Genomic DNA, 272,373 nt, shown 5'->3' on the forward strand with positions numbered 1-272,373 from the left:
AGATGATAAAGATGCGGGGGAGTTGGCCGGTTTTTAGACTGGATCACAAGTTTATCGATCATGCCATCATCCTTAAAGACGATGGATGGCCTAAGTTTATCAACTGCAGTATTGAGACTAATGAGCTCTATCTTGATTGATTAATGACGGTGTAGTGGTTTTGGGCTGTTTACGGAGTGAAAGACGAGCTCTTAGACCGCAGTCCACGTCTCGGTCATCTTAAGACGTTTTCATCAATTTGCCTAATTGTTGTCTGCCTCAAACAGGATGAAAGGGAAAGGTGCGTTTATGCTCGTTTTGGCCGGATGGGGTTTGATAGGTCTGATGATTTTGACGACAGCAGTCGAGGGGGCACCACATCCGGCTGACTATAGCAGCGTCAACAACCAGCGTGACTTTAGAAGTCGACGTGGATTCAAAACGGTCGGCCTGGCGACAGCAAGAGGATTCGGCAAACGTGCACCGGCTCTATCCTCTTTTACTTCCTTCCAAGACGTATCCGAACAGATGATGCAGCAAGATGAAAATCCAAACAGCGATCCTGACGTGTAAGAAATAGAATCCTTTTCTCTGTTTATTACCCGCTTCCTTTGTGTTGCTTTTGTTCTCCTTCTTAGATTACCTGTGTGATTTATTCACTCGTCTTGGCAAATAAGCTCCCGACAGGCAAAACTCTTGTAAACTTTCCGGCATATTAGGCGTATAGTTTGGTTTATTCAAATAGTTCTTCTATAACCTTTCTGTATAGTCACTAACCGAAGATGTCTTGAAAAAGATCATCTTCAAACAGAGGAAGCCTGTATGCTCTTAAATACGAAAACTTTGTGCACGTTGATCCGGCTTTAGTCAACATTCGATGCGACTTTCCGCATCGAGAGGTATAGCTACTGCATAAAATGTAACGAGCGTACCATTTTTTAAAATTTATACTGTCGTAAACTTTATGAGTACGCTCAGACTCTATTCCAATTTCTTTGCGTCTTTCAAGTGTGTCTTTTCTGTCCGGTCCATTTCTTGGTTTCGTAACCGAAACATTTATCAAATTAAATGCAGTTTCCCTGTGGACTGGTTGGTCAACTACCTGCAGAATAAGCCGGAGGTGATCCGTTACATGGTGGACCACTTGCTCGATCACAACGGCGATGGTCAAGTGACGTCCCAGGAACTAATAACATCGCTACAGCAGAGAGAAGATTAAATTTGTTTTGAGTTGATGACGACGATGGCTGCAGCTTCTCCGATTCTCTCACGTTCCACCGCAAGGCTGTAATATACAATAATTGAAATGACTGTCTTCGGAATATAACAAAAAGTAAAAAAAAAAAAATACAAAAACAAAAAAAAAAAATGAATTAAAAAAAAAAGTGGCGTACCGAAAGAGGAGGAGGAAAAAAAATTGAAAGCAAAATTCTTTGTAACTTTTCATCTATAAATCTTGGCTTTATTGGTTTATCTTTCTTCTGTCGTCTTGACGACAACCTTTATAGGTATATGTTTGCCACTTGTCAACAACTTCTATATCCTTCAGTTGGAATAATAAATACTCGTATTTCGCTCCTGTGGCATGTTTGTCTCAACGCCATATTTCCGTCTCATCGTATATATATCCAACAAAGTACCTCTATAGACGAAATTGGGTAGAATGGTATCATTTTATGTTAACAGTTCACCAATACACTTTTACGAGGCTTCTCATGCTGCCGCTATCGATTTTTCCATTGTTGTCTCATTCTCTTCTCTACACCTTTCACTTTTCACATCAAGCACTGGCCATGAGGTTGAACGTATAAAATAGTCTAACATTTCAAATCAATGGCTGACTTGTTTGCAATTCATTACCTCACCAGAAATAACTTGCTTTATTATGTGCTGCACAATTTGAACTATTCAAACTAGCTATACCGAGAAGTACAACGCTTTTCCTCATCATCTGTTGTGATTTTGTTTGTATAGCCACGTGTGTATCCAGTTTCCAATGCATTAACTATATACCTTATTACGTTGCATGCCTACGCAAACTCGATTAGAAACTTCTTCAATATATCCCTTGCTACGTCGTGAATAAGTTGCATTGCGTCCGCACAAAGAAAACAAAAGAAAAACGAACTTCCCAGTACACCTTTTCAGCCCTTGTCTTGATGGTTTCAAAGTGTATATGGACAGTTTCAATTCCGTAAAGTGTAACACTATTTCGACGCTGTTATGGAGATGTCCAAAGTGTGATGTGACTGGCCTAGAACCGGACCAATGCAACCCACGCAGTGTATATTGTTTTGGTCGTTCTTTAGAAGCCCGGATGTGTTGCAAACACATAGACCTTGATCTAGAACTAAGACCGTTGACATCTTCCTTACCCCGGTGACGTAGATTGTGCAACTATCCATCCACGTAAGGCTTTTACAACGTGTATTCCTCGTTTCATAAAGTCTCGTTTTTGCAGGATGGCTACGATCGATCAGTTTGCAAAAGGTACGACAGATGAGTTTGCTGCGACAGTGGGGCCTGTTCAAATATTCATTGACTATAGACCCAGCGGGCGGAAGACGGAGGAAGCAAAGAACGACAGCAGCGAGAAGGACGCTGGAGGATAGAATTGACGAGAAGGTTACATTCATGACTATATAATCAAGAGCTTCTTCGTGTGACAGTTGAGAAAACTGACAGGCTATTCGCTATGCAGCAACTACGGAACGTGTTAAAGACATCAACTTTGGATTTACTTCTGGTCGTCTCTATTTTTTCCTCCAAGATTCTCCTTCAATTTATCACCTCTTGAACAAATGAGTTCTTCGAAAGGCTGGCTATTCGCTGAAATATGGAGTAATTTTTATTTTATCTCATAACGTAGCGTTGGTAATTACAGCGATCGAAGAAGGGAACGATGGAGAACGAGAGCAGGAAAAAAATGTCGAAAATGGAAACAAAATGTACAGGACACAACGCATCACGTTGACCAACAATTGGGATATTTTTTAATTAATTATTATTTAGATAACGGATTAGAAAGACGTGTACGATTTGTGTGTCTTGTGTAAAGTTTTGGGAATGCTGGGAAGTTATTGGGCGTAGTTTGGTACCCCATCATGGGCGTCGATCTGTACGTGTCGCCGAAGGTGGGAAAGAAGGTCGTAATTCTGGTCGTTAATGCTGTGACACCACTTTACACAATGATGAATCGACGTTATGTGGGAGGGGAACATGTCTCTCACTACAATGGAAATAAAAGATTGAATGAAGAAAGCAAACACTGTGACATGAATTATAAGGAAAAAAAAGTCTTTCTTGTCTTTGTGCAGTCAACAAAACCCGAAAGTTAATTAAGAGTTTCTTTTTTCACGGGGAATGATGTTACGCTGGTATGCATCCATCACGGCAATTTGTCGATGGGAAAACCCGGAATGTTACTGACGATTTTTCACCGTGTTCAAGACACTTGGATAATGTATTATTAGTTTTCTTCTTGGATATATTCGGTTTTATTCTTGTGGTTGGCGGGAGACACATTGTGGTATGAACGCGTGAAGAGTGATGTGTGTGTGAATGAATCGCGAGGAAGGAATGATGAAGAATATTTAAGTAACAAGAGGAACACAGAACGAGAGTGTGAAAACACAGAGAGGAAAACGCAGGTAATGTACACTGACCACTGATGAACGAGCGAATGATGAAATGGAACGAAAAGGGGGGCACACAGTCACGCTGATATGGATGAAAGAGATATATACGGAATCACCACGTCGGTAGCTGTAGATTCTTAGATAAAAAGGGAAAAGTAGATGAAAAAGGAGGGGGAAAAAAAAGAAGCTTTTGGTACACGACAAGGAATTGATTTACACAGGCCAAGATCCAAGTATTGGAAATAGGGCGTTGTTACAATTGACGTCCACTTGTCCAGAATTGCAGCACAAAGGCACCCATTCACACGCGAAAAAGAAAAACATTCAAATGACGTGAAAATTCATCTGGTGACATGTCTAGAGGAAAAAGAAATAAAACAAACAAATGGACGAACGACATTGATTGATGAAATTGTACAATACTGCACTCCTTCGCTTTTGCCTTTCCTCTCAGACAGTTTTCACGATACACATGTTTTGCCATTTGCTTACACGGCTTTTTCGCTTTCATTTTTTGGTCCCATCATCTATACTGAGCGGTTCACCCTTATTCGATTGAAAAAGAAGGTTTGCCGTCCAATGCGTCTTTTAACTATTAATTTCCTTATTACTCATCCGTCAGTTACAAAGAAACCGCGAACCGTGGAGCTTTCTCGTCTTTTCCACTCAAACAACGTGGCTCCAACTGGAAGACGTAAGGTACAAACATGGAGTAAAACTAGAGAACTAAACCGTGACGATCCAGTGGCAAACAAAAACAAAACAAAAACATCTGTTGTTATTCTTAAAATGTCACATTTTACGACTGTTGAACGGCAGATTCTTCTGGCCGCACGTCTGATTTCATCTTGACAAACTCGCGAGCAACTTCGTCGTTAGTGCGTTGTGACAAGATCCGTAGGATCGTCCAGCCAGTCTCGTCCATGTGGCAACGTTTGCCCAATGCCAGCCAACACGCGCAAGAACCCTGTAATTGAAGACGCATGCATAGAGTAATATCTAATTTAATGAAAAGAGCAACAAAACAAACTGACCTGTTCAACGATGTCTTTCAGCTGCATAACGGCCACACCCACTAGGCTGTCATCTCGTGCGAAGCAATAGTCCTTGACGCATATGTGAAGTTCAAAAGATTCCAGACTCTCTTCGTTGCCGATGACACTGTCCGTCCAAATTAAAGTCCAATTTAGAATTAATCTCGTTAAATCAGAAATGCAATCAACTTACAAGTGGAATGTCTCATTGTATTTTGGTGACCACGTATTTGATTTAGACTTTGTGGCAAATTTGCGCTTCTTATCAGCCAGGTGTGGACCGACCAAATTGGTTTCAACGAACGGCCGGAACATTCCAGGTTGAACTGGCCATTTCAAATCGTTGGCCGCTACAACTGTTGATGACAAATACACACGGAATCAAATTCATTCATTTAAAAAAAATGTGTGGTGTTGAGAGATTACCTTTGACGGTGACTTTGTGCTCGCCAGAACCGGGATGAGTGAACAAGTCAACTTGGACGCTCACCTCACCGACACTACCTTCTTCGACGCTTGGCAAATCTAAGAAAACGCAAATGAATTAGAATTTCCCAATTCACACGGTTTGGCCATTATCCAAAAAAACTGGATGCGATCTCTACGCTGATGGCTAATACATCGACTATGTAGCGACTAATCGAAGAAAAAATAAATACATAACTAAAACTAATAAAAAGAACTAGAATAAATACAGTAGATCGGGCCGAAGCTATTTGATTTGCTTCGTCTCGTTATCATTCATTTCATTCTTTTTCTGCCTTTGCTCATTGTCGGCGATGTCATATAATAGAAGACGTCTGTTTTTAAAAAGAAAAGGAATAAAAAAAAGGGAGGACAAAAGCGGCTACCACAAACGGCTAAGAAAAAATGTCCGTCTAGCGGAGTACTATTATTTCAGACTCTGCTTCAGCCACAAATACCACTGGGAGGAAGGATTCGCATTCGAATACCTGTCCCCGACTGCTTTGATTGGTTCTGAATGCTCTTTTTTTGGGACGGAGTTTGCTGACGCTTCTCGTTGGTCTGTTCAAACGAATCGCCGAGCATTTCGTCATCCTCCTCTTGACCTTTTCCTTCTTCCGAGCCGTCCTTGTCTTCGGATTGCTGCCTCTCCGTTTCTACGGAAATGTCGGGTTTCCTCCTCCATTCGGCTTTGGCGTTAGTAGCGGGAACTTTGGGGTTTTTTGTTTGTTAGTTTTTGGTTTGTTCACGTTTGCGTTTCATGTTATATGTCATAATGATGTTTTCGTGGAGGGAGCAAAAAATGATACCGACAACCATTTGTAATTATCTACAAGTGATACGCTAACACGAGACATGATTAAATACTACACATGTTTCGTTGGTGCCTTTTAGGAAAAGCTTGTAGCAACCACGTTTACCCAACACATAATTAACTCCAGTGTCAGGAACCTGCGGACGGGATTCATTCCCATTCCATTTACCATGGACGTCTACGTGCCACAACTTCAGACCGTTGACAATCAAAGGATGATGGGGTTACCGTTACTCGACAACCAAAATGTTAAGAAAATAAAATAAAACTTGAACCGAAATTCGATTTTTGGCTCGACGGGCCACTGAAGATTGTGCTGATTGGACTCTGCTATTGTGGATTGTATCAACGAGGAAAGTCGTAGAAAGAGAAAGCGCGTTACCTTGATTCGTTTGAGAGGTGACGAAGGTTTTGATGAGCGTATCGGTGGTCTGAGTATACAGAGACAGCGCGTAGCGAAGCGATTGGAGCTCGAGTGATTTTTCCAAGAAGGTCTTCTTAAGGCCGCTGCCACCGGCGTGGAAATATTGTTTGATGGTGTCGAGAGCCACATCGAGGACGGCGCACTGCTTCGGCGTCAAGTTCTTCTCAAACTCTTTGGATATTTCCTGTTCAACAAGAAATAACAATGTCAATTTAGCAGCGCAAATAAGATCTGACACGAGTTAAAATAGATAGCTAAGAATTCGCGACAATCTGACCATAACTCCACTGAGCGCGCTCTTGACATCCTGCTTGCCAGCCACGCTGTTCTTAAAGAGCCGCGACATGTCCTCGATTTTCGCATTGGCCGCTAAATTCTTGGCATTGTCCGTCAAATTCTTCAAGATCATCTATGAAGTAGGAAAAAGGGAACAAACGATTCAGATGTAATCGTTTTACAAAATTAGACTATTAGCCTACGCTCTTGTCGGTCATCGGCGGTAATACGATGGTCTTCTCCATGGTGTGCATGACAATCTTCCACAATTCTTTGAGCAGTCGTTTGAGCACTGCCTTTTCGCACGACTCGGCGTAAAGCGACAGCGAACCTGAAAGTCGGCAAATTGCCATCAATGTACAAATTGTACAGTCAGAAAACAATCAATCATCGTTTTTCTTTCCCCGTCACGTACCATCGAGCAAATCCATGAGAGGTTTGAGCGAATCGTCGGCTTCCGTCGTGACTGCGTTTCGCTGCGACGGCTGAGTCAGCGAGACCTGGCCGCCTCCTTTGATGTGAGACAGCAAATCGCCTACTTCTTTCACGCTGACTGTAATTTTCGGTTCGAGACTAGAGACCCGGAAATGAAAGCACGTAATCGAATTAGACACACTCATCGCTACAGGGAGAGCAAGTAGTTCAAGTGTTAACGTATCGCACCTTTTTGCAAACATGGTAGCCAATTCGTCAAGGACGTTATTGAGCGATTGCTGAAGCTCCTTCAAAATGTTGGCAGCGTCTTCTTCGAGCTTCGAACCTCCCATTTGCTCGAATAATTTCTCCAATTGCACTCGAAGCTGTTGGATGTTGTTCATCAACGTGCAGGCCTGATAGTAAACACACGAGCTAATCAGTTATGCTGATGTGATTCATAATCCAAGTTGACTTACAATACGTTCATCTTTGGTCAACTGAGGAAACTCCTTTTTGGCTGTATCGGCATAGGCCAGCAATACTTTGACTATGGTTTTGGCGAATCGTTTCATGTATCGTTTCCAGATTTCGGGATCGGGACATTCGAGTTTGGAAACCACATCAAAGCACTGGGCCAATTGCGTGAAAATGTCCACCACTGAAGTCGAGAAGAGAGTATGTTCGCTGCTTCGCTGGAACTGTTTGTTTTGAAAGCAAAACATGCGGAATGGTAATCGAGATTCAATGATAAAAGAATAGACTCGTTCAGTTACCCCATCTTGTTTGTCACGCTTGAAGGCACCGTGAAGGTACTCGAGGGAAACGTCGTCGTTCTCGTTCAGCCATTGCATGACGAACGGCTCAAACCATCTGCGTCACAGCAAAACAGTTTTAGAGTTAACAATCGGAATAATAAAAAGGAATTGTGTTCTATTTTGACATCGACAGTTGCTGTACGCTAAGTATTGACTTACGCAGGGTATTCGGGGACGGCTCCTTTGTACTGCGGCAAGTCTTTCACGTAGTGATTGTAGAGCCACTTGACTTTGAAATGGAGGTTCATATAAGCGGAAGACTTGCAGAGTCGTTGCTGTTCGTGCTCTTCTAGAGCATACTTCATGTCGACGGCGAATTGAGTCCACATGATGTACGCCGAAAGCTATTAGTCGAAAACACAAAATCAAATCAAAAGGTCATTTGCCCAGTTTTTCTAGAACATCTTCAGTCATACTTGGCCGATGTTGAGCTCCTGTGGAAACTGATTCAAAACTGGGGCGTAGCTGTTCTTGTCTTCTTCAATCACCGAGACTATAAGGGCAATTAATTTGTGCCAAAAATCCACACTGTCCAATCTGGGACCGTGATCTTCAGGATCTCTCTTTGCCTCTCCCGGCTCCGCCTAAAAAAAAAAACAAGAATTTTATGATTAGTGTTAGGGGAAAAGTTTACTTTATCCTCCGAACGAGTCAAATCCCAAGTTTTCCACGAATCGGTTGGTTTATTTGCATATTGCCAAACATTCAATTCTTAAAAAGCGTTCGAGTTCCTCTGACCTGGTATTCTCGAGCGTAGAGTTCATAGCAATTCTCGAACAAAAACTGATAGGTAGACTTCAGGCAGGCTGTGGCACAATCTTTGACGACCGTGCTGGCTCTAGGTGGCGAGCTGAGCTCTTGCACCTAAAACGGGGGACGAAGCAGCCCAGATGACATCCCGCATAAGAGACGGAAACAAAACAGCGTACATACAAGTTAGTCAAATTGAACGCCTCAGAAGTTTCACAAAATATTCATAAGACCAGACGATTGAATCCGGACGATTGAATAATGTATGAGCAAACGTAGGGTCCAAGTTAAGGCGGGGGGATGGGAATAGTGATCACAAGACTCTTTTTGTCGAGAATCACGCCAGCGACTAGCAAAAGGAAAGGCTATCGATCGGACAGTAGTGACTTTCTTTTTTATGATTAAAAGAAAAACGAAAAAGACGCGCAATACAATCACAAATAAACTACAGCCAAAGAAATTGAACCAGCTCTCGCTTGATTTCAACTGGATTGCAACCCCGATTTCATCAAGTCGAGTTACATTTTATGTTGAGGTACACAAACCAACAAAGTAAAAAGAGGAGCGAACGTGCTCCTTTCCATGTACCTTCATTCGGAAGAACGTGATTGAAGTAAGCAAATCGACGGTAGACTTGAGATCCATCAGCTTCTCCTGGGATGAAGCTGGAAAATTGTTCCGATACATGGACAGATCGATCCGCAGCGAATTGTGCAATTGGTCCAACAGCTTCACAAACTTCTCCTTCTACAAAAGTTCAAACGCGACGGTTAATCACAAGTTTACTACACCCTGAGTATATATTCTGCAAATAAAATGTCAGCCATTACTGGCGTTGACATGTAAAAGCAGCCAAATTGGATCAATACCAAACGCCACCACCCACTCGTCTACATCAGATTCCCTGTACGTCGGTTTATCGACTATCCCAATCACGCCGTAACAGTTTGTTTATTATTTAAGTCAAAGTCAATGCCTCCAAGCCTAACGTCTGCTATCAATAGCTGCTGCCATCGTCGTAGTTCTACACCATTACCCCCGAGATCCTCGACGGAACATTTGCTATGGAAACGACAAAATAAACAGTCAACATCTATGATGTAGAATATCTGCTATCAGGCGTTTGGATTGAATGGAAAACATCGACGTGAATCGCTTCATAATTAAAGACAGCTCGACGGGCTTCACTCGGAAGCGATTCAGAGTTTCAAAACCCTCCAACAAACGGTAAGTAGCTACGATAGACACACATCCTGTTTGCACAGCTTCACCCGTATAGGCTAGGTTGGAGAAATGATATGGAACATACTCCAAAGTTTGAAGCAGCGAATCGATCGGAAGCCGAGACGGCCGTCGAGGCAGTCGTGTGAGCGTAAAACGCGTTGATGTTGGCCAACAGGGTGCTCATGACGGCCGGAACACCCGGACAGAGGTACTTGGTAGACAGGCAGTGGAAATTCGTCATGGCCTGGTAAATTGGCTCGATACCGTAACGCATTGCGAACTCTTCGACTAGTTCCTGCGACGGTTCGTCAAAGTAAATCTTCCAGCTGTCGTCGCCTTTAGCAGCCGGAAGTTTGACTCCGCCATTGTGCACCTGTTCCGACAGGTAGTGGAAAAGGTTCTCGTGCAGGCAAGTATATTGGACATGGTAGGGAGCCACCTGGAACAATTAAAATAGTAACCGATTCAATGTGAACATAGATCATTCTATATACCTTTTCTTCTCCCTTGATTTCGACGCTGATGTGAAGTCGGATAGCACCTGATACGGCTGACTTGTCCGTCCGCTTTTCCAAGTTATACCAGACGTCCATCTCGCCGGAAAGTGTTCGTACCTAACACATTCGGTACGGGGGTAAAACAGTTGAAACACTTCTTCCGTCTTAGCAAAACGTATAGACCTACCTCGATGATGGTCTGCCCAAGGAAATCATCCGACTCACGAGTGAATTTCTGGCGCATTTTAGACTTGAAATCGTTGTCCTCGTCCCAGACTCGAACTTTGATTCGATCGGACGAATTGTGACATTCACTACATCAACCGATAGTTACGTTAATTGAAACTTTCAGGGAAAACGAAGGTAATCAATTTAAATTTACAAATAGAATCGCTCGTTCCAGATGGGATTTAGCTCTTGGGGCATTGTGCGCGTCCTCTTCTTGACTTTGCCTACCTGGACGGTGACGTATGGATCAGACGTGCCACTCTTGTCTTTGGCGATCAAACCCTGGGCGCAAATCACTAAATTCCCAGTCGGACGTGGGAGAGAATGCAAGAGAGTTAACATCAAATAGAAATCTCTTCCGTCTTTTGCCGTATGGGATTGTACGATTGTGAAGGCATTGTGCATGAAAAATATACGACTATTTGGTATGTAACAAATAAGGAAACTAATAAGCCATTTCCGTGCAGCCAAAAAATGCCAAGCACGAAGAGGAGTGAAGCATGATAAGCTGGAACAAAAAGGAACAACATCAATTCATGCTGGATAGAAACAACAAGCCCAAGAATAGAGAAAACGGACGAAAAAGAAGAAGAATGGTGAAACCAACATGAAACAAATAAACTAACCAACAATAAAAACAAAACTGACATGGAAAAGACATACAAGCTTTTCTGTTCAGCGAACGTCGTTGCCAAATGACTCTTTCATGTTGCATTTTTTTTTTTTTTAGACAAACCCCGATTATCAGTATTCAATGCATCCTATTTGCACCAAAGCTATCCTGTTATCGGGCTAGACTTCAGCAGAGAATATAAATTGCGGAAAAGAGATTGGCAAAACAGAGGACATGGTCTCTTGTTTATTCGGGTCGGTATCATCAGCCCACAAATCCCCAGATCTGAGCCTGTTAGCTGTCTTCTTTTATGGGTAGAAAAAAAAATCTAAAAAAAAATACTTTGACTCTAATCCTAGTTTATTATTATTATTGCTATCATCATCTAAGTCTAATGCAGGTAATAGAGACGACAAGTGCGGGCGAAACGATGAAAGTCACGCTGACATTCACAGGAGATTTTAGGGGCGGTAATAGCAGGGGTCGCCCAGCCATGCTCAAGTTTATGCTGCCTTACGAAAATGGGTCAAAAGTTGAGAATATCAAGACGTCGAGAAAAGGAAGCTAGTAAAAAGGAGAGAGAAAAGAGAGAAACAGAAAGGACAAAGAAAAAGCTATACAGAGAGAGGCGGTCTTTGACTAGAGCTCGCAATGCTCGCACGATATCGATCCGGGAAGCAACCCCGGGAATTGTGAAATAAAATGGAATAAAAGCAGCAGAGGGAAAAGAAAAAAAATGGAAAAAGAGAGACTGTATGGCTACAGGTCACGATCGTCAACTTTGATGCAAAACAATGTCATTGGTAAGTTTACGCGATGGCAGGGGAATAAGAGAGGCAGTGTTGAAGCTTTCAGCCAGCAAACTGAAGCCATGAAAAATACACCACAGCCGCGCCGCTATTGTGTGTGGCATTATCAAATCGAGTAGAGAGAGAGAGAGCTGGGACACAATTGGGCGCCCCGTTTCGCATGTCAACGAAGCCATTTTTCATCGTTCCATTTCTATTGGGAAACAGGTGATGAGCGTAGCATAGATTTTCGTGATTTTTCATTACTTATTGCACGAGCGGGCGTACAGCTTTTCAGCCCCACAACTTTCCAAAGTTTCAAACAAACAATGACTTTGTTGCCCACGTCTCCCCGCGTCATCATCAAAAAGTCTCTTTTTTGTCGGCAAACGGCGGTTGTTAAGAAAAGAAGAAGAAAAATGTGTGTGTAAACAATACGCTACCACCCCACAAAACCCTCAACTAGAATAAAGTTTTAGTACGGTACGGTTCTAGATAATTTCATGCACGATCTTTCAAAGAACAACTGTTCCAAATGGCAATTAAGCTACTTTAGATGCTAAAATACTATAGAATCGGGTACGGGAAAAAGAAAAAGTTCCGTTTCCTCGTTTCCTACCAAAGGAAACGCGATCATTAAATTTCGGTGCTAGATTGCTGAATATTCTACATAAAAAATAATAAATAAAAGTATATCGTAATAAAATTCAATCAAGCATCCTGAGTCGCATAACATCAAAATAATACTCTTTAATTCAAATCTATCAAACAACGAAATTGGAGGCTGCAGAGCGGGAAATGTAATTTTTTTAAAATGGCGTAGCAGATCAAAGGGGGAGAATTTAGGGAAATAAAAATAGGTTTTCAAAAAAAAAAAAAGGAAACCAGCGCGCAGGATTGTTGAACGCCACTTAAAATAGTTTTACATGACAAGTAAAGAAAGGGTTTTTTTATTGTTTTCGTTTTTTAACGGATGTGGAATACTTGATTAGTTTTATTGGAATTGAATGCTTATTTTGGAGTTGGTTCATGTACCTGTGACGGCAATTTTGGCAGACCAGTTGGCCGTGCCTTCCAGCACGGCCGATTCCGCCTGTTCTATGGAGTCTATGTGAGTGTCGGGATCCACATTAAATATCACGCTGTTGATAATATGGCATTCAGAATAAAACGGGAGTTTGCCCGAACGTTGAAGAAGCGCGGGACGTTGCGATGAAAAGAGAACAAAAGACACAGACAGAGAAATAAAGATAGAAAGATGAAGAATTAAATGGTAGAATTCAATTTTCCTGGCCCCCCGCCTTTTTCGTTTCACGTAACAAACTGCACTGCAGAGTGTGCATTCAAGATCTACAATCATAGGCGAATTCAATAGCGTGTGCTCTTCGTCGCATCGGAAGGAACTCCCATCTGCAATGGACCTTCCTGCCTACCGCCCATAACTTACAATTCGATCGTTAAACTTTCGAAGCTATCTCAACGCGCACGCAAATTCTGCCGGAATACAGCGCATTCGAACCGTCGAAATAAAACATACCCGACACCTTCCCTTCACCATAATTTAAAAACGAAACGCAGAAGAAAAAGTAAGAAAAAGAAAGTCATAAAAGACAATCAAGAGTGACACCGAGAACAGCACATGATATCAAGACACCACCAATCCGTAGAACAGATAAGAGATGTGACATGGAAGATATATATAACAAAATAAAAGACGCTGGTATGGAAACATACGTGTAGCCGAAAAGAAAAAAAAAAAAGACCATGAAACACAAAAAGAATAGAAACACGTCGGGTGCCTGAGTGACACCAAGATTCTTCATTCCGGATGAGAGGAAGACAAAGGAAAAAGCTGCACATAATAATATCTCTTTGCAACCCACCAAAAGCCAATATGCCCATCAGGTAATATGAACATCTGGTGCAGATGAACGCGCATCCTCACGAAACACGACTTGGGTTTTTACGTATTAGACGTAGAGAGTGTTTATTTCTCGCACGTCCTTCGCACGGCGACGTTGTCGGAGACTATAACGGAACCACTGTTTGTCGACGCATTAAAAGAATTCATCACTGTCCTCCAAAATAAAATCACAAGGAATACAATAAAAAAACTTTTTTTTCTTTTTCTTTCTTAATGTTTCTGGCAGAAGCGTCTGACAACTTCTGATTGGCTTTTTCTTGGTTTGTTAGAGTGGAAAGTTTGAATGGTAACAATCCCGAGATGGGATACATAAACTACTTGCGAGTTTCATAGCGCTTTACAAGTTTCGAATGGGCGTGCGCGTCTGCCGTACGCAAACACGCACGTCCAACGAGCTCCCTCGTATTCAAAAACAGAGTTAATGAGAAAAATAAAGAAATAAGATTAAATGGTTCCGCTATATACCTCGTTTCGTCGCCGAATGCTGGAAATGTTTCGATCACCAACGACAGAGAGCGAAAATAAAAAACAAAAAAAAGGCTGGTCGATTCAGTTCATTTGTTTGTTCTTTTACTTTTATTTTAGAAGAATGGTCAACTACTGTTCTGCGGAAGTGTGCCAAACATTTGCCGGAATCTAGTTAGGCACAACGGGCATAACAAAACTTTGTACGGGCGTTTCTTGGAACGTTTCCAGCACTCTTTTTTTTACGTGATCCCTTTATGTCGTGTCAGTGTGGTTTGCGTTTTCGCCTTTCTTTCTTAACGACGGGAATGTCTTAAGATTGTTTCTCTTTTACTGATTTTGAGATGGAAATAAAGGTGATACAGTTGCGATTCAAATTAAAAGCGAAAAAAAGATAAACTTTTTTTCTTTTTTGAACGTACGACGAACAGCTGTTGAAATGAGAGAGACGGACCTGTTATAGCTATTTTAGCCGACCATTTGCTCGTCCCGTCCAGAACGGATTGCTTGACGGCTTTCATGTGACCGTTATGACTGCGTTCCTCAACTCCAAAGACGGCCCTACATGCGTTCGTCGAGGTTTGAAATTAAAAATCACGTTTTACACACTTCATCCATCTGCCCCCGGGGGTTGTTCACGCGTGACACGAGTTGCAGCCCGTGCGTTTGCACGCTGTTGTTACACGTATTCGTCTCACCCTTTTTGTTACGTGATTACGTGATACCAACTTGAAAATTGCATCCAGCAAAAATGTTAATTTCAAAGTCGATGCAATTGTTAAAGTCGAGATGTGACCAAATTGACTAGATACCACGTGGAAAATGATGAGAGGATATTGGTTTACCGTATGAGTTCGAAGATTTCGGGTTTGTTACGTTCGCGCTGCTTCATTCGTTCCTTCATTGCCGTGATGATAATCTGCGTTTTGTCCTCGGCGCCGTGCTTGGAGCTTTTCTCAGCAGCCCCTTTGCGAAAAATACAAAAAAATTTCAATGCAAGTTTCTTAAAGAATAGAAAATCAATACGCAGAAGAATTCATGTCATCTGCTCTACGCCGAATATGCGATGACTGGCGCCGAGCCCAATAAGATTGAAGAGAATAGAACAAATAAAGAGGCGTAAAAATAGATTAAAAAAAAAAGAAAAGAAATAAAAGGAATTGGAAGAAGAAAAGGATCTTCAAACTAGCGGAAACGATCGTTTAATCTAAATGGGTATTCAAATGAACGTTTCAACCTAAATGACATATGGTCCATAAAGCATCCATCTAAAAGACAGCGCATTAAAAGCATCGAAGAGTTTAAGCCTACGTGTTGTTTTAGGCAAATGCGTCTATAATGGTTCCCTATTTTAAAGAAAATCTAGCGCCAGAGAAAATGGCGCCCTCTAACCTATGTTCATGAAATTTTCCAATAAGGAAGCTTCGCCATCAGGATAAACCATTCCTAAGAGTCAATGGCGAATGTGTATGACATTATTGTTGTGACTCGACACGTCTAAAATTCTCTTTTATCGATTACACAACCGGCCACACTCTGCTCACATTTTACTGCTCGAGTTACTCACTTTGTAGGCAGTCGGCGTTGAGCAAATCCTTGCACTTCTCGTGACATTTGACGCCGCATTCAGTACACCGGACACCCTGACGGGCAATGCCCCATAGAAGACCCTCGCATTCATAACAATAGGTCGGGGAGGATGCCGTCCACGGTTGGAAATTGTGCGGAGTGGTGCTCGAAATAGGATAAATCAAACCCTGCAATGTTTTCTTGTACACGTGCATTTTCTACAGACAAGAAAAGCAAAAAAAATAAAAAATTTAGTCGATAGTTATTGACGTCTGTCAGCCAAAGGTTTTTTTTAATGCATTTCTTTACCAGTTCTTCATCGTTGAGTGTGGCTCGTGGCAGAACTGACGTCAGGCCGGCATTGCGTTTCGTCGCCGCCATCGTCTGCAATTGAGGAAACCATCATGATCATTAGTGCGTGTTCTGGAGAGGTTCGTGTTTCGTTGCCTCCAATTGAGGTAATGTCGTGCACTTTCGTTTAGGATCAATTGATATTGATTAAGTGGGTGGCATATATACTGTACCTTGAGAACCTGGATGAGCCCAGTGGGGAACGCGTGAATCAAACAACAATACATAGGTTAATAATCAAGAAATATCGACTTAAACGTAAAGGCCATCGAACAAATGCCAAAACATGTTGAAGGCCTTTTTTTTAATCAAATCCAACTATGAAAATATTGCAAGTTGTCTCGACATCCCACATTCATGTTGATTATATTTAGCACTTCAAAATAGTCAGCTTACCGTTAAATAAATTTTTAAAAAGGCGCAAAGGTTTTAACGAGACGAACACAGCCATTTTGATATTGAAACCTTTTGTTACGGCAGCATCACTTGCGGAAGTTTGCCTAATGGAAAACATGAAACAAGGCAGCCCACACTGTTTCGGCGCTTCTTGTTTACTTTCAAATCCCAAAACAATTTCGCTTTGCTTGACGGGTTTCTCATTTCTTTGACGCGCTTTTGTGGCCGAATTGAAAATTTATGCATGTTGTAAGCCTACAATTGTTTTCCTTATTCCTGTGGCTTGTCTGGGCGTACCTTACATTTTATACCCCGCAAAACTACGTCTAAGTGCTCGCCCTTGTCTTCTGTCGCCATTTAAGTGCCTTTTGGGGCGCCATATAGCTGCCATTGTGAAATGCCCCATGAAAAACAAAAAAGGATCTGCGAAAGGTTACGGAAGAAGAGGAGCTAGGTGTCGTTGAAGGCACCAATCAAGTGTGAAAAGAGTCTATTCAGCAAGTGAGCTACTTTTCGATGACGTTTTCCCTTCATCCCACTGCCAACTATAACGACTGACTATATAGCAAAAACAAATAAAATCCCAAACATGTGGAAGAACATTGTCGTCATGGATACCATCACAATATTTCCCGTGTAAAAGCCAAACAAAACAACGCTATCGATTGCCTTTACGAATTAGATCAAAAAGATTTCAGACGTACCAGCTCAGAGACGAGAGGGATCGATTTCCTCCTGGGTCGTATGTCTGGCATACTGTCGATGTTGCTGTAGAACGGATTATCACCTGGCAGCCTGTTTGTTGAGGTTTATTTTCAAAAATAAACCAAGAGACAATAACAAATGATTAGAGAAATTGTCCACAATCTTTCAAGAATAGAATATATTTACCCATTGGTGCGACTGCCACGTCCTCCAGCTCCACCGGATCCATTCTGCATCAAGAAAATAATAAGACAATTAATAACATCTCTTAATTAATTCACCATGGAAACGGTAAAAATTAATTCTTTTCCAACATACGCAGTGCTCTCGACTTGATCACTAGCGCGAATGTATGCAAATGTAAACTTAGACACAATTTGTCATCAGGTATCCTGGGGACTGAACGACGAAAGCGGACAGACCGCTGGATAGAATAACTGTCATCCGACACACAACGTCGCATGTGGGTGGTATGCAGTTGTGCGTACACGCTGACGACTACTAATGAGATGACGAAAGACGGAAAGAGCTACAGGGTAAGTGTTAAGAGCTGGGCAGCACGGGAAAAGCGGCTGCAAGGATACAACATTTTTTTTATTATGTCGCATCCTGGAAATACAGATCTCGTCGCTTTTGATATTTCTCCCGCGTGAGGAGATAAATCTGAGAATAGTTTGAATCAGCAGATATAAAGCAGCACAATCCTCTTGTGTTGGTAAAATGCCCCGGAATGCTTTACAATTCACAAAACTCAGTTGATCAGCTGAGTAGCTACGAAATGCCCGTCCTTTTGTGTTACATCCCAGATTATAACCGCGTACGTTTAACGACGAGCCCCCTCCCTATTGTCAACACCCGACAAACATCACGGTATTAGCAGAGTCGGGCGGTTTGCACAACTATGCATCAGTCTCCACAGCTCGGTAAAATCAGAGAAAACAAAGCAAACATGCATAATCAGCTCTGTCAGCATTTCCAACACTAAAACAACTTTTTTTTTATTTTTATGCCAGACGATAAAATGGCTATTGTCAGCGCCTATATTTTAAAGACTGCAATGCACTGAATTGTCAGCGCCTATATTTTTTTTTGCATAAAAATAAACAAAAGAAATGTTACTGTCTTCTCGTAAATAGGCCTCAAAATGTAGTCTACGCTAAAGGCCAAACAACAATAAATCGAAATCGATCGTTGCCGGAATTGTTTATCGATGTTTCCATAGGGGAAACGCAGATTCACGTCCCTATGCGCAATAAACTTCAGTTTTCCGGCGTGCACGTCATTGCAGACGTTACGTCAATACTTTCTATTTCTGTTGCATCCCCGCCCCACGCTCCTATTTTAAACATGTCAACCATCACAATCAGGATGTCTAATTCGAAATTCTTAATGAGAATAGCAGAGCAGCAGTCATTCCTGAACGTAACCCTACTTGACTTTTTGCTCACCCTTGAGATCTCTTATGCTTAACCCGCTTCAGTATTAACGCCGAACCGTGCTTGCCCTCCCCAGTTGCATCCCCGTGTACGAGGAACTCGTTTACACAGACAAAAAGGGTAGCACAAAGGTATCCTAGGAAATTAGCCATAGGTCTGAGATGTAGGGGTAGTCTAATGATAACAAAAGTTGATTAAGTTGCCGGGACCTGCTGCCATTGTTGAACGAAACAATAACTGCTACGATTAGTGAACTATCGTACAAATGTAATGCTAATTGCTACTTGAACGATCTACTCTTTGATTCGTGCTAATAGCGTGACTCTTCTCGTGCGCGAAACAGCCGAAATTCGCATCAAAATTATTAAGTACAGGGTTGGGTTTAAACTTAATGTCATGAATATTCAAAGTCATTGCTATCACCGGGGCACGGGGATTATCATACGCTGTGAAGCTTGAAATTCGGGAGCTGCCCCGAAACTTCCTTAAACTTGTTAAGTACTTTTAGCTACGAAAGTTAAAACAGTTTCAAGTCAAAGTGATATTACTAAAAGGTTATTTCACTTTGCCGCCAATCTACAGCGATACTTTGCAGAAAGAGAATGAAGATAGATGGGAAAGGAAACACCCTGCGGTTCGGCGGTCAAATATTGAAACACAGGCAGCGTCTCGGTCAACCGAAATGGGGGGGAAAAAAGTACTAAGAGGGATATTGGATCCTCATCACACAAAAATGAGGGGAAAAAAATGAAAACAAGAAGATGACGTCAAAATGCTGATATCACCTGGGCGTGCGCGACACACACATATATATATATATGTATAGATCTTTCCTTAAGACTCTTATCGATCGTGGCAATGCAAGTTTGAGGCTGCTGGGCAGCAGGCAATGCGACGAGGACAATCTAAAAGTTCACCATCGCTAAATATTTTTTGATTGAAAAGTTTCAAGAGTGCACATAATAAAACGATATGACGGGGACCTATTCAAAGATGTCGGATTCTCGTTTACTTGAACGACGATCTCGTTGGCTGACAGCCGGATCGCTCACAAAACGCTTTTTCCCTCTAAATATAAAAAAAAACGCTTGTGTCAAAAGTGGTTTAAGCATAACGTGTCTCAACAACCGATGTAGCTGTTTTCTACATGTTTACAAGAAGAAGAAAAAAAGAAAATGACAAGAAAAAGGTTTTTCGAGTTTGCCAATGATCCATCAAGGACAGTTGGAGTCTTTCCCATGCTTCATCCTGACGGCTCGTGCACGCTTGGCCTTTATTTTTAAATCTTCATTTCTCCAGGGTAGACGTCGATGGGAGAAGGCAATTACCCGACTTCCAATTGCGTGCTATGTTTGTACATTATAGTATTTTTTTGTTTTACGACGTCGTCATTCGAACGTGTCTGCCCTTTCTTTTTCCCAACGCCCGAGCATCTAACATCACTCATTTTCCTCTCGTCTCCCCTTTTCTTTTTCCCGTAGCTCATCAGACATGATTCTCTACTTCTATTTACTGGTTTTCGCCTGTCTTGCCAAAGAGACGAGTCGAAACGAGGATAAAATGAGTGCGCCATTCCCACGATGAGAGAAAGGCCACCAATCTCGTTAACCCGTGTGGTAACAAGAGTTTCAGTCAACGTTCTTATTTAATCAGAATGTGGATTCTTTTCAATTTCGGACGCAATTTCTCTCACTTTCACGCTACACTGCATGTTTTACTAAATATATATATATATACCTCATCTTCTCGGGACCCACAATGTGTCAGCAAAATGCTCAACCTATTCTGTAGATGGGAAGGCTGTCATCTTTTGTTGTGGCTCCGTGTCTGCGTAAGATAGTGTTTTGTTTCCTATTTCTGTTATTCCTTTTTTCCTCCCTTCTTTTACTTATCTAGCGTGACAAAAAAAGCCACGCACGATGTCAGTTCAGCCTTCTTTTTCAGTGCGTTCTATAAAGATCTTTCTACTATTGGTCCATCCTTATACATTCATCCGTTGCGCCGTCCGCACAGCCAGTTCGTATTGATCCTTCGATGTCTGACACAGGCGCGCTATCTCGGCGACACCTTGCGAGCATCGGATTTTTCCCTCTCCTCTTGATCGCTCTATAAAAAAAAAAAAACTAAAAAAACCTGGAGAGATCGAAACAACAAAATTTGTACGCGCTCGCCATATCGGTGGCGAGAAGGATAAACTGTGTTCGTTTGTCTAGTCGTCGTAAACTCTTACAGTCCAATAGTAGTAACTGGCATGCCATTACTACTCGCAGCGTGCGAAATAAACACGTAACATGAGAGGGGGGCAGAAAAAGACTTAAGTGTGATTACTTTCGACGAACTCTCTTTTGCCTCGCTCTTTTTCCATGTACGTGGTTTGCCTCCTGGATTATCCTCGGGGGGTGTGAGAGGTTGTTACTTCCGAGTTGGGAAAGAAAAAAAGACACAACTGCTACCATATCGGAAGGATATGTGCTAGAAGGGGAAAACCCTCAAAAAGCTATTATTATTCTGTGCCAGACGAGAAAGGATACGGACAACTAGGTTCTCTATTTAAAAAAAAGACGAATCGATACTTTGAGTCGATTATTTTTTTAGGTAACTCCCAAGTAAAGAAGGCAAACCAATTGGTTCGACTGTGATAGTAAGATAACGTCAGCTACGATTATCAAACACAACAAATTGAAAATTTGATTACATGCGAAGAACCTCATCAGATTCTAGCGCACATGTAACCGTACAAAAGGTTAAGGCTCCTCCACAAATAATCAGTCAAGAGCAGACAATTTTTCTTTCGCAACGGGTGGTTCTTTTAACTGATGCGCTACCTCTAAAAACTTGGCCTCGGCCGCCATCTTGGCATCGAACGGATGGAGATAAAAAAAAAACAAAAAAACCTCCTTCAGTAACAGATGCGTGCATCTTGTCGTAAAATTAAGGTCTCGGCCAAGCTAAGGGGACATAGCCAAAGGCCTCGACTGACGTAAAATATGCAAAGACAATCATCAATTATTCAACGTTTGACATGACCGTGGCCTCGCGTTCCAGTCGGTTTGGGATGGCACAACGTTCGGACGATGAAAAAGTTCTCTTACCGCCTCGATATTCGTCGGACTCGGGGCTGTCGTTGGTGATGGACGTGCACCAACGCTAGCCGTTTCAGCTTTCTTATCTCGCAGTGTCTTGACTAATTTCCAACGGGCCGCGCTGCCCTTGGTAGTCGATTTGAGTATCTTTTGTTGTTCAACATCCATCGGATCCATATTATCTTCGCCATCTTGAATGTAGCTCAGGTTGACCTCTACGGTAAGACTGGGCGATTCTACGGTCGTTCTTGTTGTCATCACCGGCGACGTTCCAGCCGCAGCGATGTTGTTGGCGCTGGCGTAGTAGACATCCGTTCCGTAAGGTTGCTGCGGTTCAGATGCTTCTTCGTTTCCGTCTTTCAGCGCCGTAGTTGAGGTGAAAAACGAAAAGACGGACGAGGCGATGTTGCTGGCCGTACTTCCGGCGGCTGACAGGATGTTACCACTGCTCGGGAATATGTCCGAACCTCTCGAGCCGGATATGGAATGCCGGTTGTTCGGATACGATCCAGCCACCGCAGACGTCGTCGGTTCTATTGCAGCGTCACCCGTGTGCCTAGTTGCTTCGCAGTATTCCGGTTCTTTGTTATCGTCTTCGTAGTGATAAAAAAGCTCGTTTCCGCCTTCGTTATCATCATCAAAACTCTGATCACGCGGAGTATCAGGCCCACTAGTTTCGCCGGAAGAATAATCGTCGTCTTCGTCGTCCTCTTCGTGCGCTTTGACGCTAACTTGTTTCGACTCGACGGCGGATTCTTGAACAGCAATTCCGGCTCTGTTTGGCGAACTCGTATACGATGCCCAATCGTCATTCTCTTCTTCCACCATGCACGGCGGCTCGGCCGTCATGGCCGTCTCGTAAACAACTGGAGTCGCATAGTCCCAAGTGGCTTCAGCCGGAGGCAAATAGTTGGCGTCTTCACCAGACGACCGGATGCCGTTAACAATGGAATCGCCTTCAAGCGCCGGATAAACCGGAACCCGCGATTGAAGTTCACTTAAAACTGCCTGCATTTGATTGTCGTATGTCGTCTGTTGATTATATTGCCGTGCAGCTTCAGCCAACAGGTCAGTTCCACCGGATTCCGCCCTGCGTTCCATCTCTTCCAGCTGCAGCATTCCATAGCGATACCATTCATCATCGACGTCGATGCTGTCTTCCGTGCTCTGCCATCGTGGGGCCGTCCGGTTAACGTTGGCCAACGGCCTTGGGGAAGAGGGGACACTCTCAATGTTACCCGTTGGCCGGAATTGGTCCGGTTCGAGATAATCCATGGATTGCGGGCATGGTTGTACCTCCACTGCATGTTTCGGGGAATCGTCTGCTGCAGCGCATTCTTCGCTTCTCTTTGGGCTGCCTTTGATGGCTACTTTAGGAAAAAAGATTTCCTCATTGTCACAATCTTTTTGTTCCTTTATTTCCGGCTGCTCTTCTCTCGAGGGACGACACAAATCCAAATTCAAACTGAGGCTAACACTGGCGTCATCATCCGAAATGGACGGCGGACGTTCTCTACGGCGACTCTCCGACTGCATGCCGCTGGATGAGACGATCGCCACGTCGGGCAATGCCATTGGAGCCGGAGATGGAACCGTAGTGGCGGCTGCTTCAGCGGCTGCCAATCTTCGGTAACGGCCCAATGCTCTAGAGGCCGCAAATTCTCCATAAGACGGACCACTTGGTCGTCTCGCCAAATGTGACGGTTCCGTCCCAGGAATGGAGGCAGTATGGGAATTGTCCCACGCTCTACTAGCGCCACTTCCAGTCGCCACTTGTCCCGTCGCATCATCGTCCCAATCATTGCCGGAATCAAATCCTTCGTTACAGTACGAGACAAAAGCTCGGCTGCTATGGTCGCCCGAATGATTACCAACGACGTCTAGTGCCCGTAGTGGCCGACGCGGAGTCATCAGCCAATCGTCGTTCTGTTGAGGCAAACAGTGCAGACTTTCGGGCCTCTTTCCGTCCGTACTTCCTCTCCGTCCGCCAATCATGTTCGTCAATTGCTTCATCATTTTCTTGCCTTTTTTCAAGCCCGGTAACGAAGACGTCCGGCTGAAAGAAAAACGTTTGCCATTGCCTTCATCTGATTTGCTAAAATGGCCGGTGCTTCCGCTGGCGCTGTGAGACAAATGCTGCCCATCCATTTCTTGCATAGCGTCCACACCGGGCAACGAGATGGAACGATTCTTCAGCTTCGGTCGGTTGAAGTAAGGTACGAGCTGATTAACGGCTGTGCGAATCTTCTTGCGCGGACTACTCCGCGGCTGTTTGCCCGGAGATAGCGCACGGGGCGGGGCGCTGGAAGCGGCGATGGAAATGTATCCGCACTGAGACACAATCACCTGACCCGAAGTCGTATAAGCGGGTAACGGAGATGACGAAAGGCCGCGAGAAGTCAACTCTCCATCTTGTCCGATTCGACGGCTGCTATCATAGGATGATTGTTCTTCGTAATTAGGAAGCGGATTCCGGAACAAATAAACACCCTCCTGGCAATCATAAGAATTATGATTCTGTTCTTGTTGGGAAGGCTGCTGCTGCTGCTGGGCAAGTGACGACGGCGTTTGATAATAGAGTTCGTAATAATCGATCGATGACGAGGACGACAGTTGTTCAGCTTGTGTTGAAGTTTGAACCAACCGACCCGGCGAAGAGAGTTGATGTTCCAGACGTTGATTTGGCTGTTGCTGTAGTTGATCTACTAAATCCTGTTGCTGATATCGCTGACTGGCCAATGAAGACGTGGGCGAGGGAATGAAGTCTACGACGTTGCCTCGGCGAGCAACCAGCTGATTTCGGTTGCTGGATAAAGTTGGAGGGTTCGAAATTGCGATCGATTTCTTCCCTACACGGTTCGAACGTCACCGTAGGATACAAAAACTGCTGCTGCTGCTGTTGTTGCTGATTAGCCACATTGGCTGGTTCTGGAACGAAATGTCCCTCCGGTAAAGAACCGGGAGCGGGACTTGGTGTGTTTGATCTATACTGATGCTGCGGTGCGTTCTGAGGATGGACAACACCCCGCGGACTGTACCAATCATCGTCCAATGTCGTCGGCAAAAATGGGTTGTCAATTTCCGTTTCCATCCATGTGGAATCATTGCGAGATAAAGTGCGTGGCGTCGAAGGATTGCGTCGTACGCGATTGCCACCGAGTGCTTCGTACGAATGATGAATTGTATCAGGATAAGGTTCCACCCGCGATGCGGCTGAATACGCCTCTGTTGCTACAGAACAAATGGAGCCCTGAACATTCCACGTTTCCGTAGTTAAATGCGGCTGGATTTGACTCGGTTGAGGCCTGGAACGCGTGGAAGGAGAAACGGCCGGTTGTTCGTACATCATTCGGCTGCTCGGTCGAATAATTTGGTCGTCGGCGGGGGCCGGCGGAGGTGGCGCCGAATCGACTTGCTGCTGCGTCGACGAATGATGGACGGCCAGGGCTAGTAATTGACTGGGACTAACGGGTGATCTTTCCGGGTCCATTGATGACCAATTTCCACTAAGTGACGAAACACCCGAATCGGATCGCATCGAACTGATTCGATTAACTTTCGTTGGCGAAAGACCTTGTTGTGATCGACGGCCGCGAGAAGCAGTGGACACCTTATTAGGCGATCTCGTGCTGGCCGTCGTCAGGAAGTTAGCCGAACAGTTGGCAGTGATTTCTTCCGACGCGCTTCTCGTTTTTATTGTGGGCGTTTTATTCTGCAGCGTTGGCGATTTCTGAGCCGATTTCGAGCGCTGGCCAAGGGGCGATGTCGGATTAGATGTCCGGGTGTCATCGTGACCAGCTTGCTTTTCGATCGGCGTTCGCAGGTAGGAAGAAAAACTGGGTGAAACATTGTCGGAGCTGTTGCTCCGCCCTAGATGTAGCGGATCGATATGGACAGGAGCCGCCGCTGCCGTCGAGGAGCCGCAATAGATCGATGGCTGTTGACTGCTGGAAGGGTAGCTCAATGAGTTGGCTTTAGGTTGTTGAAGTTGTCGGCGCTGTTCGAGTCGGACCGACTTTTGGCGAGCTGATTCCAGAAACGCAAGTCTAAGTTGTTCGTGAAGATCGCTACCGGACTCGGCCGAGTCACGCTGAGTTACACGGTGCGGAACACTGGACGACTGGACGAGCCGCTCGCGAAGTTCTTGCAGCCTTTGCGAATCTCTTTTTAACTTGCGACTAACACGTTCTATTTCACGAATCTGACTGGCGCAATCCGACGAACTGCCGGCGGCCATGTTGACGTTCGTCCTCCACGACCATTCATCGTCTTCCGTCTGCGTGTCTTCTTCCGGCTCGTCGGGCGGCTTGGCTTTTTTGCTTTGATGCCAAGCATTTTGGCTGCTCGTATTACCTTGCCGATAATGGCAGTAATCTTGGGCGCTGAAAACGTGACCCACTGGTTCCTCAGACGGACGGACTGAATCTCGGCGAAATTGCTGGGCCGCAGAACTCGATTCCCAAATCATCCGCAGCTCGTTGTCCGACTCGGACATTACCGACGGACTGTCGCGATGAGCCGAATTGAGGCTACGATAAAACGCTTCGTCAGCTGACAATCTACTGGTCTGACGAGACCTATCAACCGGTGTAATCGAGTAAGGATGCTGTTCGGACGACTCGAGAGAACGCAGTTGGGCCTCCACTTTGGCCGCGAACTTGTCATCGTCGTCATCATCGTCTTCTTCCTCTTTGACGTGAGACAGATTGGGTCCATTATGGAGATGGCTAATAGCAGATTTGGCTTCGCTAACAGTCGACATGTCAGCAGATTGTTTCTCGTCGGCCACCTTGTCGCCATACGTACCAACAAGCCGGGCAATAGTGGCTTGTTGTTGATAGAGCAGCAGCTCGACTGTTTCCAATCTTTCCCACATGGCGAGATATTCGGTGGACAGGAATTCAAGAATCTGCCAGGCACCGAGAAATTCCGCCTCCAACACGTCGATCTTGCGTTGCAAAGTGTCGACGTCGACAGCTTCCGAGTCTTGCTGTTGACAAGAGGTAGCCGTACTGATGGGCAGTACGGAGTCGATGGCGCAGCCGATGACAGAGGCGTCGGCGTCGACTCCGTCCTTACTCAATTCCATTATTCGTCATGACGGTGATGATGGGTGGGTGTTGAGGATGACCTGATTGGATTTTCGCTTTGAACTTCAATCAAATGGGAAAGTACAACGATGGCCGACCGCGTCTGTTGCATCATGATGCGGCAACCGCATTACGCCCAAGTGAAACGAAATAAATTCGGCTGCACAAAGAACACACACAAACACACGAGAAGTCGGCTATTTTCTAGTTCACAGTATTGTTGACATTTGAAGGAGATGAAGACGACAGCCGAGGATAATATTAACCGGATTTGGTTGTCGGAAAAGATGACATGGTGCAACTTTTGTTCAAAAGGAAAACGAGCATAGATGAAATGCAAAGACAAAAAAAAAAAAAATAAATAAATACAAATTCACAAGATAGGAAACCAAATCATGAACGTCATTTGGGTTGGGCTTCTTTCCGGTTCACGGAGATCCTACACGCTTCGATTCATAATTGACTTTTGAAGAGGAACTTTACTGTCGATCGAGGAGGTGATCAAATAAAAATGTTTCCGTCCCCTTTTTCGCTAAAAGTGTCACTTGAAATATTAAAAAAAAACTGATGTAATTTTTGAATGGTCACTTCCATAAACCATTCAAGCGGACAGGGACATTGTGGAGGACGAACTGTTAAGCAATTGTTTTGGCGTAAGACTAGCGTCCCGACAATCCGGATTTAAAATGAACAACAAAAAACGCTGAGCTGGTGAAAGATCGTATTTTCGGCGAGTAGAATAAACAAACCAGACAAAACAACAGCGTCCTACTTACCCTCACAAAAGAATAAACATAATCAAAACGCTTTCCAATGGTAATTGACTTTCATTTTTCGAGGCACGAACGAGCATGCAGTGACGGCTTTTCATGAATTATGATTCCCTAACTGAGCGTGGCGCGTTGTGCGCAGCACGCGTTACCATAAAATATTGTACGAAACCGGCCTCAAAATGGCGCAAAAAGAAAAGAGACTGATTGATAAATCTATATGAACCACGAAACGGACCGTGAACAGATAAAGGCCATCAAATCGGCCGCGCCGACAAGACACGAAATTTACAAATCAGCCGACGGCCTTTCGTTTTCATAAAAGTTTTCCGCTCAAAGTTGTAGAGTACACATGTTATTCGACTTTTGCCTAATGTCGGCAAAACATGTCAAGCTCGCCTGCCTTTGATGTTTCAATTCAAAACGTGTACTACTATGTCGACTGAGAATGACTGGACTGGCTGGTACAATCGACCGAGTTCAACGAGAGATTACGAAAGCCAAACACACTTTTAGCAAGAAAGGATAGCGCTAACGGGGCACGTCCCCGCAATATCAACAATGGCCCGACGACTAACATGACAAGATGGAAAGTTGAAAGCACTGGGCTGTCAGACTTGTGGACGCGCAAATTTGGATTTGTGTTTGCACTTTGTCTCGTCCTTTCAGACATTCAAGAAATTGCTCAAGTATCGAAATGGAACGAAACCAACTAGCGAAAAAAAAAGGGGCCGGAATCATTGATCCATTCCGTGACGGGAAAGAAGCTTTATACCCCGCATATAATCGTAAGCAATAAGAAACAAAAATGTTTCTCGAAAGCGATACGACATCTCGAGAATAGAAAAGTAATAGCAATACATTGCGCTCTGTCGACCCGCGAAACGTCTAAAAATATTATCCAGCGGGGTAAACACAATTGCGGAGGAGAATTTCTTCGCAAAGACAAACACAGGCGTTGGTCTTCCACAAGCACAAAACCCTATAATGAACAGGGGCGGTCGTTGTCGTTATCTGACCAACGTACCACAACCGACTGCCTCGCAGTCGCGAAGGCTTCGCTGGCAATTCCTTAAAGGGAAAGTGGGAGGAGTTTCTGGTGTAGTTGCGTCGAGACTACCAAAGCGGCTAGCTGGCGCAACCCTGGCCTTTATTTCCCTGCTTTTCTCCAATCCGCCTAGACACACACACACACACATAACATGGGTAAGAATACAGTACACAGCAGTACATTGTATTCCAGGTCGATAACCGTCATGCCTGCAAAGACACCCACCCTTTTCTCTCTTTGCCTCCCCCGGTGAGGATCCACCTCCTAAAAAAAATGGATAGGATCATCAGCGTTAAAGTTTTGTAAGCAAGAGGATGGACAACCTCCTTTTTAGAGCTGTCAGACGCCGCAGCGCATGTAAATTGTTGGGACTCTTATTCTCGTATTCTTTCACCTCATGTTTATCAGCTCCGAAATTTAAAAGTTTCAAAATAGATACCACATTTTTTTTTCCTTAACAGTTGAAAGTCTTCGTTTGGCAATCACGAAAAAAGGCACGTTTAAGGTTTCATTCTCCATTGATATTCGGCCCTGCCAGTTGGAGCCGGAAGAGACCTCTGTTATCAGGTATATATAGGCCAGCAAGCAAAGGCAACAATAGCGGTGTAACAACGGTTGCTAGGGGTGCACCCAACAGATTCAGTTGCCTTTATCAATAAAACAAGAAGTCCATCGGAGGCACGCTCGTGCGTGATGGGCTAGAGAACCTCGTGTCCAAAAATACGCGATATAATGAATTTTCACAATTTTTTTTTTTGTGACGAATCTCTGCTATTATACTTCCCTGTAATGGGTCTGCTGCGACTGCCATATCGAAAGGGTAAGAGCGATCCATCTAGATATTAGTTTTCGTAGCCAGACTACATGTCCACGTTGCAACGGAACACACACACAAAAAAACGTCACGGAAAAAAGAAATAAAATTCGTGCTATACTTTCCTTTCTGCTAATAGCACGCATTTTTAGCAAGGTATTGATTCAATCTACTGCTCTGAATCATTTAACAAAGACGAGGTCTACAATGCAGTGTTCAGGTCCGAAACACTTCATCAACGTCAAAATGGCTAAGGTATTCAGAATCGACAACAATGAAACGTAGCGTTCAGAAACTACGAATAAACACGGAGATTCAATTCTATCGAACCTTTCTGATTTCGCAGTCAAGCGTCATTACACTGCGCGTTATTAAATAATAAATACGAAAATTTGTCTAGTTCTCTACAAATCAGAAATTCTGGGCATCATTAACTTTACCATTAAATCACCTCAATATTTACTGGAACGAACGACAATGACGTCCATTTTGTTTTCAGTTCAATTGCCTATACGCAATCGACGCAAAATTGAAGCTCAAGACCATAAAGGTAAACACACAAAAAAACTTCTTGCTGTTAGAAGGAAAATAACTTTTCAGAAATATGTTGCATTTGTTTTGCCGCTAGACCTCTATTTAGAGTGCTTCAAGTATTTAAGACAAACAAAGACTTCAAAAATGGCAAGAGGCATACAACTGGCCGTTCCGAATCCAAAGTGGTCGGTTTGGACGATCGATACGATTCCCGACATTCCCCCCTTTTCTTTCAGGATGTTACACTGAAGCTTCAGCGGGCGATAGAGGGTAGAAAGGATCAATCGAATTAGTCTCCCATTATAACCAGACACACATTAAAGATAAAAAAAAGAAAATTAAATCTATTGATTGTAGGGGAAAGCGAACGAAACGACGGGCAAAGTTAAGTCAACTACGTCCGGGGCCGTCTATCTACATTTCTATTCCTTTCTGCGCTGTTCCGTGTTTCCCGAGGCCATAAGACGGATTTCTGACCGTGTACACCGCAACGTTATAATGAACACACACATAGACACGAAGGACGAGCTCGTGATCCTGAAATCGATAAGTTTATCCTCATCACTAATTCAAAGCAGCAAAGAGTTTCCCTCTATCGGGCTTGCTGGCCTTCTTTCTAGATAGCTTGATTCGCAATTTCCCTGGACATTTGGCCAATGAGGCACACGGTATCGCCATTCCCACTCACACTGTACGCATGCATATCACAGAAGTCTGGTGCCCATTCAATTTAACGTGGATCATGTCTCCAATCGCTGGCCGTGCGAACCATCAGAAGCTGAATGTCACGCGTGGATTAGTTCGCTTTCTATTGGCCAGCAGTGAAAGGTCACGACACATTATCGAGCCATCTATATACAGCCTTGTACGAAAAGGACGTTGGATCACGTTCTATTTTCAAAAGAGAGCAAGGAGAAAAGCAACATGACGGACAGTCTTCAGGTGAAGCAGTGAAACAAGCGCGATTCGGCGCAAATAAATCCCGTTTATCGTTCGGTCTCCGCCAGGACGCCGTCAGTTTTAACAAATTGAAATCGATTATTCACGCCACTAGACCTTGTAAACAGCATACAAGAAAAGGAAACAGCACCCACGACTTGAAGAGCTTCTTCTCGTCGGGCATGTTCCTTTCTTTTTATTTAGTCGCAACGCCTGTCACATTTGAAGCAGAAAATGTCATTCACAAGGTTTTCCTTTCTTGTTAGAATCAAGTTCTTTAAACGATGATGAACGTTTTTGGAACCCATGTTTTGATCCTCGCCATAACGGCAAAAATAAAGAAATACTGCGTAGATATATATTTTGTTTTCCTGCCGACATTTTCTATTTCATATGTGTTGTCCTGAAAGCATCTAGACATTTATTCGGTCATCGTTTCTCTTTCGTTGGGTGGGATGAACCCTCCCCGGCCTACGGTTATGGAGCCATTCATTTTACTCCCGTCTAGTAGTAGATTCTTCTGCATCGCTGCAATCTACGGAGTTCCTTACAGACTATACAGTCTAGCATAAAACTAGGGAATTCATAATGGACTTTCAAAAGCGGCACGCGTAGCAACAGATATCTTTTTTTTTTTCTTCCCCCGCCCCAAGCTGTGCCACTTCCGCTTCTGGTCGCTGCAAATGATGAATGGATTTCCGACTTTGATTTATTATTTCTTGAACCGAGTGCCGCACTTTTAAAACGCAACTCGAAACACCACTGCAAAAAAATAAGGCCTTTGATTTCCGAACATATAATACGATCAAATAAAATAAAAGATTAAAGGAAACGCACAGCCCTGAACGATATTCCCCTTACATGGTAAACACCAAGGCCCCCCGCAAACTCTGTAAACATATTTTTAAAAAAAGCACACAAATGATGTCTACTAAGTAAATTGGATTGCCCACCCCTAAGTGAAGAGTTCTACGACGAGGAACGCCAAACCATAGCTGCCGTGATTGAAGCACGAGCAAGAACTCACGGGTTGCACAATAATAATATCACCAAGCGGCCAATAGGAAAAACAAAAGAATATGCTCCGCATGTCCTTAACATAGATAGGCCTACAATATTATATAGCTGGAACAATAACGCAACATGACTGCATCAAAACCATATTTTACTGCTCTACATGTTAGCGACGCGTGTCGTGAAGACGCAAGTAGATTGGGGTCGGCAATAATAATGCGAATAGGAAACCCTTTAAAAATATTGGTCTTAACCCGAGCAGAGAATTTGGGGCACGAAAAAAAAAATTGCATGTAGGCATGAAATGGGTAAAGAAAAAACTTGTAAAGTTACACAGAGAGTAGATCAATACGGAAACAAGTGAGAGGGCACTGCAGTCACCTTTTCAAGTCGTGAAAAAGGGATGCCAGCCTAAATCAAACATTATCTTCTTTTACTCGTGCATTTTCATTTATACTGTCGAAACATTGTCTGTCAAATATGCCGAGGGGTTTTCAAAGCGCCTGCTTTATGCAAAAGAACGACAGATCGATCTGGTAGTCAAATAGATTGCAGCGTTTTATTCCAGGTATTCATATTTGCATCGCACGCGTGCCCTTCTACCTTCCTTTTATATTTCTCGCACGCTACTTTATTTAAAAGATGCTATATATTCTTGGAGACTAAAGGAATGGACGACTGCCTCTTGCCATGCAACGATGTCATCGATTTTCTTTTGCCGATCGTTCATGGTAGCCACTTTGCATAAATCAGAAGGAACGAGTTGTCGCTGCCCATTTTCCCAAATAGCCTTTGTATGGGAACTAGCAACATTCTTCGTTAGCCATCAACAGTCTTTACCCTCGTTTGCAACATTTCGAAAGAAAGTCGGTAATTCGGATGGAAGAAATAAAAAAAAAAAACTATTCAACTTCTTAAGTCGACTTGCACCGTAACCAGCGATTACGATAAACCGTAAAAAGTATATTCAACCTTGTTTGTAGTGGCGTCCACGTGTGGAGAAAAGAACCCCCCCACAAAACAGGAGAAAACAAACAGAACATGGTGGCAATCGAGTTAAGTCTTCCACAACTCCTTACTATCTTCAATCCGTTTACAACCACGGTTATAACAAATTGACTTATTATGTAAATTTCATGTAGGATGGTTTGAGGTCGACCATTGCTGACGGTGCCATCGTCGTTCAACTTAGATTGGCACTTGACTTTCATTGGCGTCTTGTGGTCTTCAAAGATTCTCAAATCCTCCCCGTAACCACCTCATATTCCCCTTATGAATGACCTATACACTGTTTACACGCAAACACTCAGCTTTTATAGGATCGCCCTTTTAACCCGTCGATGTTGTCTAACTCTTGCAGTTCCCTCCCATTCGCAATTCCAGGACGAGATTGATCCCATCATCGATCGAGATGATGCGTCCTAGGCAATTTGAATTGCTTTTCTTCGTTGGTTTATACGAAGGACGACGACGTCAGAGAAAAAGGAACAAAAGAAATGTTTCTAAAAACAACTGATCCCGTCAAAACTCGGCCGTTGATCTCTCACAACTTTTGACGAAAAACAAGAGAGAAAAAAAAAAATGAAACATAAAACGGAAGGCATCGGGGTATGCGTTTCTAGCGTTCGTATTGTTGCTCAACTCCGCCGCATACATAATAGGATGCGTATACATAGGGGAAATCAATATTGGGATGATGTTCGTTCTTTTCTGTGTGCTACGTGTCTTGTTTTCTCTTGGGGAACTCAGTTTGTTTTGTCTTTAATTTAGTTGTTGGCCTACGACACGACATCCACCGCCATTTTGATCGTTTTTTTTTTTCCTCTCCTTTTTAAAATTCAAACCTTTGATTTTCTACACGAATACAGGGAGGGACTCCTACGTCAGCATTCTCAAGGATGCAATTCACGGACCGTGCTTTTATTGATTGATAAGAAGACGAGAAAGGGGAAGTCTGAAAAGGGACCAAAGTTCAAGTACTGGACTGATGATTACTGTGACGCTCATCACGACAGACACATCTATTAGGTGGCTTAATGTCGAGGGGGTCCCACCCTTTAGACACGTCCTCAACCCTTCACGTTTGTGAATCGCACACAACATGAACATTTTTCTGAATGACAGACTAAATCAAGTTTCAAAGGAAAACATTTGATTACTGGAATTGTTTTTCGTACATCCTCATTAAAAAACCGCCCTATACTTTTAAATCTTCAAATGGCAAGCGAAAAAAGTACTGAAGGTTTTTTAATGCAACCATCGATCCCATACTACCTTATTAAATTAGATGAGGGCCAGTTCCCTACGGCGGATAGCTGGAAATCAATTATAGTACATCCCCCCCCCTCCTTTTTTCCCATTGTTTTCTCTCCTGTTTACGACCCATCTACTTTGTTTACGTACCCATCATTCTTTGTTACCACCATGATAAATGAAAACAAATAAACTCGTTACATTTCCTGGCAATCAAACGGAAAAACCAGTCCACTTTGCTTCAAGTGTGACACAATAACGTGCACAGGAAATTCATACGCTTAAAACAAAACAAAAATCATCTCGGATAGCGATCAAAAAGACACGAAGATCAATTAGCGGATTTTTTTTTAAACTCTCAATAGACATTTTCTCTTTTGTTCGTTTCTTACCACTACGGGCTTGACTTCGATTTCTTGGTCTTTGAAAAAGTTTATACGTACGCCTCATCGATCATGATAATGGGAACATTACGCAAATACAAAACAACGAATGACGTATAGGTCTCCGTGGGAGCATGATTGATTTATTACGAATGAAAAGTTTTTACGTTTACTCTCCACCATCTCCCCACGCTACGATAGATTTTTCTTCTAGAAAAGCCGAGAGAACAAAAGAACGTATGCTGTAATACCACCAGTTTTCTACGGAAAACACACACACACAAAAAAGACTTTTTCGGGACCTACGCGAAGATTCTCGGCGATACGCACGACCCTCTTCATCCCCTCATGTCAAGATTTTTAAGAGAAGAGTTTTCTTTCTTTGAATTAAGTAGAGAACAAACACGATGGTCTTCAAAGTCTTCATTTGTGAAGAGAGAACGTAGAGAGCGAGAAGCCCAGAGGAACGTCAACAATCGAGTCAAAAGTTACGTAAGCAAAGAGAGCCATTCTTCACAAGTCTACGAGGGGTTGGCAAGTGACGGCAACGGTGAGATAGAAAACTTTGTCGTTAACGCTGTTGTGTGCGTGTGCGCTGACTGTTGCGAAAGTTCAAAACCTTGTCGCAAGAACCAGCCACCGCCTGGCAGCAAAGTCTTCTAAATGATACGAAGAAAACCGCAAAAGCAGACGACTTGCTCCAACTTTTTCCAACAATCGCATAAAAAAGAACAGGAAGAGAAAGAGTGATCGCAAATTCCATTAGATGAGCAGCAGCAACAACACGTATAAAAATACGCCACCCAACTTTCTAGAGAAGTCGAGCAGTTCATCAAAAAATAGACCGTTCTTTATTCCCTCAAATAATTACGTGCAGTTGCTCCTGGTAACAGATTATCGTAGATGCAGAAATGTTTCAACAGGAAACTTAATCCGTAATGGGAGGACACTGCCGTAGTTTTCAAAATAGGCAGCATTCGAAACGAAAGAAACCCCGAATGGCACGACGAGCAACCCAATGGGTAGCAGATGGTGGATGATGGAGAAACCTGTGGGGAGCCATCGATCTGAAATTATTTCTTAGCCCTTTTGGCCTCAACTTAATCTTGGGGAACTGGGCATGTCACCCACGCACTCTCTATATGCATCCTTGACTGACCCTCTAGAGACACATCTCAAACGATCCTTTCATAAAGACGCATCACATATTCACAGGGCGTCTTCAGAAAGGCATTTGCTTCTTGATGCTCGTCTTGGCGACCCAACTTTTCAAGATAGAGACCGTAAAAAAAAATGAACAGAAAGAAATCCCAAGGAGAGCCATCTAGCGGATGGAACTTTCAACAAATCGACGCGTGAAAAAGAATTGATTTTAAAAATACTAATTCTTGGTCCGGAAATAGAGTAAACAGCATAAAAATAAGAAAAGAGTTTTTCGCTAATTTCTTTACCGCGAGATTCTCGAGGTGACGTCGACATCGGCACTGACGTTTGCGGATGAGAATAGACAATCTCTCGGTGCGTTCGGTGATGGACGGCGACCGCGTCTGTTTCGGGTAGCCTTTGCTGCGCAATTCGCACAAATCATCCCTTAATTCGTCCCGTTCATCTTCTTCTTCGATAACGTCATCCACGCAACTGACACCAAAAGGATCCTCCTCACAGTCGCCATTGCTCAAATGACCGCCCATCGTGTCTTGTTGGCTCACAGGGATCGCATCCTCCTGAGCGGAAGAGGCTAGACGCTGCTGACGGAAGACGTCGTCGCTGTTGGAGGAAGATACGACGGACGGCGTCGCCTTTTTACGCAAAATCGTTTCCAAGGGCACTGCCTCAGCGATACTACTCGTTCCGCTCATCAGACTTCGGTTACTGCCGTACAACTTCAAATTGATCATGTCGCCAATACTTCCACCTCTCGTCCAAGGATCTAAAGGTTGTTGCCCGTCCAGCAAAAGCGACCAAACTCTTCCTTGTCTCTCCCCACGCCTACCGTACGCTGCTCCATACTCGCCGATAGTCAATAAATCCGACGTACGGATGATGCGATCTTTTTTCAACAAACCGTCCAAATCGGAGAGACTCGAACGTCGTCTCAACTGATGGCTCGGCTTACAATGGATCGGGCTGTCAGCGTCTTCAATCATGGCCTTGTAATCTACGGGCAGTGGGGCCAGAGCATCTGACGCTTCTATTTCGTCAGTACCCGGAGACTGCGGAGAACTTGGATGATCGACCGGAATTGCGCTAGTGGATTTAGTTGGGAAAAGCGAAGCTTTCAGCGATGGAAATAACCAATCCATCTTCTTTCATCAAATTCTTGTTCTGCGCAAAACAATGTCAAACTTATTCAGAAAACTTGTTCGACCATCACTTCGACGAAAGGAAATGGCGCAGAAAACTTGCGCGCTTGAATCACTTAGTCCTGATTCGCTCAACTGTGCATGTAATGCTTAAACAAGATGCCTGAAAAGGTTTAATGAATGTGTCGACATTCAGCGAGGATGTTGTCGACGAACTGAGACGGAGCGGAAGCAGATCGTCTGGTTTTTAAAGAGAGAAACCTCAGTGCCGCTTAGTTAGTATACGAATAGGGAGAGTTGGGAGGAGGAAAAAAAAGGGGGTGTTGACTACATAGAGAAGCAGAAAAAAAAAGTGTAGCTCGACTTGATTACGGAAAACCGCACAACCCGCACGCATGTACACACAACTTCTCCCTGGAGCGCGCGGGTCCCGCAACAGGCGGTCGCATAGCGTCCGCATAAATAGAACACGCCACCGCCGCCAGCATCACACCACAACCAATTCCCTCCGCCTCTTTTGTTTTCGTTTATTTTCATTTGGCGGATATTGCCCTCGTATTTTTATAACAATGACTTTTGTTAAAAGCACTTTGGTGTAATTTCACGCCGCTCAGGTCCCCTTATCTGACTTCACATTCTACGTAAAATGCCGTTTGCCTTTTTTTTTTCGTCCCTTTGCCGTCGACCTTGATTAACACATTTGGGAAACATGGATACGGATAAATGGAATGGTCGACAATGTAGACCGAGAACATTTATCATCAAGTTGATATACTTTTGCGGCTCCCCCCCCCATGTGGGATTGAGTAACGATATCAGCGTATCGCCAACTCCCGCTGATGTAGACCGCACGTGGACTCTGCATAGCACAGCGGGTTAGCTCCGGCCGGAACACTTAAACCCAACGGAATTCCTTTCCCCACTGTCTGATGACTTCTCTTTTCCACTTCCATTTCTAATCAGTAATATTAGTTCTGATTACGCATCGAACTGTCAAGCAGATGTAATACGGAATTAGTGTCATTTTCAAAAGATATTGTTTCCCCCGATTCAATCAAAGTCACTGTGGTTCTTGATTGACAGACGGTCTCCGCTTGGGGAATTACGGGAGTGTTTAGAATCAAGCAAGTTCATTGACATTTCGAACATATGTCAAAGGAAAAGCACAAAAAAACTGTCAAAAAAATAAGTTTCAACAAGACAAATATTCAAATCAATCGAGTTTCCCTACAAAAGAGTCCAAAACGATTCGTTAAAAAAAATTGTGCTAGAGCTCGTCTCGGCGTTGTACCCGAGCAAAAACAAGCAGGTTTGATTTTGCACACAAAACAGAAGGAAAAATAGATCAGAAAAACCGTATCCCGTGCGAGGTCAACAAAGATCCAAACGAACTCGATATTTCAATTATTTACTCGAATATTGACGCCATCTGTTGGACGCGTCCATCAGCTATGGAGAGCGGAACAACGCATGACGGAACAACCGGATGCGTTATTGACTTACAAAGAGACTAAGCCATCTAGTGTTCCGGATGTGGAACGGAAAAGATGCTCGACAAGAGGCGAATCAAAAAGGCATTGACAGCCCGACTTCCCAAACGAAGTGGAGGGCCATCATTTATAGTCGCTGAAACGCTGCAAGCAATACGCACTGCCTTTGTTATCTACACTTTGTAGATCAAGACAGACAACCGTCTAATGACCCAACTATTCCGGTGTTTTCAAAGAGACATCATTATGCATAAGCTGACATCAAATCATATCGCATTATGCAACTGGCATTCCGCCACGGATTAGAATGCGAGAAGTGCAGCTAAAATGATCAACTCGAACGCAGTTCCGCGGAGAAATCAGAATCAAATATGCGAAATAGGGGACTTACCATGAGTTGGGCGCAGATCTTGTTGAACGCCCACAGCCATTTTTGACGTGGTGTCAAATTTTGGCAGGCGCGGGCGGCAGTGACGGGTGGCGCCGAGATGACCGAGTCTTGCGGTGGAGTCGTCGGTGGCGGCAATTGATCCATTTGGTCGGTCGATTGCATCCCAGGATCGCCTCGTTCGTTCAGGTACATGTCGTCTTCGTCAAACGAAACGCCCTTGTATTGTTGCTGAGGCGGAAATGGAACTTGCGTCGCAATCGGCGTCATGTCGTTCATGTCCAGGCTTAGATTGATTTCATTCACGGGCGTTCGTTCGTCATCGTACGAATTGTACGGACTGGCATGTTCATGTTCATGTTCATGTTCACGATCACGATCACGATCACGATCGCTGCAGATACTGGAAGAACGACGTCGTCGGAAGTGTTCGGCTCTTTCCCGCCTCGACTGTTGAGACATTTGGGACAAACGAGACTGGATGGAGCCTCGTCTGTGATCGGGCGGTTCAATAGATGGTCCACTACCAGCTCGATAATCACTGATCACCATCTGATCCTCCTGTCCTCTCGAACTCAACATATCCGTTTGCAGTCGATCCAATTCACCCATCATCAGAGGCGATTGGCTAGTTCTTCCGCCAAAATTTGTCGTCAATTCAGGGCCGGTTGGTGTCGTCACACTGGCGATACTTTCTCGTCTCCTAGTCATTGGTTGTTCACTTTCGACGCTTCCACCACTACTGCTCAGATCCCCGTGATGCATCATCGTACTTCTTTTGGAGAAGATATCCCCCAGCATTTGTAAAGGTTTGAGTGGGACGGCATCTTCGAGGATGGTCTTCATAATAGCAGCCGCCGGTGCTGTGATTGACGATTTTTGCGGCTGAGGCTTTGGTTGACTCTTTGTAGGTAACTCTGGAACGTAGTCCGTTTTCACGGGGGCTGTATAGTCATTGGAATGATCGTAATGTTCTTGTTGGCCATCGTAATTTTGCTGAGACCAATTAGACGTGGCATCTTCCGTTGAATAGTTTGCATCGTAATTGGCGTCGTAGTTGCCATCGTAAGCGTACCACTGGCCGTCGTAGTAATATCCCGTTTCGTCATAATAACCATAACCGTGACTCTCCTTGCCGTCATCGATGACAGCAGCCACGCTCTCGTTATATTGCTGGCCTTCGCTGTAGCCATAATTGTAATCGTAATTGTAGTCGTATTCTGAAGTGCCACCGCCGTCGTATTGCTGATAAGTTGAAGAGTCATCGTAACCGGCAGCTGTTGAGTAGTTGTACTGCTCTTGTGACTGATGGTTATTGCCAATTGGATAGGGCTGGCGTTGTTGCTGAGGAGGCTGCTGGTAATTCGCATAGTCTTCGGAGTACGTAGCTTCGGATGAATGATTAGTCTCGTGTTCATCATACAAAGTCGACTGTCTTGCAAGGCTCGGTTTTGGACCTGAAATGTTGGATAAAAGAGAAATGATTTCATCATATCACCATCGTACCAGAAACTTACTAGTTGTGGTTGGCTGTATACAACCTTTGGCAAAATTGGTTCGAATTTCACTGGCTGTTGTAGAGCGTCTATCTGGGCTATATTTCAACATTACAAAAGACGAATTGGTTAAAAGTGTTTAGCTTAAATGCAACAAATCAAATACCTGTCGTAACAGTTGGAAGAATTCTTGTACTGCCTGCAAAAAACAAAAAAACAAAAACAAAAACAAAGAAAGAAAGAAATTATAATTTTAAAGTGTATGCAGCTGATATTTGGTGCGTCGCGAAATGAATGCAATACCCGTCGTAGAAGCAGGAAGATGGGTTAAAGTTTTAAATAAATTTAAATATCTAATTAGAGGCATTGAAAACTAAATTTTTATTCAGTGAACATTAATAGCGTACATATTGCTCGTATGATATTGCTATTTTTGTCACTTTCTTTAAAAATGTATACAACAATTGTCTATGTTAAGTCTTCTGACTTATACAACGTGGCTTGGACGGAGCAAATGCTTATAATTCATGTTTCTTTAGACCCCATGAAGGTTTTGTGAAGTTGGTTGAATATTGCTGGTAGTTGCTTGCATCAAGAACCCTTGCAAATGCAACACACATGCAGCACCAATTTCCTAGCATAGCTTGAGTGTAGCTAGAATATAAACTACTTCAGTTAGCTGAATTGAATGGCATCTTGGATAGACTTAAAACTAGTAGGAGAAATCAGTAACAAATCATATGAAATGAACAAACAGCAGTGAAATCGACGCGTTGGAAAGAGCTTAATGTTGTTCTGTTTTAGAAATTGCTCATATTTGTTAAACAACAGATATTATACGGCTAAATTAAATTAGGGGCGTACAATTTTATTTACGGTCTGAAAAAACATGGCTAACAGTCCGCCATCTATCGTAACTTACTTAACTGTCAGTTGGAAACTTGACATAATGTCGCACGACTTGACAAAACTTACGCAACAACTTTTCAGCTACAAGGGACCAGAACTTAATGCTGAAGATATAGAATATCAAAACCCTTTTCGATTAGAAATTTTAGCTAGTTGAATTACCATAAGAAAAAAAAAACAAGTAAAAAAAAAAAAAGAGTATTCGTTTTTGGAATGAGATACATTATTTTTAGACACTTACCCGGTGGATTTGGATTCTTTATTAGGACGACTGTTGTAATACAACGGCTCTTCTGTAGGTCGTGGCCATTGGTCCGACTGAACATACATTTCCTCGGACTGGTCGTAATTATAATCATAACCATCCTCCTACAAAATAAATCGATACACCACCATTAAAAAGACAAACTTGAATTCTTTAACAATCTTTTCTTCTTCATCACCAAACTTACTTGCGTAGCTGGATAACCGCCGCCGTAATCATATGCCCAATGCCGCTGATCCGTGCTCGTATCGTTCGTTTCGTACGAATTTTCTCGACTGATTTCCGACGACCTCTGCGGCGATGGGTATTGATGGGCAACGCTCAGGTACTGCGAGGCCGACCCGTTGGCCTCGTGATGCTGGACCAGCGGATAGTTGACTTCGCTTGTATAATCGCTGTCCTCTGAGAGTCCAGCTTTAAGGAAGAAGAATCAAACAAAAGAGAGAGGTTAATGAGACACTAAAGGGCCAACCCTTGCCACCTCTTACGTCATTCAATCATGCACTCAATCACAGAAAAAGGTTAGAAAATTAACTACTGCTATTAAATATTGTACAGTCAACTGCACAGGACTAACTAAGGGGAATGGCATGACAATAGCAATAGAACAAAACTGGCAGTAATGAAGAGCAATTAGTTAGGGTGCTATAGAGATCATCAACGATAACGTGATCATAACGCATTAATAGACAAAACGAGATGCTGGATATTTTTATCCGCACCGGATTATGATCTCTTGCATGTCACTATTGATTGCTCAACTGCACGATCGGACAAACCCACACTGTTTATAGTCATATCTGCAGCGATCGATGGTCTACGTATGCCTTTCGGCCATTCCCCAATAATTCTCATCGCAAAAACCAAAAAAAGACAACCAGAACTACAAAACGAGGAAATCTACTTGGCTTTATAAACCTCGACAGAACGAAGAAAATCTAATGCGGCAGCACTATATCTAAAAAAGTATGGACTGGCACTGTGCAGAGGCGTGTACATAGCAAATCTACAGGGAAACGAGTCTCTATAAGACTATACTTTTTCACATATAAATTCTTCAAAAGGGAAGGGGAAAAAAAAGTGGTTTGACGCTATAGGAAAAATCTCATATCAATCGATAAGTACAGCTCGAAGTTGATATGTTGAGCGGATTATTTTCTTTTGATTAAAAGAACAGCAAAATGGCATTTTTTTTTTCTCTTTTTGGCAGAGGATAACAAAAGCCTTGACGACATGGCTTGCCTAAGACTAGCTGCATAAGTATCGTTTTTGATTGAAACACGGACTTTTGATGAGATTGTTCCTTTCCGAGAAATCCTTCTACGTTTTCAAGTTTTTGACCTTCTAACAGTCAATTAGTAGTTTAAAATGTGAACAGACGCGAAAGACAAGTGAATTTCTCCTAAAGGTCAGAAAACTTACTGCCTTTGCCAGTTCAATTTGTTACAATGCCAACAAACGGCCGACACTCATTTATAATTATTTCCTCGGAAAAACATGCAGTCACCCGTCATCTATAACCTTTTGCGAGTCGTCCCCCAAATGGATTTTAATACGTACAGTGAATAAGGAATTGCTGTTGGCGCCGCTTCCCACCGTCTCGCATCGAGGACATTTCTTGGTCCAGCACGTGGTTGTATGCCTCCAATTTACGCTGCATCCCGCCGAGGTCCACATCTTCCGAGTCTATTATTTTTCATTGTTACTTTTGTGGACATTTTTGGCTTTTCGAAATCATTTAAAAATAGATTACACAGATTCTTGGCTGCTCAAGAATCAATAGGATATCTGAAGAAACAATCGTTTTTTTCATCAATGTCTCAATCAAAATTGGATGAATATTCCAAATTTACGAAAGACACTGGAAATGCCTCGAGTATTAACGACACGTTGTTTACTACTACCGTATTCGGGATTGGTGATTACTATGTGTACAGGAGCTATATAGTAAAAAAAGAAAGGACAACTTGCGGGAAATCAAGTTTTACCAACCAACAATGTCCCACAAATGGCTTTTGCATAGCTTTCTTTTGCTAACGTACGTGTTATGTGCGACATGGCCAACAAAGCTGGGGAGATACAGAAAACAGCAAACAAAAGCTTTACCGTAAGGCAATTCGAAGCGGCAGTCAATGAGGAGGTAATCGCCTGTGGGATTTCGGGTACCGACCACCACTCCGTTTTCCATGATCTGCTCTGCATCCAACGACATCCACTGACCGATTCCTTCCTGCTTGTAGACAAGGGGAAGACACACAATAATTTAGCTCCGAAATTTTTGCTTGCTCATTTTATCACGACATCGATCCATCAGTCAACACCGACACGATGAAATTGGTTATCAGCACACGATGAAGAACGGATTGTTTTCTACCATCGATCGCTGAGGCCAACTGAAAGTAGTTTGGACACGGGGAACAAATGAACATTCGGCCAAAGTTTAGCAGGATTAAATTATAAATAACGACCTAGCTTGTTGACCCAGCAGTACACAACTGGCTCTTCAAACTGTCACGTATGACGATGAAGCGGTAAACAGATTGAAAAATAATTGAGAAAACCGTGACGTACGACAAAACACGAAAGAAGGGCAATAGAGGGCGTCTCTATATTGTAACCAGAGGCCAAGAAGCCTCGACTAATAGGATTGGTTATAGATCGAGCTTCAACTGCTAATGCTCTGCTAGTCGCCCCCTGGTCTACAAAAAAAAATAATATTTCTGTACTTTACACCTAAATGTACTTCATTGTAAAACAACGCGTACGTGAAATCATGTTGTCATAGTCGATTTTCCCTCCCGTGAAAACAATCAAACTGAATCACTATTGGAATAATCCAAGTGGCTCACGATATCTGGGAGTTTCTAATGTCTTATGGATTTGTTTTGTCGCTAGTCTCGACGATCACAGCCACTCCCTCTTCCTTGTGCGGGCAGCTAAAGCCGGGAAAGCTCAGTGCGACGTGCGTGAGCGTTTTTCTTTTTTTCTCGATGCTTCGAGTTGATCGACTGCACGGGCAGACATATACGTAACATCTAAAGCTGCAGCCGAGAAGACAGGCCAATATAGAGTTTCTCCCATCATTCAGACGAGATTATTTTGGGCCATGTCCGACTAGACTTTATCGTAGTTGAGGGTAAAAATGACGGAACAGTCTGTCAAGACATTGAGCTGCAAGAAAACGATAAGGTTCAACACGGAAGGATGTCGTGTTTAAAGATAATGACAGTCAGACAGAAAGAGGGGGGAAAAAAAGTGGAACACCTACTTCGTTCGAGTAGGGGACTTGCTGAAGTGGAAGCCAGTAGTGTCCCATTGCTTTGTCCCAAATGAGCCCTTTGTTCCAGACTTCGATGAGTAGACCCGTGTCCAGACAGTTGGTCTCGCTGTTGTGCATAAACAAGAAAAATAAGAGACATCATTATTTTAAGCCTTTGACGAAATTTTTGCTTATAAATCAGATATGTTACCCTTAAATCTTAGACGTAAACCAAGTTTTAAAATATTAGGTTTTAAAATAAAAAATGTCCATCTATTCTTGGTTTTTTGTTTTTGATTTTAAAAAGTTTTGAATGTCTTTATCCATCCGTCATTATGGATAAAGTTGATCTACGTCACCAGAAGTTAAGCTCTTCGTGAATCACTTGGGCAAATCGCCCACGGACGTCCTTGTGGTGAAACTCTGATTAGAGCTGATATAGTTTCCAGTTCATAGAACATCCAAGTTTGCGAGGATATCGCAGTATGCTCTAGAAATGTTTTTTTTTCTATGTATACACACAATGAACGTCCACATCATCAAATAATCAAAACTCAAACTGACGGAACGTGTACAGTAATAAACTGAGTTGAATAGACCAGTCACATTCATAAAACTTTAGTTCGCTTTGCCTTCGAATAAACGCCATATTAAGTCAGGCCTTGTTACAAGTGATTATGTAGCAAAACACAAAAGAAATGAAATAATTGAAAACACCCAGCCGGAGGAGATATATAGAACCAGGACATATCAGCAGTTGCTCGTGAAGACGAAGGGCAACAGGGAAGGAAATGTTAATTTATTATTTACAACCGTTTTGTTGTAGCTCGCTGTGGTGTGTGTCTACTGTTTTTGGACTTGGTAGCGCGATAAGAACACATCCATCACCCACTACGCAAAAACAAAAAGCGACTCTGCGGATAGGGCAAAGAACAAAGCAGACACATCAAGTAGAAAAATCAAATGAAATGCAATTCAAAGGCAATACGATAATGTCAGAGCAATTTCTTCTTTTATTGTTTTAATTAGATTTTGTATGTTTTCATGCTCGTCGTAGTACACTCTCGGCTGGCGGAAAAGCATTTGGAATTTACCGAGTCTACCAACCCCTTTTAAGGCCAGTAATAAACGAGAAATTCGCGATAAAAATGAGTAAATTCTAATTAGCGTTGATCGCAATCGAGCTAGACGTGTACGGGACTCGCACCGCGATAGGTTTTCAGAAGATTTTTTTCAAGAGAATCTTCTGCAATAAAGTTGGTTGCTATTCTCTAATGATGTGTTTACATAGCGTCCCCAAAAACCGATCGTTTTGGCTTACCAACTCCTGTGCTTTTTCCCCGATGATTCTACACTTAAAAGAGAATTATTATCTGGCTTACGATAGCACAATAAACTAGGCATTAACAGTTGCCCGCTATCGTTACTCGTACTGAGAACGTGACGATTGCATGGCTTTAGTAATGAAACCAACCACACGAGTTATACATCCGCGGGGTTCACTCTTACGGATGAGGATTAAGGTATACATACAACGAGTCTGACTACCTACGCGTCAACATGTGTAAGTCTCTGATTGCATATTCATTGGCATATTGAATTTCTTGTTTTCGTCTAATATGCTCTTCCATACACTCGGCTGATCCTAAAAGCTAATAGTTCTGCGGCCTCGAAAGTTTAATCTATTATAAATAAACATGGCTCTTTAGTGGCTTCTATGGGACTTTATTATTTATTTATTTTACATTCAAGAGGGAAAAAGTCTTGGCAGATTTCACCTTGGACTCACTTTTATCGATTTGATCTGAATGTGACGACCGTTGGAAAACTACTACATCCCACACCGCTATTTTATTGGCTTTCTTTTGTCGTTGACATTCGAAAGAAACTTTGTCTTTACGTGCAGAGGGTAAACCGAAGCGACATGAGTACGAACACAAAGTAGAAATGGTCATAGAATGAAACTTTAGGCTGGCGCGTAGAAAATTGCTATAGATATACTTTAGTTGTCGAACGCTGAGCTCTTGGAAATGGCTATCAAGTCTGTCGTGAATAAAGCAAGAATTAAAATGCAAAAAAAAAAAAAAAAAATCTGACTGTACATCCATCGCAGCTGGATGAACCTCAGGCGGATTACTGTGCAAACAGTAGACAGAGCGCGAATAGTACGGGGAAAATCATCAACATTGTGAAGATTGGCAAGTCCAATTGGCTCTAGCTCTTTGAATAATCCTCGCAAGATCCCTCACAAATATATCGAACAGGATCATGCGAATTTGCCTCGAGGTTTAACAGGAACATGTACTATAATACCAGTTGTGTATCTAGCATGTTGTTCGAGTGTTTTGGGGTGTAGACGTGCGTCACTTCCCAGCTCACTCGACCAGCACTCAGCACTTTCCAAATCGATCGTTCCGCTTTTTTTCTTTGATTTCTCTTTCACGTATGTGATGTGTTTGTGATTCTTTGCCAACAGTTCCTGCCCCACTGGTTGTGTTTTGTTTGCTCTTTTGTACTACAAATACCCTTTTTTTTCGACGTCGTGCTATTTTTTTTTCTAACGCGTTCGAGACCTTGCCCCGATCACACGAGCCGATAAGTTGGCGGCCTTTATTACATGTGTAAAAAAGATTCCTCTGATTACAGCATTTCTTTTTTCAGTGACCTACATATATTTCCTAAACCCAAGTCTGCATTTTTTCACCCCCTTCGTCTCGATTTATTTTTCAATCCAACCGTTTGTAGCGATTGCGCAATGCTAAGTCAGAGTTTGATGTTTAAACGCGATTTCGTTGCCCCTATTTCTCTCTACGTACTTTAGCGTGTTGCAGTCTACAACAACACGCTTGACTATCGTTTTCCGAGTTTAAAAAGGCAAATTTACGTGACACGCAATAATAGACGGCACCGGCAGCAATGCATCATGCGCGATGCCCCAGTGTCACTAACATATCACGTTATTGGACAGATGAATGATCACGGCCAATCGCTTCATCACGCAGACGCAAAGCAATTCTATCAAACAGATAACTCTTTAAGTAATCGGAACTACTACGTAAAAATGTGAAATAAAAAAATCGATTTTAACTGGTAATTTAATGGCGCATCAACATAATGACTCAGAAAGCTACGCCAAGAGGAAATCCACGCCGATAAACTAAGCTGAAAAGCCTTTGTCCCGCAATTCAAGCGATAAGTTGTCAACATCGTTGCATGCGCAAAAAATAAAAGTTCCCAATCTATGGCCAAGTGCTGACCTACATTTAAACAAATACGGCTTTCGGGTATAAGCCAATGCGCACACACAGTCCACAACAAAGACCATCAGCCCGTCATGACGTCAGTTGTCACCCCCGCCAATATCGACTAAGTCATTCTCATAATTTTATGGAGCTAGACCAGACGTAAAAAACGATCCGCTTTTGTTTTTCAGGTTGACTGCACTTAAACCGAATCGTTCCCCCTCCAACCCAAGTGTGCATTTTCGTGACACGCGCAAAATGCAGCGTCAATCAATTGAGATGCCAGTTCATTGTGTGTAGTAATGCGGACAGAATTACCGACCTACTTAGGCACACGTGCATCACCTGTATCATGCATTTTCTTATCTATGATAGGATAATAATTTAAAAATGACTTACAATAGAAAATCCTGTTCCCAGGCGGGATTGGCCCCTTTAACGGTGATCGTCGTGGATTTGACATTTTGCAATTGGAGAGTCACGTACGTGTTGAGCTGGTTGGCTGCAAATCAATTGAATAAGAAATAAAATTTTAAAAATAATAAAACTTGGAAACGCAGCAATGATTGAGAAAACAAACAGGCTATCGCTAGCGCCATCATGAGCAGACACAATCAAGAACAGAACAATATACAATGGCTTCTCCCATCTGCGATTCAATTTCCCTCACTTGTTTGCTGCAAAAGGTAATAGGGAAGGTCTGGCCAAGAAGCTGTTCTCGCTGACCTTTCAGTACAGACGTGTTCCCTTTAGAAAGGCACTGCTTTTACCTTGATGAAACGTCCAAACGTCTCTATGTATACAGCCATATTGCTTTGAGCAACCATGCTGAAAGGCTCTTTAATATATATGACAAAAGATCAAACGCCAAATGTTAGCAAAAAAAAAAAAAGCGCAGGGAAATGAAACAAGTCCTCTCTTCTCTGGTAATTGTTTTTGCCAGAGAAGAAAAGTCAGCGACTGCATTTTAAAATAAGAAAAACAAAAAAAAAAAACTATATAGATCCCCCCTCCCCCACAAGTGCTGCTACATTCAAAAGCAGTTCGTAGAGAACGAAAAAAAAAAAGGATACCCCGAAATAAGTCAATTGCAAATCGTCGTTGTGCTGATGCGACTCAAGAATATAAAGAACGCGTCCAACGGAGGAGTGGCATTCGTTGCTGACATTGAAGCAGATCGATAAGCTTGTTGACGCAATGCCGTTTACTGTTTTGCAGCCGTTTTATTTGTACGCACCAAAGCGGAGGAGGGAAATTATACCAAACGCGCGCACAACCAACTCGCTATCAGCGTCAAACAGCTGGCAATAGATGCGGATTAAATAAAGGAGGTGGCATTCGAAACAGACTGATCAACCAAGGCAACGTGCATTTACTTTTATTTTTATTTTTTTTTAAGGACTTATTTCTGACATCAATGGAATTCTTTTTTCTTTTACTGGACACGATGGAGAGCGGAAATTAAACTGAATCAAGCTGTCAAGATGGGCGTGTAGTTTCCTCTGTTGCCACGAATGATGGACCACGCGTAAAAAGAAAAGCCAAAAAACAAGGACACACATCCGAGAGACGACATCGAAAACAGACACACAAAAAAGAGAAACGTGATGATAAGACTTACCACTTGGTCCCGCGAACTTGGCCCGTTTCACTGTAAAGACAGAGAAAAAAAAGAACGTTAAAAATCAGTTACATGTAAGCACAAACACACATCAATATAACAAAGCACATGTGGCTGCATAGTAACAGCCCCCCCCCACCCCCAAAAAAATGGCGGATTGAATGATGCAAGAAAGTTCGAGAAACTTTATTCAATTGCCGAAAGTACTTAAACTACGTAAGCTCCAACGATTCTTTGAATAATAGAAAATAATAAGAGCTCTTGCTAAATAGCTGCAACATGTCTATTAGAAATAATGCTGTAAAAAGGTCAAACGTCTTCGAGATTAGGAAGAGAAACTGAACGAAAGACAAGTCTGTTAACTGCTTTTGACCTTTAACAGCATCCAACCATCTTGTATTGCAGTCCTATGAGACTGCAAGCCTAATTACATTCAGTATTATTTTACAACTGTCTGTAATTAAGCAAAAAAGAAAGTAAAATGGTGAGTGTATATTGTAAAAGATTAAACAATTGCAGTCGTGTGGCCTGTTATGATGCCCAACAGTTGACTAGGAAAAAGATTTCTTTTCTGTGGGAAGCATAAGGAAAATCAAGGACATTTCTCCAACGTAAATGTGAAATCTATGGCGCTTTGAGTAAGAGTCAACAGATGGCAAAATAATAAAATTAAATTACAAGGAGCCCAGTACTACCAACTAATAAATCGAAAAATGTGTCCTAAAAGAATTAAATACGATAAAATCTGACAAAGTAGCAGTGATTCTTTTAACCAAAGTAGTTCGAGTCGATTGAATTAACTACTTGCTTTTACTCGAAGCAAAGGGCTAATGAAAAGGGTACGTCAATTGGCCAAAATGAGATTCACGTAGGAAATTTATCTAATTATTCTCGACTAAAATCGCTTTAAACTTAAACTCATTCACATTTCACAAAAACATTTGTACCCAAGATTTGAATAACACATTAAACAGCATGGCCTGCAAAAAGACTGGGGCCTCAAATCAATTTACTGCAATTCTTTGTGAGGGACACTAATTATGTCAGATTCGTCTTTGGTAACTACGTACAGCATGACATGCTAATACGAATGAGACTTGTACTTGAGCAAAATACAGGGTTCAAAAATTCTTAAACGTACAGACAAAAAATTGCAAATCGGGCCAAGGCGCCATTGACCACGTGTTAATGGCGCTTTGTGTGTTACGGTAACAAAATTTTTGTTGAGGTAGTTTCAAAATCCTCGTACTTTGCATAGCGACCACATCGACCACGAATTCGACAAATTGGATAAGTTGCAAAATAGGAAACAGTTCATTTTACACGAAACACGATGCCATAGATACAATCATATAACAATCATTTCAGTTACCAAGTTTTGTGTCGCCTAGCAGTACAGTAAAATCAAGCCGGCAGGAGATGTGTGATCACAAACTTTACAATCACAATATAGAATACTTTCGACTGGCTGTGGAACGTTTTGTCACTATGTGTCCCTAGCGGAGTCACTAGTTTTGCTACGAAAACTTTAGCTGCCATGTTTGCTTCGTATGCCTAACGTCTACAGTTCAGCACCGTCCAAAGGCTAATGGCTACATCCGGTGATAGGCCTTAGGCGGGAAGAATCGTTTCTTTCTAGTGTGTGCCAAGTTTGATCATTTTTTATTTCATTTTTAATGACATTGTTTAACATTTAAATCACCATCTTTGGTCAAAAAATGTTTTTAGATCATTATAAAATATTTTTTTGTGAAGTTTTAATATTTATTTGAGTGAAAAGTTGGAAATCTGGCATCGATTGAAGTCAGTTGCCGCCTTCGTCACTTGCCACAATTGACGTGACTCATCTTCCTTACGGGCTACATCGTAATGTATTGCTGTAAAAATCGTCAAACTAAAAGTATTTTAAAATTTTCACAATTGCTTGTCAATTTTACGTTTACGATGTCAAACCAGTCCCAACATCTGAATTCCCCGATTCTGAATTATTAAAACCCTCCCAGTTGTTGGTAAAGAATCTCCCTAAAGATTGCGAGCATGTGCTCCCCTTCGTCCTCCACTTTTCCCGTAACACAATTGACTCGCAGTTTCCAAAGAAACGGGTATCACACGTGATAATATGACGATGAAAAATTGTCACGGCACAACACACTGTGGTCTAACGAGAATAATAACGCGATAAAAGGACCAAGGTAACCAACATAAAAGGATAGCCTTTAATCGTCAGCATTATCGATTGCAGTGGGTGGTGTGTGGGACGTCCCACCCACGAGGAAAGCCCACCATTTTGTATGCGGAACATGTTGTCAACAGCCTCTCTGTACATAAAGGACACAAAAGGTTGTTATACGTTTACATTATATATCTAAACGCAGCAGCATAAAGAGCCACTACCAACTGCCCTAACAGGATGTAGTTTATATTTTATACGTTGGCGGATGCTGTGACAAACGGGAAGTACACGCCAACTAATTTGAATTGAATGCTGTCAATAACATGCAGTTCTTCCGAAGGCGAGTTCATCCTTTAAACTCGGTAAGAAATTGATACTCTACGTAGGAAGATAACTTTGTTTGCGTAAACGCTTTTAAAATGCGCGCGAGGTTCAGTTGCGTTGCCAAGGAAGACGCGCTGAACACGGGACCCTGTTGGTTGCCCGCGCAATTTACCACGGAGAAAAACCCTACGGCGCACGTCTGAAATTCTTCTGACGCATTTTATTGACATAGAGATTTCCTCTTTCTTCTAATATCCCTTTCTCTATCCTGTTGGATGTTTAGAGCCCACGTACTCGCGTCACTGATGCGTGCTGAAGATTCTCGTTTTCTTTGATTTCCATATTTATTTTATTCGCAAAATGGCCGCCTTGCGGTTTCCTCCCCCCTTCTCTGTTTGATCCTACGCTCTGCCAGATGCATTTATCCCCCTTTTTTTTACGAATTTAATGCACCAAACACGTTCTTCTTTTGTTCCTTTTTTGCACTTGTTCCCAAAATTTGGATCTCACACTTTGGCAGTTCTGATAAATCCGCATTAGTCCAGCATAAGTCCGTCTGATAGCTGCAGACACAATAGGAAGCTTCTTCAGACTGGAAAGCCATTAGACTGAATTCATCGCACAAATGAGTTCAATTATTTAATTATATTTCTATTACTGCGCCAGAATGACGTAACGGCAGATCGAACGTAACCCAATTTTTCAAGTAGCAAGGACAACTTGTGTGTGCCTATCAAACATTTCCAGTGGCTTCCTGCTGTGTCGTACAAAGTTCCGTTTTGTCAACAAATGTTTCCCATTCCTTTTCCCATCAATAAATTATTTGGGCAACTCGACAGTGTCATCCCGTTAGCTCTGCCGTTGCCCTTGTTTATCTTTTACGTCCGTCTTTCTCACGATCGTCTCTTCCTTTTATATTAGGGGAAAAGACTTTTTCATATCAGTTGTTCGACATTGACAAATCTTGTGTTAACCGCGTGCGGCCTTGTATTTATTTAATATTTATTTACTCTTTTTGTTTTGCCATTTCTTTTTAGGTTTTTCTGCTCTAGACGTTTAGCGTAGCAACCGAATATTCGCAATCGCTCCCTTTTATGTAACCTCGTTTCGAAAAAAATTGCAGCGATGATATCAATCACTGGGATTTGAAATGGAATTTAAACGACTTCGGAGGAACTAATGGGCGACGGGAGAGAAGATCCATCTTCGATAGTAAGTGCTGCCACGATTTTGAGGAAGGAAGTAAGAGAAAGTATTTAGAAATTGGTGGCCGCCAACCTCATCGCCGGTGCTGCGAGTGGGAGGAAAGTGCGCGTGGATGCTACCGCTCTTCCTCCGTGAGCGGAATGAGGAAAGGATGTTCTCCGAATTTTCTATTTTCCCCAACGAACAGAAGACGGATTAATGGAATGTTTAAATCCCTACCGGCACGCCCTTTTTTTTTTTTTTTTTTTCAGGGTGAAATACTTGACGGGCAAACAGAGGCGACCCCCACTTCAAATGACGCAGCAGAATAACAGAACGAGAGAGCAAGATTTTTCGTCGTACTTCGATTGTATCCGGCTGCCGTTTATTCGTGTACCGGATTTCGAATGAAGCGACGTGGCTAATCAGATTGCGTATACGTGTGCAACCTCTGGCAGAACCTTCGTGATTTCAAAGTGAGAATGTGCGGAATGGCAGAAACGGGTGCGGTCCTCTATTCCCGCAAGGGCCGTTTGGTACAACTCCCCAATCACGAAACAAAGCAGGAAAAAACCAAACATGTAGCTTCTCTTGCATTAACTAGAAGGTGATTAAAAGTAACCAGATAATGAAGTTTTCTTTTAAAAAAAAAATATGAAACTTTTCATATTGGGTAAGTAACTTGATATTACGTTTGGAAGGGAAACAACGTTTTTACCAGTGAAATTGCGTTTCTGAATCTTAGGGAAAGGAGCTGGGCTTGCCACACCCTAAACGACAAATCAAAAACCGTAGCCACTTGTTTGTCAAGTTCGAAATTAATACGATGGGCAAACATCACAAGAAATTGATGTCAGCACTTAAAAAATAGTGTTAGATGAGGTAACTGTTATCGATAAGGAAGGTCCTTCGACTGTAGTCCATACAATTTATATGTAAAGATAAACAGGCTTGATCGTGACTGAGCCAATTTCCTTTTCAAAGACGAGCTCTGGATAAACTAAAGATTATTTTTTATTATTTACTAGCGTCCTAATGTTCTCAGTAAATTATCAAGGGTTCCATTAGCCCTAGTAGTGACATGTCCCGACATTCTTGTTTGGCTTTCCGCATGTTGCGCTTTTGCCAATCTTCATCACTCACGCAGCCGCAGGCACAAATTACAATTTGATTTTGAAATCAAGTGATCCGTTCACCAAAATAAACTGTATCTACGGGGAAACTGAAATTAACGGGAGATCAACATCATGCAGAAGAAGAGGGCAAAGTACAAATAGTCGGTTGAACAGTGACTCAAATGGACACGCCTCAAGATCGGAAACGTTACATCTACGAAACTGAATTTACAGTTGGACGAACACTTGTTGCAGCAGCCAAATTTTGACAAATGAACATTATCAGCTATTAATTTCGCCATCCTGTGAATGATTTCAAATTTGATTGCTGTAGTAAACGATTTCTCAGTCCACTGGATATTTTGCTTGATCATGTGCGTATTGTTAGCCAATATTTTCAGTATATCTAAGACTTGATCTTCGTTGATTCGCGGGGATCAATCAAACCTGATAATAATTCAGTCATCGGTTAAGAAAAACCGACCAGCCCAAATAGAAAGAGCGTAGCCAACACTTACAGGCTTGATAATCTTGACACAATAATTATAAAGTACCCGTATATGTTATTCTCCTCTTCCAAGACAAGACTTGTAACATGGACTTATTAACAACACTTGCAATTCCTGTTGTGCAACAACTGTACTGAATGCTGATAAGTATTCAGAGACAAGACATCGTGTACCGTAGTGCTCTGAAGACTTCATGCCGAAGTTCTTTAAATACATTGATTTTTGCACTGAAAAACTAAAAAAACTAGAAATATCTTTATGTGGAACATCATGGAATTCAGTTTGTTGTCCCCGAGCGTTTCGACTAGCCATAGTCTCGCCTGTTCCTATATGACGTACGGAAGCATAGCCAGAGGATTATATAGATGATACTTGGAATGGGACGAATTCAACCTAACACCATAACATAGCGGAATCTAACTGAACGGAAAACCATACGTTCTACATTATGAAGTCGAATTCCGTCGTAGCAGCCAAATTACATTAAATGAACCATATCAGATATTAATTGCGCCTTCTAATAAATGATTCGCAATTCAATTGATGCAGCAATTGCTTTTTCTGTCAAATGGAAAGCTCAGCCGCTCACGTCGATACAGACGACCAACATTTTTATATATGTAGTGTTTGATTTTTGCTCTCTGAAATCCTCGATTATAGTGTGCATGAAGGCTAAACAACAATAAGTCAAGGATGTTTCCCCCTAGCTGGGCTGGGTTTGGAAACGCTGCGCTTATTTCATGCCACACAATCTTATTCAAATAACACGAAAGTATATCCGTATTTGTTGTTTTGTCCTTCCAAGACAAGACTTGTATCATTGACTTATTTACACAATTTATATCTGCTGTAGCGCAACAACTGTACCGAATGCTAAAACGTATGCTGAAACAACACATCGTGGTTCGTAGTGCTCTTAAGATTTTATGTCCAAGTTCTTTAAAAGTATAATGATTTTTAAGAAGCAAGTAGAAGACGGAGGACAAACTCCAAACAGTTGGCTGAACGGGGATCTCAATGGGCACACTCCAAGCGGTACAATCAGCAACGTTACGTCTACGAAGCCGGATTTACAGTTGTACGGACACCTGTTTGTAGGAACCAAATGATAGTAAATGAACATTAACAGCTATTAATTGTGCCATCCTATGAATGGTTTCATATTTAATTGTTACAGCAAAGAATTCTTCAATCGACTAAAAAACGTAGCCTTTCATGTCGGTTACTCTTGTACGAATATTTTCAATATTTGTTGTGATTGATTTTCTGTTGAATTTGAATAAAGGTTATGTGTTAGCCTCATGGGCTGGAAAATGTTAGAGACCATCCAATAATATAGCAGGTAGGACTGCTACATTTGAGAAACATTCTCAGAAAGAACAAACTAACCCTTAACTCTTTAACTTGAACAAATAATAACACGGAAGTACCCGAATTTGTTGTTCTCCTCTTCCAGGACAATACTTGCACCATGGACTTATTAACAACACTTGCAATTGCTGTTGCGCAACAACTGCACTGAATGCTGATAAATATTCAGAGACAACACATCGTGTACTGTAGTGCTCTGAAGACTTTATGCCAAAGTTCTTTCAATACAATCATTCTTGTAATGAAAAACAAACAAAAATGTATCCTTATGATGGAAACTCATCCGTTTGTTATCTTCGGGTGGTGCGACTAGCCAGTCTCGTCTTTCCCTATGACCTCATGAATTATAGCCAGAGGCAACTTGCAATGGGACGAATTCAACCTTACTTCATTACATAACGGAATCAAACTAATATAATTAGGGCTATCAAATTAAAGAACCGCAAATTTCGATTAAGAACATTGTTAACCCCTTCAAATTCCATCGAACGTGACTGTTCGATACCCCTGCCGTGTCACCATTCACAAAGGGCACCACTTAACAAACGATTGATCTTCTTCTTAGTATTCTTGGTTGTCTATATTAATAAACTGGATACCATAATAGAACACACAATAATGGTTAGTGGGCCCACTAATATTTAATGGTCCTCATTCCGTGAGTAGTCATCAAAAATTTAAGTTTCCTCATTATGCAGTTACGTGACCTAAACTGTTACACATAAAAGGTTCACATGTCACAATACCGATTACCACTACTGAAACAAAACCGTCTGATTAGTACCATTCGTTCCCCTCAAATTATTAGATAAGATTCGTTGAAAATTTCAAAATGCTCATCCGAATAATGCCTTATGAATATGCCTTTCAACTCAAACGATTGCAGCGTGGGCAAATCTGTCTCCGTACGGACCCTGATGTTTATGTCTTTCTCTCTTGTTAGCATCGCATCGTTTTATTTAGCCAGTCTAATTGGGTTAAACTGGAAAACAGACCCGCAACACGACCTCATGCAGCGTGTACCATACTACTCGTCGACCCGCAATTAAGTGCGCTACCCTCGTAGTATACCGAAGCTTTCATATTCAAAAAAGAAGAACCTCGTATGATGAACCCAATCCGTTCACATATTATCCAATCCGTGTGCGAAATACTATATGAAATGGAGTCTGCCAGAGATCAGTCGTTCATCCGGAGAAGGATATCTGCGCATCATCAGGAAAAAGGTATGCGCCCACCCCCCCCCCCCCACGCTCTGCATTACAAAAACCATAGGGAAAAAACGAATATCCTCCATCATAAAAAATTCAAGAGAGCAATACATACTACATGGGAAAGTCTTTAAATAATGACATCAATACCGTTTCGTTTTTGGAATAAAATGTCATGTGCATTTTTCTTGAATAGCCAACCCCGCCTTTCATTAAAATTAACAGCACAAGCTTCTCAATGACTATACCTACGAGCCGATAAATAATTTGCTCAGTTTATATTTGACCTCTTTCTAATTTTGGGTCAATGTAAAATACAAAAGACTGACTCGTTGTTGGTAAATAAGGTCTATATTTACCATCATTATTGATACACGGATATTTATAAATAGAGGAACGACGAGCCAAAAACTATCGATCCACATTATATACTCCAGCGCTGCGCAGTGACTGCTATCCATCTAGACATATCGGTGGATATATGTGGGTCAATAATCACGCACATAAACAAGCGGAACTTCCAGTTCGAAAGTATACAAAGAATAAAAAAAATGAAACGTGAAATTAAAATTAAATGAAACAATTTTCATTCTTAGCTCGATATCGTTCGACATATCTGTCTCCATTATGTCAAAAGTTTGTGTTGTTTTTTGTTTTTTTCGTCGTATTGATTTTGGCTAAAGGGAAGGGTGAAAATCCCACACAGTATAATCAAGGAGAGAAAAAGATGATTCATTCAATGGACGTTGGCCAGAGGGGACAACGTCTACATCAACAACAAAAACACAATTCTATATGAAGTAAAGAAAGGCATATGAGACCAATGTCGGGATCGTCAACTGTCCATTGCTTTATGAAAGCTACTGAATATTTAAAGAAAGAGCCAACGGCTATCAAAATATTCATACGCAACAACAACAACAACAAAAAATCCTCTTTTTGTTCCCTTCTGTTTATCGCGTAGGCTACTCGGATTATTTTTACTTCTATGCACATAATAGGATGCAGATATACGAGATGGATGGGCAAACTGGCGGCAGTAAGCAGCTATCAATTCAGAAGCCCCTTTTTTTAAAAAAAAAAATCTTAAGAAAAAAGGGAAAGAATAAAAAATGTTTGGACAGTCAGCTTGCGGAAAGGACTGACCGCGTGAATCCATCATCGGCGGTCGACACCACATACGAGCTGTCTAAGGTCACTATCACCACAAGGCCAATTTTTTTCTTCGTTTTACATATCTAATGTAACGGATTTTTGTGTGTGTGAGTGACAAGAACCCAAAAGTTAGTGCAATGTCACACTTATTCTGTGCGGGATAAACAATCAAGCGAGTTGATGTTGTAGCCTTGCGTAGATCTTGATACAAACGCCCCTTTTCCGTGCGGGAGACGATGGGAAGGCGTGCGTGAAGGAGAAATTGCCTTTGTAATCCGGTTCGTATAGTTCGCAACATATCTATAAATACGATCTATAATGGTCAAAGACGTTCGCTTTTATCTATAATACGCGTACCTAATGCCCCTGCGGTTCAATCGCTGAAATAAGAAGCGCTATTTCGCTGGGATTGTGCAATCCAGGGCGGAATTTAAGACGCAATAAAATATGACGTCATCGCAAGGGCGGAACCAATCAGAAAACAAAAATGCGACTGTCGAGAACAGATGGGTTGAATTTCTTTTCTTTTTTTCTTCTTATTTAAATCAAACATGTATTATCAGGCCCATCATCACATGAGGAATCAAAGGTTAGGACCGGTCATCCGGTCTGCTCTTTGTGTTCCCTCAGTCAACACATATATTTATCTATCGATTTGGCGTCTTAAACTCTCCCTCCCTATACGCTTTTATTTTTCTCGGCTTATTTTCTGATCTCTCGAATTTCCTGTTGCCCAGCTCGAGTTCTATTACGATATTTACTGCACATAGAAATATAGTCGTGTATAATATATAGATCTATAGGGACTATATATCTATATAGAAGTAAATAGAACCACAAGACTGTTCTTGGAAGTCGTTCGTCGTTGGGGACTAGGAAAAGAAAAAAGGAAGAAGATGCAGAGATCCACTTTGACGTTTAGTATGGGGCTGTCCTCTCTTTCTAATATTGGCTTCATTTTTAGTTCACTTCACTAGCCAGCAGTCTATCTTTTATACTCACTCTAAATATTATAAACACAAAAGTTACTGGTATACCTTTTTGCACATATGAGCTTATAGAAATGAGCTTTCTATTTATCAGGAGGCACAACCTTTTTACTGCAAACTATTTTTTTACCGATTCCAGCAACACTCGAACATTCCCCCCCTCTGTTTTTATTCTTCTTTTAAACATCCGTTAAGTGGAAATGCACTTAAACTGTCTGTTAAAACGCACTCTTGGCCCTTTTTTAAAATTCACGTGACATTCATCTTTTCAATCTGTTCTGTCTTTTCTCCTGTTAGCTCAGACTTAATATTTCGTTTTGCGCGCAGCTCCGTTACACAGCGGCTGACTACACGAAAGTAGATCTAATGGTAATACGGCATCTATAAGAAGAAAAAGAAGAACGAAAGGAGATGGCCGGATCGGCAAAAGCGATGGGAGACAAAAGAACGCAAGAGAAAAAAGTCTCTGATTGTTTCTGAGCCCTCGGGACGACAATCGGGGCAACTCGAAACCCCCCCCACAAAAAAAAAAAATTGAAAATAGAAAAAAAAAAAAAAGTGGGTGTGTACACGTATACACACAGCTGGCAGCGGTGGGGAGCCCTTTCTGCACTCAATAGTGTAGTGGTGGCGGCCGCAAAGGCAGCCAACGCCGATTGAACGGTCGATAACGGCGGATGGCGCGCTGCTATAGAGAGAGACTCGAAATAAGATTGTGTCGAGAAGGGGTGGGTATGGGGAGATCATCGATCGCACACCCAGCTGCTTGTTATTCCTCACACTATAGATTTGGGTATAGTCAAGCTTTCCAGCACCCATCGACCTGCCCCTGTATATATTGTCTGTTCATAACGCGGTGGGATATTTATCAGAGAAACAACAAAAAAAACAAAAATGTGACATGTTACACCGAAGATTTCGAAAATGACACGCGCTAACAAAATTTAACAAACAAAAAAATGTGTCGTTCATGCCGGTGAGAAAGGCGGAAGTAGAAATCCAGTGGGTTCAAAATAGGCCACAACGTACACATGTGAGACCGTGAAGAAGACAAAACGTTTCGCAATCTCTGGTGCGATAAATATTATAGATAACAAGATTGGCCGCACGAATTACGTGAATTAAGATAGCGGCTAATGTTTACGGGTGTAGCTATACGTGCCGAATGATTATTACAATGCCGAGTCGTTAACAAAAGAAATTGTAGTCGTCATGGCACGGTCATAGATTGATAGCCACACAACAATCTGTATATATAGTAAACTTGAATAGATTACACACACACTCAGACACACAGGGAAGGCCTAACTTACCCGTAACGCTAAGTAGAGACATAGCTAATGCGACGAGACCGATGGTTCTGACTAGTTCCAGGACGTGGGTTCGCCATGGACACGTCTAATTTCGCTAAAGTTTTTTGTTTTTGTTTCGTTCTTGTGCCCTTGTATTATTAGTTCCGGACAGTATAATACGTTTGTTTGCACTATCCACTCTTCTTGTTGTTTGTCGAACGTTGTTGTCTATTCTTTTTCCATTCTCGTTATGATATAAAGACGTTCGATGTACAACATAAAAAGATACTCCACATCAGCTGTAGACACGGACGATAGCGTGTGTCGTACAAGACCTATACGCACCAGCAACGTTGGAAGATTTCCTATTTTTCTGTCATAGATTTTTTAGATTTCTTTCACAATTTTCGTTGCCAATTGCTATGCAACTTGACGATCACGCAAAAAGGCCCGGGACTATTGCAAACGACGTCCGTCGCCGTCGCATACATAGACTGATTGGTTGGGACAGAAGGGTTCTTTCTATTATGCCACCACCATGGAGCACTGGCCAACCATTTTTGAAAAAAAAAAAGGTGTTTTCCTCTGCGTGTCCCGATGTCACCCTCCTTTTTGAACTATTGGATAGCTCCTGTGGGAACTCGTCGTCATAGGAGGCGAAGTATAATAAGCGAAAGAAAGGAAGAACGAGAATAGACCAGCTGCGAAACGATTCGAGTTTTGACTATTACAAAAAAACGGGGATGACTAACGATCGAACGTCTGTGTTGACACTTTTTCCCATGTGTGGAAACCCTACGTTGAACACAGTTGTGAGCGGATGCGTCTGTTTTGTGACCAATAGGAGCTAGCCACTCGCTCCTTGAACAGACCCGAAATTGTTGGGGGCCAACCTTTCCAGAACAAATGGCGAATGCAGTGGAGAAAAAGGGAATGTTATTGTCCTGTCATCTAGTGTCAAAAGCTTATCTGACCCAGAGATAGTTAACGCAAGTCTAATTTTTTCTTTTTTCTCTCTCTATCTTCTCTTCCACTAACACAGACACACAACACACACACTCTCGCTCTCGCAGACACACTGGCGCACTGTAGCAATCTAACAGCAAGAGTCAGGGTCTGGCTTGACGTAGTGCGCGATCGGTTGCAGCGATGCCGCTTTTCACTTTATATCTCCGGCCGATATGTGTTTTGTTTGTTTTTTTCGGTTCGCACCGTGTGCCGATCATCAATGTTGTGGTTGTATCCAACTCGGCTTTGGATCTTATAAGCGATTTCCCCAAGATCCTTTGCCGTCCGATTGTGATGGTCGGCGCCTGCTTGGCTCCTCCTCCAGATGAAGAACAATCAAACGGCGGACGGCTTTTCTTGGCTGCGTGATGGCAAAACGACAAGAAAGAAAAGCCAGAAATCGTGTGCTGCTACATTTAAAGTAGAACTTGTTCAAGTGAGCAGAACAAGAGCCACTCGTTTGGATTTATTTCTCTGGCTCGACGATTGCTTCAAGGTTGGATCACTTGCATATCCTACTGTGTTCTTCCGCCTCCAATGCTCTTTTGCTTCCTGCTTCAGACCTCCTCTTTATCGACCACTGTGTTGTGTGTCGTCAGAAACTGACAGCTCGTTTCATGGACTAGCATATCGAACCGGTAGTCGACCATCATTCGCGCCGCGCTTCAATCCACTGTGGTCTTCCTGCGCCCTTCTTAATGTGTCCCGCGTGTTGCCCCGCTTCTACTTGGTCCGCGCCATTTTCACATCCAGACCGCCAGCGATCGCCATCTATGGACGGCTACATTCAACCGAAAAGGAAGGGATCACGTACCGAAGAAAATCACACACGAAAGCAGCGATACCGAAAGACTTTCACGTTCACGCTGCTGACGATGGAACTCGATCGGCAACCAATCGTGTTGTGTCGATGAACGTTGCCGATAAATAACTAACGTAAGCAGTAGGCTCATCGGCGTCGAAGATGTGGCACTCTTCAAGTTGGCCACGGGTTAACGTAAAGTGGACGAAGAGCAGCGATGGCTTGCACGGTATAAATCACGAACTGTTTCACGCCATTTCGGATGGGTCTTCCGGAAATTGACTTGCTTTAATTGTAACACGAATAACTTTGGCTAAATAATTTCTTTTGATGCAACGTTCTCCTTCCGGCAGGCGATCATCGATGCTTGGACTGACAACAACGATGATGGCGATGGTAACGTGAACTTCCTATTACAGCTGTGGAAACAGTTTAAGACGCCTTCTGGTGGTCGACGTCGATGAAGCTGTTCAAAAAGGCCAACAAGCGGCGCCGTCGTCGTCGACTGCCACATCCACGACACAACAAAAGGTTCTACCGTAAATCAAATCCTGTTCTACCCCAATTTTTTAACTCGACTCTTCTTCTTAAATAAAGACATACTATGACATCGTTCTAATAAACAGTTTTGATTCCCCCTATTTATTTTTTTTTTAGAAGATAAAACCCCGGATTGTTTGACCTGTCAATTCGTATCATTCAATGAGCGCAATAGAAATGCCATAGGCTACTCTATAAAGTTTCACTCGGGACCCATAGAGTGCCTAGAGATACCCAAAAAGGAAAGTTATATATATAAATGTATGTATACCATTTATTGATTGGCGAATGGGGCGAGTTGGGAGTGAGGAACAGTGAAGAGTTGGGCTTGGAAGGGGGAGGAGACTGGGTGAGCCTATAGCTGACACGCAACGCGCATGGGATATGTGTACGTAAAGCAGCTCACGCAATTGTCGACTATACTCACTGTCTACATATACTCAGCTGATGACGTCAGGAATATTTCCGTCTGAAAGACTATATCCGAATGGCTTTTGTGTCCGGTTCTCTGGCACACAGCTATACGCTCGTTTTCCTTATTGCACAAACCTTTGAACAAAAAAATCGGATAGATTTTCAGTTGTGCCAACGTCGACACTGACACGCGAATCGCCAAACTCACTCGCAATCTTTCAGTGTGTGTGTGTTTTTTTTTAAATATATTTTGGTTTGATTGTTTTTGTTCGTTGGATTAGATTGAGCTTTATTGTCGATATCGGATCGAGGAGTAGTATGCAGTCTGTAACTGGTCATGTTTCTACGCTAAATAATTCAAAAAAAAAAAATCAAATAAACACAACTGACGTTGTCTGCAATCTTTTAAAAAATTCAATTCACAATCTCGACGCAGCATGAATAAACGATACAAAAAAGAATGAGTTTAGTTGTTTGTTTTTTTGCGATTGGCAGAGGAATGAAATGGGAAATGGTAGGAGCTATTATTTCTTTATTAGTAGCCTGTCGAAGTCACGATTTCACGATTCACAAAGTGTTTTGGTTTTCGAGCGTGCGCGAAAACGAATGCGCTCGATTTTCAAGTACTTAGGGCAGCCGCAAGAAGTTTGGGACAGTTGCCGCTTAGAATGTCAGGAGTTTTAGTCAACTGCACTCTGTGATCAAGGAGAACACACAAGAGTTTTTAATCCAAATAAGGGATTTGTTGTCGAGGCTGCGATCCTCTCGACTCCGAAAGGTAATTGGTCTTCGATTTTTTTATGTTATGTCTTAGTTTATTTCCATTTCTATGTCTTTGGAACCTCAACTTCAACACTCTCCCATCACTGTTCTAAGTAATGTTATCTACAAACTGGCTGTGGTCTGTTATTGATAAATCAATACCGGCATTTTAAACTCTACGCCTCAGATGCAACTGCTTTTCCCTAATCTCAGTGAAATTCTTTTTCATCTTAACTCTTGTTTGTGCCCACTGCCGGACTGCTCTCGAGGAACTGGAATAGGGGACTCTACGGTCTATTTGCTAAGAGTGTCATGACTTACATAACCCTTACACGCAGGTACATTAAAGATATTTCAGCACCAAACTCTTGGATGCTAAAATGCCCTAAAAAATTCAGTGACTAGACAAAGATTACTGTAATCCACTCCCAGCACGTTTTGTGTGCCCGAGTCAGACCTGCTGACTTGGGCTCAATTGAGACACACCCCAAGTGACAATGCAGTCTGCTCTCCTTTTTCACGTCCGCAACTCGGTGTAATTGCCAATCTCATTTTAGCCACCAACAAATTGGCGTCAAGGATCAAGATGGGAAATGTCTGTGGGCGATCCCTGTGGATCAAGGCGGGCAGAATAGAGATGGTGTCAGCGAAAACAGACAGGGCCTAAGACATTTGTTGCAGATTAAGATCGCGAGTGATTGGGATTTTGGGCACAGGGCCGACGTCCTAGTGCTTTTAAGACACTCTGGTCACCGAGCTACTCCCTTTTTTGTTTTGTTTTTTCTCTCTTTTTTCGGTTCTTGTTTGGTAAAACTTGCTCCGAGCGAGTGTGTACTTTATAAAGCATTTTGTCGTCCTCTGTCGTCGTGTCGCTTTTCATGTGTGTTTGCTCCAAGGCTTCATCGAATTCCCCCCTCCGGAAGTAGTTATCGATCGGTTTTTCGTGCTCTTGCTAACGAATTTAATCCTGATGCCACCGCCGTTGATATTATCCCAAGTCTCGATACTTTTCTTTATGTTTTGTTCTTGTGGCCATCTGGAGCCTGTAACTTTTTACTTTAAAGCCTCAGCCACCATGGACGGTGGTATAGAACGCTAAAATGGATGGATAAAAAAACAAACACCGTCGTAAACTTTGGCGTCTTGAAATCTGATCCCCCCCTTCTTTTCCCTCTCCTTTTATTATTATTATTATTTAAAAAAACAAAAACAGTCCTAAAGTGGGGGAAATATCGCGTGAATGTTTTGGATTCTAAACTTTTGAGGAGTTTTGATATTCCCCTGTGCAGCTTTGCGTGGTATTCACGTTTCACTTGCGACGTCAAAAGGGTAGGAAGTCTGCGGTTTTAAACATTTTTCCCCAGGTGAAAGAGGTTTTTTAAATTCAGGAATGGCTCGTTCTGAAAAATTTTTTTTTTTCCATACATGTAGAACGTCCGCATTTGCGAAAGGGTGGGGTGATGTAGACCTACCTATCGGCGGGGGCTCCATCTAGATCCATTTTCATAACTTTTAACCATATGGTGAGGTTCTGCTCGTAACTCCACGGGGAGGGGATCACGGGAGTCATGTATCCGGCCACTGATGGAGACAAACTCCATGTGATCTTGTTGTGTTGGCTATATTTATCGTCGTAAGGGTCTTGTCGTAAATTTTCCGTGATGACGCCGGACTTTAGTGGGACAACAACCTCATGAAAAAACAAAAATGTAGAGCAGAAAATGGAAGAGAAATTTGTTTAAAAAAAAGGGGGTGGGGTTTACGGACATATTTTTAGCATCCGTACAGGTGTACAGCTCATTGTTTGGGTAATTGTCAATAGCGGCCCATGATTGATCTCTCCTTTCGATTGGTGTAAAGACCATCCACTAAAGAATAGAAAATTGAATTCAAAGAATGGCGAAACAAAATGCAATTAATGTACGAACAAAAGGCTTCTGTTCGTTGATACACAAAGATTTAGCCAACCGTCATAATAAAAAAAATAATAATATGTTGCTGAACACAACAACTTCGGTCCGTTCCACATTTTTTTTTTATTACGACTGGCGGCCATCTCAGCCAGATTGAATTCCTTTGACATTTTTTAAAGGCTGCCCCTCTATTAAAAACAAAAAGAACTGAAAAAAAATGTGTGTTGCTATTTTTGTTTTTATTGTTCAACGCGTCGTCTTTCGCTTGTTTGTTAGCTGGTTTCATATTAACCAAGGATGACACCATCCGGCCGGAAGGCCAGTTTTTTCTCCCCCCCTCCTTGTCTTTGATGACCACTATCGAAGACATGGACTCTCATCCCCTACCAAGTGCTGGAGATGCGCCGGCCTTACACAGATCGTATAAATATACATTACAGTTTGAAGACCCCTCCTATATATATATATATATTTTTTTAAAGGTTGAAAGCCTGACGAAACGGCCGATCCGCTGGTGTGCGCGATGATGCGAGCATCGAAAATAATAATAATAATGGACCGGGGGAAAGAGAAAAAAAAGAGGGGCGGGTTGGATGTCCGCGCCGGCTGTGGTAGACGTGGAAGAGCGACAAGGAAATGATCGTTGCCATAGAAACTAGCCAAGAAGTCCAATGTGGCCCAAGCAGATGCGATCCGTCATTCGTTTCCGTCTTGTCTTTCCCTCGGCTTGCACTCGTTTTTGTTTTTGATTTAAACCAAATTTTGCTATGGCACCTCGGACGTGTTTGACCATTGCCCGGACACGCCAGCCGTTCGTTCTCTGTGCCGGCCCGTTTCTTATTCTACCCCACTGGTGCACGCGTCTCGGCATGTTCGCCTGCTAATGACCAGATCGGTTCCAATAGCGCACCTCCTACCCCCCACCGAGTCAAAAAGGTATACAGTTCGAAATGGAGAGCAAAGGCGCAGATGATATGGAAAGGTAGAAGGAGAGAGAAAGAGCTGCACACAAAAGATTTGGAACGAGGCCAGCAGACGGCGAAAGGTTTTTAGTGGCGGCCAAGCGAACGGAACGGGGTTGCTGGACCGGTTACTTGAAACTACTGGCGGGGGGATCGTTAGGGAGTGCCGTTAAGGATCGATAGAGGGCAGTCTTTGCTACACAACAAGTATCCCTTTTTTTATTTTTTACATACATATAGTTTTATTCTCCTCTTTTATTTTATTTTTTGTTGGAAATCGATCGGACTTTTGGTGCGGCTTGGCCCGGCTTCTTAAGCGCTTGCGCCAATGTCTCCCCTCACCTCCCCCATTTTCTCTCCCTTCTCTTCACGATCCTTCTTGCTCTCCCCCCGTTGTTCGTTCCCCCTCTTCTTTTTTTTTCCTTTCCCGGCCTTCGCAAGGGAAGACATTTATACGGGGATTGAGTCGAACCGAGACGGCCAAAGTGGTTGCAGCTGTCTGGCATTGACGGTCGTCTTGGTCGTCGATGTTGATAGATGGTTGTTTGCTACAACATTTTGCTCGTTGCGAAGAGACGAGAATCCGATTCTCTTTTTTTACGTGTCACTCTCCTTCTCGTTAAGTGTGCAGGGTTTCTGTTTGTTTTCATTCTCTCCTCGAGGTGAGTGGAAAACGTAATTTTTTGTTTGTTTCAAAACTTGTCTGTTCTCGTTATGCCATTCAAATGTGGATCGCAATTGAGTTTCTTCTAGTGCAAACTCGTGACGCAACAAACCTTGCCCTTTCAAAATCGTTATTGTTATATATTCACTTGTGCCTCTCACATCTGCCCTTTAATTATTCCGACACAGGACTCGCACTGTCGATTCGTTGAAAACTCGAACCCTTTGTTGAGAATAGAATTCCATTCCTTCCGTCAAAACCGGAGCAAAATTGAGATTTTCACATGAGAAATTGCCGCAGTGGCCATGTTGTTTTTTTTCTCCTTTCTTCTTCCTCACTTCCTTCCTGAATAATGAAGAGTTAAATCCAAAATAAAATAAATACTTGACCGCGTAGGAACCGTTGCTAGGTGACCTACTGCACCTTTTTCCCCATTTTTGTTTGTCTCTTTTCTTATTTGCACCAATTCCTCCCGTATTTTGTTGTTGTTGCTTAGTCACGGGTCGCAGTAGCGTGTCGTAGATTTGGCACTTTTGTCGCACAATTGCCAGATGCGGGGGATTCAAAAGGGGCCGGTTCAGCTAAAACACAAAAGGTCTGTAAGGATCGGAGTTTTTTCCTCCAGTTCACTACAGACACGATAGGCATCTGCGTGACAATGGGATCTCGTTAATGAATCCTCGTCTCTCCAACTTTGCTGCGAATTTGATGTTGATATTATTATCTACATCTCATCCTTGCTTGACAAAGACGTCGTCTGCTTTTTAAAGGATGTATTGTTGTGTGTGTGTGTGTGGAGAGATGGTGTCATCCAGCCTTTCCGCGTTTGAACACGTAAGCAGATGCTCCCAGATGTGGAAGCGATTCTGAACGACCCGCCTCTGTCTTTGAAAACTTGGGACTCTCGGCAGTCCCCTACATTATAGAGTAGCCCCTCCCGAAATGTCAAAAGTTATTAACGCCGCATCCTCCGCACAATAAAAAATGTGATCTTTTCATATTGTTCTCGGGAAAGCTTACCTTCTCTTCTCTTTCCATTTTTTTTGATTGCAAATGTGTGAACGTCCAGCCACTCTGGATAACTTGTGATTTGAACTGTTGAGCGCGTCAGTGTGCGATCGTTGTCTCAACTGTGCAACCGACAATTAACCAACAATAAACAAGGAAGCAAAGAGAGCCCAAGAGAGCGGCCGCAAACTGGGCGAATTGGCGTGCCATGTGCCACTTGGATCGACCATGGCCGCCGACCATCACATCCAGCAGCATCAAGCCCATCAGCATCACTCGTCGCAACAGCCAACAACGCCATCGACAACGACAATAACACGCGAAGACAGTTTGGAGCGCCTGTTCCCTCGTTGTCGTCTGCGATCGCCGCCCGTCGACACGGCCGTCCTCATCGATTTGAGCGATGACAACGTGGTCCAAACGAGCGCTGCCCTTCCTTTGCATTCGTTCGGCCGACCGACGCCCATGACTCATGCGGATGGCGGTCAGTCTGACAGCGACGCGTCGCCGATCCGTCGGCCGCCTTCGCTCAAATTGAACATCGCAGCCGGACAGCCACAGCAGCAGCAGCTGTTGCAACAGCGCCGTTATTGCCCGTCGGTCAAGTACAGGACGGAGAGTGCGGAATTGCGGCGATCGAAATTCCTGCGCCGGCCGCGCACCTTGGATCACAACACGTGGAGCCTCTACGGCGACGTCTACGCCGGAGGCTACGAGCCCAGCTCGGACTCGGAGGACAACGACGGCGATCATTTCGGTTTCCCGTCCGGCGGTAAATCTGGCAACGTGGCACCGGCCCCTTCGTCGTCGAGCTCGTCGTCCAGCTTGAGGAAGTCGAATCCGTCGGCGTCTGCGGCTGTGCGGACCAGCGCCTCCGAGTCGCACATCGTCGGCCATTGGAAGAAAGGAGGTCACAATGGCCACCACGCCGAGGCGGCCGGCCATCAGCGGCATCCGCGTCGTCGCGGCGTCAAAGAAATTTACGACTTGACACCTACGCTGTCTGCCGGATCGGCTTCCGGTGGCGGTGGCGGTGCAAGTGGCTCGAGCGTCCAGCTCGACCCCACGCGAATGGAAATCGCCGGCGGCCGAGAGATTGTGTCGCTTTCGAGAAGCCGGACGCGAGGATCGCAGCGGAAACAGCACCGGGTTCAATCGATGGTCGATCCGGCGCCCGTGGATAGCCCTCCTAACAACAACAACAACAGCAACAATAACAACAACAATAGTACGCCGTCGTCGAGCAGCAACCGGAGCATGAACCGCTACAGCGGCGAGGTTTATTACGAGGAGAGCGTGGGCCGTTACGGCTTCCACGTCGGCGGAGGCAACACGCTGTGGGGTAGTCAAGGGCTGGAGCCGAGCTTCAGCATTGCCAGCCATTTGAATGAGAAACAATATCCTTCCTCCGGCAACGCTGCAGCCGCCGGAATGGCTGACGGCACTGCGGCCAAGTCGGAGCAGACGTGCGCCCAGCACCACGGCCTCAAACGGCCGCTCTCTTGGGCCGGAGATGATCCGGTGACGGATCGTCAAATGGCGGAACAGCATCCGCAACGAGAAGCTCGAGAGCTGGCCAGCGCGTCGAGTCCGGATCGCCAAGGGCAGTCGTCTGATGGCGAGGCGAAGCCTTCGGCCACGCTGCCCAACGGCCCGTCGACCGCAATCGAAGATGCGGCCGGTACTCAAATGCAGGCCGTTCACGGCTACTTGACTGATTTCTATCCGGAAGTGGTGGCGGCCGAGCTGAACAGCGCCGATCCATCATCGCCGAGCCCTTTGAATCTTGACAACTACCTGTCGGAACAGTTGAACCAGTTTGCCCAGCAAAAATCCATCAGGCGGGAGGCCAGCGAAGCGGAAGAAGCGTCGCAGCTGCTGCTATCGCAATCGCCACCCGCTCAGCAGCAGCTGACTGTCGCCACTGTCATTGGCGGATTGACTATCGCCCAGTATGAAGGATCACCTCGTCGCTATGGCGTGCGAGCTCATCCGGCGGCGATGCCCGTTGCGCCCGTCAATGCCAACGGACAGGATGAATATTCGGATGAATGCGGCAGAGCCGCAAACGGACCGATCGCGGGCTTGCCTCAGGCGCGACCTTTAGTTCCAGGATTTCCCAGGCGAATCACGAGCAGTCCCAATCCGGCCCATCCGCAGGCGACGTTCAGCCCGTCGGCTACCAGGCAGACGTTGGTGGATTTGGCCGCCGGGCCGGCGGCCACGTCCACGCCCGTCGCTGCTACGCCGGAAGCTTTGTCAGCCAATCATCTGTCGTGGCACCTGGAAGACGTCGACGACAGGAGCATCCGCTCATCCGGCGGGCAGGATCAGCACGCGGACGCCATTTCCCTCAACGCGGAGACGGACCTGGGCGAAACGGAGGTCGGACTGCAGATGGGCAAGAGCCGCAATTTCACGCTGTCCCCCGAAACGACCGATTACGACGATTCCGAGCTGGACATTTACAACGGCGCCGAACTGTCCGTCTGTCCGGACATTCCCGCCCTGAACGGAACCCAAACGTCCGCATCGTGTCACGTGGAATCGTTCGACGGCGTGGCTGTAGGCGCCGAAACGGCGGGCCGTCGGCGGAACAGCAGCAAAAGCCAGAACGGACTGAAAGGCCAGTTCAGTAGCATGCCCATCTTGGAGGACGGCCTGTCGTCGGGCCGCAGCAGCGCCGCCAGCGGCCATGAAGACATCAGCGTCGCTAGTAGCGCCAGCATCACCAGCGCTAGCGACACGGAAGAGGACGCCGTAACGGATCGCATCCCGCTCATGTCGGATCGCCGGATGAAACAGTTGTCTGCCCAGCAGCAACATGCATTGCATCCGGCCAATAATGGATGCCGTAATCTGGCGGGTGCCAGCCCGCTCCAATCATCGATCACGGGCCTTTCTGGTGCTCGTTCCACCAAGAATTCTTGCTCGTCTTCGTCTTCTTCGACCACGGCGGCGGCTGCTGGTCATCAACAACAACAACAACCGCAAGCGATGTGGTCGAAGAAGTTGTCGTCTGCTCTCTCGGATTGCGACCATCACAATCATCAAGAGGCCGGCATAATCCAGGGTTCGTTTCGTAAGTCGTTCTCTTCCACCCAAACGATTGGCCACGTCGATTTCGTTTATTTTATTTTATTTTTGTTTTTTAATTCGTAATTGCGTTCGGCTTTTGTTTTGTTTTCCCTTGTGATTGTTGTCTTCCACCGTGTCCATTTTGTTTTCGATTTTTAGGTGTTTTTTTCTTTTGATTGACTTTGTTTTCTCTCATTTGGTTTGTTGTACTGATTGGAAATGATTCATTTCTCTCTTCTGTTTTAAGTTCCCTTGTTTTGATTTTGTTCGTTTATTTTTGTTGTTGTTGATTCCGCCGCTGGCCGGAATCCCTCGGCGTAGTGGCGCGCTTCATTATCCGCCTGGATAAAAAAAGAAATGCGGATATAATTTCGGTGCCTTTCTGATTTACTAGAGATGCCTTTCTGATTCGATTACGCTTCCTTTTTCTTTCTTTCTTCTCTTCTTCTTCTTCTTATTTTTATGTTGTTGGATTATCGTTGGCCGAACGAGAACGGGGGCCTTGCATCGCCGACCTCAATCTCGTTCCATCCTCTTTAGTTGACTATATTCCGCGCTGCCATCTTTCTCCGCCCTTTCGGCACTCGCCGCGCTTGATATGATTTTCGTCTTTCGTCTCTTGATTTAGCTTTCTCATTACGTTTGATTCGCTTACGATCTCGGTAATCGATACGGACACGTATCTCTCCCGATATCGACCTCTCTATATTGCGGTGATGTCGTTCCACTTCCTTTCGCTATATCGAAAAAGAAACTCAATCTTTAATTATGACACATTCCTTTTTTTTTTCTTTCTTTCGTTTTTATTGGTTGAAAAACAACAAATCAAATGATTTACAGGAGCACGGAATGCCACGCCTCCTCCGCCGGCCCCGATCGCTCATCGGCCGCCGAGTTCGACTACTCAACAACACGCTGTGCAGACGGCCGCCTCTACATCGCCGACGGTGAGCAACGGTGTCAAATCGTTTGCGGCCGCATCGGCGGTTGGCTCCGTTGGAGCGCAACAGAACCGCGCCAACAATCACGCCAGTCCGTTGAGGCTCAGTCCAGGCCCGGATACGCCTTCCATCACGTCCGGTGGCGCTGGCGGAAGCAGTAGTAGCAGCAGTAGCAGTAGTAGCGGTAGCAGTTGTAGTAGTAGCGGTGTCGGTTCGTCTGCCGGCAAAATGCAGAACGTTGGCGGCCAACAACAGCCGAAAGGGTGGGCCCTTCGGGCGATTTGAGTTTGCACGAACTCGGCGACGCGCTCGATCACGGACGCATGAGGAAAGCCAGTTCGGTGCCGCCTCCAGCTGCCGTTGCCGCAATACAGTCACCCCTCTCTCGTTCGCCGCCCGTCTGGGTGCCCAGGTAGTAGGCAAACCTTGGATGTTTTTTTAAAATTAATTTCATTACCTGGGGGTGAATCGGAGTAAATTGAATGAAACATTGTGAACAATTGCAGGCAGAGCAGCGATTATTGGGCCAAGAATTCGCCCACATCGACGTCACCCAGGTCTCGATGCAAAGTGGGCGGATCTGGCATGCATCCGGACGGCAGTAAACTCAATGGTAACATCAAATTGAATCGCTTTTCTCTTTATTATTATTTGATTTTTTTTTACTCGTTCATCTATCGCATTGAATGTATGTATATTTTGTTCCTTTTATGATTTTTACACGAACTATTGAAATTGGCGGCCCCAAGTAGACGACGACGACGAACGGGAAACGGACCAGCTGCTGCGCGATCCCGACGACCAGGGCTTCTTCGACGAGCACGTAAGTTTATTCTCTTCTTTTCTTGCCTATTTCTTAGACATCGTCGACTCTTTTCATCTCCTCCTCCGCCTTCTCCATTCCCCCTTCTCCATGTGACAACAATATTCCATTGTAGTGCGTAGTATGATCCATCCATTTCGGCAGCTCTTTCTCTCGCATTTGTTCTTTTACTCCCCCGTCCGGAAGGCTCGTCAGCAAAGGAGGTACACACACACAGACACACACACACAAAATGAATCGTTCATAAGAAACAGATTTGCTTCTCGGCCGATGATCCATTATGACGTCAATGCGTATATATCGAGCCGGATGTCTTCTGGCTCGATTATTCCTCTGCTTTTTTTTTTATTTTCTTTTAAATATGTACATTTTTTCTTTTTTCACTGTCCACACGAGGCTCCTTTGAAAATGAAGAGAAATGGTTGAGAGAAAAAGAAAAAAAAAAGAAGGCGGTAGCACGTCTTTTCCTTTTGCTTCCTCCTGCTGCACAAAACGATGTGCGTATAATCCCATCCGCCCTTCCTCGCATCCATCGCCTCCCCTTTTTTTTTTCATGGCAGTCGGTTACATTTAGTTTTTTTTTTTGCTGCAAAGAAAAGGGGAGGATTGCGCTGTACGCGAGATCAAATAAGGAATCAACCTGGAGCTAGACGATGTGCTTTTATTTTGATCTGGGTTTTCTTTTAAAAAAAAAAAAAAAGAAACGACGTGTTTCCTTGTTGACGCTACAGCTTGTGTCTATAACATCGGCTCTCTTTTCGTCCCCGACGAACTTTTCCTTTTATTTATCTTCGGAACTGTGTGTGCGTTTCACATCGATTCGGTCAGCGCCTCCCCCTACCAAGGTACGAAATGAGATGCGCAGAAATGGGGGAGAGGTTGTGGTTCTTGAAACTTTAACGGGACGTATCGATGGGAATTATTTTTTTCTTTTTCAATATCTTGTTCAAACTGGGTCCCTTCTCTTTTATTTTTATTTTTTACTCGCTATCTATAAAATCGATGAAATATGGGAGAGGAGCTAGTGGTTAGTTTCATATTGAAATTGCTGTGAGGTTTTTTTCTTTAAATTCATTGTGGCCGACCGGATTTTTTTTTTGAAAAGCGCGCGCTTTCTCTTTTGACGAAGCTAATCGATTTTCGTGTGTTTCTTATTTTCCTCTTTCTTGCATATTTCTCTCTCTTTTTAAAAATTTCTTTTATTGGGATTTCTCGATGGTTTTGCGTTCATCGGTGTGGCCGTGAGAAAGTCACGTTGCTAAAAGTCGGGACAGACTTTGCGGTGGGGGGAGTAACAAAAGAAGAGCATATTCTATTTTTGCATTATTTCCTCGGATGTTTCCCTATCCAACAAATGCGCAACAAAATTTAGGGCTTTGCGTTTGCTCTTGTCTTCACTATCCGCCTCCCCCTTGACGATTTATTGCGGGCCGGATTTAGAGATTGATCCGCCAGGTTCTGGATCATAAAATCCGTGGGGTCTTGGAACACACATATACAACCAAAGTCCCATATTTTCGTTGTTGTTGTTGTTATTTTCTTTCCATTTTTCTTTACGGGAGCTAATCATCGTGACACACAGTGTATTGATTTTCGTTCTTTTCTTTGAAAAATGTCTTCATATCGTTTTTGTTTTGCTCTGTGACGTTAGAAAATGGACGGCGGGCCCGTGTGATGCGAGCGGGTAGAAACAATGAGGAAAAAAACCCAAAAAACAAAAAAATATTCAAATTAAAAGATTCAGAATGAAAAATAGAATCAGGAGAGTAGACGCTGTTGGATGTGGATGAGGCTCTGCCTCCGCAATAGGCACTGCTCGATGGTCAGCGGCACGGACGAATCGAACTCTGTCGTGAAATAGTTGATGGCCATCGGCTCGCCGAGCCGATGGAGTTGGGCGAATTTGCGGGCGCTGAAACGCGCCCGAGATGCCCAGTCGCACGACTCTGCGTGAGGCAAGCGGCTCGTGTTGATGATTGATCCATCGGGCTGCTTGTGTGCCAAGAAGATGAAGCGATGTTGGCCGCCGTTGTGCGACGGCAATGGGCCAAGGTATTCAGCCAGCACGTCGCCTGCGTCACCAATATGTGGGGAAGGGGGTGGGAGAAAGAATAGAAAGTGTTTACGCTTTGTACCGACTACCGCACCATTATCGGGCCAGAAAACAAGAGCGAAGAAGAAACGAGGAGCAAAAAAAGGGTGGGGAGTGTATCGATTTTTTTCCCGTTCTCAGCTGATGACTCACGAAAATAATAAAATTGGGGGAGATTGGAAATCAATGAGAATGAAGGACCTACTACAAGACGTAGCATCTTGTTCTTTTTGCTAGGCGTGTACGAGTAACATAAAAGAAGAAGAACGTTCGAATATGTTTCAACTGGCTGGTTGAATGAAGAGGTTAAAAAAAAAAAAGGGGGGGGGGGAAGAGAAAGTCTTTTATTATTATACGGACCTCGTTCGATATCCTCGTCGGGGATGTTGACCACTAGCCATTGTAGGAACTCTGAGTAGATGCTGTTGTTTCGACTAGGCACGTCCGGATCGATGGCCATCAGCGTGAAGAGTCCTCCGCTTCCATTAGTCGGGAAACTTGTTGTGTTCGTGAAAAATAAAGAGGATAAAGTTTACTTTAAGTGGCACTCACGTAATCTGCCGAACAATTTTTTTCTTTTTCTTTTTGCCGCCTTTTAAACATTTTTAAAAAAATATTTTGTATTTTCTTTCACAAACTAACAGCTTTGAAACTCTTGACATTTTATCGCCTCCCTTTTTTTTCTTTTCTTATTACGTGGACTTCCGGGTGGGATGTGCACACAGATACGAAATCTGTCTGAACATTAAACAAGAAATTCTAGCGTGAAAAGATCAGGAAAAGAATCAAATGTTTTTTCGTTTTCTTTGAACTCTTGAAACGCTCTCGTTTTATGGACGATGTTGTCGACCGTCAAGCAGCCCCTTCGTACATAGTCCCAAATGGATAGGGTCTGAGTGACTCGCTCCCATCTCGAAATTCCATTCATCTTGTTTGATAAGATTCGTGTTTTTTTCTGAATAGGCTCTCGCCATTCCAACTTGTGGCTCTTGCACGCCCTTATTAATCTTCCTCCACCCGCCACCGCACCTCGCCTACACATTTCCCCTGAATTCGAAAGGGGGGGTTGAACGCGTGTCGTGTGCCCAGTAACCATCAAGTGACTCCCACCGAAAACAGTGTAGCTCAAGTGGTAGCCTCTTTGAATTCTCTTGACGTATGACTGTTGCACACGAACGGCCACTACATCACACACGATGAGAGTACAATAACAAACGGTAACTAACGAAGCGCGTACCAGACTGCCGAAAATGGAGGGTGGGGTGGATCGAATTAGATGTTGGGTGTATTGAGAAAAAAAAGAAAAATGAAGATGAGGCTACTCACTTGATTTGATGCGGCTGGAGTTGGGTCTGACGTGGAACGAGTTGATTGCCCATGTGAACGCAGGCGTGTTCGGCGTAATCAACGTTCACTACGTAGGGCGGTACGGTATCGACGATCTGTCCGAGAACGCCGTGACGCCGCAAATCGTCCGTCATCATCTGACGCCACTCTTCGTCCGATATCTCCTCCGCTTGCACCTGTTTTTTGTTTTTTTTTAAATAAGCGATCGCCCAATCAATTAAAAGAAAGAATTCGTTGTTTGGGTGGGGGGGGGGAAAGGTTTCAACCCCGTCATCGAACTCCTCCCTTTGCCTTCTTTTCTCAGCGCACGTCACTTTCACCGGATCTGTGACACACTTAAACTTTCACTGTGACTTGGAGAAAGTGAATGTGCATACCAGACGGGGGACCCTCTCTTTCTTTCTCCCCACCAAATAAGGCAGCCCGAAAGGGTCAACACGGAGATTGTCTTCAACGTTTTCTCCTTTCCTTCTTGCTTTTTTGTTTGTTTTTTTGTTTTGTTTTCGTTCTTTTCTTTGTTTTACCGCAGGTTACGTTAGGTTTACCAGAATTATCGCTTTATTACAGCCCTGGAAAGTTTCGCATGTCTACTACCCGCCGCTATAGATCGAGATGTTACGTACACGCAGACCTTCATTTTTGATTATTATCTTTTTTTTTTCCCCGGGATTTTCGGTAGAACTATACGCAATCAATTGGCTAGGCGATCCTCATTTATCCGCCTTTATTCGAAATTTCTTGTTGCAAGACGAAAGTATAAAAAAACAAAAATTGCGTCGGTCAGAGCCAACGAGGATGAACGACTCTATTGTTTTTAAGTGCACACAATGTCGCACAGGGAGGGGCTTACAGCTCCGCACTTGTCCAACAAAGCCGCTGGATCGCTAACGGACATTGACGAATTTATTCCCATCCGTTCGCCTCTCCAGCGGCAGATGGAAAATAACAAAACACGAACGCATACGTCACTGACAATAGTCTCTTCTTTTTCTAATTATTTCCTTCCCCCCCTCCTCTTTTGGCTTTTAAATAAAAAGGGCAAAGTGAGGATTGGCATATCACTGGGCTTAACGTCAGTCCACTTCACGGCTTTCATTTAAAACAATGTGATCGGCTTGTTTCGAAAGACAAGTAGAAGAAATATGCCATAGGGTTTATGTTGTTTTTTGTTGTTTAAATTTAAATATGCTAAAAAGAACTTTGAAAAAAAAAAATAGAAAGTCAATCGAAAATTTCTAGACATGTCTCGGGAAAATGAAAAAAAAAAAAAAGAGTTGCTTACGCTGAAAGGCAAATTGAATTGCCCGGGTTCCCACGAGGATGTTAGGAGCTGGACTCGGTCAAGCTGGTCGGCCGATAGCGTCGACTCTGCGTTCGTTGAAGACTCGGATGTCGGCAAAGAATGCGGATCCGACTCGGATGAATGAGGCGGCCGATGAGATGAAGTCGTAAGAGCAATGAGCGCCAGCGAACTGTGATTCGATCTCTGCGGCAGCGGCGACGCCCAAGACGAGCCAATCAAATTGAGCGCCACTAAGGCGACAATCACCGGCGTCACGTTGTCCATTTTTCTCTGCACAGACACCATCATCTTAGTTTTAATGTTTTTCCTTTTTCTCTTCGTTTCTTTCGCTCCCCTCCTTCTTTTTTATAAACGACAGCCAACGAAGAGAGTGTCGTCGAAAGAACAAAGCGTCACTTACGTTCACATAAGAGATCACACAGTACACTGATTACATCAAGTCGCAACACACACACACACACATAAAAAAGGTAGGGAATGTCGTGAGACTTGAAGTGTGTTCCAGCCCTTTTTTTCTTTCGTTACGTCGAAGAGCGTCACTTATTTTTTTGTTGTGTGTCGTTTGATGATTTCGTATCCCTGGCGAGTGCGACGGAAAGTGCTGCGAAACAGGGTTGCCGGTTGCTATTTAGGAGAGTTAAAAGTCACGCCCGAACGATTTGCAGACTCTGAATAGCTTTGCTGCAATGAAGCTCGAGAGCGCACGACAGACTGTGGCTGCCACACGAGACTCTACGGCTCGTCGTTAGTTTTTTGTTTTTTTTTTATCCCGTCCCTTTTTTTTTTTTTGGCCCACCGATGCGAGTGAAAGTGGGACCCGTGACGATATTCTCTAGGTCCTCATTTTCTATGTGTGTTTTTTTTTTCTTTTTCGTTTCTTTCTTTTTGTTTTTCTCCCCCCCATTTTTTGGTGGACCTTGCGATCATTTCCGGGTCACCTTTTTGGACTCGAGTATTTTATCTCAGGTAAAGTTGACGTTAGAAGAACGACAGCAGGTGATGCAACAGCTGATTGATTTCAAAGGAAACCGGTCCAGTAGCCCCTTCGTTTGTACCTTTGTTTTCGTTGTATTCTCTTGATGGCAAGCTGGCTTTTTTTCTTTCCCATACAACGCCCCCCGTTGAGAATCAAACAAAAGGCAAGATAGATGTGTATAGCGGTGACGTGTTATCGTCATCATCCACCTTTTCTCTTTTCCTTTTTGTTGTTTTTTCCCCGGCCTTTTCCAGTCTCATTTCGTATGATTTCTACGTGTACAGCAATAGGAAGAGAGAGAGGGAGCTTTCATTCGTTAGCAAAAAAAGTTTTCTCCCATTCCGAGACACACAAAAATAAATAAATAAATAAAAAAAGCTGCTAATGTATTAGCGGTGCTATTGTAGCCCAGCGTGTGGCGGTCTTTTTGAAATTGAAAAATTCCACACGTGACCGCAATTTTTGTTTTAATTTGATTTCTTTGTTCAACGATCACAACAGCGCTTCACAAGTATGCCTCTATTTCATTGCCGCTTGGTTGGCTATCGAGAATAATCAAATTTAAAAAGAAAAAAAAAAACAAAACAAATCGTCCGTGTGCGAAACGCTGCGGCCGATTTTTGTTGTGTTTGTTGTTTTATCCCGTTCGTGTTCCAGGTAGATATAATCGCCCTGAAATTCAGACAATGGGATTTTTTGTTGTTGTTGTGAGTCATTGACGGCAACGTTCGTAGTCCGATTGTTGCGAACGAATGCGCAGTTTGATATTTCTGGAAAGTTACAAACGCGCATCGCAGAGAGCGTGTCCCGATTTTTCGTGAAGAAACAGACTTGATTTTGTGTGTGTGTGTGTTAAGTTTTCTATTGAAGAGCGCGTCATCTCCCTATTCGGGATTTTGTGTCTTCGACTTGATTCCAATACATAATAATGGTGTTGTTTAGCCTTTATTCGGCTGAACGGGCCGTCGTCATGACGACGCTTGTCGACGACGTCATTATACACAAACAAATACCGGCTGCTTTCCAATCTGCTGCAATTCAAGGTTTTTTTTTGGAGGGGTTTTCATGGTTGCGGTTTAGTATTGAAGTCCTTTTTTCTTTCCTACTTGTGGACACGCCCTTTGAAAAAAAAATAAAGCTGCAAATCAAGTGGAACCATCTGGCTGCCACACACCTGCGTCCTATTTTATTTATTTTATTCATTTTTTTTCCCCCGTTCTCCCCTCAACGTCTGCGCATCATCTTTTTTCACGATTATGTTTTCAAGTGCGGGCAGAGTGTGTCGGTGTGTGTGTGTGTGGAATAGGAGAAATGTATCAACCTCGCGCGACACGCACACTTTACTGCTCAATGTAATGCGCTAGTATTGCAAACGGACCGAGTTGTCGGGTCTTGGGCGAGAAACAGCCGACGCTGATGTTGTTCGTTAATATTGCAGATGTTGCTCGAAACGCACGTTATTGCCCGCCAAAGCCTCGATCATGATTCTAACTGTAAGTGTGCGCCCTCTTTTTTTTTTCTTTTCTTTTGGACGGATGCGTTCGCTGTATCCATTTCTCGCAAGACGACCGGTCTATTTCGTTCGTGTTAGTAGGCCTATTTTTTACGGAGATGGGGGGAACAAACAAAACAAAACTCGTTTAGGTATTTCCCGTTACGTTGTCGCCCTCTTTAAAAAAATAATTTAGATCCTCATTTTGGGGTAATTTTTTTTTAAATATTTTTTTCGGCGAATTGATGGCCGACTGTCGACACGGCTTCTTTTAGGACACGACTTTCTCTCTGCCGTGACGATGTCGAGATTGGCGTGCGGATCCTCTTTCTTTCTTTCTTTTATCCTGTTTTTGTGCGACTGTCCCTTACGACAACGCTGTCAGCAGGCTTAACGGACAGGTCCGGGTGATCTAAAAAAAATGATAGCGAAAATGGCAGAGACAAAGGACGAAGCGAATCAACGTCCAAACGAGAATTTTATTTTATTTTTCAAAAGAGAGCTCATTAAAAAAGAATATCTTCCTGCCTTCTTTTTATTTGTTTTGGTTTTATCTCACATCTTTTTTCTAGCGGCAGACTATTTTGCAGTTACTCGTTTCAGCCTGTGCTATTCTACATGACGTGTTAGTTTTCGTGGCAACGAAAAAACAATAGGAGATCAAAGCGGAAATTGTTGTTTCTTCCGTGTTGTGATGGAAACTGATTGTCTTTCTTGGGATATGGCGCACAGTCTCTGTTTAATCTACATATCCATGTTGACATCTTGCGTCTCTTTTTTTCTTCTTCTGTCATCCCGTTTGTTTGGCAACGCGCGAACACGAAATCAAAGGCTCGCCCACCCGTTGCTTCGGATGTCGGTCGAGCCCATCCGGCGACGCGGATGGGGTCGCCGCCCACTCCGTCGTCGCTGCGATCGGCTTCGACGGCGTCGTCGTCGACGCGCTCGTCACCTCAACAACAGCAGCAGGTGCCGCAAAACCATCAGCCGACGATGTCGGTGGCGGCCGCCGCCACGGCAGCGCTGGCCAACGGGACGAGCCCATCGTCTTCCAGCGGAGGAGGCCCACCTCCGCCGTCTCGCCAATCCGAACCTAAGGATCTCAAGTACCGAGAAACGACGCCGTCAGCTAAAAAGAAGGTCAACATTATGCCCGTCCGTCCATGCACGTGCTAACTGTGCGCCCTCATCTCGATCCAGCTGCATCATTTTCCATCTCATTCGTTTGGATTTGATTTTTGATTTGAATGGCAACGTCTGAGACTAGCATGCGGATTAGCCAGCAGTCACTATTGCACGATCGTTATCTTTGAGTTTTTGTGTAGTTCGCCTTGATTCAATCTGACAATCAGATGGCCAAACAGAAAGAAAGAACTCGAGTTGAGGGTTCGCTGGTCGAACGACGCACGTCGTCTCGGCGGAGCATTTCCAGCCGGGCAGAAACGATCAACGTCATCGCGACGGGCGCGTGCCGCTCTGAATCTTCTAGCGAAATGAAAGAAAATGTGTTTTTTTTCTTTGTTAAGATCAATCATTTTTTTCTCTCCCTGGTTTAACAGTGTACCACAATTGCATGCGACGTTGCCTAACGCATGTCCGAATTTCATTTCTGCTTCAAGATTTTTTTTCTTTTTCACATTATTCTTTTCGTTGGGCGGACTTGGAACAACCGCCGCGCATCGCCTCTCTCATTTCATTTTTTTTTTTTCTATTTATGCATGGCGTGCTCCATTTGTTTATATTGTATGCATCGCACTGTTGTGTGTGTATCCAGTAGCCTTTGACGTCGAATGATATTCGTTTTCCAGATTTATACACCTATTTAATTTATAACATATTATTATTTTTGTTGTTGTTGTTGTTCCTTTTCAAATCTCTTGTAATCTGACATAAATTTTTTGGTTTTCATCTTGACAGGATGACAACTCGAGCCAGAGCAAGAAGAAGGGAAGGAGCAAAGAAGGTAACGTAATTCATTTCTCACATGTCAGAACGTAGACGGGTCTCCGAGACTAAGATGCAAATAGAGACATTTACATACATTATAGGAGCAATTACAAGTTGGGTTTATTTTTATTTTTTTACAACCTTTTCGCTTCGTTCGCACCATTTTGCACACTTGGCAAGCGTGCAAAAGAAGAAGAAGAAAACATCTAAAAATCAGACATAATCCAAAAAAAAAAATTAAAGCTAAATTATTTGTATAGATTCATAGGAAGCTCTTTCTTTCTTTTTTCTTCTTTTGGTTCCTTCTTTCTTTCGTATTGGGCATCGTGGTCGATATGATTTCGTTTCGTTTCTCCAGCACCGTCGTCACGTTATTAGTCGGCGGTCTTGCGGTTTTTCGTTCGATTCATCTCCTTCTATTTTGATTAATCCATTTGAATTACGACCAAAAGTTTGAGTTTTTCGCATTGTTGCAACATTCGCATTGCTTGCCCCGCCAATCGAAGGGTATTGCCATTAAGGTAAACTGGTTCGTTTTCTAATTTTGGAAATTAAAAAAAAACGAAAACAAAAACAAACAAACGAGGCCATTGAACCAGTTTTTGCAGTTATTTTTCAATTTCTACTGTGCCCGCTTTCATTCTTAATTCGTCTTCTTCTTTTTCATTGTCTTTCTTGACATTTCTTTTCCTTCTCAAATCGGAACGTTGATTGAATGTTACAGTACCGAGAATCGCAGTGCAGTAGAATTAGGCAAGGCCGTACGCTAGTGAAAGCTATTTTTAACATTTTTTTTTTTATTACCATCGTTATCTACTACACCTATGTTTTTATTTGATTTTTTTACTTTATGACTTGTGTACTATAATTTTTTATTAGAGCGTTAAAGTATGCGAATCTCGTCCCGGATTTTCCCACGTTTCTCTAGTGGATTCTCATTGGCTAGTGCGATCAGAGAACGTGCCTAGTAGTATCGATTCGTTGGGTAATTAGATAAGATCTAAGTTTATACACAGCCCCACCCGAAATAATAAAAAAATCGTAGCAAAAAAGGAAAGAATTGTATTTACTCGCCACAAAGTTCTTGGCTTTTTAATTCCACGCCCGTCCTCTAATGAAGCTGACTTGATTTCCTTTAATTTTTGTTTTTAAAAGAAAAACGAATTCTGCGCACCTTTTTTTTAAAAAATTCGATCGTGTGTTCGCGCACCTCACGTCAGCATTTTCGCTTGTTTTGCGATAGAGATTGCACCACGCAGCAGCAATTGAATCAAAGGGATCGCTGTATACGGCTCGTTAACGACGCTATTTGATTTACGTGTCTGTTGAGATATTTTGATTTCGTATCGTGTTCGATCGTGGGTTAATATTCATTCCCTCCATTTCATTTGTTTTGATTGATTTGATTTATTTATTTTTTATTTGAAAATAAAAATCCAAACAAACCGAACAAAAACAAAACATACATTTCACGCTGACGATGGGGGCACATCCTGTTCTTCTCCTTCTTCCCATGCGTTTGTCGGTGAGCATATACACATCCATCATTCTTTGCCCGTTTTGCCCGTAGATTTTTCTTTTTCTTCAGTCCGTCATCACTTTTAGATCTGCAGTTTCGTTTGTTTTTTTATTACTTACCAATATTAAATAGTGTATTTTTTCTTTTTTAAAAAATGCTACTATTCATGTACTAAATGCGGAAGTTTAAGAAGGAAACCGTCCAGTGCCTGCGTGTCCGTCCATTTAAACGAATCCAATACGAACGCGATCCTTTCTCTTCTTCAGGCATGGTGTATGCTGCTTGAATTTCATGCCCAATATCTCTCTTGTTTGCTGATTGATGATCGTGTCCAGCATGAAATATTGAAACCCCATAAAAATCTCCCATTGTAGCGTGAGAGTTTGATATTTTTTTCTTTTTTAGCGCGTGACTATAACCCGAAATGAGTCATCATTTATTTTTCAAACTAAGCATTTTGAAGCATGGCATTTTCGATTTTTTTTTAAACCTTTGATAGCTTATTATTTATCTTATTATTATTTAAATTATTTTTTATGTTTCTTTGGTTATTTTTTTTCGTTGACGTGATCTTTGTGTTTCGGCTTCAGGATGGCGGATTCGATGGCGAACAAATGCGGACTGTTCCATTAAAGTCTGACTTGAATCATGTCAAACTAATTTTATGTTTTCTTCTTTTCATTTTCTTTATCGGCTGGCTTTTCGTCGCTGTTGTTCCCCCTAATCGGACAGTGATGGTCCACGAACCTGCAGTCCTCATCGAGGGTGTTCTATTCCGCGCCAATTACCTGGGCTCAACGCAGATCGTCTGCGAAGGCCAGCCGACCAAATACACTCGCATGATGCAGGCAGAAGAAGCCGTTTCACGCATCAAGGTAAAAAACAAAATTACATTATCCTCTCTTCTATTGATTCAAAAATAACCGAAATTTTCATAGAATTAGAGTAGATTAACGAACACTTAACGCTCGCATACACACAAACATGAGACACATCATCAGTTAAAGATGCGCAGATAAACACACACACATAAACGCAGGCAGAGATGTTAAATAATTCCACTAATGTTTGTTTTATTTGTTGTTTTTTCTCTCGAAACAACCGCGTTCATTTCCCCCGGACCAATCCCCATTTCTTTTGTGGTAACCTCTCCGCTGGGCATTGGCTATTCAGGTCCTATATACAATTCCCATTATTTTTTTTTAATTAATTCCGTAGGATAGAATAAAAAAAAAAAAATAGAATTAGAATTAACCAACGTTGTCCGTTGTGTTTTGCGTCTGGTGCCTGGAACGTGTTTTCTTTATTATCATCGTAGCGGGTAAAACAAGTTAGATATGGACGGAGCAACACACTCTTTTTTTTGGACAGGCTTTTAATCAAACATGGAGAAAAACATTTTCGGTGGTCTTCCTTTTCTTTGTTCGATTGAAATAAAAAATTAGAATTTTCTCATCAAGACGCGCAAGTGTTGATGGACACGGAAGGATATGCCGTTCGCTAGTCCAGGATGCAATTGTTTTGTCTTAAGTGTTCGATTGGGGCTGGGGGGAGGGCTCATGTTTAACATGATGCAATGTGTCGATCATGCGTCCGACAGGATCAAGATATTGGGCAAGACGATGGCGAAACAGGCAGCCATTCGTCACCGGCGTCCATTTCTTTCGACGAAGAAGACGAAGATCTCGAGACGGACGCTGTCGCTGCTGACGAATCGATGGCGCTCGATTTAGACGATACGCAACCGGAATCGAGTGCCGACTTATCCATCAGCAGCACGAGGATACACGTCAATCCTGGAAGCGAGACGGCCGTTACGTCTCGCTCGTCTTGCGATTTCAACGCCAACGTTTCCTCGTGTTCTGGCCAGAGCCCTCGGCCGGAACATTTGTACGGACAAGATGATGACGACGAGGAGCAGCTCGATGAAGAGGACGATCCACCTTGTGTTTCGTCCAAAGTGATTCACGGCTGTAGTTTCCGTTTAGTCTACCACGGTTCATCCGAAATAGATGAACTGCAACCGGATAGCTCGGCAGCATCCGGCAGCTGGAAGTACCGCACTAAAAAGGGCATGGTTGAAGAGGCCGTGCTGAAACTAAAGGTCGGTCATCGTTCCAACAAATTGCAAAAGAATGGGCGGGGCGGGGGTGAACGATGAAGACAACCAAATTATTCTCTTGATCAAAGTGCAGTAAACTGAAGAGCATTCGGTTAAACGACCTTGTGCAAAAAATGGAAGAGAGGAGACAGTGTTCTTCGTGTAACTAGCACGTTCACGCCATATTTGATGATGTTGCTGTGTCGCTTTTATCCTTTTCTCGCTATTTGCATGGCTCTCACTTGGCCAACGCTTTTTTATATTTTAAAAACCCGATATTGTATCCATGATATTGTATGTTTTGCACTCGGCTAACTCTTCGTGCAACCCCCCCAAAAAAGAAATGTGACTTGCTCATCATTTTCCCTCTTTTTTTTCAGTTTCCTTTTGTTATGTCGATAGTGTTGGGGCGTTGCCCAATTTGAAAGAGAAAAAAACGGGTGCGGTCCGAAATGTGCTGGGTTGCAACTGCCTTTCGGTGACAATAGGAGGCGAGGATGTCGAGTGGGGCGGACGGGCAAAAAATAATCGTCGAGTGTGTCCTCTCTCTCTCTATATATAGGGCGTCAAAGCTCATTACCGCTATGTTTCCGCCCCATTTTTTTTTTCTTTCCCTTCATTTCATTCCGCCTCTTTTACTCGATGCGTTGGCCCAATTCTTTCGCCGTATCTCGTCAGATGAATCCTCGTCAACATCATAAGCATCCCCTATCCTTCTTAAATATATTCTCCTGCCGCCCTCGATGGTAATAGACAAGAAACACGTATACTTGTATATTATGTATGTGACACACACTCTGTGCGGATATTATACTCTGGTTGTATATAATTCATGGAGATCCTTCGTCGCCTTTAGTAAGGGGGGGGGGGGCTTTCCTCCTGGCATCGACAAAAAGGGATCAGGCGGAAAGCAAGTTCTTAAGCCTCTTTTTCGGGATTTAAATTCGTTTTTTTTTTCTAGTCTGAAGAGGGGATTTATAGGAAACGATTTAAGGTGTTTTTTTTTATCATCTCTTGATTCACTTTTTTTTTTTTTTCTATCTCTCTCAACGTTGACACGTCAGAGTGAATTGGAATATTCTTTTTTTGCATTGAGATAAGCCAGTTCCAGTCGGAGAGTTTGTTTACCATGTGTGAGGGGTGGCTTTTCGCTTTTCCTCTTGTCCTGTGTTACTAAACCACTGTACTCTTCTTCTTCTTCTTCTTCCCCCTATTTTGGCTGGGGAAGATCACGCTGAATTGCCTTGTGTTTGCGAATGTCGTTAACAATTGTGTTTTGGTGTGTGTGTGTGCGGGCACCCGCCTTTCCTGTTTGCCTTTCTCTTCACTGTACACTTGAATCGGTTCCGCCTTCCAGCTCATTGCTGCTCTTGCGATAGATTTCCACACACACACGCACACAAATCTCATCTGCAACAGGGTAGAATGATAACACACACACACGTTTGACGGCGACAGAAAAAAAAATTTATTCTTTTATTGATTGATTAAAAAAAGAAAAATTCACATTTGATTTCCAACCACGCCATCAGAAAGCTCTGAGCCACGGAAATAATAACATCACACGCTACACTAAATTCTGGAACGTTTCGAAACTAAGCGAAGGAATGAACGATAATTTTTTTTTTTTTTGCCGATGTCATTTTTTCTCTATCGTTTCTCTATTTATTTTGTTTTTGTTCTTTCTCTCCCTTTCTTGCTTGCCATGTCGTTGCGGTAATGGTCTTGTTTGCTAGGCCCTGGTGAGTCCATTATCTCCTCTCTTTATATCTCTTGATGTCGTTCTTGTTGTTTCGTTCTTGTTCTTATTATCGTCTGTGCTGAAGAAAAACAAAACAAATATGCAAAGGCTAACCCTCGTCTCTATCCACAAATCTACGTCGGCGCCATTTTTTTTCGTCTAAAACAGTTTGAAATGATTGTGCGTGCGTCTCTGCTGACACACACATAGCACTGCTTTGCTCCTCTCCATGGTCTCACTCGACATGTGTGCTCTATTGATTCAGTCGAGACGTGAATGCACATCATTTCTTTTTCCCCTTTTTACTCAAAAGAAAACCTAATTTAGTCTTTTTTTTTTTATTTGGGGAGGGTTGTTCAATGGATCCGGACTCTCTGGTGATAGCGTTGACAAAAGAAACAAGAGGATGGAAAAAGAGTAAAGTAGTTGATGTTCTGAGACGTTGCAGAAGAAAAGAAAAATATCCCTGGCTATGGATGAACGACGTTTGTGGATATAGACGAGGATTTTTTGTGGATTAGTTTATCGACAGCCGATATTAATTTCCGATGCTCGTCGAGAAAGAGAGAGAAAGAGAACCGGAAGAAGAATGTCATCATACCGATATTGAATGGAATCTTTTTCTTTTTTTTTTGATTATTATTTTCATAACTTTCGTTCGGCTGCTGGCAAATGATGGAAAATTAAGGCGCCCGAAGGAGAGACACAACCGACAACCGAAGTGGACCTGTTCATTTCCACGGAGAAAATCATGGTCCTCAACACGGAATTGAAAGTCAGTTTTTTGTTTTTTGTTTTTTTTTTATGATATGAAAAATATTTGGGATGACGATTTTCTCATTGTGCATTCCTTTGACGTTTGCATTTCCAACATCTCCATATTTCTTATCTCGCTACGTGCCTTTGCTAACAAACGGGGGCGTCGATTCGGACATTCTAAATTGATGTCGTATTTCTTTTTGCTTACCGTATCCCCCTGCACCGCGCTATCTTTTGCGCTCTCCCCCACGTTTCCAGGAAATTATGATGGATCACGCCTTGAGAACCATTTCCTACATTGCTGACATTGGAGACCTGGTCGTCTTGATGGCCAGGCGGCGAATGATCACTCAAGATGGCGAGGATTCCAGTAACAAAATCGCAAAGACGCCCAAAATGGTCTGTCACGTCTTCGAGAGTGAAGAGGTAATTCATTTTCATACTTTGGAATCCGTGATTATTTCTCGATAATTCTTTTGTTTTTTTTTCATCAACAGGCCCAGTTTATTGCCCAGTCTATCGGCCAGGCCTTTCAAGTTGCCTACATGGAATTCCTGAAAGCCAACGGCATCGAAGATCAGAGTTTTGTCCGCGAAATGGACTATCAAGAAGTCTTGAATTCTCAAGAGATATTCGGCGACGAGCTACAAATGTTCGCCAAAAAAGAGCTTCAAAAAGAGGTATTTGTATGAAACGAGGCTTCATTTATTCTTTGACGGGATCCAATTGTTTTTTTGTTTTTTTTTAGGTTATCGTGCCGAAAGCCCGCAACGAAATCCTGGGAGTTGTGATCGTCGAATCGGGATGGGGATCGATGCTTCCCACTGTCGTCATAGCCAATTTGGCTCCGGCCGGAGCGGCTGCACGATGCGGTCAGCTCAATATCGGTGATCAGATAATTGCCATTAACGGCATCAGCCTTGTAGGGCTACCGCTATCCACCTGTCAGACTTACATCAAAGTATTGTCTTTTCTATTTTTTTTTTTTATAAACTCAATCATCTGAAATATTTCGTTTTTCTTTGATTTTTGCTGCGCAGAATGCCAAGTCGGCAACGGTGGTCAAACTCACTGTGGTTCCTTGTCCTCCCGTGGTGGAGGTGAAAATCAAACGACCCGACACCAAGTACCAATTAGGTTTCAGCGTCCAGAACGGAGTGGTCAGTTTAAGTGAAGAGCGTGTGGCATTTTCAGAGCTTTAACGACTCATTTTTTTTTTGCAAATTTTATTCACGGCTAGATTTGTAGCCTTCTACGAGGAGGGATCGCTGAACGCGGCGGAGTTCGCGTCGGTCACCGGATTATTGAAATTAACGGTCAAAGCGTCGTTGCCGTACCTCACGAACGCATCGTTGGTCTTTTGGCCACTTCTGTCGGAGAGGTAACAATCGACCCAGTTCAATTGGGAACACGAGGTCAATTTTTTCTTGTTTTTTTTTTTCCTAATGCCAATCTTTCTTGTTGGTTGTTTAGATAAACATGAAGACGATGCCCACCTCCATGTTTCGCCTTTTGATTGGCCAGGAAACTCCTGTCTACATCTGATAGTCACAGAAACTGTTGTTTGTGCTGCTTATGTTTGGTTTTGTTTTGGGTTTTGACTCGCCAGGAGTCACAGTCTCTCGCATCTCCCGAGTCTTCGTCGAAATTTGTTTTTTTTTCTTTTGATACTTTGGCAATCGTGAAACGAAACAGAAAAGAAAAAAAAAATTAATTAAAAAAATCATTTGTGTATCTCGGTACCCGTGTACTGCGGAATGACCGTGGTAACACTTTGTTCAAAAGTATTACGAATTTCCCGTACCCAGAAACAATTTTGTTGACGTTGATCACGTTTGAACGGCCATTGATTTTCAATGCCGGAGCAGAGAAAAAATTTTTTTTTTTATCCACGTCTCTCTTTCTTTACTTTCTTTTTTTTAAATACCCCAACTTAACTTTAGGTTTCGATCTAGTCTCCGTTGGTTTTCAATTGCTGTATGCTCGTATTATTTTTTTGTTTTAATTTCTTTTTCTTATTTGTTATAATAATGTATTTTTTTGTTTTTGTTTTCCTCTCCAAGTCATTTCAAACGGGAAAAAGAGTGAAGAAGCAAAGCTGGTATTCTTTCTTATTTTTCACAAAAACCATATCTCATATCAACCGCGCTTTGCTACTATTGAGATGTCAGCTTTCTGTATTATGCGTGTTTGTTGGCTTCCTACTGTACAGTGTCGCCCACAAATACAAAACGTAATGGCCATTGAACACACGTCGCCATCTTCAATCGTCAACTAAAAGTTTTGCTCTCAGAAAGACCTCAACGTTAGGTAACTAGATGATGGAACTTTGACTTCCGGGGTGCGTCCATGAACCATTCCTTTTCACGGCATATCTTTCACGATAAAGGACGTGCCCATTATTCGGTAATTTATTCATTTGATGTGTCATTCGAGTTTTTCACAATTTTCAGAAACATCAACTTTTTAAGGTTGTTCCCTTTTTATACGACGGAGATTCTTCCACGCGGAACTTCGAGGCTCCACCTCTGCCGACAATCATCTATTCACGATTTCTCCGCCGAAAGTCAGGGCTTTTCTTTTTCGAATGGCAATCAAAATGGGATGCACGTGACAGAGGAAGTCGTCAACTCTTAGCTGACAGCAACTGACTCCACACACACACGCACAAAAGTGCAAGGTGATCAACAGTTTCAAGTCCTAATTTAACGAGCACTCAGCATCTTGAACGCGTTGCGCTTCCTTTGAAGTGAAATTCAGTATAAAGGATGCGATAATAACGTTATGGCTACATCCATTTGCCAATTAGCATACGACGCTCTATCAAGACCGAAGCAGATCAAAGGAAATTTTTATTGGAATTTATTGGCACGAAAATAAAATAGGGGGGGTAACCATTTTGACAGTAGAAATTGTGCAGCCCCGATAATCGGCTTGATTGCTATCATTACAACCGGGTTATTTCATAAGCTAAAGCCTGCAATTTTTTCGACTGAAAGTACTGTAACTGAGTTTGTGGAAAATGTGCATCACGCCGTTAGAAAATGTGGGTCGTTATATTCCGAACCCGCATGTTCACCAAATTATTACATTCGTACTAAGAAAATTGGGTTTTTTTTTTTTTTACGAATCCGTGACGCACGATAAATTTCGTTCGTTGACACACCTGTGCCAAGGAAGATACAGTAAGAATCGATAGCGGTCGGCTGGACGCAACGCGCAAGTCACACGAAACTTGAATGGTGTTTCGATAGCGCACATGCGCACTATTCGTCACGATGAAACCAATCCATTATACCATACAACCAAGTATACCTCCTGATAATTTTACATGCTATCGTGTAACTGTCATCAAGTTCTCCCCTCCTTTTCGTATAAATAACATGTGCAATTTGTAGACGGGGAGGGTTTAGTTGAAGCAAATCATGCAACGTTGACCGGTAAACATGACGGGGAGCAATGCGATGGTTATCTTTTAACATACTCGACATTGCACAGCGGCACATCTAGCATTTCATAAATGTAATTAGCAACAAGATTTTGGCAGTGTGCGTCACGCTGCGTAATTGATAAATGAACAACGAACTCCACCGTGCGCAGTCAGCTGTGGAAATGAAAAAAAATGAAGGATCCGGAGTTATTTGGTTGATGAAAAAAAAACAAAAAAAAAACCCACATCCATGTGGATATTTTTCAGTGATTTTGTTCGGCGCAACTCCATCGGGATACTACGTGCCAGAGGTTAGTTGAAAGCGGCCAATGAGAGGAGGTAGAATGCTCCAGAAAACCTTTCAGCTACAGATGTCGCCCAAGAGTTGGGATTCGTCTGGGTGTTCTTGACACGTTGGCCTTACGGAACCATTGACAGTGAGCTGCCAGAGAGCATGGACGTTGTGTTGCCACAGGGCGTAAGAGTGCGAGTTTGTGCAAGGTGCTCGGGCCTCAACACCTCTTCCTTTGGACGTTGTATCGGTAAGTTGTCCTATTGTGTCCCTGTCGTTGTTTTACTCTTCGCCATCGTTACCGCCCATTTCGAAAGGGCCGTGAATATTCCATCACGGGCCAATTTTTACCACATCAAAGAGGCTCCGTTTAAAGCTCAAAATGAGTCGTCGATTTTCATGCCCTGTCCAAAAAGTATTGATTCGATTCGTCCCGCCCAGCGCTTCATATCTTTGTGTTAGTTAAAGGCTTTTATCGGCCTATTATTATCGTTGTGTAAATGACGATGGTTTTTTAAAAAATAGCCTTACAGATTATTTTATTTGCATCGTAGGTGGAGCGCACTATCACACAGTGTAATCCAGTTCTTCGTGGACGTCCCACATTTCTTCGTGTATCGTCAACAACAACGGACAGTGTTTTGCTCTATCGACGGCAGGGCAATATCAATCCAACAACGCAATGGGCAGTGCTGTGTGGCAACATAGGTAAACAAAATATTTCATTCTTCTCTAAATTTATTATTATGGTGGTTGTTGCGCATGAGTCACATCAAACGATTGTCGGTGTTATCTCCCAGAAGAGCTCTTAGTGCATTCCCCTACATCCTCTTCTAGTGTTTCTTGAATTCATTCATGTTGGATATCGTACGCTTTTAAGCCCATCCCTAAAGGGAACGACCTGTCCGTTTAATGCCGAATTTTTGGCATTCTCAAGCGTTGCCCATTGAAGAGCTTTTCGAATCGATTTCCTACTACTAGTGAGGCGGTTTTAGGATGCAAGTAGCGACATTTTCATAGAAAGAGATGGAGGCAGCGAGCCGTGGAATGCGCTTAAATCGCTCCTTTCAAAAAGAAAAGGAAGGCGAAACATTAAATGATGTGATATTGAAGAAAGAAAAAAGACTCGGAAGAGAGAGAATCAGTCAACTTTTAACTCTGGCATTTCTCTCAACACCCTAGCCTTCTGTTGCCGGAATTTGCATATATGAAAGAAATCGATGGTTTGATATTACCGTCTTATAATCGCTGCAGTCAAGCGCCTCTTGCGAGACTATATTTAAATAAACGTTTCTCCCAAGGAAATGAAAAAGAGATTGTACTGCCAGGGAATCGTTGACGTACACAGTGGGAGATTGTAAGATTGTTATACTATTCGATTTTTCACTCGACAGTTGATCAGATTGCACAAACCCGGGCCTGTTGTAATCGAATTTCAGTCCCAACAACTCGGTTTTCACGAACTTGTAAAGTAGTTATTGCAGTAAATTGCGAGATAATAGGCTTATTATTTCCCCTCTCGTTTCGATGCACTTAAAGCTGTCAACTTTGGCCTTTTTTCTTTCAGTCTTTTAAGTCAAAACGGAACGAAATTATCGCGAATTGTGAGAGTGCGTAGTGCCAGCATTTCATTACACGTACGACGTACACGTCAATCGAAATGTGACCGTCTTCAAATTAAGATGCAGCAACTTGGCTAGCATTTTTAAAAGCCATTTTACGGAGAAAACTTGTTTCTTCCTAGATTGTGTATACCCAAAAGAAAACACTTGATTACTTTGTGTTACGCGTGATTGCAATGGCAGTAGCTCGATAGTATTGATCCGAAATTATTCCGGTAGGCTAGAGCCCCGTGCACAGTAACTAGCCCACCCACAAAAGAAAAGAAAAAATACATAAATCAAAAGAAATAGATTGGTACTAATGATGTGATTATTATTCCATCTGGGTCACACAGGGATCGTCTTCCATCTGTCGCTATTCCCTACGGAGATGCCAGCTTGTGGTCAGTTCTTAAGCAAGTCATCGGCAAAGAACTCTCCAAGATTACGATGCCCATTCAGTTTAATGAGCCTCTTTCATGTAACTATTGCAACGTTACCGGACGAAATGAACGTGACCCAAACATTCATTTTTTTGTTTGTTTTTTTCCCTATAAAAATTCGTAGTTTTACAGCGACTGACGGAATGCATGGAATATTCTTATTTACTGCACAAAGCATCGGAGGCTGTGGATCCTGTTGAACGTATGCAAGTAAGTTTGTCTCTGCTGGAAAAGGGGGGGAAAGAAAACAGACGGCAAGTAATGGACTAGCAAATCGCTTCCCCCCCATCTCATTATGTAGAGAATATCATTTGAATATTTTATCGATTTTTGTTAGTATGTCGCATCGTTTGCTGTTAGTGGTCTTGCATCCAACTGGCTTCGTTTGGGCAAACCTTTCAACCCATTGCTTGGTGAAACGTACCAAGAAGAACAACAAGATTTTAGGTTAGTTTTTGTTTTGCTGCGCATCGTCATTTTGAATTTGCAAATTGTCTAATTCTTTGTCATTTTTTAAATAAAAAAACAAAACAAAACAGAATTATCTGCGAGCAGGTCAGCCATCATCCACCTGTTTCCGCTTTTCATGCCGATTCACCAGATTTTCGTTTTTACGGTGCTATCGATCCAAAAATCAAATTCTGGGGGAAAAGCGTAGAAATTCAACCTAAAGGCGTTTTCACGATCGAGTTACCCAAGTAAGTCACGATCCGAACGAGTTGAAAACTGTCGTACAACTTTCATGCACGGACTGAATTCAATTGCAGATGGAACGAAACGTACACATGGTCAAATGTCAGCTGCTACGTCCACAATATCATCGTTGGAAAACTATGGATGGAACAATACGGGACGATGGAGATTGTCAATCACTCTAACGGTAAACATCTTACCGTATTGAGCTGGTCACCAGTGGGTTTCCACTAATTGTAATGATTGGTTTTCTTCCTTACTTTTAACATTTTTGCATTCGTAGGTTATCGATGCGAATTGAACTTTAAACCGGCAGGCTGGTACTGCAAAGATTTACATCGCGTTGAAGGTTTCGTGCTCGATTCAAGGTAAACTTTGGAGGTTATAACTTCGATGTAGCGATACTAATTATTCTGCATTTTTCAGCAAAGCAAGGAAATCATTCATGTATGGCAAGTGGACAGATAATATGAAAACAACTGACGTCAAATGTAAATTACAATTCATGAAGAGGATTTCACTCTTGAGCAGTAAATATTTGTAACCAATTTTCTTTTGTTGATTTTAGCTTACGACGAGTACAGCACTTCCACATCGAACCGAGCCATCAGGTATGCAGAATGATTAAGTAACATGAATCAGATTTTCAATTCTATTGACGGTCAATAGCAGAAGAGAAAGCGCCAAGGAAAGTGTGACGCATACCCCTCGCAAGATGCTGGCCAAACTGAATAGTTTAACTATCGGTTCATTCAAGCACAGTACAGATGAAGTAAGCTGGGTATTTTTGCACGTTTTACTCCAACATCAGTCTCGTATCGATTCGAAATCAACAGGCAAACGGATCGGATGATGGACATTGTCCACTTGAGCCTCCGGATGGCGAAATTCCGAAATCCAGTTCGACCATTTCGCTAGAAATTCCCAATTCAACCACTTTGTGGGAAGCTGATCCACGACCACCATACTCCCCCGAGGTAAAAAAATCCCCTTCTCCTGAACGTCCTTATTTATTCGCGAATTTTCGATTTCTACCCCGACATGTTGCAGTGCTATCATTTCACGTTGTTCGCGATGGCTTTGAATGAGTTGCCACCGCCCGAAACCGGAATCAAAGTATGTCCAACAGACAGCCGGTTTCGACCGGATATCAGACTGATGGAAGAGGGACAGATTGAACGGGCCGCTCAAGAGAAAACGCGCTTGGAGGAAAAACAACGAGAATCCCGTAAAGCTCGCCGGAGTCGTAAAGAGAAAGAGGAAAAAGCCAGGTAAGAACAAAATAATAATAATAAATCATTTCTTATTTGTAATATCGGAAGAAAACGAATGAAATGAGAGATCTGCATGTCGTAGATGGTTTAAACTCGGCGTTCATCCGCTAACAAAACAAGAAAGTTGGTTCTATTGTGGAGGATTCTGGGAAACGAAAGAATATCAAGCACTCAATATTTTCTAAAAAAATCTAAAAGCAAATCATATATATATATATGCTAGGTGTACACTGTTTATGTTGATGCTGTTTAGAGATGACATCAAAAGTAGATCTGTTTAAGAGGCTGTGGTTGTAGACCCGTGCGCATTATGTATCCGCCCACCCCACCTACCCTCTCCCTTGCTCGTCAAGATCTATTCATAATCTCAGCTTATGGACGACCTAAGTTGGTGATTTGTAATGGAATCAGGGACACGTGCTGTAACCGCTAATGTTTAACCTTTGTATTGTGATCCACAAACCCTAATCAGTAATCGTCGCACACAACTACCTGCCCACAGTCCTATATCCTAGTGCTGTAAAATCACGTCATGAAAAAGAAAAATATACGTTTCGCCAATGGGAGAAGAAAAGCTGCAAGATGACCATACAGGTACTTTTTGAAATGGGCATTACATGTCTTAATGAGCTACTGATTTGTAAAAGTGAAAGAACTTATGACGTTTAATTGGCTTTGAGTTAACAAGGCAGACGAACAGGTAATCGCTTCTAATAATTAGTCGTCTTCATCGTGTTCTTAAGCAATTCTTTTTCTTCTCCCCATCAAGGCCGAATTGGAAGAATGTATTTCATACTCTATGCAAAAAGGACCGATGTCGACGTCAGCTTATCGAGCGGTGTAATTTAGTCAACACGCGCATCATGTTGGTGTAACCTAGTCGACCTATAGCTGTTCTACTAGGCACAGCGCATTAAGGGAACTCGTTTGAGTGGATTCTCCTGTCAGTCGGTGACATCATGTGCTTTTAAACGGACGTATTGACGTTGTTGAGCCATGCCAAGCGGTAAATCAACTTGTTCTGCAATAGTTTCACCTTTCTTTTCTTTGCCCAATGCAAGGGTCGGCTCGAATATTCCCGTTGAGAATCGTAAAGATGCTTGGATTGCAGTTAATGTGACGCCATCAAATCCATTGCTCGATCGTTTTCAGACAACGGTGAATCAGATCCCTTTGCCCCACTGTGGCCCCCGTTCGCTAGAAAAATCGGGTCAAAGAAAAGAGAAACGTTTCTCTTCTTCTTCTCTTTGGAAGAGATTTGCTCGAACGACTACCGGTCATGGCTTTGCTAGGATGGTGGACACCGAGGAACACAAGTACATGAGGATATTCTGGGTGACAGTAATCGCCTTACTCTTGTCTGGCCTGCTGACTTCTATTGTAATCATAAGTTACGAAGAACTCGTAATTCGTGAGATTCGTAGAGAGTTTATCGTTCAGAACAACAAAACCATGTTGCTACCGGACATTCACATTTGTGACACGTCCCTCTTTAACCCAACCAAACTTGAAGGTAACTTTTTTGCGTACGTTTTCCTTTCATTTTGTTAGTGAATAATGAGTGACATTTTTTATTTATTTTAGAGATGGGTTTCAACAACACGATGGCTTCGTATTTAACTCTGGCCCTTTCGCATCTGTTAGCGTCGCGTGCCATTGTGGAGGACATGGTAAAGCGGAAACGTCTCGATATGGAATTCCGCCGCTTGATGAAAGGCAAAACGATTTCGGATGTTTTCGAACGGACCACCTTACGGTAAATACGCTAAGAAAAAGGACATTGTAACTTGTTTTCAACGTTTCTTTTCAACAGATGTGAAAACATCGTACTGGGCTGTACGTACGATCGTGTTCTCTATTCCGGCAACAAATGCTGCTCGAAATTCTTTGGCAATCGTCGCTACGTCACTGACTTGGCTGCCTTGTGCGTCTCGACTCATTTTCAACCGCCTCTCGAAGAAATTTTCGATAGTCAAATCTATGGTTTTACCGCCTATCTGAAGACCAATGTCGTCGATAGATTCGGTATCCAAAAGCTCTTTCTTTAATCACGGCATTATAAATATGTGTCAAGTTTTTTAATGGCACAATTATGCTAATAGATGAATGTGTTATTCCTTCAACAGAATTCGATTCAACCATCATCTCCAGCAATGTGGCATCAAGGCGTGGAATAATGTATGCTGTATCGGACTCTATCACGGCTGTTAATCCCACAATCTCTACAGCTGGTCGCTACCTTAAGGTTAGATAAAAATGTGTGTCGGTGGTTTAATTTAACAAACGGTTAATCGTTCCATCTAGCCTGGGACGTGGACCGCTGTTTCGATATCGTTGACCAGGGTAAGCTGACCACCCGGAATTAAGCATTCAGTTTCGTTTAAATCATTGTCTTCAACGTCTAGACGGATAATACTGAGCTGCAACAAGGAATGTTATCAACCCATTCTTGCGTATCTCCAGAATCCCCTGATCATTTGCATCTCGTACCCAATCATAATGTTTACAGCCAGCGCAACTGTGTTTTCGCCGCCACTCGCTTAGCACTTGAAGCCAAACTCAATTGCTCTCGTTTCCGTTTTCATAGAAAGGGTTAAGTATTAGCTTATTTGTGATGATAGGTAATATTGACTTGACACACAATCATTGTTGGTACAGGTCTCTTGACTACGTGCTACCCGGATATGATGATCGATGTTCATTCACCCGAGCTCGCTCACGAAATCAAGACGAGAATTCAAGGTATAGATTTCAACGATATTATCAGACGTACAATGAACGAGCCTATTCTTTGAACAGATTGCCCAGAGGATTGCATTTTTGATAACTATCACGTCTCCTCTTCGTCAACCCAATTGGATTTAGGCGATCATGACGATATGCATGTGGACGAGAAGCACGATGACAGTGTCCTTCACACAGCTATTCACTTCTATTATTCATCGTTTAGTTTCACTATTATCAAAAACCATCCCGGAAGCCTTGTCAAATGGCTAAGTAAATTATGATATCCTTTTTTTCCGTTTTGATTCGTTAATCTGATAAGTTGATTTAACCGAACAAAGTTAATTTTACTTCTATGCAGGTGATGTTGGAGGAAACATGAGTCTGTTCTTGGGGGCCAGCTTCGTTACGCTTTTGGAGATCGCAGTTCTATTTTTCCGTTGCAGTCAAAGATGTTTGAAACACAAGATATTCAAGACAACCATTTTCCATCCGCCATTTGCATCCGAGCAAAGCTGATGGATGAAACCCAAATCGGAAAAGTTTCAAACATCACGCACAGATGCTTGTACGTAAAAGAGGTGCGAACAAGACTTCATGCTGCAAGTTAAACATGAATGCAAGGATCCATGGTAATATTTGTTCTTATGAAATTATCTCCAAGTATTAATTCTATGTGACTTGATGACGATTATTATCTTTATTCGTATTTAAACGTCAGTGTCCATCAATTCTTATTGCAAGGCCAAAAAAGCTAAAGATTATAAATTGATTGAAAGTACAAGGTTGGAGTGACACACAAAAAAAAACCCATTCGTTATTTATGGCTAACGAGACCAAAAGCTATCCTTCTCAAAAAAACAAAAAAAACAACTACCCGATACACATTAACTTCTAAAATGCAACACTTAAGGGCAAGTGCAGCATTTAGAAAGACCTTTTCAATTCCCTTTTTCGACTTCAGTATCCAAATTGACTTATTTGGCTAAAAGCCACTCGACTTTGGAAGCTCATTGAATGTTTACGTTCGCCCATTCAATCTATGGCTCTTCAACACGAAACAGGACAGTGACATGGCTAATGGTGTCTTTTTCCATTTCGTGCGTAAAAGACTGGCCTAACTCAAGGCTATACAGTCAGCTACGCAAATTTAAGCGGGAAAGAAAACTTTCGTAGGTGATGCAATTCCCTTAATTTTTTGCGCATTATATACTTAGCCCGGAAATATCGAACGTCGTTGCGTAACCCGATGTGTTAGCAACTTGAAAGTTTTCGATTTTCTTTTCTTGGAAATTTCCGGAGGGTTACGGTACGGTAAAAGGTACAAGTTTTAGCTCCCAGCCTTCTCTATCGTGTTTTCTGCTTTTTCCATGTGGACTAGTCGACCCCTTGGCACAACTTTCTCATTTAGTTTCAAAGTGTTCAGTGAATAGTTCAAAAAGGCAAGGACAAGTGAATTGGCCTTACATTTTACGACAAATCAATAACTTTGCATCAGTTTTGTAACATCGTTATGCCGAAAGTAGCAGGTTTATTGATTTGGCCTTAATATGGTGATGTTACGAGCTAATCATCAAATGTTTTTAATGATTGAAACCGTACCGTGACAAATGATACATAGTGAACTCGGGGGAAAATAAAAGGAAGAACGAAAGTGAAGGTTTTTTTCAATGCAAAGCATCCCGATCCGTTACGTGAGAGGAAAATAGACAGAGAAAGAGTCGTTAGTGTGAAAACAAGCATGAAATGGATACCGGATTGGAAAGTCGTCGTTAACAGGCAAAGTATATCGCGAATTCCGTAACACAGCGATTGCTTTCCTCTTGTTTTTGTGGTTTGTAGCCTAGAAATCAACCGATATTGAATTTAAAGTTAAATAATGATGGAACGATTACGGAAAGTTTGTCATTGTCTATGAAAATGTATTGCCGCATAGTAGATGCTGGTAGACAAGAATAAATTAAAATCATTCAGCAACCTCTGACTTGTCCTTAGGCAGGAATGACTTCCTCATCAATTATTATGTGTCCCGATGATAGAGCATTTCGGCACCACAGGATCATTTGTGCGAATGTTATCATCTCGAAGCTCAGCAGTGATTCCTTTATCGATTTGTTTTCGCTACGCTGAATGATGAAAGAAACAACGTGATAGGCTAGCTGGATAGGTTGCGCCGGCGCTGATTCTCACCAGCAGTTGATGGAATGTGGCGTGAAAAATACCAGCCTCCGACGATGCTGTTGTTCCCTCAACGAGAGCAGCCATGTTGAACATCCCATTCTAGTTTGAGCGTTCAAGATGAACTGTCTTGCAAAAACGAAGAGCCAATCAGACACGACAGAGACAACAGGCGGACATCTTGAAAATTCCAAAGACGTCATCATAGCTGTTACGCAACACCATCGAACCCTGAATTCAAATGGAGGCCAGAAGCAAACAAGTACCAGCAGCCGAAAGGAATCTTCCCGCGGGACAAAGACGATCGTGAATTTGGAATCGGAGGAAATGTCTCCGTTGAAAAACTATTTAAACACCTTGTACGGCATTGCTGATTGCGACGCCAGCGCTAAACTTGTGCGCATTATTGAACCTGTAAGTCAAATTTTCGTTGGTACTTGTTCGCTCAATCGTTACGTTTGATTCTATGTTTGTAAATGGAGAACGAAGAAGAATACTTTGACAGTCTGGCGAAGGAAGCCTCGCAGAGTAAGAGCGAAATTGAATGCTGGCATGTTCACCGTCAGTGCTTTGCCTGGTCCTTCGGCATCGGATCGTTGATTGTTTTACTAGGCGTGACATGTCTCGCGTTGGGTTTTCTACTTCCTCGTCATTCAGCGCTTGTTAATCACGTGGAACCCGATTTTAAAAAAGAGACCTTGGCTCACTTTAACAAAGGCGAAGAGAACATCGTCGATCGCAAGGCTGTCGAGCACAACAACGTGCTGGACACGATGAAAGTAAGTGGTGGGATGGCCGTTTGTTTTGGTTCCTTGTTGCTCCTGATGGCTTTCATTTTACCTCCTGGAAACCACCCGTTGAAATGGACCGACGAGGAAGATCATCCAAACATTCACCAGCTCAACGAGGCTCTCAGAAATTGTGGATTCTAATTGTTTTCGTCTAACTCTATACATTTCTATACTGTGTGTGTTTCTAGTCAACATCACCTTAAATTTTGTACTTTTTTATTGTACCTGACGTCGGCCACGTCTCGAGAAAACTCGTAAGCCGCTGAAATGGAGTTTCAAACTTGTTTTTCCTTTGTTCCAAGCTGTCTAGCTTCAGAAGCAGTCTCATTGCATTTCTATTCGTAGGCTTCAACTTTAAAATTATGCTCTACATTACACTTTATTAGACATTTTTCTATTGTCACACTCATCCCGAAACGAATAACAATTGTGTGCCGCATTTATTCTTGCTGTGAAATATAGCCTACACGTTATTACCTGGTTTCAATCCATTGTTTTGTCAAATATTGAAACACCTAAAATTTGTATGGAATCTGTCCGCCGTGATTTTTCGTCCAGTCCAGCATATTAACAACATTTTCACGTGTCACTGCCTCTCATGGGGAAAATATCTCTGTGCAGCGTTATCGTCCAATCTTGTCGAAATGACAGGCAGTTCCGGCGGAAAGAGTGCGTATGACAGAAGTTGGCTGATTGCCATATCCTTGGCGAAGAAGTTTCGAGCGCGCAAAAACATGCAACTTTTTTCCATATCAGTTTGTTCAATGGAAACTTTTTGGAACTGTCGGCTCTAGAACTGAGTAATCCAGCAAACTATCTTGCTACATTTCTGTGTTGGTCCTATCCAATCACATGATGGTGGATAAGACAGGATCTACGGATTGCCATCTAATGTAATGCTTTTTATTTCATCTCTTGCTTCGGCGGGATAAGCGACGATATTATATACGAGAATGGTGAACCCCTCGAGCCAAACGTATGAGAAAACTATTCATAAACCACGCGCCATTTTCATTATATTGCAAGATTTTTTAGTCCAAAATGACGCTGGCCATAATATGCGTATGTCATAATTTGAATATGCTGAAAGCTCAAGTGTCAGAGCGTTTCACTATAGTTCCAAGCAAAGATGGTCCAAATCGAACATTCCGTTACGTTAGTGTGGCTGCAATAAGTTGGGTTGGCAGATCTGGATTCTTTTTTTGTGTAAAGATAACGGAAATCCTTTTGTGCAATCTTAAGTTTGATTTTGCAGTAAAGGAATATGGTTTAATAAAATTTAGGGTGCTGTCCTAAATAATATCAACAAACGTCCTTTTCTGTAACTTTTCTTCCGAGATCGGATAAAATAAATTGCTATACGTTTATGTATCACACACATCACGTACGAATGGCGGAATAGATAACTTAACTATACCCTCCCTGCGTCTTTCAAATTCTAAATGTGGTGGAATAGATTGAAAAAAATGCAAATTACCCAGTTCTTGTCTGAGAAAATGAAACCACGACGCGACAGAAAACTATTCTTTTGCCTCCAGGAGAAAGTGGGGGAATGGCCGTTCATTCCGAATTTTCCGTACCACTACCCTAAACTTCCACGTGCAGATATCATTCAAGGGCAGAGGTAAGTGCGGAGAATGGGTGATCATTTTAGGAAAGGTAGGGCGTAGAAAGCCGCATTCAACAACAGTGAAGCACCGTAAACTATTCAGCTTAAATAAGTTGTCTCATCACTGTGCAACATTACAAGCAAGCATCTTGCCGTGTTCATCGTCTGATATTTTCAGCAGACTTTACGGGTACAGTTTCTAAAATACGTAAGATGTAGACGACAATTCAATCAAATGATTTACATTTCATTTTTCAACTGTCAGTTATATCTGTATTTGTATTGGAACGCAATTTAGTAGGATTGCGTACAGTACGCCATGTATAGTTTCTTATATTTTCATTGTTGGTTGTTTGTAAACAATGTTACCAGCCGTGCTGTATTACAATAATTCCGCGATCGATTAGAGTCGGGGTACGTAACCTCAATAGAAGACTTACGTCAGCAGGAATTAGAAAACAAAGACGGGATCTAGGGTACCGGAATAGGTATCGTAAGTACAAAAAAGTTGGGAGCTTTTAAACTAGCATCTTTCGTATTGCTTGTTCTTTCGATAAAAGCCGACAAAACTAATAAATCATACACTTAGTACGACAGCCGACTGTTCGACGTAACATAAAAACAACACCGTTTTTGTAGTTTATCGCCAACCCAGATGAAAAAGGCTCGTGACAAATCGACATCTAGTAAGTTCCTTTAAAGAAATGAACGCTTCCCCTGTACCCTCTAATAAATTATTCCCGAATTTTCTTGTTTCGCTAAAAGCTTTTTAACTTGTTTGAACGATGGTCCAAGTTTCGCACAGCCGTCAAACACTAACCAGGTTATTGAGGATGGCCTTCCTTTCTGGGACGCTTCCTGTCCGATTCTAGTTCATGGTTTAGTCGTTTCCGAGTTAGCCTTCCATTTGCCTCTCAGCTAACTCGTCTCCGCCAATCCACGAACGAATTTTACATTTGAATCACGAATCGTACAAGTATTTCATGTGTCCCGATTGCTCGGATGAAATAGACTCGATGGGCGTTGGCAAAAATCTTAAAGGTTTCAGCAATCGGTTGGGCACCGGTTGTAAAGCAGAAGAAGCTTCTCTCGGCGATAGCGGTGAGTTGGCGGACCTGGTTAAGTCTACGAACATGCCAAAGCTCGTACTGAATTCTGGCAAGAATTCCAAGAAAGGTTGGTCATGGTATAGAACTCCATCAACGGAAGCAGTTGAAGGCAAAGATCCATCACCGTTTGAAATCTGGAGGAAGTTTGTACGCACAACAACCGGACACGGTTTCGCTCGGATCGTGGATACGAACGAACACTGGCAGCTGAGAGTCTTTTGGGCGATAGTTGTCCTTTTACTAGTCGCTGGATTGTTAATATCCGTTTTCATCATCAGCTACGAATCACTGGTGGTCCGAGGATTGCAAAGAGAGTTCATCGTCCAGTACAACAATACGATGTACTTGCCAGATATCCACATTTGCGACACGTCACTCTTCAGCCGCTCTGCACTCGAATGTATAGTTGAATCATTACACAGAACATTTAATTTATTGCAATTTTTTTTAACGCCCTTTTTTTATGTTTGGCAGCTATGGGATTTAATAAAACCATGGGCAGCTATCTGGCGTTAACACTTTCACCGATGTTGGCTTCACGTTCACTGCGGAAAGACATGAAGAGACGTCAAGAATTAGAAATAATTTACAATGTATTGATGGAGAATAGGACTATCCACGATGTCTACGAAAGAGCAACCCTTAAGTATAATGTTTTCTCTATTTAACTTGTTATTGGCTGTATCGAGATGAAGACAATTATTTGAAATGTTAGATGCGAAAATATCATCCTTGGCTGCACCCACGATGTTACTTCTTACAACAGCTTTCAGTGCTGTCAGAAAATTTTCGGCAATCGGACCTACGTCACTGACTTGGCTACGATGTGCGTTTCCACGGCAAAACAGCAACCTCTTGAAGAGATATTTGCGTCGCAGATTTATGGCCTGACTGTTTACCTCAAAACAAATACTCACGACCGATTCGGTAAAGTTAATCTACCTCTTGAATGCCATAGAAGTGTGCTATAGTGCATCTCAGAAACACAATGTCAAGAAGGGATAACTTTCATGGTAATTCCGATTTCTTTCACGCCCAGAGTTTGATTCGACCATCGTTACGAGCAATGTTGCATCACGACGCGGCTTACTTTATGCCGTGTCCGATCCGATCACGGCCGTCAATCCCATCGTTTCAGCAGCTGGGCATTACATGGCACCAGGTGGGTTCAATACCATGAACGATATTGACGTCTTTGGATTGAAACATTTTCTTTAAATCATTTTGCAGGCAAATGGGCTGGTGTTTCCATCTCTTTCACAAGGGTATGCGTCCCTGTCAGAATTTCAAAGTTTATATTGCGATGTTAAATATTGCGCTTGTGTTGTATTTTGAATTTAGACAGACAATTCGGAATTGCAAACGGGCATCTTATCGCCATACTCTTGCGTGCCATCTGGAACGACTAGTCACTCGCACTTGGTACCCAACTATGACGTTTACAGCGAAAGAAATTGCATCTTCGCCTCGGCTCGAGTTGTCCTCGAAAGGAAATTTAATTGCACCATTTTCCGTTTTCGTAAAACTCACCAACACGGTAACTATGACAGGAAGCAATTACATTTTATTATTGCTACTGACGTGACCTTACCAACTGATTTTTAGTAAACGTTACTCCGTGCTGCGATCCTGATATTATGATAGGCGCCTATTCATTGAACCTTGCACAGAAAATCAAGAGACAGTCTGCCGGTAAGTTTCAGCTTTTTTTACAGAACTTTGTAACAACTTGAAATGTCAGCGATTATTTCTCATGTCCATATGAAATTCAGGTTGTCCAATAGATTGCATTGTCAATGATTACAACTTGTATTCAACTCCGTCGCAACTTTATTTGGGCGATCAGGATGAGTTTTTCGAAGGACATAAAAACGGTGAACATGTTGTGTACAGCGCTATTCACTTCTTCTATCCGTCTTTCAGTTATACGGTGATCAAGAACCATCCACAACGTCTCGTCAAGTGGCTGAGTATGTCTGTCGTATACATAGGTTTTTCTTACACTATTCTTGTTTTCCTCATGTTTGTCTCCTTCTATGTTGAACCAGGTGACGTCGGCAGCAACATGAGCCTCTATCTCGGAGCTAGTTTTGTTACGCTTTTAGAATTCATCGTTCTTGTTTTGCGTTGCGCTCGGTTTGCGTTTCAGAATTAGAAAATATTTTCGTCCTGTATTTGTAGTCGGACATTTTTATAGCCGTCTAACGGTTCACCAAAGCGTAGTACTTTAAGTTAAAGAGGGAAAGTGAATCTCTTTAACTTTTATTAAGCTAGAGTTGCCTATAGTGTCGGAAGATAAGCGCGCGGTAAGATGGAATGTACCCACCTGAGCTTGTTTAGCCTCGTTTGTGCTTACCAATGGATGGCTGTTTGACGTAATTAAATCTTTTAATACTCACTTCACTTTTGCAGGGTTTTATTCGCCAGATATGAGCGACAAGATGTGCTACATCGGGTGTTAAACTCTTTGCTGTATGTTTCAATGTTCAAACCACATCAGCGAATTTATAATTCTCGCAGATTTTCAAGATAACGTGTTGTTGACATTTTTCTATTTCATGTTTTACCATTTAAAGGAAACACTACTACCATTAGCATTATTGTTTTTCTTCAATGTTATTCTTCGATCCGTTCCTAACTTTAACTGGGACAATTGATGTTGTCTCGAGTACGGCCCACTGAAGTCTGTTGATCACAGCACTCCATCTCTTTTAGCATACAGCCCTTTGGACCATTGGAGATTTAAAACCCGGCTGAGCCTTAATAGAAATCTATCCCACACAGTCGTGAAACAATGGAATAGACCTTTTACCAACAATACACATTTGCAGCAATTCACATAGAAGATGGATTGGAGTGCATTTCGATCGATCACCCGCACTTTAATAGCGCTCCAAGTTGCGGAGCTTGAAGGGCCTGCATTTTTTCTTCAAAAAAATAAAAACTTGAGAAAAAGATAAATAGATAACCAAAAAAGTAGGATAAAGAATTATGAAATATCTGGATTCCGTATAGGCTACAGTGGTTTCGGTTTTCAATAAAAACTTCCCTTATGCCTTTATTGATCAAACCAGTTTGCGAAAGCTCTTGACATAAATTACAAATTCATGTGGCAACCAGCTAAGCGTCACAAACATTCTATTTCCTTGCTAAAACATACATGGGCCCGAGTTCAGTGACGCAAATCGCTTTTGCGCATTCTTTTGTTTTTGTCTCTGACATTTTACTTACAATTTACAGAACACCTTTCAACTTGTTGTGTTAATTGAAATGGCTCACAGCTGTGTGTGCAAGACTTCATTTTCCAGTGCAAGTATTCCGAATTTGTGTAGATTATTCTTCATCTGGTTGTGAACGTAAGGCTATAATGCAACAACTCCAAGGTTAATGGACTTATAAAATAGTGAAACCTGTAGTGAAAAGTTATTGCTGTTCAATGACCTCCATTGCAATTCAGATCGATTTTAATTTCACACTTGATAGTGGATGACCTTGGTTTGACTTTGAAGTTGCAAGTTAATCAGTGGGAGGCACATCCGCTCATAAGTTAAAGTACCACAATGCAGAATAAAACAGAATGGAAATTGTCAATAAAAAGTGCATGTTCAGATGGTGAAAAACGAAGATTTCTCAACAGCTTCACCCAAGAAAAACTAAAAAGGTAAGTAGCTCAGTTTTTGATTAGTTTTTCTTTCAAATTTCCATTAGAGTCATGGAAAGGATAGCGTCGTAGTTGCGTTGATTTCTATGTTAAACAGTCCACCACCGAAAAACTTTTCTAATTAACGTTTAGTAATTAACGCCCTGTAAAACTTATTAATTGAATGTCTAACATTATTGGGTGTTTTGAGAATTCATCCAAATTGGAATGGTAAGCATTCGTAAAGAAGAGTCTAAAGGTTATCAGTCATATGCAACGTAAAGAAGTAACATACTACCGACCGACTGCTTGACTCCGATAACACACAATATCGGTAACTTCACAAAACACATGGTGGATTCACAGTATTGTTGACTTTATTAAAGTTTAGTATAGGGCTTGATTGGGTTCATTTGCAGACCCACCTCACGGACGCAGGCTTTTACATGCGCCTATATCGACATTACATATATCAATACGTAAGTCTCGATTCCCGTTTCCTTTATTTTTCATATCAAATGAATAATAATTCTATTACAAAATCAGCATTTTCGTTTGTAATAACCTGCAGTATTAGTCTTTTTTTTTTATCCATTAGGAATGAAGGTCGGTAAAATGTCTAGTACAGCAGAGGCATCCCAATAACCTCGAAAGCCATATACAACGCATTCGTATGATTACTGATAGGAATGTGGCCTTCGTGACGTTCATTGTGGGTTTTAGATCCAATCAGCTAGTTCCCATGCTATTCGCTTAGCCGTTTTTTTATGACGTACAGGTCATAACAAAAAAATTTGGATTGCTTTTATCGAAGACTACGCAGGCGGATTCGTAAAGCAGAGAACAAAAGGGAAAGAATGTGAGCTGGATGCAGTTAAGACCTTCCATGCAGTATATTAACCGTAATCACTTAAAGTTTTCTACCGATTCTATACCTTTATGCCATTCTGCCGTATCATTTGATGTCGGATACATGAAGGCAGTTTAGTAGTTAGGTGGAAATGATTACCAGCTGGAATCAGAGCGAGCGAGAATCAGTACCTCTTAAGTAAAGTTGACTATACGCATTTCTAGCATCCCTCTAATGATAATGTCCGGGTTACAAGACCTTATTTAAAGTTTAGCCGTCTCTTGCATAGAATCTCGTTGGCCGATTCTCATTTATGCTATGCTTTGAACTCAGAACTTCAAACTATTTCGATTCTTTTGTCAGTTGAGAGGACTGAAATTTTATTCTGTTCCTATTCCCATTCTCGAGCTCATTTGATTCTTCTTCTCATAGCTTAGGCCTCTATTGCTTTTTTCCTAATTTCTTCTTTGAGCGCCTGCGTCACTTGATCCAACGCTTTTTTCCCGTTTGATGCGAACACATAAATAGTCCACGGTTCTGCCTCGATTCGCATACTCTTCGTTTCCAAGCGGTTGCCTCCTATAAGCTGTAGATGTTATTTTTTAAACACATAATGCAAGTTTGACGATCCGGAGAACCACCCGCACCGTGTCCCCAGAAACGGCCCTTTATCCTCTCTTGCCAAGGGAACTGAAAACTTTGTCCAACTGCCACAAGATAGTACCCAAACTTGTGTAGGATCTAGTTAAACAGGAGTGCGACGCAGTACAGGTGGAAGAGAGGACAGAAAGGTTCAATCCATACGGGAAAAAAAAAAAAAACCTTTCAGTAAAGGGTGATGTGTGCAACCTACGTGTATTTGCCGGGATAGCTTGCGCCGGCGCCAACCAACAGCGATGACGTCGTCTATCTCTATAAGCGAACATCAGCCTCCGACGGTTTCACTGTTTCTCCAGCAACAGCACAATACTCGACGCCATATTGAACGCCCCATTCGAGTTTGGCCGTTCGCGATGGAGTGTCTTGCAGAAACCGAGGCTGAGACTGATACAGCGGAAACAACGGAAGAGCAGCCCGGAAATTCAGAAAGCTTGACCGCAGCCGCCGCTACGTCTCGGCAACCGGTAGCGAACGTCAAAAAAGACTGTTACATAAAACAAGCGGGTACAAAAAGTGGCCAAAGTACCAAGCAGTCGCTGGACGGAACGAAGAAAATTGTGGAGGCGGAAACCGCGGGATGTGCTCCATTCTTCGGTGTGAAACACTACCTGAACAACTTCTACGGCATCACAGATGGCGATACCGACGCCAAAATTGTTCGCATAATCGAACCGGTAAGGCTGCAATTTGCCTACCATTTATTTCGGATTTATTTCATTAATCTTATTTCTCTGTCTCCTTGAAGGAGGACGAAGATGACTACTTTGCCATCCTGTCTGCCGGAGCTGGGCACAGCAAAAGTGAGGTCGAATGTTGGCACGTTCACCGTCGCTGCTTTGCGTGGTCATTCAGCGTTGGATCGTTGATTGTTCTGCTGGGTGTGACGTGTCTTCTGCTGGGTTTCCTGCTTCCCCGTCACTCAGTCCTCGTTAGTCAAATGGAGGACAATGATGTGAAGATGTGGATGTCAGCCCATTCAAGCAATAGCGAACCGTCTATTTCATCATTTAACATCCTCGACCGTCAGGCTATGGAGCATAACAACGTGCTGGACACGCTAAAAATGGGCGGCGGGATAGCTACGTGCTTCGGCTGCTTTTTGCTCCTCCTGACTCTCATTTTCCCACCCGGCAGCCATCCGTCAAAATGGGCAGAAGAAGGAGAGACGTCACAAATCAGTCAGATCAATCAAGCTCTTAAGAATTGTTTACTTTCAGTTCATTCCAAGAATCATCCGACTTTCTTCTATTCCGGACTGGTCGCCTCGACCACCAATGAAAAAATACCAGTTTTCCAGCAGCTTCAGCCCGTTCAACCCAAGGATTAAGTATGTTACATTATTTTAGAAAAACAAAAAATGCAGTAACGATTAACGTTACGACAAAGCGCACGTAACACTGCACAAGAAAATTTCTCTTTTGATTTTCTTGTTATTGATCAACGTGTTTTCGTCTAGATATCATCGGGTTATGAGAGACCGCATTTGAGTGCGTTTCATTTCCTAAACGGTTGATGTCCTGTGTTTTACACATATACAGTACATAAATATTACTTAAAGAAAAATAGACAGTTATATATACCGTACACGTTTGTGAACATTGACATAAGCATCAAGCATTGTCAGTAGATATAATTTTCAATACATATACATAACTGATGTGAAAGCCCAAGCGAACGGAAGAATCCAAAATGCCCACATTGTGTGCTATCGCTATGATAAGAAGTGATTGATCATACTCAGAAATATATTGGCCATAATTGGGACGTGTGAAGGAAGAATTCGAGTTTATGTTTTTATGCAACGTGATATGTTTTCTAACGCCTAGACATCGCTTCCACGTTATCCTCACCTACTGTTACGTATAGTGAGTAATTATTGAGTGCGAACACTGGCGAACACACCCGTTGTGTTTTCGATTGTCAAAAGGGCTACGGGATCGTGACGCATTTACACAAGAAGAAGCATTGACGTCATCACTGGAAACCGGTCAATAAAGCTTGGCCAATTATAAAACATAGAGCCCGGTGAAAGTACTGCATCAATGTATCGACCATACAGTAAGAAACATGTAGAATGCAAGAATAAAGCTTATGGCAATGACCTGAAACGAAAACGGAAGCTTGGTTGGCTTAACTGAAAGGTATCTAAAGCGAGCGAGAAAATGTGCTTTCGCCGGAGCAGTGCAGTAATAAGATACAAGGAGGAACAAGGACATAATGCATGGGCGTAGCAACAGAGGTAAAGGGGATCGATAGATTCTCGATAGCAAACATCGATTTTCTGTTCCCCTTAACGAGAGCACGACAAGAGCAGCTGTCCAAGACTGAATACATCTACAGAGTGCCTGTTCCTTAGAGATAGTAATTTAGTAAAACTTGAACCTCCGAATTCTCCCGTTCAATATATAGATAGTCTAAACATTCGTAGCTAGGGGTCTACCTGAGTGAAAATATTTGTTTCTCGGTAGCGAGCTTCAGGTTTCAGCATGGCAGATGCAAGTGATCCTTCTTGTGGTTGAATAATACAGATGATGTGGCTATAAAGGAACAACTCAAAGCCACTCGGTAGCAAGATATTCTTTATTCATTCAATGCAGGAGGAAAATAAAAGCCATTGCATTTTTGTTGCAAGATGAGGATTGCACATTTATGTATCGTGACACGAGAGTTTCCACTTGGTTCCGTATCTGTCGAAACGCAATAAATGATCGGTAAGTACGTGCTTTTCAGGCTGTTTGAATTGATTTGCAAGGAGGAAAAAAATTCTTTCTGAAAGTAGTAGTCCGTAACAAGAGCAAAGAGGAACACCAGAGGAATATTATTACTTTTGATTTCATACCCACGCACATAAACAGGATACAGCATAAGCATTATTCGTGTGTAAAAGTAGCAGAATAGGCAAAAAATTTTTATTTCACAAAAGGAATCCGTGAGTCATGATTACGGTTGAGTAGTAGAGGACTAGAAGAGGGCCAAGGATTTGAATTTCGCAATTTAAAACCGCTAACTCCAAGTGGTTCTTGATCTCTTTCTTAACAGATGGCCTCAGCGTTTGTTGTCAAGGTTACATAGTCGTCTGCGGATTGATATATATCGGTAAAACCAAGTAGAGTAGACGGTAGACAAGTTAAAATAATCTGGAATTGACACGCTCATTATTATTAGAGTCAGTAAAGAAGAAGGTGCAACAGAAGCTTCCACGATGTCGGGACATACACTTCCATGTTGTAAAATTGGCCCTTCTATTCTCTGTGCTGATCTGTCCTGCCTAGCCGACGAGTGTCGCAAGATGATACACAGTGGAGCTGATTATCTTCATTTGGACGTCATGGATGGTCATTTTGTTCCAAACCTCACGTTTGGACATCCCGTCGTCAAATGTCTGAGACCAAAAATGCCAGATATTTACTTTGACATGCACATGATGGTGCAAAATCCAGAGAAATGGGTTGAGAGCATGGCTGACGCTGGGGCTAATCAGTACACATTCCACGTTGAAGCCTGTGAAGACATTCCAGCATTATGCCGAAAAATACAAGAATCTGGAATGAGAGTGGGTGTAGGCTTAAAGCCTGGAACACCTGTTGAAACCATTTTACCCTACTCGGATCTTTTTGACGTGGTTTTGATAATGACAGTCGAACCAGGATTTGGAGGTCAATCTTTCATGGAAGACATGATGAGTAAGGTCCAATATCTGAGGACAAATTTTCCATATCTAGACATTGAAGTTGATGGTGGAGTTGGACCCAACAACATTGATGTTGTGGCTGAAGCAGGTGCAAACATGATTGTTTCAGGAACAGCAATCACCGGTGCATCAGACCCATCACAAGTGATTGCTCTACTAAGAAATTCAGTGGAGAATGCAATTCAAAAATCTCAGCTTGAACGCTGAATTTCTATTGATTATGTCAATGTAGGTGAATGGATCTTACAATATTACAACTTCTTTGTCATTTGGCTGTAAGTTATATTTGCACATCAAATACATTGTGTAAAATGTTTTGGGACGCCTTTATTCTAGATTGCCTGTTAAGTGCCATTGTTAAGTATTCCTAGATGTGGCAGAGCAAACATTTGGCTGAATCAGATAGTAGTTAATTCTTTTCCAGTAAGTTATCCTAAAGAAAATCCTTGTCCCTGAGCTATGTTTCCAAATGGCGTGGCAACTGCCAGACCAACTCCCATACCAAAGCCGCCCAGAGGTGCTTGAGCGATGCCGACTCCAGTGGCTTGTCCTCCGCCGTTTCCTGCCGATCCAAAACCAATTGCCGAACCTCCTCCGTTTCCTGTGTTAGCAAATCCGAGAGCCGTCGCTGCACCCCCTCCAATATCTACCCAGGTACGACATGATGCATAGTTATGTTTTTGTAGCAAATAATTTTCTAAAATCTGTTTTACTGACTTGGTCCGAAGAACTGGCCGCTTGGTCCAAAATTTCCGACACCTGGTGAGAACGGGCCACTGTTAGGTAGGCCTCCACCGGAGAAAGAACTGAAAGGGCCTACAAATGGACGATGTCCTGTGAAAGGCCGTCTGTGGTTATAAGGACGACGGTGGAAAAAATGTCTTCCTTCGATTTCGTCATCCTCTGTGCTCTCAACCGATTCCGCCGGAAAGAACTGGGGTCTTGCCGAGACTGTTGCAATGGTAATAACTAAGAGCAAACATACGAACAAGATCTGTAATCAATATAAAAACATTATCTAATTAGTATCCGTTATATTGCCGTAGGTTTTGCAAGTATTCTTCTTCGATAACAATATTATTGACCGAAATGGTATAACCAACTAGTCACGAGAAAAACGAAATTTTCATGGTTTTGAATTCGCACAGTGTACAGTAGACAAGTGCAGACTCTGACCTTTGCATTTGGATGAACGAGTAGAAGCACTTCTTGACCCATGTTGATAGCGTTAGCAACTGAATTCAGAAGACCACTTACCAGTTTTATACGTGCTTGTTCGTTTGCCTTTTCCTCAGAGAAGAGGTGACGTCCAAGGACGTCACCGGTGAAAGTTCATTGTCAAAGAGACCTATACAACCCTGCCTGCACCCTATGCGTTAGTCCTTTGTCAGCTTTAGCTACTTGAGAACTTGTCAGGTACTTTGGAAAAACCCATGATGTCAAGGTGAACTTTTCTCTACATCAACGCTTTTTCAACAACCCATAAAGATGCTCAAGACGACCAAACTTTTCCTCCTGAGACACACCTGGAATGTATGGTCTCAGCCTTTTTTTTTATGATTTGTTTTTCGATTCCTAGTTCTCAGTTTTCCTCCCCAAAAGCAGAGTCATAGAACCTAATTTATATAAGCCAAATTTGAAATTTGGCCAAAAATGAAAAAGTGGGAAAGCCTTCCCACTTTTGTCAAAATGGGCCAAAAACGACATCTCTTGCAATTCTCCCAAAATCAGACGGCATAATGGAAATTGAACGCTGATTTCAATTTAGTCATTGGTTTCTCTTTAGACTAGCCGTTAAAAAAATTAACGAAAACAGTTCTGTTAGCGCACCAACTTCATTTATGGTTTTTAACATGTAAATGAAAAACTATAAGACCAATAAAAAAATAAACGTGATTTCCGGGATTTTAATTCAATTCTGAATCTAAATCATGTATTTTAAGCCAAATTTGAAATTTGGCCAAAAATGAAAAAGTGGGAAGGGTATAGCCTTTCCACTTTTGTCAAAATCGGCCAAAAATGACATCTCTTGAAATTCTCCAAAAATCAGACGGCATAATGGAAATTGAACGCTGATTTCAATTTAGTCATTGGTTTTCTCTTTAGACTAGCCGTTAAAAAAATTAACGAAAACAGTTCTGTTAGCGCACCAACTTCATTTATGGTTTTTAACATGTAAATGAAAAACTATAAACCAATAAAAAAATAAACCTGATTTCCGTGATTTTCATTCAATTCTGAATCTAAATCATGTATTTTTAGCCAAATTTAAAATTTGGCCAAAAATGAAAAAGTGGGAAGGGTATAGCCTTTCCACTTTTGTCAAAATCGGCCAAAAATGACATCTCTTGAAATTCTCCAAAAATCAGACGGCATAATGGAAATTGAACGCTGATTTCAATTTAGTCATTGGTTTTCTCTTTAGACTAGCCGTTAAAAAAATTAACGAAAACAGTTCTGTTAGCGCACCAACTTCATTTATGGTTTTTAACATGTAAATGAAAAACTATAAGACCAATAAAAAAATAAACCTGATTTCCGGGATTTTAATTCAATTCTGAATCTAAATCATGTATTTTAAGCCAAATTTGAAATTTGGCCAAAAATGAAAAAGTGGGAAGGGTATAGCCTTTCCACTTTTGTCAAAATCGGCCAAAAATGACATCTCTTGAAATTCTCCCAAAATCAGACGGCATAATGGAAATTGAACGCTGATTTCAATTTAGTCATTGGTTTTCTCTTTAGACTAGCCGTTAAAAAAATTAACGAAAACAGTTCTGTTAGCGCACCAACTTCATTTATGGTTTTTCACATGTAAATGAAAAACTATAAGACCAATAAAAAAATAAACCTGATTTCCGTGATTTTAATTCAATTCTGAATCTAAATCATGTATTTTAAGCCAAATTTGAAATTTGGCCAAAAATGAAAAAGTGGGAAGGGTATAGCCTTTCCACTTTTGTCAAAATCGGCCAAAAATGACATCTCTTGAAATTCTCCCAAAATCAGAGGGCATAATGGAAATTGAACGCTGATTTCAATTTAGTCATTGGTTTTCTCTTTAGACTAGCCGTTAAAAAAATTAACGAAAACAGTTCTGTTAGCGCACCAACTTCATTTATGGTTTTTAACATGTAAATGAAAAACTATAAGACCAATAAAAAAATAAACGTGATTTCCGGGATTTTAATTCAATTCTGAATCTAAATCATGTATTTTAAGCCAAATTTGAAATTTGGCCAAAAATGAAAAAGTGGGAAGGGTATAGCCTTTCCACTTTTGTCAAAATCGGCCAAAAATGACATCTCTTGAAATTCTCCAAAAATCAGACGGCATAATGGAAATTGAACGCTGATTTCAATTTAGTCATTGGTTTTCTCTTTAGACTAGCCGTTAAAAAAATTAACGAAAACAGTTCTGTTAGCGCACCAACTTCATTTATGGTTTTTAACATGTAAATGAAAAACTATAAGACCAATAAAAAAATAAACCTGATTTCCGTGATTTTCATTCAATTCTGAATCTAAATCATGTATTTTTAGCCAAATTTAAAATTTGGCCAAAAATGAAAAAGTGGGAAGGGTATAGCCTTTCCACTTTTGTCAAAATCGGCCAAAAATGACATCTCTTGAAATTCTCCCAAAATCAGACGGCATAATGGAAATTGAACGCTGATTTCAATTTAGTCATTGGTTTTCTCTTTAGACTAGCCGTTAAAAAAATTAACGAAAACAGTTCTGTTAGCGCACCAACTTCATTTATGGTTTTTACCATGTAAATGAAAAACTATAAGACCAATAAAAAAATAAACCTGATTTCCGTGATTTTCATTCAATTCTGAATCTAAATCATGTATTTTTAGCAAATTTAAAATTTGGCCAAAAATGAAAAAGTGGGAAGGGTATAGCCTTTCCACTTTTGTCAAAATCGGCCAAAAATGACATCTCTTGAAATTCTCCCAAAATCAGACGGCATAATGGAAATTGAACGCTGATTTCAATTTAGTCATTGGTTTTCTCTTTAGACTAGCCGTTAAAAAAATTAACGAAAACAGTTCTGTTAGCGCACGAACTTCATTTATGGTTTTTAACATGTAAATGAAAAACTATAAGACCAATAGAAAAATAAACCTGATTTCCGTGATTTTCATTTGGGGCAGACCCCCCTATATCCCCCCAATGATATTTGATCCCCTATGTACATCTTTGCACAGTTACCTTAATGTGTTGAAGACTTAGATTGCATTATAATATGTCTAATAGCTCAATGGAAGAACACTGGACTGGAATAGGGGAGAACGGGGTCAAACTGGACAAAAAATTTCTTTCCTCTTTGTTTGGATTTCTATGTTCTTTTTCTAATATTTATTTTTAGTTAATGGTGCAGCACCTTCTTGGGTAATTCCAAAATTTTTTTGTAATTTTTAAGTCTTAAAATAAACGAGTTATAAGGATTTTAATGAAGTCGGTTTTTTTTAGTTTTTATTTAAACGGCGGGGCGAAACTGGACAGGGACGGTGTGAGATTGGACACTGCCAGTTTTCCTCATAAGGAGACATAAAATAAATTTAAAAAAATATGGGTAGACTGCTTATTCAATATTTTATTCATTCATATTGAAATATTTGCAATAGAAATGAAAAATAGAGAGTTATGTCATTTTTACGAAATAGGGGGCTGAAATGGACAATTTGTTGGCGGGTAGAATAAAATGGGAGGGCTTAACAGAGTATCGAGTATCGATTTGTAATCGATATCTTATTTTTAGCAGAATGGCTTCTCCACAAGCACCTCCCACTCTAATATCGAAGTTGTCCGATATGACCCCAAAACTGTGTGTCCAAAATGACCCAACCCGGTGCTATTTAGTATTTCGTTAATAACTTAACACTGGAAAGGCATTAAAATTTAAGTTTTTTATCAATCATTAAAGAAATGAATTGGCTATTTCACATATCATTATTTTATTCATTTGTAGTGTTTTTCACTTTAAAAATGCTTACAGTAATAGAGAAGAATATTACATCAAACAGGGCCATTTTTTTTATTCTGCGATAACAAGAACAATAATGATTCGATTTTAATCAATATTTTTTCTAGAACGTTAAACATTGCAGTCTATACAAAAATTAAAAAAAAATTTTTTTTTCCCATAACATGTAGCACTCAGGGTCTTTGTCCAATATGACCCGTGTCCAAGTTGACCCCGTTCTCCCCTACTGTATACCTTCGGTTCGACTCCCGTTCAGGTGTAGTGTAGTTGGACTCCATGAAGAATTACAAGTTGTGGTTATATAATTTCCCAATATGCAGCACATTCTTACTTGTGATGTAAATGGAACAAGAGTTACAATCTGTAATAAGTTTCGACTGGAATAATATGCATAGAATGTAACAACTAAAAATTAAATATTTGTATTGTACAAGTAGTTTAAGGCAGTGTCTCTGCTTGCCATCAACCAAGACAAGCCGAGACACTGCCTCAATTGCATTTGAGTCCCCGGGGAGATTACCCGGGGCGTGGCTAAGAGAAGCCGGAAGAGGATGGAAGGTTTCGGACAAGTTTTTACGTGAGCGATTAACCGTTAATTTGGATTTGTGGGTAGCCTCTTCGCCCTCCAATGATATCATAGAACTTGAGGACCCCCACGTCCTCTTTCCGGACAGCGTACTCACAACCTTTGCTGCTGATCACAGTAGGGGCATGACCCCCTACGGGCTTATCATAAGTCAAGGGGAAACGGGCCCACAGAAAAGAAGGGAGCCCAGATATGCACTTTAATTTGTAAAAATGTTAATATTTTATCTTCGCGGCGAAGCAGCGACCAACGGTGATGTGAAAGTAGCTTTCTTCGAAAATGCAGTATCTCTATCTGCGTAAAATTTTCTGACACGTGAAAATATAGTTACATGACATCTTTCATGGTTGGTTGGCATACGAAATCACGAATGAATAAGAAAACTTAAATCAGGGGGCACTTGAATTTATGCATATAATGGTTAAAAGTACCACAACGTACGAACTCTGGCATTGGATTGGATAGAATTAGAAGCTCTTACTGCGTCAACGTGAACTGGCTTCTTAAGAAAACCCATGGGGAATCACAATTTACACTCCGGAAAAGTCCTAGCTCGGTGCAGCAAAATTCCTTTAAAGAGCACTGCAACAGAATTTATCGATGTTAAACATGGCTTATGGGAATTCTGCGACGAAATGTATTACCTCAGACTTCTTTTTGACCGTATAGACATGACATATCACTAATATCAGGTAGCCATATCTGTTTTAATTGGTTTCGTTTCGGTTTTCGGCCTTAGAAGCAAACATGACTCCCATAACATTTGATGGAATTGATGCTTTTTATCTGAAGCAATAGAAAAATGAAGTATCATCAATATTTAAAAAAAAATTGACTAAGGAGTCCACCGCATAGCACTTTTCCACCTTACGGCATGAATTCTTCACGATATTCTGTTTTACATTTCGTATCAATTACATACAATTCCATGGTTCAATTACATTTCATATTCTTGCAAGCCAAGCAACACCTCCATATTGAAACCAAGATGAGACAAACATTAAAGATTAATCAAACAAATCTTTTCATTTCATATACCTTGATCCAAAGAGGCTGTGGTCAAAACAGGGGAACCTTTTCTTCAATAGAAAATCAAGACTTCAAGAATAACTGTTGGCAACATTTTGACAGGTAGTTATTTTTATTTTATTGGGGAGTGAGTTCAATGTAGTGAGTCTTAACCTTCTGTTGTATCTAAATAAACCAGATTTTAGAAAACCATATCAACAACTTCATGCTACATACCCATCATTTGTCACAATGTCAATTATACACTGATTTGTATTTTGTGAACTTTAGTGCGACAAGGAATTCTTCCAAGGATTAATCCATGCCTTTTGCAGAAGATTAAAAGTTTAATAATAAAAAAAAAACCGAGAAAAGGGACAATAGCAAACAACTCAAAAATCCCAGTTTTCTCTCCACCTTGCTATATCAAAAGTTAGAAGGGCACTTGCACAGAAATGAAAAGTGCCACGATGGACTGGTGAAGAGGTGAGACTGGATTTCTCAGTGAATCTAGAAAATTTACAGCTTTAATAATTATTATAAGATTTTATATTAAATATTCCAACTTACCATTATTCACCAAGTGTATGTAGAACAGCTAGCATTGATTGATTACCTAAACAAAAACACACACACAAATCAGCATCCCGTGAAATTAATAAAAAATACATTACGATACTATTATATTACGATACCATGGTATAATAGTTATTATACCATGACGATACTAACACGCATTTTACTTGTCATTCGTGATCTTTATCAAAATGCACTTCACCGCCATCTAGTTTTTCGTCCTGAAACTCAACGAAAATAGATTTTATTTTTAAATCAGTATAATTCATGCTTTTAAGTACTTGAACTTTACTAACCTCAGACAGTTGATTCCAATTATAAATATTAAAAACCTAGAATATCAACTACTAGTTGCAAGACGAGGCGCTAAAATATTTATAGCTAAAACTGTGGTTGCTCAGACTGTACTGTTGATAGCGAAAAAAAAAACACGGAATAATAGCGCATCACCCTAACGAATTCAAGAAAAATATTTGAAAATGTTAGAACAATACGGCAAATTTTTTAATTTTTTCAAATTGTCGCGAAAATTTTCTGAAAGTAACCGGAAGTAGCCAATACCTCCGGAAATAGTAATCCCATAACGAAACGAGTAGCATTTTCGTGATCCTTATAAAATTTAGGGTTGAAATGGCGTGTTTTTGGCCAAAAGTCGGATTTGATCATTTGATTGATCATCATCGATTTCGGGTATTTTGAGCTGACATATGGAGTCGACCCCAAATTTGACCAGGATCACGAAAATGTCAATCTTTTTCCTGACAGACCAACAAATAAGGAGTTTTTTACATTTTAAACCGGAAGTTGAAATTCCAGAAATATAAAAAATGAGCTTTATTTTCCTTAAAATGGTTAAGAAGATTTTGAAAGTTGTCAAATTAAACTATTTTTAATAAAAGTTATGCAGTTTTTCTAGTTCTAAAAGTAGAATTTCAGTTCTGACAGCTAAATAAACTTGAATCGAAAAATCATACATTTAACACGATTAAACCCGTGACTTACTTGGTATTTAGTGAAAACCTGCAACCGAAATGTGACAGTACTTGTCAAAACAATGTTTCGGGTTCTACTAGTATCTCGCTGGATGCAGCTAAACTGCGCAAGGCTCTTTCAAAATCGATGCCTCGTCTGTCAGCCTCACCAACTGCTGCGCACGCGTGAATGAAAATGCCATGAGGAATTACAGTTTAATACTTTTATAACCTTCCACTTATTCATGTAATGGTATTCTTCATGGTTTAACCAACAAGTATAAGCAATCAATCCCCCTGAAAGTGAAGAACACCTCTGGGTTTTAAAAATAAAGATTGGGTGCCACTGCTAAACGCCACCTGCCAGTTACAAGCACAGATTCATTGGGCAAAGACCTTGAATGCAATGACCTTGACACCCTCTTCAAAATGATTCATAATTTATCTGATGCATCAGTCCGATAGTATTGGGGTGCCACACGTTTTATTTGTTCGTCGGTAAAATAAATACAAACCAGTGAGAGAATGAATGATGAACTGTAATGAGATTTCCATCATACATACAGCAATGGGAAAAGCACATACATCGTTATAAAGACGCACAGTCCAATATGTCAGTGCCAGAAGACGAAAGAAATGGGTTGGTTGTAGGCCATTTAACAAACTTAGAGAACTGACTGCACACATAAATAATTTATTGCTGCTAATAAAACAGGAATATATAGACTGGAAAACAGATATTCTTACTGAACAGCAGGCACTGGACAGTAGAGCTTCGATATTTTCTTCCACTACCAGAAAATCTCCATCACAACAGTGAACATTTAATTTGCAGAAGTATATTTAAAAACGAAGAAGGAAAAAGAGAAAGAAGAGAAAATTTTCCTAAGCGCCCAACTCCAAAAAGTTTTCTACCTCTAATTGCGTCAGGAAATCGAAGACGCGTCGTTGTTCGTCGAAATGCTTAGCCATCTCAATCATTCCGAGCAGTTTTTTTATTCCGATGAAAAGTCTTGAAATGAATGTTGAAATGTTGAAATAGATAAGCAAATCAGAGAATTAATTTTAAAACTACCTTCTGTTCGCGACTTTTCGCGCGATAGCTGTGATTTCGTTTTTGGAAAACACGTCCGTCTCCTCCAGCACTGCAACTAGCTGTTCACAGGTTGATATATTAGGAACACGAAGGACTGCGGTGAAGGTGGAGAGCATTTCCATTTCTTCCAAGACTTGCCTAACAAAGGAAGCAGGATTTGGTAGTGTGCTAATTATTCTTCTTTGAATCTAAACTTGACGACATCTAACCTGCGACTGGTTGTGCAAAAGACAAGCAATTTTCTTCCTTTGGGTGGCTGCTTGGTAAGCAGAACGAGCAGGGCCTGGAGTACAATGTTGGAATAACGGGGGCCGATAGCACCGTAGTCAAGCAGTCGCTCAATATTGTCAACTAAAATGCAGCTTAATTCTGAGCGATAAGCGTCATCAAAAAACTAACGACACGAAGAAAGAATTAAGACGAATGTTGAAAATTGCAAAGCAACGCATTGGATTACTTTTCTGATCTGAAGACACTTAGCTGACTCAGAAAAACCGACCATATCGTCGGGGCTGCAAATTTTGATAAAAGGAAAATCGGAGTTTTTCGCTAACTGGGCAGCGAGAGCTGTTTTGCCTGCATTTGGTGGACCCTCTAGCAGTACGGAAACCAATCCTAATAATTGTCCACAGAATAGTAGATTAGTATCAGGAACAGAAATCATTTACAAGGAACAAAGTATGAAAAAAAAGTATTACCAAAGCCGGTTCGTGCCTGTTGAGTCAGGATAACACCATACTCTAACAGACTCCTAATTGGCTCTCCCCAATTTATTATACCACGAGTGATGTACAATTCCAACGCTTCGGAGCTTGTTCCAAAAGCCTGTGAAAGAAATTAAATCACAGGCCAACTTCACATGAGTCAAAATGCTGAGTGGCTTACCGGTTTTATGTCAGTTTCCAAAGCGTGAAGAAAATCTCCGCGGTCGACCATAAGCTTTTCGCCAGCTTCGGGATCTACCTCCACTTTGTTGGAAGCTTTGATCAATCGATTCAATGCCGTCGATTGAGCCGCACGGACTAAGCCTTCGATTTCAGCCCCACTGAAGTTTTTTGTCAACACAGCTAATTCCTACAAATCAATAAATGAAAAAAACTTGCTCTCATATGAGCTATGTCTATTCAATAATTACCTGCAAGTCAACATCAGGAGCTATCTTTTTGTTATCTCGCATGCGCGCGGTATGGATTTTCAGAATTTGGGCCCTACCCGTTTCACTCGGCAATCCAATTTCCATTTGGACCTGAAAAAAGAAAAACGCGGTATATTAAATGATGATAAAATACGAGTGCTTTGTGACAATTGTGAGCGAGTGAAAAAATTAAGTAGCTCACTTCCATGCGACCGGGCCGTAAAAGGGCTTCATCAATCATATCCCTCCTGTTTGTCATACCGATGACGAGAATGTTATTCAGTTGTTCCACGCCATCGATTTTGGCCAAAAGCTGGTTAACTACAGTGTCATGAACACCCGAAGCACCTGCTACGGAGCCACGTGACTTGCAAATGGCATCAATTTCGTCAAAGATGATGATATGCAAGCCACTGTTGGGACCCAACTGCGTCGGAATAAAACAAAGTTAACTTTACGATGACATTTCCAAAAGCTGAAGTTTTGGTTTAGCTTACTCGTTTTTCCTCCTCTTCAGCGTCGGCAAAGAGGCGTCGAATGTTAGCTTCAGATTCACCAACATACTTATCCAGGATCTGTGGACCGTTGACGATCTTGGGTTCACGGGCATTCAACATTTTTCCGATCTGACGAGCCATTAGAGTTTTTCCCGTTCCAGGTGGACCATAAAGAAGAATACCTTTGACATGTTTGCAACCTAAACAACAGCATCATTATAGATCTGTAATAGAAAAAAACCCACACACATATTTTCATCTTACCTAGCTGTTCCACGATTTCGGGAGGGAAAACACGTGAAGCAAATGCTCGGCGGAAAATGGCGTTAAATTCTGTGTCCAATCCACCAACGCCCATGTTCTGAAAATCCCAGTCTGGATTGATGATTGAATGATGAACTGTTTTTCTAGAGGACACAAATTTTACACAATAGATAAAGAAGAGTATTTCATAAAGCATAGTTTCTTTTATTTACCCTTTAGATTTTCCAACTAAGTTAACTGAGGATCCCTCTGATTTGTCGAAGACAATCATCGTATTGGGGAAGCACTGACCGATACGGACTTTTCGGGATTTAGTTTCTTTGCTGCCGGAACGCATGGCGTTAATGTCGGCTCCTACAAAAAAAAAAATACCAAAATAGAACAAGCAAAATAAGATGATTAGTACTGATCGAATCTCGTTTCTTTCGGACATATTAATTATTTGACACGGATGTAGACACCCTTGCATTAGATCTTACCTTCAAGTTCCTTTACAATCAAAATAAGGAGTTTCTTCTCTTGGAACTGAAAAACTAGTTGCTGTCCAATAGAGAAGCTTTGATGATGAAACTGGGCGAGAAATTCACGGGCCATGGCATCGCTATCGTAGGGCTCCAGCGTTGTGCTGAAAGTAACGACAAAAAGTTGTTTTATTGAGACTATAATACAAGGAGCAAAACAGCAAGGCGCGAATAGAAGAAAACTGCGTGACTCCAAAAGTTGGCGTGATATCACATCTATATCAAAACTACCCCATAGGTAACAGGCCATGGCGTAGCAACACGCTATAAAACTAAAAAAGCCTAGAAATATATTTTGACCAACGGATCAAGAGGTTCCATTTGACCCATTTTATTTACTCGATTCCCTGTCAGCAACTTAAGAAGAAACCGCACAACTTTAGAGAACATGTTCCACATTCAACCTGACAGAACAGAGACACTGACTGTCCCTAGGGCGAAAATGCAACTCACGTGAGAGATGTTGAAGACTAGCACGAACGGGAAACCCCCTTGCATACAAAACAAAGGGTAAACAGTAATGCACTAAGTATGAACAATGATTCCCTGATTCCATTTCTCTCACGATTCAAGACGATGAACTAAAAGCATTCTTCAAAAAATATAGAAAAGTGGCGGACATGGGCTTTTCACGTAGTGCTTCATACGATCAATGAACGATCAATACATACCACAAAAGTGAGAATTGCAACTACATAAGATGAGATAACCACTCAGCCATACTAGTTTACTATCGATCAATAATGTAAGGGGGGGTATACGCACGGCAATGCCTACAACACAGCAGGATTCGCTGTGCGTTTGACCAGTTCCTCACGCGAAGCTCCAAGGACTCACAACAGAGAGATGTATTTCATTCTAATCGACAGGTCTAGGCCTTACCTCTTTTTTTGGAGGAAATCCACCTCAAGGACTATGTTCGCTAGGGTGTGTTGGTTAATATCAAATTGAAATGGGCGAACGTCTATGTCCTGCCCAAGTGAAAGCGTAGCCCATTTGCGCTGAAGCAAGCCAAAACCAATGGTTGACGGTGGAACATCTCGATGACTTTTGATGGTGAAGACGAAGCTCTGGCTTGGTGAAGTATATACCTCGACATGCCTAAAAAAAAAAAAACAATAATTAAATGGCTTATCTTTTTTGTTTACATAATTGTTTCCTGTTCTCCCCCTCAATTTAATTCTTTGCATTCAAAATAAATTCATAAACTTTTGCATGTACCGATATAAAATATCTTATAAGTGTTGTTTGTATTTACTATGAATTTCTGTTAGACTGTTAATCCTTAATCGGCTTTGGATTGAAAGGTTGCAATTAGGGTGCTAAACTATAATTCATTAGATAAGTTCATTAGATAACCAATTGTTCCAAATTAGCGAGCAAGTTTTTATGTGTCAGCATCGCAAAAAAGAAAATTATTTTCCCTTCTCGCGATTAGTCTTAGTCTAAATCTATCACTCTTAATAGTCTAAACGAACCGATATGAAGAAATAAAAATGGAAGAGACTTACTTGACGGAATCGTTGAAGTCTTGAGGATTCACCACAGCGCAATTGGTGAGGGAAAGTTCATCTGTAGGGCATTTCCCCGCTTTCATCCTCTGCAACGAAGAAGAAACACAAAGAATGCAAATATGTAGAATTGAAACATATAACTTTGAAGCATTTGTTCTACTCTGTTCTCTTTTAATACGCAGAAGGGGAACAATCTAATACAACAGAGGCGACCATACAAGCCTTCGGCGATCGATGGATCGATATATTCTCAGTGCGAACTGTAAGAACACGGGCTTCGGTTGCTTTTTAACCGGTTCGTGGGTTCCTATTGCTGCGTTTCTAGTTATCGCAGGGGCGTTTGCATTTGCAATAAAATATAGTGTACCACCTGCTTAGTATTTACGGTCAACCCGTGGTGGGCATGAATAAGACAAATCTGGGCATGTAGTACATGTACTTATTTAATGTGAAGTTAACACGCACAAAACAAAACAACTGCTAATGTTTAGGTTCTTAAATTTGTCTTTAAACTTGGTAAATAGGGAATTCCACTAGCTTAAACAATGGTTTATGAAGTTATGATTAAAATATTTCGCAAAATAAACACCATGAATTTTAATGAAATGATGGCGCAATACACTTAAAATGATTACACACTACTTCTTGCTATTCGGCACATGCCCACGCACAAAGCATGACCTCACGGAAAGTTTTGTGACGCCCATTCTCGTCGTTTTTTGTTGGGTTTTACTGCGATCACCAGAAACTCATCGCAGTGCACGCATGAATTTTATACATTAAGTTAAGTAAAATGCATTACCGATAAACAAAGTATACTCATGAACAAAAACACCTAATTAGAGTGTCTGCTACAAATGATGGTTAATTGTCACACGATACGACGAAAGATAAACGTCATCAAGTACAAATGTTACTACAAAAAAAAATAAATATAAAAATAATCCTTAGTTTCTTAAATTCCAGTAAACCAATCATTGACTTCTAAGGTGTTATCAGTTGATGCTGTACAAAACAATAAATTGCAACATGAAGCCAACATGCAGCTCTAAGAGTGCTTCAGACAATGTAAACAGATAACTTCTTTGTTTACGGTATTTATTCCTTGTCTGTTGCACCGTTTTCTTTTTTTGTTGTCTTTTTTACTGTAATTATGTACTCATATCACTCTAACCACTTAATATCTATTCAGCAATTCTTTGTGAGTTAATGATAAGATTACAAAATACTTGGTATGGGGATTTTTTCTGGGTTTTTAGTCCTACAAACCAGGAGCACTGGAGCAGTTTCTGTGTAGAATATAAATATTTACCATGCTGTTCATCCTTGAGATCCTGTATCGGAGGAATGGCACGAACAAGTCAATCACAATTTTCTGACGAGAAATGCACTTGCACCTGACCGAGAGACAAAACTGCTACTCCCAGAATTTCAGGCAAACCGTCTGAGCTAAAGATTTTGGCTGCGCTGACGTGTTTCAGTGCGCAAAAGCAATATTTCTAGTCTTGTTCTTCACAGGCCTTCCTAAGTCCTAACTGTCATAAAAGAGCGTCTGCTTTTGAGTTACCAATTGCAATATCGATAATAAACCCCATCTAGTGGTGGAAATTTATAAAATTCAATATCAAAATTATTATGTGAGATTTAAAAATCAGTTAGGACAAATATTTTATGAAATAAACAGATACAAAATTTTTTTAAACATTTTGTTCTTTCTAATTACTGATTCAGTAAAAACCGTTGACAATATATTATAGCATCTGGTGAGCATATTGCGCACTTAATCACGTTCTCTGAAGTCCGATTTCAAAAAAGCAGATTTCGTCAAAGTTCATCTTTGTCATCAATCAACTGGTTTCATCGAAGGGTCGAACTTACTGGTTTAGTGATAATTACATGGTTTAAAAAGCTGATAAACAACTATGATGTCAGGTAAGTCAATTAGTTTTGGTTGACTAAACCATAATGACAAGTTGTCTTGAAAGCTAATAGTGCTCATTTAACAGCTTTCTTCAATAGCCTTCATAGTAATGGATTTTTTACTTATTTTTTGTTTGTTTTTCAGGCATTCCTGTTGATACTTTAGTAGATATTGATGGCCCCTACGACCGTTTTTCATCACTACCTTATTTTAGACCTTCAGAATTTACACAACATGATGATGACCCTTTTGAGCTCTATTCCATGCAAGGCAAGAATTCCAAGAAAGATAAGCAAGCCATAGATCTTGGAGTTGAGCTTGGACTTGCTCTAGAAAAATCCATCAAATTACGATCCCTTTCGCAACATCAAGATTCACCCTTGTCAGCAGGTGAACAAAGACACACAAACAGTAATATATATATAGATAAATAAATATTTGTACATATTTGCATTGCTTCTCAGGAACACCAGTCCACACAAATCAAACTGATTTAGGGATTTTAGTAAATCTTGATGATAGCCCAGACAAAAAAACTCTTACTACTGGACAGACTAAAATTGTGTCTGAACATCAAAATGTCAAAGATTCTGTTTTTACCCATACAGCTTCTAATCCATTTGAACTTGCATGGGATGTTATTGAGCAAGAAGCCCTAAATCTGGCAGACCATATCCAACATGACAAAGAAAAAACAATCAGTCCTAGAAAAAGTATACATATAATATTATACACATAATTTTTAAGATGTAGATACTCCATGATAACAACTGTCTCACCTTAGTGGTAGATTTGGCAATGAAGTTATCTCCAGACTCTATGTTACTTTCACCCCGGAATGACACAAGAGAAGAGGAGATTTTGATCCATAGCAGCCCTGAGTTGGAAATGAAGAAAACTCCCAGAGTAATTTAATTGATTATTTTTTATGCCTGTGGTACATAGCTTTTCATCCTAGATAATTTAACTAGTTTACCAAAGCTTCACAATCCAGAGGAAGAATGAGTGTTGGATCCAGTCCTGTAGTGTCCAGATCTTACACTACTCCATTACGAACTCGACCGTCTCTTGCAGTTCATCCTAGTCCATTACGAAAACCTATCAAGGAACCTGCACCTACACCTCCCAAAACCCTGCCACAGAAGGCAACATTCAAGTGATTAAACTTTCCATTATGCTTTTAACACTTTTTCATTGTGGTATGTAACATTGGCTTACAAGGACTCCGCTACTGCGTTCGACGTCCGCTACAGCACCTGCTAACCACGTTGCTCCTCCCAAACCTCCTATTTTAAAACTTGGCGCAATGAAAGCCGTTCATCAGCAACCATGTCCTCCGCCAGCTACTGCCGTAAAAGCGCCGTCTAGGCAGCAAGGGATTGCAGTCCTTCCTACCCGGCGGTATATTATTTATTATTCAAATTATGACCAATAGTTGCTAATGTTGAATGGCATCGATTGTTTAGCTCCGTGACGCCTACAGCACCTACATCTAGTCTTCCATTCCAATCAAAATTACGAGCCCCATTGAGTCGTTCCGAATCAGATGCTCTACACCAAATACCGGCGAATAAATCATCAGATTTTCAACGTCAGGGGTCCATACGCCTTGGATCAAAAAGGGTATCCGTAAGCCTTTCTTCGTCTTCCGTCCCTGGCAGCAGTACTAGCAACACCCATTCAAGTCGTCTTGCTGCTTTAGCTCGACCTCAAGCTAAAGGACGTGAGAATGTTGTTCCGTGAATAATAGACTCGTTAGGATTTTTGTTTGATTTATGCGGGGCTTGGGTAAATTTTTTTAAATTTATGGAATTTTCTATCTATTCTTAAAATAATAAAATACACGGGTTACATTACTCTTGTTTTAACAACATAAGCCGGTTTTCTTCTATTTCTTTGTATGCAATTTGACACTGTTTTATTTTAACGAAGCGTAACCTGTTGTGTCTCTCATACTATATTCATGTCCATGCCCTTTTTCACACGCGAATGTATTTTCGGGCGTTGTTGGTTATTGTCTAAGAAAGAGTATGTCGATTGCCCGCTGTGAACTATGCCACCTGTCAACTTGTAGCAAAAGGACATTCATGTTACTGTGCATTCATCTAACGACTTTACCTTTTAGATACCATCACTTGCCCGACTACAAAGTCATGGGAAACTTGTGCCGCAGACTTGTTGGTGTTTTGGTCCTTCTAACTGTTTTTACTGAAAATGCTATTACGCAACTTTATGGTCAAGGTAAAAAAAAAATGACATACGTTTTTTACCTATTTTTTAACTGCTGTTTATGTTTAGATGCTGTCCATAGCAATCTCCTAAATGGGAAAACACTACGTGTAGCGTCGGTAGAGGTAATATGACTGCAATAGTTTCACTGTAATGATCGCATGGAATAAAGGTAATGATTTGTAATAATAGATTTTGCCGTTCGTCGAATTTCTCCGAAATGAAAACGGAGATATCACTGAGGGAAGGGGATTTTCTTTTGGAAATCCTCAACGCCCTTATGGAAACTTACAATTTTTCGTAAATCCATTTTTTTTCCCTCGAATAAAATAAGTGTTTGGTGATACTTAACAATGCAAATTTTTACAGGATTACAATTAAAATTCCCAACGACGAAGCCTATGGAGCATTATTGCCAAACGGAACGTGGAATGGAATGATTGCGATGATCCTGAATAATGTATCCTAACTTAGTGCAATTTGTCAACCGCACTTAACGCAATTTTTAAAACAGGAATCGGACGTGGGTATCGGCTCGTTCTCCGTGACCCATATGCGTCATCAGTTTGTCGATTTCACTGTCGCTTATTATGAAGAATCTAGTGGAATTATGATTCCTGCGCCAGTTCGCGGAAAACAGCTGTCGACCTTCATCAAGCCTTTTCAATTTCAAGTTTGGATGATACTAATGGGAATCCTTGTAGTTTTACCGTTTGTTATGTGGATGCAATCCAAACTGCTGGCCAAAGCACAACGCACAAATCCCAAGAAGCAGCTGGCGTTTATCTACGGAGTTCTTCTGACGCAATGTAAGTACAGATATGCTGCTGTTGATTATTATTTTCGCCGGAGATTATGCATATTATTAGGCAAGGAATTAGGGAAACATTTCACCATTCATTTTTCATTTTCAGCTGGACAGAAGATTCCTGAAAAGGAGCACTCCTTAACGGTTGCTGGCCATGATTTGGTTTTTGTGCGCTTTGGTGTTTATCCACGCTTATATAGGAACACTTGTATCATTTTTGAACGTCCCGAATCTGAAACCCGTTATACGGTCATTAGATGAGTTGCCCGCTTCAGGACTTGGCTGGATAGTTTGGAGTGGATCAGATTTAGAATCATTGTTTTTGGTAAACTGATAGTTCTAACATCTTACTGTTTAAACGAATTCTTTAACCATTTGAGTCCATAGGAAGCGACAGACGGTATATACCGCATTATTGGTGACCAGTTACGCCAGCACCCCGAAAGATTGGTCGATTTCCTCGTTGAAGGAGAACAAGCCGTTAAAAAAGGAGGTTTTGCCTACATGAATGTAAAGTTTCTCACACTTTGAGGTGTAGTTCACATGTTGGATAAAGTTTCTTTTCTCGTAATTTATTTTAGAATAAAGCAAGGATTAAATATGCCGTTGAAAAGGACTTCATTAGCTCTGGTTTTACCTGCAATTTAGACGTCGCCAAGGAGACATTTTATAAAGTCAATCAAGCATTTGCGCTGCCTAAAGGAAGTCCCATTGGAGCATTTTTTAACAAAAAGTAAGATTCCGTAAACATTTCTATAACGCATTCTTGCTTGTTTTCGGCGCTGACTTAAAATTCTTTCTTTTTTTTTTCAACCAAGGATCCTTTCAATGCTGGAAAGTGGATTAATGGAGCACTGGCGAAAGAAGCATCTGTCTGGGAAAGATCACTGCAGCGCATCACATTCTTACGGAGCACTTCTGCGCAAACTTAACTTTGACGATCTTAAAAGTGCATTCCTCATATGGTTTGTAGGAGTGTGCATTGCATTAATGGTTTTCGTAGTTGAAAACATCGTTTACTTCAGCGGGAAAACAGAGCACCATGGAACTTGGTGAGTCAACTAGAATTAGGATTATTAAAAATGTTTCTCGTTGATTGCTACCTGTAGATTTGGAAAACCCATAAAGTTGTCTGTAGTTAAACAAGACATATGGCCGACGGAATCTTTTTAACCCACATGAAAGTTTATCCACGTTGATGAATATTTTGCGCTGCTTCATGGATATTTTCCATTGGTATGCAAATGGCGGATTGTTTGGTGCTTGGAGCTATAGCTGTACAGACCTGAAGCAGTGGTCGATTTTTTTAATCGATCTGAACCCGATGAATCCAAGCGTAACTTTCCGGAATAATACCTAGCAACCGCCGGAACATGTTAGTCAAACGAATTAACAATACAATCATTTTGCGACAGGTTGTAACATTCAGTCCGTGAACTTCTAGCTGAGCTTCTGAGCTTCATGCATAAACTGGGAAATAAAATTTTTTTAAACATCTGCTGTGGAATATTGGAACAGAATCCTGTACGACTGACGAGTTCCGTTTGTGGCTATGCCACGATGGAATCGTTGTGAAAGTTTTAGACGATGCATATAACAGTTCCTCAAAGTGGACTTCGTTTCTACGAATGTGCACTTTCAATGGAAGAAAACAGCTGGTTAAAGAATATAGCCTACTTATTTTGCTTTGGCCAAATGGTCTATGCCACCTGTTCAACAATTCAGACAGTCTAATGCAGTACACCACAAATGCTGATAACAAAGTGTTAGCAGCTGTCAACAAGATTTTGGCCTCCATTTCCCATAAATTAAAGATTAGGACGCTAACAGACACATTGCACGAAACGATTTCTTTTCGTGTTTCATGTTCTAAATTTTGAATGGAGAAAAATGAAACAATTGTGCTTATACTAAGTTGTATTTAACTTTGGGCGGCTCAACAACACAAAAACTAAAACAAGAAAAGACACAAACGTAAATGTAACAGGCAATCATAACGAAACGTAGAAAAACATAGCGATTAATAAATACATGAAAACACGTCGCAATTCATACTGGTTAACTATTCAAGTTAAAGGTTGTCAAAATTGTAACTGATATGTTTACTTCTTGTTTGCTTCATAAACCTTCATTTACAGCAAATTTTGACTTCTCTTTTAACCTTGTAGGACCTGTTTGAAAAAATTTGGAAAGCCATCACTAGGATTTCTAAAAAATCCTTCACTTGCATCTTTGTTTGACACTGCAGGAACGGACGATGAAGATTGTGATTTAACAACAATGGCGTCATAGTTTTGACTTTTATACTCTTCCTTAGGAGAGTTATATTCAGATTCTGATGGACTATATTCTTCTTTGTGTGGATTGTATTCTTCTTTTGGTGGATTATATTCTTTTTTCGGTGGGCTGTAAGCTGGAGCACTGTAAGCTGGTGAACTATAAGCTGGAGGACTGTAAGATGGCGGACTGTAGGAAGGAGGACTGTAAGACGGAGAATTGTAGGAAGGAGGATTGTAGGACGGAGCCGAGTATTCGGGGGAACCATGAGCCGGAGGATTATAAGCTGGAGGATTGTTAGATGGAGGATTGTAAGAATGAGGGCTGTAAGCTGGAGGGCTGTATGCAGGAGGGCTGTATGCTGGAGGGCTGTATGCTGAAGGTTGGTAGGATGACGGAGTATAGGCTGAAGGAGTGTATGCAGGGGCACTGTAAGTCGGAGTTTCGTAGTCTTTTACAGGTGCAACATACTGAGCCTTAGGTGGACCGTATTTTCCTTTTGGGCGTTTATGAGCCTTATGGGCCTTAGGTGGTCGACGAGATTTTTTGGGTGGCTTGTACTGGGATTTCGGAGCACCATAGCTAGACTTAGTGCGCTTATGTTTACCAAACAATCTTGCCGTTCGCTCTTTAACCTGGTGCTGATGATCGTCGCCTGTGTCAAAATCTTCTTCGACGCCAACTTGTCTGAATGCAACGGCATCGCCATTCACTTCCCTTGAGTTGCTTCCTGCTGATATATCTGAAGTGGATCCAACAACAGCTACGGCCAGTAGTAGCGATAGTAAAACGGGCGCGAGGAACTATGAAATGGTAAAGAGTAAAATTATTAATTTAAAAGGTTTGTTATTGGATCTCAAACGCACCTTTGAAATAGTTAGCATTCTTTCCATGTTGATAAACCGGATTTGTTGTTTTGCTCTCTGTTAAAGAAACTCCGAGGATGCCCAACACAAGTTTCTTACTAATGAAAATATGGCTGTCGCTCAAATTTATATTCAGTTGAGTTGGCTCCGCCTTTTTAAACCAACTGCTTTTGGTAAAATGTATTTCATTCTATTTCCTGCAATTGCTCATGGTTTGTGCTACTAACCTGCTTGGCTTTTCAGTATTTCTCTTCGGCGCCATATACAGTACTGTGGTTTGTTTTCCACCGTAATCGTTCCCGTATGGCTGAAGAATGAAGAACCACATAATTTCAAGTAGGGAAGCGTGATCTTCACTCAACAGCTCATCAAACTCGGGGCACATTAAGGCATGCGGATCAACACAAATTGTTGTTCTCTGTCTTTATCAGACTCAAACCACATGTTCAGGGACCCCGTCATCGTAGCGTTCTCAGAATTCTGAAACTGCCACATTACAATAACCACAAAAGCTCCCTCGTTACTTCAGCAATATCATGAATGGATGAATTGCTTCATTGTTCCTCATCCCGTTTTTATTCTACAAAATTCCTCTAATGCATCTAGGGAATCCTTTATACTTTAATATGCAAATGTTATCATTCGGACCTTAATGACATCAAGCTATTTGGAATACTATCCAAAATAGTGGTTTTTGTCTTAAATAATACCTGCAATAGTAAATTCCAAACTGATCTAATATGCTATTTCAACCAAACTATCAATGGCGATTTGTTACATTTTCTTTATTTTTCTGACTAAATTCTAGATAATCTTTATGTTTTTTTGGTCCTTCATTTCCCATTTGTCTGTTGCAGACAACGAACGACAGTTAGCCATAACAACGTCGTCTGTACTCTGTACCAAAACCACGCTTTTTTCTTTAACCATATTTCGTCGCTCCTTAGTTGATTAATGTAAGCGTTTTTTAAGTTGGCAAAAACTAGAAGGTTTGTGATGCAATTTTAGTATATTACAGTTATAAAAAGGAACTTTTTTGTAGATATATTGTTTGTATAAATCAAGACAAAGTTGCTTTGCCAAAGCTGTACATTCAACTCTCTGTAGTCTTTAAGCAAATCATGCTGCATTTATCAGATTTTAAAAATAAGATATGCCTCAGAATCGGAAATATCTTAATGAATTTTGTTAATTTTATATTTGGAAGTAAAAATGAGCATATACATTAAGCTAAGAATTTACATGACATCAGCTGATAATTATCCTTCCTATTCCGACAGGTTAAGTGGAAGATCGCAGACCACAATTTTATACTTGTAGGGTCTCTTAACATTGACAACAAGAGAATTAATTGAAACATGGATAAATTTTTAATTAAAAAGACCAAGGAACCACCATCATCTGGAATTTCAAGAGGAATGAAACAAGCCAGTCTTCACCAACTTGGTGGAGTTGTGATTTTAGAAGATTTGACGTCAGCCAATCAACAACTCTCAAATCCTGAAATTTCACCTGATCAGAAAATTTATATTCTTAACAAGTTGAAGAACAAGAAACCTGCCAAAGAAATTCTTAAATCTACCGGAATCGGTCGCACAGTTCATCGCCTTTGTCGAGATGAAAACCCTATTGTTTCGTGTGCAGCTAACGAGGTTTATGGTTTCTGGAAGACCCATATACTACACCTTCTCCGGAGGAAGCCAATCGAAGTGGAAAGTGACGCTGAAACCAAGCGTGGTAGAGCCAGTGCCAAAAAGATGATTAACCTTGCATTAAACAACTCTGTGATTGCCGAAGAGATTGAAATTCACGTTTTTAACAAGTGCAAAAAAATTATGAATCATACCTATAATCGTGTCATAAGAAAAATTCACTTTTGCTTCAAAGGTAACGAAGATCAAAAGCGGCGAGTGAATGAAATGAACAGTGATCTAAAAGAGTTTGTGGAAGAAATGTACCGGGATGTGATGAAAGTATATGCGAAACAGTGAAATGTACAAGTAATAATATAAATGCTATAGATTCATTGAATATTGAAACCCTTTGTAGTGTTTCATAGGAACAAGTTTCGTGTAATGTGGACATAACGCTCAGCAATCCGCACGCCTCATGTGACTAGGGTATTCTGCGTTGATGGATGGCAGAGAGGGAGCGGGACAGCATGGAAGAAAGGCGGTAGCTATAGGATAATAGCCCATGTGAGGTATGTCAAAAAGTATTTTTTGGTAGACCTCATATAGTGGCCATTAGCACGCACGTACATAACAGCGTGAGTGTTATATCCTATAGAACGTGTGCGAACGGTGTCCGAACACTAAGGGTATTGTTTGTAGACCGATATCGTAGAAATAGAAGAAATGCTGTTTCCGGGATATTGAGTAAGCGTCATAGGACTATGTTGTCTTAAGAATCGGTGGGCAAGTAGAAAGTCTCTGTTGGCAGAACTGATTTGTCTTCTGTTGACAATGAAAGAATACGTTATTTCAAACAAAGGACGCGTTTTCCTATTTGATTCAAAAGGCAAACGTTTCTTACATTTGCTTTGTGAAATATGGATATAAGCATTTGATATGTAATTTAATTGTATTTCTGAAATGAAAAAAAAAAAGGATAATGGAGAATTAGGGTACAAGAAACATTGAAAGTTCAATACAGTAAATATCGAATTTGGCGTCTATGTTGCCATCCTGGGCATTTAGGGTCGAAATTGCCAAGCTCTTCCGAATAATTTAAACAACTAGAAGTAGCAAACAAAACAATTCAATAATAGAACAAATTTGAAAAGGCACAACGGGAAAGTGTATATAGTCCTGTTTGCTTCACTACTTCTTGACAAGGAATTTAAATTAGTTTGGGGCTTAATAAATTAAGAGGTGAAACTATGGACAACGGAATGTCTATAGTTTCTCAAATGTGTTTGGCGACTTGTTACATTTCCAACTCGTTCTTAACCTTGCAGTAGCTGTTTAAAGAAATTGGGAAAACTGTTCGTAGGTCTGAAAAAAAATCCGGTGTCATCTTTGTTAGACACAGATGCCGACGACAAAGAAGTCGCTTTAGGGATGTCAACTGGCTCGATTGGGATTTCTTGCGTTAACTTGATTGGGCCATTCTCAGGTTTAGATAAACTTGAATCACTTGATTTCTTTTTCGATTGACTCTTCTTGGTTTTGGGAGTACTAGAAGCTGGAGACCTAGATTCTGTTGCAATTGTCGTGGTAGGGATGTAGGTTGGGGCATTGGATTCTGAAGAACTGTAAGTCGGAGTACTGGAATAAGTTGAAGAACTTGTTGTCGTACTGGATGTTGGAGAACTGTAAACCGTGGTACTGGGAGCTAGGGTAGTGGAAGTTGGAGGATATGAAGCTGGGGTCTGTGAAGTTGATGGACGTGAAGTCGAAGAACGTATAGTTGGAGATCGTGAAGTTGATGGACGTGAAGTCGAAGAACGTTTAGTTGGAGATCGTGTAGTTGTGGATTGGGAAGAAGAGGAGCCATAAGTTGGGGATTGTGAAACTTTGGGACGCGAGGTTTGAAGGCGTAAACCTTCAGGACCAAAGAGTACGGGGTGTGAAAGTGGAAGAAGAGATAATTCAAAATTTGAAAATGTTTGACTCGAAGGTGTAGAGCGTGAAGGTTTAGGACTTGAAGTCGCAGGGCGTGAAGGTTTAGGACTTGTAGTCGCAGGGCGTGAAGGTGTAGGCCGTGGGGTCGAAGGACGTGAAGGTGTAGGTCGTGAAAGTGTAGGGCGTGATTGGGTGGGACGTAAAGTAGCGGATTGTGGAGGAGGGTGATGCGAAGCAGGGTGACGTGAAGCATGGGGATGTGAAGCATGGGGATGTGAAGCATGGGGAATTGAAACATGGGGAATTGAAACATGGGGAATTGAAACATGGGGATGTGAAGCTGGTTGGCGATGAACTAGTGGACGTGAAACTGGATGCCTGGAACCTGGGGTGCGTGAAGCTACAGGAATGGCAGCCTGGTGGCGTGTCGGTGGATGATGTGGAGCTCTATACTTTGGTGGCGTTACGATGCTTTGAGTCTTGAGTACACCATATTTACCGTCCAACGGTCTTTTATGGGGCGTAGGAGATTGATAATAATTGGCCGGGTCATATTGTGATGGTGCACCGTAGCTGAACTTTTTCTTCTTATGTTTGTTTCGCAATTTGAAACGACGATGTTTTGAACCGTGTCTGTCAATGTCAGATGCATCTAAACGTTCATCAAAGTAATCCATTTCAGTAAAATCTCCGTCTTCTATTTGAAAGTAGTCGGCGTAGACATCTCTTAGATTGCTTTCTGCCGATACGCTGGTTTTCGGTTCAAATAGCTGCAGCGCCACTAAAATCAGCAAACACGGCGCGAGAAGCTGCGTCGTTTAACAAAATTATTATTACTGTTTTGTTTTGCAATAGTTAATACAACAAATGTACTTCCATTGGAAGCCCATGGCGTATACCTTTGAAATTTCGATCCGTCTTGCCATGAGGATCTTGTGTGTTGTTCTTGAAGAATTCCAGAAGCGTATGAGTAAAAATCCGAACCGTTAGTAACTCGAATGGGTTGCGCACTCATATTTATATCTTGCTAGAGGAGGACCCGCCTTTTGAAGAAACTTTTTATTGGAAAATGCATTATCCTCGAAATTTCCCGGTTATCAATCGCTTACGGTTTGGGCTACTAACCTCTTTTGTCGTTGCTATTTTTTACGTTCGTGTATTATTGATTACGTCCATTTGTCTAATTGTACACATCGCAACGTAGATTGAGACGAACCACAGAATGCATGTGTATGCATGTGTATGCATGTTAAGAACTCATCAGTTCCAACCTACCAACCCAAGAAGATTCACGCAAACCGTGTTCCCCTACACTCCTATAAGGCGTAACCACGTAATTAGAGAGCTTAATGTGACCAAACTTCCTGAAAGCAACTTGTTTTTAATTTTACATAACCGCAAAAGCTTTCATTAAATCTGAAAAATCATGCAATTGAGAAATCATGCACTACTTTTGTATATGTGTTATGGTCGTGAAAAATGTGCCAAATGAGTACGGTCCTAGAGACTCAATTTCCTACCACGTATTTTCTTTTTTTTTATGCTTTTAGCTCTGCAAATTTAGTTATTTATTTATTTGACATTTAGTAAGTTGGGTGAATCATAGAAAGTTAAAAACTCAATTCAGTATTTGATCAACTATACTTATTGTGAGAAAAAAAATTTTCATGGTTTGTTTATAAATTTGTTTTCAGGGCGATCGAAAATTCGTGCTTCCAACTAGGGCGGAAAACACCACCACCAACAAACCTAAATTTAACAAGAATATTTTTGTTTTAACTCCATGATGTTTTAAACAAGAACGATACAGGCAGTTAGCCTTGAAGGGTTTCATAACAGTAAATCAATATTTATTCGTAAATACTCGGTGATTATCCATGAGAATCACAATTTCTTCAATTGAAATCGTAAAGCAACGAAATTTTTAGAAACGGGAGACGACCCGGACAAACCCTGCACGTCACACGGATGGTAAGATTAGATAAATAAATTTAAACAGTGACACCTAATTCTCCTAGGATCTCCGACAGGCGTTCGAGATGACGAGTTATTTCGTTGGAAGCTGTACCGGGGCGACTTCTGTTCAATAGTTGAAGTACTTGAATATACTCCAATTCAGTGTATTGAGATCCGCGCTCCAGAATACCATTTAATATTTCCTGTGGAATTAAGACATAATCAATGCATTTATGCAATTGCAAAACTATCTACGGATTCGCTTAAATGTGCTGCCAAACACAATCATGCTCCAAGCTACATTCATAAAGCCCATCCTTACTTCCATTCCTTGAAGGAACGAGGAATCCTTCATTAATGCAGCATAACGTAAGTAATCATATATTATAAATTTTTGATAAACGTAAATGCAAAAATATTGTTTTATCTACTAGAAACCAATTGCTTCACTCGAAAAAAGCAGAAAGTGTCCTTTACCTCTGGCGTTACGCAAAGCAGCTCAAAATATTGGCGCGCATGGTCCAACGCTGGTTCGCGGGCCAAAGTGATGCTGGTTAACGTTTGCTGCAAGGCGAAAATATTGCGACACATCTTTTTGACGCCATTTTCATTCATCCGCCGGATATGCTGCACCGATGACATTATGATACTGGATACAAGGTGACTAACTCCCTCAAATATGTACTATAATACGAAACAAGCGTAAGCTTTTAGCAAATCGTATTAAAGTTAGACAACCTACTCGATGTTTTCGTGGCTGAATGAAAGCTGATAGGGATTCGTCGATTGCAGTCAAATCGCGACTGAGTCGGCCAATTTCAGGGTCAGGTTCTTGATTGTCGCCATTCAGCCAAAACTGCGATTGTCTTCCAAGTGGCACTAGATGATAAAAGCAATGCACGCGCACTTCCAAATGCAAAACTAATAGACAGGTGTCGGCTAGGTCTTCAAAATCTTTCGCTAGTTCCAGTAAAGTCTGAACGTTCGACTCTGGAAGAGCTAGGACGGATTCAGAAGCGCCAGAGCGAGTTATGCTATTCGCTAATTCCTGTATATGTGCTGCAAACCACTCCTGCAAAATAAATTAGATTTAACGCCGGCCCAGTCGCAAAAATTATAATTACTTTACCAAAGATTCTTGTAGCAATGCCAATATACGCAATTGCGTAGGGTCGGCGAGAATCTCATGGGGTGGAATAATGGCGTCACCAAGATTTCCTGTTAGTATTTCCGTTTCTTTGGCACTTCTTTGCCTGATTTCCTCTGGGCTATCTTCATAAGTTTCACAATCGGTCGTTCCGGAGTTCCGATGTGCTCGTACAGTTTGCAAAGCCGTCCAACTCGGAAGAGACCTGATTTTTTTTTTTTTTTTTTTTTATGGGCATGATCATTCATGACAGAATGTGACAAAAAAAACCTCAGAAATCGATGTATGTCTTCATCTTTCGCCCAAGTAGCACTGATTACTCTTTTGTCTTCCGAGTCCGGTTGAACTAGACCTCGATAAGCCGCTTGACAAGTTTCGCTGTATCGCAGTAGCATATTGCAGGTCATTCCTAGATATCGTATAGAATTCAAGATGAAGTCTGATGAAGGAAATTTTTCTATCATAGTATCCGTACCGAGAAAATGCTGGGCAAATTGGGGAAGCGCTTCCATTAGTTGGCGGATTTCCATCAGACAGCGGTAAACTTGTATGGTGCTCTATGACAGTAAATTGAACAACAGACTTAAAAACGAAACGGGAAAAAAAAAGCTACCTGAAGCAAAGGCCGTGTGGCTTTTGTATTTTGTGTCAACTCAGTGGGATTTACAGACTTCCACATATCCAGTTTTCGCGTGGCTTCATCTAGGGCGGTGCCCATCTCGATGTGAATTTGACTGAGAAAAACGTCGCGTGTAAATACTGTGATAAACACATGAAGCGCGCAATGCGTCCTGTTCAAAGCTTTATCAGTTAAGTAAAAAAGGCTTTCGGAATAGAGATTCAGCATTCATACCCTTGAGAGCTACACCCCAGCGCAGTTTCTATTTCTTGAACAAAGGTCATTAAGGGTTGATAAATTTCAATCACCAAACGCGCGTTAGGTTCGACAATTAAAATCCGATCCTGCGCATCCAGACCATGTTGGTCTTGCTTGGAATAGTCGCTATTAGACTCATTCAAGCTGATTGAATGGAGAGAACCTTCGAAACGGAATAATGTCGTTTTCTGTGGTCTATACCATAGATTGAAAATATGTACATGTATATTAAGTTTGAGCTGTTTGCGCTAGAAAGAAAATTTTTCCTTTACCTGGGCTGTCGTCTCCTGGAAAAGTATGCGTTCAAATCGGCTGCTCCCAATTGAGAATTTGATGAGAAACTACTGCCCGAGTTACCGCTTTTTGAAGCGGTACTACCAATATCCCAATATTGGGACAACAAAACTTGAATCTAAGAAAATGCCAGTAATTTGTTCTAGATTAGACGAAATGGGCCGGTTGTGTAATATTTAAATAATTATGCATACCACAGTTTGTACTTGGGACCATACATCCTCTATGTTGTACATAACAACATCGTTATTGTACTGCTGGTCCTTCAGTAGAGCCTTAACGCTATCGAGAACGGCAATGTGAGCCTTCACGATCCTCCGCATTTGCTCCATTACAGCCTCAAACAGTTCCTTCAAAACATTTTTGCTATTAGGCGGATACATCTCGCTAATTTGTTGAGCGGTTTTTCTCGTAATCAATGTCATTTCCATTCCCATTCCATTTTTTAAACTCTAATTTTAAAAAACGTCAATTAGTTACTTGTAATCACATATTCTTGCAAAATGGAAAATTACTTCTAGTGTTTCAGGTAACTTATTTACTAGCGAGAGACACTGAACTATGTTATATATACACTGGTTACTTTTCTCATCTGGAGCACTATTAAAGGAAAAAATTATTAATTAGCAGGATTTCCTAATGGTCAAAATCTCCAATTCTTTAATAGAGTTACCCTTGACTGCTTCCGACAACTTCTAGCATCAGTGATTTTACTTTTGGTGCGTCGTTTTTCGAAATTAAGTTTCCAGAGGTCCTGCCAGAGGAATTGCGTCCACTTGATGCTCTTTGAAAAGGAGCTTGAGAAGTTGCAGCACGTTTCCACTGCAGTACGTCAATGGACGATTTTACGTAGATATAGTGATTCAAGTCTTCCAGAAGAATTTTGTAAAATCGCTATCAAGTATTAATGAAACAACTTTGGTTAATATATTATTGTTGGTGAATACATGTAATACCTCTTGTTTTGTGGCAAGATCACTCCGAACATCCTTTAAAGCTTCAACATTTTGCAGTGGACCTTGTAGATTTTCTTGGGCTTCAACCACAAGCTCTGCAGCTGCTATATAATTCTTCTTTGCTATATTTTCATTAATTTTGTCAGGAATTTCTTTTAATTTTTCACTGCATTGGTAAAAAAATTAATGTTTTACATATTTAGCTTTGGAATAAAATTATAATTCCTTTTGTTACATTTGATTCAGCATGAGAAGCACCTGCTTATGTTCCACACCCTCAAGCCACAGTTTCTTAAGTTCATCTCTTCTACAATGTAGAAGTCCTCTGCAAGCAGCCAATTGGCCTTTCACCATAGCTATTCGGGTTCGGGCATCATTAATGCTTACTGAAACTTTGCTGTAAATTTGCATTACACTGGCCAAGTCTCTGTGATGTGTGGAGACCAATTTTTCCAATCTCTGATCGCTAAGTTTAAATTCCCGCTCGAGTTTGGCTTTCTCCCTGTCACGTTGTTCATTTGAGGATAGGGATGACAGAGTCCCAATTACATTCATTAAAAGACCAGACTGTAATGGTACAATACACATAATATTCATATTAGGATAACAAAACACAAGCAAACAAATACCGTTTCCTTTGCCATATTTCTATCTTCTTTATAGGTTTGGGTTTCTTTTAAAGCAAAACACAAAACACAAAATGATATTATGGGAACTCTGACAGCACAGGATGACGGAAAAGGCAACAGCTCGAAAAACAAACATGCCTTCTGCACTCATAATACAACACGTTCCTGGTTCGGGTGATAGATGGTGCTCAGTGCTACTAGATTTAGTTTTTTTTGCAACATGTTTTTTTTTTTTTTTTTTTTTTTTTTTTTTATTTTTAAAAATTTTTTTTTTTTTTTTTTTTTTTTTTTTTTTTTTTTTTTTTTTTTTTTTTTTTTTTTTTTTTTTTTTTTCCCGCCCGCCCCCCCCCCCCCCGCGAATTTTTTTTTTTATTTTTTTTTTTTTTTTTTTTTTTGTTGTGGGTGTTTTTTTATTTTAATTTTTTTTTTTTTTTTTTTTTTTTTTTTTTTTTTTTTTTTTTTTTTTTTTTTTTTTTTTTTTCTCCGTGGAAAAGGGAGAAAAGTTATTGGGTGGTTGTTTTTTTTTTTTTTTTACCCCTGGGGGGGGGGGGGGTCCCAAAACCTCCTCTCCCCCGGGCCGGTGTGCCCTGGCTACTGCACCGAGTGCAGCCATCCGAAATCGACAATGGTCTCCACGTACAGTACGTACGGAGAGGTCCGTACCAGAAAAAGGCACCATTTCCAGGGTTTTCATTGGCTCAGTGGGATGGTCACATGACCATTCTTTCAAGCCACGCAGTGGTGGGTAGGCGTAGGCCCCTAGTCCCTACCCCCGAAATCTCAGCAGCCGCCGTCGCATTTGAACCGGCAATTGTTTTTTTTTTTCGTTTGTTGTCATTTTCGTTTTTAATGGCGGCCTGCTGTCATTTAAAATGAATAAATATATTACTTTTAGAAAAGGGCCGACTGCTCGTGAAGAGAACGATGGAATTTATAGATTCGGCTGGAAAACTTGTCGAGAAAGGTATAATTATATTGTTATACCATCATGTTCATCATGATTTCATATTCATATATTATGTTTCCCTCGTACAAAACGTGTTTTAAATACTCTTTTTTACTTTTTCAGCTTTTTTGCTTTTTTAGATAAACTGACACGAGAGTTTGGTACCTTCTCAAACAGGCATGATTTCAATCTAATTAATTGTATCTGAGATTTTTTTACCAGATTTTTTTACTAACAGGGTTTGTACAACTTCAATCTGGATAAAAGTAGATTGAATTCTAATAGATTGAACTCCTTCTATATTTACTGCAGGAGCCCTCACTTTTTGCCGTAGCAAAACTGTTGGCAGCTGGTCTTGTAAATCTGAACAGGGTAGAAGTTCTTTGGCGTCCTGTAACAAATCACCTGCTTGAAGTCATCATCCACCCACTTAACCGCTTGAGAGAATGGGGAATAGATGTCATTACTACGTTAGTTAGATCAGTAATTCAATATGATTATTCTACCCCTTTAAAAGAAAACCAGGTAACTCTCCGAAACAGTTGGGCTATTTGTGTTTAGGCAGTTGAAGAATAGTGAACTCTATCCCTTATTAATTTTACAGAGATTGCAGACGTTGTTAATATCACCATTAAATGAGCTGTCTAGTACCAGTTTTGCAGACGTGCAGCAAAAGCAAGTTGATTGTGTGCTCCATTTGCTGCACAGCTCTGGTGACATAATCTCTTTTGGATGGCCCTTGTTTCTTAATATCATAGGAGCTATCAACAATTCTCAAGGGTAACAATCAAAGTATTTATCATGTTATACCAATTACTTTATCACATTATTTTATTTTATTTAGTAAATTGTCTTTAAAGTAACTGAAACAATTTATATAGTTTAATGTGTGTTGTGGACAATAAACGATGCACTTTCATTTTCATGAATCAATTGTTTTTTACTTTAAATTTACTATTTTTTAATGCATGACAGCGATGGATAAAGTTTTTATGACTCAATTTTTAATTTTTAATTTGAGCCACATTTAAAATACATTGTTTCTGTTTGCCTATCGTGTTTTGTCATGCTTAAGTCTAGAGAGATTGGATATTGGTTACCTGCAGTCCTGCACTGCCATAAAAGATTTCGATTTAGGTTTTAATTGTAGATTGCATTTATATTTGAATTAGGTGCGTAATCAAAATGGCCGCCATAATGGGTGTAAGGAAGGGGTTACTATTATTGTAATTTATAGTACCAAAACTATGGTAATCTAAGTAAATTTTTACATCAAAACATGCTGGAGGTTTTAAGGTATCTTAATTATGTATTACTTTATTGATTTGCCGTATATTAAGACCCAAACGATGCGCCCAAAGTTTGACAGTTTTGGTTATTTTTCCCTCCACCCGCAACAAGTTTTAAATTAAAAATATTAATTACGGCTGAAATATTACATGCATGTAAAAAACACAAACATCAGTCGATAGACCTTGAAAAGAGCTATCTTTTCCATGTATTTTTATTGAAAAATGTTGCAAAGAAAAAAATTGCTTCAACATGAAAATTTTTTTGCGCTTTCTCACTTGGGTCAAGTATTGCGCTGGTTGGAAAAAAAGGAAAAAAACTGTCACTTCGTCACGTCTGACGAAGTGTGAAGTAATCATCCCCGCTTCACCCCGCCTTCCCATTTTTGTCAAAATCGGCTAAAAACAACATCTCTTGAAATTATCCAAAATCACACGGCATAATCGAAATTGAACGCTGATTTCGAATTAGTCATTGGTTTTCTCGTTAAACAAACCGTTTCAAAAATTAACAAAAACAGTGCTGTAAGCGCAACAACTTAATTTAGGGTTTTAAACGTTTAAATAAAAAACTATAAAACCAATAGAAAAATAAACCTGATTTTCGTGATTTTCATTCAATTCTGAATCGAATTCATGTATTTTAAGCAAAATTTGAAATTTGGCCAAAAATGAAAAAGTGGGAAGGGTATTGCCTTCCCACTTTTGTCAAAATCGGCCAAAAACGACATCTCTTGAAATTATCCAAAAATCATACGACATTATCGAAATTAAACGCTGATTTCGATTTAGTGATTGGTTTTCTCATTATACCAGCCGTTTCAAAAATTAACGAAAACAGTGCTGTTAGCGCAACAACTTAATTTAGGCTTTTTAACGTTTAAATAAAAAACTATAAGACCAATAGAAAAATAAACCTTATTTTCGTGATTTTCATTCAATTCTGAATCGAATTCATGTATTTGAAGCAAAATTTGAAATTTGGCCAAAAATGAAAAAGTGGGAAGGATATAGCCTTCCCACTTTTGTCAAAATCGGCCAAAAACGACATCTCTTGAAATTATTCTAAAATCACACGGCATAATCGAAATTAAACGCTGATTTCGAATTAGTGATTGGTTTTCTCATTATACCAGCCGTTTCAAAAATTAACGAAAACAGTGCTGTTAGCGCAACAACTTAATTTAGGCTTTTTAACGTTTAAATATAAAACTATAAGACCAATAGAAAAATAAACCTTATTTTCGTGATTTTCATTCAATTCTAAATCGAATTCATGTATTTGAAGCAAAATTTGAAATTTGGCCAAAAATGAAAAAGTGGGAAGGGTATAGCCTTCCCACTTTTGTCAAAATCGGCCAAAAACGACATCTCTTGAAATTATCCAAAAATCACACGGCATAATCGAAATTAAACGCTGATTTCGATTTAGTGATTGGTTTTCTCATTATACCAGCCGTTTCAAAAATTAACGAAAACAGTGCTGTTAGCGCAACAACTTAATTTAGGCTTTTTAACGTTTAAATAAAAAACTATAAGACCAATAGAAAAATTAACCTTATTTTCGTGATTTTCATTCAATTCTAAATCGAATTCATGTATTTTAAGCAAAATTTGAAATTTGGCCAAAAATGAAAAAGTGGGAAGGGTATAGCCTTCCCACTTTTGTCAAAATCGGCCAAAAACGACATCTCTTGAAATTATCCAAAAATCACACGACATAATCGAAATTAAACGCTGATTTCGATTTAGTGATTGGTTTTCTTATTATACCAGCCGTTTCAAAAATTAACGAAAACAGTGCTGTTAGCGCAACAACTTAATTTAGGCTTTTTAACGTTTAAATCAAAAACTATAAGACCAATAGAAAAATAAACCTTATTTTCGTGATTTTCATTCAATTCTAAATCGAATTCATGTATTTTAAGCAAAATTTGAAATTTGGCCAAAAATGAAAAAGTGGGAAGGGTATAGCCTTCCCACTTTTGTCAAAATCGGCCAAAAACGACATCTCTTGAAATTATCCAAAAATCACACGGCATAATCGAAATTAAACGCTGATTTCGATTTAGTGATTGGTTTTCTCATTATACCAGCCGTTTCAAAAATTAACGAAAACAGTGCTGTTAGCGCAACAACTTAATTTAGGCTTTTTAACGTTTAAATCAAAAACTATAAGACCAATAGAAAAATAAACCTTATTTTCGTGATTTTCATTCAATTCTGAATCGAATTCATGTATTTTAAGCAAAATTTGAAATTTGGCCAAAAATGAAAAAGTGGGAAGGGTATAGCCTTCCCTATTTTGTCAAAATCGGCCAAAAACGACATCTCTTGAAATTATCCAAAAATCACATGGCATAATCGAAATTAAACGCTGATTTCGATTTAGTGATTGGTTTTCTCATTATACCAGCCGTTTCAAAAATTAACGAAAACAGTGCTGTTAGCGCAACAACTTAATTTAGGCTTTTTAACGTTTAAATCAAAAACTATAAGACCAATAGAAAAATAAACCTTATTTTCGTGATTTTCATTCAATTCTAAATCGAATTCATGTATTTTAAGCAAAATTTGAAATTTGGCCAAAAATGAAAAAGTGGGAAGGGTATAGCCTTCCCACTTTTGTCAAAATCGGCCAAAAACGACATCTCTTGAAATTATCCAAAAATCACACGGCATAATCGAAATTAAACGCTGATTTCGATTTAGTGATTGGTTTTCTCATTATACCAGCCGTTTCAAAAATTAACGAAAACAGTGCTGTTAGCGCAACAACTTAATTTAGGCTTTTTAACGTTTAAATCAAAAACTATAAGACCAATAGAAAAATAAACCTTATTTTCGTGATTTTCATTCAATTCTGAATCGAATTCATGTATTTTAAGCAAAATTTGAAATTTGGCCAAAAATGAAAAAGTGGGAAGGGTATTGCCTTCCCTATTTTGTCAAAATCGGCCAAAAACGACATCTCTTGAAATTATCCAAAAATCACACGGCATAATCGAAATTAAACGCTGATTTCGATTTAGTCATTAGTTTTCTCATTATACCAGCCGTTTAAAAAATTAACGAAAACAGTGCTGTTAGCGCAACAACTTAATTTAGGCTTTTTAACGTTTAAATAAAAAACTATAAGACCAATAGAAAAATTAACCTTATTTTCGTGATTTTCATTCAATTCTGAATCGAATTCATGTATTTTAAGCAAAATTTGAAATTTGGCCAAAAATGAAAAAGTGGGAAGGGTATAGCCTTCCCACTTTTGTCAAAATCGGCCAAAAACGACATCTCTTGAAATTATCCAAAAATCACACGGCATAATCGAAATTAAACGTTGATTTCGATTTAGTGATTGGTTTTCTCATTATACCAGCCGTTTCAAAAATTAACGAAAACAGTGCTGTTAGCGCAACAACTTAATTTAGGCTTTTTAACGTTTAAATAAAAAACTATAAGACCAATAGAAAAATAAACCTTATTTTCGTGATTTTCATTCAATTCTAAATCGAATTCATGTATTTTAAGCAAAATTTGAAATTTGGCCAAAAATGAAAAAGTGGGAAGGGTATAGCCTTCCCACTTTTGTCAAAATCGGCCAAAAACGACATCTCTTGAAATTATCCAAAAATCACACGGCATAATCGAAATTAAACGCTGATTTCGATTTAGTGATTGGTTTTCTCATTATACCAGCCGTTTCAAAAATTAACGAAAACAGTGCTGTTAGCGCAACAACTTAATTTAGGCTTTTTAACGTTTAAATCAAAAACTATAAGACCAATAGAAAAATAAACCTTATTTTCGTGATTTTCATTCAATTCTAAATCGAATTCATGTATTTTAAGCAAAATTTGAAATTTGGCCAAAAATGAAAAAGTGGGAAGGGTATAGCCTTCCCACTTTTGTCAAAATCGGCCAAAAACGACATCTCTTGAAATTATCCAAAAATCACACGGCATAATCGAAATTAAACGCTGATTTCGATTTAGTGATTGGTTTTCTCATTATACCAGCCGTTTCAAAAATTAACGAAAACAGTGCTGTTAGCGCAACAACTTAATTTAGGCTTTTTAACGTTTAAATCAAAAAACTATAAGACCAATAGAAAAATAAACCTTATTTTCGTGATTTTCATTCAATCAAATCGAATTTATTTATTTTAAGCAAAGGTATAATTTAAATATAGCCTTCCCACTTTTGTCAAAATCCAAAAACGACACTCTTGAAATTATCCAAAAATCACACGGCATAATCGAAATTAAACGCTGATTTCTTTTTTTTTTATTTTTTTTTTTTTTTTCCCTTTTCAAAATTAACGAAAACAGTGCTGTTAGCGCAACAACTTAATTTAGGCTTTTTAACGTTTAAATAAAAAACTATAAGACCAATAGAAAAATAAACCTTATTTTCGGGAAGGGTATAGCCTTCCCACTTTTGTCAAAATCGGCCAAAAATGACATCTCTTGAAATTATCCAAAAATCACATGGCATAATCGAAATTAAACGCTGATTTCGATTTAGTGATTGGTTTTCTTATTATACCAGCCGTTTCAAAAATTAACGAAAACAGTGCTGTTAGCGCAAAAACTTAATTTAGGCTTTTTAACGTTTAAATCAAAAACTATAAGACCAATAGAAAAATAAACCTTTTTTCGTGATTTTCATTCAATTCTAAATCGAATTCATGTATTTTAAGCAAAATTTGAAATTTGGCCAAAAATGAAAAAGTGGGAAGGGTATAGCCTTCCCACTTTTGTCAAAATCGGCCAAAAACGACATCTCTTGAAATTATCCAAAAATCACACGGCATAATCGAAATTAAACGCTGATTTCGATTTAGTGATTGGTTTTCTCATTATACCAGCCGTTTCAAAAATTAACGAAAACAGTGCTGTTAGCGCAACAACTTAATTTAGGCTTTTTAACGTTTAAATAAAAAACTATAAGACCAATAGAAAAATAAACCTGATTTTCGTGATTTTCATTCAATTCTAAATCGAATTCATGTATTTTAAGCAAAATTTGAAATTTGGCCAAAAATGAAAAAGTGGGAAGGGTATAGCCTTCCCACTTTTGTCAAAATCGGCCAAAAACGACATCTCTTGAAATTATCCAAAAATCACACGGCATAATCGAAATTAAACGCTGATTTCGATTTAGTGATTGGTTTTCTCATTATACCAGCCGTTTCAAAAATTAACGAAAACAGTGCTGTTAGCGCAACAACTTAATTTAGGCTTTTTAACGTTTAAATAAAAAACTATAAGACCAATAGAAAAATAAACCTTATTTTCGTGATTTTCATTCAATTCTAAATCGAATTCATGTATTTTAAGCAAAATTTGAAATTTGGCCAAAAATGAAAAAGTGGGAAGGGTATAGCCTTCCCACTTTTTGTCAAAATCGGCCAAAAACGACATCTCTTGAAATTATCCAAAAATCACACGGCATAATCGAAATTAAACGCTGATTTCGATTTAGTGATTGGTTTTCTCATTATACCAGCCGTTTCAAAAATTAACGAAAACAGTGCTGTTAGCGCAACAACTTAATTTAGGCTTTTTAACGTTTAAATCAAAAACTATAAGACCAATAGAAAAATAAACCTTATTTTCGTGATTTTCATTCAATTCTAAATCGAATTCATGTATTTTAAGCAAAATTTGAAATTTGGCCAAAAATGAAAAAGTGGGAAGGGTATAGCCTTCCCACTTTTGTCAAAATCGGCCAAAAACGACATCTCTTGAAATTATCCAAAAATCACATGGCATAATCGAAATTAAACGCTGATTTCGATTTAGTGATTGGTTTTCTCATTATACCAGCCGTTTCAAAAATTAACGAAAACAGTGCTGTTAGCGCAACAACTTAATTTAGGCTTTTTAACGTTTAAATAAAAAACTATAAGACCAATAGAAAAATAAACCTGATTTTCGTGATTTTCATTCAATTCTGAATCGAATTCATGTATTTTAAGCAAAATTTGAAATTTGGCCAAAAATGAAAAAGTGGGAAGGGTATAGCCTTCCCTATTTTGTCAAAATCGGCCAAAAACGACATCTCTTGAAATTATCCAAAAATCACATGGCATAATCGAAATTAAACGCTGATTTCGATTTAGTGATTGGTTTTCTTATTATACCAGCCGTTTCAAAAATTAACGAAAACAGTGCTGTTAGCGCAACAACTTAATTTAGGCTTTTTAACGTTTAAATAAAAAACTATAAGACCAATAGAAAAATAAACCTGATTTTCGTGATTTTCATTCAATTCTGAATCGAATTCATGTATTTTAAGCAAAAAAATAAATTTTTTAAAAAAAAAAAAAGGGGGAGGGTATAGCCTTCCCACTTTTGTCAAAATCGGCCAAAAACGACATCTCTTGAAATTATCCAAAAATCACACGGCATAATCGAAATTAAACGCTGATTTCGATTTAGTGATTGGTTTTCTCATTATACCAGCCGTTTCAAAAATTAACGAAAACAGTGCTGTTAGCGCAACAACTTAATTTAGGCTTTTTAACGTTTAAATAAAAAACTATAAGACCAATAGAAAAATAAACCTTATTTTCGTGATTTTCATTCAATTCTGAATCGAATTCATGTATTTTAAGCAAAATTTGAAATTTGGCCAAAAATGAAAAAGTGGGAAGGGTATAGCCTTCCCTATTTTGTCAAAATCGGCCAAAAACGACATCTCTTGAAATTATCCAAAAATCACATGGCATAATCGAAATTAAACGCTGATTTCGATTTAGTAATTGGTTTTCTTATTATACCAGCCGTTTCAAAAATTAACGAAAACAGTGCTGTTACGCAACAACTTAATTTAGGCTTTTTAACGTTTAAATAAAAACTATAAGTCCAATAGAAAAATAAACCTTATTTTCGTGATTTTCATTCAATTCTAAATCGAATTCATGTATTTTTAAGCAAAATTTTATTTTTTTAAAAAAAGAAAAAGGGGGAAGGGTATAGCCTTCCCACTTTTGTCAAAATCGGCCAAAAACGACATCTCTTGAAATTATCCAAAACACACGGCATAATCGAAATTAAACGCTGATTTCGATTTAGTGATTGGTTTTCTTATTATACCAGCCGTTTCAAAAATTAACGAAAACAGTGCTGTTAGCGCAACAACTTAATTTTGGCTTTTTAACGTTTAAATCAAAAACTATAAGACCAATAGAAAAATAAACCTTATTTTCGTGATTTTCATTCAATTCTGAATCGAATTCATTTTTTTAAAAAAAGTATTTGAAATTTGGCCAAAAAAAAAGTGAAGGAAGGGTAAACCTTCCCTATTTTGTCAAAATCGGCCAAAAACGACATCTCTTGAAATTATCCAAAACACATGGCATAATCGAAATTAAACGCTGATTTCGATTTAGTGATTGGTTTTCTCATTATACCAGCCGTTTCAAAAATTAACGAAAACAGTGCTGTTAGCGCAACAACTTAATTTAGGCTTTTTAACGTTTAAATAAAAAACTATAAGACCAATAGAAAAATAAACCTGATTTTCGTGATTTTCATTCAATTCTGAATCGAATTCATGTATTTGAAGCAAAATTTGAAATTTGGCCAAAAATGAAAAAGTGGGGAGGGTATATAGCCTTCCCACTTTTTGTCAAAATCGGCCAAAAACGACATCTCTTGAAATTATCCACCAAAATCACACGGCATAATCGAAATTAAACGCTGATTTCGATTTAGTGATTGGTTTTCTCATTATCCCAGCCGTTTCAAAAATTAACGAAAACAGTGCTGTTAGCGCAACAACTTAATTTAGGCTTTTTAACGTTTAAATAAAAAACTATAAGACCAATAGAAAAAATAAACCTTATTTTCGTGATTTTCATTCAATTCTGAATCGAATTCATGTATTTGAAGCAAAATTTGAAATTTGGCCAAAAATGAAAAAGTGGGAAGGGTATAGCCCCTTCCATATTTTTCAAAATCGGCCAAAAACGACATCTCTTGAAATTATCCAAAAATCACATGGCATAATCGAAATTAAACGCTGATTTCGATTTAGTGATTGGTTTTCTCATTATACCAGCCGTTTCAAAAATTAACGAAAACAGTGCTGTTAGCGCAACAACTTAATTTAGGCTTTTTAACGTTTAAATAAAAAACTATAAGACCAATAGAAAAATAAACCTGATTTTCGTGATTTTCATTCAATTCTGAATCGAATTCATGTATTTTAAGCAAAATTTGAAATTTGGCCAAAAATGAAAAAGTGGGAAGGGTATAGCCTTCCCTATTTTGTCAAAATCGGCCAAAAACGACATCTCTTGAAATTATCCAAAAATCACATGGCATAATCGAAATTAAACGCTGATTTCGATTTAGTGATTGGTTTTCTCATTATACCAGCCGTTTCAAAAATTAACGAAAACAGTGCTGTTAGCGCAACAACTTAATTTAGGCTTTTTAACGTTTAAATCAAAAACTATAAGACCAATAGAAAAATAAACCTTATTTTCGTGATTTTCATTCAATTCTGAATCGAATTCATGTATTTGAAGCAAAATTTGAAATTTGGCCAAAAATGAAAAAGGGGAAGGGTATAGCCTTCCCTATTTTGTCAAAATCGGCCAAAAAACGACATCTCTTGAAATTATCCAAAAATCACATGGCATAATCGAAATTAAACGCTGATTTCGAGTTAGTGATTGGTTTTCTCATTATACCAGCCGTTTCAAAAATTAACGAAAACAGTGCTGTTAGCGCAACAACTTAATTTAGGCTTTTTAACGTTTAAATAAAAAACTATAAGACCAATAGAAAAATAAACCTTATTTTCGTGATTTTCATTCAATTCTAAATCGAATTCATGTATTTTAAGCAAAATTTGAAATTTGGCCAAAAATGAAAAAGTGGGAAGGGTATAGCCTTCCCACTTTTGTCAAAATCGGCCAAAAACGACATCTCTTGAAATTATCCAAAAATGACACGGCATAATCGAAATTAAACGCTGATTTCGATTTAGTGATTGGTTTTCTCATTATACCAGCCGTTTCAAAAATTAACGAAAACAGTGCTGTTAGCGCAACAACTTAATTTAGGCTTTTTAACGTTTAAATAAAAAACTATAAGACCAATAGAAAAATAAACCTGATTTTCGTGATTTTCATTCAATTCTGAATCGAATTCATGTATTTTAAGCAAAATTTGAAATTTGGCCAAAAATGAAAAAGTGGGAAGGGTATAGCCTTCCCTATTTTGTCAAAATCGGCCAAAAACGACATCTCTTGAAATTATCCAAAATATCACGGCATAATCGAAATTAAACGCTGATTTCGAGTTAGTGATTGGTTTTCTCATTATACCAGCCGTTTCAAAAATTAACGAAAACAGTGCTGTTAGCGCAACAACTTAATTTAGGCTTTTTAACGTTTAAATAAAAAACTATAAGACCAATAGAAAAATAAACCTTATTTTCGTGATTTTCATTCAATTCTAAATCGAATTCATGTATTTTAAGCAAAATTTGAAATTTGGCCAAAAATGAAAAAGTGGGAAGGGTATAGCCTTCCCACTTTTGTCAAAATCGGCCAAAAACGACATCTCTTGAAATTATCCAAAAATCACACGGCATAATCGAAATTAAACGTTGATTTCGATTTAGTGATTGGTTTTCTTATTATACCAGCCGTTTCAAAAATTAACGAAAACAGTGCTGTTAGCGCAACAACTTAATTTAAACGAATAACGAAAGGAAACGTAATAATAACTGAAATTGCGGCTTGTTTGGCGCATAAATATTCTGGAAATTGATTCGAGAAATGTCATTTACCAAAATACATCCGATTAAAAAAAAAACATGAAAAGGCAAAGTAAACTTTACATATTATAAATGAAGGATATTTTTAGTCACGATAACCGGGCTCGACCGGGATTTGAACCCGGGACCTCTCGCACCCTAAGCGAGAATCATACCCCTAGACCATCGAGCCGGTATAATAATATTTTTTATCGTCTCGCTATGTGGTTTACTACTTCACGGAATTTAAGAAAAATGTTATTAGTCTCAAATAAGATCGGAAAAAAAGATTTTCATTTGTGTCTTGATGTAATTCAAACAACTTGAATAGCATACAAAATACTTAGCTCACCATTTGCATTATTGTAGGAAATTCAGGTTTTACAACTCCCTTTTATACAGTTCAGTGTTTAATTAATTAAATAATTTTCAGATCAGTTATCAAATTCACTTTACAATGAATTAATATTTAGGATAAGCTGTCGTGGTGTATACTGATGCTTTATAGGCCGGGGCAGTGTACGCGGGGGTCTTGTATTGGGGGGCTTTGTAGGCAGGTGCGGAGTACGCTGGTGCTTTGTAGGTGGGTGCAACGTAAGTAGGAGCTTTGTATTCGGGTGCCTTGTAGGCTGGTGCGGATGTTGTGTAAGCGGTAGCTTTGTAGGCTGGTGCGGAGGTTGTGTAAACGGGAGCTTTGTAGGCTGGTGCGGGGGTTGTGTAAACGGGAGCTTTGTAGGCTGGTGCGGGGGTTGTGTAAACGGGAGCTTTGTAGGTTGGTGCGGAGGTTGTGTAAACGGGAGCTTTGTAGGCTGGTGCGGGGGTTGTGTAAATGGGAGCTTTGTAGGAAGGTGTGGAGTATGCATTGGCTTTGTATTCGGACTGCTTGTATTCGGGGTAGTTGGCCTCGCCTTCATACTTGACGTCAGCGGTGTACCCATAGCTGTCAGCCTTGTAGGACACGATCTGGGTGCGGCCGTCGGGAAGTGCAACACGGTAAGACCCGGTGGTTACTTTTCCGTCAGTGTTCTCAGAGTGGATGAAATCATTGTAAGATGTCTCGTCTTTCACGTTATAGGAGAAGCTGTATGGCTGCGCAGGCTAGTCAATTTAAGGTTATATTCGTCAAAATGTCTGTTTTCATGAGCAAAAAGGTAACTTACGTATTCTTCTGGTGCGGAGTAGGCCGGTGCTGAATAGGCTGGCGTAGAGTAAGCCGGGGAGGAGTAGGCCGGTGCCTTGTAAGACGGTGCGGAGTAAGCCGGGGCAGAGTAGGCCGGGGCAGAGTAGGCCGGTGCCTTGTTATAGGCATCCCTGGCAGCGGCAACAGCAAAGACAGCAAAGAGAATGGCGAACTAAAATGTCAAACATTCAGAATGTTAGGTTTAACAGTTTCTTGCCGGAGAGGCATTCAGCTATTGGAAATTATGACAAATTTTACCTTCATGTTGGAAGAGATGTGAGTTTGTCAAGACAGTTGAAGAACTGATACTTTGAAATTGGTCAGTCAGCGCTTTTATATGTTGCCAATTTGATGGTGATAACTGTAGGCGGGGACGTTTTGCATGCTACGATAATTCGATTGCGCGAAAGTGAATGGATAAGAAAGGATCAAATAAATCAGGTGAATGAAAGAGAATGGAATCATAGAAATATGTGTACCAGATTTCTAATCACCTACACACGACAAGGGCTAACGTATAACGTTACGTAGACCAGAAAGCTCTTGTGAAATATCTCGAAGAACTTTTCATGCTACAGCAGGGTCAGCATATTTATAGCATCAAAATGATCGCGAGGCCAATACAATGAGACTTTAGTGCGACTCCTTCCTAGACTTGGCAACCACAGCCATTGTCTCACTTTGTAAATTTGCTTCAGAAAACGGGAAAAAAAACAAGCAAGCAAGGATTACCCGTATACGAATATTTCATTCAGAGTTTTAGCGTATACGAAAGTGTTGTTTAGCTTTGTGAAAACGTAAGGGAAAATTGCTTTGCTCTAATAACCATAGCAACCAATAGCGCAATTAAACACCGACGTCGTTTGCGACATTTGAAATTTTATATTTTTATTTACCTTATTATTTTGGAATTCACATTATTTTCTTCACATGTACGTCCTGCTGCTTTCTTTGCCTCCTAACTACAAGGGTTAAGAAGGTATAACTATAACTTTTCCGTTTTCTCATCAAAACAGAAAAGGAGACGCGCTAAAATTGAATATTCTGCTCCACAACATCAACGATGTGCAAAAGAAAAAGATATAGCATAGCTCCTAAAGAAATCAGGATGAAAACTCAAGCAAAATTAACGAAATGTAGCAGGCTGAATACTTCATTTTGGCTGATCGATTTTGATCATTTCAATAGTCCTTCGGCAATTGTTATGACGCACTATCTGTTTTCGGAAGAGCCATACCTGTCACACAAAGAGAAATACAAAAAATCAAGTTAGAAATGCAGACATGTAAATAAAAGATAATGCATTTTTTCCCCGGGCGTATCACGGCAGCTGGATGAGCCAAATTGAGATTGGTTTTAACAACGCAGTGGTTTGTATAAACACAATTACAATTTGACGACTTTTTTTCTTACATTAATTAACAAGTTCTTTTCCGCTCACAGTTCGTCGATGATATGGCATCAGAGATTTGGGGAGAGGATATCATTGTTTTCCAACGACCATACGGATGAAATGAAGCCTTCATTTTCTTCTTAGGCTCGCTGGGTGATCATTTTAAAGCGTCAAAAAGCGGAAACAGGATTCCAAAGATGTGTAGCCAAGGTTTTTCCATGTAATAAAAAAACAAAACAAAAACACATTTGTTCTACACAAGCCAATAAAAATCGGCAAACCAGACCGTACGAAGGATTAATGCAGTTTTGATTGCTCACTTGGGGGAAACGTTAGGTTTGGAAAGCTTCCTTTTTGTCATAAATGGAAACACGTTGAAAGCAATTACCATGAATAATTATGGATCTAACTCATAACGACACATTTGAATAAAGTTCAAGTAAAACTGGCGAATTATCTGAAAAAAGCCCAGTGTTAAACAACCTGTCAACATGTTTATACTTAATGATGAAATGGACGCATCTTTACAGTGAAACACATGTGCGTTCTTGTGGTAACCCTTTATGGCAAATTCATGGACATAAGTGTATCACAAGTCCTGAAAATGGAAAGTAACATTTATCGAATGAGAATTTTATCCATGGTCTAAATTAATCACCGTTTTCTGACACGCCCCAGAATGCGAAAAGTATCTCATGGCTATTGCTTCCATGACAAGGACTCGGGATATGACGGCCTTCAATCATGCATGCACTCGCCATTAGGGGATGTCGAGTAAACGCAAAAAACAGTTGCCCATTGACGATGAGGTTGATCTCCAACATTATTTCAATCACGGCAGTTATTTCTCCAGCGGAAGATTGAGTGAACAATACTCAGTTGATGCCTTCGGTACATCTTCAACTGACTGGAATCGCTAGAACTCAAGGTGCATGTCTGACGCATGGCTGCTCCATGGAAATTTCATCGTAATTATTTTAAGCCCGAAACTATCAAATTAACTTGCAGCCACCAATTACCTGATATTTATAACAAATGAATTGGCATTTGTATCTGTCGATGAGGAGGTTGGACGATAACAATAGTGTCCATATCAGTAGCCATCCAAGGTTGATCGGCACGTGATAGTCTATTAAGGGAGCGGTAATACTGGTTGCTCGTAACAACAGCAACAGGTTTGTCCAGATCAGTACAATTTAAAAGGTTTGACTGAATAGGTTCACTGTCGTGTTGCACCTGATCTTCCACTTGCTTTTTCTATTTGCATGAATATAGAAATAAATGAATTAATATTAAATGCCACCGACAAGAAAGAAATCCAAATTTTGTTAGCATACAGGATAGGCGGATGGTCCAGATTCACAATGATGCTGTTGCATTAAGTGCTGCTCGTGAGCTGGTGGAACAGTACAATGTTAAATTTTTCTACGTTGAACGTCTTCTTACGTTACCCTTCAGGTCACGCTTACCTGAATTCCTATTGATAATAACATCCGGATCTTCGGTGCTTTGCTGATGTTGATCAACATTGGTAGCCACTGTCGTATCAGCTTTGGTCTCGTGGGTTTTACGGGGTACACGTTCACCCTGAGTAGAACGGGAATTGTTCCGACGGCGGAATCTGGCCACCAATGCGATGATGATGTATGCGATCACGATTGAAACCGGGATCCCACTGGCCATGCCTAGCATTGAAGCCCAACCTTCCGTCTCCATGATCACTAGTACAACAGAAAACAACAATAAAACAATAGTGAACTGTTGATGAGTTATTTTTGCGATAGGACAACACGACGATAGCAAATAAGTACTCGATCGTTGTCTTCTCTAAGTTCTAACCTGTTTGTTTATCAGCGATTTTGATGGTGTAGGCCTCCAGCTGGACAAAGGGGGATCTTCCACGTTGATTATAAGATGAGATTTGGATAAACAATTTCACGCCGGATTCCAAGTTGCCAACGCGCAAGTGTGGGTACCTTCCGGATTTATTGTAAAGCAGTACGGCCGACTGTGTATCAAAAATCTCGAATTGAAACAGTTGTGGATGACCGCCATCAAATCCCGGTCGGCACCACACTTCGACTGCATCGGCCGTTTGATTCAATACCGAGCAATTATTTGGCGGATCCGGACGCACTGTAGTACAAAAAATTTGTTAGCAAACACAACATTTCACGAGAATTAAAGTGAGACCTCCAAGGAAGATGCGGTAGACGCAAGGCTCTCGTTGTTCACCAACTGCGTTACGTCCCCAGCAGAGTAGACTTCCGTAATCGCGATCGGATTGTGGTGAGTAGGAAAGAATGCTGGTTCCATTTGCCTCCACACTGCCCTATTGTCGATGATAAAAGAGATTGGGTAATTCTGCTGAAACAAGGTCTGTGATTTCTAGAACTTGTGTCTTTGTATATAAACCGTTGGTTAAAAAATTCATGCGTTTTCCAACGGGGTTATATTTCTTGTTCACTACCTCAGCAAAGCCGTTGTTTTGCAATATTTGATTTTCCTGTAATTCTGTCACATCTAACATCGACGTGTTGAACGCCCATCGGTGCGAGTGTGCCTGTAATTTGTTCGATCTCTATTTAAGCGAATTATTGTTAAGATAAAAATTTGTGTCGTACCGGTGGAATGGCATCTGTCTGGCACTTCACGGTAACCGCGTCTTGTTTAGCAACTCCGTACAGAATTTTTTGACCTGGACGGCAGACCGGCTGAACTGGACAACCACAAAAAGGATGACAGCCGGGACACGTAAGACAAGTTTATTGTGTTAGGTATTTCAATTTGCTGGTGTTTTAACTTACACATGACACGGAGTTGTACTGCATTGCTGAACCCGCTGCCTTCTGCGTTAACAGCACTGCAAGAATAACGTCCGGAATGGAACCGCGAAACTCGACGAATAACAAGACTTTGTTCTACCATGATGACTCCAGCCGACGCGTTTTCTTTTATGTTGTGCCCCTGATATGAAATTTTATCATCGTTACATTTTGATTAACTAGGAAATCTTAAAAGTTTATATGCATTTCAGTTGCAGCTCTGTTTAATTGGCCATTACCGTCGATGGCTAAGACGAGGGATTCAATTACACAATCATAAGTCTACCTGCTGACAGCGGCATAGCTGCTGATAATTGAGTATAATGTGTATGCATGTTTGCAATAGACTGAACCTATCCAATTAAATTTGATTTGCTTTAGTCGAATCGAGATGACATCATGTAAGGTATCATGTTAGCCATAAGAGGTAAAACAACCGAACAAATGGGAAAAAACTAGTAGTGCTTTTCCTTCATGCAGCCTCCATTTCACGATGTCAGAGAATGCACCATTTGAATATTACAATCCTTTTCCTTCCGCGAAATACACGAAATCTTTTTTGCAAATATCTACGTGTCTGTTGACTTCCGTCAGAATCAATAAAACAACAGAATAAAAAAAAAAAAGAAATGGAATCCCGGAACAGTATAATTAGATCCTATCTCTCTATGATAAGACAACAGTCACCTCGTGAGTCCACGTGAAGCGATGAGGAGGCGGATTAGATCGAACGCGACATTCGAAATAAACGTCATTGCCTTCGGCAATTGAATCCGGATTCAGACTACGGCCCAGTTCTAGTTGCGCCGTCGGTGCAACTGTAATAAAGGCATAGTATTGAATAGAAGGTGCGCTACTATTATGTCATGAATAATTAACACTCTGTAAAAAGCAGTTCATCGACCTCAAGAATTATAAATAAATCGATTTGCCAAACCAAGCATGGTACCTCTAGAAAGAGGTGAAGTGAGAAAAAAAAAATGTCTATAGTCGAAGGGAATTCTCTAATTAAATTGTGTTCTACGTGTGTGAGAGACAACACGGCGGAAAAAGACGGGGGGACGATGGTGCAGGCGACGTGCAGTATTATTATGGGGCTACGCCCAACTGGGGAGGTAATCACACGCGCATTAAACATAGAATGTAGCATCAGCATCAGAGATTGTGCTGGGCTTGCGGCCTTGTCGGTTTTATTGCATCTATCGTTGAAGCGGAAAAAAAAGGGGAGATCGATGGTAAAATAAAATGGGCCTCGTCACATGATTGTTAATAATATTGCTACGACATTTTCGCACTGACGATTCTAATTTATAAAATGAGATTCCCTTTTTGTTATCGAGGTATTTTGCTATGGCAAGCCGCGTCTTTATGAAACAAGGCTTGATGAAAGGTGAGAAACAAAAGAATGGCGTGAATAATGAAAATTTTCGTTGGGATGTACCAGTGTCACATAATTGTAGGTGTAAACGGACGGATCGATCATGCAATTCAGCGACATCTTAATAGACTCCATGAGCACTGCCCGTCAATGCATTCGAATAGGCCACTCTATCGATTTAAAAAAACAACAATTTTCTTTACTGCTGTTTGACGAACAGCTCAAATCTAATATTTTCTTTTTCTCTTGTTTTACAACCAGAAGTCTGTTATTGGCAACAAGGTTAACTGGCCTTGAAGGGGCCTGGCCTGGAATAGGGCAACGTCAAAGTTGACTTTGCTACATCCAACTTTGGGTTAACCACTTGGAAATTGGGCTCGGACATGTTCGACAACGATTCAAGACCAGTTTTAGTGCAGGTCTAAAGCTAAGAAGAAAAAAAAAAAGGGAAGGACTTACAGTGGACGATGAGTTTTCGACGAGTCTGGACGGACGACGTTGACTCGTTAGTGTCGACACTGCCATTGCTGACGTCTAAAAGCGGATTGACGGCTGAACAAATCAATTCGGCGTCGTGATCTTTGGCCGATGGAGTTAGCTTTAAGGTACTCGTTGTGTTGCTTCCGTCGCTCGTCATCTGCATATCGTGCAAATGAAAAGAAAAAGAAAATGAATTTTTATTATTTTATCGTTGACGTCACCCTAGCTGGCTGGCCACTGGAATAACATCATTCAGACATTATGCACCACTGTTGAATGCAAAAGTCAGTTCAAGGAGATTAAGCCCTAGGCGGCACACTCGGATTACATCGTAATCATCTGCGGGGTAGGAACACGACAAATCTTGTCTATTGAAAATGTTAAGAAATTACCCGTTCTTGCGCTGGTTGCAGAACGGAATTAAGGTACCAGCGAAGGTTGACGGAAGGACGAGATCCTCCAGTGACACACTCGAACGTGTATGACTTGCCAGCAGACAGCGGCCTTTCCGCACCGGTGATCACGACCCACAAAGGTCGCACTGAAAAAAATATTCATTATTACTAAGAGAATACAAGCAGTTGAACACCCTACAATCAGTACAAGTCCATCGCCAATATGGCAAACAATCGATCAAATGGAATGAGAAGAATTTGGATGTTGATCAAATCAACAGTCAATTTATCCCACACTCACATCATTAGGTAAAAGGATGCCATTCGGGTCACGTAGCAATGTAATAAACGGACCCCTATACGACTGTTCCTCTGTACCAAGTAACATTCCTGATCTTTAAAGAAGGTATAAATAGAAGGCGGAATGGAAATCGTGGGCCGAGTACCAGGAACAGATGCAATGCCTAGCTACTCGAGACGGATTAAGTCGGAGGAATCCACCAAAAACCTTTATCCATCCACTTTGCTGGATTAGATTTTAGTCTGAAAATGTTCTCTATTTGATTAAAAATTCAATCTTATTTTTGAGCGATACGTCGACTCGTGTTCGGGAGAAGACGCACGATGCATTCCGAGCATTAAATTGTAAGGAAACATAGAATTCGACTGACGTGAAAAAGATGCAGCTTGCCTGTCTCCTAAAAGCCTTTTTTATTGAATTAGGATATCCAAAGTCAACTTCCAACATCAACATCCAACTAAAACATTCCCCGGAGAACAAAAATTTAGTCCCGTGTTTAAGCGATTGCAAATATAAACCCACGCACCCCCAAAAAAAGTCAACATTTTCGGCCTGATACGAAAGGAAGTTCACGTCCCATGTTGCCCCAATACAGGACCATACGTCTAAAGGCTTGGGAAACGTGAAAAGTATATCTGACATCTATTACGTACAAAGCCTCTTAGAAATGGGAAGCACTTGAGCCGACTTTCCTTCTTCTTTCAATATCAGCACCAAACTGGCCATTTTACGCGCTACGATAATCTCGACCCACTGCGATTTGAAGATGGTCCCTCTAACGTTAGTACAATCCAGACTTTTCCTACCGTTACGCAGTCAGCTAGCAGTTACTGACACCAGCTGATCACTAAAGATTGCTAATCAATTTTCCACTTGACGCATGTGGCCCCTGACGCACCGAGCGTAAGCGATTGTTGCACCATTAGAGAACCTCTCGAGTTATGTGCTGGTGGAGGAGATCGACTGATGGGTTTACGAGTGTACTTTGCCTTCTGCAGTAGTTAAGGCTATTTTATTTGACTCTCTTTCTCTCCTTTATGTCTTATCCGGCTCTAGATTGCCCATCTATCCGAGTTTTGGATTGATGATACCCACAGAAAGCCGAATGGGCCCTCCAACATCCAGCTGGTGTCTCCCCTCTTCTGGTTGTAATCTTGAGATGCTAAATAATATAAGTGCAGAGAACAAAGAATAAAAAAAAAAGCCTTCAAACAGATATGAAATCGAGGCCCTATGACTCCATAACATTTATACCTTCTAAAAATGTGATAGACATTTCATTCAGTGAATATCTTTTCAGTAACATGACAGCCTCGGTATTCACTGAATAGATTTTTAGTAGGACGTGTGGGACCAAGTCATTCATGAGTCAACTACGTGGGAGGGAGTTTACTTTCTCAAATCCCGATACTACGATGATACTTACGTACGCGTCAATCAAGCAGAAATTAGGACAACTTACGATTTAGGTCGAGCTGAACGCTGGAAGCGATCGCGTGTTGGTGTTCACGATGATGGAAAGATGAGTGTTGTTTCTGGTACCAATAGGGCTGCACCGGATAGGATGGTGTATCGTTGCGAACACCAAAGTAATTAGACGCTTGACACCGGAGAGTAGCGTGCAAGTGACGTCGTTCTAGTTTCGGAATCACTAGGATATTTTGAACCACAGTTTCTGACGTAGAAATGTAAGTGTAATCCACCAATTTATCGCCCAGCCACCAAGTCACTTCTGGAAGTGGTCGACCTGTTTTACATAGAACGCAATCAATTAGCGAAATCAATTAAGAAACGGAATGAATGAGACCTCCGGTGACGATGCAGTTCAGTGAGAGCTGATCGCCTTCATCGTAAGGGCCTATGACAGACGAGACTTGTCGATTGTCTTCGATGATGCGGATCTTTTGCGGCGGAACTATAATTTTGAACACAAAATAAAAATAAGCATAATTCTTTCACGCAGACAATCAAATCAATAAATAAAAGGATGCGATATTTTACCAACAACGGTGAGCTGGACGAGAACATTGCGCGTTGGTGATCGGCCAAAATCGACTCTGCAACGATAGACGCCCTCATCTGGATCGACCACATTATTCAATAACAAAAGAGCCGGGTGACTATCGAACTGGAACTGAATTCTGCTTTTGGACGGCGGTTGGCCGTATTGCTGTTGCTGCTGCAACAAAAACATTTGACTGTCATGCTGAGTTTGTTGCTGACGATAGTTTTCTCTGGAACGTCGAGCGTCGTACCTACGTGCATACGTAAAATTCATTAGTGACGGACTTCTTGCAATTCACCACTCTCTTTCATGGGGTTTAGAGTATCGATTTTTCGATATTCGATGCTTTTGTTTCAGCCAAACAAATTGGAATCCCGCGTGATTGAAAACGAGGCACGATTTGAATTTGGGATCGTCTTACTGATTCACGTCATTTGTACATTCAAAACGATGATCGTTGTGACCCCAAGCATGGTGCGAGCGCAATGATTTATCAAGATAAGTATTCATGCAAGGTAACCATGACTGCTGTCGTGCCTGCTACTTCCAATAACCTATGCATTACAATGGACTGAAATGCTCTATTCGAAGGGTCAATACGAAAATACGATGTATATGGCAAAGTTTATGGTCGTCATTGATGCACGTTGTACACAACCGTGATCGACAGCAATAAATCTCTCGCTTTGCTCGTTTCAAATGCCAATATCCAATCACACACAAAGAATGCTGCGCGTTTTTATCTTGTTTTGTTTTTTAGCATCAGTTATAAGGAACTGAATTATTAGCGAAGTCGAGTGACTGGCCAACTCAGCGCACACATTTTGATGGTAATAAGTCGACTTACTTGTAAATGGGAAAGTCCGAGTCGTTTTTGTACCAGAGAACGAGATAGAGCGAGTCGAGCGTGGGTGGTGTAATGTCACACGGCAGTACGGCGGTCTTCCCACTTAGGACTGTCACCTTCTCTAGTTGGATTGCTGCATAACAAAAATACGTGGTTAGTAAAACGTTATTTAACATCCGAAAACTGGGAAACAAATGACGATCAAGTAGCATCTATTGCTTTCACATCTACAAAATTGGGATATCGTGATTGATTTCTGTACGAAACAAAAGATAAAAGCAAGGATGATTAAAAGCAATTACGATCGTAATTTGAATCTGGGAGTGAAGTTAAGAACACAAAGAGTCTACTAGTGATTTCATCAAGTAGATTACACTAAATGATAGTAACAAACTGTTCAACGAACTGGACCATTCAGATTTATAAAGGATTGCAGAAGCCATCCTAGATCAAATCTTTATTGTGTTATAACCGTGCAGTTTAAATCCCCATTCCTGTTCAGCATTATCGAACAAATATGCCTTCTTTTTGTTGTTTTTTTGTCTAAAGACAAAATATTTTGACAGTAAAATGCACTCTTCATTGTAACAAAGAACAAACAAGTTGCGCAGGTAAACAGAAACCCTTTTGTGCACAAGAGTTTATCTCTAAAGGCAAAATTTCGAACAGTATGAGCTTTGTAGTATCGCCTGAATTACATTGAGCCTTTGGTATTTGCTGAAGGTTACTGAGTGTCATCCCCAACCCTTCCAATGAAAACATAGCGTACCATTCCAACAAAACAGAATTCCAAATAGAAACCTTATTGTCTAGAAGGGTGAATAGTCGGATATTAGCCTCAAGTTCTAGATCTCCATATTTCTCTCTTTGTTGTGTGTCCATTGTCCGACAAAGGCCTAGGACCATCACCTAGGACACTGTCTCTAGAGACCACGTTATGCAGAGCACACGTGTTTATTCATATTCCACGATGCGGGCTCTGCGCATTTGCTGCATTTCAAATTGGAAAACAGACAACATCAGTCACACAGCTGCCCACTTTCCCAAGCATCCAACCAGGAACGGATATTTCCATCTTCTTCCCCTTTATTCCGCTTTCCCTAGATGACAATAGATGAGCAGCCACACGTGATTCGATTCAATATCGTAAAACAAAAGGACCTAAGAATCACTAAAAAGAAAAGGGATATAACATGTCAACCCGTCTTATTATCGATCATGCCCACTTCATCTCTTGCCATTACTCGGGAATGACGTACCTATGTCCCAATTTAGATCTAAATTACACCGCCAGAGCTGTTCAATAATTGAATGGAGAAAAATTGACGGACGATTGCGGCATCTGGTCAACCAGTCTGCCCAAATTGACGTCTCTCAAGACATTACTGCAGTTCCTCTTTTACTGATTTGTGTTGTTAGAGGTGATGAGTTTTTTTCCGGTGGAGCCTCTTGACCAACACCCCCAAAGAAAAAATACGCGTTAATTAAAAAAAAGGAAAATCGACGCACAAATTCTGCACTCGAAGTGCTTGACTTGACAATGAAACGCGAACAATGACAATCCAACAAAATATGACGAGGAACAAGTTTGGTGCTCTACAGTGTTTAATAACTCACGGTTCGCAGGATTCGAACTACTCGTTAATGAAGTCTTGTTCATCATCGAACGATCTGTCAATGCTGTCCCGTGTACTGTAGGCGTCGCTGACAGTGAAACCGACTGCGATACAGGACACAATACATTTTTTACTTGCGATCGAGTTGCAATACTCAGAAGAAACACTCAATTACATTGTGCAGTCAAGCAGGAACGTGTTCTCACTGCAATGCTTAATTGCTCCTCTGCATTTAGAGTGAAATGTTACGTCTAGTAGGAAATGGTATTCGGTAAAGGTCACTTGTTTGTTATGGATTGTTGTACTGCAACTGGGGATTTTAATTTTAATGTTAAACACACAAACTACATTTAAATGTTTTCCTTTTACGCATGAAATTCATCTTGCGGGATTTTAGCTTAATTATTTCACAAAGATTATTGAAGCAAAATAGGAAAGACGCGCAAGTCCGCCTGCCAGCCGGACATTGATCCATTCGACTTTGTAATTCAAAACTTATTTATAGAATCATGCGAGGAACAATGCATCCGCAAATCCAAACCTGAATTTCACGAACTAGCAAACGCATTGTCTTGCTCGTTCAAGTTTTGGTTCTGGCCGCACAATTAACGCGCTTTTCTATTATACGGTGGGACATGACCTATCTCGTGTAGACAGTCAACCGTCTGTCGACTTGTGGTGAGAATTGGTGTTAATAGCAAGTCAAGTTTCTATACAGCACATTGTAATAAAGGCAATCTAAACGACAGCAATGGCTGTCTATAATAAATTGCGCCGTCACATATAATAATGTGATCGAACTCTGGTATGCCACACACGCACCATTTCAATGGGCAGCAATTATGACGTTGATTGACGACCGCATTTCCCTATTCAATAAGTGATGCTATCCGAAGCATGCCAACATCAGTAAAAAAAAAAAAAAAAGAGGAAATCATCGGCTTCAGGTAAACGAAACTTCAAAAATGAAACGGATATTTGAATAGTGTTGGAGAGTAATGCACCAATGCACGCTAGAAAAATTCAGGTCCAAACCAATGATTTTCTCCATCGATTAGTTCTTGAATTGTTTTCTACGACATCTGCGTAAATTATCTCGGCAAAAAAGACTTGTAAGCAAGAGAATTTAACCATTTCTTAAGTTCTCCTCTAACTTGCTCCCGTTTCAATCAATATGGCCTCGTTGTGTAATTTTTTTCTTTTTCAAATGAAAAACAAAGACGAAAATGCTTATCAACAGCAACATCCAAGGTGTCTCGCTAAAAGTTATCGGGCTACTATTGTGCAGTGTTCACTAAAGTCCATGACAATACAGTTCTACATGTCTAACTTTTCTATATGGCCACCTTAGACTTGGCTATCTACTTGTTTCCGGATCCACCTCTTCTCGACTTGGGTTTTAATAAATCGTTATTTAAAGAAAAAACGAAAAAAAAAGAGAAAAGAATAACAAGGCTGTACGTGTTCTATCGATCGTGACGCTTTTAAAAGCGACCTATTATCATCAGCTCTATGCCGTCATCATTTCCCCCTGAGTTTGCCGGGTTTGACTGTTGAAAAAAATAATAATAATCTGGGACTACTCAATCAATAAATCACATGGATAAAGATGGCGAAAAAAAGTTGGCTGAACATATTCCCACTCTTAACCTTTTACCGTTTCAATTTTTTAACCCCCAATTATCGAAGAGTGAATGGTTAGCACGAGATGGTTATTTAAAAACAAGAATAAAATGACATGAAATTTTTAATGACGATAGCTTGCATGATCTTAAATAAATTCTTCTCTCTATAACATAGAAGCTTCAATTTAGCTGATGACGTCTAATTAAAAATTTAGACAGCTTTTGCTGTCTACTAGGGTATACGGCTGCTTTGTGGCCCTTTATAATGGACTATTTAAACTAATGCAACATGACAACAAAGGATTTTAAGAGCGGCAGCCTGGATTTAGCGGCGTACTGGGCCTATCCAAAGAAATCTATTCCGGCGGATGGAAGAGAAAGATAAGGAAAACAGGGTTAATTCATAGTAATACGAGCTGTTATATACATGCCCGTTCCTGTTTTCTTTTTTCAAATTCACCGAATACTTTTGTACACAACTATATTTTTTTTTAACTCCTAACAACGGCACGGCTCAAACTGAAATACGTTACTTTGTGTGTACGACAAAAAAAAAAGTATTCAAGCCTACAACAACCAATTTGTAAAACGAGTCGCTAATTGTTAATTAAAAAGAGTCATCGCCGGAAGGCACACAGCTCATTGGCTCCATTTTCGCAAGACTTGACGGCTGATAATAGCATATAGCGCAGCTACATGATAGGCAGGCCCTCAGGAGAAAGGAAATAGCAACTGGATCGAAATCCCATCATGGCAAAATCAAGAGTATCATTCAGCTGTGAATAAAAGCTTCCGCATCCGGACAATTTGCTGGAAATGCGCATCGTATCCGAAGAAGAAAAGACAGAAGCGCGTGACATATATAAAAAAAACTTACATTCGTCGTCGGCGATGACATCAGCTAGTTGGAGTAGAACAACATACAGGGCAAAAATCAGCAACGGCCTACGTAGATCCATCGTCATTGATGTCTAAAAATTCAGCAGCCGCAGTCCTTGGAAGTGTTTCCTTAGCTATGACAGTCCTATACGCTGGAACGGTCCAATACACTATTGAACGTAAGAGAAAATTAGCTATTCGAAATAGAAAGACACAAATAGAAAGAATATAAATAGAATCTAACAATCCTATTATTCAAACGATGTATCTTCAATCTGAAATGAATTAAATAGTAGTACTGTTTAACTGTAGAAGTTTGTAATTCGTACTTGATTGTAATCCCTAGTTAAACTAAACGACATAAATCAGTTACGCAAGTACTGTCATAACTCATTCAATTACAATCTGACCTCGATACGTATCCTTCGCCCTTTAAATCCGTATCAGACTTATTTACCATTGAACGTTTAACACAAATCAGCGTAACAAGTGGGAGACGGAGAAAGACACTGTTTTACCTAATCTTCTGAAATGTCGTAACTTCCGTGACGACAATGTTGCCTAGTAAAATTTCAGTGGGAGACAAGTCAACCCACATTTAATCCCCATAAAGGAATTGTAATCCGCCAATCAGTTCCATTTCGGGAAATGTCCGTTGTTCAATGCGCAGCTGATTGGACTGGATGACGGGCGACAAACTCAGTAACTTAAACACGACATCGTTACTTTGTCCGCCATGTCATTGAATTCCCTCCTACCATTTACCTTGTTGTTTGTCGAGTAACCTTTCAGTTGACATCGGTTGTAACGTTCTTATTCTCCGCCCTTGCATCGTTGTAATCAGATATAGGATAAATTCACGCTATCTTCCACTCGCAAACAACGAGGTACAGGACCAAACATTGCCGACAGAGGCCAAAATTGCAGTTTGTTCCATAGCTATTGCCGTATTTACGTATGTTCCATTTGCAGATTAGTATGGGCGAAACCTGACATGGAATATCCTTTTTCTGGCGGAAGAGGCGGAGGGGAATGGGTGAAAAAGTATTTGTTTACATGTCCAGACTAAAAACAAAAAATTGTTTTCCTTTCCTTCTTGCACTATCGCTCGTTTTCTTCCAACTAGAACTAGCTGCACGCACTCATTTAAACGATGCTTTACTAGAGAGCCAACTGACAACACATGTCTTCCCTTTCCTTGCACAAACTCTTCAGTCCATGAAAAGTAACAAAAAATGGCGAGGAATAAAAAGCATACAATACTATTGCATGCGGCCGTGAAGCGGGACAAGCGCTTATGGCGAATGCAAGACTCAACTCCCTGTCGTGTTTTTCATGCCATGCATCTCGCATCATGGAAGATGTTATACACCCACTATTCCTGTACATGCCTGTTGTGTAGAATGAGCTGCTAGATCCAGGAGGACCAGCAGTTTCACTGAAATGCGTTCCTGTCCCAGCCGAAATGAATCAAAGGGGAACGATAGAGAGAGAGAGTGAAAAGCGGCATCTCCGTATACCTTAAACCGTAACGAACAGCTGAATGGATGGCAGGAAAACATAACCTCTGATAATTTAGAGAACCTATTTTTTAAAAAGAGGGTTGTGTTAGCAGATGTCTAGGACGTTCAGTGGGCAGAGCAAACATTATTTATAGGTAGTCTCAATGCTGAAATAAGCTCATCAAGTACAACTCGGTATTTTAAAAGGAAACCAGGGAACGAAATTTCGATAAAACTTAAAGGAGAGATCGTTAAATCGTCTTCTGCAAAAACTGGCCGCAAACGTGGGATAGCGAAACAAGTGATGTTGGACACTATGCTAACTTAAACGAAAAATTCTATTCGACGCAGTGAATCGATCTTTTCAACGATGCAGATAGTTCACAACTCTCTAACTAACACTGCTCAACAATCTCATCGCATTTTGCAGTTCTTTAGCGTTTCAACCTTTAAATATTTGTATTCACAAAGTCGACCAGCAACGACAAGAGGCAAACTCAAAATCAATTTTCGTTGCCGTTTGGCACAAGTGAATACGCTGACGCCTCCGCCAAAGTTAGACAGCAAAAAATAATCGATTTCTATTTTTCATTGAAAGTCGTCTGTCATTCATGCTCTTTCCCGTTATAAGCTTAATCTTTAAAGTCTTCCAAGTTACTTGGAACCTGCTTGACATTGAAACCGGTACAATAAATTCTTGGAAAAATTATGCCCAACTGCAACGGGCAAGAAAACCTTAGATTGCCATATGAACGCAAGCTAAATGGATCAGAAAACGATCGGTGTCAAATAGTTAAAGGAGTGACAATTTGGAGAAAAATATGGATTCACAAAGAACTAGCTTGGTTTCACACCCACCTTCTAAACCCTTTCGCAGCACGAAATGCAGTTAATGGTATTAGATTGAGCCGCTAAGGACCGCGTGTTGTCGATGGTGACAGACTCACTAACGTGGACAAGTTGAGGACAAACGAAAATAAACAGAATAGACAAGTTTGGAACTAAACTTAGCGAGGGTAAGTACCTTGGGAAAGACCAAATACTAAGACGCTGCAGCCAATATACCAGTAAGGATATTGATGTTACAAGATTGCATACCTTAACAAAAACTTTTGGCGCCAACGTCGATGGACTGTGATCGAAATATCAACAGATCCCAAACACCAGAAATACCGGGAAGGAATCGTGATTCACTGCATTGTTTGACGGAAATCAAAATGCCGATTGCTGTACCTCAATCACAGTTGACAAAAATCCATCAATTAAAAATGTTTTTAAGTCTAGAATTCGTATGCACGAATAAAACTCACTTCGAAGCGAAGAGCAAAACTCAAACGTGTAGACAGCGTGACGACAAAAGACCAACTGGTCGAGCTTGACTCTTCTCTCGCTTTATATACCCTATCTCTGCCTCTGTTCTGCGTACCCTACGGCGTACACGTGTAGTCTTTCCGCCATCATGGCCGATAAGAGCTTTGTAGATTACGCCTGTAGCCTACGTTCACCTAAACATGCATTTTGCATAGCATATATCGCCAAGGTTTTTGAAATTAAACCTAACGTGACTATATATTTAGGTCTGCCAGAGTTTTCTTTGCCGTTAGAATTTAACTCACTGTTTTAATATTTTTTAAAGAGTTTTTCCTAAAATAGCTCTGGCAAACGTTTCGCACGAAACTTCGTCTGCTTAGTTTGCCTTCCTTCAGGCTCTGCCAGTAAAGTTTGAAATGAATGAATGCCATGTTTGCATACCTTTGAATCAAAATTGAATTACACTAGAATTTGGAGGAGACATGATACAAGATCCTCTATCTATTAATAATTGGCTGAAACGTACTGATATAATGGAACTCTTGCCAGCATTGCACTAAAGATTGGTTTGGCTTTGCACCACTGTTGTTCGAGTCCTTAGAGGACATTTTTGGCCATTACGAGCATCGTCAGCACATGGAAAAGAAGAGGGCGTTATCCTATTGCAAAAAGCTGAGCATAATACATCGTCACAGCTCTTTTCCTCCTAACAAATTAAAAAAAAAAGGGTAGGTGACCTTTTCGTAATCTCATCGCTGTTAAGAATAGCTAAAGTTCTTACTTTAGAAAGAAAACCGACAGACCTTAAAACTGCACATGGAGAGTCGGGCAGATCATGTTGCAAATCCAAAAGAAGATCGCTAACGGCCAAAGTATTTGAACGTCTGATTGCATTGACAAAAACGACTAACTTGATACAATTAGAAGCATCCAACTTAACGTTCCATTCGGCAACAGCAAGACCGGTGAGTTTCTCTTGGACTATTTAGCATTAATTATGTCTATGCTCCCGTTAAGATGTCTGACCAATTAACGCGTCATTAGTAATGTATACTAGATGCCTCTCCAAACCCAGAAAAATTTATATTCTCTACTTCTTCAACAGTCGCTCTTACGATTCTTTGCATGCACGCTACTACATAAACTATATACCGCTTGTTTTCACCGAAAAGAATCAACTAAAAGAAGAGAAAAAAAGAAACTCTTTTTTTTTTTTGCTTATGGAGTGACACGAAAGCTATTTACGTTCACCAGCGCGATATCCTCTTGCTCTATCGTATAGGTTTTTATTACTCGTGACTTGTGTTATTGTTTTTTTCGTTCGTGTTACGACGAGAGAACTCCGTATAGCAAAGCCATTTTCTTTTTCATCGTCTTTTCTTTTTAAAGTTTGTATTCCGCGTTTTGTTTTTGTTTGAACAGGCTTCCCTTTGTGTGCCGCGACGAGAATGCTGATCTTCCTGTCGTTCCCCGTTTAGCCCAAACACAATGGTTCTTTTTTTTTCACGTCAGTAGGTCTATATAGAACAGGCTTTTATGTAATGACCTGATCGACGAAAGGAAAATCACGCAACTCGACGAGTTGGCGACGAATTTTTTCCTTTTCGAACCCAGTTGGCCAACAGCTGCCTACCATCCGTGTACACAAAGTGAATGGCGAAAGAGACGACAATGTACAGCAGCATCGAACTATAGTCTGGCTCAAAAAGAAAAAAATGTCGACTACATCGTAACAACAACATAACAAAAGAACGGATGATTTTGGACTGCGATCAATATCTGACCCGTTCCACGGTTGTGTTTCATCAGCGTATATACAGGACGCTATACATAATGGACCTAGTAAAAATTCTTTTATGTTAGCCATTGGCGACCATCGCAATAGTCCATACAATGGTCCACTGCACGGTTTCCTTTTCTTTTTAACGACAAACCATAACAAAAGCAGCCAGAGAAAACAAAGGAGAAAATTAGTGGAAAATAATCGACTGTGTGCCCTGCTACGTGTCGCACGAATGACGGAAGATGTGGCAGTATGGTCGATATGTAGTATACATATCGTCGACATTAAACATATAGTCTATAAAGGATAGCAAAGTTTGTTGCGTGGCACATGTTTAATAGGCTATTTACAAAGATGACTTTGTGTTCCCTGTATACACTGGCTGCAGGGTACGAAAGTCTGGAGATTAGTTTAGACTTTGATCGTCACAGCATACTCTATTGGATAAGCAAACAAAAGGGGATGCTACGACATAGATGCGCAGCTGTCGGAATATTGGATATCCACCCTAATCTCTGATCCTAGTGAAAAAGAAAAAAAAAGGCATGAGGTCGTGGAAACATTTGGGTGATGATGCCTTATGCAAATACAATGCACACTTCAAAGAAACAAAGTTAAAAAAACCCATATAACTAGCACGTGGAAAGATAATCCATTTTGGTTGGTGTTTCCCAATGCAGCCGCCATCAGTTCAACGTGAATTATGTGTCAACGGGAACGGCCATCAAAATGCTAATGTCTGTTTTCACGTCCAAACGATAAACGCCATTTACAGTTAATTATGTTCCTTCCGCAGTTTCAATTTGAATAGTTGACGATAATAATAAAGGTCAAACTAAAATTAGATGTAATTGGCAGATGTCCCACCACAGACTGTCCATATACGTCAGCCGGCCAGTCATTCGCCTGAATTGATAAAATACTGTACGAGGACATTTCTACACGGCCGATTGACATGTGTTGCTTGAATACATAACCTATGATTGACTCCAATTCATTTTTAGGATGTTTCAAAAATTTGCATGATGGAAAGAATGAAACTGCGAAGGTGAATGAAGAAAAACGAATCAAAGCCTCAGCAAATGAGATTACTGGAATAGAATGGTGATCGCTTTCAAGAATGATTCATGCGCAAACAAATCAAGCTTAATAGTTTGTATACACTTTGTTTGTTTTTTTACAGATAGTTGACACAACCAAAAGATAGTTAAGAATCAAAAGATCCTGAATATTTGGAAAATAGTACCGGTGCTCGATTTTCACAGAGTGGCAAGCGCAGATGGCCACATTTAAAGGCTTGAGTGATCCATTCTGTCCAAAAAAAAAAGATAAATCTTTGTTAAATGTTAATTTATAAATGGCCAAATTTTTTTAATGATTACAAACCTCGATCCAAGTTTTTGGAATCAATGCTTAACCAGCGATGATAACCAGATTTTGATGGTTCTTTGAACAATTCCAATTCGAAACCAAATCAATCAACACGCGTCGACCGGAATCCTGTTGATCATGGCCGTGATTGGAGCCGAATAAAAGCTGTTTCGGTATGTGAAACCATACCTAATGCACGACGGCTACAGCTGCTGATCGATTCCTGTTTGGCTTACGATAAATGCCACATAATGAGCACGTTTTTTGGATTTTTTTTTTTCGTTTGCAGAAACAATTACTAAGAAAACTGGTGTCTGCCATCCACAGTTGCGAATCGCACATTTTGCTTCGGCCGATGGGGCGATTTTACGATGATCATTTCCATGGTCCCCCTTGCCGATTGATGATGATATCCGTTGTTTCGATGCTGACTCACTACGACAGACTCGTTTAACGAATCACGATCGACAGGTTTGTCCAGTTGGTTACCATAATCTCTTTGGATTGAACGGTTTTCACGTGTTTTTGTTGCATTCTATTAATTAAAAAAATTAAAGCATTTAATTTAAATCAACTTGTTATAACAATAGCGTAACGTACCTGCTGAGTGAACGTCAACGAGCCGTCCTGGTAATGCGTCAGCCGCTGCTCCTGCACTAGAAGAATATCGTGTATTTTTTTTTAACTTTGCTCTATTCAATTCCAACTGTTTTTCCTTACAAAAGTACTTTAAGTAAGCAAGGATTGATGTATATAGAAAAGTTGATGAGTGGCCCAAGAAAAACTCTTGAGAGTGTGAATATAAAGACGTCAATGTCGTCTTCCAAAAAGTTTTTCGTGCTGACGATAAGAAAGTCAGACTTACCGGAATTACTATTGATGATAATGTCGGGATCGTCAACTTCGTGTTGATGATAGTCGGCGCTGGTAGTCATCGTCGTTACTCTCTTGTCAATCTTATTGGGATTACGTTCTTCGTGAGCGTGATTGTTTTGACGGCGGAGCTTGACGGTCACAGCGACGACGATGCAAACAATTAGGATCGATGCCGAAACGCCTCCAATGATGCCCATCATCGAAGCCCAGTACATCGTCTCCATAATGACTAAAAATGGAGAAACAAAAAACTTGTTAAGAACTAATGAACTGTTGATGAGTAGGCAAAGAGACGTTAAGGCTTAAGAAAAAAGAAGGCGGGTTATAATAAGCATTGAGCGTCACGTGGGAAATCTAAGAAAGTTCCTGCACATGATTGGGTGATGGCAAGTTGAGTGTCTCAGCACTTTTTACCCCAAGAGCCATAAAAGTGGCTTGTCTCTTTACAACTTTTCTGTTTCTCACGAGGCACTTAGCACAATCCGCCTAAATTATTTCAAACTGTTTCACATCACGCGGCGGCGAGCGAAAGTTCAGTTATAAAAGGGATCTTCAGGAGTTTGTCAGATGCTGCGCACAAGTTAAACTCTCGAGCGTTTTCTTGCTCAAGTCACAACTTACTGGACTATCAAACTTAACAGATATTCCAGTCAAAACTACTGGATGCACGCAGGCGAGGTAAGAAGCTTTTAAGGTCATACGGAGGTTGTTAAGGAAACCAGGATCAATACGAGCTACTTTCTCTTTTTCGTACCTGTTTGTTTCTCAGCGATTTTGATGGTGTAGGCCTCCAGCGGGACGAGAGCTGATCTTCCACGTCGATTATACGACGATATTTGGATGAACAATTTCACGCCGGATTCCAGGTTGCCAACGCGCAAGTGTGGGTACCTTCCGGATTTATTGTAAAGCAGTACGGCCGATTGCGTATCAAAGATTTCGAATTGAAACAATTGCGGATGACCGCCATCAAATCCCGGTCGGCACCACACTTCGACTGCATCGGCCGTTTGATTTAATACTGAGCAATTACTCGGTGGATCCGGACGCACTGCAGTATGCCGACATGTTAATAATTGCTGTTGACATTTATCGCGTGAAACAAAAAAAAGGGAATACCTCCAGCGAAAATGCGGTAGACGCAAGGCTCTCGTTGTTCACCAACTGCGTTACGCGCCCAGCATATGAGATTGCCGTAATCTCGATCAGATTGCGGTGAGTATGAAAGGACGCTAGTACTTCCTGTGTCTGTGCCTTCCTGTCATCGTTAATTTGAGATGTGTAAACATTTTGAAAAAATCGGCAATCAAACTACCTAAGAAACCAACTAGTTTTGAATTCACTTACGTCATTGGGGGCGGTGGTTTGAAACATTTGGTTCTCCTGTAAGTCATTGACGTCTGTCGACGAGGTGTTGAAAGACCATCGATAGGAAAACGCCTATTATTCAAATTGAATGTTCAAATTTCATTCTGATAGTATAATTTGGATTGATTTCTTTGGGGAAAAAAAAATGGGAATTAATTATACCGGTGGAATGGCGTCAGTTTGACAATGTACGACGACCGCCTCTTGTTTAACCACTCCATACAATATTTTCTGACCAGGATGGCAAACTGGCAAAACTGGACTCGAAAAAAGAAGAATGTCAATTTGTACAAATATTCATAATTGGCAATCTTACACATGACTAGGAGATGCACGATGTTGCTGATTCCAGTACCTTCCGTATTGACAGCACCGCAAGAATAGCGACCGGAATGGGATCGAGAAACTCGTCGAATAACCAAACTTTGTTCTGTGATGATAACTCCAGCTGATGCATTTTCTTTTATATTATTACCCTAGTTTGTTTTCGGAATTCATTAGAATCATCGTCGGAATCGTAGAAGGATACTGTCATGCGAATTTAGGACAAAAGTTCACTGTTCCAAAGGAGGTAACCATTAAAAACACAGTCAAAACTTGAGGTATAAAACAGGCATTGTTTTAACAAAGGAGAGATTGACCTTTGATCTTGAACTTTGAGATCGACTCTCGTGACCGATGTGATTGGCATTCTTTTGGTACATCACAATCACGGGTGAAGGCACACAAAAGAAAATCTTTTCGTTCATTTTTTAATCACCTCGTGAGTCCAAACGAAACGGTGAGGGGGAGGATTGGATTTGATGCGGCACTCAAAGTAGATATCGTTGCCTTCCACAATAGAATCCGGTTTCAGGTTGCGTCCGAGTTCGAGTTCTGCTATCGGAGCATCTATTTCAACACCGACAACATAGAACAATAATTCGCATGAAAACTGTTCTGGGAACTAGATAAGCTATTAAACTATTCAATTCAACCTTTTCATTCAAATTCTACTAAAAATCAATTTCTCTAATTAAAATGCCATAAGTGCTCGTGGTGGTACGGTTAAACAGGGAAGGCGGCCTCAGAAAGGTGATGAGGTGACGAAGCGTGATGGCTGTCGGGCCAATCACACGCGCATTACACGCGTCGAGGCTCAGACAAATAGCGACTAAATCACCAACATGAGGGAGCACGGGTCTAACAAGAATTTTGTTATATTACAAATACCAATTGAAGGAGAAAAAGATATCAAGATTATTCACGGAATCTGTCGAAACGTGTAGTAATTGAACTGCCACGTTCTCACGCAAACGTTCACCTCCAAACCCATTTTAGACACATGGCGAGACTGATCCTTCCCGCTTGTCGCCACAAACACGTATACCAGTTTCAATCTTTAAAACTTAAAAGGAAAACAAAATCAACAGAGACCAGGTAGGAGGGAGGGGCGTCTTTTTTTCGGGTCTTTTGTTTCTCTGAAAAGATCCCCCTTCTTCTAGTATTTAAGAACAAGTCAAAACAAGTCCAATTTCCGCGAAATAGAGGGGAGAGGGTACGCTATTTGTTCAAACGGTGTACCAATTACGTGGCAAATCATCACGACTCTGTCCATAGAAAACAAAAAGAATGACGTGAACGAAAAAGTTATCTTATGCAATCAACGCCCTCTCCCACCCCCTAAAAAATATAGACGGGGGAATAAGCACGTCGCTTGTTGTTATCAGATGTCACCCCACCGAATTTGTGTGTCGTGACTGAGTGTTTCACTTGAGCACACCCCGACCTTTCCATGTAGCTCAGCGACATCGAACTGCCCAGTTCGTCCTTATTCTTTATTGATGTAAAACAGTTTCAAAAACTAAATGATTCGACAGGAGCAATCAGTCTTGTATCTATCGATCGATAATGTGCCGACATCGATTATCGTATTCCCCGTGCTATTTCCTTATTTTTCTCGTAGAAATGTCAGGCAAAATTCAATTGCAGGTGGGATTATGTGGTACTTATTCTTCAATAAAAAATACGCATAATCGCCTTTCCAGATTTAAATTGAACATCGTGAGACTATATAGAAGAAAAAGAGGAGGATTTTCTTACAGTGAACGGTGAGTTTACGATGAGTTTCGATGGATGAAACGGACGCGTTAATGCCGAAACTGCCATTGCCAGCGACCAAAAGCGGATTGACGGCGGAACAAATCAATTCGGCATCGTGATCTTGAGCCGTTGGAATCAGTTTCAAGATGCTAGTCGTGTTGCTTCCATCCATTGTTACCTATACATCCGCATGCGTCACGACAAAAGAGAGAAACGTCAATTTTTTTCTATCACGGTGGTAAATGACGTCATACTAGCGTCTAACCATCAAACTGACATTCGAGCAAGCATTTTACATTTTGGCTGAATGAGCGATTCAAAGGATTTTAGGTGGATAACATACAAGCCGATTACTTTTGTAATCCCATGGCGATTCGTCTAATTATCTTTAATGCATTTGTGCATCGTTGCGTGCAAAAAACTAAACGAGTCCTAATACTCAGTGGAACTGTTTAGGAATTACCCGTTCTTTCGCTGGCTGCTGAACGGAATGAAGATACCAACGAAGATTGACGGAAGGACGGGATCCTCCAGTGACACACTCGAACGTGTAGGATTTGCCAGCAGACAGCGGCTTTTCCGCACCGGTGATCAACACCCACAACGGCCGCACTGTAAAGGAGAAAAAAAAAAAAGGTAATTCGAAATCATTTTGATGGCTGTTGAATTAAAGATCATATATTGCTTCATACAGGGTATTCCTTCAATGCCCACTTTGATCCACCAATAAAACTGGGCATTTTAAAGTTAACAAAACCGTTTCATTTATTCTTTAAACGTAGCAGGATTTTCAAGTATTCCTTCACACCATTTCGTTGAAGTTCAGAGAAAAAGAAATGCACATCACACGTCTTGCAACGTTAAAGCATTGGATTTGCCTAACGTGACAGATACGAAACGCGGGAAATAAATAAAATAAAAAGCTTCTAAGCTTGGACTTGAGTTCTATTTTCTAAAATGAGACTGCCAACGTGCTGCTGCACCGCTAGATAAAAGCCGTCGTTCTTTCGCCGTGCCTTGAATCATCAAAGTCAAAACATCCAACAAAAAGGCTCCGTCGAGAACTAAACTTGAGGGTTTTTTTTTTTGTGAGTGTGGCTCCTTTTGTTGTTTAACTGTTCTCGGCTATAAAACTATCCCCAAAACGTCAACAGTCTATTCTGAGATGAAAAGATTACCGTCTGCCGTTCGTCTAACGTTTAAAAGCGTTGGCACCTATTAGGTGAAAAGAGTTTAGCCCCCTCTGTTTTGTTTTGTATTTTTGGAACTGTCTGCGCTTTTACGACACAAATAAAACTTTTATTGTCGAAAATGTTTGCGTCACTCCGGAATGGCATTCTTTCCTTTGATGGTCATTTAAAGCTACTGGCCACCAAAAATTTTCTATTGCAGTTTTAGTGGCCCTTGAGCGTATCGAGTGTGGGCGACTGTTGCACTAATAACAGAAGCTTCAGAGTCTGTATGAAAGTGAGTTTTATAAAGAACTACTATGTTCCAGCGCCATATTAGCTTTTGAACTAGCCTACTTCCATGGCAACGGAAATCATCTACTGTTACAGTTTCTTTTCGTTATATTCCTTTCTTGGATTGTCTGTGTGTCCAAGTTTTGTTTGATCATATCACAGAAGCTCAAATGGACAGCAGCTGCTCTTTCTCTCGGCTTCTGATTTTCATTTGGATAGACGAAAGTTTGTCCGATAAACGAGTAAAGAATAATGTTGTTCCAGGAGTAGATTTCAGAACAAAAACCTAGCACAAGAGCTCCTGCTTACAATAATGGCAAATTTTTATCTAACTTTTTCGGCAAGTCTATAGTTCCCTCTTGTCTCGGCGTTTCCAAGTAAAAACAAAATTCAAATCTAATAAGAGATTTTCATTGTTTTGTGTCTTTATCTCGCTGTTGACGTACTACTATATCGCAGACGCTGCAAAAACGGGGATTTTAGGATCGTTTTCTTTTGTGTCCTTCTCGAATTGAATCAAATGAGCCAGTGTCTCGTTTTTTCTTCTCCTATAGCTCTACATTTTGATACTTTAAGGGAACAAGCAGAGTACAAAAGAAGACATGAAAGTCTAGGCTAAACTGGAAAGGCAGGCAGATCGTGCCGGGCAAAAGGATGCCAATAGCATCAATGCATTTGACGACGGACTAGGAAAGCGTCACTCGAAATTGAGTCCTTGAATTCGTTCGGGCTATTGGCGAAAAGGTCCACTATAATTTTAATAATAAAGAAATGGAAGTTGTGCTAGTCTAAACCTTTAATCTTCACAGGGGATGTCTTAGGTAAATGCATTTTCGTTCGCAAAGTCAAACGCAATTTTGAAGCTAAATTTAATCACTAAAATAGCTGTAAAACGTAATTCGGTCTCGTGCTACTATCGACGAACGACTACAATGTGGGAGTTGTCGGAATTGACATTTTACCTGCACGGTAGTGAAACTTATTACCCTACGGCTTTGGCTATACTCTAAAGGTAAACCAGTTGACTTTAGCTGAATATTAGAGTTTCATAGCTGACAGCCACACCCTTAAATTATTCGACATATGTTGCATTGCATGACAAAGTATGGACCAACTTACAGTTTAGGTCGAGTTGAACATTGGAGATGATTGTGTGTTGGTTTTGCCATGGATGGGATGACAAGTGTTGTTTTTGATGCCAATAGGGCTGCACGGCGTAGGGTAGTGTCTCGTTGCGAACGAAGTAGTAATTGGACGCTTGGCATCGTAAAATCGCGTGCAAGTGACGTCGTTCTAATTTCGGAATCACTAGGACATTTTGAACCACAGTTTCTGACGTAGAAATGTAAGTGTAATCCACCAATTTATCGCCCAGCCACCAAGTCACCTCTGGACGTGGTCGACCTGTTTTACATAGAAGTAATCCGCATCAAACGCAATCAATTAGCGAAAACAATTAAGAAACGGAATGAATGAGACCTCCGGTGACGATGCAGTTCAGTGAGAGCTGATCGCCTTCATCGTAAGGGCCTATGACAGACGAGACTTGTCGATTGTCTTCGATGATGCGGATCTTTTGCGGCGGAACTATAATTTTGAACACAAAGTAAAAAATAACATAATTCTTTCACACAGACGATGAAATCAATAAATAAAAGGATGCGATATTTTACCAACAACGGTGAGCTGGACGAGAACATTGCGCGTTGGTGATCGGCCAAAATCGACTCTGCAACGATAGACGCCCTCATCTGGATCGACCACATTATTCAATAACAAAAGAGCCGGGTGACTATCGAACTGGAACTGAATTCTGCTTTTGGACGGCGGTTGGCCGTATTGCTGTTGCTGCTGCAACAAAAACATCTGACTGTCATGCTGAGTTTGTTGCTGACGATAATTTTCTCTGGAACGTCGAGCGTCGTACCTACGTGAGGAAGTAGAATCCATTAGTATCGAACTTACACGATTCACCTGTCTGTTTCATGACATTTTGAAAATCGATTTGTTATTTTTTGCTATCCCCTCAACATTCACTGTTAAAAATGAATCATCATGTTATTTTGAGTTCAAAAGAGGATTGTTACTACCAAAGACACAACAGAAGAACAATAATTGATTGAAGTAAAATATCTATGAATGCCATGACCATAAGTGATGCCGAGCACTGCTAAATCTAGTATGATATGCATGATAGTTCTACGGAGCTACTGTATTGCGAGGGCCAATAAATCGAATACATATGAAGTAAAACGAAAACGTAGAGTTCGATGATGTGTTTATGGTCATTACTATTGCTCCTTCTATAATCAGAATAAACTTTTAACTTTCTCAGTTTCAATATCAAAGAAAGTGGCCAGTGTGTATAAGGCTACACAATGATAGTCCCTTAGCTATTGTTGTGCACGTTGTTTAATGGCAACGCTTTTAGCATAAATGTTTAGAGATAGAAAGCCATTAAATTATTTGCAAGGCCAGAAAAAACTAAAGTTCTGCGTTTTGGCGTACTAAGATAATAATAAGTTGCCTTACTTATAAATGGGAAAGTCCGAGTCGTTCTTGTACCAGAGAACGAGATAGAGCGAGTCGAGCGTCGGTGGTGTAATGTCACACGGCAGTACGGCAGTTCTCCCTCTAAGGACCGTCACCGTCTCTAATTTGATTGCTGCATAATGAAAATAATGCAAATGCATTAACACTTCAATGTGTACACTAGAAAACAGAGAAATAAATTACGCCCAATCAGCAAATATTGTCTTTACTTCTAGAAAACTGCACCAACCAAGAACCGTGATGTTGTCTGGCTTTCCTAGCCCAAAACATAAAACAGAAAAGGCCATTCTTTTAAATAATATCTGAAAATTTGCATCCGTTCCGTACTGAGCGTTTCGGTATATCGAGGCAAAGTGCCCAACCTCGAAATTCGGTCATTCCCCGGAAAACGGCGCAATGCCTGCGTCGTTTCGATTGAAATGGATTAGACCCTATGACTCTTTTCACCCTCAATAGCTTGCGCCATATCGATTTTCTTGAAACCGACAGTCAAATTGTTTTACAATGTGTGAAAAACTTCATATATAGCGTATTTGAGCATTAGTATTCATTATAATGCACCATCCTATTCAATGGGTGTCAAGGCCTACATTATGCCAAAGTTTCCATTATGCATTTAATAAAATATCGCACAACCTTTCAAGTAAGCTTATAAAGAAGGAATAAAAAGACTATAATTAGAAAAACAAAGGGTAGTGAAACGCGGGCGAATGTCAGCGGGTGATAATTATAAGGAAGTTACTCAATGCTAGGAAACTGTTTCGAATCCATCCACTATGTTGAGAAACAAACCGTGCGCGTTACACAAGGAGAATTTTCAAATTAGCAATAGAAACGTATCGATTTTGGTAAAAAATGTATCGATGGCATCTCTATAAATACCAACCCCATTTTAATTACTCAATCCATTCACAACCAATCGACAAGAAGATCGAAAAAATGTCAAAACTATTTGCAATCCTCGTGCACATATATCACGCCCCAACTATCATTTCAGCAAACTTAACAAAATGCACCACTAGAATTTTCCCGGGGAGCGTTTGAATACTTAGAGTGTCCGCATTAAAGGAAGAGTTTAATCACAAATTCAAATCGACGAATTATTTAAAGGATATCGTTATATTCCCCTGTTTTATCATGCCATTACGCAGTGGCATAAGATACGTGCCTTTGCCTGGGCTTCTGCATGGCCAACTTCGCCTCGTCGGCTGACTTATTTTACGACTCTACTACAGGCCTTCTTTCTGGGATTTCTCGTTTATTCAAAGGAAAAGTAGAAAGACTAAACCCAAAGGTAAGTGCACCTGTGCTATTGATCTCGGCGCATTTAAAAGAGACGACAGTCGTTATTTTCTTTTGAGGTTATGCTTGTTGAGCAAGTTTTCAAATATATGACGCCATACTCTTCCATAAAAAGGGTTTCTTTATAATGAAATGTGATGGCCACATATAACTTATCGGACCTTCGCGAACCTTCAAAATCTCTTAGGGTATGCAAAGGAGTTTAACAACATAATTTACCAGATCTTACTCTTTGGTAAAGGTGAGAGAGTAAAACAAATTAGAAAGGCACTTCGAGTGGTGATCAACACAAGATTGCAAAGTTTTAACTAACTGAAAATTGGCTTGCGTCCCCATCTCCATTTGCAAGTTAGCTATGGTAAACAATCATTATAAATTTACGTAGATCCTCCTTAAAATTCATCATTTCTAAGAAGCTACTACTTCCTGTACCATGTCTTCGTTCTGATCTCTACAGTATAAACTTGTTTTTCTTAATGCTATCTGACAGAAGAAGATTTCAAAAGTCATAATGCCCTAAGCGAACTTGGGTTCAAAAACGTACCTTGCACATATCACGGAAATCCGACGGAGAGGACAACAAAAGACGCTTTCTGTAGTAATGAGCATCATTATACATGTATAACGTCTCCTTTTCCAAATCCGCATTCTTCTTTTTCAGTCGTAACGACTATATGGACGGATCGTATCCAACTTATTATATGTCAAGAACGGAAAAATGTACAACAACTAATTCTTAAAATGGGCCGGCAGCTGTTAATCAAGAGCCAGCGATATCATTAAGCGTAAAATAGCTGAGACTATAGCAAAAAAGAGACTACTACAATAGGCCTAGATAAAAAAACTGAAATCTCAGCTGAATCAGTATCACTGCCATGCTCATCAAAAATCAAGAGCATCATTCAGCTGTGAATAAAAGTTTCCGCGTTCGGAAGATTTGCTGGATAATCGCGATCCATCGGTGTAACAAAAGACAAAACACGGTGGGCATAAAATAAAAAAGGACTTACGTTCATCCTCGGCGGCGAGAACAGCTACTAGAAGGACTATGACAAGCTGGGCCAGAAGTGCTCTTGATTCATGTCGATCCATCATCGTGGATGTCGCTTGATTGCTGTGGACGGCAATGTCTCTAGAATTGCACCAGCAGCAGTTATTGAAGTGGCTGACCGATAAGCTGATAGCGATGGACAAGGATGAGCAGTGTGTGGTATACCAAAGTCGAAACCTGCTTTAAAAAAACAAGAAACAGAAAACGAAAGTTTAGTTAGTGGGCTAATTCATTTGTTTCCCAATTGGTGCCTGTATACGAATAACAAATCATTTAAACGATGATCCGCAAAGAATGTCTTCAACATTCCAATGTCAACTACAATGTTCGAAAAGACTGAAGGTGCACGATTGTACCCAACTGTACTCAAAATATCGTAATTTTCTCGGTCACGATCTTCGTTTGGGTCCCAAACAACGGTGAACTACTAGCAACCCTATCTCTTATTGAAAGACGAGTCAATCAATATTCGAGCCCATCCACTAATCGCGAAGTCAACCAGTTCCACTTTGACGTAAAGTCGGGGCTTGCCAATGCCCGGCTTATCAGAATACGAAGGCGACATTCCCAGCAACTTGGACACGAAATATCATCATGTTATAAGACTATGTTCGCCGTGTCATTCAATTCTCTATTACTGTCTATATCTTTGTTGTTTGGCAGTTACCTTTCAGTTCGCTCCGGGTTCCGATGTTCTTCTTCCTTTTAGCCGTGCACAGTCGTAATCAGAAACAGAATATTAATCACGCTATTTTCCACTCGAAAACGACAAGGTGAAGGATCGAAATATCGCTGACGAGGATCAACGTTGCAGTTGTCCTACATTCATACGTAGTAGATGTCATGCCCCATGTTTTGCTTGCATATTTAAGTAGATAAAGCTGCTATCTTTTTTTTTTTTTTTTACTTTTGGAAAACATTTACTTGAGATGCTAATGACATGTCTAAACGGTGCTCAAGTAGGACCGAAAAACCACCTCTTTGTCTTCGTTTAACGACAGACAGGTAAGGAAAAAGAGAATGTTAAGTAGTCTTTTGCCTAACGTGTTTAGCTATTAATTGGGATAATGAAATTGATGTCGGGAGACGAGTTAGAGAAATTTCAGGAGAACGCCCTATCACTTTTCGTCTCTGCAATGAAGATGTCCAGCATCAGTAGCATATATAGTTCCACGACACACAATCTATACGAACGGTGAAATTTGCACGTCTATACTTTAGGATGGACAGCTGGATCTTAAAAGATCAGTTTTTTTTACATTTATAAATATTTTCAAAAATGGCTTTGGCTAAAACGCAAAAAGGAGGAATGAAGAAGAAGGTCGAAGATGGTTAGCATTTGCATCAAAGAGTTGGCGAATCAACAGTTTCCTACGTTTTTAAAATTAGGATACAGTTTTCATTATCGTTCTTAATCATTGTTTTAAACGTTTGCCAATCTTTGCAAAATCACCAAACACCGGCAAAGAATCGAAGTGAACAAAGTGCAGAATACTAAAAACACCAAAGACCAATAACTTTCGACTTGCATACCAATCAATTGGATCGTCACGAGATCCCCTCATTCAGAAAGAGATGGCAGAATAAGTTGACGAGTGTGCGACTGTCTAACTGATCTACTACAGAAAATTGGCGAGCGCAAAATAATTAACCCATTGGACACCACGTTTACACCCAGGTACAAAAAAAAAAGACTATTTCAATCAGTAAAAATAATCTTCGATGGAGACAAAGAACGGACCCTCCCACGATTTGAATTTCACTTCGTCAGGTTCCAATGCATTACAATCCCGCACGCACCGCTTCCCAAGAGTACCGTACGTCGTTGTTGTAGACTATGGCTGCAGCCATCGGACAGACAGACTAGGATTATTGTATTACTGGTGTTGAAAATAATAAAGCGCAGCAACGTGCCTCGGAGGCGCTCTTGACGTTCATAAACACGACAGCAATAATGGTGCGACAACAGTCAACGGCCCAACGTACGCTATATATCTACTTTAGTTACTGTTCTACACAAGGGAAAAACCTTCCTCTCTAAAGTTGGAAATACTAGCGACAATCGATTTCTATTTTTCAATGAAAAAAAAATTCGTCTGTTATTGTTCTGTGCTGTTATAGGCAGGTGTTTGAAGACCGTAACTCACGTGGAAACTAACTTCTGAAATTGAAACTATCATAACTGCATTCATGACGAAAAGGGTTGTTGCTCGAGTTCAGTGGCAACTTAAAAAAAAAAAGGATTGCAGCCATTGCCTATTGAACTCGAAATAAATGGATCAATTACAGATTGGCGTCAGTCAAAGAAGTGGAACTTCTTGAACGGAAACCCGACAATCTGGAACCACCATATAACATAATTTCTAACCTCTTTACTGGCGATGTCGTTATTTCCCTTCTTTTTTAAAGCGAAGTTAGATTAACTTTCTTCCTACATGAGAAGCACTTGCGCTATTAGACGGAATAGATGCCGTTAATTTTTCAGAGCAAGTAAAAGTGTCTAACGTACCGAACGAAGAAATAGTACACCGCACATCGAATGCAGGGACGTATGTAAATGTCTAACAGAGCTGCACGACGTGACGGCTGACGACCGACTGGTCTGCTCTAATTCTTTCTTTGCTCTATATGGTCCCTATTTCTCTGTCACTGTGCACAACAGCGAGGATACAGGCATTCGGCTACATAAATCCGGTGTCTAGTCTTTATGCTCTACACACCCGAGGCGACGCAAGCTGCTATAGATTTATGGACTGTATACGTATCCGGTGCGCAGCTGGAGTTTCGGGACACGCAGTTCACTTCATCCCGCTATACATATAAAGAAAGCGATCTTCTTATTTTTCGTTTGATCCTGTCTTTGTTGCCGTGTCTGTTAAAGGATGGATATATACACTACCTCATTGTTAGTTCTGCATAATAGGGCAATCTGTTATTGTGTTACCGTACGTCTTGATCAAAAGTAAAATCGGTCCTTGCAATATGACACCCAAGTAGATCGTCTCTCGTGTTTTCCCATGTGAAAAGCTTATTAAAGAAATGGATGTCGTCATAGTATGGGGTGTTACAGTTTTGATCACAAAGGTGAACAGAACTAGATAGTTCTGTTCTACCAATTATATCGGATTGAAACAATTGGTGGTATGCATCCTATGCTAAGGTTTTGTTTCGGAATGTTACATAAATGTTTGTTACTTTGGATGATGGGGCTGATGCTCCTAGTACAGTAGTTGGGTTAGATGGTGATTGCGACGAAGATGTTGATGAAAGCGTTGAGTTCTTCAGAGAGGAGATGAACTTCGGGAGTCGGTTGTGAAACGGAATGTCAATTGCTGCCAGTCCTGGTACCGCAGCATTGCCGAGCCTGTCTCCTTTGACGATAACCTATCGCGTAGTTGGAATCACAAAGCACTTTATCACTCACTTTGCATTTATCGACAACAAACCAACATACGACTAAGTCTACGTATCCCTTGTGTAGCTGCTTATCTTTTAGGACTTCTTTCTCAAGTGCCACATAGTAGTAAACAAAAATAATGGGGAATCTGCCAAACGTATATCAAGATCAAAATAAAGATATATATATATATATTATAGCATCGTAGAACACAATGGTTTGGGTACTCAACCAACTCTTTGCTAGTTTTCTGTTGGGCGTGCATTCAAATATTGGATAGGGGACGGGGAACTTGAACTAGTATTTTTGTTTTATTACGGTTGATGCTAGTTTTGAGTAGTTTCGGTCGATGAGTAGAAAGATTTAAAGCCAACTAAAGTATAGCATTCATGGATGCAGTACAATTTTGAATACAAAAACTAGATCAATGTCGAGCATTTGGGAATCGGAATGAATAGCAAATTCGCCCTAATGGCAGTTTTAAATTGCAAATCGGATCAGATAAATCCTTTACTATTCAAGCACATTTCCACATTTCTCTACAAAGAAACATATTGAACTAAGCCCAGCAGAATATTTGCAATTTTTTTTTTTTTTGCATGTACCACACCAACCCTCACATGTTAATAACAAAAGACAAAGGATTGGTAATTCGAAACTTACTTGGCTCTTCCACAAATTACTAGAGAGCAGGATAAAGTAAAGCATACAGTTTTAACTCTCTGCCTCCTCCAAGGTTTCTTCTTCATTACATTTTTCTACATTCAGTTACTAAAACTCAGTCTAAAATACATACTACAAATTCAACCACACGTCAATTACTGGTATATTTACTGAGATTTGTTTTGGGCTTCCCGCGGACACTACACTGAAATCATACCAAGTTTGTAAGCTTGTTTGGCGAGAAAAGCTGTTGGCACACATATTACTACAACTGGTATGGTAATACGAAAGCTATTAACGCCCACTGTTCTGCTCTCACGGTGTTTTATTCTCTAGGACTTTGTCTTGTCGCTTTTCTTTTGTTTGTTTTTGCCTTCCCTTTCCAGGCACAATTTCACAGTACAAAAATTCCCCTTTCCATTTTTTTTTAGCTATCTTATTATTTCTAACTTTGGCTTCCATGTTTTGTTGCATGTTTGCATGGTTTCGTTTTTAAGCTGACCTTGTCATGGCACCGTTTGGTCGAGGCACAATGGTTTTTCTTTAGATAGTTAGATCTGTGAAGGATCGGATACTTACCGATGACCCAATCGACGAAAGAAAATCACGTGAACCGGTTAACTAGTTGACGAATTCAACAGCCCCTCGGTTGATGCTACAGGGTCAAACTATCATGAAGCTCCGACTGGAATGACTGGACCGAATGGCTGGCATCCATGTCATCTCAGTTCACTATATCATGTTTGTAACACAACGATATCGAATATTCCACTTCTAAAATAAAGTTAGTGTCGACTACACGGTGATAACAACAACGTAACAATGGAGAATAATTAATGCGATGGACTCATATCCATTGTCTCATCAGTTTTTCGAAGGTCTGGTTTCAGAATAAAAACGTATGGAAATGGGTGATGCGGCGTTGACAGCTCACAACTTTCATCTAGTAATTACGATGGATCATGGATGGAAACATGGAATTCTTGCTCCAGCCAGCTCCAGCCAGAGTGCAGTCATAGTACTGACATGGTACTGATAGATTACAAAATTTCGCAATATACAATTCATCGTATTATTTTATGACTCTGCTCCAGCGTCCAGGATGCTTTTGCTGTGTCCTGTGCTCTGTGCACAACTACATTTATATTTAATTTAACTTTTATGCTACACTGTAGAGTAGCAAATAGTACTGACAGAATTGACAGTCACAGACCCCTAGTGGGTCCATGACTCTGGTACTGATATTTAAGTGCTAATTCGTCTTTGATGAATTTCCGTCTTCTTTACTAGGGAGTCTCGACACGCAGTGAATAACAAACAAACAGCGACTTAGATAACTCCAATCATCCAAATACTCAGTCAATATTTAGCAATTTTCCTCACCGGTACGTTGCATTTGTTGTAATTTAAGCAATTGCTCAATTTACTTATTTCCCCGTATATTGGATTATCGCCCTCATCTATGGAAACGAAAACTAAACTTTACGATCAGATGCAAGCTTTAACACTTGCCTCTACCGATTTTTTTCCAGTATTTTTTTCACCAAAGTATTAAAAAAAAAAAAATGAATGAAATACCAACATTTTAAAAGGTATCACAGATGTGATGCCCATTTGTGCAATGCTCTTCGGTCAGAAGAAGCAATGGGTGCAATGCATGTATTTGCATAAATCAGTCAATTTAACAGAAAGCTTTCCAAAAGTTGACTCAATAAATGCAGGAATCACTTTTTGGCAAAGGAAATTTTCATTGAGTGTGTTGGAGTGATTTTGAAACCCTGCAAGGATTCTCGAGCTCCAGCAGCTTGTACTTCATTTTCAAATTCCACGAATGCGATGTCATGTCGGCCAGGAACCAAACGGACTTCTTTGAAACCAGGGAATCTAGTGAATAAAGGCTGGTTAGTATCCTCAATATTAGTTTAACAAACTGTATAAGTTCATACTGTGTGAATAACATGGACAACATCATTTCATTGGTTTCTTCTGGTAGATTAGTCAAGAACAAAATTTGATTAGGTGGTTGTTCAGGCACTCCAGCCCCTCCAACTGCTGGATATCCATAAGTAGCAGGGCCACCAAAACTACCAGGAACAACCACTTGTTGTTTACTTTCCTTCTTCTTCTTTTTCTTTGGTTCTCCTTCAGGTTTTGGTTTTGCAGGACGTTCCTGAAATGTTCCTTTCATCTTCGCAATTACATCAGAATCTGTTTTGGCATATTGTATGCGCTGGAATAAAGAATTTGAAGTGTTAGCAACCAAACTATTTATTTTGGATTTCTAAGATTGATTGGCAAAACCCTCAGCCCTCTGAAAGGCAAAACAAGCACTATCAGAGGGGGCCAGTTTTATCAACATGTGTAAGAAACATGAGAGAGCAAGGATAGATCTCATCACAGGGTGATTTAAATGTGAAAACTTAAAATATGAAAAAGAAATTTACCATCGGTTTATCATAAAAGGGAAATCCTTGCATCCCTCGGAGGGCATTAGTGGCTGAAGTTATTTCCTTAAAAATAACAAATGCCTGTCCACGCATTTTCAATGTTTTCAGTGCCACAATGTCGAGAATTTGTCCAAATTGTGAAAAGATTGCATACAATGATTTCTTCAACTCTGAAAACCAGTAAAAGGAATTATAAGGTCTAAACAGGTTACCAATTTATTACTTCAGTTATGTATTTAAAATATTATTTTAACAATCTAAGCGATTCAAAACCCCATGGTGATTATGGTTACAGAACCGAACTGTTTCGTAAAAGGTACTAGCCTTAATCCCATACCTTCTTTCTTGACTTTTTCATTTAGATTGTTTATGTAAATCGTGCTGTTGGGCCTCACGTCCATTCTTAATGTTTGACAAATTGTGAATTGATATGAAATTATTAAACGCTTCTAAAGACTTGACAAGAACAATCGCGGCGTGGGTTGTAGGCGAGTTGCCAAGTTAAGTTTTAAAGTTTTCCATTATTTGAATTTTTTCGACAAAAAAGTTTTAATTACAAAATGATATTCAATAATTAATTAAAATATTTTAATAGGATTTTAGTAAAAATTAGTTATTGTTTTTCGATTTTGTGCTAAAAAATAAAAAATAAACTGAATTTTTGCCACAATATGACAATGTTGACAAGCAATTGTTTTGTGTTTATGAGTAGACGCTGAACGGTTGAGGCACTTTTGTTGGCCTGTGGGAGTTTATTTATCTCGTTTTCTGAATTGAGAAGAAAAGATTGTTCTTTACAGTAACGAACCTAACAGATAATCCAAAAAGTAAAATGGGTAAGCGAAAGAGTAAGAGGAAGCCTCCAACTAAACGCAAAGCTATCGAGCCCTTGGACACGCAATTCAACTGTCCATTTTGTAACCACGAAAAATCCTGTGAAGTGAAAATGTAAGTTTACATTTCATTCCAGATTTTTTAAAAATATGCTATTTTGATGGTGTTTATTATAATAAGCTCTTAAATAAGTGATTAGAAACTTTTTTCAATCCAGGGATAAAACACGGAACACTGGTAGAATCACATGCAGAGTTTGCCTTGAAGATTTCCAGACCACAATTAATTTCCTGTCTGAGGCTGTGGATGTTTATAATGATTGGATTGATGCTTGTGAGACAGCCAACTGAAGATAGTTGAAGTTTGACTGCAGAAACTAAACTCAATTACTCTTTAAATGGAAGAATTAATATTCAGGAAAATTTCCAACTGTATTTCACTTTCATGTTTTCACTTTGTTAATACAGGACTCACATATGCATTAGTTTATCATTTTAAAAGGAGTAAGATTTGTTTAGAACATTCACCTACTTTACCAGAAACATTCTGGAAGTAGTCAATTTTAGACTTTAGTTCTATAGAATGTGCAATAGCAACAGCATCATTGTCATCTGCCAAAAGTGTCCCAACTGCTACCAAAGTCCTAAACAAAGCCTCTTCCTCCTGTAATTTAGACAAAATTTTGCCAATTGTACACAATAAACTAGATTTTGCCTCAACTGTAGCAAAAGAGGCTGTTGAATGGATAAGGATGGAAAAGTTAAGTATGATGGTTGAAACAGCTACTTCCACATGTTTCCATTGAGAGTGTTTGGTAAATGAGAGGTCACTTTCTGTCATAACCGATAACACAGATGCAAATATTGCTTCGCGATGGTCCATCAGTGTTTGCTGTGCAGACTTATGCATTGATAGATGTGCAATGGTCCGAAAAATCATCATGCAATTGGGAACAGTCGAACGACCCACAGCGAGCAAAACATCAAGCAATCCTTCTTTTTCGGAAAGAAACCGATTCATATGGGGATGGCGTGAAGCGAGTCGCAAAATGTCCAAAGCAGGAAACATCATATCTACAGAATCAAGATGTCATACGGATTGTTTTCATATATCTATTTGTAAAAGTATCACCGGAGGGCCAACGAAGAAACGTTTCTAAGTGGGGAATCCCTTGAATGGTAGACTTGGGATCCGCGGATTGTACAAATGATAATAAATCGGCATCGGATAACTGAAGACTCGGATCAACTTTCTCATTAAACTCTCTTAGTTTGCCTGTTTAAATATAAAAAATTTAGTTATTGTGTTAAATAGGATTGACTAAAACGTACTAGTAATGGCTTCAATTTTAGCCTGGTCGAAACACAGGAAGTCCTTAACGGGAAATAATGACGGTTCAGGCTTTTTTGGTTGACCCAGCCGGAATATAGCGACCTGAGCCAGTAAATGGATCTTCTGCCACATTCATTGCTATATTTGAAGGAACATTCCCAGAAGACGGAACATAACGAGAGCCGCCAGTGAAAGGGTCCACGTATGTATTACTCATGTTCGATGTCTGTGAAGCACCATCGCTTGTTCCGCTCTTACTATTCTGAATAATGAAGTTTGCTACTGTGTCCAGATGATACTGGCTGAGATCATTCTTGTGTATAAACTTCTGGGCAGCCAACCAAGGATCTTCTGAGGTGTTATAGGGTAATTTTAATGGCGGTTTTCCTTCCTCGATATCGACGCTGAAGACGTAATCATATTCTTTCCCTTCATAAAGATTTTTAGTTGCCTCTGATTGACCAGCAGCCCCGACGACGTCACCAACTTTCGTCCATTCACTATCACCTGAAGACCAGCTGAACCAAATACGTTAACTAAAAAACAGAACGCATTTAACTATTCCAAAATAGCACCTGTAACAGGAAACGGTTTCCCCATTACGAACCATTTTTGTTTGACCTTCTCTTGTGCCAGGTTCGAAAAGGCTCTCCGGTCCAGGCAAACTATGGAAAGAATATTCGATAAACTAATTCGAATACAGATTATTTTGATTAACTCACTCTGAAGCTTTGATGCCACCCAACTCCAATTGAGCGTTCAGGGATGTTTGAGCAAGCTCTTGCTCAAAAGCTTGTAGTACCTCTGCATTTGCTGCTCGTTCTGGCGACTGAGTGAAAATGCGGACTAATCCGTCACTAATGGAAAAATACGGTAATCTTAAATTTCAAGTCGCTTCTTAGCTTAAATTCGTACCTGCTGCCAGTAACAATATCACCGTTTCGCATCACGCTAACTGACCAAACACTCTGCGCAGGTAGGAAGACGGTTTGTTGACATTCATCGAAAACATCCAATTTCCATATGCGTAGGGAACGATCTTCACCACAGCTGACAAAGACATTGCGATCCGGCATCATACACAGCCTATTAGATAATCATGATAGTGTAAGCTTATAATGATCTATGATAGAAGACAGTTACCCATAAATATAGTTGGTGTGTCCATAAAAAGTAGCTATGCAATCCCCACTTGTAATCCATAGTCTGATAGTTGCATCATTTGCAGCAGACAGGAAACGATTAGAATCACAGACAGCAAGTGCTCTGACACAGTCAGTATGTCCTTTAAAGCTCTGGAATGGTGAATCTCCTTTCCACAGTTTAATCGTTTTATCTGCAGATCCTGTTAGTATTAAGGACCTCAGATGCAGAATTAGGGCAGTGCAAAAATTCAATAGCCCATACAGCTGCAGCATGGCCAGAGAGTGTGACAATAGGAGCCCCATCTGACTGCCACAATCTTGCAGTTTTGTCCCATGAGCCACTTAACAAAAATCCAGGACGGGTAATTAGGGCACAGACTAATTAAAAGAAATGTGATTACATTATAAGAAACAGAATTTAATAAAAAAATGCATACCTGTGTCTGAATGACCAGTAAAGGTTGATGTTGGGTTGACAGAGCCTGGGTTATAAACTCTGATTTTCCCATCTTGACAGCCAGTTATGACACATCCACCAGGAAAATTATCTGAAGTGCCACCAATAGCAACTGAAGATACATAACCTTCATTTCCTATGTATGTTTGATCACAGACAAATCCCAAACTGAAAATATTTTGTGAAAAATGAATCAGATATGTTCCCCACTTACTCTGAAAACCAAACTTACCCTTCAGGTAACCACAGTTTTGCAGTCTTGTCTCTAGAACCAGATACGACACATTCTTCCATTAACTCTCCTACAGTTACGCTTCGAACGTCCTTTGAATGCCCTGCCATTGAACAACGGAGTTTGTAAGGCATTTTACTACTCATGCTGCCAATTCTTTCTGGTGGTAACAAGATTTACAACATTTAATAACAGTATCGAAATTAGCCGAAACTTCTCGAGGAAAAAAATCTCTTACGCTATTGCCACAGTTCCAAAACAGACTTTCATGAAAGGGGGCCCAGGGATGAGGGGGGCAGGGGGTACTTGTTTTTGTAATTAATTTAGCTTGTAAAGCCAAACCGAATATATTTTACAACTACAGTTTTCTGTTTTTGTAGAGTATGCAAAATATTTATTGAAGTATGACATTTGGGATAGACTATACACTTTGTTAAAATTTCTTAAAAAATAAAATCCATCATTTCGATTAAGCTCGATGGTACTATTTGAAGGCCAGGCAGTTTTCTATTCTTGATCTTCGTGTTCATGTAGCGCCCCCTAGCGTCAAGCAAGATTTTTTTTCCGTCTACAAATATACGAACGCATACGAACAGTGAATAGAAAAGAGGAATAAGCGGAAGTTGAAGTTAGTTGTGCTGCAGCTGCAGAGGCTTGTGGTTGTAGTCTGTCCAGTTGAGCTTGATATACAGAGAAAGCAAATGGGCCTTCGGAAACTATACTTATACAGTAATAGACCAGGAACATTTGGTAGGCCTTGAACTGAAACAACATAAAATAATTCATTCGACATTCGCTTTTGCAAAGGTGGACATTTGGTGAAAAGAAAAAAGATCCTGTTTGCACTGTATTTTTTGAATACCTGCTGTTTAGCCAACACACTCAGTGTTAATGATTTTACTAAACAGAAATTTTTAATATTGATGTCAGAATGGAAAAAACAGAAATTTTAACGAAAAAGAAAACTCATCGACGTAAAGCGGGCGGTAAAAGAAGAAAAGACAAAAATGATCGTTCGCTGGAAACAACAAGTGATCAAGAGCCTATCGTATCCGAAGTAGCCGCCTCGCAGACCGATAGACAGTTGTCAGAGGATGGTGAACCATTAAGGAAACATTTCAAAATGCTACACAAAGAGAATCATCCTCTAATACATCCTCACAAGTTTACCCGTGGAGGTAGAAGGTTGTTGAGACCTGCCAAAGTTCCAAAAGCACCCCAGAACTCAACACAATTCATCATAGATGACCACGAAAACTCTGCTTTTTTTATTGATTTTGATAAAGGATTTACCCCACCTGGTGCAAGAGATGATGTTGGCTGGTCTCCGTATTTTCAACAAGACTTTGAAAATGTGTACAGGACAACAAGAGAAGCTGAAACAACCATTGATTGGACCCAGGATGATCTCGTTGAGAAAATATCAAGTCTAGAGGAGCGTGTGAAAAACCTTGAACACCAGTTGTCAATATGTGACTCTAATGTTTACATGAACCAAATGCATCATCGCATAGTGTGCATGCAAGATAAAAATAGAAGAATCAAAGAATTTCGTGTCTGGTGTCCAATGCATGGGAAGAAGGTATTGTTTACAAAGTTAAATAATTCTTAGCAATATATCAAACATAAGTTGTCTCTTTTGATATTGACAGGTTAGGATGAGAAATCCATCTACAGAAACTTCCAGCGAAGATTGTTCCACTTCGTCAAGCCAATCACCTGATGAGGAAGAAGAAGTCATACAGAACGGGGAGTCTGATTCCAGTGACGAAGAAATGACGGAGGAGGATGTCAATCAAGAGCTGAAAGAGAGTATCAATACTGTGTCCTCCGAAAAACCCGAAGATGTCAATGAAGAAGCCGGAAGAATCGGAGAGAGAACTGAAAGCGTACAGTCGAATGACGAAGTTGTCAGTGAAGAGCCCTGAATATCGTAACTTTTTTTTCTTTTTTACTTGTAAAATTTTTTTTTTGTGTATGCGTGATTTTGATGCCTGTGAGAAAGAGCGGTTGTTGCAGGTAAATAAAATTGAAATGTTGAACATCGTCAGATTCCATGTTTATTTTTCCTTTACGTTTCTAGTTTTTTTTTTATTTTACAGGGAATTACATAGTAACAATAAAAATTCTGACTCAGTTGGGGGGAGGTCCGTCTTTCTTTTCTTCACGTCACGTCACAAGAAGGGTGTGCTAAAAATGGAATTCACTCTGCCTGTTGTCAATGCTTCGTGAAGCTGCCACGTTCCCGTTTATCATGTATGGATGCATAGATTATATTATATGTAAATATTTACAAAGTTATGGGGTTCCGAGTATAAATGTAGACAGCAACGTCCGATCCAGGGGGGAGGTAATTATATATAGTACGTCAGTTTCGAATTACATGATATGCCTATAACACGCATACATACGAAGTTTTTTTTTCTTGTTGTAGTCGTCAGGTTAGGAAAAACTCATTAACAAAACCGTTGAAATCGTGCACATGAGAAGTGATGGTCGTCAGGTAAATCACTTAAGACCCAAAAATTACTCAAAGATAAGGGCTAAAGAAGAGCAACTAAAACTTTTGCGTGGATGGAAATGAGAACGACTAGACACGACGAATAAAACCCGAGCGTTTTCTTCTTCTCTTTTCAACAGATGAATTTGTTAATGCTTGATTTTGTTGTTGTCAATATTTAAAAAGCTATCTTGGTCCTTTATCTGTCGGCCAAATCAAACACCCATGTGTAACATTACGCCACTGCTCTCTTCTGCAGGGGCGCTGGAAGCAGTAGATGATGTCAAGCCAGTGGAACCTGTTAACACACACACAGAAAAAAAAAGGGGATAATGATAATTAATATACGAAATTAACATCTATGGAAAAAATGCAAAACAACATCACTTGGACTGTAAAAAAAACTGACAATACAAAAATTTAAGTGAAGAAAAACAAAAAGAAACAGAAAAACAAAAAACAAACAAAACAAGAACTGACAAAAAACACAAAAACAAACAAAAGAAACGAAAAATTAAATGAAAAAAAAATAATAAAGCATACAAAATGACGATCAGTGTCAACATTCAAATCAACGCGACATTAGACTTGGCTTCAAATGCAACTATTAATTGGTTAAGTACTAATCTCAATCATAAGACGTTATCTTAGAATTTCTCATCCAAAACTGGGTTTGTGGGCATTATGAGAATTTAATAAAAATGTCAAGTTCAAATTATTATAAGGAACACAACGGTTTCAACTTCAATACTAGTTAATACTTTGTATATAGAATCCAAGTTTGTTTTGTTTCACAAACATTGGTAACCTTGCACGTGGTACGCCCGCTCGACGCAAAGCATTCAACAGGAGTCACACATTCAAGTAAACGGCGGGCAAGAACTGCCAACTGACTCGATTCAAACGATAAAAAAAATAGGGAAATACTTGCTCCTGTGATTAGAACGGGCATAGGTCGAAATACCCATTAACCTAGTGATAACCACTAGCTATCAGAAATTATAGCAACCTAGTCTTGTCTACCATCCCTTTTTAGCAGAACGAGTTTTAATGGGGAATACGATAAGATCATTTCTACCACACCTTGTGTTCAACAAGAACAGGAATAATACGTGGCTCATTACAGTAAACAATCAGCATGAAAGCGTGGCATTCTTTGTCGGAAATAGTCATTGGAGAACTCAATCGTGGTGTGCCAGATCCTGACGTGACAGTCTTGATGACACAAGCACAATATAAGATCCCTCGTTTACATGGAGCCACCTCCTTTAAAGCCCGGACGAAGCAGAGACACAAGTGAAAGCGCGGATCATTGGGGGAAGCAAGTGCTGCTATAATAAGGACGAGACTGCTCTCCAGCTACCTGATGAAAGAAGAGACGAGGGGGCGAAAGAAGAAGTGGGAGTGGCCATGCTGCTGAGGAGCTGCTGGAAGTCGTCCAGTTCTTTTTCCAGCAAAGCAAGACACAAGGGAGTAAGAGGGGAACGAGAAGAACTGTCTTCAGAAATCTCATGCCCGGGCGATTGGCTGCCACCGCTACCATCTACACCATCACCCACCTGCACGATAGCTTCACGGACTTCTTGGTCCGCTAATCCCTGTTCGGAGGGATTGCTGCTGATTTGAATCTTATCTTTGGAAATGGTGATGCCAAATTTGACACCCTGATGAGAACCGATTTGGCCAGCCTTGTGCAGCGGATGCACCTCTAAGCTGATAGGCCGACCGTGGTCAACGGTGGTCACCTGTGGGTTATTGGAACAAGATATAACCACACCGCAAGGGTTGATAATCTGACCTGAAACGGAACTGCTGGCCATGGACATCGCAGTGGCAGTGGAAGATTTCTTAGGCGGAATGACCGGCTTATTGGGTGGCACCGGCGGTGGAACCCCTCGTGCAATAGCCGCTGATTTTTTTGGCGTCGTCGGCTGGGCAGAAATAGCCGTTCCGGTTGTCCCAACTGATGTGGATGTGGGCAACGTGGCACTAGTTGTGACGTGAAAAGTGACTTTGCCTTCATTATTGGTCGTCGTGAAGACTTTCGTGCCGGCGGAAGCTGAAACCGCCACCCGGGGTGAAATTTGCATTGTTCCTACTGAAGTTCCACGGCTGGCCTATTGGGGACATGATTAAAAGTCAATTTATTAAACCATAGACGATACAGATACAGGAATAAAAGTCAAATTACCGGAGTAACATCAACTGTGTCGTTACTAGTTGCAGCGGTTGAGACTGGTGGAGGTGGCAGAGTTCTGGAAGACCCCGATGGACTCGTATTGACTGCAGCCATTCCGCCTAAATTGTACTGTACGTTGCGGATTCCTCCTGCAGACGGGCTAACGGCTCGGGCGATTCCGGTCGCTTTAAACAGAGAATCAGAAGAGATTGCTTCAAATGGTGTAAAAGTAAACACAAAAAAACTCACTTGGTGCTTGGACAGGAGTGCTACTAACAAGAGCCATTGGCTGGACAACTTTGCCAGTTGTTCCTAATACGACGAGGCCAGTGGCCGAGTTGAGAGGGATTGAGGCTGATGGACTGGTACGAGATATACTGACTGGGCTGCTACTGACGACTGCATAAAAAGCGTTAAATTATATAGAATAACATTCCCCTTATTACCATCAAATAGACTTACTTGTAGAATTGACGGAACGCGGAGGAGTTTGCGGAGGAACAATTGCGGGTTTTGATGGAAGTTGCGGTCCCATGGTGATGCTGCCAGCTGGAGATATAAGGGTCGAAGTTCCCGAGGGTAAGCTGTTTCGATTGGTTGTGGTAATTCTGGGAGGGCTATTAGGCTGATTGAGTCCGGCTTGGAACATGGCCACTTGGTGAGCTTCTGCTTGTTGTTTCTTCAGGTTGTCGACCTCTGTGTGAAGTTTCTCAATGACCAATTCTAGTTCCTTTGTCCGCTTTTCTTCCCGTTGTAGCTGAGCTTTTAGTTGTGCTCTTTCAGTGTCAAACAGAGCCAGCTGTTTCTCCAATTCTGCTTCCATTTGTAAAGCTTTTTGGCTCTCTTCTTCCAAACCTTCAGCCATCGTATCAACGCGTCCCTTCTCCTCGCCTAATATCTGAGCCAAGTCTTCCGACTTGTTCCTTTCCTCGACGTATTTGAGAATAAGTTTTTTGCGTTCAGTCAACAATAACAAAACAATTTGTTTTTGTCTCTGTCTCTCCTCATCCAATGTCTCCTGCAGCTTTTTGATGTCTTTTTCAAGTTTTTTCTTTGATTGCTTTTCCACTTCCAATTCCTACATGAAGTTATATTAAAACTTATTTTCTCCTTTTCAAACAGTAAACTGACTAAGTAAACAATGAAAAAGGACGAGAGAGAAAAAAGAAAAAGGTGGAAATACACCGAAGTATGAAAGGTAAAAGCAAATGTACGCCCGAACTACAGTCATAAGTGCGCGTCGTCCTCTTACCTCTCGAAGTCTCGTCCGTTCTTTTTCCAGTCCGTAAGTGATGTCGTCACCTTGGGCAGTGTCATGCTCATGCTTCCTTCTCTCGTCGTCTAATTCACGAAGCACCTAATATAAGAAACCCAAGAGAAAATAGGGAAAGTGTGGAAGAGACGAGGGTAGTGTGTCTACACTGTACTGATCAATCTAGGATCATAATGGGCACATTAAATCAACGAAAAAGCAAATCATCGTGGATTTTTTAACGGGTTTCACACAAATCATCGAGCCCGTTAGCGTTGAAAATAGTGAACCAAGCCTGGAATTTCGTACGTGCGGGGAAAGCCTTAAATTTACGCTCGGTGAGATGCGAAAACAAAAATAGGTGGTGCATGCACTAAACCTAACGAGACAACTGAAATCAACCAGCTAACATACCTGTGAGTGGCGTGCCTCGGCGTCTTGCATGGCTTGAATGAGATTAACATGAGAGTTTCTGTGTTGGACTACGAGGGCTTCTAGGGCTGCCATTGGCCCTTCGGTAACAGCTTTTAAAAGAGCCGTATCATCGGTAGACGAGCCACCAACGGTGGCAGAGCGTGAATCACGTTGGAGAGCGATGAACGGGTCGTTGACGGGTAAAATGCGTCCATAACGAGCATGACTGACTTGCTGTTTAACACGTTCAGCCTAAAAGCGAATCATATAGCAATAAATCATATATAAACAGTTTCTATATTACCTTTAATGTTGCAATCACTACATCTCTGGCTTGTAGCTCCCCTTCAAGATAGCCCAGTAAACGAAGCAAGTCAGATTTACTTAGCTCCGCTTTAGGGTTTTTCTACAAAAAAGCACCATAAGAGAACATTAGATATACTGACACATTAGAACAATTTCCAAAAAATGTTTGGAGACAAACCTTCACTGTGCAATTAATCATGTGTTGAAGCTGCTCTATATCCATGGCATTTGTTTGTTCATTTGTCTTGGGAGTAAAATTGGCATTTGATTTCGACAAGGGAGCTGAGCTGTGGTTTGAATTCACATTACTAGCTGCCATCATCACAAAAATTTGGTGAAGTGTGGTTGAAAAAAAATAAGATATCAACAATGAGTATACACAGTGAAAAACTTGAATTAAGAGTAGCAGTATTGCTTGTCATCGAAATAAGATTGCCACTGTATCGTCAACTCAGGATTTCAAGACAACACGACTCAAATCCAACAACTCGGTCGATTGGTACGACAGTGAAGCCCACTAGAACACAATAGATTCTGAAACATATAGCATCCACTGCATCGAGTCTTGTTTCCTTAAAGGGTTGGAGCGGTTCGTAAATCGCGTGTTAAAAAGATATTGTGGCCTGAAAAAACCTGTTATTTAAGTTTATCGACGAAATAATTCATTGTTTGATATAAACAGTGTCACTTAGGGAAATAGGAAAACTTGTCAGGCGGCCATCATGGATCCAGACAAGGGCTAACTTTGATTTTTCTACCTCTCTTCTTTCGGTGGAAGAACCTTTGAGATGTGTAGCGGCCAGTGCTGTCATCTAGTTTGTATTGTTCAAACAATGTTTCCCAATCAATTTGGACATTAAATTATATTTTTTATGTTTTGATCGAAGATTTTGACATGTCAGGAGTGGTATTTTAGACGTACCATCCAGTTTCTTTAATTGACTTCTTCTGGTATATGCAATTGCAACCTCATAATCTCACTTCTCGTTTAACGTTGCGTGTGTCATAATTACACGTTAATCTTGGTTGTTTTTTACGTTTTTGTAGAAGTACTCTGAAGTATAAATTGCTAGACTAACTGCAACACCTAGTTCTAAAGATGATAAAGCTAAACCTAACAGTGCTGGTTAAACGGGTTTTCTATAATAGAGGCATCCTACCAGAATGAACTCTAATGAATTAAAACTAGTAGCACCATTTAGTAAATAAGACTATAAAAAAAATAGCGTCCACTTGAAAAACCTCGCGTTCCCAGCATCTGCACGTTTGGAGGCAGGATACACATGTCCGCGTTATTGATCGTGCAAAATTCATGCATGTATCCAGTACCTTGGATACAAGTTGCTGTTAAATGTGGTATACGGTGGATTTTGTAATATTTGACAAATAATCGGGTACTTGCAACTGGAAGGTTTTGACCCCGGCCTCAAAATTACTCAGTGATCTCGTTTTACTTTTATCACTCGTGACAATGATCCATTTTTCAATCAAGAAATGAATGATGGACATAGAATAAACAACTGTAATTTAACTTTTACTAGTATTTTTGTAACTGTACTAATTGTGCCATCATTTGTATAGTTTTCAGTAGCTAAACTGGTAAATGGTACAGTTGTGTTTGTCTATGGGAAGTTTCTCATTTTCTGGAAGACCAAAATTTTATTTTAACGAGATAACAAAATATTTAATTTACCGCGTGTAATTTACCGTGCCGGGATTCCGGTACAGACAACTTTGGGACCACAGCGATATTAAAACCCCAGTGTATTATTTGGAGGCTAAAATAATAAGACAGCAGAACATGTTCCAAAAAGAGTGGATCTACAAAATGTTATAATATAATGTTATAATAAAACTCGTCGCACTCATGAAGTTTGGCACGTCCGAGGGGCGGCTGATAATTCTTTTTGTTTTTGTTTTGTTTATGTTGGTTCAGCTCACGTGGAAGGAATATAGTTTAATTCGATGTTCGTAAAGAAAAGATTATTGAAAATAGAGCCCTTACAGGAAGATTTTAAGTTCTATCAAGGCTGATGATAATAAAAAGAACACCACATTACGTCAAAAATCGAGCAACAAAAGACGATAGGTTCAAGAGTGGTTAGAGGAATTTTTATGTGACATTGCACATTAACAATGTATAATAAAAGCGGTTGGATGAATGAAAATGATTGCGCCAAAAGCATTCAAAGAAATAAACTTTTATAAATTGTGTGGATGACGAAAAGATCCCCATGGCAGTACGTTTTTTTTTTTTTTGCGGGTAATATAACACCTGATTTCGGTTTATTGATACCAGGGGTTGCGACGAATCCAGTGCATGCGAATGCCAGCGTCTGTGCGCAACTTGATTGAAGCAGCTTCGGCTGCGCGCACTGTTTCCTTAACTGACTGCATCAAGTTTTGAGCATTACCAACCAACATGTCAGTTGCCTCCTGGTCCTCTTCTGTTCCTTGGGCTCCCAGCATTGTGGCCTTGACAGTCGACAGGATTTTCAGCTGAGTGCCAATGGTCGGGATACGCTCGCAGACTTGAAGTAATGCCTTGACATTGACAAAAAAACAAACAAAACAAAGATGACAAATCAATTTATGGCTAAGCGAAAACTTCTGCTAACGACTTACAGTGCGCATTCGCTTGTCCGTGCATTCTCGGGCTAATTCCTTGGCCAGCCGTGTCACTTCCTCTGACGCTTCTGCGATGGCCTTGGCGCAAGCAATCAGATCACGTTTGCTGCCGCCTTCTCCACGCACAAGTTGAGACAAACGACCCATTAAAAGTGCCATCCTTTTTGCGGCGGCGATGATCTCGTTATCTCTGGAAGACCATTGCATAACTTCTTGATGCAATCCATGAGCAGCCATCTGGTGATTCATAAGATCATTCAAGTTCCAAGTTACTATCATTGAGTGGGAAATGTAATACCAAGATTGGCTGGTCTCCTTGGGGTGCGTGCCGGAACATTTCATCTTCATCATCAGTCTCAGGAGGAGGAGGCCTTGGTGGTGGATGTTCACCACCGGGCAATGGTGGACGGGGTGGTGCATCTGTTACCAGGAAAATTTGTTAAACACAAACACATTTAACTGAAAATATTTCCTTACTAAGGCTAAGTGAGGACACGTCCGGAGGTGGCGGGATGGGATCAGGTCCTGCAACGGCCTTGCGTACTTTACCAACCGATTCCAATAATTTCTTGTTCGAGTCGCGCCACTGATTGATTGAACCTTGATCTCGCATGTTAGTAGCCACAGATTTGGCATCCTGAACCATTGGAGTGACATCTGCAATTCAGAATTGCGTCAGAAATCTCTAGACATTTAAGAACATGGAATTCGAAGACATACTGGCTTGCAGGAGGTTTGCAGCACCAGTCACTTCTCCAATGAACTTTGGATCCTCTGAGTTGTCGGCTTCTTGCTTGGCTACCATCAGCACACGATTAGCCAAACGGGCAATTTGCGAGGTGCCGTCGACTAACCGCTGCGCTTCCTGACGGCCGATAGCATCTTCGCATTCTGCCGTGCAACGGCGCATCAATTCTTCTGACTGTTGAATAAAAGCGGCCGAATCTATAGCTTCGTCGCACAACTGGCGAGTGCGAGCGATGGCATCGGCGTACTGGCGACGCAAATTTTCAAAATGCTCATCTGCAGCCTTATTTGCCGGATAGGTCATCCGGATTCGACCAGCGTTAACCAGTTGTGGTGTTAGACTTTCCACCTGACCGGCCGAGGTATTCAAAGCCTCTGATAGTTTTTTGTTACCATTGCTACCACCAGCAGCAACCATACGAGCCGTTTGAGCAGCACGGGCGGAAAAGCCCTTCAATGCTCCAGCCTTGTCTTTGAAATTCTCCTCACGATTTTGAGTTCCTGAACGATATGGCGAACGAGTCAAAAAAATTTTTAATAGCGAAAACTTTTGGAATCCATACCTTCCGGAGCCAACACTGCATCGGTAAACTGTTTCAATGGTGTTGTGATATCGATAAAATCTTCAACTACGCGATCGACCAAAGCTCCTTGAATCTTATCTTTGAGTTCGTCCAATTTTTGCGACAACAACCTAAAGAGGACGATTGCTGGAATAAGTTGAAAAGCAACCAGCATAAGTTTTTTTTTTTTTTTACTTGGCAACAGCTTGAGCTTGGGGTGAATTGCCTTGTCCAGAGCGGCACAGGTCCCCAAGCTGACGAGACAGCGAATCAACTTGATTGCAGAGGGCCAGAATTTCCGCACGTTGTTCACCTTGCAGTCCTTGCGCAACCTACAAGTTTTCGTTATGTATTACACAAGTGATGAGGGTTTTAGAAGTAAAACTTTTGCTACCTTTCTTCCTTCTTCAACAATCAACGCAATGGCCTGTTGTCCCAATCCACGATCATCGACGCTTGGGTTGGCCAACCAACGACGAGCTTGCTCCAATCGTCCAGCTACTGTGTGAGCAGGTTGCTGGATTCCATACTTCTCTGCATTTGCCACAGCCGTTTGGACCAAATTGTTCAATTCTCCCAGTTTGTGGCGGATGCTTCGGGCTAAGCCTTCCGCCTGAGGAGTGGCACCTTGTCCGTCACCACGCAATTCAACCAGAGCGTCAGTTAATGACGTCAACTCGGAGCAAAGCTTGCGCAAGGCTTTTTGGTCGTCGGGAAGGGAGTGCTCAGCCACTTTCTCTGCCAGTTCGATGATCTGGCGGATGGATTTCTCACCGATTCCGCCACCGCGAGCGTGAGGGTCCTCTAGCCAGTCAATGGCGGTTTGAAGCTTGCTTTCCAAGGCATTGCAGGCCCGCTTCATAGCAGTCAACTGATCGGCATCCCACTCGTCTTCATCGTATGTGGTCAACTGCAGAACACGGATAATCTCATTGATTTCATCCGTCATACGACCGGCTAGGTAGTTCCGGTTCTCCGCTGCTTCTTCATTACCTTTACCACCTAAAACGATAGATGACGCTATTACTGTGATTCTTATTCGAATTCCTTCTATGATTTATACCTTGCGAGACAATTTGGATGAAAATTTTCATGGAGCAAATAAGAATAGGAGCCAGAGTCTTGACTTGTTCCAGCGACCGGATGAGAATGTCACGGTGGACTTGGTGTGTCAGTTCCTTTTGACGGGCATCAACCTCACGCGAAACACGTGTGAGACACGGGCTCACGTCTTTGACGAATTGGACCAAATCATCTATGCTTTCAATGACTTCAGCAACTGCTAAGTAATCCAACACTTTTTTGCATTCGCGGATGATTTTGCGAACTTCCGACTCATCGAAGCAAAGCAACAGTGATGACGTGCCCTGCAGGATTCCACGAGATCCTTCAATTAATTTCTTCCTGTTTCGATAAAATACATTTTTGCGTGAAATTTCACGAAAAGGCTGCATTATTATATAGTAAACAGCGTACCTAGCAGGTCCCGAATACGGATCGGCCTTCAGCATGGAGGAAGCTTCCTCCAACAATCTAGAGGCACCCTCCACCCGGTGTAATGATGCAGGCATATCCTGCTTAAGAATGGCGTCATCGCTGCTGTGGATGGTCTCTTTGCCAACCTGTATATAGACAAGCGTTCGATTTCACGGTATTTATCCTTGGGAGGCCAAAAACTACGCAAACCTTAACGAGATTGGTGACGGCAACCGACACAGCGTGCACAGGCCGCTCCAAATCTGGCATGGCATTGCCATCTTCCGCCTCTTCATGTAGAATAACAAGTCGTTCAACCTGTCAATCAAGAAACAGAAAATTATTTTTAAAACCACTTTCAAGAATTACGCCTTTTGCTACTGATTGAAATGCGTGAAAACACAATACCAATCGAAGTTACATCGAACTGAAAGGGCGGAACCACTTATAGTAGTAGTTTGGGACAACATTCGTCATCGCCATAGAAGGTTTCTCTAGCCAGCCTGTTTCAATGAGCCGACACCTAATCGCTTCAAGGTTTTTTTTTTTACTTAGTATTTTCTTCATGTACACAGCCCCCATGTGCATATCTTTATGACTTAATGGGAGACTGAGGAAAGGGCGTAGGAAAGAGGTCCACTTGGCAACGGCAATCTATGTTGATAATCTGACGAAATCGGCTGGCATAAAGATCGTATGTCTTCTGCCTGTTTCGAGACATGTTGCGTGAGATTCAAAAGACAGAAAGAACGAATGCACGATGACAAAACCACACGGTTGTGGTCTTTAGGTGAGTTAAAGGCTACCTTTTCATCATAACAACAGAGGAGCGAGTCGACCTTGACCATATATGGTCATATCGTGTGGGGCTCCACTTCATCCGCCCGAAAACTCTCCACTGAACCGACAACATTCTGCTACATCTCTTCACGTTCCATGTGAGAAGGTTATGAGAGACAACGCCCTAAAACTGTTGGTCATCACAACCAAAAGGGAAATGATGTGTTGATGGTCAAATGGGCCAAGTTTTCTGTAGAACATAGGGGAATTTTCGCTTTAAACTCGAATCAACGATTGCCGCCATGCTTCTGTCGCTCACTGTTTCTCCGACTACTTTCTTAGAGACGGTCGAAACCGACCCCGAGTGTTTTAAATATAGCCGGAGGTTCGACGCCTCTTTTCTTGTAGAACTGGCGAGTAAAAATAGTTTTTTTTTCTTCTTCGGGTGGACTCATTGAGAAGGCCAGAGGTTAGCGACGAAGGAAAACAAATAGAAAACTTACAAGCATATGATAGATAAAAAGATAATAGCGTGAAAATTGAAAGACATGAACATGTCTGGTTGCCAAGATGTTATATAGAAAAAGAAAAATAAGCCAGTCAATGACTTTTCTTCTGAGTTCAATTACCTGGGAGGCCACTGGCTCGAGAATACTTTCGATAGTTTTCGTGTGAAAAACAGGCATTTTCGGTTGATGGTCGAGGCGTCGTCTGCAGTGAAAACAGTTCCCAACTAACCCACACGTAAGACCACGTATGTTATATCTGGCTAGATTTTGAAATCTCTTGTTTGGTGAAACACAGGCACTTGCTTCGTGTCTTTCTCAAGCCACGAATGAAACACCACTGATTGTTCAGCTTTCTCAACCGTACCGTGTTAAGTCTCTCGGAATAAAGCTTCGTAAACGACTAGCAGACGACCAACATAAGCCCCTCCCATTCCCCTGTCGAAAAGGCTTAAAACTCGACTCGTTCGAAAAGTTGTAGCGACGTTAGTCGTAAGCCAGCATTTCTTAAAAAGAAACAAAATACCCATAGGCTATATTCCGTTAAATATTTTCTGTTTCATTTGTAGTAAAATCTAGTTCAACGTGTAACCTTGTTTAGGTTACAATTTTTTTCTCTCGCGTTGGGCAACTTTTAAGATTATTTATCTGGATTTCGTAGATTAGTCATCCAATGTGATATTTGAGCAGATATTTCGATATCTCTACACAGCTGCAATCCTCAAACCTTAGTGGCCATTACCACATTACTACGGCGGTCACAGTTAACGATATTTCTGATGTTTTAGCAGGGAAACAGTAGTTGGAGCCAAAATTTTACTCAAAACAACGAAACTTACGCACGGGCACGCTCGTTAATGAAAAACCACGAAACGTTCTTAATTAGCTAGTCCCTACAGTTTTCAATCTCCTTTCAACCCGCCGTATCCAGCTGAAAATAACATACACCCGCGCATCCGCCTTCTTATGCATGACTCATTCCGCAATTGGGCGATGAACCACCGTCTTCTACGTGTAGGCTAAACAAGTATGGCACACACCCTATATGTGGAGGACTGGGTTCCTTGAGCGAAAACGACGTCTGTTAAATGACCAGAATTAAATCGCTTCTCGGTCTTTCAACTATGACAACGCAATCACTTGCACATACAAATTGTGATCTTCAAAACACCCTTCTGCTACCTTATTTTTACTTAAGGATAGCGATATTTTTATTATCAAAGTGTAGTACCACATTCACATTAACAGCTTGATACAAAGTCATTTACCCGTTATGGCATTGTCAGTTCTCCATGGGTTCATCTTCCTCTTCCTCCATGTCTTCCCCTGTAAGAAGTACTCACATATTTAAAAAAATGAATGCAGAAATAATTTTTGAAAAATAAGATTTTCTTTTCACCATTTGAATTTCCGTTTTTGCTGGGACTTTTTGTGGCTTTTCCAGGAACGACACCTGCTCTTAACATTTGGTTGAGGCGTTCAACTTCTTCCAGGGTGGATGCATTAGCAACGGCTTCTCGGATTGCGCGAGCTTCTTCGGCAGATGCCCCACCTTGATTTAAATAATATTACAATGATAGATATAATTAGGTACCAGGTATCTTGTTTGGTTTTTCTTTGGTTTTTTAAAATGTAGAATTACCTATCGGAGCCTTATTTCCCATTTCAGCCGAAAGAAACTTGCTTTTCTGTGCAATTTCTTTTGCCAATACTTTTCCTTTCTTCGATTTAAATAAATCTCGCGCTGCTTCTCTTTCCTTCAGGCAGGTATAATAGGTAACGATAATGGCTTTTTGAAATAGGTTCAAAGTTGTTACCTTTAGTTTTACTTTACGGAAATCCAACACTCTAAGACTTGGCAACTTGTTTATCACATAAGATCGATAATGTTGCTTGTTGGCTACAGGGTTGCTTAATAAACTCAGATAGGTTAATTTAGAAAATTCTGCCAGTGGATCTAGGTCCCCCAATTCTTGTATATGATTGTTTGTCAGGACTATGGTTTCAAGGTTTGGAATGACTTCACCTAGTCCTTCTGCAATACGTCTATAAATTTAAATATCTGGTTTTAATGTAAAAGTTACAAATTGGAATGGAACTGTGATTACATACAAGATTCTATTATTGTTAAGAAGGAGGCTTTTGATGCGTCTCAGTAATGGAAATCCATCCAGTTTCCTAATGTCATTATCAGAGAAATCTATTGTATCAAACTGATCCTAAAAAATAAAATAAAATTCATAAAGTATTAAACATTTCTTCTATTTTAGCAAGTCACTTACTAAAGTGGCTCCAAGGTTTTCAATTACTGGAATCTTGTAACCTGAAATTGTTTGAAAATGTTTTAACACCACAATTTCAAAAAAGCATCTTTAAATTAAAAACAGAAAAAGAACCACACTTGTACGATTAAAACAAACAGCTTTTTAAAGCAATCACTACATTATCATTGCGGTTTTAATTAACGTCAATAAAGTCTACATGGAACGTCGGTTGCATACCTCTCAAGTCTAGTTCTCGTTCTTTGATGGCATTTGTGTACTGGTGGCTCAAGTGAATCACCTCAGCTGTCAGCTTTACCATTTTCTTGTTGTTCTTTTAATACACCTTCTTTTACACTTTATTACTATTGAAAACTTGGTGAAAATTTGTAACAAAACTTCAATTATTAAAACGTCTAGCAATATTGTTCTGCACGTTTGTAAGGTTGACAAATTTCGTAGGCGACGCCATGCGCAAGGTTGCAATATCTTACAAACATATTTTGTCGATCAAGAAAATATAAATATAAAAACAAATCAATTAAATAAACAATGATAAATAAGTATTATATTTCTAAAACACAGATTTTTTGAAAAATGAAAGCTTTTATTAGTAATGCGTAAAAATTGTTTAAAATTTAATCAGAAACTTACCACAGTCAAAATTTGTTTTCTTTTCTTGACACTAGATCTCGGGGACCCGGCGTGCTCCATTACAACTTCAAAACAAATTTCATTTATGTTTCCATCATTATATTGTGGCTTGATTTCCCAGTAATAGTGAAAATCAATTAATAGATAGTGAAACGGGAACCAAACGTGAAAAATCCGCAATCTGGTCGTTTATTTGAATAAGAAATGATTATTGCTATTGAAGGATGTGCCCATGGTGAACTCGATCAAATTTACCGTTCTGTAGAAAATTTGTCAAGGCAAAGAAACGTCAAAGTTGATTTACTAATATGTTGCGGAGATTTTCAAGCCGTTCGAAATGAAAGCGATTTACAATGTATGGCGGTACCGGATAAGTTCCGTCACATCTGTACATTCTATAAGTAAATTTTTAGCACATACCATATTATGAATTATTGAATGTTTTTATTTTTAAACAGGTACTATAGTGGAGAAGTGAAAGCTCCCATCTTAACTCTTTTTATTGGTGGAAATCATGAAGCATCAAATTATCTTCAAGAACTTGCATATGGTGGTTGGGTTGCCCCCAATATCTATTACCTTGGCTATGCTGGTGTTGTCAAGTTTGGTGGTATTAGAATAGCAGGTTTATCAGGCATCTTTAAGGGGCATGATTATTTGAAAGGGCATTTTGAAAAGCCTCCCTACACAAGTGGCACTATGAGATCTGCTTATCATGTTCGCAGTCTTGAAGTATTTAGACTGAAACAGGTGAAAAAGCTTGAATTGTCTAATATAATCTTCACCTAAACATTCTCTACATTTCAGTTAAAAGAAGCAATTGACATTTTCATTTCACATGATTGGCCCCGTGGTATCTATAATTATGCAGACACAAGGGAGCTTCTGCACTGGAAGCCATTCTTTCGGTTAGAAATTTTATACAAGTTTTTTTCACAGTCAATTTGTTATAACAACACTTTGGTTTTCCAGTGATGAAATCGCCAACAACGTTTTAGGAAGCCAGGCTGGCGAAAGTTTGCTTCATGAACTAAAACCAAAATATTGGTTTGCAGCCCACCTTCATTGTAGATTCGCTGCGACAGTGCAACACAATGAAAGGCAATCAACTAATTTTCTAGCTCTCGACAAATGTCTTCCCAGGCGTCAGTATCTTGAAGTAAGATGAAAATTTATAGAATCATACATACTTCTTTATCGCGTTAAAGCCAACCAGAATTCATATTCAGATTTTTTAAAGTTAATAGAAGTTCCGCATGATTCAAACCAAGGTTTGGAACTGTCTTATGATCCGCATTGGTTGGCAATTCTTCGATCAACAAACCATTTGCTGAGTGTTCGTCCTACTACCCAATACATGCCCAGCGGAGGTCCTGGTTCCACAGAGAGGTTGCAGAACATTTATCATTCTTATCTTTTCGATATTGACATTACTATTTTATCAGATGGGAATTTTATCCAAGCGAAGAAGAAATCGAAGAAGTCAAAACGATCTTTAACGGCGATTACAAAATTCCCTCAAATTTTTTGCAGACAGCGGAGCCATTTAAACCAAGACCCAATTACAACAGAAATGCACGACAGGCTGAAGCACAGTTGAATCCCCAAACAACAGAATTTTGCGAAAAACTTGGCATCGACGATCCGCTGGAAAAGTTAATTGGGAAACCCATTATGCTTTCCGCACCTGTCGTTAACCCAGACGAAATAGCACTAGAAGATGACGATGAAGAAGAACAGCTTGGTGATCAGTCTGAAGAGTCAGCATGCCATGAAAGCAATGATCTCTTCTTTGTTGACACGAAACCGCAGAAGAGAAGTAAAATGAGTTTACCACAACCTCAGAATGAAACGCTCGATGAAGAGCCTTTACTCACGGAAAAGGGACCAGTGACTGAAACGATAAACATGGACAGTGCAAGCGAGGACGTAACCGGAGAAGACCTACCTAGTACAATAAAAAAATTTAAGCGGCGTAACCAAGAGCTTTACATGGACCAGGAAAGCTCCACGTAGCTATTTCACATAGTCACGGTGTTTTTCAATAAAAGATGCTTCAGCAAAAACAGTTTTTCCTACTGTTCTTTTTTGGGGGATTCTAGATTAATGCTGCTGCCTCCATTTAGGTCTTTTAGCTAATGGAAGTTTTCTGGTTTTCACATTTCACGTTAGAAGGTTATGATGGAGACGGCATTGCATTGCCTTTCTCAGTGGTTCAGAGAGGGCCATTGCTCAACACACATTTCGGTACCTAACACTGTCCAAGGAGGGCAGCATGGGCAACCAAAACAAACCTGGAAAATTCTCCTGGAATCCTGCTTGAATGTGCCGTAAATGTTCAGGATTATTTCACTGTAAACATAATTTTCTTTACCGTGTTTGTATACTACTCCTATCGTTTTAGAGAGGCACCATAGTAAGGTGCAAATTGTTAAAGAAAAAATTATATACAAAGCTGTTTCTCTGCAGACTTTAACAGTCCCAATGTCCTTACGTTGTATTTCGGCTACCGCCCCAATTACACGTCTTTTGAAGAATTCCACTTCAGAAATCATGAGTTTTAACGAAAATCGGCGATGGGTGAATCATTACGCAGGTCCGGATACCTCTGTCAGTGTGATTTGTGATCAGTTCTCAAAATTTGAAGGAGGGAAGGTAGAATTGACTAAAGATGATAAGAGTGGAGTTGCTGTTATCAAAATCAATCACCCGGAAAGGCGAAATGCTCTAAGTGGTACTTACATTTTTTTAAACAATTGATACTAATTGATGTATTTACTTTTCAAATGGTGCATTTTTAGGTAGTATGATGGTTAACCTCTGGAATGCTGTGAATGAATTAGAGGACTGGAAAAGTGGCAAAGGAATAATTTTGCATTCGGTTGGAGAAACATTTTGTTCTGGGGGAGATTTAAATACCGTTCGCCAAATATCCAATCCTGACGAAGGGTACAAAATGTCCACTTTAATGCACAACACTCTTACTCGCCTTCATCAACTGCCTTTAATATCGGTAGCCCTGATTCAAGGCAAAGCTCTCGGTGGAGGAGCAGAACTAGCGACAGCTTGTGACTTTCGCTTATTCACGGAAAAAGGCGAAATCGGTTTTGTTCAAGGTCGAATGGGTGTCGTCACTGGATGGGGAGGTGGTACTCGCTTAGTCCAACTGTTGGGCCAGCATCGGGCGCTGGAACTGCTTCTTACCTCACGTCAAATAGCTGCACCGGAAGCAGTAGCTTTGGGTCTCGCCAATGGCATCACAAAATCTAGCGAATTAACCGAAGCTGTAGAAGAAGCAAAACAGTGGTTGCAGCCCAAACTTGGCCACGCACCACAAATCGTACACGCATTGAAACAAATTGTGGCCACAGCTCGGGCAGTGCCTTATGAAGAGTCATTGTTAAACGAGCGACAAGTTTTCGCCATGCTGTGGGGCGGAGATGCGAACAAGAAAGCTTTGGAACAGAATATCAAGCATAAATAATTTAGTCTTAATTAACTCGTGATGTAAATTTCTATCTGTTTTCAGTGAGGCTGTTTCGTTCACAGTAGAACTGGTATTGTTATGAAATAAACACTTTGAAAGATCCGTTTGACGTTCGATCAGGAATTTCACTACTCGGTTCGCCTTTCCATCCTTTATGTCGCAACTCGAGCATAAATAAGAAATAATAAATGTTACATCTAATTTGTACATAACTTCAACGGTGCTGGGGGTTAATAATATTTATTTTTTTTGTATTGAAGCCAAATGTATTTATACAGAACGATTGAATAATTATTTGAGGTTAAAAGCAGGGTGATTTTTGTTTCAGTAGGTTTGCGAAACAACCAAATTGCATTAAGGGAAATGCTGGGGAATTGTTTTCATCTAAACATTATGAAAAATGAAGACCAGACGATGCAGATAACCAGCGATGGCATCAACCACATAGTTGAGGTACTTGGAGAACCTGAAATGACATAAACACATAATAAATGAATATTTTTCTTTCGCTCCCCAAACCTATTGGCATAGTAATTTTTAGTAGTGTTACTTGTTAGAACAGGTAATTCAATAAAAACTTCGATGCATTTACCGTTTGATCGGGAATTGACGACACCGTTATACTTTTTAGCGGCATTCTTCTCGTAAGTAATCGTTTGATCACCTAGAACACTTTCGTGTGTTGCTTTTCCTTTCCTGTCACTCTCGGTGAATTCATCGGAGCTGCCGTTGCTTCCAGGCCGTCGATCCCCGTCGTTCACCGCCGAAGGGATCGCCCCAGCTGTAACATCCAATCATGTTAGAAAATTCCTCTAGAGTGATCGATTCTTGCAACTTTGTTTGCCTTTTCAAATAAAATCTACCTCGGCGTAGCTTCTTTTTTTTTCAGTCCACTCTCCCTCCTGGCCCACATGAAGTTCATTAAATATTTTACACTAACCCGCTTATTTATTCTGTAAGTCTATGAGCTAGTGAATTTGCTAGTCTGCGATTGACTTTGAGTACAGGCAGATTTATATTACAAACAGTGCGTCTTCTTTAAATAATGAATCTTGCCCTTGGGTGTGTTCGCAATGGAACACATCACGGGCCGAGAAACATCACGTAAAACATGAATATCATCAAATATTCAAATGACGAATAAGGAAGTTGACAGCCAAACGACACGACTACCCGTTTCATAAGTTTTTGGAATTTGTAGGCGTTCTGCGATAGCTAAATATATGCAAAATGTAGTATACCTGGAGGGAAGGTTGACGTCGTCACCGATGTCAGCCGGCCATCAATTTGTTTGGATGGAGGTGGAGTTGACAGCATTTCTACGACGTGTAACAACATCAGAAACATGAAATTTTGATCTTCCAAACAAAGTTTTGGTTTTCTAGTGCATACCGTAGACTCGAATGGATCCCTCAGCTTCGCCCAACGAGTTTTTAGAAACACATTTGTAATGTCCGATATCTTGCGGCTCTACCTGGTGAATGTGCAGTCTCATCTGGGTCTGATAGCCAACGTGTAAAGTGTCGATTCTGAGCCGTTTGGATGGCAGCAGCATGATACCATTGACGTTATTGGCATCCGTGCGAGTCCAAAAGGTGATGGGTCGCGGATGAGCCTCAGTTAGACACTCGAGTATGAGCGTGCCACCGAGAGGTGAGCCGAGCAGTTGATGAGGTACGAACATCATCGGTTCAACTAATCGTTAATAAATAATAAACAAAATGTTTTTTTAAATTGTACATTTAAATGTAACAGTTAGTGACGCATGTAACAAATGCACCGTTTAAAGTACACATTATATTATAGTTCTGGAAATATTAAAAACAGCCGGGCCGTCGTGCGTGCGGGAAATCGTTTGGTTTGATTGAAAATGGATGCAGTTGCCGTCGTCTTAGACTAATTGGTACTAGCAGAGGCACAAAACCTTGATGTAAAGGAATCAAAACTGGAATACAAAAGGTAACGCTCCCGATGCCAAGATGGAGTGCACCAACAGCGTGATTAATAGCACACGAACGCCAAGAACATATATTTTAAAAGAGGGTAGAAATGCATATCTTGGAGCGATTGACGACTTCAAAGGCCCGTCACGGATGTGTAGAAGGTCGAGGTGGAGGGACGACCAAAGAGAGATGGACTTCTCGTCAAACAAATCCAGCGAGGCTCGAGAGCGTCACTCATTGATTCCGCTCTGATTGTAATTGGTTCTTCGTATTTTGTCTGTGTATGTGTGTGTGACGACTGGCACGGCAATAGGGATCTCGCGTGATCAAAGAGAAAATATTCCGAAGCTATACAGTTAATCTAACATATATACTTCCCCATCTAGCGGCCTACGATGTAGCCTAAACCGAGTTTTCAATAACACGGTTTGCTATCCTTTGATATTTTTATTTCTTACTTTTTTAAAATAATAATAAGCTACTAATTATAGTGGAAAAGGAAACTTACATTCGACGTCAAGGGTAATGCGCTTGCTGACGCTTGGTGGCACCCCGTTGCTGGCGATGCACAAATAAGCTCCGGAATCCGTCCGGCTGATTTTAGAGAAGATCATCTCCTCGCCGTCCTGTGCGATGATCATGCGACCAGCTAAATCTGCGATACAATTAACCAATTTTCAAGTGAAAAAGGCTTTCCATCTATTGATAACCACAACCAACAAAGAAACATGAACAAAAGGAGAGTTTGCATCAAACGAACCTCCACGTTTAGTCGACCCGGTTTCAGTTTGATGGTTAACGGTTTTGCCTTCGATGAGAGGCCGACCATCTTCTCGTTTCCAGTTGACTCTTGGTGAAGGCACGCCACGGCCACGACAGAGCAGCGAAATGCGGACGTTCTCTCTGACAGACAGTTGCGACGGTGAGCTATCCTCATCGATCACCGATGGCGGAACTATAAATCGCATAAGAATATGATCACATGTCAGTCACGAGTTTGTTCTGGTTGATACTTTTTTGTTTTCTTTCTTTCGCCCGCAGAGAGTGCTACGTGTGTGCAGGAAGTAACGGATAAAACGAACAAACAGGATATCCCGCAAACGCCGTTTGACTGACGGTCTCGATTAATTCGTGATGGCTGTTTGATTGTTCATCAACTTAACGAGAAGGTTTGCACATGGACCATTTGCCAACATCAGCGCGTAATAGCAAATCTAATTCCAGCTTTTCGATTAAGCTTTGTGCTATGTGTGCACTAATACAAATGAATCAACTTATACGCTGGGGTGGGCAAGACGTTGGGATTAGTCGCTGTACGCATGCATAATTGCCGAGCAATTCGTCGGAACAGAAAATAGAAGTACGATTTTGCTATTAGTAATTCGGACAAATCCAAACAACAATCATTGCGTGAGTTGAACTGTGGCTAACGTTTAGGCCGCTGTTTAGTTGCTGCTACTTACCGACAACGTGAACGTGTCCCACTTGACTGATCATCGGCTCCGAATTAACTTGACACATGTAACGTCCGGCGTCTTCTTGCTGGACTCCGCGGATATGCAAATGCCAAGTGCGTTGATGATCGTACGAAACGCTGAAGCGACCAATACGAGCCACAACTTGACGATGAATAGTCAGAATCATTTGGCGATCCAAATGGACCCATGCCACCTTTGAAAAACGATGGGATTATAAATGATTCGATTGTCAAACGATTGCACGTAACTCACCCGATGACTTCCCAAATTGTCAACGACGCAACTGAGCGCAGCGTCGCGTCCAACAGCCACCGTCACGTTCGGTACTGGTTCAGCGAACGAAACTCGCGGGAGTGCTGTGTGCTGGGCTGCCAACGCTATATCATTATGAAAATTCAATCAAAAAAACGAATCGATTGTCAGTTGTTTAAAGAAGAAAGTGGATTCATGTCGTTTCTTTTTCAGAGACAATAAGATTCATCTCATCACACGACTGTCAGCAAAAGTGAACAGATTATTCTTAACGAGATCCCATCGGAACTACTTCTGTAAAATACACGCAGCAAACACAGGTTAAAGATCTGAGGGAATAATTATCGTCAAATTTGTATATTGGTTATGACATTTACATAAATACGCTTAGAGATCGGGGAGTTCAAATGAATCGTTCAAATTCATCGAGTTGAGCCGTACATGTATATATGCAAACTGTCGTTCATGTTCAAAGATTATAACCAAATGGCCGTGATAGATAGTCTAAAATAATAACAGCATCAACGAAGAAAAAGGACGGCTACCTCCAGAATATGCCCCCTCTTTAATAGGATGACATTTGCAATAGATTTGCGAACGGCTATAAATAATAACAAACGTCTACGTACTCGATAGAGCCAAATGCAAACACAAGATTTAAAAAATACAACATCCAGAGCTTTGAAAACGGGGATTACGTTGCTCGTTCTGTCTTTCTCTATATATTCTACACCATTAGCGCTTTTTGTCTATGCAGCTCCTCACTTAACAAGCAAGTCTAATCTATAGACCATCCTGAAAGCAAAGTGAGCATGTACATAAACATGTTTGCGCCGTTTCCTAATCCTTTTTATTCCCCCCTTCTTTCTTTTCCATTGCAAAAAGAGGAGAGCGCACATCGTATTAGTCTCTTACATACAGAAGTAAAAGGAGAGAGAGGTTGACAGGTCTGCGGCTAATTTAGCAAACGTATATAGAGGGAAAACTACGTAAACACACACACACACACAGTGGTCGATCTTTGCAGTGTCGTCACTGATCGCCAGAAGATTTTCCGCACATTTCTTCTTTGCTGGTTCGCGTGTGCCTATAATATCATTAGTCCGGTGCTATATACAACCCCAAACACGAAACAGCAGATGGCATAACAAACCCTTAAGCTTTATCTTTTTGCTTATGTAGACAATATAGCGCGATACTGGTGCGTGTGCATGTTTACATAGCTAAAAGTATATACAGGATAGCGCTTGATTGGATGTAACAAAAGCTTTTTGGCCGGACCTCCTCGGATGCTGTCAATTAAGGTTGGCCTGGGCTAGCGACTTATGCGCGAAGTCGGTGTATTCTACGCGCTTCTAGTTTGCACGCGGCATGCAAGAGCGCTGACGAGGACGCAAGCCTATATAGTGGACTTGTCTAGGCTTAATAGCTTTTGAAACTATAACTAAACATACATTCTGATTCCCGGCTAGTTATTTCCACCGGCCGACCTCTATAGCGTGATCAGACTCGACGTTATAATGAAATCAAGTTACGTATCTACCTTCGTACCGGCTCGCAAACTCGATTGAATTTTTCTGTGCTATTCAATTCAGGTTGAAAATGTCCTTTTTTGTTTTGTTTTTTTCTTTGGTCAAGGAATTTAAACAAAAAAGTGGGACTTTTTATAGCAGACCCCACCGATGTCGTTGTCCCTTCTCATCTACGTCAAGTGTAACTTCCTTTTTCTTTTTGTGGGGGGTCTGTGTCACGAGCCTTGGGGGGAGTATGGCGGTCTGAGGGATTTGTTACGTGGGTTCTGCTGTCAACGACGACTTGCGACCCTTAGCCTCTTTATTTTTACAACCCCAGCGAGCTCACGCGGGATAGCCGCGGAGACACCGGCCAGTCGAGCAATATCCTCGCGCTCTCGGTCGTATAAAAAACCCCCCAAAAAAAGTAAGTAAAAGCAAAAGGAAGACATTGGAACAACACGGGGATGTAAGGTTATAGGAGAGGGAAAAAAAAACAAAAAACAAAATGGGTGAAAGAAAACCTATTCCCAACTCATCAATGCGCATCAAGATTTATAGGTTGCCTACATCTTTACACGGAGAGAGGGTTATATAGCTGTTTTATAAGGAAGAAAGAAAGAGCTATTGCTTTCCTAGTCTCTAGTTGGTGCTCAGTTCACTGTGTATTCATTTTGATTTTTCGTGTGGGCTTTTATTTGTCCCTGTTTTCCTGGTTTTACTTCCTTTTTTTTCGGGTTAGATCTTTTATTCTACACTATATAGCCTCACCTGCATCCCCTTCACGATGCGTGTTTGACGTCACGCACTGTCACTCAAATGTCTCCGACGAGATCGAACGATGCGATATTATCGGATCGGGGGGAAAAAAGAAAGAAGGAAAACACTAGGCGCTTCTAGTGGGCCGGGACAACGGGAATGGGCAATAACCGCGTCCGCATCGAGGTGGTTTGACCCGAATGTTTCTTTGATGACACGATTACTGGACCAGAGTGGGACGTGGGGTTTCTATATTGGCACGAGCTCTCAGCTTACATGTTTTGCTCGCTATATATACTGCTAATGGTTTGATTCATAATGCACGATGAACAGACAGAGCGTGGAAACTGTATCAGACTTTTGATTATCTGTCGCACGTTCTACCTCTGCGGCAGGTATACCTCTACTCTCTCTCTTCATGTTATCTACTCATTTATTATATTCTTCCGAATTGAGGGCCTTCCGCCATATAGTTTGACCCGTGTTGTTTATATAAGAGTTGTTTTTATTCTTCTTTCAATCTTTCTGTGTTTGTTTTTTTGCTAATACATTTTTGATAATATAGTGAGGAAGCATTGGAACAGGGTTGCCTGGATATCTATAAGATACATAACCCCATAGACAAGGGTTGCGACCTTTCGTTGCATTTAAATAAGCGATGAAACTAACTTGAGAAACACAAAGAACAAAATTAGGGTAAGATGAAAACGCCCGAAAAATTTGGATTGGCTTGTCGTACAATGAAATAGCCGGAAGTAAACAAACGGAAGAAGAGAAATTCATATGCGATGAGCTTCCTACATATCGTCTAACGCCAATCATTTTGCTTCGACATCCGCTTTTGTCTTTGAAATTCATCACTTGAACAGATCAAAGTGGCTTTCATTATCTTTTTGTTGAATGAGACGAGAATAATAGCCTCCCCCCCTCCCCCACTCGTTATGCTTCTAACATACACGTATTACAGCACGACTTGAATAAACACACCGTGTATATAACCCCCCCGTGTGTGTATAAACGAGAATTCCGTTTAATCGATTTGCAACCGAAAAGCATCATAGAAATGAGCGCGGATATAACGCACGAATCAAAGAATAAAAAAAGCCAATGTGTTGCGATTTGAAAAAAAGCTTTTGTCTATCGGACTCTTCAGCATCAAAGAGACAGCGCAAGCGATTCCAACTCGAGGATTCTTTTGTGTCTCGTCTAGCTGATGTCTGTTATTATTTAAAAGGGAAAACCTGCACCGCTTGTTTCGCGAGGCCCTTACGATGGCGCACTACAAACTAAGATCTGATTGTGTCTCTACATGTACGATGGCTTTCCTCGTGTTTCGTTGCGTTCGGGACACGACGATATATTTTTTTCTTTTGCCGCTGTGTGTGTGTTATAGGCCCATGTTTATCGCTGACACACACACACACACAAGCTACTTTGTGTAAGTCTTTTGTTCTGTTTTTCCGCTTGCGTGTTCCGTGACCCCCCCTCTCAAGAGTTTTGTTCTCATCGGATGAAACATCATCGGCACTTGTACACGGATTGGGTATTTATAAAGTGGGTCGCATTTGACGACTAGGCGTTCTATCCCTAATTGGTTGATATACAGACAAAATAGTAGGAAAAACAGTTGACACAACAAGGGTTTCCCGCTTTAATATTCAAAATCGACGGCTATAATATCGTTGATGTTCCGCGCTTAGTAGCATAGTTTTTATGCCCTCCTATTTTGTAGCTTCAATCGAAGCGGTAGTTGGCTTAATCGAGTTAGTCACCCATTATACACATAGGCACCGAACTGAAGCCTTATATCACATTCTGCGTTTGTATACAGTATATTTATCAATTCAGCTTACGTCCAAAACACCGAAAACCAAATATTAAACGGCTATTTACCACCGAAGCGGAACACACACACCAAATACAACATTGTTGACTATAGATTCGGCCGTTATTCAGTTAGCCGCTAAAAGGTCAGTAGCCCCAACCACAAAAGCGCATAAAGTTCTAAGGCCTCTTGTATGTTTTATTTTTTTTTCATTTTCATGTGGCATAAACTGATTTCGAAGAGTGTTGCCAAGGTGATGTGAATCTCGTTGAACGCTTTCTGCTCCCCTCCTGTCAATCAGAATTTCAACCTTCTACCATGGTAGTATACATAGTAAAACGCGATAGTTCTTCAACCAATCATCTATGCGTTGAATGTTACAAACACATCAAAGAGAAAGTGCTTCGCTATCGCACTGCTCAATCTTTTCCCCCCCTGATGCCAAAGCCTCTCTCTTTCTTCTCCTTTCAGGCAACAATAACAGGCCTGGGAACAATATTGTCCCGATAGGGGGGGGGGGACCTATAGGGTCATGTTGTCTGATGTTATTTGAAATTGCATTAACGAAGAAAAAAAAAAACATGACAAACAATTTAATGGCGCAGGGAAATGTTGGAAAAAGGTATACGGAACCACGTCGCCTTTTTTTACATCGACACGCAATCGTAGTGTGTGCCCGGTGTGTTTTTACAAATATTTAACTGACTGACATGCTCAGGTCATGGCACGTCAGCAGTCAGATCAAAAGTGAAAAGCATATAACTTGACCGAGAACTTCTTGCGTGTTGGGCACTATACGCCCCAAAATAAGAACTGGAATTTTTTGGAAGGCGGGAGCAAATCGAGATGGGATTATGTAACCTATTCATCTCTATAGGCTAAAGAGCATAAGGGACACGTCAAGAGGAGTGGATCGGAGGAATCCGAATAAAATCAACTCCGCCCACCTACAACGTTAGTTCTTCCCCTGTCCGCTTAGTTTTGCATCGACGTATTCTGATAGAAGTGCTGACCAGACCTTACAAATGCAAACAACGTCCCATACAGCGCCTGGGGGGCGTGATATAGTGACATCGCAATGGATCTCAATATGCGGATAGAAAAGAAATGGTACCGCGGTTCAAAGAGAAGCCTTCGTCTTTCATCTTGTATATTCCGATCGGGCTCTTCCTTTCTGAACAGACACACGTGTAGAGGAATAAAAAAGGTTCGAGAAAGAGTTCAATGTGACATCGTGTGAGTCTGACAAATAAACGATAAACATTGTCAGAATTTTAACAAAAATTCGTTCACTTGTTTCAATTTTGCCTGGTCTGAGATGATGAACCGGAACTGCGATTCAATTATTCAAATGGAAATAAATGAAGAAAATCAGTTTAATTGAAGCTGGACATCCTATACAGTTGCGCTTAGAATGTTAAAGACGTAAAGGTTAATGGTGTGTCCAAAGGCAAGAAAAAAAGGAGCACGAAAAATGCCGGTATAAAATGAGAGATGAATATACCGCCAGCTGGAATTCAACGTTCAATAATCTGCGTGACTGGCGCATAAAAATGTCCATCTGTTCCCCGATGTAGAGGCGGCATCTTTCCCTTTCCTTTTGTTACCTAATTTCGCGTACTGAATAAAATATGGGGACCACTCAAGACTCACGACGGATGAACAAACCGGCAAACGATCGTGGTCTCTTCTATAATTGACAGCCGACGAGTTAATGCGTGCGTTCTTAATCTCTTACTTCCGCTCTCGCTCCCGTTTCTTTGCTCCCGCACGTATACCTCGTCCCCATTCGTGATCGTCTAAGTAGCTTAGATGTATGTACACACACGCGATCTCGGCTGCTCAACCGGTCATAACAAGGAAGCGCCAAAATATGGGGGAGATACAGCAAACTTCAAAAAACTCCCGCCTCTCACATTCTTGGCGGTTCCTCGACCACTTTTCGTCACCTTTTCGTGCCACGTTAATTACACGGAGCTGAAACTCGATGATACGAGAACAAAGACGGCGATATAGTCTTGCACTCAACTTTGAGAGTAATTTTTAATGACTCATTTTATCGCGAAAATGAACGAACGGAAGACACTCACCTGTGGACGCATCCGACACAGCGACGGGCACGGAGAAGAAGAAGAAGAGAATCAATTGACGCACAGAGCGGAGCAATGCCATGCTAATTTCTCGTCTTGTCTTCTTTCACTCTTTCGATGAAAGATTAATTTGAGATAACGAAGAAAAGGTCAATTTAAAATAGTCTCATCGATTCAACTAGCCGCAGCGCAACAGATATCTGGCAACTGGAACACGGCGACTCTTCCTTTAGCGAAATGAACGTTCATGGCGGTCAACGTGAATTTCAAAGTGGAATTTCTCTATGCAAACAAGAACTTTGGGCTTCAAAAATTCAAAAGGCCCAGCTCTCTTTGTGGTCGATCTTTAGTTGAGGATCGTGGTGAGTCAACTGACACGTTCGCAGCCGTTGACGTTCTGCTTTTCCATCAACCTCCCCACTATCACTTTCATCCAATACCACCCACTACTCTCCCGATCCTATAGCCGTATGGCACACAACATACACGCACGCACAAACGTAACTCTCCATCGAGATGCGACGTATTTGTTTCGCCCCTTCTTGATTTTTTGTGTGTGAAATGCGCGCGCGCGCACATAGACTGCGATCATTCAGTTCTTGAATCAGCTCCTCCCTCAATCCCCAAATTGAAGTGGAAACACGCGCTAATTAGAACCATCTGATCAGTTTCAATAGGTTCGCTCAAGAGTTTTTCTTTCGACTACGGCGCAATGGAGCCGACAATTCTGTGAAAGCCGACAACAGAAAATATATATAAGGGATGCTCAAAGAAGTATATATATATAGCGATCTCTCTTTTTTATTGGGACGGAAATCCGACTTCACATCATCAAGACTTCCAAAGCCGATCGACAGCTGATTAGCGAAAGGTTTTTATATTTTTTCTTCAGTTCGCTTTTGACTAGCCGTGGGTGCAGGAGTCCACATAAAAGAAGAAAAGAAAATCGAATCATTTGTTATTGTTTTGTTTTATTTTTTTATTAGTAAGAGTTTATTAATATACTTTTGAAATCCCTCTAAAAATGTTAAGCATGAGGGATTTTAGTGTGTCGGGCCAGGTTGAATTCGATCGTATTTTAAGATGACCCGGCACTATAAGAAGGCCCAATAGAAAGCAAGCGACCAAGACAAAGCTATTGTCAAGCCTTTGCCTGCTGTTTAGAGCTCTTTATATTCTTACCAAAAAAAGAAAAAAGAAATCTTACATCGTGCTTTATCATCATCGTCTGCAGCCCAGCGTCTCCGTGTCGTTTTCCTGGTTCTGTTATATACAAGCTATACTCGAAAATAACACACATCATTCATTTAATACGTAGATACACCTAAAGAGTTGCTTCTTTTGCCTATATTACATTTCAGCGTTGATCACCTTGATGTGACCCCATGCTAAAGCCTACGCACAGCATGTAGGAGGAGGAGGAGGTAACAATCGTCTGTTGCAACTGAAGATATTTTTGGATGATGGCTGATTGATGTGTTTTGAACGAAACATCAGCAAAATTTAGCGGAGAAGATAGAAAAGTTTTTCGTAGCCATGTCCTTTTCCCCTACCCTTTTCTTATCCTCTTTTTTATTTTTTTTTTTTCGGCCGGATGTTATATAGCGTGCTACGTATACATATAGACTGTCGCTTGTTTAGCTTTTCAACGAAGAACCAGGTTGCTGAGCTTTTGGGGTTGGGTGGGGGGGATTGATCAAAGCCGCCGGATCTTATCGTCGTTTGTCTTCATTTTGCAAGTCGAACCTTCTGTCCTGTTCCCCTTTTCTTTTCGCCTTCTTTCTATTTTTGTTTAAAAAAAAATAATAATAATAATAAAAATATCCTTTTTTTTCTTCTTTTCTTCTACATCACGGAACGACTTGTGTATAGTATACGATATATCTCTTTGTGTGTCTCTCTGTCTCACTTACTTTGCAGTAAATATTTTCTTCCTTGCCGTGCCAACTCACTCGCTGACGGCCATTCTTTTTACGCTCGTTTAAAAAGCATATTTTATTTTTTGTTTTCGGCCCATGTGTTCTATAATAAATACACGAATAGGGGAAATAAGTGTTGACGTATTGTTTCTTTGCTCATCACCAAACTGATTCTCTTCAGAATGTTCTTCTTATACTCGTTTCGTCGAGAAAATACAACTAGATATATACTGGTATCATACTCAGCCATCGAATGTATAGATACACACACTTTTGATTTCACCGTTTCATCCGCACGACGTCGTGCCACTAGGCCACCGAATCGAACGATCTGTTAGCTGTTTGGGTTGTATATAGCGAAAAGTCAAAGTTTCTAACGTCTACACACATCTAAAGGGCGAGGGAAAAACACACACAAAACCTTTTTTTTGGTTGTTTTCGATATCATCAATAAGAAATCACAACTGGTCGGCGGGATGTAGGTGGTGTTATACGCATATACGAAACAAAAAGTGCATAACTCTCGTTTCGGTGCACTTTTAATTATGAGAGATAGAACAAACTCAATGAAAACGTGTGACATAAACGAATGTTTGTTTTTTTTTCGCCTCCCGTTACCTAGGAGTGCGAGAAATATATAAAGAAAGGCTCTAAGAATATATATATACAGGTTGGATTATTAAGAAAAGTCGGCCAGAAAAGAGATGAAGAACATCTTTCTATACTTTTGTCTATTGTTGTTTTATTTTATTTTTGCCATCGACAATACGACAGATCGCTGTGCGGATAAAAAAAAAAAACGTGGGGACTGTACCGAATCGATTGGTATCCATCGAAACTGGTCGTTGTATGCGCTGGATCACCGCAACGCGGAATAAAGAAATAAGTGGGGGGAAAAATAGGAGGAGGATATATAAGGACCATCATAAAATAGTGAATGGACGAACGGTGAGACAGATGAAATTCTCTTTTTTTTTCTTTTTTTAGTTTGAAAGAGAAAGGTATTAGGTACGTGTATAAGCCTACTACTCCGTAGCGTCTCTCCAAGCGAGTAGCGGTGTGTGTAATCTAGCCATAACATTGGGAATGGAGGCGAAAAAAGAAAAAGAAATATTAGGCCATTCTTTTTGTTAGTGCAGAAGTGCAGGACCTTTTAAGAGCCTATCATGTGTGTGTGTGTACGAGGTGACGTACTATATTCTAACACGTCATGTTTATATGAAAGCAAAGGCTAAACTTTATATCTATCGAGCCATTATGGCTGGCTGCTATATGCAAAAATTCGATTATTGCGATCCGTCGACGTGTATAAAAACAAGGCGACAAAAGAAAAAAAAAGAAAATTACAATTTAAAGGGACGGGCGGGAAGTTTTCAAACGTGGATGATTAATAGCGTTCAATGTCTTGCAATATTACCCACGGCTGGTGTGTGGAACAAATTCACGTTTTTTCGGAACGATTTTCGAAGGCAATCTGTGTGACGATTGTTATGGTTTCTAAATTTGAAAAAAAAAATGAATAAAAATGTAATTATGTCACGAAATCAGAGCGACACAATCGTCTTGCTGATTAGTCTTCATGTACAAAAAAAAAAAAAGGTGGAAGTAAAACGCACAGGAAAGGAGGGGGAAAACAAAACTCGTGGCGAATAAAAGAGAAACGGTTCTCTTTGATTAGAAGTTTTCCTTTTTTCCCGTTCTTGTTTCCCACCCCCCCCCCTTTTTTTTTTGTTGATATTATTGGCCGCGTGTGTAAGTGTGTGTGGATTCGTAAATAAAATCTAGATGAAGATGCCACAATAATAGAAGGGCACATGAACGTTCAAAAGGCGTCGTGTGCCGTCGCTTTGCCGGAGCAAACAATAGGAACCGTACAGCTCGGAAAACGGAAGGAAAACGAAGAAAAAATAAAAAATAAATACTCAGAGGGGACAGGAAAAACAAAAAAAATAAAAGTAAAAGAGAGAGGGGAAGTCTTGTGCTAAGGGGGAGTCCTTGGCTGCTAAGTTCCGTATACATATAGTGTGTGTATATGTGTTTGCACATTATTTTTCATTAAGCCACAACTGAGGGGGACATGGGGAAAAAAAAAGAGACTGCGACGTTTGAATATACCCCCCCTCACGTCGTCGTTACCGCCCTTTCCCAACCCTCTTTTTTCCCACCCCTCTCTCCGTCGTATTATATAAAGCTCCCAGGTCGGTGCTGCGTGGGTGTGCACGTTCCCTTTAAGTTTGCCGCACATAGGGGTCAGGCGCTAAAGCTCCCTGTTCTAATGAATGCATCTTATACTGGTTACTTGGGTCCCTTAAAAAAAATAAAAATAAATATTACACACAGCCACCGTACACTCTATTTCCTCATTCTTTTGATGGTCTGACCGGACTCTCCCCCCCCTCCGATGTCGGGGTGTTTATAAGAAACCAATATGAAGGCCTGGAAGGGCATCGAATATTGAGACGATGGGGTCAGTTGGATAGCCTTCCCCGCTTCTATTATAGCACGTTAACAGGGCCTGTGTCCAGCCACTTCCTTTACCTTCCCGTCTCTATTGGAAGAGTGGGATTTTACATATTTTTTTAAAGATAAGCGGAACGCCATGAAGAGCCAATGCGGTTGTTTGCGTTTTTATGCGGAATTTTTGTATGCATTTCACGAAGCCCCCACGTTATCGCACCTGAGGGCCGAGCTCCCGGATGACCGGCGATGTAAAGATGAAACAAGTTTTCTTCAAACAAAAATTCCGTAAAAATAAGAAAACTTGCTCAGCTACGATGCGCTGTTGCCGGAACCCACCGGAACTCCTGTGAATAAATCGTTTAGAAATATTCCCATTTCAAAAAAAATTTGATTGTCAATTGATGTCCAAGCTCTTAAACTCTTTTAACTGTCCGTATTTATTTATTTTTTTTCATAGTCAATACTTCCGACAGTCTGATTCTCTCGATCCGGAAGGTAAAAGCTCCTCAATCGGCGCTTGTTGGGAACAAATAATCTGATCGAAAATGTGCGGATGCTGGATATATAGGTCTCCCATCATCTGATGCACCATAGAAGATGGGATAATACCTCGAGAAGAAGGCGGAGTACGACGATTCCGAGTATGTGAAAATCGTTTGGTTGTCGTCCGTGGCTTGTAACGAGCTCCCCCCGGTCGTCCGGCGCTAACACGATGATAAACGGGCTGTCGGCAATCATTCTTTAACAGCTATAGAGCTTCGATTTCTGATGGTATAGCGTGCCCCTGATTTTTTTTCTTTATTTTTCAGCCCCCGTCTCTTTCAGCTGCAGAAGTCCTTCTTTTGCACAGCTCCTCTTTTTCCGGCTCTCTCTCTAAACTATGGGAGGCAACGAAAGGCTTTTAGGGATTCGACAGGGAAAATATAGAAAGAACCAGCCAATTTTTTGAGTGTCGTATTGTACGAACCCGGTTCGTCCTGTTCCGCAATCCTCGGCATCCATCAAAGGGCGTGTGGCCCATCATCGAAACCTGACGGGGTATACATCCAGTTTGTGAAATGCATTCGGAAAAAGAAGTTGAAGAGCTGAAAGTGATTAATAAGACGCAAGGGTAGGCCTTTATGGACCCTAGCAGGACTAATGGGGATCTTATAGTCCTTCCTGCATCCACTTAAGTTCAGTAGAAACTGAAGGATATACTGAACTTTTATTTTTCGTGAAAGATTCTAATCGAATGGTTGGCGAGTTAGAGAGTGGAATATAGAAGCCAATCAGTCATCAATCTGAGAACTTTGAAATGGAATCTCTTTGGCTTCTATGCCCAGACACAGTCCCACTTAAGTTTATATCAATTTTTTTTTTTTTAAATTCTGGAATGGCTGACTTTGATATCTAACCTTTGATTAAAAACCCACCCAAAAATGTATATCAGAAAAATAGAAGAGAATTCAATTCAAATACAAGTGATTCAAATAGCAGCAGCTTTTCCATAGTTACATAATGGCCCTTCTTGTAAAGTCACTGCACGGACTGCTGGAAAAACAAAACCTAATCACGCCTCCGGCTTCAAAACTGACATTATTATCACTTCCAACTGCTTTTCCTCTGTTTGTTCCTTCACTTAATTACATGCCGAGGGGTACAACGATTTCTTACAAGAACAATATATAGCCATCGTAAATCCCATTTCGCAGTTCCTGTTTCCACGTCGCAGATGAAGCAGCCAAGCAAAAGGTTTGACAGACGTTTAAAGAACTGGGCGTGTGTAGCACCCCAATATACATTATTCAAACGCTGCTGCACTTAAGTATATACCGTACAAGGCCGAAAGAAGGTCGTGTATAGCATAAAGGGTTAGACAAACACACGTAAAAATCGTAAACTACATGATAATGCGTTGAGCGATTTTGATCTCCTCGTATTTAGGCTCATATATAAAGTCGTCACCGCTATTTGAATAATGCGACCGGAAATACCGATATACTAGGCCTTACACACGCATCGCTAGCCTACCCCCCCCATCAACGACAAAACGTGAGCCCAATATCAACGTGGGACGCGATTTTCGTGCCAGATATCAAACACCCCTCCAACACATCCATCACAGAGGCCCTCTGTATATATGGTGGCTCTCTTCGATGTTGTACACAGCCAACGGAGATATTAACGTGGAGGAGGATGCTGGCGCAAGCCGGCAATGTTAAGTAATGTAGAACTACATTTTTCATTTGTGGAGTCTACAACTCGCTGCTTGAAATATGACAGCTATAGTGAAATACTTTCGGCTAAATGAGCGGTATGTATTTTTAATGATAATAAGTTTCGCTTTTGCCGGCAGTTGGAGGAAGTAGTAGAAATGAAAGGAAACATCTGAAAAGACAGGATTTTGTTTATGACGAGTAGAAGTGATTATAGATGTCATTAGAAGACGTAGCCTCTGAGATTTTCGAGATAAATCATTGCAAAACTTGTTTCCATTTAGGACTTTGCCTGACAGCCGCATGTTTCTGAAATTCTAATTAACATCAAGTTGCTGCCACGTCGTTTCCGTTTTAACACTTTTGCGATCCTGCATTTTCATTCCTGCCCACAATACACGCTCCTTAATTTCGTGTGTTCTTCCGGTAACACACAACTGATCCGACTTGCACCAACGGATATACGACATTCGGTTTCCCGCATCGATAATGGCCTTATTTATGTTACGCCTTCATAGACGTTGCTATCCCACCGTGCAACCCAAAACTCTCGCACGGGTGTCGAGAAGAAATTGGGGTTTAAAAAACAAAAACAGAGGCAAACAAAATGATGTAATGAAAAGCCCATGCGAGTCATTCTGTATCTAAATGAAGGCAGCATAATATAAGGCAGGTCTATATTAAAATTTAAGACGAGGAAAACAATCCTTCATTGACGTTGGGTAAACACGAGCAACTGCAGGCGAATGCATAGTCTCTGTATTAAAAGTAGCGTAGGTTGAAGAAAGGCTGATCGAAAAAGCGTAGATGAGAAAAAAGAAAAAGGGAAAACAAAGACGAATAAGGCTTAGCTTTTGATATGAAGGAAGGTGTCGAGTTTCTTAATCAAAAGGAAACAGACCTACTCCGGCTTTATAAAACCGAAGCCATCACACAAGAAGCGCCCTTCTTTTTTCTTTCTTTATTCTATATACTTGCCTACATATTGGACTGTTTTTCTGTTGTCTTCTGTCGTCGCGTGATACGCTCGATTTCATCCCGACAAAGGCAAATGAGCTCGGCTCCCCAATCTTTTGCTGTGATGCAATAGTCTTGCGTGTTATACACCGGGACAACGGTGGATGTCTACCTTCTTGTTGTTTTTAGACCTTAAAACCTGCCGACTGTAATAAACGGATAATCCAACAAAGTTAAAAGGATATTTTTCTATTTTCACTTGTTGTTTTTCCATTAGCAAAGATGTCAACAAGACAATCGTTTCCGTATACGGAAACGATAATATTCAGCTACATTTAAACTGGATTGCGATACACCACAACACGGGGATTTTATTGACCGCAATAAATCACGAACGCAAAATGGGCTGCATATAACAGGAGGCATAACAAGGTGGATTGGCTTGGCCGTCTTTGTATCTTATACGTAACAATATTAGACATCAACTATAGCCCGTTGGACTCGCGTATGTGTAGGCACACAGGTTATAGTGTTTATTGCTTTCTTTGAAGCTCGTATAACGATGGTGGAGACATGACTCGGCTGCGAAGGACCTACGTGATTATCATCCGTGATGCGAACTATGTACACGGTATACAAATAAGGATGTATGAAAATCACATGGTACATCATGCCGAGCTGCGCATATATCGCCTAATTACGTCCGTAAGGCCCAAAAACCCACATAATTACTTGTTTCTTGCTGTGTACATGCCTCGCTGTTGCACTGCTTCTCAATAATGTTACCCGAGTTTTGCGGGATATATTTGCGTATCAGCTAAATGGCGGCCGAGATTCGATCTCGCAACCTTGGCACCGTCCCGCTCGGCGTTTTCCTTGATCGTTTTCAACTTCGTAAAGTTGAATGGGAAATTTAAATAAAAGCTGGAGTGCAGGTCATGTTGAATGCAATCAGAAATCGTACGTTCCTGTGCAGAAACAGCAAACGCTGATTCCAGCGTAAGGAGTCAAGGAAACAGCACATTCAATCGATTTGATGCAATGACGATTTTCTTCCTATCTGTCGTCTGGTTTTTTTATATTTTACTTGTTTTGTTTTTTTAACCTTTCACAGACGGAACGAGGACAAGACAACCACGTCTTCAAAGTGACTGATGCGACGGATGTCTCTTTTATTCGCCATCCAGCAAGTCTTTCGGCGACTCTCGTCGGTCCGCTCCTGTACTAAAATCAACGTCCCCCGTTTCTCTATTGCCGTTAGACGACTCAAAGATGAAAAGAAAACGATGCTGCTGTGTGCCACTTTAATAGGCCCGTGTAGCAAGTTTGCCATCACAAAGTGAGTCAACTGGTGATTTATTCATGACCCACAAGGCTCAGATTGCCCGTCGTCTTTCTCCCTTCGCTCTCTGTATGTCAAGAATATAGGGAAACCTATTCCCGGTGCCTCTTTTGCACGCCCGTCGCCTTCATTCTTGATTTTTTTTTTTTTTCATTTTATTATGTGTGTTTTATTCTCCCATTACATAGAGGCCCATAAGGCTCATGTACTAGAATCTCTTCTGGTGTGTGAAATGTCTCCATCGTCCTGAAGAAAAGAAAAAAAGAAACGTTTTAGCATTCTCAAAACAGCACAGGGAACAGCCCCAGTATTTATATACATGTGTGAGTATAAACACACTTGAAAAATGATATTTCCATATGAGAAAACAAAACAAAACAAAAAAAATGGCTCTGGCGGATTGGCTAAATCCATTCGATAGTTCCACTATAGAGACATCGTTTATGCCCACGTGGGTCTCTCGAATTACATGTACCATGGAAAATGAATATTTAGGGCCATTTGCTTCCTGGTCGTAGGTCGTCCTTTTCACGTTCTCATACGTCAGTTTAAGCAAGTTCTTCTTGTGTTTGATATCAACTCACACGGTCGACTGGAGCCAAAGAGTTACGATATCACGTTTGCTTTTCTTTTTCTTATTGCTCTATTTAAAAATGTTACTTGGCTTTCTTGGCAGTAAGTTTAGGTCGCCCCTTCAAGCCTTGACGGTCATGGGATTTCACCAAGTTGTTTCTGTCGATCTGTTTCAATTTACACATCAACAAACGAGACAGCCAATTTGTGTCAATCGACGCCTCTTTTTTCCCTTATCTTTACACAGACCAACTTTAAGGGGGAATTCGTAAAATAGACAAAAAAGAAACGACTCGATTGCATCACTCGACAAGAAAAAGAAATGAAGAAAAAGAAGCAAAACGACAAGATCAAGCGATGGCAAGTTGAGGGGCTCGGTGTCAAGACTTTTTCTCGAGACACTTAAAACTCTTGTACGCTGGTGCCAGATATGAGATAATTGGAACGTCTCCGTCAGAAAGATGACAAGTTTGGGAAGAAGATGGCCAAGAACGCACCTTATCAATAGCAAAGGGATGACTCACAATCAACAAAAAGTTTCGACTTTAACACTATCGTTTTGCAGAAGTGCATTGATATTAACATTGATTTATTCACGAATTATATTCCTTATTCGATACAGTCACGGTGCAGTGGCGACGACACAATAAGGCAAGTAATTATCAAACATTTACCTTGAAACTTTAACGGCCAAGAAAAACATTGCGTTTTGAAATGGAGGATGAAAGGGACAATTCGTTTATTTTCAACCATCAAGACAGGCGGGATATATCAACAAATGAAATTGGGAGTGTCGCTGCACTTTCATCCACATTGGTTTAAAAATGTAAAATCATAAATTTTGGATTGGGAGGGAGGCAATGTCAAGCTTCACTTCCAAGACAATTTTCAAGATTTAAAAAAAAAATGAAAAATCATGAAAGATCCTTTGAACTTGGCACCGTTTAAACCTTGAGTTCTAGAAAGTACGCCCGAACAACGTTGTTAAGCTCAGACAGCGAATAATCCTGCGTCACAGGGAGCTGACGGAGCTGTGGTAGGACAAAACGAGGGGGAACCACAATTTCTTCGGATGCGTTGACGGACTAGAGACACAGAAATGAAGCAAAACCATTAATCCAAAATGAGGAAGAATAATCGCTATCTTTTAATTGAAGATATTAGTCAGAATTCTACCTGTAGCCCGATGACGTTTTTCAAAATGTATGCCGCTTTTTGAGCGATTTCCGTGCGAACTAGCCTGTGTTTGGCGGTAGGTACGGGTAGGGAGGATACCAAGTTACACAGCGAGGTCAAGTCCGGTGTTAATTTTTCTAATTGCATTCCTTTCTCGTTGGAATTATCCTTGAGCAACAAAAATTAAAAATTAAATAATAATCTGACAGATAACGACAAGTGAAAACTTTTACCTGCTTTAAAATTCGATCTACTGCTTTGACCACGGTGATGTAATTCCAATAGACTTTGCCCTTTAGGTACCAATCGGCAATCATACTGGAACGTTCAGGATCAGCTAAGGGAGCCAAGAGTTCCTCCAGTTCCTGGTAGGATTCCGACAAAATGGCTTCAGGTGCAAGTTCATCACAGATGACATCATGGGCTTGATTGTAAAGTCCGGCAGCAAGGAGAGACGTGGCTTGAAGTCTCGGGCAAAACGAATAAAGCGCTCTAACAGCTCGAGATTTTTCGATCCACTGCTGTGGGATGCCAAGCTTTTCCACGAGGAAACGCTCGCACTTTTCATCCTTTTCTTGGCCGATATGGCGCACGAGAATGTCTTCCACAAACGATTGAATGAAAGAAGGCGTCGACTTAAGATGCATGGCAACAAAGATGGCCCAATGCCACAGACCACAATTTTCTAACTGGGAAGCAAACGCAGTAGTTAACTGGGCAGCGGCCGTTTCTGAAAGATGCGAATAACCCAAGGCTTGAAGCTGTTGCCACAGTAACCACGACAGTACATTTTCGCACACGTTCCACGTGTGGCTCAAGGGATTGATCAACTTTTCTAGTGGAATTGTGCGGTGACAGTAGAGTGAAATCAATTGGAAGCACAAGTCTCTGAAAAGATTCAATTTGAAAATGTAGAAAACGTTTTTCCTGACTGCTCGTTTAAACGGGCATACCTGAACTGGGTAGGGGACTGTGAATAGGAAGGCGATGGTCCACTAGCATAAACTTCTACGCCGCTCTCATCTTTCGATATGCCGCAGGCAGCCTCGTACTCTAGCAGTGCGTCGGTGATGCTCCCCACTGGGGAAATTACGTACCACAAATGATGTGCCAGAGCTTTGATCCAATCCATTCCTTCACAAGTGTTGATCTTGCCGTGCGTGGTTTCCCACACTGTGATTCCCGCCAGTAAGGCAAAGACCCGAAGACGGTCTTCAGTAATAAAGGCATCTGCACGGTTTTCCGTCCAGAGGTGAAGTTGGCGTTGCAGCATCCCCTTGAAAGCCAAAGACGATCCTGCTTGCGAGATAAGCAGCGCCAAGTAGTACTCGCCGTTTTTGTGAGCAAGGCGAGCAGCACCAGCAACATCATGGCGGGCGAGCAAAGTCAAAACCTAAATCGAAAAGGATGCTACTGATTAACGAGATACTCAAGGAACACTTGAACAAACTACCTCTTCTTCTTCATTGAGACCTGTGATGTTGGTTTCCGTGGCGGCTTCTTCGAGCCAATGCGTTAACGTTTCTTTCCTGGCCATGGTCTCCGCGTGCGAACCACTTTCCACGTCTAAAGGTCCCCAAAGAGCGATGCAAAGATTCCAGACTTTGCCCATATAATTCAGTAATTGTCGTGTTTCGGAACTGCCACTCGTCTTCAATTTCGAGGTTAGACTCTCGGTGGCTGCTTTCAGGAAACCGACGGCCTGAGAACCAGGTAACGGACAAAGTGTCGGGACGCCTTTAACCACGTTTTGCTTCGTATGATTCAGATAGGTCGCTAGAAAGACAACGTAAGGGTTTTTGCTTTCGACGGTGAAGACATCCTCTTCAGGATTGATACTCTGCCTTAGGTCGGACGTTTTCACGGTTAACAAAGAAAGACGCTTGGTTGCTTTGAGTTCCAGGTGGTGCAAGTCAGGACCCCACCCCACCCGAAACTGTCGGTTCTGGAACAATGCAGCGTCCGTAACAATGCCAAACTTGCCTTGCATTACAGATCGCGACAGGGCAACTTCAGCTGTAGCAAAACGGGGTACTACCTTCCGGCATTTCTCCGGATTTCTGACATGTTCTAATCGGACGTAAGTTGACAAGTTCTCTATCCCAGTAAAATCTTGCATTTTGGCGGTGGCATTAAAGGTCTGTTCCATCGGCACATGCGATTTGTTAACGTCATCCGGCGGCTGAATCGCAGCTATGGCGCTAGATTTGAAAAGACTTCCCGGGCTACGCACGGGCGAGTCATTAAACATGCGACTCATATCTTTTCGTGGTGCAATCGATTGAGACATCCGTACTGACTGCTCTAGAAAACTTCCAACACCTGTTAAGAAGCATTTATTTTTATTTCTTTATATACAGAATTTAAAAAAAAATTTAACTTAAACCTACCCATTGACACATCTTGTATAAAATCGTTATCAGCGTCGAAGAAAGAAGCCTTCATGATCTGAACTCTCTGGGATGGCATTCCTAATGTTCTTGCTAATTGTGTGCTGACCGGTGGGGGTGACTGGATGCGAGCAGAGTCTTCAAACCCATCGCCGAACTGCGTGATCACCATATCGTCTTCAACACCCATGTCTTCCTCGAACGTCATCGACATTGAAGTCGCTTGAACAATGGTGGTCGAAATGCCTCCCAATCCTACACAAATTGCAAGCAAATTGACTTCCAAAACTACTGAACTGGTTTTGAATTAAAACATCCTCCACATACCAGCACCAGTAGTGGTAACCTGAGCCGCCTGGCCTTGTGAGGTCGGAAGGGTAGCAGCTTTGGGCGGAACAACAGGCAGTTCATTTTCTTCATCCGAATCTTCTAATCCATATTTCGAGAAATGATTTACTCGGAATACCCACGATCCCGTTTCTGGCCGGTATTCGATGAATTTGGCTTGTAGGCGATGGGCAGCTCGCGCAAGTCGCTCTTCATAGCGCATCACAGCTAACCTCTCAGGATTGGTGATGTACTCTCCAGTGGTTTTGTCAACAGGCCAGACACGGTCTAACGTGATTTCAGCTCGGCGATTGAGTCCTTCTCCTTCAGGTGGCTTCTTGGAATCGTCTGGGTATACCGTCACTTCCTTGTGGCGAAACAATACTGTGTAAAAAAGAAATAACCTTAATAAGTGTAAAGTATTGATTGGGCAAGCATTAGTAACACCCACCGATTTCGTCCAGATTTAAATTCGCAACATCCAAAGGGCCTTCGAAAAATATTTGACCGTAGCCTCGTCGGATAATTGAAAATGAAGTAACGATGCATTTCCCACTTTCATCTAAACCTTTGATTGCCAATTCCTCCATTGTCGGAATGGTTGAATACCCGCAGCGACGTAAAACTATTCCAGCGGGATGAGGGGGAACTATTTCCTCTTCTACCGTTTCGCTTATCTCCTCCGCAACGGTGACTTCACCTTCTCCAATTCCAGTTTCGTCGAGCATACTGCTGCGATCTAACGCCACGGATTGGTTAAGGAATGCAACAGTCGGACGACGTATCTTCAATACCGTCAGACTATCGTCAAGTTCTTCTCGGATTCTCGGATTAGGTCGAGAATCGACAACGGGCGTTCTGTCTTCCGGAGAGATTGCAGGCGCCGCTTTAATGGGTTCAGTTTCATCCGCTTTATCCTCAGCTTCGACGGTAGTATCGAGCGTAATCGCTTTTAACTGAAGTTTCTTGACACTTCGACGAGGTACGAAGAAATCCGTTTTGGCTTCTGATGCAGTTCCCGTTTCCTCGCCTTCTTCTTCGTCACTCAATCCTTCAAATATTGATCGTCTTCCACCGCTAGTCGATGATCCGTTAAGTAAAGCTTTGGTGCGGATTTTACTCGAGGGCATCGGAGAAATTCGGTACTGGGGAGGAGTTGGTGCAGCACCGTTGGACAAGCTGGTTCGCGAGCTCGATTTGATCAACTCTTCTGCTTTACCTGCGTTTAAAAAACGATCGTCAACCCGCTGTTGAACAAAATACCCTATTGGTAACTTATTCAAGACTTACCTGATGGTTCCAACATCTTCCGGAAGAGAGGATGATCACTTGATTGAGAAATCTCACTAAGCGTCAAGATGTATTGATGTATGGGAAGCTGAGAAGTACTGGCCCCTGCAGCAGGTTGCGTCGTTCCGAAAGACAGGGAAGTAGGAGCGCCAATACCGGTACCACCAAAGAGAGAGCCGGGCGCAGTAGTACCCATTCCTCCAACATTTGTTCCAAAGCTAGGTGTCGTTCCAAAACCAGAACTGCCAAAAGATGTTGTAGTACCAAACAGACCAGGCTTCGCACTAGCAGCCGATGTTCCTCCGAACATTGAAGGAGTCTGGCCGAACCCAAGGGTCGGCGCAGTAGATGTCGCAGTACCGAAAGTCGGCCCAGCTGGCTTCACCCCAAAAGCAGGTTGCCCAGGAGTGAACAAACCAGTTCCGGCGGTACCTGAACGGAAAAAACAAAACATGAATCAATGTGATTAAAATTCTTTTTTGTTGTTGTAAAGGTACGATGAATTACCAAATCCGCTAAAGGCTGGTGTGGTTGTTTGGGCAGGGGTTGCTCCAAACGCAGGGGTAGATGTAGCTCCAAAGCCAGTTACGGGTTTGGCGCCAAATATATTTGTTCCAGCGGACTGAGTGGTAGTCGTCTGTGGGAAACCGAACCCTGCTGTTGAAGTCTGGACCCCCATAGCTGTCTTAGGGGCATTGAAAAGGCTTTGAGTCTATGATAATTGGCAAGGCAAAAATTAAAAACGCCATTAAAAATAAAATTACATAAAGCAATAAAAAAAATGGATGTACTTGTTGGGGAGTGCCGAATCCAAACCCAGTCGCCGGTGCTTGTGTTCCGAATGTGGGAGCAGGCTGACTCGTAGTTGGCGGACCGAAAATCGACGTGCCAAATTGCTTGGCTTGCTGCGGCTGACCGAAGATGCTTGCCTGTTGTTGTTGTGGTGCTGCTTGCCCGAAACCAAACGTTGACGTAGTCGAAGTAGTGGCTTGGCCAAAACCAATTTGTTTTGTTCCAAAGGCGGGTTGCTGCGCTTGTTGCTGTTGAGGTTGTCCAAAAAAGCTCGTCTGTCCCATAGCTGCAACAATGCAATTGTTTGGTTTCTCCATTCTAACGAAAAAGAAAAAAGGGATGTCACTAGAAGTGACGCTTACTAGATGCTGGTGTTCCAAAAAGGGGCGTTTGTTGAGTTCCAAATAAGGGAGTGGCCTGAGTGGTAGCAGTGGTCGCTCCAAATAGTCCTCCAGGTTGTGGACCGGCTCCCGGAGTTGGTCCTTTCCTTCCGACAGAGTAATCTTCAAATCGGAGTTCTTCCAATGATTTATTTTCGTACTCTTTCATGCAAGTGATACACTGATGATGAGTACTAATAGTAGTTTGAACATTGTTCTTCATCTATGGAGGAGAAACATTAATGAACCATAAGAGTGTGCAACAGAAAACTGTAAAAGATATAGGCTATACCATCGAGTCTGTCCCTGCTGGTGGATTAAATTTAACCGTTGTGCCAGTGGTCCCCGAGGAAGAGCCAAACGCTCCCATAGTGCTGCCAAAAGATGACGACCCAAACAATCCAGTACCAGTAGATGGTGCGGCTTGTGCTGTTTGCTGTCCAAAAAGCGAGGTGGTTTGGGTTGGTTGGGTTTGAGGCTGACCAAACAAGCTGTTGGAAGTACTAGTGGCACCAAAGCCAAATGCAGGCTTTGCCTGTGTTCCAAACCCTGTGTTTGTTGCTGCTCCAAACATCCCAGTTGTTCCACTTGCAGGAGCAGCTGGTTGGACATTGGATCCAAACATCCCTGTTGAAGGGGCAGGAGTTCCAAATAAGCTTCCACCAGACGCACCACCACCAAACCCTTAAAACACAAAATAAAAACACTTAAGTCAATGATCCTGGTTGTAAATATAAGAAGAACTGTCGATGCTTTTACATGTAAAATCATCAAAATGTGTGATAGAAACTACCAACTAAAACCCTAACCTCCAAAGCCAGTATTAGGGGCAGGTGTGCCAAATCCTGCTGTTGGCTGTGTAGCTCCAAAAGTTGCAGAAGGAGTACCAAACAAACCACTAGAGGGTTGGCTTGTTGCAGTAGCTGAACTTCCAAACATAGATGTATTGGACCCAAAACCAGTTGGTTGGAAAGTTGGTGCAGCAGTTCCCGTTGGTTTTGCACCAAATGATGACTGGCCAAACCCTGTTGATGTGTTAGTACCAAAACTGCCTGTAACGTAACAACAGGTTACAATTCAATAAGTCATAAGCATTGAATAATCAGGAAAAAAAAAGTGGCACAAAATAAACTAGTAAAACATAAGAATAATTCCTTTTACCAAATGTATTTGTAGATGGTGCTCCAAAAGTTGGTCTATTTTGCCCAAACATTTTTAAAGTTCTATCATTGGATATGCCGGCACACTCCGCAGCTAAAGATGAAAATTGTATTAGAAAATTTCTTCCGTTGCTTATGGGATACGCAATGAAACACGACACAATAACTATGTTTGGAAGAATTCGCAATTCTAACTTACAATGGCTAGCGCTTGTCACACAAATTTTTAGAACACAACAGTAATTTCAACACGCGGGAGTCGTGTGAACCTTGCTGACAATTGTGAAACGGCTGAATTCGGAAAGTCAGACCTATAGCGTACGAATTATGAATGCCAAAAAGCAGTAGGCGCTAGGCGGTGGAAAATTAAAATATCAAGAAGGCCAGTCGACTAGTTCCTAATGCCTCATGATTAAAAAACAATAATATTCATTTTATATTTTGGTACAACTAATTCTTAAATTATTTTTATCAAAATAATTCTGAATTCGTACTAGGATCGCATAAAGTGATATAAGTTTGGTATTCTAGTAAAAGTGGAACACGCTGTAAAGTGGAATTCTAGCATGTGGTGTAGCTCATAGGTGGCATCTTATGAATGTTTCTGTCGTTTTCTTGTAGCACACAGGCCTTTACGTTTAATATTAAGGTTAACAATTTACGTTTAACTCCGAAATTCAATTTTTGAATTGGTGTTATCTTACTACTGCAATGATTATTTTTTTTACAGTTTAGACATAATGAGGTCTGTTGTTGTCATGATAAAGTGATGAACCTTCATATGTTTATATTTGTTATTGTTTTCCAAGTAAAACTTATGTGTGTCATAGCTTTGTAAACAATGAGTCAAGCTAATTTGAGTGGGAGTTCCGTTGAAGAAGACGATGTCTTTAGTTCTCAGTTCGCAGCCCTTCTTAAACCAATTCGAGAGCTTACGAAGCAAGGATTTTGGGAGCTGAATATTGCTGACAAGTTGGAAGAATACGTCCAGTATATTCAAGATTTACGTATTGAAGTTAATGTCAATGGCGAGCAAATGAAATTAGATTTTGCAAAAGCTGCCATGGTGGTGCAAAATAGTACGCAAATCTATAGCAAAAAAGTTGAACAGTTATGGCTTTTACTTCAAGAAGTAATTGATTTTTTAAGCTCCAATGGGTAACGGTGCATTTAATATCCTACAGAAAATGTACTTGCTAATAAATTGTGTGAATATTTAGCAACAGCAATGAAAATGACGAAAATCAAATGCCTGGATCAAAGCCCAAAAAAAATTCACGCAGGAGACATCATAAAGGAGATATAGATCTTTTAACAGAATCGATTCCACTCAAGTTTCGAAAATTTGGATCTAAGTTGAAGAAAAGAGGATCCAAAGATATAAAAAAGTTGCAAACTCTGCCATATGAAATCTTGCAATTGGAAGATGTCATAGGAAGCTCAAATCCTATTAAAATTAAACTTTACACTCTTTCAAATGAGCATTTGGGATACCCTTCTGATCTTAGATCAAATTTTCCTTTTGATCCTCATAATTTATTTCTCAAAATTCACCATGCACATGGTATAATTTCCCAATCCGAGGCCTTTGGCGAAAATCAGGGTAAGATGAAAAACGGTTACTTAGTTTATGATATTTCTGAATGTTTTTAACATTTTTAATTGTAGGCGAGCATTGCGATGCAAATTTACTTCAAAATGAACCAGCAGCTGCCGCTGCACAAACTGATTCAGATGACCTAGAATTAGAAGACCAAGTTCCTAACTTAGACGGTTGGCAAAATGATGTTGAACCTGTTTCCGGCAGCGAAATTATTCCGCCAACAATCGAGGAACACGAAAATTCTACTGGCATAAACGAAAAAGTAGTTGATAGAATGCGTCTACGCGATAGAATTCCTGCTCCTATTCCTTTGGTATGGTATATATTTTTTATTCTGTTTACCTGAGGATCTATAAAAGACTATTTACATTAAAATAGGAAAATCGAGAAGTGATAGATCCCTGGAGTGGTTTAGAGCCCTATTCTGATGGAGACGTTGTTGCGAAACCCTGTGGACATCCAATTCGATGCAAAGTACCCTTGTCCTTGTAAGTTACATGGTATAGCTTCATTTATCATATAAAATAAACTCAACTTATTTGCAGGAGGAAGCGTAAAGAAGTCGGGAAAGAACCAAAGTATGAAGAATCACTTGTTGATATCGATGAGTTTTTGGGGAAATGCCAAATGCTAAAGATGCCTGTACTAAAATGTTGCCAACCTGATCCCGAATTTTGGGAAGATTACGTTCACTTCACTAAGACAACTGGAACCACTATAAAAAAACAACAAAAAATTCGTCCTGAAAGTTCGTATCTATCTCGTATAATTGAACTAAGAAAATTTTAATGTATTTGGTTCTTGCCAAAGGAGGAAACATTCCAGAAGGAATGGGAGAGCTGCATCGAGACGATCTCATTAATAACGATGATCAAGATAACGATGGCGCAGATGGAGAAGACAGATGTAACGATTCTGGTGCTTTCGGTAAAAGTTAAAAGTTAGTTATCACAAGTAGAAATTCCAATCTGAATTTTTTGTTTGTTTTTGTTTCTAGATTTTTCAAGTGACAGTTTCCATGCCGAGGACCCGGTGGGATTTACTAGTCCCACGAAAGAAATGGATGAATCAAAACAGTTTTTTGAACTTGTTCAGCAGTTTATGGCGGAGTATACTGCTTCAGCAAAAGTAGATCTTATTTTTTAGTAAACAGATTTGTTATAACTCGGCGGCTATCTTTCGCCAGGAATTTGTTACTTCAACTGAGTCAACTCGCCGTGTACAAGCTTGGCATGAGATGATACAACCCAGACTTCAAGAGGCCGAAAGTCGTCGCGATTTCGACATCCATCTCTACGGTAGTCGCATCATAGAAGAATTCGGTTCCAAAGCAGCTATAGGAAGCCAATGCGCCTTTACAAAAATTGTGAGAGACCAACCGAAAAACGAAGTAGCCCGCTACTTCTTGGCCACTCTTCAATTGGTATGTTTAACGATTAAAGCTGCTCGCTTTTGCTAAATGCATTTCTATTAACATGTGTATTTATAGGCAAATGCGTACAACGTCGAAATTCAGCTACAAGATGCATTAAGTCTGGATGGTGTCGAGTTGAAGCTCTTATCCCGAGAGCGGCATCACGAGCATATGGATGGCTTCGTCTAGTCAGCGAAAGAGCATGTGCCATTCAGGGAGAGACGGCCATATCTACATCGCTGACGTCTTTCTGGTTTCCTCCATCTTTTGATATCTCTTTGATGAAGAATGTAAACATTGGCAAGGTTTTTCTTGTTACCACAACTTTGAATTATACTTTTACATACCTTGGGACAGGTCTGAAACATCTTCGATGTCTTGATCCTCGTCTTCGACATCTTCCTCTTCTTCCACTTCCATGTCAAATATGCGAACTTTTCGTTTAGCTGCAGAAAAGATGGCTGCTACTTTTCGACTCGAAGACAACCCGAGGGCAGTAGCTTGAAAGTCGTTGAAGACGCGGAACGAACTAGCTTCTATAAAGGTATTAACATCTACCGATCGTAGGTTGCTTTGGCTAAGTACTGACGAAGCAAAAAGTTCCGTCTGGAATGACGAGTTAAATGGTCCTCGTCGTGACATGATGGGTGCCAATTGTTCGCGCAATAGGGCTAGGCTAAGTTGTAGGAAGATACTGGTCGTGTTTTCTTCAGTCAAAAGTAATACCGACATAACCTCGTTGTTATAAAACTGCATGTCACTAAGCTTATATTCACCAGGCGGTAGATGGTCGCACCTTCTAAAGGAGAAGAACGCTGCCCGCGTCAAATTCTTGCGTTCCTTCTCCGAAGCGAATTCAAACAAATAAAACCCTGATGAAGGAGTGGCTGAATTAGTTAGGCCAATCAAGTTGCAGCGGTCTTTAGGTTGGTTAATGGACCGTGAAGTGATTTTGATCTTATCTAGGCCATCACTTTGACAGTCTAGAGTGAGATTGGTCATGAACGGCAGGGACGCAGTTTGTCCCACGGCTGAAGGAATGGCTTCAAAACTAGCTTTGACCTGTTGTTCCAAATGAGTAAATTCTTGGACAAGAGACCGTTCAGCTCGTGGCTGGAAGAGGTCGGAATCTGGAAAATTCGTTATAGTCTGACACGCTTCTGCCAACATATCCCAAGGGCGAGTTTTAGAGCTGGTGATAGAAGTCAATGATTCGTTTCTTAAATACTGTCCAATACGATCCAGGCGCACCTGTCCGTCTGTTTCGAAATCTTTTGCCAAGAAGTTGGCGATAAATCGCACGTCTTGCTGGGTACTTGTAGCAAGTTCAGGTGGGATGGGTTCATCCGAAAGTCGAAGGATAGTCACGTATAGCCAGCGGAAAAAAGTTTTGAGGTACTTGATTGAACCATCTATTACTTGTTGAAGCTCAGCTGTCTTGGCTGTAAAGGAACCGGCAGCCCGACAAGCACTCAAACACAAATTCACTTGAAGGCCGAGGCATGAGAAACGATCTTCTTGTTTAGCCAACCCGCAAAGTTGAGTCAAATAATGCGATAATTGGTAGTTGGCACATACAATGTGTTTAACGAGCAGTTTCTGCATGTTGCTGTAGGATAATTCTACAGCTTGTCCGATACGTTTGAGACCTTTATCGGTCAAATCGGTTACTAGAAATTTCTCTAGTTTAATACCAGCATGGCCAAACATCAGAAGCTCCATCAAATCTACGGATAAGCTACTTTGGCCATCGTTATTGTCATACCGAACCATTTTTGACTCCAAATCGACTAGTGCATCTTCCCATGCTTCTTGAAGAGCTTTCTGGGCACTAATTAGACAATCCATAAGTCCGGTTATCTGTCGATAGAGAACTCCTAGACCATATAATTCCTTCAAACAATATGTTATCAATGGAGTGTCCACTGTCATCAGAAGCACCTCCGAGCGTCCAGCTCGAAGGTCGGCTAGTATGCACAGCTGGCTATGGTCTCCGTTGGGACAAATACTTCGAACAGCACCAATCGTTTCGTTCATACCACTCAGTTTGGAGAGTTTAAGAAGGCAGCAAGGAAACAATCCAAATGCATACCCATAAACTAACCCATTTTTAAGACCAATCCACAAAAGGCTCAGCAGCTCTTCATTCTTCAAGTCTTTATCACCTTCCAGCATTGATCCTGAATCAAGTTTAGAAGAATTCACTTTTGATGGCTGAGGGAGCAGTTCTGGCAGTAAAAGATTTTCAGCCTCTTCGTTCAAACTGGCGATACTGTTTTCCCAAGAAAGGGCTGTAATAGGTTCCCCACATGGATTAAATGTGTGGACAATATCCCCGGATTCAACATCAACAAGAGTCATGTCACCAGAGCTGTATCCAACTGCAAGCACTACACTATCTGGTCTCCAAACAATTGCAGTGACTTTGACACCATCTCCGGTTTTAGGAAGCTTCCAAACTTTACTCCATGATAGCCTACGAAGAAAAACTTCGCCTGAAAATTATTAAACCCCAAAAGAACTTAAGTAGTCTGACATCATAGTTGAATGACAAAATGTAAGTTTTCACCAGAACTGTTAGAGACGGCAATAAGATCTCGCCTCGATGACCAAAGAAGAATTTCAGTTGAAGCGGTGCCAAGAATGTGTTTCTCATCGCTCTGCCTCATCATACACGAAACCATTTTAAACTAATAGCCTAATAGACCGACTGACACGTCAAAGTTACGCTGAAAGTACTTGATAAATAAGTTTTTACAATCAACTTTTCAAAATTTTATTTTCGATTTCTTTCAATATCTCACCTGGCGCATCTAGCGGGAAATTTTGAAACAGATATACGAATATGTCGATTCGGTCCTCTGTCAAAAAACAAAAACAAAAATCCAAATATCATAATTTCAAAAATGTTAATATCGCAGACGAATGTTTCGTGGTCTGCAGAAAATAAAATCTAAATATCAATTGATAATTAGATATAAATATTTTTTAAATATTTAAGGCAGAGTCATAGATATAAATGGGAGGGTTGGTTCACTATTTTGACTTTGGTCATTAGGCTCGGACCTAAAAAGAGCTAGCCATTGCCTTTGGCCGAAAGTCTCGTCCCATAACGAAACGCCACACGGCGTGTGAACTTATGATATATTACGTTTTCTATGTTTTCGCGCATTTGTCGTCTGTATGAAATAAACAAAAGGCTAATTAATTAGTAAAAAGTAAGAGCAGAAGAGATTTCTAACGACCCTAAAACTCAATCAAGGTGGCGTTAGGTTAGGACACTAAATGATATCGCCTCATTTCTACAATGAACGAAATCAACAACTTTGGAAAAAATCGAGAGGGAGTAACATAGCCGTGGCTACACCAGTATTCTATTACTCTGCTCGGACGCTCGGTCATCAAGATTGTCCCTTAACGATCGTAGTGGCTCCTAGTGAATTTTATTTGAACTACATGTCAATCCTAGGCCTAGGCGCACTGGCAAGTGGCAACTGGTCTGGTAAAGTGGTAAATGGTAACTGGTAAGCAGAGTCATAGAATATGACTATGACTCTGCTGGTAAGTCATAAAGTCAACGTTCTTTTGGTATTTTGGATCTCATTCTTCTGAACTGGAAGCGGTGGTTTCGACGTGAGCATAAACGTGGGATCACTGGGATGCTGCTTTGTGCTTCCGGGGAGCTGAACCACGTACAATCGCCATTTTTATGATAAAATTCAGTCATGGATTTCATATCCAATTCCCGTCTCTTACACAAGGTAACATCAAATTGATGTAGTAGGTATTATACCAAAGAAAGGATCATAACTCTGGGGGAAAAAAATTTATGCTGCATGTGTTTAAGAATTGTTTGTTGGGAAAGGGTATATGATACAATTATCCCTTGCATCTTCTATACTGTTACTTTTACTACTAGGGCTACCTATTTTGAAGCATTAAAACAGATTTGACTAAATGTTTGGTTTGCTTCAGGTGTTTGTTTTGGTATGTACTGAGATGTAATATCTACATTTCCAAAGCTACTTACAAAATCATCAGGATCAACTAGATAGGTATTGTCAATGTTATAATACCTTCTATTGTGAAAATTATAGTAGATAACAAGTAAAAGGGGTAAAATTCACCAAAAATTAAAGCTCTGCGAGTAACTGTTTCATGGTTACAGAGTAGTTACAAGAAATAAGTGCATCTGGACTTGCTAGCTGTCCTTTCATAGTTATTCTTTCATGAACTGAAGAGTACTTAGTTCAGCAGATTTTCACTTTAACAGATTATTGTTTTATTAGTAACACATATCCCAGCTTCAAGTATGAGTCAACACATTGGTAAAAGAGTATTATACTGGGGCTATATGTAATATTTTATATTAGTTTTTTTATATAAATATGTGAAATGTAACTCTTTTTCCTTCTGTTTTCTTGTTTCATAGATTGCTTGGTGTTCCTTTCTTGCTGATTTGTTATGGACTGGACTAAGGAGAGTGCAAGGCAAGAGTGCAGCTCTTTCTAAACTTAAAAGTAATAGCAAAATCACCGTTGTTTTGTCAGCCTGTTGGAGAAAATATTTTCAGTTATTATTATTATTTATTTGTGATTTTTTATTCTTCGTCCTTTCTACCTTGCCATTTAATTCCACAGATTCGAAATTATTTCCAGCTACAACGGAATCGACCTCACTTGGGGAGTTTTATCTATGCGTATTCATTTATCGCAATTTAAATTTGTTTTTATGAAACTAATGGAATATTCGTGTGTTAAAATGCAGGTAGAACACAACGAAATCACTCAAGCCATTTCGATCAGAGTGGGGACGAATGAAGTTTAATCCGGCTGAGATCCAACAAAGACTACCAATGACCGCATGCCCTCTTTTCAAGCAACAGATGCTAATACTTGCTATCGTCGGTCGGATGAGGGTTCGGCGACCAACTCCAATACCGAAAAATTTTGCCGTAATTAGTATGTGGCACTTGACTGGTATATTCTTTTAATTTCCCGTTTTTTTATTACATATATTTTGTATTGCTTAAAAGTGAAAGATTAACTGATTGGCGTTCTCGTCTGCTATTCTGTTTGAACCCTGAACAGTGAAAAACTTGGAAAAACTTTACCAGCTGTCAACAGGTAACTGAGTTCGTGCAGTTTTCTGGCGTTTACTTGTAGTACCACACCACCTCTTCCTAATTTTACAAAGACTAAAGAACTTGTTAAACTTCACAGCGATTTCATGAATTAACGTCCATTTTTAATCCTGTTTAATAGTTAGGATTTTTCTCTTATTTTATTTATTTATTTATTTTGTTAAGTCTCTTGGGCTAACAAATAATGGCTCGATGGTCTAGGGGTATGATTCTCGCTTAGGGTGCGAGAGGTCCCGGGTTCAAATCCCGGTCGAGCCCATAATATTTCGCTTTGCATCGGCCTTTGTTTTATTTATTCCTTTTTTCGTTTCCTTATCGGATGAAAGGCGAAAACGGGTTACATGCCAAGTCGACTTTCAAATGATTTGTTTAATCCAACATGTCATAATGTTCTTCCCGATTGTGGGGCGAGGCTGTTTGGGATATGGGCTTGGATTTTTTAAAAATCCCGCGTTCAGCTAAATTTTTAATCGGTTTATGCATCCCAAATAGAAGCAATCGTTTAGTTATTAGTTAAACCGATCATTGGGTCCATTCCTTAGAAGTCACCATGACGGTGTCAACAGTATGCCTCCTTTCTTTCTTACTGATGTAGCACCGCTGAATTCGTCATCGTTGAAGATGGCACCGGGGTATTTGGTGTTATCAGCATTGTAGCTTGGAGCGAAGTTCGTTTTGCGAGGGAAGCAAAAATTCATGGTTCCTAATAGTACTGCTGCTAACTGTAAGGCTATGTAAAGTTTTCTTTTACGGAAATAGTAAACGATTGGCTTCTAGTGTGCTCTGGTCTTGCTACGTAGGCTTTTGTTTCACAGCTGGTAAATGGATATAACATTTTAATGTTCTCTCATAAACAACAGATCATAAAGTATTTGCTAACATTTTTTAAGACCAAAAAGTTCCATCCATCATTATAACTACTGAGGTAAATCAGATTTTGAATTAAAAATTGTGTTCAAACTGGTGATATACATATGTAACTCGGAGAATTATTATATGAATAGCACGATGTGGAACAAGAAAAAAAACAAAGCTTTTTTATTTTCAGGTGTTGTCTAGAATTCCATTCTAGTTATTAAAAGGTAATAATGGCTAACAGATTTTTATTTGTACTTGTTAGGTTGAGGTACTCAACTGATGGGGTTTTGTCTTATTCTGGTGCCAGTTGTTATTTCTGCCTCCAAGGTAAATTGGTTTTCTTTAATACTGTAGTGAGGCAAGATAGAAACATTTTATCAACAAGGTAAATATATATTTTTTATTTCTCAAAAATGATCATTTATGTCGATTTGGATACGTGAGAGAATGGCAGAGCGAAAGGGGACGATGCACACGGGTTGTCAGAAAAAAACGTTACAAACACTTTTTCACTTTTACGCCCGGAGGAAGTAGCAGACGAAGAAAATGCTCCATCACTAAACAACACACTCTCAAATTGTGAAATCACTGCACCGCTCAGACAAAAAGGCGCAGAAGGCAGTTTGAGTACTCGGGCGGTGCCGAGTGCCACTGGAACGTACAAATTATGCACCGAAAAAGGATACTAAGATACCACGAACAACTTTTCCGGGAAATGCACCAGTGCAAAAAAGTGCAGCCATCCGAAATCGACATAGTTTATGGTTTTACCACGATATAATAGTAAGGTACACTATCGCAAAACCGGCGGGTGTTTACCAAGTCGTTCCAAGATTCCCCGCTAGGTTCGCTAGTCTAAGAGGCCGGTCGTCTACAGGGGTGATAGGGCAAAACATCTTTTTTTATTTTTAGAATTTTTTATTATCAGTTCGTGTGCTAGAAAAGTAAATCCACTAGGGCTCCTCTTAATTCCCGATTTTTTGGGACTAAAATCAAAATGACGGTGCAATTTTTGAATTTTTTATTTATGTTTTAAATTCATCCTATTTTGAAAAATTGCGCCGATCACTGGCCATCAAACTTGCTTGCGATTACACCTGTGCTGCTAAAGTAAGGGCCAGACCACCATAATGGTTCCATTATTCATATAGCTTGAATCAATTTTATAACTAAGTCTTCTAAATTTGGTTTAACCCCCTGATTTTTGTTTTGGCAGAGTCAGGGGTCTAAAAATTTTAAACTTGAACGGAATCGAGTCAGAAGGTGATTCAGGTGGATGCAGAGAAGTATAGTACAAGAAGGGATGTATGTTAATTGATGTCATTACAACTTATACTTGTGAAAGAAATACAAAAAGACAATACCATGTCTTCAGTCTGGAAAATGGAGATGTAAGTTATTAAGCCACAATAATGATTAATGATTTTTATCCTAAAATTCAACAGAAATATTTATACAGAATCCCTTGGAGATTCAGTATTGAGCAAACTATTTCAACTTAAGAAATGAATACTGGAATTATGTATGACAATCACATGGTTGAACATGAGCACCTATGGGATTTGAATTATAATGAAAAACTAGGAAGATTTACTAGAATACTTTGACGGTAATGTATATTACTGTGCAGTCTTATTATTTTATGTCTTGTTAGGTAATTGTAAGTATTTTGTGATTCTAAAATCACCAGCTTCTTTTTTTTATCATTTCTTCCGGGAAGAGCTGGGGCTTCTAAACAGATGCATACACCTCAAACCAAGAGAAGCTATGAAAGAAAAATTACTGTCAGTGCACACACCTGAATTAAGAGGTATCCTTACAAATCCAGCAGCCTTTTTTTTATTAGAAAGCCTTGAAACAATTGATTTTCAAATATGATTTTTTATACTACTCGACTATGACTCTGGTTTATATGCTTGTAAAAACCAAGGTTGCTTTTGACAATTTCAACATTTTAATTAATTGCATCATTTGTATCTGAAAATATGATTCAGCTACTGCAGTGTAATTATGCAAAAAATTGCAATCAATCGATTTGGATGTAATCGATCTAATTTCGGCCACGATTATAGCCAATTGGGACAGATCGTTAAGTTGCCAGTTAACTGTTTAGGTTCAACCCAACAAGAACGAAGGATTAAGTCTGCCATTTGTTGGCCGCCATGTGAGTAGCACATGGCTAAGAAACTGAATCTTGGTTATTATTGCCGCATTTTAAAGAAAAAAATGCTAGAGCGATTAATATCACGTCAATCATTTGGACTATTATTTGGAAAAAGTTCATATGAATCAACTCCTATTAGATAGTATTAAGGGTACGTTTGTTGGAACGAATATCCATGTATTTAGTAATGCATGTCTCGTTGTCAGGTCCAGTTGAACTGAGAAACGTTTCTCGGAAACTCAAAATAATAAACTAACCTGGTCTCCCAATGGCAGTCCATGCTTGCTACATTACAAAATGTTAACTGATCTCCCACCACCTACGTTGCTTTCAATGACGTGGGCACTTAAAGGAGTTGGTGCTTGGACCTAAATCTGTAATCATTTTAGTTTTTATGCAGATGTTATTACATGATTTGTAATGATTTTTTAGGCTAGCAGAAAAAATTAGAAAGAAAAATTTCAAAGGAATTTAATGTGAGGAACTAAACAAATTGCACTTCATCTCATGGAAGTAAAACGGAGGCCAGAGAATGTGCGGAATGAGTATTGATTACTGTCATATTTCTTTCTAACATCTACTTTGTTAGTAGGGAGTAGAGGGAGTACATTTCATCACCTCTGTAATTCTTAACATAAAGGTAAGGTTTTAAAATTTATTAATTGATTCCTAATTGGTTTTTAAGATATTTTGTCTTTTGTATTGATTTAGAGTCTAGTTCAGTAGAAAGGTAGTAACCAGCGAGTAAATAGGGTATGTGTTGATGCAATCACAGCGCAAACATGCCATGAGGATTGGTCAGTTTGTGACCCAGATACCAGTATTTCTTCTAGCCATCCTTTTCTGTTTAAGTTTGTAAAACTGGCAATATTTCCCATTCACTGTCTACAGAAGCTAATGTATTTTCCATTTTACCTGAGACAGTTTTATCCATCAAGAGGCTGGAGGACTGAAGAAATGAAGAATTTTTCCTATCCCTGTGGCCTGTGCTAAAATGAAGTACAACTGTAGTGTGTACTTATTCAAAGAAAGATAAACACTTATTACCTGCAACCATGTTGATAATGACATTATCATACAACTTAGAAGTCTAGCATCGTCAGTTGATTCATAGGTTGAAATTCCGCGAAGGCTTTACACGTATTCTACATTTTAAATACTGACAGGTGACTTTTGAAGTTAAATTTATGCGTGGTGATGACAAAAACTTATGGAGATTCGCTGGCAAACAGTTGGGCATCACCTCCGATGTTCGAAGGTCCGAAAAGTGATTGGCCTACTGCCACATCAAGATGATTTTTTGGCGTGTCTAAGAGATCGCCTAGTTCCCTCCGTCCCTTGCTTCAAGCATCATTTGTTGAAAAACAGTAATAATCCGAAGATCACGAAGCAATCCTTAGAAAACGAATTTAATCTCTCGCACTTTTTGTATTTTATACCAATAGCCGTGCGGCAAAAAGCACATACCAAATGTGACTGTGTATTGCACGGATTCTGGAGACAACTTACATCAGCAGTTAAGGATAAAACGAAGGAAAACATGGGAGTGTCGAATTCTAGATCTGCTGAAAATCGCGTACCCAAAGAAAGTATCAGTGCATTGAAGCTTAATTTCGAGCTGAAAAATACGTTTCAAATTCGCTTATCGTACTTTCTCCAGTTAAGTGTTGAAAACCCCCATATCCTTGCACTGTCGTCAAATATCTTCTTTACAAGGGAAAATATTGAAATACGAAATGTTCAACCATTCTAGCCGTGAAGATCCCTTCAGGGGAATCGATTTTAGTAAGTCTGAAAGAGCTTTTTGATATTGTGAAGAAAAACTTCATCTAATCATATTTCTCTTAAAAACTTTCTTCTACCATTGTATTTTTGTTTCTCTTCCTGTTAAGGACCAAACAAACTTGAAGTTGCTCTTGTGATGGATCTGGATTATTGGTAAGTTCTGCTTATATTTGCACCTATCTTTACAATACATCTTTACTAGTGGAAATATTAAATGATAAGCCATTTAAGTTCTGAAGATTCCTTTAGTTAAAATTTTTCGTCCAAGACTGATTAACTTGCTTGGTCCCGCGGTTACGCTAAAAACTGGGACACATCCGTGTGAGTCAGTGAGTGGCTGAAAGCGAGCCACTCGGGCCCATCCAGTTGGCTTCTAGCCTGTTTGGTATGAGTTTTCTCGACTTTATTCGTACATTTACAGCAAACGAATGTGTCCATCTGAATATGGAAGCCAGTCGATACGCCCGTAAGGTAACTTTTGTATTGAATTACGTTTAATCAAATTTTCTTTTCGTTTTAACGGCATCTCATTTAGCAGAAAAAAGGTTGAAACAGTAGAGGAATTAGAGAAAATTGCCGTAAAACCGGTTTTGAAAATGTCGAGCACGGAATAAGCGAACGGTATTTAGGCAGACTATCGTGCACTCAAAGATAAATAGTCAAATTTAATTATATTGCTTCGACAGATTTTACCTGTTTTTCGTTATGACTAACAAATACGAAAGCTATGTCCCTCGTCTCAATCTTCCAAACCGAAAAAAAGCCGACGATGTTATGTGACTTAGCAATCTCTGTAACCGAAGATGCTGCAAGCTAGTTGATCTTCTGTCTTGAGCATTGGCAAGATCCTAAGAAGGGAATATTACGAATTAGTTTCCCTAGCCACATGTTGAAATCTGTTGTTTTCTAGTTTTGTCAATGACACTGATGTATGCGGTTATCCTTAAGTTCAGGAAGTCTTTGAAGAGACTGGAGAATCCTATCTTATTCACAAACAGAAGTCTCAAGCGTAACTGGTAAAGAAGAAATCCAAATGGAAAAGTACGGCAGTGGCTTTAAGTTGATGATTTAATCTCAAATGAACGACAGAATTTGACTGCCATGACTCAGCAAGCTGGACTTTTACAAGTTAGACTTCAGTCAACTTGTAATCAGTCCAACATGAATTGATGCAGCAGCAATACTCCGGACACACTGCTGAAAGACCACACACACGGCAGAAGCCGGCGAGATCATTGCAGCCAATAAAAACGCCTTTAAAAAACAATCACATGTGTACATATATTATTTCCCTCGTTTTTTGCTGTTTTATTCGACTGCCAATTGATTCTCTCGTGTCACTCACTTGTCCCATGACTTTGAAGTTGAAAAAATCCTTTTACAACTCGCGTTGGTTGTAAATTTGGATATCAGATGGCGCAGTTGCGTCTTTGTTTTGTGAAAAAATTAAGTGTGACATGTGAAACGTATGTTCAAATATTTGTGAACTATGTTACATTCCAGTGATAAGTTCGATCAAATTAAATGGTGTTATTTCAACTTTTGAGAGTTTTTCAGTCTTTCCTGTGTTTTTGAAGTGATAAACATCAAGTGGATTATTTTGTGTGCAACGAGTACACTTGTGATCAGCTATGCCAGATCCAAATTATTACTTTTACATTCCCATCATGCTATTCTATTGCACGTTATAGGTATTAGACAAAAATTTTGGCACTCAAAATCCAATAGCCATCATTCTGCTTTTCAGAAGTAGTTGGTGAAACCTAAACAGAAAAAGATACTAACCGTGAGGAAAGGTTAGAAATGACACAAACCATATGAGTTGGAATACCATCATGACCATAACGTCATTCTGCCACTCTTTACTCATTCATCATGTCCTGTCAATTTTGATCTGAAAAGTGCACCATATATTGTGTTTCAAATCAATAACCATAACAATTTCAACAATCTTCTCGTCATTTCTACTTAGCCTATCAAGTGGCAGGATTTTGAGTTGCAGAGTGTGGTATTAGATTTTTATTTGCAATCAGAATTCAATTGGCATGTTTGTGCTTTTATTTCTAGTTCATGTATCTAAAATGAAAAGAATGCTGACATCGAAGGAAGATCATCAACAATGCAAAATCAATGGATTGGAATACCTCTTTGCCCACTCATCATCTCATGTAAGTTTCAATCCAGTAAAAGCAGCCAGTTCCTCTTTATTGTGTTGTCAACGGTTAGCAAACAATATTTTCACAGCCTCCATTTATTTCTACTTTAATAGCCAACACATGTCTTCGCCTCGCCTGTCGCCCAGTCTTGGCTTTGCCCGTCGCCCAGTCTTGGCTTCGCCCGTCGCCCAGTCTTGGCTTGACCCGTCGCCCCATCTTCGCTTTGCCCGTCGCCCGGTCTTCGCTTCGCCCGTCACCCCGTCTTCACTCCGCCCACCGCCTCGTCTTCACTTCGCCCCGTCATCACCTCGTCTTTGTGGTATCATTGTATTTTGTAACGTGTAATTGTGTAGTGTTAATTAACCCGTTGGCTGCCACCCACTTTGATCCCCTTTTTTTTTAAAGCTTGTTAGGGTCCGGCAGCGCTGTTCTACCCAATGGTCTATATGCCATGGGTGGGACAGTTGCACAAGCCGTGTGGCTCAAAGTCGATCGTCGAGGCAATGCACCATTAGGGAATTCCCCCTTGTCGATGTGGTGGTGGTTGCCTGGGGTGTGCATTCCCATAACGGCTTCCACCATCATGTCAGCCCGGACTTGTCTTCGGACAAGTCCCCCTTTGTCGTAATCCTTTTGATCACGATGTAGCTAGAGTAGATATGTAGTGGCGTGGCAGCCAACGGGTTAGTTTTATGTATGTATGTATTTTTTGTATTGTATTGTATTATGAAATGTAAATATTATTGGTGGAAATGTGGGTGGATGGAGGGACAATAAAAGAATTTTATTTACATTTCAATTTTGAATTTATTTTCGTGTATGTATGTAGGAACTTGGTTGGGGAACGAACCCTTGACATCCGGAACATGAATCCAATGCTTTTCCATTGAGCCAACTTTGAGATAATAACGACAGCAATTTATTCCTTAATAACCTTATTTGTAGTGCATAAGTAAATAATCCAACTAATGTCAACTAGCATTAATACAGGCACAATTAGCATACTAGTTAAGTGCTTGACTGTGATTCTAAATAACTGAGGTTCGATTCCCAGCAAGAACATGTAATTTATACACTGTGTAAAAGTGTGTTCAGTTAATACCTTTCATTATTACGACCATCGAGAAGATGCAAAAAAATTGGTTGAGAAGAGTACGAATTTCGACAACGATAAATATTTAGACAAAAATTCACATTTCTTTTTTTCATATTTTTATTGTTGGTACAGTATACATGTACAGCAGATTTCACTGAATTGAACCACCGGGGAGATTACCCGGTGAGTGGCTAAGAGAAGCCGGAAAAGGACGGAAGGTTTCGGACAAGTTTTTACGTGAGCGATTAACCGTTAATTCGGATTTGTGGGTAGCCTCTTCGCCCTCCAATGATATCATCGAACTCGAGGACCCCCACGTCCCCTTTCCGGACAGCGCACTCACAACCTTTACTGCTGATCACAGTAGGGGCATGACCCCCTACGGGCTTATTACGAGTCAAGGGGAAACGGGGCCACAGAAAAGAAGGGAGCCCAGATATGCAATTCAATCTTTTTTTAAATATAATAATACTATAATGTGGAAGGAAATTAATGAATCTTGAAATTGCCGGTCGTCTTTCCAAACAGTATCATTTTTTTATCTCTTGTCTCAACCAGGAACTTTTTCCAATGAAATAACATTCTTCATCTAGGTAGAAAAAAACAAACAAACAAAACAAACACATATCAATGTTAAAAAATCCTTGAATAAAATTAAGAAACTTGCCTTACATAAATTCTACGCTGAGAAAATTTCTAAGTTTAAGTTTCTAACTAAACAGTAGATCCAATTACTGCATAACATAGACGGTCGATAACAGATCCTGCAAGAACTTCCTGAAGGTTTTAAAAAAAGTATCCAGTTAAAAATTCTGAGTGTCTCTGTGTAACAAATACCTTCCATGGGAATTTTTTCAGTATAACGTCAATTAAAGGCTTCGCGAAAATCTATATTTTTATACAAAAAACAGATTACAATTGAATGAAATGATTCCATAAAGTAATAATATTATGCATTACACAATAGTACTTACATCATTGAGTACATAAAACCATATGTACAATAGTTCAAAATCCATTTGTAGAAGGAAATAGACTTAATTAATTTAGAATTAATTAATTAATAGACCCAACTGTGTCTATTGGTTGGATCAAGCAAAGTCTGCAGCAAGTTTCGGCTATCCCCCGCCATGGTGCGCACTAGTCGACTAGCCGCACCGACTTTTCCCTCTACTTACACGAACCAAATGGAAAAACCTCTATTGCCCCTCAATTTTTGAGGGGCAATAGACTTACTACATGATGATGACATGATGTAGACTTGCTACATGATAGACAACATTACATTATGTACCTTCTTTAGCAGAATCTCTTGTTCCTTCTATTCACATAACTCTCAAAAATTCAGTTCGCAGATCAACTTTTTCTTGCCGTTCAGCTTTCCATTGCCACATTCATTTGAAAATTCAAATAAAAGAAATTGTAACTGGCAAAAATAAAAAAAAAAAAACAAACAAAAAAAGCCTTAATAAAATAACTGTTGGTTGCCATTTGCCAGGAGACGGGTGAAACCAGAGTAATAGAATACAATAATATAGTAATAGACTAATAGTATTCTATTACTCTGGGTGAAACCATAACCATGAAGATAGCCACGGCCTCCATTATGAAGTGTTACCTATATGCCATCTAGTGACAAAAAAAACCTACAGGAAACTTAAATACCATTACGTTGCTTAGTATTTCCTAATTAGGATAAAAAACAAAAGCCATAAGGCGAACCTTGCCTGTGGTCGTCATGCAGTCTTACAGGATTTTATAAGACCAAAACAACTTAGATTTTCATCAATGCCTCATAACAAACAGCTTCTAGTGTTGGTGTCTGGGTGGGACAGAGACCACCACTTTTGACCGACAGCTCACCTGTGATATTAAATAACACAAATACATTAACTATTGTTGTATAAGCTATTGTATATACTTTCTCTTCCATAATAAGTTTCCAGTTGGATGAAAGAAGCTATAAAATAGTTGCTGGGAATCCTGACACTGCCACAATGCACATAATGTTTTTCAACAAAATTGCAGAGGTGATGACATTACATTGAACAAAAGCTTATGAGAGCTTTTTTCTGCATTACTGTTCTTCCCCAATAAATTTATACAATCTTAAGATATCTTTTCACCACAACGCTCCAAAATCACAGCTTTTTCATCCATTTAAATTGCGAGAATAACCACAGACTTGTTACTCACATGCAGTTGGCGATCACTGGTATTAAGTAAGATAAGTTACCTTAATTGCCTGAAATTTTCTTTTTCTAATGAACAGAAAAATATATATATATTTTTTTAGCTTCAAGTGCGTCACTGGCCGTGAATGGAACACTTCCTTTATAGTTCGATGAGTTTCATTCACGTTCAATCAACTATGGTAGCAGACGACCCATTACCTGCCATTTTTAACGAATAACGTCTTCAGCGACATCTAACGATCAAAAGTTAAGACTTTTCTGAAATATACTTGAATGCCAAATTACGACACGGTCAGCAGCATCCCTCCTGCTGTTACAAAACAGCTTTCCTCTTGCGGTTACAAAATATAACAAAACAATAAAACATCTGTTACACGCCGGTAAATTTTTTTAACTTAGTTAGGATGAAACACTATCATTAAATAAAAATGAAACAAAAACAAAAAATAACCCTTCGAGTACCTTGCTATCGTAGGTAGCTGACAATTCAACTCAATTACTAAGTAGTGAGCAATTCCTCCGCTAGATGTCTTCACAAATGGCGGCCTTTACAAACTCGAAACGACAATGGCGTTCATTAATGCCAAACGAGCGAAGTAGGATTGACGTGAAAGTAATTTGACTGATTTGAGAGCCCCATTCATCATCTCTTTTCGGACAAAGGTTCTCCCACAACCGCGCCTATGAAAATCTTAATTATTAGAGAGGAATGATGGATAAAATCGTTAAAATGGTAAAAACATGGACAACCAAAAAACGAACTTAGCAAGCATTTCGTTACTCTAAAACAATTACCAACATAAAACGTTAAGTTTTTCACAAAATTCAGCTATTACACAAAAGCTTTCTTTAGAAACCTGCAGTCACCTTCATGACGGCCATCAATTAGATGCTTACTTTTGAGATGAAAATAGATTGATGTTGAGTTACCCTTTAGATCGACTATTGTCCTCAACAAGCATGCTGCTCAATGAATGAGCATACACAATTCTCTTAAGTTTAAAACATGCATAAACATACTAGGCCTCAGTGGTTGATAATTAAAAGATTCCTAAAATAAAGAAAAACATGGGTTATAGCTGTAAAGTAATCAACTTGCTTAACATTTTAACTTTTAATGTAAACCACGGCGATTGCATAACGCAGCCAATGATGTAATTTAAGATCCTTCACATATTTATTTGTTATTTTTCTTATTTTCTTAACACTCGAACTAGAGATTTAACAGGAGGAAGACACGTAGATTGAACACGTTCCCGGATTTAATTATAAGAGAAAATACTCGTTAATCCATCAAATTCTGTCACTCTTGTCAGTTGTCACAGTCTCAGCTCACAGTGGTAAAAAATAGTGAGGGTGTACTGCAACGCCATCTAACGATACTTTTCCGCTGCTTTCCAATTACATTTTTTAAACTAGGGGCCCTCACTCCGTTCAGGAAGTTCCCGATAGGGTACGGCCTGGTCGCCAATTTCCCATAATATCTCGGAAACCGTTTGCTCTTCCGGCAAAACAGACTCCGTATACATGTCCTATGAGGCGTGCGCTGATCATCAACGCCTTCATCCCGCCTTCCCACTTTTGTCAAAATCGGCCAAAAACGACATCTCACGAAATTCTCCAAAAATCAGACGGCATAATCGAAATTGAACGCTGATTTCGATTTAGTCATTGGTTTTCTCTTTAGACTAGCCGTTAAAAAAATTAACGAAAACAGTTCTGTTAGCGCACCAACTTCATTTATGGTTTTTAACATGTAACTGAAAAACTATAAGACCAATAAAAAAATAAACCTGATTTCCGTGATTTTCATTCAATTCTGAATCTAAATCATGTATTTTAAGCCAAATTTGAAATTTCGCCAAAAATGAAAAAGTGGGAAGCCTTTCCACTTTTGTCAAAATCGGCCAAAAATGACATCTCTTGAAATTCTCCAAAAATCAGACGGTATAATCGAAATTAAACACTGATTTCGATTTAGTCATTGGTTTTCTCTTTAGACTAGCCGTTAAAAAAATTAACGAAAACAGTTCTGTTAGCGCACCAACTTCATTTATGGTTTTTAACATGTAAATGAAAAACTATAAGACCAATAGAAAAATAAACCTGATTTCCGTGATTTTCATTCAATTCTAAATCTAAATCATGTATTTTAAGCCAAATTTGAAATTTGGTCATAAATGAAAAAGTGGGAAGGGTATAGTCATTCCACTTTTGTCAAAATCGGCCAAAAATGACATCTCTTGAAATTCTTTTTAGGATTAAATAAAAAACTATAAGACCAATAGGAAAATAAACCTGATTTTCGTGATTTTCATTCAATTTTGATTCGAATTCATGTATTTTAAGCAAAATTTGAAATTTGGCCAAAAATGAAAAAGTGAGAAGGGTATAGCCTTCCCACTTTTGTCAAAATCTACCAAAAACGACATCTCTTGAAATTCTCCAAAAATCACACGGAATAATCGAAATTGAACGCTGATTTCGATTTAGTAATTGGTTTTCTCGTTAAACCAGCCGTTTCAAAAATTAACGAAACAGTGCTGTTAGCGCAACAACTTAATTTAGGGTTTTTAAGGATTAAATCAAAAACTATAAGACCAATAGGAAAATAAACCTGATTTTCGTGATTTTCATTCAATTTTGATTCGAATTCATGTATTTTAAGCAAAATTTGAAATTTGGCCAAAAATGAAAAAGTGGGAAGGGTATAGCCTTCCCACTTTTGTCGAAATCTACCAAAAACGACATCTCTTGAAATTCTCCAAAAATCACACGGAATAATTGAAATTCAACGCTGATTTCGATTTAGTAATTGGTTTTCTCGTTAAAGCAGCCGTTTCAAAAATTAACGAAACAGTGCTGTTAGCGCAACAACTTAATTTTGGGTTTTTAAGGATTAAATCATAAACTATAAGACCAATAGGAAAATAAACCTGATTTTCGTGATTTTCATTCAATTTTGATTCGAATTCATGTATTTTAAGCAAAATTTGAAATTTGGCCAAAAATGAAAAAGTGGGAAGGGTATAGCCTTCCCACTTTTGTCAAAATCTACCAAAAACGACATCTCTTGAAATTCTCCAAAAATCACACGGAATAATCGAAATTGAACGCTGATTTCGATTTAGTAATTGGGTTTTCTCGTTAAACCAGCCGTTTCAAAAATTAACGAAACAGTGCTGTTAGCGCAACAACTTAATTTAGGGTTTTTAAGGATTAAATCAAAAACTATAAGACCAATAGGAAAATAAACCTGATTTTCGTGATTTTCATTCAATTTTGATTCGAATTCATGTATTTTAAGCAAAATTTGAAATTTGGCCAAAAATGAAAAAGTGGGAAGGGTATAGCCTTCCCACTTTTGTCAAAATCTACCAAAAACGACATCTCTTGAAATTCTCCAAAAATCACACGGAATAATTGAAATTCAACGCTGATTTCGATTTAGTAATTGGCTTTCTCTTTAAACCAGCCTTTTCAAAAATTAACGAAACAGTGCTGTTAGCGCAACAACTTAATTTAGGGTTTTTAAGGATTAAATCAAAAACTATAAGACCAATAGGAAAATAAACCTGATTTTCGTGATTTTCATTCAATTTTGATTCGAATTCATGTATTTTAAGCAAAATTTGAAATTTGGCCAAAAATGAAAAAGTGGGAAGGGTATAGCCTTCCCACTTTTGTCAAAATCTACCAAAAACGACATCTCTTGAAATTCTCCAAAAATCACACGGAATAATCGAAATTGAACGCTGATTTCGATTTAGTAATTGGTTTTCTCGTTAAACCAGCCGTTTTAAAAATTAACGAAACAGTGCTGTTAGCGCAACAACTTAATTTAGGGTTTTTAAGGATTAAATCAAAAACTATAAGACCAATAGGAAAATAAACCTGATTTTCGTGATTTTCATTCAATTTTGATTCGAATTCATGTATTTTAAGCAAAATTTGAAATTTGGCCAAAAAGGAAAAAGTGGGAAGGGTACAGCCTTCCCACTTTTGTCAAAATCTACCAAAAACGACATCTCTTGAAATTCTCCAAAAATCACACGGAATAATTGAAATTCAACGCTGATTTCGATTTAGTAATTGGTTTTCTCGTTAAACCAGCCGTTTCAAAAATTAACGAAACAGTGCTGTTAGCGCAACAACTTAATTTAGGGTTTTTAAGGATTAAATCAAAACTATAAGACCAATAGGAAAATAAACCTGATTTTCGTGATTTTCATTCAATTTTGATTCGAATTCATGTATTTTAAGCAAAATTTGAAATTTGGCCAAAATGAAAAAGTGGGAAGGGTAAAGCCTTCCCACTTTTGTCAAAATCTACCAAAAACGACATCTCTTGAAATTCTCCAAAAATCACACGGAATAATTGAAATTCAACGCTGATTTCGATTTAGTAATTGGTTTTCTCGTTAAAGCAGCCGTTTCAAAAATTAACGAAACAGTGCTGTTAGCGCAACAACTTTATTTTGGGTTTTTAAGGATTAAATCATAAACTATAAGACCAATAGGAAAATAAACCTGATTTTCGTGATTTTCATTCAATTTTGATTCGAATTCATGTATTTTAAGCAAAATTTGATATTTGGCCAAAAATGAAAAAGTGGGAAGGGTATAGCCTTCCCACTTTTGTCAAAATCTACCAAAAACGACATCTCTTGAAATTCTCCAAAAATCACATGGAATAATTGAAATTCAACGCTGATTTCGATTTAGTAATTGGTTTTCTCGTTAAACCAGCCGTTTCAAAAATTAACGAAACAGTGCTGTTAGCGCAACAACTTAATTTAGGGTTTTTAAGGATTAAATCAAAAACTATAAGACCAATAGGAAAATAAACCTGATTTTCGTGATTTTCATTCAATTTTGATTCGAATTCATGTATTTTAAGCAAAATTTGAAATTTGGCCAAAAATGAAAAAGTGGGAAGGGTATAGCCTTCCCACTTTTGTCAAAATCTACCAAAAACGACATCTCTTGAAATTCTCCAAAAATCACACGGAATAATTGAAATTCAACGCTGATTTCGATTTAGTAATTGGTTTTCTCGTTAAACCAGCCGTTTCAAAAATTAACGAAACAGTGCTGTTAGCGCAACAACTTAATTTTGGGTTTTTAAGGATTAAATCATAAACTATAAGACCAATAGGAAAATAAACCTGATTTTCGTGATTTTCATTCAATTTTGATTCGAATTCATGTATTTTAAGCAAAATTTGAAATTTGGCCAAAAATGAAAAAGTGGGAAGGGTACAGCCTTCCCACTTTTGTCAAAATCTACCAAAAACGACATCTCTTGAAATTCTCCAAAAATCACACGGAATAATTGAAATTCAACGCTGATTTCGATTTAGTAATTGGTTTTCTCGTTAAACCAGCTGTTTCAAAAATTAACGAAACAGTGCTGTTAGCGCAACAACTTAATTTAGGGTTTTTAAGGATTAAATCAAAAACTATAAGACCAATAGGAAAATAAACCTGATTTTCGTGATTTTCATTCAATTTTGATTCGAATTCATGTATTTTAAGCAAAATTTGAAATTTGGCCAAAAAGGAAAAAGTGGGAAGGGTAAAGCCTTCCCACTTTTGTCAAAATCTACCAAAAACGACATCTCTTGAAATTCTCCAAAAATCACACGGAATAATTGAAATTCAACGCTGATTTCGATTTAGTAATTGGTTTTCTCGTTAAACCAGCCGTTTCAAAAATTAACGAAACAGTGCTGTTAGCGCAACAACTTAATTTTGGGTTTTTAAGGATTAAATCATAAACTATAAGACCAATAGGAAAATAAACCTGATTTTCGTGATTTTCATTCAATTTTGATTCGAATTCATGTATTTTAAGCAAAATTTGAAATTTGGCAAAAAGGAAAAAGTGGGAAGGGTAAAGCCTTCCCACTTTTGTCAAAATCTACCAAAAACGACATCTCTGGAAATTCTCCAAAAATCACACGGAATAATTGAAATTCAACGCTGATTTCGATTTAGTAATTGGTTTTCTCGTTAAACCAGCCGTTTCAAAAATTAACGAAACAGTGCTGTTAGCGCAACAACTTAATTTTGGGTTTTTAAGGATTAAATCATAAACTATAAGACCAATAGGAAAATAAACCTGATTTTCGTGATTTTCATTCAATTTTGATTCGAATTCATGTATTTTAAGCAAAATTTGAAATTTGGCCAAAAATGAAAAAGTGGGAAGGGTATAGCCTTCCCACTTTTGTCAAAATCTACCAAAAACGACATCTCTTGAAATTCTCCAAAAATCACACGGAATAATTGAAATTCAACGCTGATTTCGATTTAGTAATTGGTTTTCTCGTTAAACCAGCCGTTTCAAAAATTAACGAAACAGTGCTGTTAGCGCAACAACTTAATTTTGGGTTTTTAAGGATTAAATCATAAACTATAAGACCAATAGGAAAATAAACCTGATTTTCGTGATTTTCATTCAATTTTGATTCGAATTCATGTATTTTAAGCAAAATTTGAAATTTGGCCAAAAATGAAAAAGTGGGAAGGGTATAGCCTTCCCACTTTTGTCAAAATCTACCAAAAACGACATCTCTTGAAATTCTCCAAAAATCACACGGAATAATCGAAATTGAACGCTGATTTCGATTTAGTAATTGGTTTTCTCGTTAAACCAGCCGTTTCAAAAATTAACGAAACAGTGCTGTTAGCGCAACAACTTAATTTAGGGTTTTTAAGGATTAAATCAAAAACTATAAGACCAATAGGAAAATAAACCTGATTTTCGTGATTTTCATTCAATTTTGATTCGAATTCATGTATTTTAAGCAAAATTTGAAATTTGGCCAAAAATGAAAAAGTGGGAAGGGTATAGCCTTCCCACTTTTGTCAAAATCTACCAAAAACGACATCTCTTGAAATTCTCCAAAAATCACACGGAATAATTGAAATTCAACGCTGATTTCGATTTAGTAATTGGTTTTCTCTTTAAACCAGCCTTTTCAAAAATTAACGAAACAGTGCTGTTAGCGCAACAACTTAATTTAGGGTTTTTAAGGATTAAATCAAAAACTATAAGACCAATAGGAAAATAAACCTGATTTTCGTGATTTTCATTCAATTTTGATTCGAATTCATGTATTTTAAGCAAAATTTGAAATTTGGCCAAAAATGAAAAAGTGGGAAGGGTATAGCCTTCCCACTTTTGTCAAAATCTACCAAAACCGACATCTCTTGAAATTCTCCAAAAATCACATGGAATAATTGAAATTCAACGCTGATTTCGATTTAGTAATTGGTTTTCTCGTTAAACCAGCCGTTTCAAAAATTAACGAAACAGTGCTGTTAGCGCAACAACTTAATTTAGGGTTTTTAAGGATTAAATCAAAAACTATAAGACCAATAGGAAAATAAACCTGATTTTCGTGATTTTCATTCAATTTTGATTCGAATTCATGTATTTTAAGCAAAATTTGAAATTTGGCCAAAAATGAAAAAGTGGGAAGGGTATAGCCTTCCCACTTTTGTCAAAATCTACCAAAAACGACATCTCTTGAAATTCTCCAAAAATCACATGGAATAATTGAAATTCAACGCTGATTTCGATTTAGTAATTGGTTTTCTCGTTAAACCAGCCGTTTCAAAAATTAACGAAACAGTGCTGTTAGCGCAACAACTTAATTTAGGGTTTTTAAGGATTAAATCAAAAACTATAAGACCAATAGGAAAATAAACCTGATTTTCGTGATTTTCATTCAATTTTGATTCGAATTCATGTATTTTAAGCAAAATTTGAAATTTCAAAAATGAAAAAGTGGGAAGGGTATAGCCTTCCCACTTTTGTCAAAATCTACCAAAAACGACATCTCTTGAAATTCTCCAAAAATCACACGGAATAATCGAAATTCAACGCTGATTTCGATTTAGTAATTGGTTTTCTCGTTAAAGCAGCCGTTTCAAAAATTAACGAAACAGTGCTGTTAGCGCAACAACTTAATTTTGGGTTTTTAAGGATTAAATCAAAACTATAAGACCAATAGGAAAATAAACCTGATTTTCGTGATTTTCATTCAATTTTGATTCGAATTCATGTATTTTAAGCAAAATTTGAAATTTGGCCAAAAAGGAAAAAGTGGGAAGGGTAAAGCCTTCCCACTTTTGTCAAAATCTACCAAAAACGACATCTCTTGAAATTCTCCAACAATCACACGGAATAATTGAAATTCAACGCTGATTTCGATTTAGTAATTGGTTTTCTCGTTAAACCAGCCGTTTCAAAAATTAACGAAACAGTGCTGTTAGCGCAACAACTTAATTTAGGGTTTTTAAGGATTAAATCAAAAACTATAAGACCAATAGGAAAATAAACCTGATTTTCGTGATTTTCATTCAATTT

At 40.5% G+C, this 272,373-nt stretch overlaps 34 protein-coding genes, 5 long non-coding RNA genes and 2 other non-coding genes across 120 annotated transcripts in view; 20 read left to right on the forward strand and 21 right to left on the reverse strand.

Moving 5' to 3' along the window:
- The window catches only part of LOC116928322 (allatotropins), a 3,809-nt gene extending 2,099 nt beyond the window's left edge, over positions 1-1,710 (forward strand). Inside the window, exons 2-3 of the mRNA XM_032935401.2 lie at positions 267-548; positions 1,054-1,710. Coding sequence (XP_032791292.1) covers positions 268-548; positions 1,054-1,198 — 426 coding nt within the window. The 5' untranslated portion in view covers position 267 and the 3' untranslated portion in view covers positions 1,199-1,710. The remainder of the gene's footprint in view (positions 1-266; positions 549-1,053) is intronic.
- Positions 1,711-2,804: 1,094 nt separating this feature from the next.
- On the reverse strand, positions 2,805-61,614 carry LOC116928319 (protein unc-13 homolog B). 5 transcript variants are annotated; one of them, XM_045178240.1, is made up of 38 exons: positions 61,058-61,614; positions 49,713-49,742; positions 48,491-48,593; positions 44,859-44,976; positions 43,697-43,823; positions 43,151-43,276; positions 41,778-42,004; positions 41,567-41,694; positions 40,583-40,615; positions 40,438-40,514; positions 38,924-40,377; positions 17,559-17,602; positions 17,372-17,462; positions 16,445-16,453; positions 16,230-16,304; positions 15,919-16,138; positions 15,197-15,317; positions 12,998-13,104; positions 10,716-10,857; positions 10,521-10,647; positions 10,331-10,450; positions 9,922-10,275; positions 9,201-9,359; positions 8,601-8,726; positions 8,279-8,446; positions 8,022-8,206; positions 7,821-7,917; positions 7,524-7,745; positions 7,294-7,460; positions 7,046-7,203; positions 6,834-6,961; positions 6,632-6,763; positions 6,313-6,538; positions 5,605-5,826; positions 5,078-5,176; positions 4,845-5,007; positions 4,652-4,778; positions 2,805-4,584 (listed from the first exon to the last, which is right to left on the reverse strand). In XM_045178240.1, exons 1-38 carry the CDS (start codon positions 61,077-61,079, stop codon positions 4,417-4,419), a joined length of 6,402 nt encoding a protein of 2,133 aa, XP_045034175.1. In that variant the 5' UTR covers positions 61,080-61,614; the 3' UTR covers positions 2,805-4,416. The 5 variants fall into 5 exon arrangements, with proteins under 5 accessions (XP_045034175.1, XP_045034174.1, XP_045034176.1 ...); XM_045178239.1 differs by lacking the exon at positions 12,998-13,104 and adding an exon at positions 14,806-14,912; XM_045178241.1 differs by lacking the exons at positions 5,605-5,826; positions 12,998-13,104 and adding an exon at positions 14,806-14,912.
- Positions 51,538-53,326, forward strand: LOC123475508. Its single transcript, XR_006650644.1, has 3 exons — positions 51,538-52,052; positions 52,122-52,247; positions 53,247-53,326. It is a non-coding gene; the product is annotated as an uncharacterized LOC123475508 (long non-coding RNA).
- Positions 53,320-55,202, forward strand: LOC123475507. Its single transcript, XR_006650643.1, has 3 exons — positions 53,320-53,421; positions 53,667-54,067; positions 54,140-55,202. It is a non-coding gene; the product is annotated as an uncharacterized LOC123475507 (long non-coding RNA).
- A 2,829-nt stretch (positions 61,615-64,443) lies between the features above and the next one.
- LOC116928275 (protein lin-10) lies at positions 64,444-91,476 on the forward strand. 5 transcript variants are annotated; one of them, XM_045178245.1, is made up of 14 exons: positions 73,377-73,540; positions 73,635-73,741; positions 73,878-73,951; positions 81,993-82,301; positions 83,079-83,124; positions 85,381-85,502; positions 86,228-86,731; positions 89,158-89,244; positions 89,487-89,654; positions 89,726-89,908; positions 89,977-90,189; positions 90,269-90,388; positions 90,469-90,609; positions 90,702-91,476. In XM_045178245.1, the coding sequence occupies exons 1-14, from the start codon at positions 73,452-73,454 to the stop codon at positions 90,771-90,773; spliced, it is 2,235 nt and encodes a 744-aa protein (XP_045034180.1). In that variant the 5' UTR covers positions 73,377-73,451; the 3' UTR covers positions 90,774-91,476. The 5 variants fall into 5 exon arrangements, 2 of the variants coding, with proteins under 2 accessions (XP_045034180.1, XP_045034179.1); XM_045178244.1 differs by having other exon boundaries at positions 73,881-73,951; positions 85,360-85,502; XR_006650645.1 differs by lacking the exons at positions 73,878-73,951; positions 81,993-82,301; positions 83,079-83,124; ... (7 more) ...; positions 90,469-90,609; positions 90,702-91,476 and adding exons at positions 64,444-64,578; positions 69,171-72,191 and having other exon boundaries at positions 73,028-73,540.
- On the reverse strand, positions 75,518-79,421 carry LOC123475509 (OV-16 antigen-like). Its single transcript, XM_045178246.1, has 4 exons — positions 78,673-79,421; positions 77,370-77,566; positions 76,404-76,540; positions 75,518-76,023 (listed from the first exon to the last, which is right to left on the reverse strand). Exons 1-4 carry the CDS (start codon positions 78,979-78,981, stop codon positions 75,710-75,712), a joined length of 957 nt encoding a protein of 318 aa, XP_045034181.1. The 5' UTR covers positions 78,982-79,421; the 3' UTR covers positions 75,518-75,709.
- A 1,564-nt stretch (positions 91,477-93,040) lies between the features above and the next one.
- LOC123475214 (oxysterol-binding protein-related protein 1-like) lies at positions 93,041-97,527 on the forward strand. Of its 2 annotated transcripts, none has more exons than XM_045177565.1 (14): positions 93,041-93,200; positions 93,505-93,658; positions 94,908-95,032; positions 95,119-95,204; positions 95,332-95,441; positions 95,534-95,692; positions 95,762-95,874; positions 95,971-96,055; positions 96,114-96,178; positions 96,256-96,298; positions 96,357-96,459; positions 96,524-96,664; positions 96,738-96,958; positions 97,044-97,527. In XM_045177565.1, the coding sequence occupies exons 2-14, from the start codon at positions 93,633-93,635 to the stop codon at positions 97,144-97,146; spliced, it is 1,380 nt and encodes a 459-aa protein (XP_045033500.1). In that variant the 5' UTR covers positions 93,041-93,200; positions 93,505-93,632; the 3' UTR covers positions 97,147-97,527. The 2 variants fall into 2 exon arrangements, with proteins under 2 accessions (XP_045033500.1, XP_045033501.1); XM_045177566.1 differs by having other exon boundaries at positions 96,360-96,459.
- On the forward strand, positions 97,431-101,662 carry LOC123475213. Of its 2 annotated transcripts, none has more exons than XM_045177563.1 (11): positions 97,431-97,555; positions 97,650-97,661; positions 97,731-98,474; positions 98,546-98,717; positions 98,775-98,986; positions 99,088-99,206; positions 99,266-99,304; positions 99,367-99,553; positions 99,620-99,703; positions 99,761-99,958; positions 100,047-101,662. In XM_045177563.1, the coding sequence occupies exons 3-11, from the start codon at positions 97,958-97,960 to the stop codon at positions 100,202-100,204; spliced, it is 1,686 nt and encodes a 561-aa protein (XP_045033498.1). In that variant the 5' UTR covers positions 97,431-97,555; positions 97,650-97,661; positions 97,731-97,957; the 3' UTR covers positions 100,205-101,662. The 2 variants fall into 2 exon arrangements, with proteins under 2 accessions (XP_045033498.1, XP_045033499.1); XM_045177564.1 differs by having other exon boundaries at positions 97,523-97,661; positions 97,731-97,967; positions 98,114-98,474.
- Positions 101,663-101,728: 66 nt separating this feature from the next.
- Positions 101,729-103,130, forward strand: LOC123475215. Its single transcript, XM_045177567.1, has 2 exons — positions 101,729-102,277; positions 102,346-103,130. Exons 1-2 carry the CDS (start codon positions 101,984-101,986, stop codon positions 102,793-102,795), a joined length of 744 nt encoding a protein of 247 aa, XP_045033502.1. The 5' UTR covers positions 101,729-101,983; the 3' UTR covers positions 102,796-103,130.
- Positions 103,131-104,320: 1,190 nt separating this feature from the next.
- LOC123466319 lies at positions 104,321-108,214 on the forward strand. Of its 3 annotated transcripts, none has more exons than XM_032935369.2 (10): positions 104,352-104,949; positions 105,029-105,772; positions 105,847-106,018; positions 106,088-106,299; positions 106,412-106,534; positions 106,603-106,637; positions 106,714-106,909; positions 106,978-107,064; positions 107,145-107,342; positions 107,421-108,214. In XM_032935369.2, the coding sequence occupies exons 2-10, from the start codon at positions 105,247-105,249 to the stop codon at positions 107,525-107,527; spliced, it is 1,656 nt and encodes a 551-aa protein (XP_032791260.2). In that variant the 5' UTR covers positions 104,352-104,949; positions 105,029-105,246; the 3' UTR covers positions 107,528-108,214. The 3 variants fall into 3 exon arrangements, with proteins under 3 accessions (XP_045033485.1, XP_032791260.2, XP_045033484.1); XM_045177549.1 differs by having other exon boundaries at positions 104,352-104,453; positions 105,651-105,772; XM_045177550.1 differs by lacking the exon at positions 105,029-105,772 and having other exon boundaries at positions 104,321-104,453.
- A 2,404-nt stretch (positions 108,215-110,618) lies between these two features.
- Positions 110,619-112,301, forward strand: LOC116928302. Its single transcript, XM_032935379.2, has 2 exons — positions 110,619-111,196; positions 111,268-112,301. Exons 1-2 carry the CDS (start codon positions 110,759-110,761, stop codon positions 111,847-111,849), a joined length of 1,020 nt encoding a protein of 339 aa, XP_032791270.2. The 5' UTR covers positions 110,619-110,758; the 3' UTR covers positions 111,850-112,301.
- A 1,168-nt stretch (positions 112,302-113,469) lies between these two features.
- Positions 113,470-114,529, forward strand: LOC116928314 (ribulose-phosphate 3-epimerase). Its single transcript, XM_032935395.2, has 2 exons — positions 113,470-113,618; positions 113,688-114,529. The coding sequence occupies exon 2, from the start codon at positions 113,725-113,727 to the stop codon at positions 114,418-114,420; it is 696 nt and encodes a 231-aa protein (XP_032791286.1). The 5' UTR covers positions 113,470-113,618; positions 113,688-113,724; the 3' UTR covers positions 114,421-114,529.
- LOC116928321 (glycine-rich protein 23) lies at positions 114,390-115,550 on the reverse strand. The gene is made up of 3 exons (XM_032935400.2): positions 115,390-115,550; positions 114,931-115,207; positions 114,390-114,859 (listed from the first exon to the last, which is right to left on the reverse strand). Exons 1-3 carry the CDS (start codon positions 115,429-115,431, stop codon positions 114,642-114,644), a joined length of 537 nt encoding a protein of 178 aa, XP_032791291.2. The 5' UTR covers positions 115,432-115,550; the 3' UTR covers positions 114,390-114,641.
- A 4,439-nt stretch (positions 115,551-119,989) lies between these two features.
- LOC116928330 lies at positions 119,990-122,475 on the reverse strand. Of its 18 annotated transcripts, none has more exons than XR_006650206.1 (6): positions 121,672-122,451; positions 121,479-121,596; positions 121,370-121,415; positions 120,830-121,309; positions 120,436-120,761; positions 119,990-120,373 (listed from the first exon to the last, which is right to left on the reverse strand). It is a non-coding gene; the product is annotated as an uncharacterized LOC116928330 (long non-coding RNA). The 18 variants fall into 18 exon arrangements; XR_006650202.1 differs by having other exon boundaries at positions 120,830-120,985; positions 121,037-121,125; positions 121,217-121,309; positions 121,370-122,450; XR_006650203.1 differs by having other exon boundaries at positions 120,830-120,985; positions 121,037-121,125; positions 121,192-121,309; positions 121,370-122,450.
- Positions 122,476-122,864: 389 nt separating this feature from the next.
- On the reverse strand, positions 122,865-128,912 carry LOC116928288 (vesicle-fusing ATPase 1). Its single transcript, XM_032935365.2, has 15 exons — positions 128,686-128,912; positions 127,371-127,459; positions 126,742-126,960; positions 125,818-125,963; positions 125,551-125,692; positions 125,339-125,481; positions 125,075-125,274; positions 124,780-125,004; positions 124,578-124,688; positions 124,328-124,516; positions 124,141-124,267; positions 123,900-124,057; positions 123,652-123,836; positions 123,422-123,580; positions 122,865-123,358 (listed from the first exon to the last, which is right to left on the reverse strand). Exons 1-15 carry the CDS (start codon positions 128,695-128,697, stop codon positions 123,232-123,234), a joined length of 2,232 nt encoding a protein of 743 aa, XP_032791256.2. The 5' UTR covers positions 128,698-128,912; the 3' UTR covers positions 122,865-123,231.
- A 230-nt stretch (positions 128,913-129,142) lies between these two features.
- On the forward strand, positions 129,143-131,170 carry LOC116928301. The gene is made up of 7 exons (XM_032935378.2): positions 129,143-129,305; positions 129,439-129,684; positions 129,759-130,007; positions 130,079-130,200; positions 130,266-130,450; positions 130,516-130,695; positions 130,761-131,170. The coding sequence occupies exons 1-7, from the start codon at positions 129,296-129,298 to the stop codon at positions 131,035-131,037; spliced, it is 1,269 nt and encodes a 422-aa protein (XP_032791269.2). The 5' UTR covers positions 129,143-129,295; the 3' UTR covers positions 131,038-131,170.
- Positions 131,171-131,317: 147 nt separating this feature from the next.
- LOC116928294 (glutamate receptor ionotropic, delta-2) lies at positions 131,318-133,746 on the forward strand. Its single transcript, XM_045177790.1, is given in 11 exon segments — positions 131,318-131,535; positions 131,593-131,648; positions 131,716-131,784; positions 131,786-131,823; positions 131,893-131,983; positions 132,038-132,342; positions 132,427-132,472; positions 132,474-132,656; positions 132,719-132,841; positions 132,913-133,064; positions 133,150-133,746. Coding segments are annotated over 11 exon segments (1,512 nt in total). The 5' UTR covers positions 131,318-131,324; the 3' UTR covers positions 133,388-133,746.
- Positions 133,747-134,230: 484 nt separating this feature from the next.
- Positions 134,231-135,620, reverse strand: LOC116928304 (repetitive proline-rich cell wall protein 1). The gene is made up of 2 exons (XM_032935382.2): positions 135,475-135,620; positions 134,231-135,411 (listed from the first exon to the last, which is right to left on the reverse strand). The coding sequence occupies exons 1-2, from the start codon at positions 135,499-135,501 to the stop codon at positions 134,488-134,490; spliced, it is 951 nt and encodes a 316-aa protein (XP_032791273.2). The 5' UTR covers positions 135,502-135,620; the 3' UTR covers positions 134,231-134,487.
- A 22-nt stretch (positions 135,621-135,642) lies between these two features.
- Positions 135,643-144,276, forward strand: LOC116928318 (transcription elongation factor A N-terminal and central domain-containing protein 2). Of its 5 annotated transcripts, none has more exons than XR_004397068.2 (7): positions 135,643-136,430; positions 136,755-137,474; positions 137,534-137,677; positions 140,735-141,011; positions 141,071-141,365; positions 141,431-141,656; positions 143,982-144,276. XR_004397068.2 is itself a non-coding variant. In XM_032935398.2 (2 exons), exon 2 carries the CDS (start codon positions 136,833-136,835, stop codon positions 137,463-137,465), a length of 633 nt encoding a protein of 210 aa, XP_032791289.2. In that variant the 5' UTR covers positions 136,306-136,463; positions 136,755-136,832; the 3' UTR covers positions 137,466-137,505. The 5 variants fall into 5 exon arrangements, 1 of the variants encoding a protein (XP_032791289.2); XR_004397066.2 differs by having other exon boundaries at positions 136,306-136,463; positions 137,524-137,677; XR_004397065.2 differs by having other exon boundaries at positions 136,306-136,463.
- On the reverse strand, positions 138,039-140,735 carry LOC116928296 (adhesive plaque matrix protein). The gene is made up of 2 exons (XM_032935374.2): positions 139,940-140,735; positions 138,039-139,849 (listed from the first exon to the last, which is right to left on the reverse strand). The coding sequence occupies exons 1-2, from the start codon at positions 139,964-139,966 to the stop codon at positions 138,422-138,424; spliced, it is 1,455 nt and encodes a 484-aa protein (XP_032791265.2). The 5' UTR covers positions 139,967-140,735; the 3' UTR covers positions 138,039-138,421.
- On the reverse strand, positions 140,874-145,060 carry LOC116928280 (exocyst complex component 4). 2 transcript variants are annotated; one of them, XM_032935349.2, is made up of 15 exons: positions 144,900-145,060; positions 144,506-144,837; positions 144,271-144,436; positions 143,988-144,208; positions 143,830-143,914; positions 143,509-143,766; positions 143,293-143,432; positions 142,997-143,215; positions 142,757-142,934; positions 142,619-142,700; positions 142,414-142,552; positions 142,126-142,348; positions 141,739-142,068; positions 141,474-141,680; positions 140,874-141,199 (listed from the first exon to the last, which is right to left on the reverse strand). In XM_032935349.2, exons 1-15 carry the CDS (start codon positions 144,912-144,914, stop codon positions 141,032-141,034), a joined length of 2,763 nt encoding a protein of 920 aa, XP_032791240.1. In that variant the 5' UTR covers positions 144,915-145,060; the 3' UTR covers positions 140,874-141,031. The 2 variants fall into 2 exon arrangements, 1 of the variants encoding a protein (XP_032791240.1); XR_006650180.1 differs by having other exon boundaries at positions 141,057-141,199; positions 141,319-141,680.
- Positions 145,061-145,694: 634 nt separating this feature from the next.
- LOC123475269 (protein MON2 homolog) lies at positions 145,695-146,774 on the forward strand. Of its 4 annotated transcripts, none has more exons than XM_045177791.1 (5): positions 145,698-145,863; positions 145,969-146,022; positions 146,157-146,370; positions 146,450-146,625; positions 146,690-146,774. In XM_045177791.1, the coding sequence occupies exons 1-5, from the start codon at positions 145,772-145,774 to the stop codon at positions 146,706-146,708; spliced, it is 555 nt and encodes a 184-aa protein (XP_045033726.1). In that variant the 5' UTR covers positions 145,698-145,771; the 3' UTR covers positions 146,709-146,774. The 4 variants fall into 4 exon arrangements, 2 of the variants coding, with proteins under 2 accessions (XP_045033726.1, XP_045033727.1); XM_045177792.1 differs by having other exon boundaries at positions 145,701-145,863; positions 145,986-146,022; XR_006650181.1 differs by having other exon boundaries at positions 145,695-145,863; positions 145,969-146,084; positions 146,158-146,370; positions 146,450-146,774.
- A 10,258-nt stretch (positions 146,775-157,032) lies between these two features.
- On the reverse strand, positions 157,033-157,104 carry Trnap-agg. The gene has a single exon. It is a non-coding gene; the product is annotated as a tRNA-Pro (tRNA).
- Positions 157,105-157,201: 97 nt separating this feature from the next.
- LOC116928307 (repetitive proline-rich cell wall protein 1) lies at positions 157,202-158,833 on the reverse strand. Its single transcript, XM_032935386.2, has 4 exons — positions 158,571-158,833; positions 158,350-158,476; positions 158,072-158,263; positions 157,202-158,009 (listed from the first exon to the last, which is right to left on the reverse strand). The coding sequence occupies exons 2-4, from the start codon at positions 158,353-158,355 to the stop codon at positions 157,374-157,376; spliced, it is 834 nt and encodes a 277-aa protein (XP_032791277.2). The 5' UTR covers positions 158,356-158,476; positions 158,571-158,833; the 3' UTR covers positions 157,202-157,373.
- Positions 158,834-159,684: 851 nt separating this feature from the next.
- LOC116928281 (nephrin) lies at positions 159,685-174,770 on the reverse strand. 5 transcript variants are annotated; one of them, XR_006650184.1, is made up of 20 exons: positions 174,648-174,770; positions 174,436-174,564; positions 171,834-172,005; positions 167,716-167,848; positions 166,865-167,118; positions 166,671-166,778; positions 166,326-166,610; positions 164,560-164,708; positions 164,147-164,324; positions 162,997-163,127; positions 162,292-162,451; positions 162,109-162,203; positions 161,955-162,047; positions 161,678-161,816; positions 161,324-161,620; positions 160,954-161,205; positions 160,822-160,880; positions 160,504-160,741; positions 160,143-160,431; positions 159,685-160,082 (listed from the first exon to the last, which is right to left on the reverse strand). XR_006650184.1 is itself a non-coding variant. In XM_045177793.1 (14 exons), exons 2-14 carry the CDS (start codon positions 171,919-171,921, stop codon positions 161,319-161,321), a joined length of 2,115 nt encoding a protein of 704 aa, XP_045033728.1. In that variant the 5' UTR covers positions 171,922-172,005; positions 174,436-174,700. The 5 variants fall into 5 exon arrangements, 1 of the variants encoding a protein (XP_045033728.1); XR_006650185.1 differs by having other exon boundaries at positions 174,436-174,570; positions 174,648-174,693; XR_006650183.1 differs by having other exon boundaries at positions 174,436-174,700.
- A 2,801-nt stretch (positions 174,771-177,571) lies between these two features.
- On the reverse strand, positions 177,572-193,477 carry LOC116928277 (hemicentin-1). 9 transcript variants are annotated; one of them, XM_032935345.2, is made up of 20 exons: positions 193,137-193,477; positions 191,693-191,881; positions 188,457-188,674; positions 186,124-186,256; positions 185,265-185,518; positions 185,071-185,178; positions 184,711-184,995; positions 182,592-182,740; positions 182,129-182,306; positions 180,807-180,937; positions 180,363-180,522; positions 180,209-180,303; positions 180,026-180,118; positions 179,798-179,936; positions 179,433-179,729; positions 178,668-178,907; positions 178,403-178,458; positions 178,102-178,337; positions 177,818-178,033; positions 177,572-177,742 (listed from the first exon to the last, which is right to left on the reverse strand). In XM_032935345.2, the coding sequence occupies exons 3-19, from the start codon at positions 188,539-188,541 to the stop codon at positions 178,006-178,008; spliced, it is 2,667 nt and encodes an 888-aa protein (XP_032791236.2). In that variant the 5' UTR covers positions 188,542-188,674; positions 191,693-191,881; positions 193,137-193,477; the 3' UTR covers positions 177,572-177,742; positions 177,818-178,005. The 9 variants fall into 9 exon arrangements, with proteins under 9 accessions (XP_032791236.2, XP_045033730.1, XP_032791235.2 ...); XM_045177795.1 differs by having other exon boundaries at positions 188,457-188,677; XM_032935344.2 differs by lacking the exon at positions 193,137-193,477 and adding an exon at positions 192,729-193,017 and having other exon boundaries at positions 188,457-188,677.
- Positions 193,478-194,140: 663 nt separating this feature from the next.
- On the reverse strand, positions 194,141-195,503 carry LOC116928315 (U1 small nuclear ribonucleoprotein A). The gene is made up of 4 exons (XM_032935396.2): positions 195,342-195,503; positions 195,002-195,174; positions 194,504-194,787; positions 194,141-194,441 (listed from the first exon to the last, which is right to left on the reverse strand). The coding sequence occupies exons 1-4, from the start codon at positions 195,403-195,405 to the stop codon at positions 194,282-194,284; spliced, it is 681 nt and encodes a 226-aa protein (XP_032791287.1). The 5' UTR covers positions 195,406-195,503; the 3' UTR covers positions 194,141-194,281.
- Positions 195,504-195,693: 190 nt separating this feature from the next.
- Positions 195,694-196,317, forward strand: LOC116928324 (transcription elongation factor 1 homolog). Its single transcript, XM_032935403.2, has 2 exons — positions 195,694-195,952; positions 196,056-196,317. The coding sequence occupies exons 1-2, from the start codon at positions 195,837-195,839 to the stop codon at positions 196,186-196,188; spliced, it is 249 nt and encodes an 82-aa protein (XP_032791294.1). The 5' UTR covers positions 195,694-195,836; the 3' UTR covers positions 196,189-196,317.
- On the reverse strand, positions 196,251-199,236 carry LOC116928285 (phospholipase A-2-activating protein). The gene is given in 11 exon segments (XM_032935359.2): positions 196,251-196,911; positions 196,970-197,113; positions 197,170-197,254; positions 197,256-197,688; positions 197,746-197,835; positions 197,893-198,027; positions 198,086-198,256; positions 198,314-198,531; positions 198,533-198,693; positions 198,753-198,940; positions 199,005-199,236. Coding segments are annotated over 11 exon segments (2,355 nt in total). The 5' UTR covers positions 199,151-199,236; the 3' UTR covers positions 196,251-196,327.
- A 374-nt stretch (positions 199,237-199,610) lies between these two features.
- On the forward strand, positions 199,611-201,054 carry LOC116928306. 2 transcript variants are annotated; one of them, XM_032935384.2, is made up of 3 exons: positions 199,611-199,754; positions 199,812-200,586; positions 200,657-201,054. In XM_032935384.2, exons 2-3 carry the CDS (start codon positions 199,936-199,938, stop codon positions 200,930-200,932), a joined length of 927 nt encoding a protein of 308 aa, XP_032791275.1. In that variant the 5' UTR covers positions 199,611-199,754; positions 199,812-199,935; the 3' UTR covers positions 200,933-201,054. The 2 variants fall into 2 exon arrangements, with proteins under 2 accessions (XP_032791275.1, XP_032791276.1); XM_032935385.2 differs by having other exon boundaries at positions 199,628-199,754; positions 199,935-200,586.
- On the reverse strand, positions 201,052-206,434 carry LOC116928282 (CTTNBP2 N-terminal-like protein). Of its 4 annotated transcripts, none has more exons than XM_032935352.2 (9): positions 205,834-206,432; positions 205,654-205,755; positions 205,350-205,601; positions 204,936-205,040; positions 204,146-204,761; positions 203,933-204,082; positions 203,696-203,868; positions 202,868-203,621; positions 201,052-201,802 (listed from the first exon to the last, which is right to left on the reverse strand). In XM_032935352.2, the coding sequence occupies exons 1-9, from the start codon at positions 205,975-205,977 to the stop codon at positions 201,720-201,722; spliced, it is 2,379 nt and encodes a 792-aa protein (XP_032791243.1). In that variant the 5' UTR covers positions 205,978-206,432; the 3' UTR covers positions 201,052-201,719. The 4 variants fall into 4 exon arrangements, with proteins under 4 accessions (XP_032791243.1, XP_032791245.1, XP_032791246.1 ...); XM_032935354.2 differs by having other exon boundaries at positions 203,064-203,621; positions 205,834-206,430; XM_032935355.2 differs by having other exon boundaries at positions 203,303-203,621; positions 205,834-206,427.
- Positions 206,435-207,402: 968 nt separating this feature from the next.
- LOC116928279 (vinculin) lies at positions 207,403-212,732 on the reverse strand. Its single transcript, XM_032935348.2, has 12 exons — positions 212,479-212,732; positions 211,280-211,387; positions 211,070-211,215; positions 210,657-210,997; positions 209,988-210,595; positions 209,789-209,925; positions 209,594-209,724; positions 209,004-209,531; positions 208,761-208,940; positions 208,582-208,703; positions 208,281-208,520; positions 207,403-208,199 (listed from the first exon to the last, which is right to left on the reverse strand). Exons 1-12 carry the CDS (start codon positions 212,533-212,535, stop codon positions 207,942-207,944), a joined length of 2,856 nt encoding a protein of 951 aa, XP_032791239.2. The 5' UTR covers positions 212,536-212,732; the 3' UTR covers positions 207,403-207,941.
- A 776-nt stretch (positions 212,733-213,508) lies between these two features.
- Positions 213,509-215,095, reverse strand: LOC116928310 (U2 small nuclear ribonucleoprotein A'). The gene is made up of 7 exons (XM_032935390.2): positions 214,857-215,095; positions 214,638-214,678; positions 214,468-214,574; positions 214,173-214,401; positions 213,998-214,112; positions 213,755-213,907; positions 213,509-213,681 (listed from the first exon to the last, which is right to left on the reverse strand). The coding sequence occupies exons 1-7, from the start codon at positions 214,936-214,938 to the stop codon at positions 213,638-213,640; spliced, it is 771 nt and encodes a 256-aa protein (XP_032791281.2). The 5' UTR covers positions 214,939-215,095; the 3' UTR covers positions 213,509-213,637.
- A 200-nt stretch (positions 215,096-215,295) lies between these two features.
- Positions 215,296-218,859, forward strand: LOC116928325 (lariat debranching enzyme B). The gene is made up of 8 exons (XM_032935404.2): positions 215,296-215,671; positions 215,729-216,020; positions 216,078-216,178; positions 216,243-216,429; positions 216,511-216,659; positions 216,716-217,185; positions 217,819-218,004; positions 218,072-218,859. The coding sequence occupies exons 1-8, from the start codon at positions 215,475-215,477 to the stop codon at positions 218,752-218,754; spliced, it is 2,265 nt and encodes a 754-aa protein (XP_032791295.2). The 5' UTR covers positions 215,296-215,474; the 3' UTR covers positions 218,755-218,859.
- A 119-nt stretch (positions 218,860-218,978) lies between these two features.
- LOC116928297 (lachesin) lies at positions 218,979-229,091 on the reverse strand. Its single transcript, XM_032935375.2, has 9 exons — positions 228,616-229,091; positions 222,431-222,555; positions 222,164-222,371; positions 221,461-221,655; positions 221,209-221,355; positions 220,150-220,452; positions 219,999-220,076; positions 219,350-219,538; positions 218,979-219,223 (listed from the first exon to the last, which is right to left on the reverse strand). The coding sequence occupies exons 1-9, from the start codon at positions 228,695-228,697 to the stop codon at positions 219,138-219,140; spliced, it is 1,413 nt and encodes a 470-aa protein (XP_032791266.2). The 5' UTR covers positions 228,698-229,091; the 3' UTR covers positions 218,979-219,137.
- LOC116928338 lies at positions 219,090-219,629 on the forward strand. The gene is made up of 3 exons (XR_004397150.2): positions 219,090-219,210; positions 219,289-219,319; positions 219,389-219,629. It is a non-coding gene; the product is annotated as an uncharacterized LOC116928338 (long non-coding RNA).
- Positions 229,092-238,786: 9,695 nt separating the features above from the next.
- LOC116928276 (nuclear pore complex protein Nup98-Nup96) lies at positions 238,787-245,938 on the reverse strand. Its single transcript, XM_032935340.2, has 16 exons — positions 245,779-245,938; positions 245,581-245,673; positions 245,229-245,471; positions 244,712-245,103; positions 244,402-244,642; positions 244,039-244,325; positions 243,755-243,959; positions 243,248-243,679; positions 242,409-243,176; positions 241,958-242,341; positions 241,631-241,885; positions 240,694-241,562; positions 240,194-240,633; positions 239,474-240,128; positions 239,241-239,408; positions 238,787-239,149 (listed from the first exon to the last, which is right to left on the reverse strand). Exons 2-16 carry the CDS (start codon positions 245,630-245,632, stop codon positions 239,009-239,011), a joined length of 5,532 nt encoding a protein of 1,843 aa, XP_032791231.2. The 5' UTR covers positions 245,633-245,673; positions 245,779-245,938; the 3' UTR covers positions 238,787-239,008.
- A 236-nt stretch (positions 245,939-246,174) lies between these two features.
- LOC116928289 (condensin-2 complex subunit H2) lies at positions 246,175-251,562 on the forward strand. 2 transcript variants are annotated; one of them, XM_045177799.1, is made up of 10 exons: positions 246,175-246,324; positions 246,389-246,737; positions 246,800-247,182; positions 247,248-247,495; positions 247,561-247,670; positions 247,728-247,930; positions 247,993-248,109; positions 248,180-248,310; positions 248,369-248,605; positions 248,672-248,950. In XM_045177799.1, exons 2-10 carry the CDS (start codon positions 246,421-246,423, stop codon positions 248,783-248,785), a joined length of 1,860 nt encoding a protein of 619 aa, XP_045033734.1. In that variant the 5' UTR covers positions 246,175-246,324; positions 246,389-246,420; the 3' UTR covers positions 248,786-248,950. The 2 variants fall into 2 exon arrangements, 1 of the variants encoding a protein (XP_045033734.1); XR_006650187.1 differs by adding an exon at positions 248,954-251,562 and having other exon boundaries at positions 246,212-246,737; positions 248,672-248,886.
- On the reverse strand, positions 248,647-251,305 carry LOC116928287 (anaphase-promoting complex subunit 4). 2 transcript variants are annotated; one of them, XM_032935364.2, is made up of 4 exons: positions 251,166-251,305; positions 249,186-251,091; positions 248,944-249,125; positions 248,647-248,872 (listed from the first exon to the last, which is right to left on the reverse strand). In XM_032935364.2, the coding sequence occupies exons 1-4, from the start codon at positions 251,278-251,280 to the stop codon at positions 248,808-248,810; spliced, it is 2,268 nt and encodes a 755-aa protein (XP_032791255.1). In that variant the 5' UTR covers positions 251,281-251,305; the 3' UTR covers positions 248,647-248,807. The 2 variants fall into 2 exon arrangements, with proteins under 2 accessions (XP_032791255.1, XP_032791254.1); XM_032935363.2 differs by having other exon boundaries at positions 248,944-251,091.
- A 2,363-nt stretch (positions 251,563-253,925) lies between the features above and the next one.
- On the forward strand, positions 253,926-253,997 carry Trnap-agg. The gene has a single exon. It is a non-coding gene; the product is annotated as a tRNA-Pro (tRNA).
- Positions 253,998-262,141: 8,144 nt separating this feature from the next.
- LOC116928332 overlaps positions 262,142-272,373 on the reverse strand; it is a 23,583-nt gene continuing 13,351 nt past the window's right edge. For 4 of the 25 annotated variants that reach the window (XR_006650143.1, XR_006650138.1, XR_006650140.1 and 1 more), the window contains 5 exons: positions 264,456-264,674; positions 262,773-264,324; positions 262,636-262,686; positions 262,471-262,575; positions 262,142-262,387 (listed from right to left, as the gene is read on the reverse strand). This is a non-coding gene — a long non-coding RNA (uncharacterized LOC116928332). Of the gene's footprint in view, positions 262,388-262,470; positions 262,576-262,635; positions 262,687-262,772; positions 264,325-264,455; positions 265,407-272,373 lie in introns of those variants that run through there. The other 21 variants (XR_006650142.1, XR_006650152.1, XR_006650153.1 and 18 more) reach the window with 21 other exon arrangements.

This window comes from Daphnia magna, linkage group LG8 (assembly GCF_020631705.1).
Source record: "Daphnia magna isolate NIES linkage group LG8, ASM2063170v1.1, whole genome shotgun sequence".
Classification (NCBI taxonomy): Eukaryota; Metazoa; Arthropoda; class Branchiopoda; order Diplostraca; family Daphniidae; genus Daphnia; species Daphnia magna.

What these genes read in the sequence shown, in the direction of transcription:
- LOC116928319 (XM_045178240.1), bottom strand. Translation starts at nt 61,079, where the DNA reads ATGTCTCTACTTAGCGTTACGG. An exon ending in TCTTCCAACTGTTACGACAG is followed by an intron (nt 40,515 to 40,582) that starts GTATTTGATTTG and finishes GTTGAAATATAG; the next exon opens with CCCAGATAGACGCTCTACAA. An exon ending in CACTCAACGATGAAGAACTG is followed by an intron (nt 16,139 to 16,229) that starts GTAAAGAAATGC and finishes TCTTGTCTGTAG; the next exon opens with AAAATGCACGTGTACAAGAA.
- LOC116928275 (XM_045178244.1), top strand. Translation starts at nt 73,452, where the DNA reads ATGAGGAAAGCCAGTTCGGTGCCGCCTCCAGCTGCCGTTGCCGCAATA. An exon ending in AGGCCGTGCTGAAACTAAAG is followed by an intron (nt 86,732 to 89,157) that starts GTCGGTCATCGT and finishes TGGAAAATTAAG; the next exon opens with GCGCCCGAAGGAGAGACACA. An exon ending in TCAGCGTCCAGAACGGAGTG is followed by an intron (nt 90,389 to 90,468) that starts GTCAGTTTAAGT and finishes ATTCACGGCTAG; the next exon opens with ATTTGTAGCCTTCTACGAGG.
- LOC123475509 (XM_045178246.1), bottom strand. Translation starts at nt 78,981, where the DNA reads ATGATGGTGTCTGTGCAGAGAAAAATGGACAACGTGACGCCGGTGATT. An exon ending in AATTCAATTTGCCTTTCAGC is followed by an intron (nt 77,567 to 78,672) that starts GTAAGCAACTCT and finishes AACAAAAAACAG; the next exon opens with GTGCAAGCGGAGGAGATATC. An exon ending in CTCCAGCCGCATCAAATCAA is followed by an intron (nt 76,541 to 77,369) that starts GTGAGTAGCCTC and finishes GAACACAACAAG; the next exon opens with TTTCCCGACTAATGGAAGCG.
- LOC123475214 (XM_045177565.1), top strand. Translation starts at nt 93,633, where the DNA reads ATGGGCAGTGCTGTGTGGCAACATAG. An exon ending in TTCACGATCGAGTTACCCAA is followed by an intron (nt 95,693 to 95,761) that starts GTAAGTCACGAT and finishes ATTCAATTGCAG; the next exon opens with ATGGAACGAAACGTACACAT. An exon ending in GAAAACAACTGACGTCAAAT is followed by an intron (nt 96,179 to 96,255) that starts GTAAATTACAAT and finishes TGTTGATTTTAG; the next exon opens with CTTACGACGAGTACAGCACT.
- LOC123475213 (XM_045177563.1), top strand. Translation starts at nt 97,958, where the DNA reads ATGCCAAGCGGTAAATCAACTTGTTCTGCAATAGTTTCACCTTTCTTT. An exon ending in CAATGTCGTCGATAGATTCG is followed by an intron (nt 98,987 to 99,087) that starts GTATCCAAAAGC and finishes TTCCTTCAACAG; the next exon opens with AATTCGATTCAACCATCATC. An exon ending in AAGCCTTGTCAAATGGCTAA is followed by an intron (nt 99,959 to 100,046) that starts GTAAATTATGAT and finishes ACTTCTATGCAG; the next exon opens with GTGATGTTGGAGGAAACATG.
- LOC123475215 (XM_045177567.1), top strand. Translation starts at nt 101,984, where the DNA reads ATGAACTGTCTTGCAAAAACGAAGAGCCAATCAGACACGACAGAGACA. An exon ending in TTGTGCGCATTATTGAACCT is followed by an intron (nt 102,278 to 102,345) that starts GTAAGTCAAATT and finishes TTGTAAATGGAG; the next exon opens with AACGAAGAAGAATACTTTGA.
- LOC123466319 (XM_032935369.2), top strand. Translation starts at nt 105,247, where the DNA reads ATGTGTCCCGATTGCTCGGATGAAATAGACTCGATGGGCGTTGGCAAA. An exon ending in AAATACTCACGACCGATTCG is followed by an intron (nt 106,300 to 106,411) that starts GTAAAGTTAATC and finishes TTTCACGCCCAG; the next exon opens with AGTTTGATTCGACCATCGTT. An exon ending in ACGTCTCGTCAAGTGGCTGA is followed by an intron (nt 107,343 to 107,420) that starts GTATGTCTGTCG and finishes ATGTTGAACCAG; the next exon opens with GTGACGTCGGCAGCAACATG.
- LOC116928302 (XM_032935379.2), top strand. Translation starts at nt 110,759, where the DNA reads ATGACGTCGTCTATCTCTATAAGCGAACATCAGCCTCCGACGGTTTCA. An exon ending in TTGTTCGCATAATCGAACCG is followed by an intron (nt 111,197 to 111,267) that starts GTAAGGCTGCAA and finishes GTCTCCTTGAAG; the next exon opens with GAGGACGAAGATGACTACTT.
- LOC116928314 (XM_032935395.2), top strand. Translation starts at nt 113,725, where the DNA reads ATGTCGGGACATACACTTCCATGTTGTAAAATTGGCCCTTCTATTCTC.
- LOC116928321 (XM_032935400.2), bottom strand. Translation starts at nt 115,431, where the DNA reads ATGGGTCAAGAAGTGCTTCTACTCGTTCATCCAAATGCAAAG. An exon ending in TCGTTCATCCAAATGCAAAG is followed by an intron (nt 115,208 to 115,389) that starts GTCAGAGTCTGC and finishes TATTGATTACAG; the next exon opens with ATCTTGTTCGTATGTTTGCT. An exon ending in CGGCCAGTTCTTCGGACCAA is followed by an intron (nt 114,860 to 114,930) that starts GTCAGTAAAACA and finishes GTACCTGGGTAG; the next exon opens with ATATTGGAGGGGGTGCAGCG.
- LOC116928288 (XM_032935365.2), bottom strand. An exon ending in ACAGGCACGAACCGGCTTTG is followed by an intron (nt 124,058 to 124,140) that starts GTAATACTTTTT and finishes GACAATTATTAG; the next exon opens with GATTGGTTTCCGTACTGCTA. An exon ending in CGAAAAGTCGCGAACAGAAG is followed by an intron (nt 123,359 to 123,421) that starts GTAGTTTTAAAA and finishes ATTCATTTCAAG; the next exon opens with ACTTTTCATCGGAATAAAAA.
- LOC116928301 (XM_032935378.2), top strand. An exon ending in AACAATCAGTCCTAGAAAAA is followed by an intron (nt 130,008 to 130,078) that starts GTATACATATAA and finishes GTCTCACCTTAG; the next exon opens with TGGTAGATTTGGCAATGAAG. An exon ending in AAATGAAGAAAACTCCCAGA is followed by an intron (nt 130,201 to 130,265) that starts GTAATTTAATTG and finishes TAATTTAACTAG; the next exon opens with TTTACCAAAGCTTCACAATC.
- LOC116928304 (XM_032935382.2), bottom strand. Translation starts at nt 135,501, where the DNA reads ATGGAAAGAATGCTAACTATTTCAAAG. An exon ending in GAATGCTAACTATTTCAAAG is followed by an intron (nt 135,412 to 135,474) that starts GTGCGTTTGAGA and finishes ACCATTTCATAG; the next exon opens with TTCCTCGCGCCCGTTTTACT.
- LOC116928318 (XM_032935398.2), top strand. Translation starts at nt 136,833, where the DNA reads ATGGATAAATTTTTAATTAAAAAGACCAAGGAACCACCATCATCTGGA.
- LOC116928296 (XM_032935374.2), bottom strand. Translation starts at nt 139,966, where the DNA reads ATGGCAAGACGGATCGAAATTTCAAAG. An exon ending in GACGGATCGAAATTTCAAAG is followed by an intron (nt 139,850 to 139,939) that starts GTATACGCCATG and finishes TAAACGACGCAG; the next exon opens with CTTCTCGCGCCGTGTTTGCT.
- LOC116928280 (XM_032935349.2), bottom strand. An exon ending in CTTCTCATGCTGAATCAAAT is followed by an intron (nt 144,437 to 144,505) that starts GTAACAAAAGGA and finishes TTACCAATGCAG; the next exon opens with TGAAAAATTAAAAGAAATTC. An exon ending in CCACACGGCCTTTGCTTCAG is followed by an intron (nt 142,701 to 142,756) that starts GTAGCTTTTTTT and finishes TTACTGTCATAG; the next exon opens with AGCACCATACAAGTTTACCG.
- LOC123475269 (XM_045177791.1), top strand. Translation starts at nt 145,772, where the DNA reads ATGAATAAATATATTACTTTTAGAAAAGGGCCGACTGCTCGTGAAGAG. An exon ending in TTTGGTACCTTCTCAAACAG is followed by an intron (nt 146,023 to 146,156) that starts GCATGATTTCAA and finishes ATATTTACTGCA; the next exon opens with GGAGCCCTCACTTTTTGCCG. An exon ending in CCCCTTTAAAAGAAAACCAG is followed by an intron (nt 146,371 to 146,449) that starts GTAACTCTCCGA and finishes TTAATTTTACAG; the next exon opens with AGATTGCAGACGTTGTTAAT.
- LOC116928307 (XM_032935386.2), bottom strand. An exon ending in ACTCCGCACCAGAAGAATAC is followed by an intron (nt 158,010 to 158,071) that starts GTAAGTTACCTT and finishes TAAATTGACTAG; the next exon opens with CCTGCGCAGCCATACAGCTT.
- LOC116928281 (XM_045177793.1), bottom strand. Translation starts at nt 171,921, where the DNA reads ATGACGATGGATCTACGTAGGCCGTTGCTGATTTTTGCCCTGTATGTT. An exon ending in AGTACAACTCCGTGTCATGT is followed by an intron (nt 162,204 to 162,291) that starts GTAAGTTAAAAC and finishes GTGGTTGTCCAG; the next exon opens with TTCAGCCGGTCTGCCGTCCA. An exon ending in CTACCGCATCTTCCTTGGAG is followed by an intron (nt 161,621 to 161,677) that starts GTCTCACTTTAA and finishes TTTGTACTACAG; the next exon opens with TGCGTCCGGATCCGCCAAAT.
- LOC116928277 (XM_032935341.2), bottom strand. Translation starts at nt 191,033, where the DNA reads ATGTGCGGTGTACTATTTCTTCGTTCG. An exon ending in AACCCGGAGCGAACTGAAAG is followed by an intron (nt 188,675 to 189,164) that starts GTAACTGCCAAA and finishes TTTTTAAAGCAG; the next exon opens with GTTTCGACTTTGGTATACCA. An exon ending in TCGTAAACTCACCGTTCACT is followed by an intron (nt 180,938 to 182,128) that starts GTAAGAAAATCC and finishes GTGTTGAAATAG; the next exon opens with ATGCTCCGATAGCAGAACTC.
- LOC116928315 (XM_032935396.2), bottom strand. Translation starts at nt 195,405, where the DNA reads ATGGACGTGAGGCCCAACAGCACGATTTACATAAACAATCTAAATGAA. An exon ending in TGAAAAAGTCAAGAAAGAAG is followed by an intron (nt 195,175 to 195,341) that starts GTATGGGATTAA and finishes ACTGGTTTTCAG; the next exon opens with AGTTGAAGAAATCATTGTAT. An exon ending in CCTTTTATGATAAACCGATG is followed by an intron (nt 194,788 to 195,001) that starts GTAAATTTCTTT and finishes TCTTTATTCCAG; the next exon opens with CGCATACAATATGCCAAAAC.
- LOC116928324 (XM_032935403.2), top strand. Translation starts at nt 195,837, where the DNA reads ATGGGTAAGCGAAAGAGTAAGAGGAAGCCTCCAACTAAACGCAAAGCT. An exon ending in AAATCCTGTGAAGTGAAAAT is followed by an intron (nt 195,953 to 196,055) that starts GTAAGTTTACAT and finishes TTTTCAATCCAG; the next exon opens with GGATAAAACACGGAACACTG.
- LOC116928306 (XM_032935384.2), top strand. Translation starts at nt 199,936, where the DNA reads ATGGAAAAAACAGAAATTTTAACGAAAAAGAAAACTCATCGACGTAAA. An exon ending in GTCCAATGCATGGGAAGAAG is followed by an intron (nt 200,587 to 200,656) that starts GTATTGTTTACA and finishes TGATATTGACAG; the next exon opens with GTTAGGATGAGAAATCCATC.
- LOC116928282 (XM_032935352.2), bottom strand. Translation starts at nt 205,977, where the DNA reads ATGATGGCAGCTAGTAATGTGAATTCAAACCACAGCTCAGCTCCCTTG. An exon ending in CCGAGGCACGCCACTCACAG is followed by an intron (nt 205,041 to 205,349) that starts GTATGTTAGCTG and finishes TTCTTATATTAG; the next exon opens with GTGCTTCGTGAATTAGACGA. An exon ending in CACTCCTGTCCAAGCACCAA is followed by an intron (nt 203,869 to 203,932) that starts GTGAGTTTTTTT and finishes CTCTGTTTAAAG; the next exon opens with CGACCGGAATCGCCCGAGCC.
- LOC116928279 (XM_032935348.2), bottom strand. Translation starts at nt 212,535, where the DNA reads ATGCCTGTTTTTCACACGAAAACTATCGAAAGTATTCTCGAGCCAGTG. An exon ending in TTGTTGAAGAAGGAAGAAAG is followed by an intron (nt 209,926 to 209,987) that starts GTAGCAAAAGTT and finishes GAAAACTTGTAG; the next exon opens with GTTGCGCAAGGACTGCAAGG. An exon ending in CAAGCTCAAGCTGTTGCCAA is followed by an intron (nt 209,725 to 209,788) that starts GTAAAAAAAAAA and finishes CGTCCTCTTTAG; the next exon opens with GTTGTTGTCGCAAAAATTGG.
- LOC116928310 (XM_032935390.2), bottom strand. Translation starts at nt 214,938, where the DNA reads ATGGTAAAGCTGACAGCTGAGGTGATTCACTTGAGCCACCAGTACACA. An exon ending in AAAACCTTGGAGCCACTTTA is followed by an intron (nt 214,575 to 214,637) that starts GTAAGTGACTTG and finishes TTTATTTTTTAG; the next exon opens with GATCAGTTTGATACAATAGA. An exon ending in CTTAACAATAATAGAATCTT is followed by an intron (nt 214,402 to 214,467) that starts GTATGTAATCAC and finishes TTAAATTTATAG; the next exon opens with ACGTATTGCAGAAGGACTAG.
- LOC116928325 (XM_032935404.2), top strand. Translation starts at nt 215,475, where the DNA reads ATGATTATTGCTATTGAAGGATGTGCCCATGGTGAACTCGATCAAATT. An exon ending in CACATCTGTACATTCTATAA is followed by an intron (nt 215,672 to 215,728) that starts GTAAATTTTTAG and finishes ATTTTTAAACAG; the next exon opens with GTACTATAGTGGAGAAGTGA. An exon ending in GGTCCTGGTTCCACAGAGAG is followed by an intron (nt 216,660 to 216,715) that starts GTTGCAGAACAT and finishes CTATTTTATCAG; the next exon opens with ATGGGAATTTTATCCAAGCG.
- LOC116928297 (XM_032935375.2), bottom strand. Translation starts at nt 228,697, where the DNA reads ATGGCATTGCTCCGCTCTGTGCGTCAATTGATTCTCTTCTTCTTCTTC. An exon ending in GGGACACGTTCACGTTGTCG is followed by an intron (nt 221,656 to 222,163) that starts GTAAGTAGCAGC and finishes TGCGATTTATAG; the next exon opens with TTCCGCCATCGGTGATCGAT. An exon ending in CGTCAATTCCCGATCAAACG is followed by an intron (nt 219,224 to 219,349) that starts GTAAATGCATCG and finishes ATGTCATTTCAG; the next exon opens with GTTCTCCAAGTACCTCAACT.
- LOC116928276 (XM_032935340.2), bottom strand. Translation starts at nt 245,632, where the DNA reads ATGTTTGGGCAAAATAGACCAACTTTTGGAGCACCATCTACAAATACA. An exon ending in ACCAGCCTTTAGCGGATTTG is followed by an intron (nt 243,680 to 243,754) that starts GTAATTCATCGT and finishes TTTTCCGTTCAG; the next exon opens with GTACCGCCGGAACTGGTTTG. An exon ending in GAAGATGTTGGAACCATCAG is followed by an intron (nt 243,177 to 243,247) that starts GTAAGTCTTGAA and finishes TTTTAAACGCAG; the next exon opens with GTAAAGCAGAAGAGTTGATC.
- LOC116928289 (XM_045177799.1), top strand. Translation starts at nt 246,421, where the DNA reads ATGAGTCAAGCTAATTTGAGTGGGAGTTCCGTTGAAGAAGACGATGTC. An exon ending in GGCCTTTGGCGAAAATCAGG is followed by an intron (nt 247,183 to 247,247) that starts GTAAGATGAAAA and finishes TTTTAATTGTAG; the next exon opens with GCGAGCATTGCGATGCAAAT. An exon ending in ACAAAAAATTCGTCCTGAAA is followed by an intron (nt 247,931 to 247,992) that starts GTTCGTATCTAT and finishes TTCTTGCCAAAG; the next exon opens with GAGGAAACATTCCAGAAGGA.
- LOC116928287 (XM_032935363.2), bottom strand. Translation starts at nt 251,280, where the DNA reads ATGGTTTCGTGTATGATGAGGCAGAGCGATGAGAAACACATTCTTGGC. An exon ending in TGCCGTCTCTAACAGTTCTG is followed by an intron (nt 251,092 to 251,165) that starts GTGAAAACTTAC and finishes AATAATTTTCAG; the next exon opens with GCGAAGTTTTTCTTCGTAGG. An exon ending in TGTTTCAGACCTGTCCCAAG is followed by an intron (nt 248,873 to 248,943) that starts GTATGTAAAAGT and finishes TCTTCATCAAAG; the next exon opens with AGATATCAAAAGATGGAGGA.